At 37.5% G+C, this 288,358-nt stretch overlaps 2 protein-coding genes and 4 long non-coding RNA genes across 34 annotated transcripts; 2 read left to right on the top strand and 4 right to left on the bottom strand.

The window, feature by feature from the left end:
* LOC124902428 (uncharacterized) lies at positions 78,871 to 80,486 on the bottom strand. The gene is made up of 2 exons (XR_007062148.1): positions 80,002 to 80,486; positions 78,871 to 79,317 (listed from the first exon to the last, which is right to left on the bottom strand). It is a non-coding gene; the product is annotated as an uncharacterized LOC124902428 (long non-coding RNA).
* Positions 79,204 to 196,256, top strand: FAM13C (family with sequence similarity 13 member C). 24 transcript variants are annotated; one of them, XM_006717702.4, is made up of 16 exons: positions 79,204 to 79,276; positions 79,948 to 79,986; positions 81,275 to 81,359; positions 86,442 to 86,498; positions 89,911 to 90,115; positions 118,279 to 118,397; positions 139,521 to 139,584; positions 158,938 to 159,022; positions 172,276 to 172,486; positions 173,694 to 173,832; positions 178,219 to 178,300; positions 179,740 to 179,951; positions 187,942 to 188,037; positions 189,387 to 189,586; positions 190,709 to 190,810; positions 194,648 to 196,256. In XM_006717702.4, the coding sequence occupies exons 5-16, from the start codon at positions 90,041 to 90,043 to the stop codon at positions 194,769 to 194,771; spliced, it is 1,509 nt and encodes a 502-aa protein (XP_006717765.1). In that variant the 5' UTR covers positions 79,204 to 79,276; positions 79,948 to 79,986; positions 81,275 to 81,359; positions 86,442 to 86,498; positions 89,911 to 90,040; the 3' UTR covers positions 194,772 to 196,256.
* Positions 109,783 to 120,117, bottom strand: LOC102724778 (uncharacterized). Its single transcript, XR_428753.5, has 2 exons — positions 119,992 to 120,117; positions 109,783 to 109,992 (listed from the first exon to the last, which is right to left on the bottom strand). It is a non-coding gene; the product is annotated as an uncharacterized LOC102724778 (long non-coding RNA).
* On the bottom strand, positions 124,812 to 130,482 carry LOC124902429 (uncharacterized). The gene is made up of 3 exons (XR_007062149.1): positions 130,416 to 130,482; positions 129,613 to 129,802; positions 124,812 to 127,644 (listed from the first exon to the last, which is right to left on the bottom strand). It is a non-coding gene; the product is annotated as an uncharacterized LOC124902429 (long non-coding RNA).
* On the bottom strand, positions 194,615 to 268,788 carry PHYHIPL (phytanoyl-CoA 2-hydroxylase interacting protein like). Of its 6 annotated transcripts, none has more exons than XM_017016783.3 (6): positions 266,310 to 268,788; positions 235,541 to 235,631; positions 207,885 to 208,081; positions 205,728 to 205,902; positions 203,680 to 203,797; positions 194,615 to 197,328 (listed from the first exon to the last, which is right to left on the bottom strand). In XM_017016783.3, the coding sequence occupies exons 3-6, from the start codon at positions 208,047 to 208,049 to the stop codon at positions 196,794 to 196,796; spliced, it is 993 nt and encodes a 330-aa protein (XP_016872272.1). In that variant the 5' UTR covers positions 208,050 to 208,081; positions 235,541 to 235,631; positions 266,310 to 268,788; the 3' UTR covers positions 194,615 to 196,793. The 6 variants fall into 6 exon arrangements, with proteins under 6 accessions (XP_016872272.1, XP_011538577.1, XP_016872271.1 ...); XM_011540275.4 differs by lacking the exon at positions 266,310 to 268,788 and adding an exon at positions 265,426 to 265,742; XM_017016782.2 differs by lacking the exon at positions 266,310 to 268,788 and adding an exon at positions 241,682 to 241,843.
* Positions 265,921 to 268,422, top strand: CCEPR (cervical carcinoma expressed PCNA regulatory lncRNA). The gene has a single exon (NR_131782.1). It is a non-coding gene; the product is annotated as a cervical carcinoma expressed PCNA regulatory lncRNA (long non-coding RNA).
* Positions 268,789 to 288,358: the final 19,570 nt, after the last annotated feature.

Genomic DNA, 288,358 nt, shown 5'->3' with positions numbered 1-288,358 from the left:
GTAGTTTTATAGCTTCTAGTCTTACATTTAAGTCTTTAATCCACTTTGAGTTGATTTTTTGTATGGTGAGAGATAGAGGTTTAGTTTTGTTCTTCTGCAAATGGATATCCAGTTTTCCCAGCAACATACATTGAAGAGGTTGTCTTTTTCCCCGAGGTATATTCTTGGCAAGTTGGTTGAAAATCAGTTTGGCTGTAAATATGTATATTTATTTTTGTATTATCTATTCTGTTCCATAGGTCTATGTGTCTGTTTTTGTGCCAATACCATGCCATTCTGATTACTACAGTTTTGTAGTGTATATTAAAGTCAAGCAGAGTGATGCCTTTAGCTTTGTTCCTTTTCCTCAGGATTACTTTTGCTATTCAAGATCTTTTATGGCTGAATATAAATTTTAGGATTATTTTTCTCTATTTCTGTGAAGAATAGCATTGATATTTTTAAAGGACTTTCATTGAATCTGTTGATAGATTTTGATAGTATGGTCATTATAATAATATTTATTTTTTCAATCCATGAGCATGAAGTGTCTTTTTATTTGGGTTCTCTTCAATTTCTTTCATCAGCTTTATGTAGTTTTTATTGTAGAGGTCTTTCCCCTCCTTGGTTAAATTTATTTCTAGGGAATTTTTTTGTAGCTCTTATAAATGAAATTGCTTGATTTATTTCTTTTTCAGCTAGTTTGTTACTGGCCTACTTCAAGAGATACAGCCTACTTCAAGAGATACTAGTAGTATATAAATGCTACTAATTTTTATATGTTTAGTTTGTATCCTCCAACTGTACTTACTGAATTTGTTGATTAGCTCTAAATTTTTGGTGGAGTCTTTAGTGTGTGTGTGTATATATATATATATATGTTATATGCCTTTTATTTCATATATATATGCATTATAGATATATATAATATGTGCATTTTATTTCTTTCTTTTGCCTGATTGCTCTGGCTAGGACTTCCAGTACTATTTTGAATAAAGGTGGTGAAAATGAGCATCTTTGGCTTGTTCCAGATCTCAGAGAAAAAGCTTTCAGCTTTTCTCCATTCAATAAGATGTTAGCTGTGGGTTTGTCATATACAGCCTTTATTATGTTGAGGTATGTTTCTTTTATGCCTAATTTGTTGAGAGATATTTTTTAATCTTGAAATAATGTTAAATTTTATCAATTTTTTTTTGTGGATCTGTTGAGATGACCACATGGTTTTTGTCTTTCATTCTGTGATGTGATGCATCACATTTATTGACTTGTGTATGTTGCACCATCCTTGCATTTTTGAAATTAATTCCACTTGATTATGGTGTAGTATATTTTTGATGTGTTGTCATATTTTGTTTGCTAGCATTTTGTTGGGGATTTCTGCATCTATGTTTATCAGAAATATTGGCCTGTAGTTTTGGTTGTTGTTGTTGTTTCCTTTCTGGTTTTGGTATCAGAGCAATGTTGGCATCATGGAAAGAGTTAGAAAGAGTTTTCTTCTCTTCATTTTTTCAGAATGGCTTGAGTAGAATTTGTGTCAATTCTTCTTTATAGATTTTGTAGAATTCAGCAGTAAAACCATCCAGCTTTTCTTTCGGGGACTTTTTCTTACTCATTCAACCTCATTACTCATTATTGGTCTGTTCAGGTTTTGCATTTTTTCCTGGCTCAATCTTGGCAGGTTGTGTGTTTCCAGGAATTTATTAATTTCCTCTAGTTTTTCCAATTCATTAGTGTATAATTATTCACGATAGTCTCTAATGATTTTGTATTCCAATGTTATCAGTTGCAATGTCTCCCTTCTTATTTCTGATTTTATTTTATTTTTGCATCTTTACCCTTCTTTTCTTAGTTAGTATAGCTTTGGTTTATCAATTTTGTCTCTTTTTAAAAAGTCAACTTTTCATTTTGTGGACCCTTAGCATTTTTTAAAAAGTTTCTATTTTGTTTTGTTTAGTTCTACTCAGACTTTTATTAGTTTTTCCTTCTACTAATTTTGGGCTTGGTTTGTTCTTGCCTTTTAAGTTTCTTGTGTTACATTGTTAGGCTTTTTATTTAAAATATTTCTACTTTTTGATGTAGGTATTTATTGCTATATACTTTCCTCTTAGAACTGCTTTTGCTTTATAAGTTTTGGCATATTGTGTTTCTATTTTCATTCATCTCAAGGTATTTTTGAATTTCCAGTTTAATTTCTTCCTTGACCCATTGATTTTTCAGGACCATGTTGTTTAATTTCCATATATTTTTACATTTTTTGAAATTTCTCCTGGTATTGATTTCTAGTTTCATACCATTTTGGTTGGACAAAATACTGGATATAATTTTAATCTTCTTAAATTCACCAAAGTTTTTTTTGGTGCCCTAACATGTAATCTATCCTGTAGCATCTTCATGTGCCCTTGAGAAGAATATATATTCTGTTGCTGTTGGATGGAATGTTCTATACCTGTCTTTAAGTTCCATTTGGTCTAAAGTGTTGTTCAATTCTGGTGTTTCCTTATTAATGTTCTCTCTGTAGTATCTGTCCATGGTTGGAAGTTGGGTATTGAAGTCCCCTAGTGCTATTGTATTGCAATCTCTCTCTCTCTTTTTGGGTTCTTAAATATTTGTTTTATATATTTAGGTGCTCCAATGTTGGGTGCATATATACTTACAATTGTTATATTCTGTTGATGAATTGACACCTTTATTATTATATAATGTCTTTCTTTTTTTCTTTTTTACAATTTTTGACTTAAAGTCTATTGTGTCTGATATAAATACAGCTACCTCTGCTACATTGTTTCTATTTGTGTGGAATATTTTTCTCCATCTTTCACTTTTAGTCTGTGTGTGTGTCCTTCAAAGTGAGGTGAGTGACTTGTAGGCCAGTACATATAGTTGGGTCTTGTTTTTGTTTTATTTATTCAGTCAGTCTATGTCTTTTTATTGGAGATTTTAATCAATTTATGTTTAAAGTAATTATTGATAAAGAAGTACTTACTACTACCATTTCACTAGTTTTGTTCTTGTTTTGTACATATTTTGTTTCTTCCTCTGTTGCCGTTACTTTGTGGTTTTATGGTTTACTATACCAGTACACTTTAAATCCATTCTATTTTTGTTTTGTAATTCTACTAAAGAATTTTCCTTTGTGGTTACCAAGATCCTCACATAAAACATATTATGCTTATACCAGCCTATTTCAAGAGATACTAGTTTCTCTGCCTGATTGGGGTTGTTGGGAGGCTTTTTCATTTCTTTTCTTTTCTTTTTTTGGTGAGGAGAGCTGCTGCTTGACTTCCTGGGTCAAACCAGTCTAGTCCCTGTGCTTCTCTGAGATGCACCTAGGTGGATGTCTCCCTGCCTGGTAGGATCATCGGGAGTGTTTTTTGGTTCCAGAAATGGAGATCCTGAAGAATCTGTATATATGCCTCAAGGAAGAGAATTCTTTTAAGAATTCAGCAAGATCACAGAAAGTTAACTGTCTGCTGTAGCCACAGGAAACTAATACTATGTATTTATTTTACAAATAAGATATTGGCTTCCCTTTTCTTCTTCTTTTAGTTTAGGTGTTTCCACAGGAGCAGGTACTAAAACAGATACGAGTACAAATAGTTTATTTGGGAGGTGATCCCAAGAAGCATAGACAGGGGAATGTTAGTGAGACAGGGAAGAGAAGGAATCCGGTAACACATAAGAAATTGAGTAAGTTACAGCTATAGGAAGTGGAGCTCAATCCTCAGCTCTGGGACACAGTAAAGAATGTACTTTGGGGTTACTCCAACTGAGGGAACTGGGTCTTCATCAATTCTTGTCAGCCGTCTGTTGAGGGCTGCTCCAAGGAGCATTATTTGCTCAGCAGTTTTGGCCTGCTGTGAATGTAGAAGGAATGGGCTCTATAAGCCAAAGAAAGCTCTCAGGTGAAGTGTCATGGCACTTGCAGATGGAAACTATGGGTACCCTATACTGAGTGTTAGGGGTTATAAACAGGGTAATGGCATCAGTTGCTGGACTTCTCCTCCTTCCTCCTGCTTGAGTCCCAGAATTGTCAAAAGCAGTCTTGCAGGAGTGGAGGGAGGAGTAGAAACACCATGCTGGAAAATAGAGAAGAAACTCACTCTCTCCTTTCCATTGAAGGCTTCGTGTCTGCAACAGCCCCAAGCTGTGGGAGGGGAAGAGCTCTACATTTGAATGGAGTTTTGAGTTTTTACTTTTACTACAACCGGCATTTTAATGGCTGAAGTGAGTAGTATTAGGCCAAAGAGTGATTTGTTCTCTGATACTCACCAGGAAAGTCATGGGAACTACCCTAGATTTCACTGAATGAATAGGAAGAGAAAGGTTGAACAGACAGTGGATAGCAGGCAATTTTTTGGTTTTCTCATTGCTTGAGTCCTACTTATGTACTACTCAGCTGAAGAATTAAAAGTTCAGTTAACCAGTTCTTTTATCTATAGAATAACAAATATTCCTACTAACCAAAAAGCATTTACTGAAAAATTTATCTGACTAGCTTTGCACTAAGAATATGATAGATTTTACAATATCAATCCTAGTCCCCTAAGTGGTACTTACTGCAGTTTACTTGGGAATATAGATTGTTCAGAGAATTTTTCATGTCTGAGAAATTATATCATCAAAGAATTGATTTTTCCGACCACTACTCACCTATTGTATCTTTTGTAATTATTAGTAATCTTCAAAAGAGCCTTTACACCCTGCTAATTCACCTAAGCGTTTATTATTATACTCATTGACTATTGTTGACTTCTTAATACTTCTAAAGGGGAAAGAGGTTTTAGGTAAAAATAAATTACAAATCCGTATGTAAAGTTATGCCAACTAACTTATTATTATTTTTATTTAACTAATTTGAGTTTATGGGTTACTAGATGATTATGTAACTCGGAATCTGAAAAGAAACATGTTTGTTAGCACTAGAAGTATTATGAGATCACCACAAGCAAAGGTTATGGAGCATCTTAAGTAATTTCATAAAATTAATATCAACACAATTTTAATTAAAAACAAATATGAAGTCATTAAAGTTAATATAATAAAGAAGGCAAAATGAGACAATATACTATTCTTTCAATTTATTAGACCAATTGGTATGAAAATGTTCAGTGAAAAAGCAATTTTGATCACACAAGGTGAAGGAAAGGTGTGTTGTGTAATGTATCTCTTTTCCTTGGCCTGCTTCAGAGTGGTCTGGCATTTTTCTTTGATGGTCTTGAGACATGCTTGGTAATCCATGGTTGGTGAAGAGAGAGGATGAGGGGTGAGGATAAAAATCCCCCATTGAACTGGGCACAGTGATTGTGGACTTGTCAACCATGTTAGAAAGATAAAATGCCATGAGTGGAGGAGGAGGAGTCTTCTGTGGCATAGTGAAAGAGCAGGGGTTTGGCACTAGACGACCTGGGTTTGAGTCCACCGTTATCCCTTGCTCTTTATCTGATCTTAGGCAATTCACTTAACATCTCTGAGTCTCCATTTCCACACCTGCACAATAGAGATAATAATAAAACCAAAGCAATGCCCTAGATTGTTTCATAAACTCAGCATGCCTGTCTGATTGAGTGATAATAAGAGAGTAAATGGATATTTGACCTGAAGAGAAGTAAGTCCTGAAGTAATCATGAACTAAAAGAGCATGATTACACACAATAGTCCCACTTTGATAGATTCTGATTCTGTTGGTTGGGGAGGAGATACAGGGAATTCAAATTCATGGTAATTTTTGGTATGCAGCCATTTTGAAAACCAAAGAATTAAGGGGATGGGGCTACCAAGAAAGGTTCTTCAAACAAATGTCACAATTCGGCTATGAAAACAGGATGGAAATTTAGTCATGAGATCAGGGAGGCAGAGGGTGTACTTTTATTGACATGTGGAGTTGCACTCAAAACATTTAGTAACTATGACCATAGGACCTAACTGATAAATCTGACTGGGAGATCCACGTAGGAAAAGACATGCTCCCTCAAACTAGGCAGTGCTCCTGAAAAGCCCTCAATATTTCTGGAATGTAAATATACTAAGCAACCAAGGTACAGTCTCCCCACCTGCTCCTACCCGAAATGAAAATGGCTCCAGAACATTTAATAAATAGCAAAGTGTTAAATCATTGCAGGATAGCAGGATCAACCTATTGTGGGGCATAACGGACTGGACTTCTGCATTTGTCAACCAGTCATTGTTATAATATAACATATTTTTACTATACTGAACATCTCCAACTTTTCTATAAGGCAAATAGCATTGTTATCCCCATTTTCTATGTGAGAAAACTACAGTTCAATGAGCAAAATGCCTTGCTTGATGTCACAAAGCCAACAGGGAGCAGAGTACAAGCCAAGATAAAAGTCTAGCACATGGACACAAATCCTGTGCTCTTCCCATTATAAGAGCATTTGCTCAGCAAAGGAATTTGGGCATGTCCAAAAGCAAAGTTGAGAAGCCACAGATGAGAGCAAGAGCAAGAAAGACCACCAGGGAGGTAAAGAATGCCAAAGAGAAGGAATTCACATGATGGACAAAGAAAGCATAGGGGAGGAGGCTGGCTACAGCATCTGAGACATCAAGATTAACAGAAGATAAGGGGTATGCAAAACTTGTCTATCATTCAATAAAGTCAGCAGGAGGCTGAAAAGCCCTGGGGTTGTGATTCCATGCCTGAGCAGATATTGAGGTTGATATTGAGGAGGATCACCCTCACCAGAGAAAAATCTCTTTAATATTGTTATTACAGTTAAATTCACTGCATTGCGGGAAATTTTAAATCACTTCATTGAAGGGGAATTGTTTAGAAAACAACTGGATTAACAGTTTTTTTTTCATTTTTAAATAAGATGCTTAGTGTTACGGAGACATAGTCTGGCTTTCACAGATATGTTACTGTCTTGTCTATCCAGCTCTTCAAAAAGTAGTACTTAAATACCATTACCTTAACCACAAAATCAGGTAAGCCATATTCATTAGCTATATCATTTTGTCATGGACACAATCAAAGTGCAAAGTACAATTTGGTCCTGCATCACATTCACAGAGGAAATACATCCAGAGACATTCATCAATTTATTCAGAGCCAGAAGATAAACCTGTGTCTTTAGATTCTCATTATTAACTAGCCTTTTATTCTTCCAAGCTGATAAAATAAATCCTCCAGAGTATTAGATAGGTTATGTTAGAGTTTTGAATTGTTCTGAGAAAATATTTTTAATATAAAAAATGCAACTAAAGATAACCTTATTATAAATGTGTTCTGTGTTGGGGATAGTGATTCATAATCTCATTTGTTCGTGACTCATAGCTCTTGGAAAAGAACCAGATTCCAAGGAAATGTTGGCTTTTGTTCAAAACCGGTCAATTATTTTATCCATTTTCATCTTTTTCCTTTTCAAAATAATAATGATAACAACAGAAATACTATATCCAGGTAGAAGGCTTAAGAATACATCAATATGTAAGTCTTCATTACCTACATTGTGTGATAACAGAACTTCTTTGCTGTGTTCATACATATGAGGAAATTTGTAATAGTTATTTCTGTAAGAATAGTTATGAGTGAGAGGCTTTAAAAAATAAGAACTAGAGGCATACTGTAACAGTGATTAGAGGTGTACTGTAACAGTGATTATTCATAAGCTTTTCTATAGCTATGAATCAGTTTTAACTCAGGTGTCGTTCAGAACTTACAGTATATTTTGAAGATTAGATTGTCATAACATAAATTGGAGTGGGCATCTTAAAGTATCAGAATTCAAACCGAGAATGCACTAGATGATGGGATGAGTAATAAAGTGTGCAAGGGAAAATTCTCTTGAGATGATAATCCTCCCCCAATAGCTTCAAGGGAGAGAAAAACATCTTGCTATAAAAAATATCTATTCTTTTGGTTTCCCAAACAGGAGATTATTTCAAGGGTATCTGGTACTTGACACAAAATATAAATATAGATTCTTTCCTTATCTTTTTCATATTTCTTTTTTCTTTGTACACTTTCTATTGTAACCTATGATGAAAATGAAAATAGAGAACTTGTGTAAGTCAGGTCACTTGCAAGTATTAGAAAAATCAACAAAAACTCAGCTCAGACTAGATTAAAATGTAAGAAGATTTATTGGCTTATATAACTGGATGGTCAAGGAAAACCAGGCATTGTTTGGTTCAGAAATGCAAAGAATGCTAGTATCTTTGAATGCGTGTGGATGCCTGTCACTCAAGTCTAGCTTTCCCATATTAGTCTCCTTCTGAGGTAGGCTCTTTCATGAAAATGAGAAAGTTTATTGCACCCAACTTCCAACCTACCAGCAATCTGAGGGAAAATAGGAAAAACTCTATTGGATCTTTCCCAAGATCTTTTTCAATAAATCCAAAGAAGCACTAGAGCTCCCATTGGAATGACTTGGGTTGACACCTTTCCCTGATGATTCACTGAAGCTAAGGGAATAGATTATGTTAATGGTCTGGAGGGCCATATGACTACTATGATTGATGAGGAGTGACACAATGAGGTGAGGTCAACTCTATGTAATCCACATGGACAGAGAGAAGAGGAGGAGGGCATGTTTTCTGCTAATGGAAGAAGAGATAAGCAGGCAAGGACAATTGATCCTTATTGCGCACACATATTTTGAATCCCCAAATGCTCCTCAGTACCCAGTGCAAACTCTTCTTTCTTATGACATTGCTCCTGAATGGCAAAATGAATCCTGGAGGCCCTCTTTCTCCTCCTCTCAGCAGCCTCTGCTCAGCCTCCATCTTAATTAAGTCTTGAGCTCACATTCCCTCTTATTTTGCCAACCCCTTGCTGGTTTCATCACAGCTGACAATTGACAAAGAAATCATTTTCTTTAACCTGCCTGGGGGTGCACCACTATTAAGTTTGAGAGGAAATAACACGCAAAGAGTAAAGAGAAAAAAACACATCATTTTCCCCCCAACATATTACAGTAATCTATGTTGATTACATTTCCTTTTCTCAAAGAGTCTAATTCCTCCATCAATCTGGAGCTACTAACACAAGAGGCTGCGAATGGCTAAAGAATTTGATATAGAACTGTAGCATGATTTACCTCTGTTTACAATTTTAATGTGCCAGACTTACCTTTGTCTAATAGATCCTGAAGGTTTTTCTCAGATTTAAAAGAATTATATTCTTTCAAGAAATGTCAAAGTTCAAATACACAAGAACTAAATTAATATTAATAGAAGCTCTGATTATGGTTATACTTTTACTCCTAAGGAATTTATGGGAAGTTGAAATTCTGGAGTCTGGAAATGGAAAACACTGATAAATATTGATAAATATTGGCATTTATTTAACATTTAGTTCGTGTTGTCTGTGCAAAGCATAATTGAGCTCACTGTTTAGCTAAATGTCTGCTTTATTATATCTCTGCTGTTTTAAATGTTTGGGAATTGGATTGAAATCACAGTGAAGGCTCTAAGGCATTTTGCTTATCTAGAAACTGAATATAAAACCACAGAGATGACAATTTTTTATTTCTTTTGGCGTTAGCTCCCAAGATTGTCGTGTTCTATGCATATAGATGACAAGTACCTTCTCCCAAGGTAAAGGATAAACTTGGCAAGTGGCCAGTGGGTTGAACCAACAATTCTTCCTGAGTTGAGCTGAGATGAGGCCCCAAACACTGGCATAACCTGAAATTTGATTTGAGTGATGACTTATAAAGAGACAGCATTAAACAACCAACTCACCAAGTGAGTCATCTTTGCTGAGCTGTGCACTTTCATTATCCTCAGAAATCTATTAAGAAATCATCTTATTGTTTGCCTAATGCAAATGGAAATGCCTAGCATATTGATTCTACTCCCAGTTTATACTCTGGATAAAGACCAGTCTACACCCGGGAAGTGTTCCAGGATCCTGATGGGGCAAAATTGTGAAATAGGCAGAAATTGTCTTCCAGCAGCTCTTCTCAAGCCCCCTTCTAGTGTACATTTACCCCTACCTCTCAAAAGCCAAGCATCTCCTCTCCTCCTCTCCTCTTCCTTCCTTCCTTCCTTCCTTCCTTCCTTCCTTCCTTCCTTCCTTCCTCCCTTTCTCTCTCTCTCTTTCCCCCTCTGTCTCTCTGTCTCTCTCATACACACACACACACACACACGGGTCCTATGGACATGGTGGCTCTCTCACTGGGTGACACTTTCTGCTCAAAAACTTTGCTCCACTTCCTTGCTCCCTTCCTCTGCACAAAACTAATCTATTATCTAAGTTTCTCTTCCTTGGGCCTTGGTAAATGTCTGAAGTTATTTTGACAAAGACGGATTTGAGTATTGGGCAGTGTAGTTAACAAGAGTATTTACACGACATCAGAGAAAGCTAATTTGTGGAACATTCAGAAACAGTCCATCAGGCTGATAAATATACACTTGGGGACCTCAATAACTACTGTTTAGAAAGTCATCATGGTGTGGTAGAATTACACAGCTTGTGTTCTCCATCTAGGTAATTTTAAATAAATCATTTAACTTTTTCATATTAGGTATTCTTACCTATTGAAAGCGAAGAACTAATACCTTGTTTTCTTACTAGAGTGGCCATCTGCTGGATTTGCCAGCTTGACAGTCATTTCTCCTTCTTCCTAATTTTCCTTTGCACAAACATCCCCCACAACATGCAGTCCAGGTATTATGCTTGGTGGTAACTGGAACCTCACTCAATCTAGAAAAGTAAGGGTTAGCCTTGAGACATTTAATGCAACAACTTGAAAAGAGGTGGGCTCTTTCCACTGGTAACTTAAAGTGGCCAGAGGCCATCTTTGCCACCACTTGGGGTAACTCCAGGACTGAGACATGCTGGATTAACATCACCAACACAAGGGTCTAGTCAGCGTCTTTCTCTTAGGATTTGCCTATCAGATAGGGAAAAGATCACTTTGGTTCTGATTGGGTCAAGAGCCTATCCTTGAATCTGATCATGCTTGCTACCAGATTTACTTTTAAGCTACACGAACCAATAAATCGTCTTTTGTTTAAGCTATATTTATATATATTTGAGTTGAGTTTCTGTCACTTACAGACAAGAGAGTTCCAACTAATACTGTTTAAAACAGCAGTAAAAATAATTCCACGAACGATGGCTCTTATTATAACAGAGGATTGGCAAATTTTTTCTATGAAGGGCCAATATTAAATATTTCAAGATTTATGAGCTATAGGGTCTGTCACAACTACCCACCTTGACCACTGTAGTAAGAAAGCAGTCATAGGCAATATATAAAGTGTAGCTGCTCTCAAATAAAACTTTATTTATGGACACTGAAATTTGGTTTTCATATAATTTTCTATGCCTTCAAATATTATTCTTCTGTTGAGTTTTTCAACTATTTAAAAATGTAAAAACCACTCTACAAAAATAAGAGTTTTATAATGGTTTGCTCACTCTTACTCTAAAGGGATAGTGGAATGCAAGAATCCTAGCAACTGCCTTTCTGGAGATTAACAGTTTACCTAATAAATAACACTTAGAGTTATGTGTACAATCATGAAATCAATCATTTTTCAGTAACTCTCTTTTTTTTCTTGGCTGTCCTTACAGACAATGTGTGCCCAGTTAATAGGACTTGTCACATAGTAAACTTGATTTGAATATTAAATGGCTCAACCATTAAGTTTTTAAATATATTTATTTAGTCATATTTTTTCCTAAGGAGACTTTAAATTATATAATCTACTCACATGGTGAAATGAAGAAATCCACAAGTTAGAGAACTGATCAATATGATAAATAAAAAATAAATGCTTCACCTATTAGAGAATACATTAAAGATAACTTATCCATAAGGAGAAATGACTGCAATGATTTATGACTAAGATCTGAATGGTAAAGACAGTGGCAAAAAGAGACAAGTCAAATATAGTAGAGGAAACTCCAGATACTTAAGTCTTAGATGTACCAATGTAAAGTGTTCATTATCATTAATATTAACACTCTCTTATTGCATGCTTGGCTAGTAAAGAGGTAGGCACTCTTTTTACTTATATCTAGGCACGTTATTTACTTATATCTGTCTATCATTGTCTACTTACATTTGTAGATATAAATATAAATATGAATAACAATAGATAGACAGATGATAGATACATAAATAGATATAGACAGATGTCCTAGCTATGTGCTAGGTACTTAGGTAAATAGCTCCTAGCATATAGCTAAGACATCTGTCTATCTAAATATAGATATCTATCTATCTATCTATCTGTGTGGAAATTTATATTGAAGGTAGATAGAAATAAGAAATTATATGGATGCCTTTATGAGTTAGTAATTAAGTAACTCTAATAGAAGGTTGCTCAGGGACTTAGTACAGGGAGAAATAAATATATTAAGACATCTAGAAAATATTCAGACATGGGAGGGTATGAATTTTATCATAAATTAAGTAACTCTACATTCCATTAACTCTCTTTTTAAATAGTTCAAATGGGGGGGACAGTAATTTTTTTTAATACTTATGAAGTGTTACCTCAAAATAATATTGCCCATGGATATCAAATCAGTCTGAATGAACATAACTGAAAAATATTCAGAATGCTTGAAATGACTTAGAAGTAATCTTTAAGAGCTAACCCTAGGGGCCCAGTCCTCCTTTCATAGAGGTGAGCTCCTTAGCTGAAATACATCTCTAAAAGACCTTCTGTGAAAAGTGAGAGGTGCAAAAGTTCCTGAATGACCAAATACCCTGCTGCCAAAACGAAAAGCAATTTCATTTAAAAGTATATTCCGTTTATCTTCTGCGCAGCACTTGAATTTTATTGAGATAGAGATATTCTGTACACCAAACCCAATTTAATTCCCATAAATAAAGCAGAGTGGGTGAACATGATCCTCTATTTTCTTTTGTTGCAGAGAAACGCTGATTCCTGATAACTGGTGGTGTTTCATTTGTTTTTGTTTGATTTTTCACGTTAGAGGAGCAGAGTTTTCAGACACTTAGGCCTACAAGACTTAACCCCTGTTGGGCAAGGGGATTTAGGGGAGGAAGCACATCAGTAATATCAGCACTCAACTATAATGTGTCCAAGTGAAAATGGCTCAAAGTAAAAGAGATCCTTAGATGCATAATAAAAAAGTCATGCCCTTTCTTAGCAAGCAGGATAAAAACAGACTGATAAAATAATTTCCAGTACCAACATCTTTTCCATCTGTTTTTCTATCATTTCTAGAACTAAGTGCCAAAAACGCTTTTTTTAAGAAAAAAGTTTTGCTCAAAGTTGCCTTCTCTCTCTTTTCTATTTATTTCTCTGCTTTTTAAAATTACATTTTATGTTCTAAAATCACTGATCTGAGCTTATTACTTTCTTATTGAAAAACTCTCAGAGGTTTCCAAAAGCTAAAGAGCACTTAAAAGTTCAAACTCCTAGCACAATATTCGAGACTCTCCATGTGAGACTTAAACTTGCATTCCCAATACACATTCCCAACAGCGTCATTCAGACATTATTAGGAAAGCCAATCAGAAACTTTTACAATTTCTGTTCCATGCTCTTTCTTTTCCTTATTCCAAACCTTTTGTCAAATTGTTTCCTCCCATAACATCTGTTTAATTTCTATTCATCCTTCAAACTTAGTCACTTTCTCTAAGATGCCTACCTAGCTAGATCCCCATATAAGGTTTTGATATCACTCTTCTCACAGCACTTTCCTATGGCACTCATAATCTAAGTTGGATTATATTTTTGTGTGTATTTCTTACACATCAGGGCAAATATGTTTGGGGATAAAGGTGTTTAGAAAGAATAACCCAACTATTTTCACCATTGCAGCCCTAGAATTTTGCCTTAAAATACAAAGTCAGGGCACAGTATGTTTGCTGTGTTAGAGAATTAAAATAATACTTGCCTCTTTTCTTTTTCTTCCTTTCCTTTTTACAAAAATATCCTCATTTCTTCTCTTGTCTTTTTGTCTTTTTTTCTCCACAATTCTACAAACTTTCTTCTTTTCCATTTTCCTCTTTTACTGTCTTCTTATTTCTTCTTCATTTTTTATTCCTTCACTTCTTTGTCTGCCCCTTATTTTCTTCTTCAATATCATAGGTTTTGCACAAATTTTTTCAACATCTATTCACCTATTCTTTTATATTGCTAGTGTAAAATTTTTAATATGTTCTGAAGCAAATTTCATCTGTGCATAATTATTCAATAATTTACTCATTCATTTCATTTAATTTTATTAAATATTTGTTGTTTATTCATGAGTACCAAGCACTCTTCTGAGCACTAGAGATCTGAATTGAGTAAGACTGACAGAATCACTTCTCATGGAAGTTAAGTTATTGTAGAGACAGAGAAAAATCCCACAAAGAATCAAAAAATACTGTAGAATGGTAGGTGGTGAATATAAAAAAGAGAAACTTAAAATGACAAATTCTTCATCTGAATAATGACAGGGTTATAACTATTAGATTTACCCTTCAGCCATAAACAAATATAACACTCAAAAAATACATAAGCAGCAACTCTTTTTAGACATCTAACAACAGACTCCACAACACTGCTATCCTGGAAAAGAAAGAACTACTGGAGGTAAGCAACACATTTACCCTGGCTTTTTGATTAGGAACGCAGTGAAATAGAACCCAAAGAGAAATTGATGGTGTCTAAGGTAGACATTATTAGCATTGTGGCTGGGATTTATGAAGCAGGTTAGTAGAGAGGAGGTAGCTGTTTAGAGATGAAGCTTCAGAAATCTTTTCTAAGGTCACCTTAAGCCACTGGCTTAATATTAGGCATTTATAGGGCAAGATTTGCTGAAACCCTGAAGAGAACTACTTGAGGGTTGTGAGCCAAATAGAGATATTAGAGGCTGCATTTCCATCTGAGCTTTGAAGAGAGCAGTGATTCTCCCAGCACGCAGCTGGAGATCTGAGAAAGGGCAGACTGCCTCCTCAAGTGGGTCCCTGACCCCTGACCCCCGAGCAGCCTAACTGGGAGGCACCCCCCAGTAGGGGCAGACTGACACCTCACACGGCCGGGTACTCCTCTGAGACAAAAATTCCAGAGGAACGATCAGACAGCAGCATTTGCGGTTCACAAAAATCCACTGTTCTGCAGCCACCGCTGCTGGTACCCAGGCAAACAAGGTCTGGAGTGGACCTCTAGCAAACTCCAACAGACCTGCAGCTGAGGGTCCTGTCTGTTAGAAGGAAAACTAACAAACAGAAAGGACATCCACCCCAAAAACCCATCTGTACATCACCATCATCAAAGACCAAAAGTAGATAAAACCGCAAAGATGGGGAAAAAACACAGCAGAAAAACTGGAAACTCTAAAAAGCAGAGCACCTCTCCTCCTCCAAAGGAACGCAGCTCCTCACCAGCAACGGAACACAGCTGGACAGAGAATGACTTTGACGAGTTGAGAGAAGAAGGCTTCAGACGATCAAACTACTCTGAGCTACAGGAGGAAATTCAAACCAAAGGCAAAGAAGTTGAAAACTTTGAAAATGATTTTGACGAATGTATAACTAGAATAACTAATACAGAGAAGTACGTAAAGGAGCTGATGGAGCTGAAAGCCAAGGCTCGAGAACTACGTGAAGAATGCAGAAGCCTCAGGAGCTGATGCGATCAACTGGAAGAAAGGGTATCAGTGATGGAAGATGAAGTGAATGAAATGAAGCGAGAAGGGAAGTTTAGAGAAAACAGAATAAAAAGAAACGAACAAAGCCTCCAAGAAATATGAGACTATGTGAAAAGACCAAATCTACGTCTGATTGGTGTACCTGAAAGTGATGGGGAGAATGGAACCAAGTTGGAAAACACTCTGCAGGATATTATCCAGGAGAACTTCCCCAATCTAGCAAGGCAGGCCAACGTTCAGATGCAGGAAATACAGAACGCCACAAAGATACTCCTCAAAAAGAGCAACTCAAGACACATAATTGTCAGATTCACAAAAGTTGAAATGAAGGAAAAAATGTTAAGGGAGGCCAGAGATGAAGGTCGGGTTACCCACAAAGGGAAGCCCATCAGACTAACAGCGGATCTCTCGGCAGAAACTCTACAAGCCAGAAGAGAGTGGGGGCCAATATTCAACATTCTTAAAGAAAGGAATTTTCAAACCAGAATTTCATATCCAGCCAAACTAAGCTTCATAAGTGAAGGAGAAATAAAATACTTTACAGACAAGCAAATGCTGAGAGATTTTGTCACCACCAGGCCTGCCCTAAAAGAGCTCCCGAAGGAAGCACTAAACATGGAAAGGAACAACCGGTGGCAGCCACTGCAAAATCATGCCAAATTGTAAAGACCATCGAGGCTAGGAAGAAACGGCATCAACTAACGAGCAAAATAGCCAGCTAACATCATAATGACAGGATCAAATTCACACATAACAATATTAACTTTAAATGTAAATGGACTAAATGCTCCAATTAAAAGACACAGACTGGCAAATTGGATAAAGAGTCAAGACCCATCAGTGTGCTGTATTCAGGAAACCCATCTCACGTGCAGAGACACACATAGGCTCAAAATAAAAGGATGGAGGAAAATCTACCAAGCAAATGGAAAACAAAAAAAGGCAGGGGTTGCAATCCCAGTCTCTGATAAAACAGACTTTAAACCAACAAACATCAAAAGAGACAAAGAAGGCCATTACATAATGGTAAAGGGATCAATTCAACAAGAAGAGCTAACTATCCTAAGTATATATGCACCCAATACAGGAGCACCCAGATTCATAAAGCAAGTCCTGAGTGACCTAGAAAGAGACTTAGACTGCCACACAATAATAATGGGAGACTTTAACACCCCACTGTCAACATTAGACAGATCAACGAGACAGAAAGTTAACAAGGATACCCAGGAATTGAACCCAGCTCTGCACCAAGCGGACCTAATAGATATCTACAGAACTCTCCAACCCAAATCAACAGAATATACATTTTTTTCAGCACCACACCACACCTATTCCAAAATTGACCACATAGTTGGAAGTAAAGCTCTCTTCAGCAAATGTAAAAGATCAGAAATTATAACAAACTGTCTCTCAGACCACAGTGCAATCAAACTAGAACTCAGGATTAAGAAACTCACTCAAAACCACTCAACTACGTGGAAAATGAACAACCTGCTCCTGAATGACTACTGGGTACATAATGAAATGAAGGCAGAAATAAAGATGTTCTTTGAAACCAACGAAAACAAAGACACAACACACCAGAATCTCTGGGACACATTCAAAGCAGTGTGTAGAGGGAAATTTATAGCACTAAATGCCCACAAGAGAAAGCAGGAAAGATTTAAAATTGACACCCTAACATCACAATTAAAAGACACAGAAAAGCAAGAGCAAACACATTCAAAAGCTAGCAGAAGGCAAGAAATAACTAAGATCAGAGCAGAACTGAAGGAAATAGAGACACAAAAAACCCTTCAAAAAATTAATGAATCCAGGAGCTGGTTTTATGAAAGGATCAACAAAATTGATAGACCACTAGCAAGACTAATAAAGAAGAAAAGAGAGAAGAATCAAATAGATGCAATAAAAAATGATAAAGGGGATATCACCACCAATCCCACAGAAATACAAACTACCATCAGAGAATACTACAAACACCTCTACACAAATAAACTAGAAAATCTAGAAGAAATGGATAAATTCCTGGACACATACACCCTCCCAAGACTAAACCAGGAAGAAGTTGACTCTCTGAATACACAGGATCTGAATCACAGGATCTGAATCACAGGATCTGAAATTGTGGCAATAATCAATAACTTACCAACCAAAAAGAGTCCAGGACCAGATGGATTCACAGCCGAATTCTACCAGAGGTACAAGGAGGAGCTGGTACCATTCCTTCTGAAACTATTCCAATCAATAGAAAAAGAGGGAATCCTCCCTAACTCATTTTATGAGGCCAGCATCATCCTGATACCAAAGCTAGGCAGAGACAAAACCAAAAAAGAGAATTTTAGACCAATATCCTTGATGAACACTGATGCAAAAATACTCAGTAAAATACTGGCAAACCAAATCCAGCAGCACATCAAAAGGCTTATCCACCATGATCAAGTGGGCTTCATCCCTGTGATGCAAGGCTGGTTCAATATACACAAATCAATAAATGTAATCCAGCATATAAACAGAACAAAAGACAAAAACCACATGATTATCTCAATAGACGCAGAAAAGGCCTTTGACAAAATTCAACAATGCTTCATGCTAAAAACTCTCAATAAATTAGGTATTGATGGAACGTATCTCAGAATAATAAGAGCTATGTATGACAAACCCACAGCCAATATCATACTGAATGGGCAAAAACTGGAAGCATTCCCTTTGAAAACTGGCACAAGACAGGGATGCCCTCTCTCACCACTCCTATTCAACATAGTGTTGGAAGTTCTGGCCAGGGCAATTAGGCAGGAGAAGGAAATAAAGGGTATTCAATTAGGAAAAGAGGAAGTCAAATTGTCCCTGTTTGCAGACGACATGATTGTATATCTAGAAAGCCCCAATGTCTCAGCCCAAAATCTCCTTAAGCTGATAAGCAACTTCAGCAAAGTCTCAGGATACAAAATCAATGTACAAAAATCACAAGCATTCTTATACACCAATAACAGACAAACAGAGAGCCAAATCATGAGTGAACTCCCATTCACAATTGCTTCAAAGAGAATAAAATACCTAGGAATCCAACTTACAAGGGATGTGAAGGACCTCTTCAAGGAGAACTACAAACCACTGCTCAATGAAATAAAAGAGGATACAAAGAAATGGAAGAACATTCCATGCTCATGGGTAGGAAGAATCAATATTGTGAAAATGGCCATACTGCCCAAGGTAATTTATAGATTCAATGCCATCCCCATCAAGCTACCAATGACTTTCTACACAGAATTGGAAAAAACTACTTTAAAGTTCATATGGAACCAAAAAAGAGCCCACACCACCAAGTCAATCCTAAGCCAAAAGAACAAAGCTGGAGGCATCATGCTACCTGATTTCAAACTATACTACAAGGCTACAGTAACCAAAACAGCATGGTACTGGTACCAAAACAGATATATAGATCAATGGAACAGAACAGAGCCCTCAGAAATAACACCGCATATCTACAACTATCTGATCTTTGACAAACCTGAGAGAAACAAGCAATGGGGAAAGGATTCCCTAGTTAATAAATGGTGCTGGGAAAACTGGCTTGCCATAGGTAGAAAGCTGAAACTGGATCCCTTCCTTACACCTTATAGAAAAATTAATTCAAGATGGATTAAAGACTTAAACGTTCGACCTAAAACCATAAAAACCCTAGAAGAAAACCTAGGCATTACCATTCAGGACATAGGCATGGGCAAGGACTTCATGTCTAAAACACCAAAAGCAATGGCAACAAAAGCCAAAATTGACAAATGGGATCTAATTAAACTAAAGAGCTTCTGCACAGTAAAAGAAACTACCATCAGAGTGAACAGGCAACCTACAAAATGGGAGAAAATTTTCGCAACCTACTCATCTGACAAAGGGCTAATATCCAGAATCTACAATGAACTCAAACAAATTTACAAGAAAAAAACAAACAACCGCATCAAAAAGTGGGCGAAGGATATGAACAGACACTTCTCAAAAGAAGACATTTATGCAGCCAAAAAAGACACGAAAAAATGCTCACCATCACTGGCCATCAGAGAAATGCAAATCAAAACCACAATGAGATACCATCTCACACCAGTTAGAATGGCAATCATTAAAAAGTCAGGAAACAACAGGTGCTGGAGAGGATGTGGAGAAACAGGAACACTTTTACAGTGTTGGTGGGACTGTAAACTAGTTCAACCCTTGTGGAAGTCAGTGTGGTGATTCCTCAGGGATCTAGAAATAGAAATACCATTTGACCCAGCCATCCCATTACTGGGTATATACCCAAAGGACTATAAATCATGCTGCTATAAAGACACATGCACAGGTATGTTTATTGTGGCACTATTCACAATAGCAAAGACTTGGAACCAACCCAAATGTCCAACAATGATAGACTGGATTAAGAAAATGTGGCACATATACACCATGGAATACTATGCAGCCATAAAAAATGATGAGTTCACGTCCTTTGTAGGGACATGGATGAAACTGGAAATCATCATTCTCAGTAAACTATCGCAAGAACAAAAACCAAACACCGCATATTCTCACTCATAGGTGGGAACTGAACAATGAGAACACATGGACACAGGAAGGGGAACATCACACTCTGGGGACTGTTGCAGGGTGGGGCCAGGGGGAGGGATAGCTTTAGGAGATATACCTAATGCTAAATGACGAGTTAATGGGTGCAGCACACCAGCATGGCACATGTATACATATGAAACTAACCTGCACATTGTGCACATGTACCCTAAAACTTAAAGTATAATAATAATAAAATAAAATAAAAAATAAAAATAAAAAAAGAGATATTAGAGGTTGAATAGTGCTGAGAGATAGTAGAGGTCCAATAAGTCAGAGTAGAGGGACCTTGCTGAATACATCGAACACTGGGTATTTAGTTGAGATGTCAAAAACCATTATCTAAGGAGTAAGCCTATTCTTGCCCTAGAGCAAATGTTGCTCTAGACATATTCTTAAAGGACTAAAACCAAGCTTCAATAGGATCAATTAGAGCCACTAGTAAGTTAACTGCCTGCCAGAAAAGACAAAACAAAACAAAACAAAACTCAACACTCTGTACAAAAAGGTAACATCATAGAGACCTTTTAAAAATTGTGCTAAAAACCCAGAACAAAATTTATCATCTGAATCGTGTTTAAGTGTGCAGTTCAATTGCATTAACTATATACATGTTTTACAAAATCTCTAGAACTTTTTCATCTTGCAAGTCTGAAACTCTATACACATTGGATAACATCTTCCCATTTCTCCCTCTCTCCAATCCCTGGAAAACACCATTTTACTTTCTGTTTCTATGAGATCGACCAGTTTAGACAATTTATTAAAGTGAAATCATACAGTATTTGTCTTTTGGTGACTGCCTCATTTCACTTAGTATAATGTCCTCAAGTTTCATTCATATAGCACATGTATAGTATGTAACAGGATTTTTAAGGCTGAATAATATTCTAATGTATGTATATACCACATTTTGTTTAATCATTAATCCATATATGAACATCTTGGTTGCTTCTGCCTCATGGCTATTGTGAATAATGCTACAGTGAACATCGGTGTGCAAATAGCTCTTACTGATCCTGCTGTCAACTCTTTTGGATATATACCTAGAAGTGCAATTGCTGGATCATATGGTAATTCAATTTATAATTTTTTGAGGGTCTTACATACTGTTTTCCATAATGGTTGTACCATTTTACATTCCCAGTAATGCTACATGAGACTTCCAATTTCTTTCATCATTGACTATGATGTTAGTTGCAGACTTTTCATATATGGCCTTTATTATGTGAGGTAGTTTTCTTCTATTTATAGTTTGTTGAGTGTTTTTATCATGAAAGAGTGTTGGATTTTTGTCAGATGATTTTTCTGCATCAGTTGAGATGATAATGTGGTTTTTGTCCTTCATTCTGATACTGTGATGTATAATATTGTTCAAATTTTATATGTTGAGTTATCCTTTTATTGGAAGTAAATGCCATTTGGTCATAGTGTATAATTCATTTATTGTCCTCTTGAATTTAATTTGTTAGAAATTTTGGCATCAATATTCATCAGAGACATTGCTCTGTAGTTTTCTTTTCTTTAGTGTCTTTTCCTGACTTCAGTATCTGAGTAACGTTTGACTCATAAAACGGGTTTAGAAGTGTTCTCTCTTCTCCTATTTTTTGGAAGAGTTTGAGAAAGATTGGAATTAATTCTTCTTTAAATGTTTGGTAGATCTTTCCAGTGAAGTTATCTGGTTGTGAGTATTTTTTTTGGTAGGTTTTTTGTTACTGATTCATAACTCCTTACTAGTCATAGGAGTTAACTATTCCTGTTCTGATGTTTTGATTTCGTCATGACTTAGTCTTGCTATATTGTATGTTAGCATATGATTGTTCATAGTAGTCTCTTACAATCATTTTTATTTCTGTGGTATCAGTCGTAATGTCTCTCCTTTTATTTCTGATTTTATTTATTTGAATCTTCTCTGTTTTTTCTTAGTTTAGCTGTTTGTCCAATTATTTTCAAAGAACTAACTCTTTTAGTCACACTCATTAACAATCCCCACCTCCCTACCAGGCTACAATACCCTTCCAAGCCTCTGGTAACCATTCTTCTACTCTATCTTCATTAGTTTAATTGTTTTGATGTCTAGATCCCACAAATAAATGAGAACATGCAATGTTTGTCTTTCTGTGCCTGGCTTGTTTCATTTAACATAATGACCCCCAGTTCCATCCATGTTATTGCAGATGACAAGATATTATTCTTTTCATGGCTGAATAGTTCTCCATTATGTATAAGTACATTTTCTTTATCCATCCATCTGTTGATGGACACTTAGGTTGCTTCCAAATTTTGGCTATTGTGAACAGTGCTGAAACAAACATAGGAGTGCAGATATCTCTTCAACATACTGATTTCCTTTCTTTTGGGTATATTCAATACCCCAAAAAAGGATCATATGTTAGAGCAATTTTTCATTTTTTTGAGGAATCTCTAAACTCTTCTCCATAGTGGTTGTACAAATTTACATTACCATCAACAGTGTGTAAGGATTGTCTTTTCTTCGCATCCTCACCAGCATTTGTTATTGCCTCTCTTTTGGACATAAGCCATTTTAACTGGGGTGAGATAATATCTCATTGTAGCTTTGATTTGCAATTCTCTGATGATCAATGATGTTGTGCACCTTTTCATTTGTATGTTCACCATTTGTACATCTTCTTTTGAGAAACATCTATTCAAATCTTTTGCCCATTTTTTCATTGAATTATTAGATGTTTCCTATAGAGTTATTTGCACTCCTTATGTATTCTGATTATTAATCCCTTGTCAGATGGGTAGTTAGCAAATATTTTCTCCCATTCTGTGAGTTGTCTCTTCACTTTGTCAATTGTATCCATGGCTGTGAAGAAGCCTCTTAACTTGATGTGATACCATTTGTACATGTTTGCTTTGGTTGCCTGTGCTTGTGGAGTATTACTCTCAGATATTTTTGCACAGACCAATGTTCCAAAGAATTTCTCCAATGTTTCCATGTAGTCATTTCATAGCTTGAGTTTATAGATTTAATTTTTAATCCATTTTGTTTCCTTTTTGTATATGATGAGAGATTGGGGTCTAGTTTCATTCTTCCGTATATGGATATCAAGTTTTTGCAGCACCATTTATTGAATAATGCCTTTTCCTCATTGTATGATCTTAGCTCCTTTATAAAAAATGAGTCGCTGTAGTTATGTGGGTTATGTTATGTTTCTGGGTTCTCTATTCTGTTCTGTTGGTCTACATGTCTATTTCTATGGCAGTACTCTGCAGTTTTGATTACTATAGCTCTGTAATATAATTTAAGTCAGGTAATGTGATTCCTCCAGTTTTGTTCTTTTTCCTTAGAATAGCTTTGGCTATTCTGGGTCTTTTGTGGTTTCATATAAATTTTAGGATTGTTTTTTCTATTTCTGAGAAGAATGTCATTGGTATTTTGATAGGTATTGCATTGGATCTGTAGATTGCTTTTGGTAGTATGGACAGTTTAACAATATTGATTCTTCTGATCCTGAACATAGAATATTTTTCATTTTTTGATGTCCCCTTCCATTTCTTTCATCGGTGCTTTATAGTTTTCATTATAGAGCTCTTTTGCTTCTTTGGTTAAATTAATTCCTAGGCATTTAATTTTTGGTGAAGTCTTTAGGTTTTTCCAAATATGAGATAATATTGTCTGCAAAAAGGATAATTTTGCTTTTTCCTTTCCAATTTGGATGGACTTTATTTCTTTCTCTTGTCTGATTGCTCTAGCTAGGACTTCCAGCATTATGTTAAATAATAGTGGTAAAAGTAAGCATCCTTGTTGTGTTTCAGATCTTAGATAAAAGGCTTTCAATTTTTTCCCATTCCATATGATATTAGTTGTGGGTCTGTCATACATGGCTTTTATTATGTTGATGTATTTTCCTTCTATACCCAGTTTTTTCAGTGTTTTTATCAAGAAGGGATGTTGAATTTTATCAAATGCTTTTTCAGCATCATTTGAAATGATCATATGGTTTTTTTCTCCATTCTATTGATATGATATATTACATTGATTAATTTGCATATGTTGAATCCTCCTTGCATTCCAGGGAGATATCCCACTTGGTCATGATGAATGATCTTTTTGATGTATTGTTGAATTCTATTTGCTAGCATTTTGTTGAGGATTTTTAAATCAATATTCATCAGAGATATTGGCTGTAGTTTGCTTTGTTGATGTGTCTTTGTCCAGTTTTGGTATCAGAGTAACACTGACCTGGTAGGATGAGTTTGGACATACTCCCTCCTCCACTATTTTCCAGAATAATTTGAGTACAACTGGTATTCCTTCTTCTTTAAATGTTTGTTAGGATTCAGCAGTGAAGTCATTGAGTCCTGGGTTCTTCTTATGGGGAGACATTTTATTACAACTTAAATCATGTTACTTGTTATTAATCTGTTCAGATTTTGGATTTCTTCCTGGTTCAATCATGCTAGGTTGTATGTGTCTAGGTATTTATCAATTTCTTCTAGATTTTCTAATTTATTGGTATATAGTTGCTCATATAAGCCACTAATGATCCTTTGAATTTCTGCAGCACCTCAGTTGTAATGTCTCTTTTTCATTTCTCATTGTATTTACTTGGAGCTTCTCTCGTTTTCTCTTAGGTAGTCTGGCTAAAGATTTGTTAATTTTGTTTAACTTTTCAAAAACCCAACTCTTTGTTTCACTGAAATTTTATATTGTTTTCTTCATTTCAATTTCATTTATTTCTGCTCTGGTATTTATTACTTCTTTTCTTCTACCAATTTTGGGTTTGGTTTGCTCTTGCTTTTCTAGTTCCTTGAAATGCATCATTAGGTTGTTTATTTGAAGTTTTTCTTGTTTTTTGATATAGACACTTAGAGCTATAAACGTCCCTCTTAGTACTGTTTTTGCTGAATCCCGTAGATTTTGGCATGTTGTATTTTCTTAATCATTTGTTTCAAGAAAATTTTCAATTTCCTTCCTAATTTCTTTATTGACCCACTGGTCATTCAGGAGCATCTTGTTTAATTTCCATGTGTTTTTATAGTTTCCAAAGTTTCTCTCATTATTGATTTCTAGTTTTATTCCATTGTGGTAAGAGAAGATGCTTGATATAATTTCAATTTTTTGAATGTTTTAAGACCTGTTTTGTGACCTAACATATAGTCTTTCCTTGAAAATGATCCATGTGCAGAGGAAAAGTATGTGTATTCTTCAGCTGTTGGATTAAATGTTCTGTAGATAACTATTAGGTCTATTTGGTGTATAGTGTAGTTGAAGTCTGATGTGTCTTTGTTGATTTTCTGTCTGGAAGATCTGTTCAGTGTTGAAAGCAGGGTGTTGAAGTCTCCAGTTATTATTATATTGGGGTTTATCTCTCACTTTAACTCTAATAATATTTGTATTATATTTCTAGGTGCTCCAGTGCTCAGTGCAAATATATTTAAAATTATTTTATCCTCTTACTGAATTGACCCCTTTACCATTATATAGTGACCTTCTTTGTCTCTTAGTTTTTGTCTTGAAATCCATTTTGTCTGACAAAAGTATAGCTGTTCCTGCTCTTTTTTGGTTTCCATTGGCATGGGATATATTCTTCCATCCCCTTATTTTTAGTCTATATCTGTCTTTATAGCTTACCTGTGTTTCTTGTAGGCAACAGATTACTGGGTCTTTTTTTTTTTTTATCCATTCAGCCATTCTATGTCTTTTGATTGAAGAGTTTAGTCCATTGACATTCAATGTTGTTGGTAAGTAAGGACTTACTCTTGCCATTTTGTTATTTGTTGTCTGGTTGTTTTGTGGTTTTCTCTTCTTTCTTTCCTTTCTGTCTTCCTTTTAGTGAAGGTAATTTTGTCTGGTGATACAACTTAGTTTCTTGCTTTGTGTGTGTGTGTCTGCATATCAGTTCTATGTTATTTGGTTTGAGGTTACCATGAGGCTTGCAAATACTATCTTATAACAATTATTTTAAGCTGATAATAACTTAACACTGTTTACATAAACAACAAACAAAAAGAAAACTAATAAAAACTTCACACCTTAACATTGTTTCCACACCCCTCCATTTTAAAACTTTTTGTTGTTTCTAGTTATATCTTATTGTACTACCTATGTATTGAAAAGTTGTAGTTATTTCTTTGGTTCATCATTTAGTGCTTCTGCAAATATGGGAGTAGTTTACATACCACAGTTACAGTGTTATAATATTCTGTGTTTTTCTGTGTACTTACTATTGCCACTGAGTTTTGTACCTTCAGATTATTTCTTATTGTTCATTAATATCCTTTTCATTCTAATTGAAGTACTCCCTTTAGCATTTTTTGTAGGACATATCTGGGGTTGATGAAATTCATCAGCTTTTGTTTGTTAGGGAAAGTCTTTATTCCTCCTTTATATTTGAAAGACATTTTTGTCAGATATACTATTCTAGTGTAAAAGTTTTTTTTCCTGCAGCCCTTTAAACATAGCATGCAAACTTCTCTTGGCCTGTAAGGGTTCCACTGAAGAGTCTGCTGCCAGATGTATGTGAATGGTGCTCCATTGTATGTGATTTGTTTCTTTCCTCTTGCTGCCTTCAGGATCCTTTGTTTATCCTTGATCTTTGGGGGTTTGATTATTAAACACCTTGAGGTAGTCTTCTGTGGGTTAAATCTGCTTGGTGTTCTATAACCTTCTTGTACTTGGATATTGACATTTTTGTCTAGATTTGGGATATTCTCTATTATTATCCCTTTGAATAAACTTTCTGCCCCCATCTCTTACTCTACCTTTTCTTTAAGGCCAAGAAGGCTTAGATTTGCCCCTTTGAAGCTATTTTCTAGATCCTGTAGGTGTGCTTCATTGTTTTTTATTCTTTTTCCTTTTGTCTCCTCTGTGTATTTTCAAATAGCCCGTCTTTATGCTCACTAGTGCTTTCTTCTGCTTAATCAATCTTGCTGTTAAAAGGCTCTGATGCATTCTTTAATATACCGGTTGCATTTTGCAACTCCAGAATTTCTGCTTGAATCTCTTTAATTATTTGAATCTCTGTGTTAAATTAATCTGATAGAATTTTGAATTTATTCTCTGTGTTATCTTCAATTTCTTTGAGTTTTCTCAAAATAGCTATTTTGAATTCTATATCTGAAAGGTCACATAGCTCTGTTTCTCCAGGCTTTGTCCCTGGTGCCCTATTTAGTTCATTTGGTAAGGTCATGTTTTTCCTGGATTGTCTTGATACTTGCAGATGTTCATCCGTATCTGGGCATTGAAGAGTTATGTATTTATTATAGTCTTCACATTCTGGGCTTGTTTGTACCTGTCTTTCTTGGGAAGGCTTTCCAGGTATTTGAAAGGACTTGGGCATTGTGCTGTAAGGTGTATCTGCTTTAGGGGGGCACACAAAGCCCACTAACACTAGTTCTTGCAGACTCATAGTGGTGTTACCTTCATGGCCTTAGACAAGATCCAGAATAATTATCTGGATTACCAGGCAGAGACTCTTGTTCTCTTTCCTTGAGCAAAAGACCTGAATAGACATTCCTCAAAAGGAAATATGTGAGTGGCTAACAGGTTTCTGAAAATAATGCTCAGCATCACTAACCATCAGGGAAATGCAAATAAAAACCACAATGAAATATCATTTCACCTCAATTAGAATGGCTACTATCAAAAAGACAAAAAGTAATGAATGCTGACATAGATGTGGAGCAAGGAAAACTCTTATACACTACTGGTGAGAATGAAAATTACTACAGTCATTATAAAAAACAGAATGGAAGTTCCTCAAAAAATTAAAAATAGAACTACTGGTGGAGGTTCCAAGATGGCCAAATAGGAAGAGCTCCAGTCTGCAGCTCCCAGCCTGAGTGACACAGAAGATGGGTGATTTCTGCATTTCCAACTGAGGTATCTGCATTTCCAACTGAGGTACTGGGTTCATCTCACTGGGGCTTGTCTGACAGTGGGCACAGCTCATGGAGCAGGGTGGGGCATTGCCTCACCCAGGAAGCACAAAGCGTCGGGGAATTCCCTTTCCTAGCAAAGGGAAGCCGTGACAGACAGTACCTGGAAAATCGGGACACTCCCACCCTAATACTGCACTTTTCCAACGGCCTTAGCAAATGGCACACAGGAGATTATATTCTGTGCCTGGCTTGGAGGGTCCCACACCCATGGAGCCTCGCTCACTGCTAGCACAGCAGTCTGAGATTGAACTGCAAGGCAGTAGCGAGGCTGAGGGAGGGGCATCTGCCATTGCTGAGGCTTGAGTAGGTAAACAAAGCCACCAGGAAGCTCGAACTGGGTAGAGCCCATGGCAGCTCAAGGAGGCCTACATGCCTCTGCAGACTCCACCTCTGGGGGCAGGGCATAGCAGAACAAAAGGCAGCAGAAACTTCTGCAGACTTAAACGTCCCTGTCTGACAGCTTTGAAGAGAGTAGTGGTTCTCCCAGCATGGAGTTTGAAATCTGAGAGTGGACAGACTGCCTCCTCAAGTGGGTCCCTGACCCCTGAGTAGCCTAACTGGGAGACACCTTCCAGTAGGGGCTGACTGACACCTCATACAGCTGGGTGCCCCTCTGAGATGAAGCTTCCAGAGGAAGGATCAGACAGCAACATTTGCTGTTCTGCAGCCTCTGCTGGTGATACCCAGGCAAACAGGGTCTGGAGTGGACCTCCAGCAAACTCCAACAGACCAGCAGCTGAGGGTCCTGATTGTTAGAAGGAAAACTAATAAACAGAAATGACATCCACATCAAAACCCCATCTGTACATCACCATCATCAAAGACCAGAGGTAGATAAAACCACAAAGATGGGGAGAAACCAGAGCAGAGAAGCTGAAAATTCTAAATATCAGAGTGCCTATTCCCCTCCGAAGGAATGCAGCTCCTCGCCAGCAATGGAAAAAGGCTGGATGGAGAATGACTTTGACGAGTTGAGAGAAGAAGGCTTCAGACAATCGGTAATAACAACTTCTCTGAGCTAAAGGAGGATGTTTGAACCCATCACAAAGAAGCAAAAATCCTTGAAAAAAGATTAGATGAATGGCTAACTAGAATAAAGAGTGTAGAGAAGTCCTTAAATGACCTGATGGAGCTGCAAACCATCCACGAGAACTACGTGATACGTGCACAAGCTACAGTAGCCGATTTGATCAAGTGGAAGAAAGGGTATCAGTGATTGAATATCAAATGAATGAAATGAAGCGAGAAGAGAAGTTTAGAGAAAAAAGAGTAAAAAGAAATGAACAAAGCCTCCAAGAAATATGGGACTATGTGAAAAGACCAAATCTACATCTTATTGGTGTACCTGAAAGTGACAGGGAGAATGGAACCAAGCCAGAAAACACTCTTCAGGATATTATCCAGAAAAACTTCCCCAACCTAGCATGGCAGGCCAACATTCAAATTCAGGAAATACAGAGAACACCACAAAGATACTCCTCGAAAAGAGCAACTCCAAGACACATAATAGTTAGATTCACCAAAGTTGAAATTAAGGAAAAAATGTTAAGGGCAGGCAGAGAGAAAGGTTGGGTTACCTGCAAAGGGAAGCCCATCAGACAAACAGCAGATCTCTTGGCAGAAACTCTACAAGCCAGAAGAGAGTGGAGGCCAATATTCAACATACTTAAAGACAAGAATTTTCAACCCAGAATTTCATATCCAGCCAAACTAAGCTTCATAAGTGAAGGAGAAGTGAAATCCTTTACAGACAAACAAATGCTGAGAGATTTTGTCAGCACCAGGCCTGCCTTACAAGAGCTCCTGAAGAAGCACTAAACATGGAAAGGAACAACCAGTACCAGCAACTGCAAAAACATGTCCAATTGTAAAGACCATCGACGCTATGCAGAAACTGCATCAACTACTGAGCAAAATAACCAGCTAACATCATAATGACAGGATCAAATTCACACATAACAATATTAACCTTAAATGTAAATGGACTAAATGCTCCAATTAAAAGACACAGACTGGCAAATGGGATAAAGAGTCAAGAACCATCAGTGTGCTGTATTCAGGAGACCCATCTCACATGCAGAGACACACATAGGCTCAAAATAAAGGGATGGAGGAAGATCTACCAAGCAAATGGAAAACAAAAAAAAGGAGGTGTTGCAATCCTAGTCTCTGATAAAACAGACTTTAAACCAACAAAGATCAAAAGAGACAAAGAAGGCCATTACATAATGGTAAAGGGATCAGTTCAACAAGAAGAGGTAACTATCCTAAATATATATGCACCCAATATAGGAGCACCCAGATTCATAAAGCAAGTCCTTAGAGACCTAAAAAGAGATTTAGACTCCCACACAATAATAATGGGAAACTTTAACACCCCACTGTCAACATTAGACAGATCAACGAGACAGGAAGTTAACAAGGATATCCAGGAATTGAACTCAGCTCTGGACCAAGCAGACCCAATAGACATCCACAGAACTCTCCACCCCAAATCAACAGAATATGCATTCTTCTCAGCACCACATCACACTTATTCCAAAATTGACCACATAGTTGGAAGTAAAGCCCTCTTCAGCAAATGTAAAAGAACAGAAATTATAATAAACTGTCTCTCAGACCACAGTGCAATCAAACTAGAACTCAGGATTAAGAAACTCACTCAATACCATTCAACTACATGGAAAATGAACAACCTGCTCCTGAATGACTACTGGGTACATAACGAAATGAAGGCAGAAATAAAGATGTTCTTTGAAACCAATGAGAACAAAGAAACAACATACCAGAATCTCTGGGACACATTTAAAGCAGTGTGTAGAGGGAAATTTATAGCACTAAATGCCCACAAGAGAAAGCAGGAAAGATTTAAAATTGACACCCTAACATCACAATTAAAAGTACTAGAGAAGCAAGAGCAAACACATTCAAAAGCTAGCAGAAGGCAAGAAATAACTAAGATCAGAGCAGAACTGAAGGAGATAGAGACACAAAAAAACCCTTCAAAAAATAAATGAATCCAAGAGCTGGGTTTTTGAAAAGATCAACAAAATTGATAGACCACTAGCAAGACTAATAAAGAAGAAAAGAGAGAAGAATCAAACAGATGCAATAAAAAATGAAAAAGAGGATAACACCACCGATCCCACAGAAATACAAACTACCATCAGAGAATACTATAAACACCTCTATGCAGATAAACTAGAAAATCTAGAAGAAATGGATAAATTCCTGGACACATACACCCTCCCAAGACTAAACTGGAAAGAAGTTGAATCCCTGAATAGATCAATAACAGGTTCTGAAATTGAGGCAATAATTAATAGCCTACGAACCAAAAAAAGTCCAGGACTAGACAAATTCACAGCCAAATTCTACCAGAGGTACAAAGAGGAGCTGGTACCATTTCTTCTGAAACAATCCCAATCAATAGAAAAAGAGGGAATCCTCCCTAATTCATTTTATGAGGCCAACATCATCCTGATACCAAAGACTGGCAGAGACACAACAAAAAAAGGAGAATTTTAGACCAATATCCCTGTTGAATATTGATGCAAAAATCCTCAATAAAATACTGGCAAACCAAATCCAGCAGCACATCAAAAAGCTTATCCACCACGATCAAGTTGGCTTCATCCCTGGGATGCAAGGCTGGTTCAATATACACAAATCAATAAACATAATCCATCATATAAACAGAACCAAAGACAAAAACCACATGATTATCTCAATAGATGCAGAAAAGGCCTTCGACAAAATTCAACAGCCCTTCATGCTAAAAACTCTCAATAAACTAGGTATTGATGGGACATATGTCAAAATAATAAGAGCTATTTATGACAAACCCACAGCCAATATCATACTGAATGGGCAAAAACTGGAAGCATTCCCTTTGAAAACTGGCACAAGACAGGAATGCCCTCTCTCACCACTCCTATTCAACATAGTGTTGGAAGTTCTGGCCAGGGCAATCAGGCAAGAGAAAGAAATAAAGTGTATTCGATTAGGAAAAGAGGAAGTCAAATTTTCCCTGTTTGCAGATGACATGATTGTACATTTAGAAAACCCCGTCGTCTCAGCCCAAAATCTCCTTAAGCTGAGAAGCAACTTCAGCAAAGTCTCAGGATACAAAATCAATGTGCAAAAATCACAAGCAGTCCTATACACCAATAACAGACAAACAGAGAGCCAAATTATGAGTGATCTCCCATTCACAATTGCTTCAAAGAGAATAAAATACCTAGGAATCCAGTTTACAAGGGATGTGAAGGAACTCTTCAAGGAAAACTACAAACCACTGCTCAACAAAATAAAAGAGGACACAAACAAATGGAAGAACATTCCATGCTCATGGATAGGAAGAATCAATATCGCAAAAATGGCCATATTGCCCAAGGTAATTTATAGATTCAGTGCCATCCCCATCAAGCTACCAGTGACTTTCTACACAGAATTGGGAAAAACTACTTTAAAATTCATATGGAACCAAAAAAGAGCCTGCATTGCCAAGACAACACTAAGCCAAAAGAACAAAGCTGGAGGCATCATGCTACCTGACTTCAAACTATACTACAAGGCTACAGTAACCAAAACAGCATGGTACTGGTACCAAAACAGAGATGTAGATCAATGGAACAGAACAGAGGCCTCAGAAATAACACCACACATTTACATCCATCTGATCTTTGACAAACCTGACAAAAACAAGAAATGGGGAAAGGATTCCCTATTTAATAAATGGTGCTGGGAAAACTGGCTAGCCATATGTAGAAAGGTGAAACTGAATCCCTTCCTTACACTTTATAGAAAAATTAATTCAAGATGGATTAAAGACTTAAATGTTATATGTAAAACCATAAAAACCCTAGAAGAAAACCTAGGCAGTACCATTCAGGACATAGACATGGGCAAGGACTTCATGATTAAAACACCAAAAGCAATGGCAACAAAAGCCAAAATTGACAAAATGGGATCTAATTAAACTAAGGGCCTCTGCAGAGCAAAAGAAAGTACCATCAGAGTGAACAGGCAACCTACAGAATGGGAGAAAATTTTTGCAATCTACCCATCTGACAAAGGGCTAATTACCAGAATCTACAAAGAACTTAAACAAATTTACAAGAAAAAATCAAACAACCCCGTCAAAAAGTGGGCAAAGGATATGAACAGACACTTCTCAAAAGAAGACATTTATGCAGCCAACAGACCCATGAAAAAATGCTCAGCATCACTGTCCATCTGAGAAATGCAAATCAAAACCACAATGAGATACCATCTCACACCAGTTAGAATGGCAATCATTAAAAAGTCAGGAAACAACAGGTGCTGGAGAGGATGTGGAGAAATAGGAACACTTTTACACTGTTGGTGGGACTGTAAACTAGTTCAACCATTGTGGATGACAGTGTAGCAATTCCTCAAGGATCTAGAGCTAGAAATACCATTTGACCCAGCCATCCGATTACTGGGTATATAACCAAAGGATTATAAATCATGCTGCCATAAAGACACATGCACATGTATGTTTATTGTGGCACTATTCACAATAGCAAAGACTTGGAACCAACCCAAATGTCCATCAATGATAGACTGGATTAAGAAAATGTGGCACATATACACCATGGAATACTATGCAGCCATAAAAAAGGATGAGTTCATGTCCTTTGTAGGGACATGGGTGAAGCTGGAAACCATCATTCTGATCAAACTATCCCAAGGACAGAAAACCAAACACCACATGTTCTCACTGATAGGTGAGTATTGAACAATGAGAACACTTGGACACAGGGTGGGGAACATCACATAAAGGTGCCTGTCATGGGGTGGGGGGAGGGAGGAGGGATAGCATTAGGAGATATACCTAATGTAAATAATGGGTCAACAGGTGCAGCACACCAGCATGGCACATGTATACATATGTAACAAACCTGCACGTTGTGCACATTTACCCTAGAACTTAAAGTATAATGATAAAATAAATAAAATAAAATTCACCTGTTTGTGAAAAAAAAAAAAAAAAAAAAAAGAACCACCATGTGATCTAGCAATCCCACTACTGGCTATATATCCGAAGGAAATAATATCACTATATCAAATACATACCTGCCCTCTCATGTTTATTGCAGTATTAATCACAATACCCAGGATATGAAATCAGCCTAAGTGTCCATCAATGGATGAATGGATAAAGAAAATGTTGTATATATATACATATACATATATGTATATATATACACAAAGAAAATGGTGTATATATATATACATATATATGTATATATATACACAAAGAAAATGTGTGTATATATGTATATACATATATACGTATGTATGTGTATATATACGTATATATATGTATACATATATATACACACATATATATGTATATATATACACACAACATATTCCACCATAAAAAAGGAAGAAATCTTGTCATTTATAGCAACATGGATGAACCTAGAGGACATTATGTTAAGTAAAATAAGCCAGGAATAGAAAGATAAATGCCACATGATCTCACTCATAAGTTGATCTCCTAGAAGTAGAGAGTAGAATAGTGGTTACCAGAGGCTGACGGGTAGTGGGGAGATAGGGAGATTAGAAGATTGGTCAATGCGTGCAAAGTTACAGTTATATAGGAAAAATTATCTCTGGTGTTCCATTGTACAGTAGGGTGACTATGGTTAACCATATTGTATTGCTTCTAGCAATTCAAAATTGCTAGAAGAGAGGATTTTGAATGTTCTCCCCACAAAGAAGTAATAAATATATGAGGCTGTGAATAAACAAAATACTTTGATTTGATTTTTATACAATGTACACATATATCAAACATCACACTGCACCACATAAATATGCACAATTATGTGTCAGTTAAAAACAAAAAGTTTAACAGAAGTCAGTAAAAAATGTGTAGTCAATGATTTCAATTATATAAAATTCTAGAAAATGCAAAACATACTACATTGACAAAAAGCAGATCTGTTATTTCTTGGGTATGAGGGAAGAGCAGGGAGTGTGGAGAGACAGACATGGATTTCATAGAGGCCCATGGAAACTCTTGGGTTTGGTGGATATTTTTATTGTCTTGATTGTAATAATGGATTTTGGATATGCACATACATAATAATGAATTATAGATTTTAAATATGTGCAGAGTATTGTAAGCCAGTTATACTTTAATAAGGCTGTTAAACATAAATAAAATTTTTTTTAAAAAGTGTTTTGCTTTCATCTCTAACAGATATTTTCACTCAGTTCAGAATGCTAGCTTTACAATTATTTTCATTCAGTTTTTTGGTAAGTTTTAATTTTGAATGGATGTACATTTTTTCACATATTTTTTTCTGAATTGATTGAAAACATCATACGATTTTTCCCTTTATTCTGTTAATATGATGTATTACAATAATTTATTTTTGTATGATAAATCAATCTCACATTCCTAGTGTAAATCCTTCTTGGTCATGATACATATTATGCTTTCTCTGTATTAACGGATTTGAATTGTTAATAGTTCATTTCTTTTCGTAGTCTTTTAAAGGTTACATTTATATTTGATATGGCTTAATATTCCTTTTATCATTATAAAATTGTTTATTTTTTTATTTTTTACTGTGAACTGTGTTTTATATGATTACTCGAATGACAATTTTGTTTACATAAATTTTTCGTTTGTACATTTTGTTACCCATTTACTTTTCTTTTTTTTTTTTTTTTTTTTTTGAGATGGGTTTCACTCTATCTCCCAGGCTGAAGTGCAGTGGTGCAATTTCGGCTCACTGCAACCTCCACCTCCCGGGTTCAAGCAATTCTCCTGCTTTAGCCTCCTGAGTAGCTGGGATTAAGGCACCTGCCACAATGCCCGACTAATTTTTCTTGTACTTTTAGTAGGAATGGGGTTTCACCATGTTGGCCAGGCTGGTCTCGAACTTCTGACATCAGGTGATCTGCCTGTCTCGGCTTTCCAAAGTGCTGGGATTACAGGTGTGAGCCACCATGCCTGGCCCACCCATTTACTTTTACCTTATCTGTGGCTTTATATTAAAAAAATGCATCTTGATGGCAGTGTAAAGTAAGGTCTTGCTTGTCTGTCTGGAATAACATTTAATTAATTATTGATAGTATTGTAAGAGACATAGGTCTACCATTTTTTTTCTGTTTTTCTCTTCAGTATTTGGTTTCTCTCTGTATTCTTTTCTGCCTTCTTTTGAATGATTTGAATATTTTAAATATTCCATTTTATCTATTGGCTTCTCAGCTATTATCATTTGTATTTTACTAGTGGTTTCCATTGGGATTATAGTACTTATATCCATATTACAGTTAATGTAGTAGTTAATAGAGGTAACATACTAGCAAGGAGTTAATATAGTAGTTAATAGTAGTAATTAACAGAGTTAATATAGTAGCTAATACCTGCTTAGAGTTGTTATCATACCACTTAAGTAAAATGTAGAAACTTAGGAAGTATATAGGTCCCACTAACTCCCCTCCTCCACTAACCTTTATGCTATTGTGTTACATATTACAACCTCTTGCACTGTAAGCTCTTTCACACATAGTTAAAATTTTTATTTTCAAAAGCTTCATGTATATTTAAAAACTTGAAAGAGAAAAAATAGTCTTTTATATTTAACTATATATTTATCATTTCCATTCTTCTCCATCATCCCAGTAGGTTCAAATTTCCCCTGATATTTTTCTCTTTAGCCAGAAGAACCCGCTTTGGCATTTCTTTAGAGCCTGTGACCTGAGTTGTTAGTATTCCCTCCTGTGAGAAAGCTTTTATTTTGCCTTCATCCCTGAAGAAAATTTTGCTGAATGTAGGATTCTCTGTTGGCAGTTTTTTTTTTCTCTCTACTTTTAAAACGTTGTTCCACTGTCTTCTGGCCTCCATAGTTTATGATGAGAAATCCATGATCATTGAAATAATTGTTTCTCACTATGTAATGTGTATTATTTTGTATATATTTTTGGATTTTTTCCTTTATCTTTGGTTTCCATTATCTTCCTGTAATGTATGTAGGCATAGTTTTTGTTTAGTTTATTGCGTTTGGGGTTCATAGACTTTGTTGGATTTGTAAATTATGTCTTTAAACAAATTTGCAAAGTTATTAGCTATTATTTTTTGAATTTTTTCTGCCCCAATTTATGTCTTTCTGGTTTTCTCTTTTTAGGGAAGGTTATTCTTCAGATTGTATAGCTTGTACTGATTTCTATTGATTCATCCTTACCACATTCACTGACTCATTCTTGTGTGGATCATTCTGTTACTGAGTTCATCTAGTGAATTTTTAAAATTTCAGATATTTTATTTGTTTAGTTCTAAAATTTTCATTAGTTATTTTAAAACACCTTTTATTTCTTGCTTAGTAATCCTATCTTTTCATTTATTTGAGCATATGTTCCTTTATTATATAGAGTATATTTATACTAGCTTCTGTAAAGTATTTATATGATCATTCTAGCAAGTGCTTCATCCCAAAGCCAGCTTCTGTTTATGGTATTTTCCCCGGAGAATTGGTTACATTTCTCGAGTTCTTTGAATTTTCATTAATTTGGATTTAAAACTGAGCATCATTAATATTATACTATATAGCCCTTGGGTCCTGTAATCCTTTGGAGAATAGCGATGTTTTCACTTATCAGGCAGTCATCATGCTTAAGTTCAGACCATAAGTTCTGTCTTGCCTTCTGTGAACAGTGGCTCAAATTTTAGCTCAGCTCTCAAAGACATTGATAAACTGGTTCAAGTCTGTTCAACACGTTCCAAAACTCAAGAAAGAACTTAAGATTTGTATAAGTCCATGAATAGTATTAGGAGATCCCCTTCTCTGATTCTTTCCCCATTTGAATTCTCCATCCACCTACCCTGAGGAGGTTCTTTTCCTAATTTATCTAACCACAAAGACTGGGTTTCTGACAGAATACATCACTTGTGCTACTTTGCCACTCAGGTATCTGGTCCCACCCTTAAGGTAAATGTCATGAAAGAGAGAGAGAATGAAAAAAGAAACTTCAATCCTGTGCTGTCACTTTTTCAAGTTGTGAATTGCCTCTCTGTAATTAATCTACTTTTGTTCAATTTTCAGAGATGTTTTGATAAATGCTTTTGTATTTAGTTCAGGTTTTGTGTAATTAGTGAGAAGTAGGATCAGGCTACCATGCTGGAACTAGCACTTCTATATTAATAATTTTTATTAAACTCAGAATTGATTTCATGTCCTTTTTTCATAACTCCAGTAATTTTTGATAGTTTTCTTTTATTCTGATATACCAAGATGTGTCAAGCTTATCTTATAATTTTCCCTCTCCTGATTTGGATTCAAGAAACCCTGGTTTCTTTAAAGAAGTATATTATTAGAAAAACACTATATATGTATTAGGGGTATTTGTACAGACTACATAAGCTATTGTTTTCAGGTATTTTCAGTGATTAGAGCTAGGAAACTGTTTCTGAGTGACTATAAACTGTGAGTTTATAGTTTCAACTTTAAGTTTGGATTACAAAATTTTAACTGAACTTCATTTTTATATCTTTTTGTCTTACACCAAAATATGGATTTGTAATTAGATTTATTTATTTATTTATTATTATTATTTGAGACAGAGTCTCATTCTGTTTCCCAAGCTGGAATGCAATGGCGCGATCTTGGCTTACTGCAGCCTCCACCTCCTGGGTTGAAGCGATTCTCCTGCCTCAGCCTCCTGAATAGCTGGGATGCAGGCATGTGCCACCACGCCAAGCTAACGTGCATACTTTCAGTAGAAATGGGGTTTCACCATGTTGGCTAGGCTAGTCTCGAACTCTGGACCTCAGGCGATCCACCTGCCTCAGCCTCCCAAATTGCTGAGATTACAGGTGTGAGCCACTACACCCAGCCTGTAATTAGATTTAATATTTACTTATTTAGTTTAGTTTACAATGTGCATAAATTATTATTAGTTAAAATATATTACTGAGTGATTTAACATTTCTTTGCAGTTTTAAAAAGACTTTTAATGTATTCAACTAAGAATGAAAAATCAAAATATGTTTGAAATCACTTGAAAACAAATGAATGAGTCCAAAAAGATTGCAGGAAATGATTAATATACAAAATCAACTGTATATCTATGTATTAATAGTGAACTATCTAAAAAAAAAACCAAAACAATTTTCTTTATCAATGACATCTAAATGAATAAAATGCTGGGGAATAAATTTAACAAAAGAAGTGCAAGATTTTTACACTGAAAACTACAAAATATCATTGAAAAATTAAAGAAGACATAAATAAATAGACATTCCATGTTCATGGATTGGAAGGTTTACAATTGTTAAGATGTCAACACTTCCATATTGATATGCAGATTCAGCGTAATCCATACCAAAATTCCTGCTGGCTTTTTTGCATAAATTGACATGTTGATCTTAAAATTCGTGTGGAAAGGCCAAGAACACAGAATAACCAAAAAATCTCGAAAAAAGGATAACAGCGTCGGAGGACTCATACTTCTTGATTTCAAAACTTAGTGCAAAGCCACATTAATTAAGATTCTCTCCTCATTTGAATTATTCATCCACTTACCCTGAGGGGCTTCTTTTCCTGATTTCTCTGACCACAAAGACTGAGTTTCTATAAGAATTCATCACTTGTGCCACTTTGCCACTCAAGTATCAGGCCCCACCCTTAAGGTAAATGTTATGAAAGAGAGAGAGAATGAAAAAAGGAACTTCAACCCTTTGTTGTCACTTCTTCAAGTTGTGAATTCCTTCTGTAATCAATCTATGTTTCTTAAATTTTCAGAGATTTTTGATAAATGCTTTTGTATTTGGTTTTGTATTTATGCGTTAGTATAAAAATAGACATATAGGTCAGTGAAATAAAATTGAGAGTTCAAAAAATAAATCTTCACCTTTAAGTTAACTGCTATTCAATAAGGGAAAAAAATTGCCTTTCCAACAATCATACTGGGGTATCTGTATATCCAGATGAAAAAAAATAGTTGGACTTGTACTTTCTCCACATTTTATAAAAAAAACCTCAAAATGGATTCAAGACCTAAATGTTAAAACAAAAACTGTAAAACTCTTGGAAGAAAACACAGTTGTAAATCTTTGTGAGTTTGTATTAAGTAGTAGTTTATTAGCTATGACACTAAAAGTACAAGCAATAAAAATAAATAATTAAAAATTCAAATTACACACTTACTTCTGTGCTTCAAAGGACATCATCCAGAATGTAAAAAGAGAAACCACAGAATGGGAAAAATATTTGCAAATCATGCACCTGATAAATGTATAGTATTCAGAAAATCCAAAAAACTTTTATAACTTAGCAATTAAAAGACAAATTAAAGTGGCAAAAGGATTTGAATATATATTTATCCAAATACAATTAAATGTTCAAAAAGCACATAAGAAGATATTTAATATCATGTTTCCAATATCAAATAGAAACATACGTTTTCACACAAAAATTGTATGTGAATTTCATAGCAACATTATTAATAATAGCAAAAAAGTAGGCATAATCTAAAAATCTATTAGTAGATGAGTGAAAAAATAAAATGTGATATATCCATATAGTGAAATATTATTGAACCATAAAAATGAATAAAGTGCTGATACATGCTACAACATGGATGAACCTTGGAAAATGTTAGGATAAGTGAAATAAGTCAGACAAAGGGCCACATTTAGTAAGGTTCCATTTATATGAAATGTCCAGAATAGGCAAATACCTAGAGACAGAATTAGCGATTTCCAGAGTAGGGCCAGAAAATGACAGAGATTGACTACTAATAGGTACAGGGTTTCTTTTTGGAACAATGAGAATGTTCCTGAATATTTAGTGTGAAACCATTGTGTGATGGTTTCACACAATAAAAATTTAGTTATAAATAAAAGCAACAAAAACAAACAAAAGAAAAAGTCAGTTATAGTCACAATTTATAGATGATACAAATAGAAAAGCACCCCATGCTCATAAATCAGAATTAATATTGTTAAAATAACCATACTGCCCAAAGCAATCTATAGATTCGAAGTAATACCAATTGAAATACCAATGTCATTTTTCACAGGTTTAGAAAAAACAATCCTAAAATTCATACAGAACCAAAGAAAGAGCCTGAATAGCCAAAGCAATGCTAGGCAAGAAGAACAAAGCTGGAGGCATCACATTACCTGACTTCAAATTATATTACAAGGCTATAGTAACCAAAACAGCATGGTGCTAGTATGAAAATAGGCACATAGATCAATGGAACAAAATAGAGAACCTAGAAATAAACCCATATATTTATAGCCAACTGATCTTTAACAAAGCCAACAAGAACACACAGTGGGGAAAAGAATACCTATTTAAACAAATGGTGCTGGGAAAATTGAATTGCCATATGCTGAAGAATAAAACTGGACCTCTTTCTCTCACTGCATACTAAAATAAACCCAAAATGATTCAAGACTTAAATGTAAGACCCAAAACTATAAAAATACTAGATGAAATCATAGGGAAAACTCTTCTGAACATTAATCTAGAAAAAGAACCTATGACTAAGACCTTAAAAGCACAAGCAAGAGACAAAAATAGACAAATAGGACTTGGTTAATCTAAAAAGCTTATGCATAGCAAAAGAAATAACAGAGTGAAGAGACACCTGCAGAATGAGAGAAAATGTTTGCAAACTATTCATCTAATATCTAGAATTTACAAGTAGCTCTAACATATCAACAACAACAAAAACCATATAATCCCATTAAAAAGTGGGCAAAGTGACTTCAAAGTACACTACAAGGCTACAGTTACTAAAACAGCATGCTACTGGTACAAAAATACACACACAGACCGATGGAACAAGTTAGAGAACCCAGAAATAAAGCTGCACACCTACAACTCTGATTTTTGACACAGTCAGCATTAACAAGCAATGGGGAAAGGACTTATTATTCAATAAATGGTGCAGGGATAACTGGCTAGCCATATGCAGAAGATTAAAACAGAGCCCCTACCTTTCACCATATACAAAAATCAACTAGAGATGTATCAAAGACTTAAATGTAAAATCTAAAACTATAAAAACCTTAGAAGAAAACCTAAGAAATAACATTCTGGACATTGACCCTAGCAAATACTTCATCACAAAAATGCCAAAAACAATTGCAACAATAAAAAATTGACAAATGGGACCTAACTGAACTATAGAGCTTCCATCCACCAAAAGAAATTATCAACAGAGTATACAGACAACCTACAGAATGGGAGAAAATATTTGCAAGTTATATCTCTGACAAAGATCTAATATCCAGAATCTACAAGGAACTTAAGCAAATCAACAAGCAAAAACTAAACAACCTCATTAAAAAATTGACAAAAGACATAAACAGACACTTCTCAAAAGAAGACACAAAATGGCCAACAAGCATATGAAAAAAATGCTCAATATCACCAATCATTAGGGGAAATGCAAATCAAAACCACAATGAGACACTATCTCACACCAATCAGAATGGCTATAATTGAAGTAATGGCAACAAAAGCCAAAATGACAAATGGGATCTAATTAAACTAAAGAGCTTCTGCACAGCAAAAGAAACTACCATCAGAGTGAACAGGCAACCTACAGAACGGGAGAAAATTTTCGCAATATACTCATCTGACAAAGGGCTGATATCCAGAATCTACAAAGAACTCAAACAAATTTACAAGAAAAAAACAAACAACCCCATCAACAAGTGGGCGAAGGATATGAACAGACACTTCTCAAAAGAAGAAATTTATGCAGCCAATATACACATGAAAAAAATGCTCAGCATCGCTGGCCATCAGAGAAATGGAAATCAAAACTACAATGAGATATCATCTCACACCAGTTAGAATAGCAATCATTAAAATGTCAGGAAACAACAGGTGCTGGAGAGGATGTGGAGAAATAGGAGTGCTTTTACACTGTTGCTGGGACTGTAAACTAGTTCAACCATTGTGGAAAACAGTGTGGCGATTCCTCAGGGATCTAGAACTAGAAATACCATTTGACCCAGCCATCCCATTACTGGGTATATACCCAAAGGATTATAAATCATACTGCTATAAAGACACATGCACACGTATGTTTATTGCGGCACTACTCACAATAGCAAAGACTTGGAACCAACCCAAATGTCCAACAATGATAGACTGGATTAAGAAAATGTGGCACATATACACCACGGAATACTATGCAACCATAAAAAAGGGTGAGTTCATGTCCTTTGCAGGGACATGGATGAAGCTGGAAACCATCATTCTCAGCAAACTATCGCAAGGACAAAAAACCAAACACCGCATGTTCTCACTCATAGGTGGGAATTGAACAATGAGAACACATGGACACGGGTGGGGAACATCACACACCGGGGCTTGTTGTGGGGTCGGGGGAAGGGGGAGGGATAGCATTAGGAGATATACCTAATGTAAATGATGAGTTAATGGGTGCAGCACACCAACATGGCACATGTATACATATGTAACAAACCTGCACGTTGTGCACACGTACCCTAGAACTTAAAGTATAATAAAAAATATATATAAATAAATAAATAAAAATAATAAATAATAAAAAAAGAAAATGTGACACATATACACTATGGAATACTATGCAGCCATAAAAAAGATGAGTTCATGTCCTTTGCAGGGACATGGATGAAGCTGGAAACCATCATTCTCAGCAAACTATCACAAGGACAGAAAACCAAACACCACATGTTCTCACTCATAAGCGGGAGTTGAACAATGAGAACACATGGACGTAGTAAGGGGTACATCACACACCAGGGCCTGTCAGGAGGTGGGGGCTAGGGGAGGGATAGCATTAGGAGAAATACCTAATGTAGGTGATGGGTTGATGGGTGCAGTAAACCACCATGGCACATGTATCCCTATGTAACAAAACTGCACATTCTGTACTTGTACCCCAGAACTTAAAGTATAATAATAAAAAAAAAAGAATTGTAAAAAAAAGAAGTAAAAATATAATGGATGCTGGCAAGATTGCAGAGAAGAAGGAATGCTTATGCATTGATGGTTGGAATGTAAACTAGTTCAGCTGCTGTGGAAAGCAGTCTGGAGATTTCTCAAAGAACTTAAAATAGAACTACCATTCGATCTGGCAATCCCTATTGTGTATATAACCAAAAGAATGTAAATCATCCTACCATAGGGACATATGCATGCGTATGTTCATTGCAGCACGACTCATAATAGCAAAGACATGGAGTCAACCTAGATGCCCATCAATAGTGGACTGGATAAATAAAATGTGGTACATATACACCACAGAATACTACACAGCCATAAAAAAGAACAAAATCATATCCTTTGTAGTAACATGGATGGCATTGGAGTCCATTATCCTAAGTGAGTTAATGCGGGAAAAGAAAACCAAACGCTGCATGTTTTCACCTACAAGTGGGAGCTAAACATTGAGTACACATGGACTCAAAGAATGAAACAACAGACATCAGTACCTACTTGAGGGTGGAGAGTGGGAGGAGGATGAAGATTGAAAAACTGCCCATTGGGATATTATGCTGATTATTTGGGTGAAAAAATTCTCTGTGCATCAAACCCCCATGACACACAACTTATTCATGTAACAAACATGCACCTGAAATAAAAGTTGGAAAGAAAAAAACTAAATAAAAAAATTAAAATTGGGCAGAAGACATGAACAGACATTTTTCAAAAGAAAGCATACAAATGGCCAAGAGATATATGAAATAATACTCAACATCACTAATTATCAGAGATGCAAATTAAAACCACAATGAGATATCATCTTACGTTAATCAGAATTACTATTATTTAAAAAGTCAAAAACGAACCGATGGTAAGGATGCAGAGAAAAGGGAACTCTTATACACACTGTTGGTGTAAATGTAAATTAGCACAGCTTCTGTGGAATACAGTGTGGAAATTTCTCAAAGTAGTAAAAATAGAATTATCATCTGATACAGCAATTCCACTACTTGGTGTCTATCCAAAGGAAAACAAATCAATATATCAAAAAGATACCTGCACTCTTATATTTATTACAGCACTATTCACAATAGCAAAGATATGGAATCATTCTAAGTGTCCTTGAACAGAAGACTGAATAAAGAAAACGTGACATATATACACAATGAAATACTATTCAGCCATAAAAAAAGAATAAAGGTATATCTTTCACAGCAACATGGATGGAACTGGAGGTCATTATAAATGAAACAAGCCAGACAGAGAAAGACAACTATCACATGCTCTCACTCATAAGTGAGCACTAAAAAATGTTTATGTATGTATGTAGAAAGTGGAATGATAGAAAATGGAGACTCAGAAGGGTGAGGGAGTGAGAGGGTGTGGAGGATAAGAAATTACTCAATGGGTACAATGTATGTTATTCAGGTAATAGAGTCCTTAAAAGCCAGGATGTGACCATTATGCAATCTATACATGTAACAAAATTGCACTTGTACCCCATAAGTTTATATAAATAAAAAATTATGGGACATTGAGTATAGTACTCAAAAGGATATTGCCTCAGTAGTAAGGAACAATTAGTTGTGAAATAAATACTTCTCTGATCCCTGCCTAACAAATTTTAAAAGCAAGACCCAAAATTTGCAATGGTTTCTAAGTAAATTAACTGCACCTCAGAACAGAGCGCATTTATTTTTATTGGAGTAAAAGAAATCAAGCACACAAAAAGGTAAAATTTACAATGTCTGGCATATAATAAAAACATGCATGAAAATAAGCAGAAAATAAGCAATAAAATATAATGCATAATGAAGGAAAAAAATCAATGGAAACTGACACAGATGTTAGAATTCATAGACAAGGACAGTAAAATATTTACTATAAGTATATTTCATATGTTCAAAAAAGTAGGTAGAAGCATGGAAGATTTTTAAACATTTGAAATTCTAGGGATAAAACTCCAATAATGGAGATGAAAAATACACTGATGGGGTTTAGGGCAGATTAAAAGGTTTACTGAGTCTAGGAAAGACACATGTTTGAAAAAAGAACACAGTTACTCTCATCTCCCCTGCCTCTCCAGCAATGTGATGTGGCTTTGGACACATTGGGATTGTGTCACAACTGAAGACCTCTGAACTTAGGGACCTTGAATGTTCTATAAAAGGTAGTAAACCTTCCTGATGTTTACCCAAAAAGAAGAAATTGTCTGTATTATTTTGGACAGATAACAAATCTGCCCTTTGCTATGAAGAGAGACACTGTCTCTGTTTCCCAAGGCTATTGGCTATACAAACATCCTTGAAAATATAGATGCCTTTCTGAACAAAGATGCCTTTTCTGATAAGATATCCAGAAATGTGAGAGTCATGTAGAACTGTTTTCCCGCAGATAGCTATATGCAAAAAAAAAGAAAAAAAAAGAAAAAACTTCAATCCATACCTTATACTATATGCAGATGCTAACTCAAAATGGATAATAGACCTAGACATTAAATCTAAAACTATAAAGAGTATAGAAGAAAACATTTAAGTAAAAATTTCTTAACTGTAAAACCAGAACCCCTATTAATAAAAGTTGATAAGTTGGACTTCATCAAAATTTAAACCTTCTGCTCTTTGCTGCTCTTTGCAAAACGCTGATAAGATAATGAAGTGGCAAGCCACAAACTAGGAGAAAATATTTATGTAACATATACTTGATAAAGGATTTCATTCAGAACTTTTAAAAATAGGCAAAAGATTTGAATTTACACTTCACCTTTGAAGATATAAAGACAACATGGGCAAAATAAGGCATGTCTAACATCATCAGGCATTAGGGAAATACAAATTAAATTCCTAATAAGGTACTACAATATTGTTACTAGAATGGCTGAAATTAGAAAGACTGACTATAACAACAAGTGTTGTTGAGGATGTAAGGAAACTGGAACTTTCATACATTGCTGGTAGGAATGAAAACTGTTATAATCACTTTGGAAAACAGTTTGACAATTTCTTAAAAAGTTAAATATAGATCTATCTTATAATGCATATGATGTAAGTATTTACCTAAGCATAATACTGAATTTTTTTAAACTATAGCTTTCCCCTACTCTAACATTAAATATCTCTTCAGAAGTGTGGCCTCTGCCTTTACTGTCTTCTCCTTTCAGAATTCTCTTGGAGAATTATTATATGTAATACTTGGTTAGCCATATCACATACAGTTCAGTGTCTGAGAGGCATCCTGTTTTAAGAAGCACTGCCCCCAAATGAATTTCAACATTTATACATCTCTCCTAAACAATTAAGTGGAAAAAAGCACAGACCTCACAGCCTAATTTCTTAAAATACCTTGTCTTTTCACTCCTATTCTTTATCATGTTGAATGTTCTGGGAATGTCTCACTTTCCTAGACTCAAATAACCCCTTTAACCACATCACTCTATCAATGCCATCTTGGTCTTCTCATCGTTTCACCCCTCCGCAGTTCTATATAATGTGTCCCATCACATCAATTACCTCTTCCTCCATTAAAACTGTCTTTATTACTTAAAATAATCCTCATTTGACTTTTGAGTCTTTTAGTTCTCAGAAGAGTAAGCAAGGGAAAGGTGGTAATTTGCCAGGAGTCAGGGAATGGGAAACACTGTGAGCTTATTGAACATAAATAATTTTTATATAATCTCAAGCAAAAGTTGAGGAAAGGGTAGAGGAAGATGCCTAAAGCTAGTGATTGCATATTGTTCAAAATAGACTTTAAGACAAAAATTGTTACTAGAGACAAAGAAGAACATTTTAAAATGGTAAATGGGCCAAACCGTCAAGATGACGTAACAATTATAAATATAAAAGTACCTAACAACAGAGCTCCCAAATATTTAAAGCAAAAACTGACAGAGTTGAAAAGAGCAATAGATAATTAAACAATAATAGTTGGAGATGTTGATACCTTTACTTTCAACAACAAATGAAACAACCAGGCAGAAGACCAATAAGGAAACAGAAGACTTGAAAACACTATAAACCAACTACACCTAACAATAGCAGGATATACATTATCCTCAATGCATATATAACTTTCTTCATGATAGATGATATGTTAGACTATAAAACAAATCTAAAATAAATTTTTAAGGATTGAAATCTTACAAATTATGTGTTATATTCATGATGGAAAGAAATTAGAAATGTATAACAGAGAGAAATTTAGAAAATTCAAAAATATGTGAAAAGTAAATAACACACTCCTAAATAACTAATGGGTCAAAAAATATCACAAGAGAAGTGAGAAAATACACCTAGATGAATGGAAATGAAAACACAGCACGTAAAACTTGTAGATACAATTAAAACTGTTCTTAGAGGGATATTTATAGCTATAAATGCCTATATTATGAAAAAAGAAAGATTTCAAATCAATAACCTAACCTTGTATCTTAAAAAAAAAAACTAGAAAAAGAAGAACAAGCAGGTAGAAAATAAAGATGCACATAAATGAGTAAAATAAAGAGGAGAAAAACAATAGAAAGAATACATGAAATCAAAATTTGGTTCTTTGAAAAGATCAACAAAATTGACAAACTTTTAGCTTGATTGAACAAGAAAAAAGGAGAATATGCAAATCACTGTAAAAAGAAATGAGAGAGAAAACATTACTTCTGACCTTACAGGAATAAATCTAGTGACTGGAGAAATAAAGTTTCCATAAATTCACTTCTGCCTTGGGCCAGCAGTGCTTAGGTAAAGACCTGATCTGAACTTTTGAGGCAGATGTAAGGATTGGGGCATTACAGATCAGTGAGTTTGTAGACAGTGACCCACAGTCCAAACTGAGCTGGCAGATGTTTTTCAGCTGACTCACCTACTGATTTTTCAATTTTTAAAATAAGTTAGTGATATTAACAATCAGGAGATATCACATCGTAAAAGATTTCTGGCTTCTTTACAAAAAAAATCTAAAGAATTGGCTGCCTACATTTCTACATAACAATATCAGGCATAGCTGAGAAGCACCATGCCGTTTAGAGGAGACATGTATTTCCAGTTGTTTACAACCCCATCAACCCTTGTTGTCTTATATCTGGTCATTTCTCTCATATACTCAACCTTCTGGCCCTTCTAAGAATTATATTTCAATTCCTATTTACAGACCCAGATCTATGACCCATTCATCCCAATATTCAGCATATGAGAAAGCTCATTTCTCTTAATATCAACTTCAAATGTTAGTTTTAGAGAATATCAAACCAAACTTTTTATCTTACAGATGCACAAGTAATGTAAGATGCAAGAACATAAAATGCTTTACCTAAGGTCACACAGTCAGCTAGTGGCAGAGATGGGATTAGATTCCAGTCATGTCTTCCAGTTCTTTTCCTCTGCATTCTGGTAAATTTACATGTATACCAAATCCTTTTGACAACTATTTAAGTATTATCTATACTAATTCTTTGAGCTATGAGTTCCATGTGTGTTAACCTTCATGTAACAATGCCTTCTTCTCAATTATCTTAAATTTGACTCTTTCTCATGGATGGTATAAAAAGATTTGGATTTAAAAATAAATCCATATTCATCCCTTCTCTACAGCTTCTGATTTTATAGGATTTAATCACTTCTCCCTCTGCCTTTGACTTTTGGAAAAAAGAATCCTAACTTTTCTATGGGGCTTGCCTTGTAAGTGTTGAGAGGCCAGTCAACTTCAGGATTTTCTGTTTTATTCTTTAGGGAGACTGAAGGGACTTAAGTTTATAAGATTGTTCTCCATATCCTTGGTGCCTCACCTGTAAAGACCACCCACTTGAAAGGAAGCCCCTTATGAAGGGCAAGACGCTCAGCCCAAGAGCTATTGACTATGCCATATCACCCTCCATTGGGGTCCACCCTCATGCTGTGACATTTCTGTTCAATGATTTCTCTAAAGTTTTCATATTTAGGCCTTTAAACATAATTTTCCTTAATACTCCTTTTTCATATACTATATTTTCTACTTTTACCTTTGTATGTCCTAATTCCTGCTCTTAATCCTTAATCTCTCACATTTATATGGATTTTTGTCTAAAATTTTGTTTCATGGGCTTTTCATCCTTTATCTCTTTTGCTTTCAGGATTTTATTTTTTAATCTCATTGACCACTGGCCTTTTATACTTTATTCTAAACATCATGTGTTTTCTTTTATTATTTTCAACTGTTAATCTCTTGTCTTCACTGGGATTTTTATTCTCCCATTTCAATTTGTACTTTACTCTTTCCTTCCCCCTTATTCTCAGTGTTTTAATGTTACTTTATTTCTAATCTCCTATTCTTCTTTAATTAGTAAAAATCAATCACATATTTTTCCTTAATTAATTTTATGTCATGACTGACAAGAAGTGTGATTATAGATGCGGTAGCCACAGGGGGGACCTGTGCTAGAAATAATAAGAGGAAGCTTTCCTCTCCTCTTGGTCAATCCTGTCTTCGCAGAGCCCCTCTTAGAAATATCATTGCCTATCTTTCTACTATGCTATTTCTTTCTTATGATTTCATAAGAGTATTTAACATTTATTGATTATGCATTTATTACAGTGGAGTTATTCAGGTCTCTGGGGACCTGAATTTGGGGCATAGCAGTGGTCTGATAGGCCCCACCCAGAATCAAAGGGAAGAAGAAAATTGATTAGCTATAAAACATTCTTTAAGTAAAAAATTTCTCACAAAAGGCACCTATGAACTGAGATGATGGTGGTGTATATAGTGGCTTAGGAAAATATTTCAGATTATTTCACTCACTCACTGGGTGACTACATTGTAGAAGCTTCCAGGCTCTCTCCTAATCACCATCCTCAGTATGATTTTTTACCCCATGGAAAAATAAACACATTTTAATATGTAGCCATGCTGGCCCACAGTCCGTTACCCATACCCAGACCATGAGCTTAGGGAGCTGAGAGAAGTGGGGTTAACCAAACCTTTAAAACTCTCTTGTGACCTATTGCTAGCAAAAGCCTGTTTAAAACTTAGCTCCTGATGCCTCGATGGAAAGCTTATCCCTTCCTTTTCTGTCAATGATTTGAGCTTAAAATAGGTCCTTCTTCATTGTGTCATGCAAATGTGGTACTCATCCAAGTGCCTGCTTCAAAATAAACCTTGGCCAGTTTAGAGGGGAAAATGAGAACATGAAAAGACTATCCAAACCTTTTGCTTAAGTCAAATTTAAATATTATTATAAATTCCTTATCACCTTATAAAAACCCTCAGGTTTAATAAATTGATGTAGGAATAACTGAGTTTGGATAAAATGCTTGGCCATAAGGGCAGCCTATGAGAAGCAGGTACCAGATGTATGAAGCTAAGATCTTGATGGCTTCTTGGCAGGAGGGGTTCAGACTGTTTAGTTTTAGAAATCAAACTCAACAGTCCAAACACTGAGTATCTAAAGATGCTAATCAGCTATTTAGTTGCACAGCTGACCAAACGAGCAAACAAACAGAAAATCTTACAGTCCAGATGAAACATCTTAGGAAGATTTCTTTCCAATGAGTTCACCTTTATCAAAGTAATGGCAGAATCCCATTTGGCTAGACCCAGAATGTGGTTATTTCAGTGTTTTTCAAACTATGTCCAGAAACATAATCTATAAAGTCCATATATTTTCTGTGAGAATTTTGAGTACTTTGTACTGATTTCAATTAAAATTTTTTAAAAATAAAATTAAACAAACCTCCAATATAAGCACTGTCTGGATTATCTGAATGGCATCCTGAAAACCGAGCATTTCCAAGACAGCTCAGCTCGTATATTGGCAATTGTGTTAATGTCCTTGTGGCGGGATATTAAATTGGAAATTTATACTGAAATATCAAGAAATAGTAGAGTCAGATAAAAACAGGATGGGGAACCAACCTCCAGGATGTAGGTTTTCAAAGAAAATATTTGAGAATTGGTTATGACTTTTGGATTCTTCAACCATATGGGGGATAGTAAAGAATAGAAACACTGGAGATTCAGTGGGAATATTTTGAGGATTTATTTGGAGTAAGCTGTGCTATGTAATATTCACATGCACACATGTGCACATGAGCATGCACACACAGAGATACACACACAAACACACAAGATAGAAGTGCTTCTTCCATCACTATGAACATTTTGAGGGATTAAGTCCAGGAAGGCTGTAATAGCCTACACAGCTTAGTATTAAAATGTGGATGCAGAGTGAGCTTGTGTATAACTCACACCCAAGAGAACCCTGCATTTTTTTTCTTTATAAAGAACATATATATTACTCAAGCTTTAAAGTAAAAATGTTTCATTGCTTGAAAGGACATCCTTTATTCTTTAAAAAGTAATATCTATTACCTTATTATTACACATTTATTTTACCTTATTCATGTAAAATATGTGCTTCTTTCCTGATTGCAACTCTGGGTTTTGGGGGCTGGGAGCCAAATTAAAGAGCAAATAAATGCTGTTTTACTCATCATCACCTGGAGGAGAATGCTTTCAGGACTAACTGAAGCAAGCTCAGTGCTTTTATCCACTTTTCCTCAGCCTTTGATTCTAGGCACAGATATCAGTTGTGGGCTCAGTTGATGAGCTTAAAATAAACTCTTTGTTTCTGATACATGTACAGACTTAAAATGATTGCAAGTGTGAGAGTTGATCATTATGTTATTTTGATTAATCACATAGCAATTTTCATCTCAGGAGTGTGTTCTGTCCATTTTCCTTTTAATTCAAAGCTCCCTGATTTGAAGCTATTTTGGTTGAGATAGAGATGCACCTCCTTTCAATAGCATGTAGAAGAATAAACATTTTTTATATGGAGATGTCATGATTTTATTATCATGAATCAGCAGTGCCCTCGATGGATAACCAAACCAGGCCTGTAATTACTGCCAAAAAAGAAGAGATTCAGATCAAATATTTCAATATCAAGGCTGGGCACAGTGGCTCATACTATAATGCCAGTGCTTTGGGAGGCTGAGGTGGGAGGATTGCTTGAGGCCAGGAGTTTGAGACCAGCCTGGGCAATAGAGTGGGACCCAGTCTCCACAAAAAAATTAAAAATTAGCTGGGTGTGGTGGCCCATGCCTGTAGGCCTCGCTACTTGGGAGCTGGGGCAGGAAGATCTCTTATACCCAGGAGTTTGAGGTTACAGTGAGCTATGATTGTGCCACTGCCCTCCAGCCTTGGAGACAGAGCAAGACCCTGCCACACACATGCAAACAACATTTTAATATCGAAGATACTATTCCGGAAGAATGAGATTTGCCCTAACATTTAATTGTGTTGTAACCAATACTTGTATACGGCAAGTTTTAACTTAACCAATTACGTCGTATCATATTTTGCAATGGATCGATTTTGGAGGGTAGATCAGAGTGCACAGTTTAAATATTATCTGGCTTTCCTGACAGTTATAATTTTAATGGCACTGGTGGACATCTGATGCTTTACAGGTTTTCCAGTATAAAACTATTTTCGCTATTAATTGGTGGTATGGAGCAGAGGCTCAACTTACTTTTTCATGTGTGTACTAAATAAGAACCCAAACAACCTGTTGAGGGGCCACCTGCTGGTGCAAAGGTCTTCTTTCAGCTCAGAGGCAAGAGTGATGCATTCTTGTCAGTCTCCATGTCTTTCATAAGAGAATATTAGCCCCACTGCATCTCTGTCAGTTGTTAACATCTACATTTCCACATCTAACAAGAAATTTTGAGTGACTATAGTCCAGGGCTTGACAGCAAGTACTTAGGCCATTTATTGCTTCGTCATTCAAGCCCTGCTTCCCTTTTCTGGTAGCAGCAGTTGTCTTCCTTAGAAAATCACTGACCCACCCTGTTATGTACTGACTGTTGATGTCCCCAGCCACCAAATTCATATGTTGAAGCCTTAATCTCCAATGTAGCTGTATTCAGCGATGAGGGCTGTAAGGAAGTAATTAAGGTTAGCTGAGGTCATAAAGGTCACTCCTGATCTAATAGGATTAGTGTCCTTCTAATAAGAGGTACAAGAGAGCTTGCTCACTCTCTCTTTCTCTCTCTCTCTCTCTCTCTCTCTCTCTCTCCACAAAGGCAACAAGGAAAGGCTACGTGAGGACACAGCAAGGAAGTGACCATCTGCAGGCCAGGAGGAGAACCCTCCCCAGACACTGAACTGGGGACTGCTAGCCTTCAAAACATGAGAAATTTCTGTTCAAACCACCCAGTCTGTGGTATTTTATGTCAGCCTGAGCTGACTAATACACATTCCTTACTCCAGCCAAGTTTTTCTTGTGGGCATTTCATTGTATAATGCCCTCTTCCCCTGACCACAGTGTGGCCCTGACTCAAACTGAGCCAATCAGAGTCCCTCTTGAAGATTTTTCAAATTGAGACAAAAAGGAAGAGGGCACAGGGGAAGTTGAAGACGTCATTTTAGAGTTGCCAGTGGTGAGGACTCGAGCAAGGCACAAGAAGCCAGTCTGGGAGAATGAAGCTAAAATTCCAAGAGAAGCAGAAATAACACAGAGAGAGAAGGAGAGATTCCTGGCTGTGGTCAGGGCCTTGGTTCTAGTTGTTTTTGTGGCCCAACTGCATGTCTCTCCTTCAGTAATTTGATAATAAGCCTATTAATTCCTTTTAGCCCAGGCTAGCTTAAATTGGGTCTCTGTCATTCACAACTTAAAGTGTTCCTTAAGGCAGGAAGCATGACTCCTGAGCTTAATGTAACTCAAGACTCAGAGACATTCGGTAAGAAGAAAATTGCCTAATGGATATGCAGCCCATTCACTCTCCTATACATCTGCTTTCCCAAAATTGTGCTTCATCATAGTATCAACATTCTACATTGGTGCTCAGTATTAGAAGCAAACCCATAACACTGTTATAATTTTTTAAGACTCCTGGAGATGTTGTACATGATACAGTGTCTTTTTTAAAGATGAATAAGATAAATATATTTCTAGTTGGAGGCTCTAAGTCTGTTTTTGAGGAGTAACTTTAGTGAAAGGTGAATGGGATTGGATTCAGACACTAGATTTCAAGTCAGGCCCTGCCACTTAGAAGCGGTGTGAGTGCTCAGAAAAACTAAGGGCATTTGTGAAGTAAAAGTAAATACTGTGTGTCCTACATATCTCACATTGTTGTTGTCAGCCAATGTAGGTACAAAGTGCTTGGTAAAGTAGGAACCATAAATAATTGTGATTCATCGGTTCCAATCCTCCTTTTACCATGAATTTCAAGATAAATTTTTCACTGTCTTTTTTTTTTCTTTCTGTACAGGAGCTCCAAATATTGCTGTTTGGAGAAATCTGCACCTTAATAAGAGCAGTTATTTGTGAGAAAAAAAAAAGACAAGAATATATATGAGATGGGTAAGCAATTCTATTGGCCTGGGGTGATGACGATTTTTATCTGCCATCTAGCCCCAAGCTCTGGGCTCTGACTCCTTTGTGCAGGTAAATACCAAGGTTAGGTTTTGAATGTTTATAGCAGAATAATTTAATTTGACTCACTCTAGGGTTGATTGATTATCAGCATGTTGTTCATTCCTATTTTAAGTCTATTTTGATTCAAACCTTGTATTTCTCTCTTCAGGACTGTATGTTTACATGTGGGGTTGGGGGTGACAGAGAAAAGGAGAAAGAAAGATTTTTATTTTTCCTTCTAATAAATACTCATTGAAAAAATCATAGAATGTAAAGGAAATAGTGATATAAATTAAAATTTACTCCATAACTCTCCTATACAGAAATCCTGTTAGCTGTGAGTTTCTTTTCTATATACATTTATATAGTTGAGGTTCTGCATATATATATAATTCTGCATCCTAGCTTTTCAAAATGATGTGAGAGCGAGATAATTTCCCAAAGTCATTAGAATTCATTGAAAATATAATTGATGGCTATAAAATAATTCATAATAGATGGAGTATACATAATATTGATTTCTATTTCATTATTACCTTATTTTTTAGGTGAATTACAAATTTTTGCTATTAGGTTGGAGCAACAGTAATTTCGGTTTTTGCCATTACTTTTAATGCTGTGATTAATATTTTTGTTCATAAAAATCAGTACTCTTTAAAAAGAACTTCCCATATATTTGCAGCACTTCTTTTACTATGTGTGGAGACTCCTCTACTTACAAATAGATTCGTCCTGAAGATAGTGTGTAAGTCCATTTGTTCTCAAGTCCGAAGGGACCAGTAAAGGTATTACCATCTGTTGGTGGTAGGCAAAGATAAGAGTTCTTTTTCTTTATCTAGATTTCTAAATAGAAAGTCCATAAGCAGGCGAGCTTGAGTGCTAAATTCTTAGACACTGAGTTTGCTTCTAAACTATTACATAGAGCTAACCATTTATCTAATTTTCTATCTTATTTTTTATTCAAATAACATACTATACTGAGTATATAGACATATTTATTGCAAAAACATAGCAAATATATAAAATTGTAAGAAGAAAGTTAAAACTAACATTATCTATTGCTGTACTATATTTAACCTTTTGGTATATTTTAATCTCAGTGTGTATTTGTGTGTATTTGTATTTTCCTCCACATAATTAAATTTATACTATTTATGCATTTTGTTTGTTTATGGAAGTCATCCTATAAAAATCAAGCCTGGTGGTATGCATTTAACATCTGAGTATATGAGTTACTATGGTCCAGCTCTTACACTGTGTCCTCTCACCTTACACAGTCCTATGATCTTAAGGCAATAATAATGAAGGAGTTGGTGCATGGAGTATGTGTTGTGGTCTGTGGAGACAGCAGATGTGAGGTCAGACTCCATACTACATCTACTAACTCTGTGACTTTGTGCAAAGTTTAACTTCTGTGAGCCTTAGTTTCTAGACCTAGAAAGTGAAATCAATAACAATACCTACTTTGCAGGGTTGGTGTGAGTATCAAATGGAATAATGTACATGAAAAGCAAAATATGACCTATTACCATTGTTGACTAAGAAGAAAAAGATTTTGTTAAGTGGAAAAAATGGTGGGTAGAGCATGGAAAACAAATATCAGTACAGTCTTAAACGACAGAAGCATCAAATCCAATATCTGTTTGATTTCAGGGAAGATATTTACATGTTGCGGTACTTTGCTCATCTTTTACACCTTGCCAAATCCATGCTGGCTTAGAATCTTGTGAAAAATTTATCTTTGTGAGTAATAGCACTAGATTTACATAGTTATACTTTCACTCATTCATTAATTTACTCATTAAGTAAAATATTAGTGAGTATCCTATTGTGTGTTAGGTACTGTGCAAAGCCCTAGGAATAGAATGTAAGTAAGACGTAGAAATTGATCTCAAGGAGCACACTGTCTGGTATGGGAAACAGATGTGTAAGCACAATCTCATGACCACAGTACAAACAACTTACAGAGGGAGCAAAGATAAGGAAGAAGTTAATTCTGACTGGTGGTCGTGGTGGATGTGGGAGTCATGGGAGATCACACACACACACACACACACACACACACACACATACACAGTGGCACTTGAATAACTTGTGTATGCAATGAATGAGGAACGTTTCTTCTCAACTAGGAGGAAAACATATGCAAAGGCCAGAGAAAGCATGCTTGGAGAAGAAAGAAGGAATAATGGGTAAAGCCAGAGCAGGGCAAAAAAAAAAAGATTTTGTAAGAAATGAGGAAATTTAGTCTGGGATTTGTCGTGGATGTGTATATGTCAGCCCAGCAACTTGGAAAATTCCCCTTCTCCCATTCTTAGTCCACATCATTTAAATAGAGCTGACTTTTTCTCCTGCCTTGAGTGCCAATAGATGTGTCTTTCATTAATTAAAAATTTTAAAAGTAGATTATTTAATAAAGATATCTTGTTGGATTGACAAAGTCTTGCAAAATGAAAACGTCATGGAGAAAATTAATTAAAGGAACTCCTGACTTTGACAAAGTTTGAGAAGCACTAATCTATACGATGATGAACATGCCTCCAACTCTAATATTCAATTCACTGTCATATAAATTAGGAAATATATGTAATCCTGGCAGCCAAAGTGAGATATTTAATTTGTGGAAGAGGAAGCATAAAGTCACACTGACTAGAAAATTAGAACGTTTGCTCTTGCATGAAGGAATCATAAAAAAATAGGCCAACCCATGTCAACTGCGTGGTCCTCAAAGATCACATGTTTATTTTTGGTGTTAACTATTTAAATAAATCAGGTTAGAATAATTCTTTTTCCCGTGATATCTCTGGGGTCAAAGTGTATTTCTCTACCTTTTGCCCAATTTTTGGTAGAGCAGGTTAATAATTAGTTAACAGTGTAATATGAAGTGAGAGAATATATTTCTAGCAAATACCCTGGATTCCCTTAGAGCAGAGTTGGATATTCCTATAAACCTTGGTTCTAATAATTTTGAAATAGGGAAATTGTCAAATTGTGTCAGCTTTCTAGTGTTTTAATGCCATCTTGGAAAAAAACAACAGTATTGAGTAATAATTTACTGCTACTTTCTTAGCCTTGTCATCCAATTTAAAATGTAAAGCTGGCTTCCCATCTCACAACAAGGACAGAACAATGGTGAGAACAATGGCCAAAACAGTACCAACAGCTCCAGTTGTTAATGGAAGGAAGGATTTTGAGGCACAGAGTTCAGGCTACATGGGAATTCCCAATGAGCTACAATTAAGAGGAAAGAAAATCTGGCCCAGAATGCTTACTTTTCCATTAATAATAAAAGTATTTATGTCATCATTGTTACTGCTCTTGCCATACTTGTTAATCTTAAGGTTTCTCAACCATCTGTTGGGAGTGAGAAAATAAACGGAGTGGTTCTTTTTAGGTGGGATTGAATATAGGACTTAGTTCAGAGAAACTATTCCTAATGCCATCAATTTGAAGTTAAGATAAAAGATTTTCTAGGCATCTCACCAGCAGTGACATGGTAATGGAAGCATTCTTTTTTTTATCCAAGAAAGGTATGAGACTAGAAATAAATGTATAGGTACAAAAAACATTTTGTTAGAGGTTCGGGTGGGAGAAAGAGGTTCTCTGGGTGTCTGAGTCACACTGTTTTGCTGATTTCTTTTAAACAGGAAAAAAAGGAGACATTTTAGCTTGACACAACTCAGTGAAATCAGCTTGATCCAGCTGTCTAAAGCAGCAGAAATGATTGCAGCTGGCTAATCTCTAATTATAGAATCTCTATTGCTGGTGATGTAAGTGGCTGAATCTGTGGTTTGACTTCTATGATCCCTGGCTTTATGAAAAGCTGGGATTTTTCGATAATGTTTGTTCCCTCTGCATAATAAACTAAACAAATTTAAATTAACTCTTGGGGCAAATATAATTAAGAAACTGCAGATGATATTTTTGTTCCTTTTGCTGACCAGAGTATGCCCTGTGACTTTGGATGAAGCTGTTAAGTGCTGTTTCCATGGGATTCAGTCCAGAGCCTTCAGCTCTGACGTCCTAAGGTATTTGGAGAGGCCAAGGTCAACATCGGCAATTATGAGTTTTAAAGAAAGTTTATTTCTTTAGTGGTTTGTATTTAGAGAAGATTTCAGACAGAATTATTGCATTTCAACTTTACTCTTAACTCTTCATCAATCATCTGCCTTTCTCATTCCCACTCTGTCCACTGACTGTTTTGCAAAGACTGGTTTAATGAGAAACAAGCATCAAGGTTCAATCTAGGTAAGTTATGAATATTAATATACTAGCCTGTGAGGTTTGCTATAACAAATATCATACACTGGGTGACTTAAACTCAGACATTTATTTCTCACAGTTCTGGAGGCTGGGAAGTCCAAGATAAAGATACTGGTTGATTCATTTCTGGTAAAAGCCCTTTTCCCAGCTTGCAAGTAACTGATTTCTTGCTGTGTCCTCAGATGGTGGAAAGAGAGAGCTAGCATTCTGGTCTCTTCTTATAGGACCACTACCTTTATCATGAGGACACACCCTCAAGACTTCATCTAAACCTAATTACTTACAAAGGATCTGCCTCCAAATGCCATCACATTGGTGATTAGGGATTTAACATATACATTTTGGAGGAACATAAACATTCATTCACTCCGTAACAGGAAAACTTTAGTTAGCTTGGGCTTATCAGACTATAATCCTCAACTTGTCACTTTGAGAGAGGAAGCAGAGCAGAGATTTGTTTGGTTAAAGGAATCTCAAGCACTCCCACAATGATCACCACTCAATGTCCCATAACATCTTTGTGTTTGGTATTACACTATCATAATTCATATTGGAAATGTTGCTCAAAACACTGAAAAATTTTTAGATACTAAAGAGTTAATATGCAGTGTGTTCTCCGTATAAATTCATAAACCTGGACTCATAAATTAAAAAGGTTTTCAATTTGTTTTGGAGTAAAAAATTTCAATTACAGGCAAGTCAGGAATTTTATATAATTAGTATGCTCTATTCCCTTAGTATCTTAGCAATAAAATACTAAATGATGTCAATAAAATACCAGATGATGTCATCTGGCTATCATAAAATATACAATTTCTCTTTTGATTTTTAAAATAGCCAATTGTTAGATAAATTTAGCCATTCCTTGCCTCCCAAACCAATCTGTTATTGAACAATCATCAATCCTAACTTAGGAAAAGTATCTTTTTCTTGATCCATTAGAAAGCAGAGACTAAGGCAAGGATTAAAGTGCTGAAACTTTATTTAGGAGGTATAAGCCTGGGGTAGCTAGGGTAAGGAAGAAGGAAGTAAGTCATAGAAAGATGTGAAGCTATGTGATATGATGTTTCCATGCTGGCTACTGTGTCCCAATGAACCATGAAAAGAAATGGCTTGTCGTTCAGCAGGCATGTTCACTTAGCATGAAGGATTTCTCCAGTAGGGCTTGGAGGACATGCACCTAAATGTAGCCCATGGAAATGGGAAAGGAGGGCAGAGGTGTCCATGGCTTGCTCCTGTTCCCTACTTTCTACTGCTCAAGCTTCACTCTGCAGGTATCGAACTCCCCCACACTTTGCATTGTACCATCAGACCCCTTGACAGCTTAGGAAGCCACTTAGGCATTTGCATCCTGAGGCACAGGGGTCATCTGGCATGAGGAACATAAGGGCCATGGAGGCCCAAGAATTTAACTCACACCTTCCATCTCAAAGACCTTAGTGATAGCAGCAGTAATTGTGTGGTCCGGAAGGCAGATGTTGCCCTGAAAGCAGGGGGAGTCAAGTCGATCCAAGTTAGCATACAAGGTTCAGTCTGACACAAGATACTTCTGCCTAATTTGAAACTTTGTAATATGAGAAATTTAGAAAATGTAAAAAGATAAAAGAGGCATGAAGTTGAGTATTGTGTAGGGAAATTAATCCATTCTGAAACATTTGGGGGAAGAGGATTAGATTAGTCAGGATTCTCCAGAAAAACAACACACATGCACACACACACATAATGAGATTAATGATAAGGTATTGCTGTACACAATTATGAAGGCTGTTATGTTCAACATCTGCAGAGTGGGCCATTGGTATGGGACACACACAGAGAACTGATATTCCAATTTGAAGGCCATCAGGCAAAAAGAGCTGATGTTTGCAGTTGTCTGAGGGCAGTCTGTGGGGAAAACCTTTCTTACTTGGGGGAGGATCTGAGTTTTTGTTGTATTCAGGCCTTCAACTGGATGAGGCCAACCACATTATATAATAGTAATCTGCTTACTCTACTGATTAAAATGTTAATCTAAATTAATGTTAAAATCTACCAATATAAACGTTAATCTCATCCAAAAACACCTTCGTAAAATCATCCAGAACAATTTGTGACCAAATATCTGGGCATCCAGTGGCCCAGTCAAGTTGACACATAAAGTTAAGCATCACAGGGGTTTATTCACCTTGCTAAAAAAATTAGTACGAAATAGTAGGAAGGTATTAAAGCTAATGAGGTCTGAATCTAAGCCCAGTCTCCACCAGTTACTAGCTTTTTGATCCTAGGTAAGTCAATTGATACGTTTGGACCTTAGGCTCCTCATCTATAAAATGTGGAGGATTTGCTGTCTAAGGACTTTACAGCTCTAAAATTCACTGAGTATTTAATTCATAGCATTCACCTACCAAAAATGTGTTGTAGAATGATGATAAGCCATATTCTACCTACAATTAAAGCTGAATAAAATAAATGATGTAAATTTATAGCAAGATAGATTTATGCCAGACAGATATGTGGTAGAATCTCCTGATTTACTGAAGGGGATGAGGGAGACTGTAAAATGGTTAACTGGAAAAGATGAGGGAGACAATGATACCTCTACTTTCTGATTCCATATACTTTTTGCTTAAAGCAGGACCAGTCATTCCGGGATTGTGATTCAAGACACTGTAATTCCTGATGTCATTCTACAGATTGTATATTTTATGTTTAAATGTTTGCTGTTTTAAATATTATTTGACATTTTAAATATCTGATCTATGAAAAGCTGCTTAGGGGAGAGAAATGAAGCTACTACAAACAGTGGAAATGAAGATTTCAGAGAAAGAATTGGGGAGATAGATTTGAAAAAGTCAATTGTTGGAACATCAAGCAAAATGCAATTTGCCTATCCTATTTAGTCTTTTGTGGCTAGACTGTAGGACCAGTGGTATTTAGTTTACTAATTCTCTTGCTAGGTTTTGTGTGATGATTTTCTTAGCACCTTTTTCTTCTTGCCCCAGTTGCTTTCTATTCCTTTGCCTTTGTGTGGGAGTAGCTGCGTTAATACACAGAATCTAGCTCTAAATGTACTCAGCTCTGCCAGGCATAAACACACAGAATAAATCTTCTCTGTCTGGGTGCAGTTGCTCACACTTGCAATCCCAACACTTTGGGAGGCCTAGGTGGGAGGATGGAAGCCAGACTGAGACCAGCAAGATACTACCTCTACAAAAAAAAAAAAAAATTAAATAGCTGGACATGGTGGCATGTAATCATAGTGCTAGCTACTCACGAGGTTGAAACAAGGGGATCACTTGCCCAGGCTTGAGCCTAGGAGGCTGCAGTGAGCTATGACAGTGCCACTCCACTGCATTCCAGCCTGGGTGATAGAGCAAGACCCTGTCTCAAAAAATAAAAATAAAATAAGTCTTCTCAGATATGTAACATAAGCTCTGAGAGTATGCAACAATTATATTACATGCTGTGTAGTACATACACATATAAATAAAAATAATTGTTAATATCCCAAGTTGGCTTTTGTTATTCCAATATGAGCATGTGGAGGTTGAGAAGTTTGGCAACTTTGTGTAAAAAATAGTAAACTTGAGAAATAGAATATATTTGGTCATTTGGGTACAAAAAGTTACTTTGATTTTTTTTTTCCAAATATGCCTCCTTAAGGCAATTTAATCTTAGATCAGTCAATTTGCCACCATCCTGTGGGGGAAACCTTTGATGCTCAAACCACGTTATCTAGGAACTCCTCTTCCTTTTCACACGCATGGTGCATGGAGACTTCTCTCTCCTTAGCTAGTTACTTTCTAATTGGGACTGAAATGACAATGTATGTGGCTGCCATATTTCACAATGAACAGAGAAAGCCAAATTGGGGAAGGAGAGAGAAGAGGAGAAGAGAGGAAGAAACAGAGTCAGAGAAGGGCAGAGGATGAGGGGAAGGAGGAAGGAGAAAGGGAAGAGCAGAACACAATAACAAATACTCAGTGAGAACAAATGAGAAATGGAAAAAGAGTACAAGGCAAGTGTTAGTTCATATTCTTGTTACCTTAATCCATAGTAGAGATGGCAAAGTGTTAGTTTATTGGCTAAATCTAGCCTACAGACACATTTAGTTCATTCTACATAGTTTTACATTTTTATTTCAAACTGAGAGATTTTATACAAAAATATCCATATTTCTAGATTTTTTTGTTTTTAAAGCATAAGCTTTGGCAAGACTTGCCCCACATTCCCGTGTGGCAACAATGGTCTGAGCCTGAGCAATAGGTGTCCCTATTTGATGCAACACAAACTCTGCCCTGTTCATCATAGTCACCACCACTCCCTAATATCTTCCTCCTCACTGGCTCCACTTGTTTATGACACCTGCCTGGCCTCTTTGGCTTTTTGAGTTAAAGACTATTACAGAAGCCTCTTCTATGGCCTAATCACCTTTAAATATTTATTAGTTCCAATTTACTTGTCATGTCATGGGTGCCAATGAGTAATTGCTGTTAATGAATGAAGATATTGCTGGAAACAGGCCTGCACCTAGCATCTGAGGGCCCTGGAGTGAAAGTACAGATATTTAAATGTTATAAAGCGAGTTAACAAACTGTTAAGTAAAAATCTGTTCTATCCTCCTACTGTGGCAAATATATCTTCATTATGACAAATCTAGACTACCTTTTAAATTATAGTTTTAATAGAATGAAATATGGCAAAATATCAAAGATGACTGAATTTACTTTTGCATTTATAAGGTTGTTCTTTGAATGGGCTAGTGGTGTTTGTACTAGTAGCAAAATATAAATTATTTTATATTTATCTCATAAGATTTTCATCTCTTGCTTTTACTTTAACCAAATAAATAATTGTATTGTTACAATCAAGATTTTTAAATGATTTGTAGTCTATTCCCAGCAATGCCAATTTTTTGAATCATTATAGTTTTTAGATAGCTTTTTATTAATTTCATTTTAGAGAAACCTCATTCTCCTAAAACAATAGCAACTGGGATTGTCAAAAAAATTCTTAAAGCAATATTTTGATTTGGAAGTAATAATGAATTTTATGTACCATATCAAAGTCATGAATTTACATATCATGTTCAAATATTGTAATAGGATTGTATATGGTAAAACATGATTGCAGAAAATATTACAAAATACTTTAACTTAATTATATATATCCCTAACACATAATCCTCAATTTTACTATCTCTTAAAGCAATTTTGGACCTATACAGGAATATAAAGGATTGTTATCAGGATTCATGCATGTTATGTCTTTTGATAAAAGATTGTGTGTATGTGTGTGTGTTTGAACCATGCAGGTTGATGTACAAAAAACTGGATACTTTTAAATGGTTCAATCTAATACACATTTTAGAGTTGTATGAATTGTTTCATATTGTAAAATATTCCTCAGCTGCAAATACATTACTAATTTTTGAATACTTCTAGAACTATGAATAGGAAAGAAGAGAGGCAAAATGGATATTCAGCCCTCCTGGGAAATACTTCGTTATGCAAGAGTTTAGTGCATTCATGCTCTCTGAGAGGAAGGATTGACAGGTTAACTAATTTATCTTTTCTCTTACCTAAGCTGTTCTGTCATTCAAATTCTCCTAGCTCTCTGGAGCAATGCCACACAAACCACGAGGGCATTTGGACACAGTCACCTTTCTTTTCAAGTATATAAGGCAACAATGAGGATAAATGTCTCTCTGAGACAGAGGCGGTGTTAGACACAACAGTTGTGAGTCACACTCAACCAGTGCTGAGACCAGGTCCTGAAAGACAGCCACCATGTGTTTGCTAATGGTCCTTTAAAGCCTGGGGCCCAGCACAGAACCCCTTTTGGGAGCCCATAAGTGACACTGGCAGTCAAAGTCATACTCCTGGAGCATGGTTCTTATCATTCTAGAATCCCACTCAGAAATATTCACCAATGCACAAAATACATCAGACATAGCATTGTGGACCCTAGATGATTGGACTCCAATACAACCTGCTGTTCTGCCCTTCTATTTTTGACACTTTGCAAAGTCTCCTCAAGGGCAGAGATTGCAGTTGGAACAATAATGCATTCTAGATGCCAGGCTCCATATGTGCATTTCTTCTTCCTGTCTTTAAAGGCCTGCGAGTTTGTGTATAGTAAATTTCGAAATTTAAAGACATTAAGAAATTAGATGCTAAGTAATTTCTTCAAGATTCTCATGCAGGTATCATTTCAAAAGTGGTGATTTTTCCACCAAGACAGGATTTTCTCAGAAACATTGACCTTTCCCTCTTTGCCCTGCATTTAGAGCATGCTTAATTAATGTTTGTGGCCTGAATACATTTATATTTTTACTAACCCCAAAGGAATGGATGTCAAAAGCCACGATATATATTCTTTAAGGCATTTTTTTTTCCTTCAGAAGAATGGCTTAATTTACTAAAGAGGAGCTGACTTTACTCAGCATGCTCCCCACAAAGCCCACATTGAACTTGAACTTGCTGACTCTCTGCTCCTGTTATCATGGCTTAGACTGGCTGTTTGCCTAATAAGGCAATGATTTCTGTTTAGAGCTCTTTGAGATTCTGAATAGTCCTCAGCATTTTTTTTTTTTTTATTCCAGAGCGTCCGACAGTGAATTTTTAGCATGAGAGTTATTTCCTTGGCTTTCCTGATAAAGCAAAGAACAGAACAACTGAAAATATAAGACAAAATAGAATGTATATGAGGTTTCTGGTTATTAGAGATTTTACCTAGTTACAGAGTGTGTTTATAACCTGGATACCATTGGCAACTTTTAAAAATAAACAATAAATTAAACTATTTTAGGGAATAACAAGAACAATAAATGTGAGTGGGGGGCTAGATGACACTGAGAACCCAAACCACATACACCCAAAAAACTTAATGCATACATTAACATAACTTTACTATTTAGCTGCTACACTAATATGACTTTACCATTCCACTGCCTTCATCAATCTGATTTTACTATTCCAGAGTACTCTTGCCCAGGAAGATATGTGTAAATAAGCATATTGTTTGTTTCAGGAACTTCCCATAAAACCCTTTTAACTGAACACTGAACTCTCCAACAAATAGCACCAAGCCAGTATTTATACCCCAAGACTTTTCGAATCACTTACCTCAAAATCCTCACCTTGAAAATCTTCATCTTGTTGTGTTCACAGGTCATAAATTATTTTATCTTTATCCTTACTTAATCCTAATCATGTTCCCCTTTCATTGAAAGATCCACCTTGAATCAGACTCCAAAACCACATATATATGCCAAGTTTGCCACCCTCACTTCAAGAGGGTATTAAAACTCTGGCAAGACAGTATCATCCTTTATCAGATCGTAATAAACTCAGCTTTGTCTTATCAGTTGGCTTTGATGATATTTTGGGGCAGCCAGCAGTTGGCAAAAGAATGGCTAAATGCTGATAATTGTTGAAGCTAGGTGTTAGGCATATGGGGATTTATCATATTATTCTCTAGATTTGTGTATGTTGGAAAAGTTTTTTTAAAAAACCTAAAAACTTTGATTTAAAACTTAGCTGGGCTGGAGGCCAAGGAAAGGAGCTGCTGAGTGAGTGATGAGAGCTCAGACAATGTGATAAACAGACTGGAAAATGTAGCCCTGGCATCAGCTTCCTAAGGCCCATGACATGGTCTCCTTCAATTTAAGGAATATGAACATGAAACTCCCAACCCAATTTTTGACAAAATACAGCACAACAAAGTCTCCCTGGCTGCTCATGAATGGTGCAAGGCAGACCCCAGTCTACACCACCATTCTTACGAGCACATGCTGTCAGTCAGTGGACAGTGTTCATTCCAAAGCCCGGACCATGTGAAGTGAATCCTTTTCCACAGTGTTACTTCTTATGATGGTAGGAAGAAGGTGGATAACAAATAGGTAAGACCAGGGGATTCTTACTACATGAAACAACATAGGAGCCAGGCAGTTTGGAGAATCCCAGGGTCTGATTGGAAATCCAGATATCCAGATACCTCCATTGCCTCTTTATTTTATTTTATTACATATTATTTTTATACAATGATTCCATTGAACCCCCATTGCTTTTTAACCTCCACACATAATTTGCCTATCACTTCTTTCCTCATAGTCTTTGATACCTCTCAGTTTAGTTTCTTCTTCTGAGCCTTTTCCCTAATCTCGGTAGGCTCCAAACTCTTCTGCCCCTCCACTTCTACTTACAGACCTTCAGTGATTATAATGGAAGAGAGATGCCATGTTAGTCCCTTCAGCTCCCTCCCATAAAAATAACTTGTGGATATGGAGTCACACGTAGTCAGGCACCCACAGAAACCAATTTATCCATAATGTTGCAGAAATTCAAGTCCCTCAGTGGAAAACTGAAGCAAATAGTACTGAAATAGTCCCATGTTATTTGCAAAAATAGAATACGATTTTTGATTGAATTATTGATGCTTCCTAGAAGTTCATAGGTAGAACTCACAGGCCAACATTCTGTATAATGAGCCAATGAATGTTTAGTAGTACTGTAAGGCCATCAATTGAATGGCCAGTTCTTTACCACTTTCATTGAGTCATTTATTATGTTGATGTAGTCATTATCTAGACAGAGTTTTAACTTCAAAGGTTTTTCCCCATATACATAAGCAGTTTTTCTTAGTCTCCTCTCTTTTCCTTTCTTTTCCTTTCCTTTCCTTTCCTTCCCTTCCTCCACCTCTTCCTTCCTTTTTTTCTTCCTTTTTTCCTTTTCAACATGGGCCATGTGACTTTGTTTTTATATCCCCTCACCCCTGCCACCAATAACAGAATTTTAAAGCTGGCCAAGTCATTAAAGATCCCGTTTAGCTGTCTCATATTTTAGGACACTGAGGTGCAGAGAAGTTTAGCCTCTCACCATGTAAGGTCAAGTGTGTTAATGGTACAGCTGAGGCAGCTTCTAGGCCCAGAACTCTCTGTCTTGAGTATTTCTCCTTATATTATGCTTCTTTCTAGGCTTTTACGATTTCAGCATTTTATTTATTAGATGAAAACTATCTCTAACAGGTTTTGCACATATTAAAATAATTTATATTTCTTTATAGGTTGATTCTGAATATTCTATTTTTGCCTAGGAGACTGACCATTTCTGACCAATTTTGTTGCAGTCATTTATGTCCTACTGCTTCTAGAACCTGATATTTACTATTTGATTGAAAGTCACAACATCACACATGGATTTTTAATGATTTCTTGAGGATTATTAAGACATTAGTTGGTTTCTGTACAAAGTCAAGCCCAGTGACGGCAGGCCCAGCAGTGACCTGAGTTGAATCCTGCACTGAGGACTGATGCCAAATATAGAAATGCAGCAGCCCCTACTGCTTCAGGGCCCAAGGGAATGATGCTTTCTCTATATGTGTGTAAACCACCTACAAGTGAAAAGCAGCTCACAAGGTCCATGAGAGACAGAGCCCACTCATCGTCTCAAGAAGGTGATAAGGGCAAATTTTATTTTACAGTAATATATGCTTAGTCATTAGAAATAGTTGTGGAGTTAGACATTATGCTTCTGGAAATATAAATACATCTTCTGTTTTCAGTATTAGGAAACAGTATTCCGGACCCAACCTTAGCAAAGTATGACTTTGAGTTATTTTTCCAGTATGATTGGTAGCTGGTATATTTCACTAAGTTTTGTTAACCCAAATTTGTGGACTCACTAGGGAAAGATCTGGGGGAAAGTGAGAAAGGCAGAAGACAGAAGGTAGGACAAGCCTATAAGATTTTTTTTTCTATTGCTACTGAGCAAAACAAACTTCAAGATTGCTTCATATTTAGATTTTATCCAGCTTTTATCTAGCTAACTCATACTGGCTCCTTTGGTAATATTCTCTAAGCTATGAGCTTTTAATCTTTTCTTTTTTTCTTCTCCAAGTCATACAAGACGGATGATGGCTGGGTGTGAAAGTTTTCCATCAGTACACCAGAGTTATGAGCAGTTCTCAGTGGAAGAGCTGCAACAACTCCACCCCTTAATATCCACTGAAGAATGCAGTTAGGAATGCATGTGAAGGAGAGTGATGCTCTTGTAGAGAAAAACATGGATCTGCTCTACTTTATTATTTAGCTATAGAATTATTCACCAATGCTAATATTTGACAAATGACTTGTAAGTTGTAATACACCTTTGAGCTAATCATGGCATGCCAGGGTACTGAAATAACACTGTTGAATACTGTTGCTTGAATTAGCCAAATTAAGTAGTCAGACTTAAATTCTTGGGGATACCAGAAATTTGCCTCTTTTCTTAATAACTATTTCTTTTATCCACTCATTCATCTGTACATACTTCCATACATGTACAGTCATGGGCCACATAATGATATTTTGGTCAATGTCAGACCATGTAAATAATGGTGGTTCCATAAGATTATAATGGAGCTGAAAAATTCCTATTGCCTGGTGACAGCATTTTGCAACACATTACTCATGTGTTTGTGGTGATGTTGGTGTAAACAAGCCTACTGTGTTGCTAGTCATATAAAAGTATAGCACATATGGTTATGTACAGTGCATAATACTTGATAATGATAGCAAATAACTATGTTATTGGTTTATGTATTTACTATACTTTGGATCATTATTTTAGAGCGTACTCCTTCTACTTATTAAAAAAAAGGTAACCATAAAAAAAGCTTCAGGCAATTCCTTCATGAGGCATTCCAGATGAAGAAATTGTTATCATAAGAGATGACAGCTCCATGCATGTTCTTGCACCTGAAAAATTTCCAGTAGTAGAAGATGTGGAGGTGGAAGACAGTGATATTGATGATCCAGACACAGCATAGGCCTAGGCTACTGCTTTGTCTGTGCCTTAGCTTTTAACAAAACTGTTTAAAAACAAAAAACTCCATAATTTTAAATAGAAAAAAGCTTATGGAATAACTATATAAAAAGGAAAATGTGTACAGTTGTATAATATATTTGTGTTTTAAGGTAAGTACTATTACAGTAGAGTCAAAAGGTTAAAAAATTTAAAGTTAAAAAGTTACAGTATGCTAAGGTTAGTTTTTTATGAAAGAAAGAAAACTATTTTTAATAAATTTAGTGTAGCCTAAGTGTGCAGTGTTTAGAAAGTCTACAGTAGTGTACAGGAATGTCCTAGGCATTCACATTCACTCACCATTCACTCATGACTAACTCAGAAACTTCTACCTCTGCAAGCTCCATTCATGGTTAGTGCCCTATACAGGTATGCCATTTTTAAAAGTCTTTATTCTGTATTTTGACTGTATTTTTTCTGTGTTTAGATACACAAACACTCATCACTGTGTTCCAGTTGCTTACAGTGTTTGGAACAGTTTCATGCAGCACAGGTTTGTAGCCTAGGAGAAACAGGTTACATCACATAGCCTAGTATGTAGTAGACTACATCATCTAGGTTTGTATGAAAACCCTCTATGATATTAATTCACACAATGACAAAATTGCCTAACAATGTATTTCTCAGACTATATGCCCATTGTTAAGCAATGCATGTTGGTATATATAGGTGACCACAATGTATAGATTAATTGTCCATTGAAATGAAAAGTGTAACTATGACTTTGCTATCATGACCCTTTGCTATCATGACCCTAAGGATAAGGAAACCAACGATAACAATTCCTAGATGCATCATTGTAGACTTCTGTAGCAGATTAAAAATAGTCACAAATTCTTTGACATTCTTCTCATCAGGAAGTTGGGTCTATTATTTTGCCATTGAATATGAGCTGACTTTTATCTGCTTTGGCCAGTGGAGTATGGCAGAAGTAATGTTACACCAGTTCTAGGTCAAGCCTTTAAGTAAAATGGCAGCTTCTGCCTTGGTCTCTTGTGCATCAGCTGCTATTTAAAAAGGTAGATTGCCTTAAAATCACTATGCTGTGAGAAGTTCAAGGCACATGGAGAGGCCCTGAAGGATAAGATTCCATGTGGAGAGACAGGCCCTGCAGGGAGCATTGAGTGATTGGCTCTTTCAGTGAAGAAACCCTTTTGGAAGGTGGTCCTCTGGTTGCACCTGTCCCAGATGTCACCACATGGATCAGAGATGAGGTGTCCAGCTGAACTCTCTGGGAATTCCTGACCCTCACAATCATGAACAAAATAAAATGGCTGTTAATGGTAATAAAATGGTAATTAATGACTTAAGGTCATTAATACAATATATAACAGGAATAATGTTCAGAGGTTGAGCATTTTAAAGAGATGTAGATTATCATATTGTAAGCAGACAAAGGCATTTATGTAAGGAGATTACCAGTGAAAACATAGGCACATTTACTTAGGCCAAAGCTCAAATAGAATGTGTAAAGAAAGAGGATGCTATCAAGATTTAAAAACAGAGTAATTAAATGCAATCATGGAATGAGAAAGAAAAATTTAGAAACTTCTCTTTGAAGGTACAGGAGAAATTTGGGGGATAAATTAAACTTTCTCCTTCTAAGATTAAGGAATATTTGGCTGAATGGGGCCCAGACACCTAGGATGTGTCCTGACTTACACCCACACAGGTGTGAGACTGTCTTTCAACTGCATGACTTGTTAAATTGCTATCTGTGTTAGACTAGAGCTTCAACTATTACCACTTTGCTGGGAGAAAGAGTATGATAAAGAGGATGGAAATGCCACTCCCACCTTGAGGCATTTTGTGCCTTCATGATGTCACATGTAACCCTGCAGCCTCAATTTTACTCTCATCCTAGCAGCACCTCAGATATTGGGTTTAAGCCCCTTTTTCATTGCTTCTTTTCCCACCTACCACCCCTAAAGTAAAATAATTTTAAACTTTCTAAATTTTAATATAGTGAATAATTATGTGATATTTTCTGATTGATATAAGCAAAAAAAATTATGAATTGAATAAAAGTGTATTTATTGGCTGGGCGCAGTGGCTCACGCCTGTATTTCCAGCGCTTTGGGAGGCCGAGGTGGGCAGATCACGAGGTCAGGAGATCGAAACCATCCTGGCTAACACAGTGAAACCCTGTATCTACTAAAAATACAAAAAATTAGCTGGGAGTGGTGGCGGGCACCTGTAGTCCCAGCTACTCGGGTGGCTGAGGCAGGAGAATGGCGTGAACCTGGGAGGTGGAGCTTGCAGTGAGCCGAGATCTGGCCACTGCACTCCAGCCCGGGCGACAGAGCGAGACTCCGTCTAAAAAAAAAAAAAAAAAAAAAAAAAGTGTATTTATTATATACCTGAACTTTTTGAAGGACTATTTTCATATAACATTGATTCTATGAAACTGTAAGGGCTAGCCGACATAATTTTGGCTAAAATGTGTATTCTAAAAGATCTGAAAAGTTGTATTTAATAGTATAAAATGTCAGATCAAACAATATAGAATTTCAAAGGAATATACATAAAGCTGGCACTTAGGCTCAACAAACCAATTGCTTGCCTTCTGGAAAGCACAGGTATGGCTCTGGGGTGTCGGCGGACTCTGATAATCTGGGTCTGCCTTATGACATAACTGCCCAAACCATTCACAATGATCTTGGGCCACATGGAAAAGTATAATGTTAAGAAGACGGAGACACAAATTCTGTTTTACTCTTCACTGAACAGACCACAACCTGGAGTAATATGTTCAGTGTAGGGCTGCCCTTTAAGAGGACATTATCACACTTTACCCGGGGCTACACATGATGCTGAAGGTCTTCTAAGTGATGTCATATGAGATTCTACTGAAGGAATTGGATCTCTTCGGCTGGGATATGAGGGACATTCAAGCCACAGGTGAAAGTAACAAGAGATAGGGGAAGGTTTATGTGGATTTTTTTTTTCAAGATTTGAAGGATCCAATAAAAGAGCTTCCAAAGTGTGAATTTTTGGCCTCTGAAGGTCTCAAGCAACAGTTGGAGATTGTCCTGGAAGTTTAGGTATTAAAAAAATAAGTAGGCCGGGTGTGGTGGCTCACGCCTGTAATCCTAACACTTTGGGAGGCTGAGGCGGGAGGATCACAAGTTCAGGAGATCGAGACTATCCTGGCCAACATGGTGAAACCCCATCTCTACTAAAAATACAAAAATTAGCTGAGCACGTTGGCATGTGCCTGTAATTCCAGATACTCGGTGGGCTGAGGCAGGAGAATCGCTTGAACCAGGGAGTTGGAGGTTGCAATGAGCCGAGATCTTGCCACTGGACTCCAGCCTGGCGACAGAGCAAGACTCTGTCTCAAAAATAAAAATAAAAAATAATAATTAAACTAGATAACTCCCAAGGTTCTAAAGAATCACATCAGTAGCAAGGATGTATTTGATTATCTGAAAATTAATTCAAACCAAGGTGTTGACAACCAACTGTGCTTTTCCCAAGAAAATTTTTTCTTTTAATAGGGTGTTCTAGGTTGGCAATTCCACCAACATGCCCACATTCTGCTTCCACTGCAAACATTGCTGAACAGTCAATCCCAGTACCCTTTCTGGCTGGACTGGGACCACACCTCAGAAATAGACAACATTCTGTGCAGCCAGTATCATCAATCAGGTTGGCACAACAGCAGGAGATCTATCTGTTATCCCTGCAAAGGAAAGGAAGGAATGTCTGATATAGGAGTGCATTACCTGAAGGTAAAGTGTCTTGGAAAAACCTCACTTACAATGAGTCCCTTAATCAGGAGCTAACATTTCCTAGATAATAGAAACAAAAAAAGGGGGTGAATGAAGTATTATCTTGAAAGTGAAACTAAATATTCACTCATTAATTTTATTCTGCAAATATTTATTGCATAGCTACCTTGGTAGACACTATTGTTGACCATGGGGATATACTAGTGAATGAGGCCCAAAAGTCTTTTTACTCAAAGAGCTTAACCAGGGGTGTCCAATCTTTTGGCTTCCCTGGGTCACATTGGAAGAAGAATTGTGTTGGGCCACAAATAAAATACACGAACACTAATGATAGCAAATGAGCTAAAAAAAATCACAAAAAATCTCAATGTTTTAAGAAAGTCTACCAATTTGTGTTGGGCTGGATTCAGAGCAGTCCCGGGCCCCAGGTTGCACAAGCGTGGCTTACATTTTAGTGGAGGGGGGAAAGTATACAACAAATAGACAAATAGCTATTAAATATATGGTAGGGACAGATCCTATGAAGAAGATAAAGCAGAATAGAATGATAGGAGAAACTAACTTAGGGAGTTAGTTTTCCCCAGGGGAGGACGTTTGTGCATATTACAGGTGGTGTTCCCAGGTGCAAACGTCCTAGGGCAGGATCAGGTGCACCTGTTATAATAACAGGAGAGAGGCCAGTGTTTTGGAGATAAGTTCAGTTGTCTCCAGGGCCAGAGCACATAGGGCCTGAGAGGCCATGGTAAATGGTAAAGAAATTATAGAAATATTACTATTTTATATTCTGGGTATAATTCAAATAGTGAACCAATTCTTAAAAATCATAGAGACTAAATTTTACCTATTGGAGGGGTTATACATATTTTTCTCAAAAACATTAATAGCTCAAAGTGATAATCTTCACATCACATTTGATACTCATTACATTATTATAAAAAGGGAAATTACAAAATTAATTAAGGGCTCCATAAATTTTTCCAAGGGCCACTCTTAATCCTTTGATAATTGATTAATTCCTTTTGGAATTGGCATCTCAGCATTCTTGTCAATTTTTATTCTTTGGTTGTTACTGCCAATACCTCACTTGTCACTGGTTTTTAATGTGATTCAAGCTGTTCTGCAATATCACTTCCACTGGCTTCAAGAAATCCTGACTCTTTTGTAAAAAATTGAAATTTCACTTATCAATCAATTTACATTGCATCTGCATTTTATTGTCAGATAAATCAGAGAGAGATTGCCAAAGATGGACTTGATGTACACTAGCATTAATTGGGGAGGGTTGTTTGGATGAAGACCAATATCACAAACAGTCTGTCGCTAGTACATGTTTTTGGTATCACAGCTTTGCTTCCCTGGGCACCTTTGAATCTTCAGGAGCTCAGTTACTGACCACTCAGATAATAAGGACTCTTGATATGCTGTCCTCATTGGAGCTGGTGAAGAAATAGATTAGGGGACAGGGATGGGAAGAAGTTTTTTTTTTTTTCTTTTTTTGTGGAAAAAAAATTATCTCTTCAGGCAAGAGTCCTCTCTTTCACAAGGAAGCCTGGTCATTCCCAAGGGTACTGACAGGAAGCTACAAGTCACTCTGTCCAGGCCAATAGAGCAGGCCTCTGTTGATTTCCTGGCATTGTAAAGATTCTGGCTTCTTGCCCCAGCATCTTGCAGAAAGTGATTTCTCAGAATTGTCTGTTCCTCCAGGGATGCGCAAGTATTTTAAATTGAAGAGTTGTAAACTGAGCACAAAGCCAATCTGGATGAAACCCATTTCATCCGGAGCAGCCCATCCGCATTTAGTAAAGTTTTAAATTTTATTGTTCTTAAAAAAAAAAAAAGCTGTGTAAACACTGCGCCATCATAGGAAGTAGAAAGAAAATATCATCTGTAAGCCTCCTCTTCAAGCACAGTGGCATTGTTCATCTTGTCTCAAGCTTTGTTTATATATTCTTATTTATTATAATAATACTAATGAAAATAAGGATAATTAGCAGCATTTATTTACTATTTTTTAAATTTGTCAGGCATGTCATTTAATTTAATCTTCATAAGAACCCATAAAATAGGTCATTATTATCTTTATTTTACAGATGAGAAAATTGAGGCAAAAGAGGTTGTTCATGTTTAAACTATTAGTAAGCGGTGGGTCTTGAGTCTTGGCAAATCTGGAAATTTCTTTCTTGACCTCTACACTGTTGCTTTATATTTTGCATATAGTCAAGTCAATACATTAGAATTAACAATTTTACAATTAAACTAAACTATTGGTATTAGATCTGATATTCAGATATTGGTTTTAGAGCACTGATAGAAAAATGAGCATTTAAAATTGAGCACTTTTAACATGTTAAGTGAATTAACCATATTCAAATCTAGCATCTTCATTTTTCCTTTATTTTACTTATATTGTATACAATAGAATTGTACATATAATATACATTATGTATTTTACATATATAAATATGCAATATATTTATATTAAAAATGTTATGATGTCAGGGACTGTGTCTGTCTTATTCATAACTATGGGATAGTGATAAGCATGTAGAATCATTTGTTCATTCATTCGTTTAATAAATATACCACTTAATTCCCTTTGCATTTTTTTCCTGATATATTCAGGAGTTATTTTCTCAAAATTCCTAGTTATACATGATGCTAATTGATGATATATTTAACAAAAAATTATTTTGGTCTTCAATGAATTTGAGGAACACTGTTAAAAACAGATGAAAAACTTCTCTTTGCTACCTAATGTGCATTGTGAATTTATAATATGCATCTTTTCCAAAACTTATTTTTGACCATGTAACTTTTAAAACATTTTCCTGGATTTTCTGGAGACTAGAATTTCACTGCCACTTGGGAAATACTGGCCTAGAACTTACTTCTTCATAAACTCAATATTAATTTTTCTGCTCCCCTTTTCAAACCCTCCTGGAATTGTTCTTTAGTAAAGCTGAGGGTCTCCAAAATAATCATATGTTGTACGATATTCATCAGTATTGTCCTATTCCAAGTTGAACAGTACAAAACATCATAAAAGCCAATTAAAAAGCCACTTACAAAGACAATTTCTAAACCTGATTTAAGATGAAAACAAATGTCATAAGAATTAATTGAGAAGTAAAAATTAAAATGGTTGATTTTGTTATATACTGCCAAATAATGTTTTTTCAGGGATGTTTTGGTTTTTATCCATAATCAACTGTATCAACCAGTTGTTTTCATTGTATGTGGGTACTGCCTAAAACCTAATTTTGGTCCTTCCTATTCACGAGTTGCTGAGAATTTTTATTTCTTTTCCTTGGACATTATTGAATACTTGCATTTATTGGGTACATTTGTTATTTCATTTTATTTTCAAAGGGCCCAATTCATTTCATAGAATGAAAAAAAAACAGTATTTGGCAGTATATAAGAAAATCAACCATTTAATTAAGGTTGTTCTTAATTAAATGTCCAAGTCCTATTTCAAATTAAAAGCATTGAACATTTCCATTACAAGTGGATCACTGGGAGTATTTATAGGAGAAAAGTGTGATCTTTCTCCACACTGGAACACTTGGAATAAACACCATAGTCAATGAGTACAAGGGGTTTCTGGAAATTAACAACCATATGGGAAATTAACAACCATGTAATCTATGAAACCATAAGTCAGTCAGAAGGCTGAATATAGACTTACCTTCATCAGTCTGAATAAACAAAGAACAGATCTCACTTTGAAATGGCTAAATAATGAATACAGTGAAGCAGCGATGTCTCTTACTCCTGAACCTAGCTCAAATGAAATAGTAGGTGGCTTCGGAACAAATATGTACTGTATAGTTATACATACAAAGGATTAATATTCCTGAACTTATTTTAGTCCATAGAATTCAGTCTAAGACCATATTAGGTTTTTATTTAGCTGATTTTAAAAATATTTGGAGAGAGGAAAGCAAAATTGCAAAGAACCTTAATGAAACCTGTTTTTCTTTGAAAACTCAATTTTTATTTTTCAAGGTATAAATTTAAAAAGTTAAAATACAACTCTCATACAAACATAGGCAGGCAGCAGAGATCTATTCACTTATTAATGGGGAAAACTGTAAGATGATGAAGCTGGTTCCAAAAGCATTTTGAGGATCTGTGGATTTACAGGTATTTAGAAAGAAAGTTTGGTTAGATGCAAAATGATTATTTGGTTAGATGCAAAATTGGTTATCTTCCTATATTGCAATAAAATCATAAACGCTGCGATTATCTTTTTCTCTGAACAGGCTGAATAAAATGTGCAAGTGACCACAGAACTTCACTGTGGCTGGAATCTAATCAATAGTGAAGAGCAAAGCCAAACACAACTGGAGAATTAACTGGCCCCTGGGTGGACTTGTTAACCGATGTCTCAGTTTGACATTGAAAGGTCATGCTCTTCCCCATTATTTCCAAGTTTTGGTAAAGTTTTTAATTGCCCAATTAGAAAAATTATGAGTTTTTTGTTGTTATGTTAACTCATTAACTTACATAGGTTTGGACTAAAAACCACTATCCTAGCTGCTTCTGGGAGTAGAAAGATTAAAAAGGGGGATGGGAATCTTATTTCAAAATTCAAATAAAATAATTCAAATTCAAATAAGAATCTTTAATAGATGCTACATCCCATATCCAGGTCAACATGGCAGGAGAAATGAACAATACAAAGAGGGCAGAACAAATATCCCCAAGGGAAAGAAGCCAGTGGGGGGACTGACAGTCTTTCCTTTCCCTAACAAGGCTGCCTTTATTCAAAGGGATAGCGTTTGCGGATTCCGTCTCTCCATCCTTTGTAAAGGTGCTAGCTAGGGAGCTGAGCTCAAGCGGGCTGCTCTAGGCATAGCAAGCCCCACCCCTTGCACGGTGTCCTAATCACCAGCTAACCCCTGGAATAAATTCTCCACTCGCCCTGCGTGGGTTCATTCACAGCTCTGTAGTCCGGGGCTGGGCGCTTCCTCTCTGGGACTGAAATAAGAGCGCTCTAGACAGATCAGGTGTGATGCAGCCAGCCCTGCTTTAGAGCCTATTCTTTTTCCTAGGCAACAAAAAACACACACACAAAATAAAACACCAAACAGCAGCAATATCCCCCTCCCCCTTCTTGTTCTCTCCTGACTTTTTCTGAACGATGGATGAATCTCTGCGAGCCTCCATCCCTGGGGGTGGGGTGGGAGTGTGGGGGGTTGGGGTGAGCTCTGTAAAATTGGTAGGAGACATGTGGAAGAAAGCAAGTCTCCCGGGTATTTCAGCACTTCGGCAGAAACACTGGGGCATTCTCATTGCCAGCCTCGGGGGGTGGCTGGCACAAAGAGCCCAAGATTAAACGCGGCGCCTGGGCTGGCGAGGTCGGGGTCGTGTGGTAACTCTCCAGGTGCTCCTCGCTGGATCCCGGGGTCCCAGCCCCGCCGCCGCGCCCCGCCCAGCTCTGTCCCCGCAGCCTCGCGGGCTGCCGGGCTTTGTGGTTCGCCCGTGCCGCTGGGCCCCTGCTGGGGGTGTCGTTACGAGCATGTGCAGACAGCAGCCCAAGGTAGAGCGAGCGTGCCGGGCGAGCCCGGAGACTTGCCTTGCAATGCCATGTTTGTGTATGTGCTCTAACTCCCGGAGAGCAATCAGGGAGACGGCTCCCCGGCCAGACTTGGCTGATGTTTTCTTGTTTCTGTTTCAGCCTTCAGGATAATTCCTTCAGCAGCACCACTGTAACAGAGTAAGTGATTCTTACCATTAAAATTAGACTTGCATGCCTTTCTCTGGAAGCAACTATCGTGAAGGTATCCTCCACCGTTCCCAGCCGCTGTTCGTTTTAGATGCATTGTCTCCCGGAATCTGGGGCTGTGAAGACCGTGAGACGTGCTGACTGGTGGGGCCCAGAAATCTTTACAGGTTGAAACCAGCATTTTAGCAGCTGCGGGAGAGAAATTAAAACCAGCTGATTGCTTGCAGGAGCTCAGTGCTCCAAGATATGTGTTCTTGGAGCTCAGATTTTTAAAAATCCATTTGATGTGTTAGGAAGCTTTGTTGTATTTTGCCAACATTGGTGTCAGTTTTCATGGAGTGCACACTATATACATTTACAGCAATAGAAGATAGATGTGAAATGAGCTGAATTCCAGCATGTGGTAAACAGGCTAAACTTATCTTGGCCCTCTCTTGTCTACAGATTTTTAAGGCATATCAGAGTAAACTTTTTGTGCATGCCCTTTGTCATGTTTGTCTTCTGACTACAGAGATGTGACTATGGGACGAATGAGTCACCTAGTCCTATGGTTAAAGCTGTTGATTAGGGCAACTAACACCCTTCAAACATGGAATGAAGGAGTGTGAATGAAGGAGCGTACCAGCAAGCACAGTATTTTTTTAAAGATATTTATATGCTATAGTTTTAATTTTTGACATCCCTTCCTTAATGTTTTCCTAATATTATACTATATTTGTTAAAAATTAACAGGTAGTGTATTTTGCTAATACTGTATGTAATTTATATATACATATATATATATGAATATGTACTTCATCTAGCATTCTTTCTCTAGGCTAATTCATGATGTTTACTTCTGGGACCTTTGTAGAAGCCACTCTAAACATCTTTTCAGGAAAAAGGCATGTGTAAAGTTGTATCCTCAACTACATTTAAAAAATGTTATGAGTTTGATGTAGAAGGCTTAACTAACTGGGGAGCTGTTTGCTAAAATTCCCTAAAAAGCAAATAAATGTTTTGCTTTTGGCTTCCAAGTCCTGCCACTATCACAATGACTTGGTGAGGGAGGGATAAGGTTTACAGTGCTTCCTAGGCCCTCTTGTTTTCCACATTCTTTTGTTTCTCTCTTTTGCTGTGCTGCTCCTTTAGTGTCCAGTTTTGAGCAGACTTAAGTGGAGTCACTTAAAAAAAAAAACAGGATTGACTTTAGAAGAAGCAATGTAAAATACTCATTTGGACCCACATTCTGTTTATAAGATTGCTTGGTAACCTGTGCTGCAATGTTGCTTTTCTAAAGGCCTGAGAGAAGGGGAGAGAGGTGTGCCAAAGTGTGCATCTGCAGGCCGAAGATGAGGCCTGGACTTCCTGCTCCAGGTGCACAGGTACTGCTCTCCTCCCTTTGCTGTGCTTAAAGTACTAAGTGCTTTCTGGCCCCGATTCTCAGGAGCCTGGTGTGGCCAAATCCTCGGTCAGTCACAGGCACGGCAGGTTCAAAATGGAGACACTTAGCTCCAGATTTCACGTGGACTTTTTTTTTTTTTTTTTTTTTTTTTTCTGTAGAGGTTTCGTGGTTAAATGCTGGGGAGAGCCTGGTGCCTTGTCTTTGGACACTCCCCAAGGAGTTCTGATTGCATAAGATCATGTTTTTACTTTCAGAGGAGTGACAGTGATTTATTTTAAAAGGCACTGAGAGATAATTGGTATGCCATTTGGCTAATATAAAAATCTAAGGAGCCTATTGAGAACATACCAAAAGCTTCATAGGTATAACACATCATTGACTAGGACTGTTTAAAACTAGTCATTGCCACAATAACATTTTCCCCTCACCTCAGTAATATGACCCATATCCCGTGCTTCTCTGGGCATGACCCCATAGCCCTCAGGACCAAGGTGCTATATCCTGAGACACAGACATAGCAGGTTCTCAGGAAATGTTTGGGTGTGGTCTTGGCCTACACGGAGGAGGGACTTTTCTCCCCTCTATGTTCTGGATACAAGAAGAGCTCCTCTGCCTCCTGTCCCCACCCCATTCCTACATCCTTCTACTCACACCCACTTATTTTCTTCGATGCCTGAAATTTCACCTAGAGATGATTTCTTTGGATGAAGGCCTCTGGTAGTGACCCTTATTAAATTGGAAATTAAAAAGTTTGTGCCCTTGGGAAGTGGATTCAAATTGTCATGAATACTTTAATATGAATTATTTTACCTAACCTATTTTCTAACCTGTTATGGTTATGGTTATGCTTGGCCAGCTGGGAGTCCTAGAAGAGTCAAGGGGAAAGGGAAATTGGGAGGGACTCAAGGACAGATTTTATTTTCTTCTTGGTTTTTCCCAGCCCTGGCACTATCTATGCAGCTCTAGACAAATTCAATTTCTTTTTCCACCCCAATGTTTTCATCACAATGGCCTTGGCCTTTTCTTCCCTATCTGTGGCACCTTTTCATCTAATATTTTTCCATGGTCAATCGTGACATTGCCCCAGCTAACTTGCTATTTTAAATGAAGCCTGCAATAATTCTGATTAGTTATCATTCAAACCAGTGGTTCTCAAAGCTAACTGATCATCAATATCAACTGGGGAAGGGGACTGGAGCTTGTGAAAATTGCAGTCTCCCAGGTTTTATCTCAAAGTGGGAACCCAGAATGGGTGATTGTATTGGTGTCAGGACAGTGCTGTTTTGGGGTTTGGAAACCTTTAGGTCAGTGTTAAATGTTTAGAAACATAGTAGTTCTATAGGTAGGCAGTCTGTTTTAAAAATCCACATTCCTGGGCTCTGCCCTCAGAGAGTTGATGTAGTGGGGCTGGAGACTTCTGTTTTGACCAGGTACTTCAGGTAGTGCTAATGCAAGGGGCCACATTTTGAGAAAGCCCACAGGAGGCTGTACCTCTGCAACTTTGCCTTCAGGGAACATGGTACTACAGGGCAAGTGTAAATATCTTTATAGCACAACTACATTTTATCTAACAGTCAGTCTGAGGCCTCTCTTCTGTTTTAGGCAGCAAAAAGAACTTCTTGTGGGTATTTCTTTCACCACCATTATTCTAAGAAATGGCATGCCCTGTCTCTTGTGATCCTCTGGCATATAGACTGAAGAGATTATTTGTTTCTTGCTTTTTGGGCTTAATGTGGTGGAGCAGAAACAATCCAGGCTTCACCGATTGAGGCCTTGGGATCTTGACTTACAACTTAGCCCAGGTGCAAAGATAATTCCTACCTTGGAGCATTCTCAGGCTGGATTGAGATTATGTGAAAGAGCAGGTGAGCTGTGAAGTACCACACAACTTTTTCTTGTTTGTGGCTGATTGAGGGAGCAAAAGTTCAAATAGGAAGCAAAGTAGCAACCCTGAGCATTTCACAAAGAAATAAGGGGTTTCAGGGAAAGGACAGAAATGATTTATTAATTGAATAGAAGTTGATGGTCTTTACCAAGGTAAATGAGAACTCAAATGAACTAAAAGAGGTTGTAAACATGTGCCATGTAAGCCAGGAGGTAGCTCTATTTCAGTTGCTCTATCTGTGAGCTTGGAATTGTGTTCTTTGAGTGGCAACTGGAGTTGCTTAGTAGACATGAATATTGGATCAACTAATCAGCTCCAGCTTCATACTTCAGAATCTTCTCCAACTTTGTATGTTTTGGTGCCAAGTTTCCATTTTTAACTGATTGTACTTTGAGGAGAAAGATTAATAAATCAAATGAGGGGGAAAAATAAGTTCTTGCCAAATCCCCAAACAATAGGTATTGTTGAGCTCCAGAATTGAAGCTCCAAAGCTCTGCTTAAGCCCTAGATCTTTGAAAGCAACAATTCTAGATTTTTGTTCTTCATTGATGTTGCTACTTTGCTATTGAAAAACATTTTTATCCACATTACAAAGCTCAGGTGATCTATTAGCTGAATGCTGCTAATGAAGGGGAACAAAGCGGTACTTGGGGATTTGTTTTCCATGAGATGGACAGAGTGGACTATTGGCAAGAAAGTAAAGAAGGTTGGTTTATTCTAGTCAAAGCAGCATTTTTTTTTATGAGACAGAGTCTCACTCTGTTGCCCAGGCTAGAGTGCAGTGGTGTGATCCCGGCTCACTACAGCCTCCACCTCCCAAGTTCAAGTGGTTCTCGTGCCTCAGCCTCCTGAGTAGCTGAAACTACAGGTGTGTGCCACCACACCCAGCTAATTTTTGTATTTTTAGTAGAGACGGGGTTTTACCATGTTGGCCAGGCTGGTCTTGAACTTCCAACTCAGGCCCACCTTGGCCTCCCAGAGTTCTGGGATTACAAATGTGAGACACTGCACCAGGGCAACCAATTTTTTTAATTGCCAGAGGTAACAAAATATTTCAGTAAGTAGAAAGGGTTAGAGTCTGTGGGTGGCCTTTGTTTAACTCACTACAAAACTATAAATTAAAGATTTTAAGGGAAGAGGACTGGATTCATTCTGTGGGTTAATTATACACCATTGCCAGTAAAGAATACTTTAAAATGTTAAATTATTTCATATAGTATAAACAGTATATTATGGTTATATTTATGTATGCAGGCATTTATTTGCTTTATTTTTGTCTGCTGATTACATTGTGAATTTCTTAGGGCAGGATTCAGATCTTTTTCAAATTTTGTGTCCTTTAGAAGCAGTGCTACATAAAATGTGAGTCTCCAAATTGTTTAAAACGTGTCTGAGACAAGAATAAAAAACAGAAATAGGGAGTAAGTATCTCATAACTTTAATAGGAATTTGACATTGCTGTGACATTTTTACCAAAGTGTTTGTCCACAGTGGTGTGAAAATAAAAAACAAACTGGTCTGTCCTAAGCCCTGAGAGTTTGCGAAGCACAGTTCCAATGTCTAATGCAGTGCCTGGATTCAGTAAATACTCAATAAATGCTGGTTAAATTATTTCAGAGACCAGACCTCTTAGGGAACAAAGTTAATATTTCAATTCAAGTATTTTTGACTGTCTCTGGGGTACTCTGGCACTGTGGCAATATATCTAGGAAAATAAATTACAGTTATTTCTACTCATGGAATTAATAACTAATCAAAAAGATCTCAGTGGTACAAAGGTTTACAAGTGATGTGTGGTGAGATATAGTTGTTTACCAAAACCTCAGAATGAAGAGTAAATGTTTATGAATTAAGGTTAAAGTAGGAACTTGGCATGTGTATTAGTCAGGGTTCTCTAAAGAGACAGAATTAATAGGATATATGTATGTTCGAAGGGGAGTTTAGTAGGAGAGTGGACTCACATGATCACAAGGTGAAGTCCCACAATAGTCCGTCTGCAAGCTGAGGATCAAGGAAGCTAGTTTGAGTCCCAAAACCTCAAAAGTAGGGAAGCCAACAGTGCAGCCTTCAGTCTGTGGCCAAAGGCACAAGAGCCCCTGGCAAATCACTGGTGTAAGTCCGAGAGTCCAAAAGCTGAAGAACTTAGAGTCTGATGTTCAAAGGCTGGAAGCATCCAGCACAAGAGGAAGATGAAGGCCAGATGGCTCAGCAAGTCTGTTCTTTCCAGCTTCTTCTGCCTGCTTTATTCTAGCCGCATTGGTAGCTGATTAGATGGTGCCTACTCAGATTGAGAGTGTGTCTGCCTCTCCCAGTCCACTGACTCAAATGTTAATCTCCTTTGGCAACACCCTCACAGACACACCCAGGAATGACACTTGGCATCTTTCAATCAAATTAATACTCAATATTAACCATCATAGCACATGACTGAGAACATGGCACATGGGCGACCTTGGCTGGGAAGGTACAGAGCTGGGGAAACCTGACTTGGGCAGTGAAGGATGAGTAGGAGTTGAAGATGGAAAAAGTATTCCAGGCTTGAATGGGGCTGAGTGGGAATGGTTGGGAACAGGAACAAAGGCTTCATCCTATATACTAGAGCGAAAGGATGGTCCTACTCCTGGTTCCCCTAGGCAGGATGGAGAACTGGAGATTTTTCAATATGGAAGAGACAAGAATTTTTCATAAAGTTAATCCGGAAGTTTTATGAAAAGGAACCCCTTCCTTTTCACAAGATCAAGAAAATCTGAGACCAATAGAGTAAACTAAATGGAGGCTGGTTTGGTTTGGGACTGCCTGAAGCAGAAAAAATGCAAAGAGGCATGTAATGGAATCTCTTTTGAGCCAACCAGTATTGGTCTTGAGGATACCAGTATTGGTGTCCAATGTCCCCTCAAGTGCTGTGAACACTTAGGTCCTTGTTAGTTTAGGTGACACAGGACAGTGGAGGCAAAAAGGAGAGTCACATCTGGCTCTGAGCTTTTAAGCTCACATGATATGACAACATTTGCATCATAAACTGGGAGACATAGGAATCAGAACTTATTTGGGAGAGAATGATAGGGAGTGTTTCATCTTTTAGTTTTCCATGGTAATCTTGAGACAATTCTAGATTATTGCTACTACTGCTATAGCAGACAATTGGATCTGATGTGATTTTTCTTCCCACTCTTCCAGGTGTGACGAAGATCCAGTCTCTCTACATGAAGACCAGACTGATTGCTCCAGTCTCAGGTAAAAGCCACCATTGCTTGGTTCATATTTGTGAGAGACAGAAGCCATCTAGGTCTGGTGGCTTTCCTTTGAATTCTAGTCTCTTCTTTGAATTCCAATTATTTGTTCTCATGTCTCATCTCTTCTACTAGATTTTTACCTCTTGACAAAATTTTTGTCTTTTCCGCTTTTGGATACCACCCTCTTAGCAATCAGGACAGTACCTTACCTGTGGGAACACTTGATAAATGCCTGTTGAACTGAGTATTGATTAGCCTATCTCAATATTCTCATCACACACCCTAAAGGAAGAGGCTGTAGATTATTCACCAAACATATTATTGAGTGTCTGTAGTATGGTCTTGGTCATCAAGGGCTTATAGTATCGTGGAAAAACCTTCACTGCTAATCATTTCTTCTACATTTACTTTGTTCCAAGCCCTTTCATCTACATTTTATTATTTAATCTAAACTGAAAGGAAGTTGATGTTTCCTTTCTCATCCTGTAGATGGAGAAACTGACACTTAGGAATGATAGCTCATCCAAGATAACGTAGCACTATGAGGCAGAATTTAGACCCAGGCCTCTCTGACTTTAAAGTCCACTTACTGGATAACAAATATTTGTTGAAGGCCAATTTTGTGGGCAAGGAGCCAGCCAGTTAAGATTTGGGATGAAGAAAGACAAACCAATGCTGCTCCTAAGAATTCAGTTTGCTAGAGGAGATAGGCTAGAATATAGATGTGGATGCTACAGTGCATTGAGTGCTACTATACTAGAGGTAAATAGTGGATTTACTTAGAAGAATCAAACAGCCCAGAGAGCTTTCTTGGATTGATTCCTGAAGAACATTATACAAGGCATATGGATTTTTATTTATTTTTTAAATTATTATTATTATTATTATTATTGGTGAGGTCCAAGGCTAAGAAAAAGAGAATGCCACCAAGCAGAGGGAGCAGCTTCCTGGAAAGCCAATAGAGGGTAGAGAGAATTGTTTGAGTTGCAGGAACAGCAAGTGGTTCAGGATGGTAGGAACCCTGGGAACCTGGTGGAGTGAGGAAGTAAGAGGTAAGATAAGATGTGAAGCTCTAGAGGTAAACAAAGAACAGATTTTCCTAGGGTTTGTGTTCCTTGCTAAGGAGTTCAGAATTATCTTGGAGGCATCAGAGAAACCAAAAAGAACTCTCTCTCTCTCCTTTTTTTTTCCTTTGCAAATAACCACATGGCTAAGGCCCTGCCTGAGAGTAACAATAGCTTTCATTTATTGGGTTGCAGCCTTGGGTCAGCTTTCTATGGTAGGCATTTCAGAGAGACTGTATTATCTCTGTTAAGCAGATATTACATCTATTTTATGAATGAGGATCATAGAGGTGAAGTGATGTTGCCCAGGCCACACAACTAATAAGTGGGAGGATCTTTTAGACTCTGGCTTTTTTCAGGACACCATGCTTTTTCTCAGTCATGATTTATTCCGATAAGTAGTGGCATAAATTACATAACCTGTGCTTTTCTGTTTCGGAGATCCTGAGGAACCAATAATATGTGAGAAAATATGTTTCTAAATATGACTTTTGTAACCAGGTTTTACGTTTGTGTAATGCAAGAAAGATGCTTTTGGCCCCCTCTCCCCTTTCCTGGCTTTCCAAGTCAAGGAAGTAAACAAAATTACACTTCTAAATTTTGATTGACTTGAAAACATGATATAAAAACAAAGTTCAGGTATTATTTTGGGAATGAGTCTATCAAAAGAGTCATTTTAGATTTGAAAAGCTATTTTTTAAAATTCTTGAGTGTTCTATAATCCTACTCGAATGAGGGCATTTAGGTAACTGTAAAGGCAGCTGTTCTTTCTTTTGTTTCTCATGCAGGATCATGGAGTGGATGGGTTTCTAGTGAGAAAAATGTACTTCAAATGAACTAGTATAGTTTCCAATTCATGGTTTGATATTAATTTCCAAATCTATGAGTGACTTAGAATTTTTTTAATTGTAAATGATCTCACAGCTAGAATATTGACCAGTGTCATTGGCATTGATTTGTTTTTCAGTTACTAACATTAAATAATTATTGTAATTGTTGGATTCTCCTTTACCAGATAGCACTACGTTTGTTCTGGATTCAAGTTTAACTATGTCACGTAGTTTTATTTTTATATCTTGTCCAACTGCACCCTGGTCATGTTCCAGACCACCTATCTTGATATTTGCTTTGCTCTTTTCCCAAAGACTACCTGGAACTCATCCTTCCTGATGCCAGCTCAGTGAATTTAATCTGCCTTTTATTTGTAAAAAGTTGTCTTGAATGGTGGGCATTCCTTCTTTGCTGGTCTTGCTTCTTGGCTTTAGGTGTCCTTGAGCAGCTAGGAATTGCTTTCCAGGTGACTTTGCAAATGCTGTTTTATGGGTGCTTTTGGTAAGGAAGCATGAGGGAAAAACAACACCTGAAGGAAGCGGCCACTTCTCATGCATTTCATGTTCTAGTGACAGTGATTGTGGTAGATTAAGGTTAATGATATTGATTATATAGAGAAGGCCCCTTCTGGTTATGTCTGTGGTGTTTGCTTGATACTTAGCAGAATGAAAAATAAAATGCATCTAGATTTAAGTGGGAAGAATGGCTTCAAATAAGAGTGTTATCATGTCAGTATTTTTGAGAAAATTGTAACTGGAGGGGGGTAGGGATATTGTACAGAATTTGATTGTTGAACGAAGAACACAAGTGCCATCCCAGCCCTGAATATATGAAGATAACACCGCCCTCTTCCATCTTCTTCAGAACCAGAACTTGGACATTTGGATGTTTGACTTTGCATTCAGGGCATTGTTCAGAGGGCCTGGTTGAGTAAAATTTGGCCCATGCCTATCAAAATAGATCCTGTTAAATTTCTAAGTACCTCTGAAAGTTGTAGGGGGATGATTATAAACTGACATTGCCAATGAAGAGGAAGCATGGTGCCTTGAACCAAGAACACAGGTGTGAGTCTGGAGACCCACATGAGGCCTCTGGGTCTGTGTGGATTAGTCCTTCCATTAGGCGTGTGATTTAATCTCTTAGAGTCTTCATCTATAAAGTAGAGATGATGATATCTCACCTGAATATGTCACATTACTGTTGTGAGAGGGAAATATGATATATGTGAAAGTTTCTTAAAGTGAAAATTAGAAAAATAATAATAATGATATGTGTATAGTTACACCTACACAAAGTATGTATTCATTAACAAAGATCAGAAGGGAAGGTGAAGTGATATAGAGTGAAATTCACATTTAAGTTTTTGTTCATGCAAAATTGTCTAAGTGTAGGCTAAAAATTTTGCGAGGTGTCTATCCTATAAATATAGCAGCAATGAATATCTCCAGCCCTCTTTCCTGCAGCAGTTTATTCATCTTTTTTTAAGGTACTTTCTAAATTGGGTCTTTCCTGTTTTAGAGATGAAAACAATAAAGAGAACTACCCCGACGCAGGGGCTCTGGTAGAAGAGCACGCGCCGCCCTCTTGGGAGCCGCAGCAGCAGAATGTAGAGGCGACCGTGCTGGTGGACAGCGTATTGCGACCCAGCATGGGCAACTTCAAGTCCAGGAAGCCCAAGTCCATCTTCAAAGCGGAGAGCGGGAGGAGCCACGGAGAAAGTCAGGTAGCAGCTCTCTCTTCTCAGGCTTTTGCCAAGACGGGTGATTCTTAGGCTAGGCCACACGGTTCTGGCAGACGATTTGAGCGCACTGTTTTGCGGGAGGGGATTGGCACGACTTGTCATTGCGTGCTCTGCCGACCTGAGACACGTGGAAGCTCTTGCAGGTTAAAAGTTGGGTGCTCTGAGCCGGCTAATAATTTGGTGCCCCTTAAAACGTGTTCTTAAATATTGGACTTTGATTTATTTTTTAATTTTTATTTATTTATTTTTATTTTTGGAGACAGAGTTTCGTTCTATCCCCCAGGCTGGAGCACAGTGGCGCCATCTCGGCTCCCTGCAACCTCCGCCTCCTGAGTTCAAACGATTCTCCTGCCTTAGCCTCCTGAGTAGCTGGGATTACAGGCGCCTGCCACCATGCCTGGCTAATTTTTTTGTATTTTTAGTAGAGACAGGGTTTCGCCATGTTGGCCAGGCTGGTCTCCAACACCTGACCTCAGGTGATCCACCCGCCTCGGCCTCCCAAAGTGCTGCGAACAGGCGTGAGCCACCACGCCTGGAGATTGGACTTTGATTTAAAGGAGCAGCTGCATTCTTTTGCGGGGAAGATGGAGGAGGATCTCTCTGTTGTCATTCATCCAGGATGTTTTCGTGCCTCAGACGTGGGGATTCTGCTCAGCAAAATCAGAAGTCTCAGTTTCATCCAGAGCTATTCTTTTAGGCTGAAGTTTAGCGGACTGGAATAAACATACTAGTATGTATGTGTGTGTAGTATCTGGTTTTCTGACGTCAATTAGTATTTAAATGAATAAAGGAAACATCTTTCCAATACATTTTGATAGTAAATGGATATTTTATTAATTAAAACTTTTTTTGTATAAGAATGTAGCAAAGACTATTAAAATCCCTGATACATATGATTCATGATGCTTTTTTTTTTTTTTGAGACAGGGTCTCACTCTGTCAACCAGGCTGGAGTGCAGTGGCACAATCTCAGGTCACTACAACCTCCACCGCCGGGTTCAAGTGATCCTCCCACCTCAGCCTCCCCTATTAGCTGGGACTACAGGTGTGAGCCACCGTGCCCAGCTAATTTTTGTATTTTCTTTGTAGAGACGGGGTTTCACCATGTTGACCAGGCAAGTGCTGACCTCAAGTGATCCACCTGCCTCAGCCTCCCAAAGTGCTCGGGTTGTGAAAGTGAGCCACCACGCCTGGCCTTTCTGATGCTTTTAAAAAAGATTGAATTATCTACTCTAACTCGTAATTACAAAGTGGTAATATTTCTATAGTTGAGATTTTACGTGTAATGCACCTAACATATTTTTGGGGACATGGAAGTTCCATAAGCGTTAACTTTGCTTTTTTGTTAACATTTAGATGTTAACTTTAAAAATAATGTGGGAGGCTTTAAGTGTAATAGGTTAATTTTGTAATAACTTTTAAGCCCAGTCCTGTTTAGCAAACATGCATCAGGAGATCTTCCTGTTATAACAACTTTGGCTGGGCAGGTTTTTTAACCATGCAATTTTGTTATTTGCTTTGTGATTTTTATCTTCCTTCTTCCTTGGCATTGCAACCTCTTATTTAGTCAGTTAATTTCATAGTGAGATGAAAATGCCCTCTGCATTAATGAAGGTGTGTTGTGATGATCTTAAACAGAGTGTAACTCTTGTTGCAGCGAAGTGAGTGTGAAATACCATTTGAGTTATGATAAGCTTGAGATTATTACTGAATGCACTCCAGCACCTAACTAATTAGGAGAGTCATGCTGGGGAGGGCACAGGTTCCCCAAAGGCTGCCCCCAGGTCTGACTGATCCCAGGGATGTGCTGACCTTGAATCTCCTACCAGGAGTCACGTATGACATAGTAAGTTTCAGGGTGACCAGCCATCTCTCCTCAGACTACCCTCTTTCTTTTCATCCTGTAGTCTGGCCTCACAGAAATTACACAGTTGTCACTTGTAATAAGGTGCTAATGGGGCATGTAATTCCCAGCCTGTTGCTCATACACAGGTAGATTTCAGGGGAGAAATGTGCTTGTATAGTCTTTGCTCATAATACAGCATTGGAATCCTGGACTGCAGGTAAAATTCCCACTGGAATTTAAGTGGCCTGTTCTATCTGATACAATGAGCTTCATTCTCAAATGCTTTCCATTCCAAGCAAGACATTTGTTGAATAATGGAATTTTCCAATTATATTGGGGATAAAAGAAGACAGATTATTATTGAATGTATACAAATTATCCTATTGCCGTAAGAATGTAAGGACACTTGGTATGAGTTTCTGAACTCTGGGGATCAGTGAGACTCGGATGCCATTTTTAAATGTTTTATTTCAGTTTATATTAGCAGCATCTACTAAATTGTTGTGAATTACAGATAGTTGAAGTATAGAGAGGACTTCTTATATATTCAAAAATAGAACAATAAAAATAATATACTAAATAAATAACCAACATAAAATTTTCCTTGGTAGTCCATTCAATCTTATTATTATTTTTATTATTTGAGACAAAATTTCCCTCTGTCACCCAGGCTGGAGTACAGTGGTGTGATCATGGCTCACTGCAACCTCCGCCTCCCAGGCTCAAGGGATCCTCCTGCCTCAACCTCCCAAGTAATGGAGACTACGGGCATGTGCCACCACGCCCTGCTAATTTTTTTTTTTGTATTTTTAGTAGAGATGGGGTTTCACCATGTTGGCCAGGCTGGTCTCAAATAATCTGCCCTCTTCAGCCTCCCAAAGTGCTGGGAATATAGGCATGAGCCACTACACCCAGCCTCAGTCAGTCTTGTGTAATTAATTCTTGTTCCTCTTGATCTTGGGCTAGTGGTATCATGAAGCTGTCTGCTTCTCCACTAAAGTTCTACAAATCCTGACTCAGCCCACTGGTGTCATCAGATGCCTGTATCCAAGAGTCTGTCATTTGAAGTGTCAATTGTTTAAAGTGTCTGGTCCTTTACTATGAGGCTCTTGAGATTTATCTTTGCCAAAGACACAAACTGTAGCCTAAAGCTGAATAAAACCTCAGGCAACCATTGAAGGAAAATGTAACCATCTATAGATGACAGAAATAGGAATCACTGTGGTTAGTTTACTACTGATAATTTTAAAATGTGAAAGGTCTGATGAGAGTTTATAATAAGCATAGCACGTAATGTGACATGCAAAAAAAGACAGTAAAATCGTTCCACCAAAATTAGAATGTCTTGAAGGATAATGAGTAAGCCGATTTTTAAAGAAGTCAAGGAATGTTATTTCTGATTTTATAAAAATGAATGAATATAGTTTTTACAGAGAAAAAAAACCTCAAGATATAATACTCTTAAAAGATTCAGCTGGGCATTGTGGCTCACGCCTGTAATCCCAGCACTTTGTAAGACCGAGGCGGGTGGATCACAAGGTCAGGAGTTCGAGACCAGCCTGGCCAACATAGTGAAGCCCCATCTCTATTAAAAATACAAAAATCAGCCAGGCATGGTAGTGCACGCCTATAGTCCCAGCTACTCGGGAGGCTGAGGCAGAATTCCTTGAACCCGGGAGGCAGAGGTTGCAGTGAATCAAGATCATGCCACTGCACTTCAGCCTGGGCAACAGAGCAAGACTCCATCTCAAAGGAAAAAAAAAGATTCATGAAGTCTGGAGTAGGTCATTAAACTCAATAGGCAAGTCTCATATACATCCCTGAGTAAAAGCCATTGGCCTAGATGTAGCTAGATTCAAATGAGAGAAATAACTGTGGATAAGTCAACATTCTAAATAATAACTACAGTTATCACTGCTCAGTGTCATTCTCTAATATCAGGCAAAGCTCCACCAGGACTTGGACAAATATGGGAGAATTTGATAGAACTATTTCATAAGAGTTTTGATCGCAGGGTAAATGTCACATTAATTAGGTTTACCATGCAGTATGGTTGAGAGAGTGGTTCTGTTTGTAAAGGTGGATTTATTTGGGGCAACTTGGGCTTATGTTGCAGCTACAAATCTTACCTGATGCTTGCTGCCATCATCAAAACACTGAGTTCTAATGAGTGTGCTATGGGATCATCATTCCCCAAAATCACTTATAAAGGCCCTATGGGCATAACCTTTATAAATTTAAAGACAACCCTCTTTGAAACTGAAAAGCACCATCATAGATATTGCGCTACTGCCATATTGGGGTTCTTTTTTTTCACAAAGTTTGGATGTAGGACCTCAGAGTGGCTCTTCAGTCTGATCCTAACCAGGTTAAAAACAAAGGTGTAAATAATCCTACTGTAAAGACACATGCACACGTATGTTTATTGCAGCACTATTCACAATAGCAAAGACTTGGAACCAACTGAAATGTTCCATCAATGATAGACTGGATAAAGAAAATGTGGCACATATACACCATGGAATACTATGCAGCCATATAAAAGGATGAGTTCATGTCCTTTGCAGGGACATGGATGAAGCTGGAAACCATCATTCTCAGCAAACTATCACACAACAGAAAACCAAACACTGCATGTTCTCACTCATAAGTGGGAGTTGAACAATGAGAACACATGGACATAGGGAGGGGAACATCACACACTGGGGCCTGTTGCGGGGTGGGGGGCTAGGGGAGGGATAACATTAGGAGAAATACCTAATGTAGGTGACAGGTTGATGGGTGCAGCAAGACACCAAGGCACGTGTATATCTATGTAACAAAATTGCACATTCTGCACGTGTACCCCAGAACTTAAAGTATAATAGTAAAAAATTAAAAAAAAAAATAGGTGTGGGGCAGATAAAAGGAGCCAGATGGTAACTGTCTAAAGTTTGGCCTAATGCTCCACTTTTCTTACCTTTATTCTGATCGCCAAAGTCAGAATCAGAAGTTCTACTTCTGGAGGATCAGATTCAAATTTTAGTTTGAGCAACTTTCCTTTAATGTTGGCAATGACCACTTATATAAGAATGAACCATGGGTGGGGTGGAGGAATCTGAGATTTTGTGTGTATTCGTGAATGAAAGATTCCAGTTTTGCACCAACTTTGAGTGAAAAAATGGAAAGGGGAGAGATTTAGTTATATTTACTGATAGAACAGAATACCAGGAACTGGAAGGCAATGCAAGAATGCCCCCAAATAAGTTAAGGTATTTAGAAGGAGAACGCTTATTTGAATTGGAATCAGTTTTCCTTTCTGCTTGTTTATCTCTTTTTTCCTTAGACAATAGGCTTTGCAAAAGAATGCCTTAAATAAGGACCATTTAATGACCTGTCTCCTGGAAAGATAGGTTTTAGGGATGCTATTGCCAGAGTTCATTGAGATAATGAATCCTGAAGTTAGGAGATGTTGAGTTGGTTGGTGCTAAGGATAAACTCCTGATCAAAGTGGAATCCAGTGACAGTTTGCCCTTATGTGATATCTAATTAGATAGAAAACACCCTTTCCAAAAAGGAGAACTGATTTAAGGCACAGATTATATGTTGTAATAGTTTGTGAAAAATTAACAATGATCCTGTATTGATCACCATGTAAATCATAAAATTAATCCCTGACAACCAAATTTGGGGAGGATGAGACTTAACTAATGGAACCAACTTCCTGTAATGGACCTCATAACTGTCCAGAAGGCACTCATTTTTAGCAATGGTAGAGGCAGTCTTGTCATCCCCACTCCGTGCCATCTGGCATCATGCTATGCACTGTCCTGCTGCCCTCCCCTCTGGTGGCTATTTTAGCAGAAGACAAAAAGTAGGAGGCTATATAGAGCTTTTCTGCAGTGAGCTGTACACTGTGATCATACTGCTAATCCACTTCCTTGGGGAGACCAGCTGTTTGGTCTGGTGTATATCAGCATCAGGTTTCTTCCACTTGGCCCTGTAGATGTGTTAAGAGGCTGAAGAGAAATCTAAGTCTGATTGTGAAATCTTCATTTTTATCTTTCTACAGACACAAAGCTCCCTAGATGCTTTCAGGCAAAATAACCTAACTATAAAATATTTACTATATTTCTGGTATTGTAGAGCATAGTTCTTATTCTTACTGTATTACACTCTGAATTAAAATAAGGACAATAGTTAATTCTGGGCCATTTCTACCCTCCCCTACAAAAGAACTAAGATTATGTTTTCAATTATGGACGTACTTTATATGCATTTTTTTCTTGATGTATTACTGATCCAGTGAGCAACTTCAAACAGTAAAAGCAAGAAAACCAGTACAGCTTATTGACTTTGAAAGCACTGGAAAGCTAAAATAAACCTTGAATAGAATTCCACTCCCTTTTCAGTGAGAGGAAGACTTAGGTTCTGATTATGGCTTTGAGGGCTCTATTCTTGCAGTGTGTCTAAAGCATGAATTCACTGAGATCCTAAAAATTGGTCTTAGTTAGACAATTGTTTTGACACCTTAGTTCATGTTGTATTATTTCTCATGCATGATTTAGTAGCTCCAGTTTACATGTTTTACTTCAGTTTTTGATTAGGTGTGGGTTTGCTGGAAGATTTGTTCCTGGTCAGGAAGAAAAGTGGTCCTCTGGGTTTATCTTCCAAGTTCTCCTTCACTCTTCCAAGATAAAATGGTGAAGATTCGGGGGACAGGGCTCTGAGAAATGCAGGGTCCTTGAAAGTGAGATTAGCTGAGTCAAATGTTTGGGTTTACTGGTTTCCTGTGGTCTATCAGATTCTGATCCTCCTCTTTGAATTAACAAGTCTATTGTTAAGGCTTAATGATTAAGCCGATGAAAAATGGTATTTTTAGGAGGGAACCTGGGATGTCTGTAAAATCACTTTATCACTTTGTTTTTGGAAATATACAAATATATTCAGCTTAAATACTGACATGAAGGAATCTTAAAATGAAGTGATGTACTTAGTTTGCCTGGGCAATACATCTCAGAAATGGAAAATCCTAGTACTCAGACAGAATTTGCATTCAAAACAATGTAATTTATTTGAGTCTTTTAAGTTAACCAATGGAGAATTTGATAATTTGGTATTGTAGCACTCAGGGCCGCATTGCATAACTGATATTCCATCTGTGATGGAAGTTACAGAAGAATCCTCCTTGAAATAATAAACACAAGCGTATCGATGGTGTTGGTTGAGTATAGCAATGGAGGATGGCAAGGACTGATCTCTGCTTACATGCTGCTTGGAATATTAAACAGAGGTGCAGGTGGCTGCCATACAGGATGACTGTTAAAATTGTCCATTTGCCACTTCCTATGCATCTTTTACATACTTAAATAAATTCTAATTTAAAGAATTTACGGTTTTTCCTATATAGTTCCAAAGAGAGTTTCTAACATTATATGGCCATATAAATTCAGGCCAGTCAAGATCTACCGACACATAGAGAGAAGAAGAGCGTCCATGGGGCACCTTTGTCCTATTGGTACCTGTTGTGCCTCCATTGGGTTCCGAGACCTGCTGCCTCTACTGTGGAGAAGTTTCCTTTAATAAACTCCAGAGATAAATAGTTGAGTATCAGTTTAGTGATGTGGTAAAATGCATGGTCTATAGCTGCAGTTGGATATGAGTTCAAATTCCTTCTGCTACTTTCTTTCTGTGTGACTTTAAGCATCACTTACTAGCTCTGTGTCATTTTTCCTATCTTTAAACTGGAGATGGCAATTGTATCTATCTTAAGAGGTTGTTGAGGATTAAAGTTAATGATATAAACGTAAACATTCAAATTTTAGGGGATTAGAAGTAGTTTACAGGCCGGGCGTGATGGCTCAAGCCTGTAATCCCAGCACTTTGGGAGGCTGAGACGGGCGGATCACGAGGTCAGGAGATCGAGACCATTCTGGCTAACATGGTGAAACCCCGTCTCTACTAAAAATAAAAAAAAAAAATCAGCCGTGCGTGGTGGCGGGCGCCTGTAGTCCCAGCTACTTGGGAGGCCGAGGCAGGAGAATGGCGTGAACCTGGGGGGCGGAACTTGCAGTGAGCCGAGATCGCGCTGCTGCACTCCAGCCTGGGCGACAGAGCGAGACTCTGTCTCAAAAAAAAAAAAGAAAAAAAGAAGTAGTTTATAGAGGCCGGGCGCGGCGGCTCATGCCTGTAATCCCAGCACTTTCGGAGGCCAAGGTGGGCGGATCGCGAGGTCAGGAAATCGAGACCATCCTGGCTAAAACGGTGAAACCCCATCTCTACTAAAAACACAAAAAAATTAGCTGGGCGTGGTGGCGGGTGCCTGTAGTCCCAGCTACTCGGGAAGCTGAGGCAGAAGAATGGCGGGAACCCGGGAGGCAGAGCTTGCAGTGAGCCGAGATCGTGCCACTGCACTCCAGCCTGGGCGACAGAGCGAGACTCCATCTCAAAAAAAAAAAGAAAAAAGAAAAAAAAAAAGAAATAGTTTATAGAGTATTTTATAGACTCATTTGGCTGGCAAAAACACGAAAACCTCCTTAATTGCATATTTCATGTGGTGGGCTAGGCTGAACTCTGCTGCAATAACAAATAACCCAAATACGTAGTGATTTAAACCAACAAAAGTGCATTTCTCACACATGGTACATAACCATCATTGGTCACCAGTAGGTGTCTGTTCACCTCAGTCAACTAAAGACTCAAGTAAATGAAACAGTTGTAGTCTTGAATGTTGCTAGTTTCCAAGTTAGAGAGCAAGATTTTTTGAGGGTCCTGCACCAACTATTACAAGCTCCAGGCCTGAAGTAACACACAGCATTTCCATTCTCTACTAATTGTCCAGAGCTGGTCAATGCTTTGCCGTAACCATAACCCCATAACTCAATGGACCAAGAAGTACAATTCTATAGTATGTCCTAAGGGGGAGAATGAAATACTGGACAATAGCACTAATGACTTCCACATCCTCTACTCAAAGTAGCACATAATCCAAAGCAAGATGAAGTTAATTGGTCTTTTTTCTTTTCTAGCCCTTCACACTACTGAAGTAATGTTATTAATGTGAAGGACTAAGAGAAGAAAAAGAATATTAATTAGGTTAATTAAGTATCACCAAAGGATATACGTGCTATTATATTATTGTTTTGAACAGGAACTGAAGTTTTGTAGAAGCATCCCTTCAGTGAAACACCTGCTTCATTATGATAGGGAACAAAGAAGTAGGTCTAGCATTGATTTCTTCTTTTCTTCCAAATGAAACTTCAAGCTCATTAATTTTGCTATTTTATTTAGGAATAATCGTGGTCTTGCTCTCGCTATAAGATTGGAGTGATTTTGGGTTATGCCAGCTGAACCTGTGGTGCCATGATTTAGAGACATTTTAAAATTTGATTCAAAAATACTTTCTGAAGAAAGGGGATTTAACAATCTGGATATTGTCAGATATGGGAGCTGGGTTTCTGCACACACATACATATGCAAATGCACATCCTTGTGTTCTTTGTGATATTTATCCAAGAGCAGGGTGTTCTTTAGGCAAAGAAAACAGCTTATCAAGGACTTAGCCTGTTTTGGAGCTTAGAAGTAAAGCTGTTTGGAAAGTCTGGATAGCAGAAACAAAATGAACTGACATTTTGGGTAACTAAGAAGTGCCCATCTTAACTTTATTAAACATGGTTAAATAACACTCAGGAACTGAGGCATAACATATTAACCTCAAGTCTGCAATTTCGGACCCCATAGTTTTCAAGAGATGTAGTTGCCAGATAAAATATGGGATGCCCAGTTAAATTTGAATTTCAGATAAACAACAAAGAATAGTTTTAGATTAAGTATGTCCCAAATATTGCATGGGGTATACTTACGTAAATTACTTACTAAACATAAATTCATTATCTATCTGAAATTCAAATTTAACTGGGCATCCTGTGTTTTTATCTGCTAACTCTGGGTGACCCTATCAAAAATGAATGGCATGAATGTTTAATCAAACGCACCTTCTCCTCCCAAGGTAGAAATAACCAGTTGTACTCATGTGGTCTGAGAGCTGCCAGGATTTTTTTTTTTTTAGTTCAAACTTTAAAGGGTAAAGTTTGAGTGGAAAGGAAGTTAGCAGACTAAGTCTAGGAGGTTTGTTTCTCTATTTATTTTATTTTTAGTGTTCAAACAGCATGAAACATCCTGGAAAAAGCTGCTCACTCTCTTGGGATAATAAAGCCTTGAAAATTTGATAGATGTTCTCAAAAAGTTTGAAAATCTGCCCTCAAAGTCTGCACACCACCTTCCCATAGGATACTGCTTGCCATGAGCAGAGGCTGTCATCAAGTCAATAGGAAGGCTGACTTTCATGAGCCAGCTTCTGTGTTAAAATGATCAAAAGTGACATCGCTCCTGGCACAAATATACAGAACAATGGTGCCATGTTTTGAGTATTAATCCTGTTGGAGATAAGCAGTCAGCCAGAACACTGTGGCTTTGAAAACTGCTGCTCTAGACTGAGGCTAGTGTCACAGGTGAGGATAAATTAACTATTTTAAGCATCATTTTATTATGTAGATACCTCTAGGCACAGGTAACTGATGTGCTTGAATTATGAAGGAACTTTGCCTTCCCACCCAACAAAGCTCATCGTGTTTTGTTATTAATCATTTTTATTTTTGCTGAACCCTCTATACCTCTACTGCTTATCAGTTGTGGCCACAATTAGGGGATTTCTTTCTTTCTTTTTCCTTTTTTCGAGAAGGAGGAGTTTTGCTCTTGTTGCCGAGGCTGAAGTGCAATGGTGCGATCTCAGCTCACCGCAACCTCCACCTTCCGGGTTCAAGCGATTCTCCTGCCTCAGCCTCCTGAGTAGCTGGGATTACAGGCATGCACCACCATGCCCAGCTAATTTTTTGTATTTTCAGTAGAGACGGGGTTTCTCCATGTTGGTCAGGCTGGTCTTGAGCTCCCGACCTCAGGTGACCCGCCCGCCTCGGCCTCTCAAAGTGCTGGGATTACAGGCGTGAGCCACTGCGCCTGGCCAGGGATTTCTTTCAGGAACAAAGATGTTCAGCACTGCCTCTTTTGTTCTTTAACATGCTGAGCTACAATATTATGATTGCTTGGCTTGGTAATGTTGCTGTGTGCCAGGGAAATTTCTAATAGGAAAGGTCATTCTGGTGTCAGATTTTTAGGCTTTTCAGCTGTAGGTAACATGAAATAACCAAAGGGAGACCGTGAAGGTTTAAAGGTAAGTCGATTTGCCAGCGTGGTAGGGGTAGCAATTGGCGTTTAGAGTGTTTAAATCCAGGAAACACTGACCCTACTAAAGGTGCGACCTACCAGATTTAAAAATCACCAGGAGAAAATCAGTGAATGTGGTGCTTGTGGATCCACAGGAGGGCATTACGCCTCCCACCTCTTCCCTCTGTCAGGTTTTTCCTCCCTGTTGCTTACTGTCTTCTCAGCTGTACTGAAACTGACATTTGATTTAGGAACCCAGAGAGCGTGGTCCTCTGAAGACCCAGATATTGCTCTCTCTGAAACTCAAAAGGATGAAACAAAAGCCTGAACTAGTTTAACGCTAAATATTACATTGGTGCAAAAGTAATTGTGGTTTTTGCCAAGTAATGGCAAAAACCGCAGTTACTTTTGCACCAATCTAATATAAAATAAGCAAATACTAATGGTTTAAGGCTATTTCCTTTTATATTTTATTTATTTTTTTTCACTGGTTACCTATAAAGACTTTGACAGCTGTGACCTTTTCTACTTTATGTGAAGCATCAAGATGGAAATAGAGAAAAAAAGTACCAAACCCTATTATATATCTCTGAGTACCCCACTCCCACTTCATGCTAAAAAGCAGAATAGGGACTCAGCAGTTGGTTCTTGATGTAATGGAGAGTCCGAAGGAACAAGGGTCTGGGTGTTAGAGTCATTCTTGGGCCAAGTGCCAGGCAGGAATCTGGTGAGCTACACTCTAGCCCATGCAGCCTTGCTGTCTCCAGGATTTGGGGGTGAGTGAGGAGCCCAGGCAAACAGTCCACCAAGAGGTACTCAACTCTGTGCTGAGATAGGGATGGGCTCAAGGTAGACATCAGAATGAGGGAGAAGCAGGGAACTGGCACTAGAGGAGACAGGATTATAATCTCTGGGCAATGGAGATAATATTCTAACTCAGAAAATAATAAAACTCTTAGCAGACTCTTTTTAAAAAAAATTTTTTTTTAATCAGAAAATTCAGTAACTGCAACAATTCTTGAGCATTATTTTCCTGTAATTGAAATGTTCATTATTTGGTTAAAATTTCAGAAATGACACACCTAGGGTTTATTACAGCATCTGATTGCAAGGCCATAACTGTGAACACATTTTGTTGTTGACTAAGATACTTTCGAAGTTGGTTTATTTTGGCTTTCTCTTACTTACTTGTGAACTAATTGCTAAATGTGATTTGTCTCAGAGCCTTTTAGTGTTGTGTTCTTTAGAAGGAAATGTTTCCATTGCAAACAAGACTAAAAAGCCTATCTTCAACACACACACACATAAAATAATCCTCTACCTCCTTATTTTGGAATGGATGATTTTAATCAGTCATCTTTTTTAATGCTATGCTGGGACCTCTGTTATATTTTGAAAACAACCTGCCCTATGCACACTGAGCTGGCCTTTCCTTTCACTTCTCAAACTATCAGTTTCACTAGCAATCCCTTTTGGGGCAAAACTATCAGTGAGTTTTGCTCAATTTTCCAAATTAGGTTTGGTAACGTGGTGTTTCATCAGTGATGCTGGGTTGACTGTGCCTAAGGGAGCCTTTGTTTTCCCTCTTGTAAGTTGAGGGGAGTAAAGACATGAGTGATAGTGGAATTCAAGAGCTGCCACCTAATTTATCATCCATGTACTGTTGGATGTGGAAAGGATGGGAGAATGGAAGCTAGACAGGAGGTTTGTAGGGGCTGGATTGTAAGGGCCTTGGATTCCATCCTAATGAGTTTTCTTATTCTGATACTTCACAAACATTTTTCTATTTCTACTTCTAACAGCTGAGGAGACTGAACTTTTACCATAAGAGGGAATTTCTTTGAAATCTCCCTATAGGGAATATTTTCCCTCTTGTATGTTGAAGGGAGAAGTAGGTTGAGTAGTGTCCCCCTTCAAATTCGTGTCCACTTGGAACCTCAGAATGTGACCTTTAATAGCAATAGGGTCTTTGCAGATATAATTAACATAAGAATTCAGATGAGATCATCTTGAATATTTAGGGTGAGTCCTAAAGCCAACGCCTGGTGTCCTTACAAGTAGAGGAGCAGACACAGAGAGACATGCAGGGAATAAGGCCATGTAAGGATGGGGGCGGAGGCTGGAGTGATGATGCCAGAAGCCAAGGAGTGCCAGCAGTCACCTGGAGCTGGAAAGGCAAGGAAGGATTTTCCCCCAGAGCCTTTGGAGAGAGCATGGCCCTGCTGAAACCTTGATTTTGGACTTCTGGCCTCCACAACTGTGAGAGAATAAAGTTCTGCTGTTTTTAAGCCAACAAATTATGGTAATCTGTCACTGTAACCCTAGGAAACTAATACAAGAAGGGGCTTCCTGAAGTTAGAGTGGGCTGGCTCCTTGCTGCTCCAGGGGAACTGGCAGGAACTGATGGGATTCTGTTCCAGGAGGATGTGAGGCACTAAGTAGACTGGCAAGGCAGAGACATATGGGCATAGGGCAATATGACTGGGATCCAGTGACTACACAATGGTATGGAGTGGGGACTTCTACCTTGGGGAAGCTGAGGCAGGTTGATGACTAGTCATTTAGATTTAGTAGTTGTATCGAAGATGGAGAATTAGCTACAACATGGCTGGTAACCAGGTAGAACATATGATCTTACGGCCTGACTTTCTCAAAATCATAAATGTAGTTGACGCTTTGTGCAGGATGTTAGTTTTATTATCAATTTTGGCACAGTTAGATGGCAAGATGCAGAGTTTATTGACCATCAGTCCAGGTTTTGAACTAATAGAATGATTCAGGACCCTCTTTCTTCATTCCTTTAACAACCGACATTGGAGGGTGACTCTGCTTGAGAGGCCATGGACTTCTGTAGTTGTGGATGCAAAAAGAGATGAGCCCTGGTGTTTGGGCTTGGGACAGGCATGTTATCTGTCCTGGGGAAACAGTGAGAGGAACAGGCAGTGGAGTCCTTAGCATGCACTGGCAAGAGCACTGCCTCTGTTGTCATTTTTTTCATTCCTGCATCCCAGTGAAGCATCTAAGGTTAACAATCTGAAAAATGAGGGATAATATGACCCACCTATTAGGTTATTTGAAAGATTAAATGAGATAATCCTTTTAAAATATCTACTGTAATACATAGTACATAGTAAAAGCTCAATAAATGTTAGAATGTTAGCTGTTAGTATGGTTATTGTATCCTAATACATTATGACAACAGTGAGAATGAAAATGAAAAGTTCAGGCTGGGCATGGTGTCTCACGCCTGTAATCCCAGCATTTTGGGAGGCTGAGGTGGGTGGATTACCTGAGGTCAGGAATTCGAGACCAGGCGGGCCAACATGGTGAAACTCTGTCTCCACTAAAAATACAAAAATTAGACAGGCATGGTGGCAGGTGCCTGTAATCCCAGCTACTCGGGAGGCCGAGGCAGGAGAATTGCTTGAACCCGGGAGGTGGAGGTTGCAATGAGCAGAGATCATACCATTGCACTCTAGCCTGGGTGACAAGAATGAAACTCTATCTCAAAAAAAAAAAAAAAAAAAAAAAAAAAAAGAAAAAGAAAAAAAAGAAAATGGAAAGTTCCTATCCTGTCTGGAAAAGACTGATTGTTCTGTGGCCACAGTGACAAGTGACCAGTAACCATCAGAATGTATTGTTTTGTACCTGTTTAACTGGGTCAATAACAACTTGCTCTGGCAATCATTTGTGCTTTTGTAAGCTAGCCAGTCAGTTGCTTCTGAAAGCTAGCCAACACCACACACAGTTGTAAAGCCAGACAATTGGCAACAGCTAAACTCTAGTGCACATGCCCAGGCAAGTCAGCCAGTCAGCAACATTCTCACTCCAGCTTTACTTCTGCAGCTAAAGGTCAACTAATGCCTAAACATTCCAGCTTCTGGAAGTCTGCCAGTGCCTGCACTCTAAGGGTCTCCAAGCCCTATAGAAGATCAGCTCTCTCTGCTTTGCTCAGGGAGAATGCCTCTGAAAATACAGTTCTTCCTTGCTAATTTAGCAAGCAGTGAATTCAGTTTTTTGTTCAGATATTGGGTAGAGACCTCTTTCTTCAATGATAGAATTACAAATAAAGTGCTAAAAGATCACAAAAAAGAGGGCTATATGGAAAAGTTCACACAAGAGATGATTTTTGGCTCAAGTAGTAAAATGGGAGTTATTTAAGTAGAGAAAATTCCAGGAGGAGGGAGGTTTTCTAAGCTGAGGGAACACACTGTGAGTGAAGACATGAGTGATAGTGGAACTCAAGAGCTGCCACCTAATTTGTCATCCGTGAACTGTAGGATGTGGAAAGGATGGGGTGATGGAAGATAGACAGGAAGTTTGTAGAGGCTGGATTGTAAGGGCCTTGGATTCCATCCTAATGAGTTTTCTTATTCTGGTGCTTTGCAAACGTTTTTCTATTTCTAAGTTCTAACAGCTGAGGAGACTGAACTTTTACCATAAGAGGGAGTTTCTTTGAAATCTCCCTATAGAAGATATTTGTCATTCTATTTTGGCTGCCAAGCATCTGAACTCTGTTCTTGCACTTGGAGAATTTCCCATTGGAGGGAGAAAAGCAGAATGCTTTGTTCACTATAAAAGCTGAAAAGGCCACTATTTGTTTTTCCAGCCTCCCTTTCAGCTAGGACATGGGCACAACTGGGGTGATACCAGTCAGAAGTACACACCCTAATCTTGGCTTGAGAGAAGAAGCCAAGAAGTCAGCTCTAGGAGTGGAAGTGAATGCAGCAAGAAATGAGATCTGAGCCGTGAGCAGTGGTCATAGTGGTGGTGCCCATTGTTGAGTGCATGGTGTGAACATTACACACTGCAGAATTGACCTCTTTTCATCCATCCTAAGATTCACATATTTCCAACACTTTAATATCACTGAAGTCAGGATGCTCCTTATAAACAATGCTGTATAGAAGCTGATAAGCAGCATTATGTTTTTCTTAAAAAATAAAAAACAATAATATTAGGGTCAGTGTCATTGAAGATTTAGAATGCAGAAGAGTCTGCATTAGGGTGGCAGAAGAGTCCATGTTGGATTATTTTTGAGCACAATTTTACTGTGCTCTTTGCCTAGTAGTCCCTTGTCTGGTTTTCCAACCATTTAAGTTATTCTGTAAGCTTCTTAATAAATTCATCCTTTGGTTAAGTTACTTAGAGTTTGTTTCTATTGTTTGAAGCTAAGAACCCTGACTGGTATATGCTTGTCATCTGAAGAAGTCATGAGCATGCTGTAGTTTATTAAAATATCTGCTTTGATTCAAAAAAGCTTTTCTCTCTAAATCATCACTTAAATTTGATGTCCCAGGATACTATGTCATGTTAATGATTTATGCTAATAACTCATTCAAAAATATTTATTGAGTCTCTGTATGTGAGATTACGGAGAATGAGTCCTATGAGAGAGTGGCCTTCATGGAGCTTTTATTGCATTGGGCTTACCTTCCCCTGCAGAGCATTCCTGCTATTCCTATCCCCTGTGGACTTGACCCCAGGTAAACAAACACAATGTAGGCCATAGAAAGCTGATAGACACTTGAACTTAGGGAAGTGATGTTACTGCATCTGTTGTTAGGGACTGGTCCTTTCTTCAGTTATTCTCAACATCATTCACCTGGTGAAATTTTGTCTGCCTCCAGGGATTTCCTGTATCTTGAAGCTGTATGGAAATTAGTTTGAGGAGTGGCGCTGGTAGGGGGTGGGGTAGCCTTTGGGTTAGAGACATGGGGTATCTATTGGCCAAGCTGCAAATGCCTTTGGGTTCAATGTTCTAGGTATTAAGCTTTTCCTTTATTCCAGATAATTGCTATGTATCAAATTAAAGACTTCCTCAAAGTGAATGGTGCTAAAATTAATATTTGGGTCTCGTAGGTCCTTAGGCTTTTCCCAAGTCCACATAAAAACTTGCCATGTGTTACCTTTACGTAGAATATTCAATTCAGTCTGAATGTATTGTCTGATCTTATTGCATAGAAGGAAGCATGCTTTCTAAAGGGAGATCACCTCTGGGGGAATATATTCTACTTGTGGCTGAAGAGTCTGATTAAAGACTTAGCAATAAACAGCCCTAATGACTGTTAGTTGGGAAATTAGACATAGAGGCTATTTGAGCAGCCTTTGATAAAATGAAAGTTGGCCACTGTAGAGTTTGTCCTGCTTTATGCTAACATTGTAGCTAGAGACCTTTTAAGAGGAGCTAATATTTTGCACCTTTGTGGAACCTCATTCCCCAAATCTAGCACCTTGGGTATTACTGAAGGTATACTGGAGTATTACTGTTTATCTAACATTAAAGTCTTTTTTAAATTATTATTATACTTTAAGTTTTAGGGTACATGTGCCCAACGTGCAGGTTAGTTACATATATATACATGTGCCATGTTGGTGTGCTGCACCTGTTAACTCGTCATTTAACATTAGGTATATCTCCTAATGCTATCCCTCCCCCCACCCCACAACAGGCCCCGGTGTGTGATGTTCCCCTTCCTGTGTCCATGTGTTCTCATTGTTCAATTCCCACCTATGAGTAAGAACATGCAGTGTTTGGTTTTTTTGTCCTTGCGATAGTTTGCTGAGAATGATGGTTTCCAGCTTCATCCATGTCCCTACAAAGGACATGAACTCATCCTTTTTTATGGCTGCACAGTATTCCATGGTGTATATGTGGCACGTTTTCTTAATCCAGTCTATCATTGTTGGACATTTGGCTTGGTTCCAAGTCTTTGCTATTATGAATAGTGCTGCAATAAACATACGTGTGCATGTGTCTTTATAGCAGCATGATTTATAATCCTTTGGGTATATACCCAGTAAGTTTTGACATATTTGAATTACCATTAACATGCAAGTGAGTCCTAGGCATTCACAAGATATCACTATTTTCAAAATGTCTATTCTCTTTAGATATCTTAGAATAATTTTCTTGTCAGGATTTGCTTTATTATAGTTGTTAATTTGTTTTTAGTTTGAGATAGCACCATACATAATATTCCATTTCCTCCTTATTTTTATCCCAGTTTTTAAAAGTTTCTTAAATTGGTTTGCATGAAGGTGAAATCCATGTCAGCATTTCTGGTTTCTGATACAATACTATTTTCCTTTCTCATTTCCCCTGCCATCTCTTGTCTCTCTCAAAAGAAAAAAAACAAAACAAAATACAGAACCATGCATTCATTGTAAGATGGGAGAGCTCTGATGCTTCCACAATGTCTTTAAAAGGGGAATGCTGGAATGACATGATTCTCCTTTGTTAACTGTTCCACATTTTGTCAGAACAGTTGGACTTGCTCTAAAATCCTCAATGACTAGTTCAGCAGAAGGAAAGGCAGAGACGTCCCTTGTTGATACAAGAATATAAGGAGAGCCTAGTGTTGAAAGCTGTGGCATTAGTGCAGCAGCTTTAGTAGCTGAAGTAATATTTGTGATGGTAAATTTGGATTTTTCTCATGACTGCTTTGGAAATAGAAAAATAATTTGATTCTTGCTAAACTAAATAAAACAAACAAGGGAGCTTGAGAAATGAAACACTGAGGGATATTTGAAAGCAAAGAATAACAGACATACTTTAATAATTTCAGAAAATAACATGGTAGAGATTCCGTATCAACAGGCTGTTTGCCTTCTCAGCCCCCAAAAAAGGAATAAAAGGTGGGCTTTTCCCAGGAAGGTAGTGCTGGCTTTTAAGTAAAAGGATTTTAAAACTTATTTTTATTTATTTAATTTTTTTGAGATGGAATCTTGCTCTGTCACCCAGGCTGGAGTGCAGTGGAGTGATTTTGGCTCACTGCAAACTCCCTCTCACAGGTTCAAGCAACTCTCCTGCCTCAGCCTCCTGAGTAGCTGGGACTACTGGCATGTGCCACCGTGCCCGGCTAATTTTTTGTATTTTTAGTAGAGACGGGGTTTCACCATGTTGGCCAGGCTGGTCTCAAACTCCTGAACTCAGGTGATCTGCATGCCTCGGCCTCTCAAAGTGCAAGTAAGAGGTATTTAAGGGATCTTAAACCTCAGCTCAGAGGGAGATGATTTAAAATATACATATTTTCTTAATTCATATTAAAATCACAGAAATTAAGCCTGGCATGGTAACGTATGCCTGTAGTCCCGGCTGTTTTGGAGGCTGAAGGAGGAGGATCACTTGTGCCCAGAAGTTGGAGAGTCCAGCCTAGGCAACATAGCAAGACCTTGTCTCTTACCAATAAATGAATAAATAAATAAATAAATAAATAAGTGACAACAATAACAAAATACTCCCCAGAAATTAGCATTTCCTATTTTTAATATCATAGTAACCCTTTGAAGCCAAAATAATTCACTTGCTTCTATACTAGACCTAACAGGCCATGTGGCTGAGAAGTGAGGACAGACTTGACAAAGGGGCTTTCTTGTCATACCTCTGCTCTGTGCATAGGAATAAGTTCTAGCAGAAAGGCTTAAGCTTGTGGTGCCATATTCATAGGTGCTGACTCACTGCTCCAGTTGTTCCATTTAACCATGATTTTTGATTGCTTGCTTTTGAAAATTGTATTCCCTTATTAAAGTTTAACACAAGTAGAACATAAGGAACAGAGGCACCTATTTTAAAGAACAAGACAGAAGTCATACTATTGAGTGTACTTTTACTAATATTTAATGTTTCTTTTATTGTCTTGCCCTGATTTTCCTTATGGAGTTAAAATTCTTTAGCATTTCATTGCATTATGAAACAAGTGGGTCAGGCAATGAGCTTCCTTCTTGAAGATTCCATGACAACCCACTCTGCATTTTCTTCCTATTTCTCTTTCTTGGTCTTCTCTGCAGTATCCTTTCCATCTGCCTGTCCCTTAAATGTTTTAAAATGAAATATTCTTATTTTAGATTATAAAAGCAACACATACTCATTAAACAATTCAAGCAATTAAGTAATGTATAAATTAACATATCCCACATAAAAAAACCATAACTGCACAGTAATAATACACACACACACACACATATATATACAAACATATTGATCTACCCCTCCACCTCTCTCTGTGGGTTCTTACTATATATACATTATTTTGCAGCTTGAGTTTTGATTTAACAATATACCATCAGTGCTGTAAATATTGGCATTCCTCAGGGTTTTCTCCCAAGTTTTCTCTTCCCTCTCTGCCTACTCTGAATTGTGTTACCTCACTTGTGGTTTTGGTCACCCTCCTGATCATTCTCAAATATGTATTGCCAGCCCTAGTCTGTCTCTAAGATTCCAGCTCCTCTATTTATCATTGCCTACTTAGATGCTGCATGGGTCCTTCATACCCAACTCTCCATGAACACTGTTTCTCTTCCTGTGTCCATCTCATGGAACAGCAATAGCTTTCACCACATTTTCCCACTTAGAGATTTGGCATCACCATCTGTCCTTCTTTTTCATTCAACCACATCCTGTCAATCACCAGGTCTATTTTTTCTATCTCTTTAATATCTTTTTAGCTAATTTGTTATTCTCCATACTGCCTACCACCTCTGTCATCCAAGTGACAGTCATCTCTTGCTTGGGATGCTCTACCTTTCTAACTATCCTTCCTTCTTTGATTCCTCCTCTTCACCTTCTAATCCATTTGCCACACAAGCCCAAGAAGATTTATTCCAGTGCAAATCTGAACATGCCTTACTTATAATATTCAGTGGCTTGCCATTGCCAATGGAATAAAGCCCAAACTCTTCAAGACTAGTAGGTCTTCATACTTAGAGGTTTCACATGATCTGGCTTCTGCCTGTCCCTCACCTACCTGGTTGTTCACCATCCCCACCTTTGACTCTCACTCTAAAAATAGTCACCCATCCGGAGTTCCTTGAACATTCCATGCTCTCACTTACACATGTTTGCCTTGATACATTCTGCCTCCGCCTCATGCTGTTTCCTCCAGTTGATGTTCATTTATCCTTTAGGCCACTTCAGTGATACTTCTCTCAAGAACTAGGCTTGGTGTCATTCCTATATGTTCTCAAAGCATCACACACTTTGTCCTTATCCTATTGTAGCATTGATCATACTATACTTCAATTGCCTGTTTATAGTTTGTGTCTTGCCACCTCTTCCATCCCCCACCACCATTGCCACTGCTAACTTGACTGTGAGCTCCCTGAGGGCAGGAACTAGGAAGAGCACAGAATGTAGCCCCTGATAGGGACCAAATATTTGAATGATGAATGTATGTCATCAGAAAACCAAGAATCCCATAAAGCTGCAGAGATGACCAGTTTGTGAATCCTAGGAGTTACAGTGGTCAAGTCTAGGACATCTCATTAGCTGTGAGGGATCAGGCTGGTTCTAAGGTCAGGGTAGGTGTATTTCGGGGCTCAGGCATGGTAGTTACAGATACTAGTGCTATGAGGGAGTGAAGCAATGTGATCATAATCAGAAACTATTTGCCTTTTGCTTTCCTTCATGCTTTTTGCTGTTTGGAGCCTTCTGTAGTCTTAGCAATGTGTTGCAATTGGAGAGTTGGAGACCTGTGCAAGGCCTAACTCCTCAGTGGGGCAGGAGAAATGCAAGGATTCCTAGAGAGGGGTAGCTAGATTTTGGTTAGCTGATTGTCAAAATACTCAAGGCAGCTATCTTACATCTCACAACTGGTAAATCCTGCCTCCCTGCCTCCAATCTCTAGCTCATTAGAGAGAAGACTAGGTTTTTATGAATCTCCCTCACTTCAGAGTCCCTGAGTCCTTTAACCCACATGCTAGAGAGGAGAAAAAACAAATACTAGTGAAAACTCGCATGCCTCATGACTCTCTTTTTTACTCTTGTGTATACTCCATTGATTTTACATTTGAATACCACCCACCCCAGCTGTTACATTTTAACTGTGACTGTATTCACATTGACTTGCATGGGATATTTCTCAGTTCTATAGTAAATGTGGGTGGTTAGAATATATAATGGAAAGAACTCTGGGTTTGGGTTTAGGAGACTGGAGTTAGGAACTGGGTGCTCTAGCTCAGTCATGTGATCTGGTGTGGTCCTATTTTATACAATTTTTAATTAAGTATTGAATATAAAGTATTAAATCACTTTTAAGGCAAACAACTCGAATTAATGCAATTCCTCCCAAATCGATCAAGAACTGTATATCAAAGCTGTTTGGGCCTATTGAATTATAAGCTGTATTGATTTTATTCAAATATTTCCACACTAGCTGGTGAATGGAAATACTCAATATCCGCTGTCATGAGAATAGTCTTAAAATACACAAATGTCAGTCAGACTCTGCAAGGTCTTCAGAAAGGCACCTCATGTATAAAAGGCAATCTTTCTGGCCTCAGTAAGTCATCTGCCTTTTCTTCACTTCATTTTTCTCACTGGGGAAAACTGGGGGACTAAAACCTACCTCCTAGTAAATGAGAAAATGTACATAGAAGGTGCCTAGTTTAGTACCTGCTACAGAGCAAGCGCTCAGTGAATGTTATTAGATTTGGAAAATATATATGATATGATAGACAGCATAATTGAATGTCTGTTTTCTACTAGAAAGTCTTACAACAAAGCAGTAAACTGGGTAATACATATTACAGCTTAAAAAAATAGAATCAGTCCAGGCGCAGTTGCTTACGACTGTAATCTCAGCATTTTGGGGGCCAAGGCAGGTGGATCACCTGAGGTCAGGAGTTCCAGACCAGACTGGCCAACCTGGTGAAAATTCATCTCTACTAAAAATACAAAAATTAGCTGGGCATGGTGGTGGGACCTGTAATCCCAGCTATTCAGGAGGCTGAGGCAGGAGAATCGCTTGAACCTGGGACGCAGAATTTGCAGTGAGTCGAGATCGTATCATTGCGCTCCAGCCTGAGTGACAGAGCAAGATTCTGTCTCAAAAAAAAAAAAAAAAAAAAAAAAAAAAAAAAAAACCAGAAAGAAAGAAAAAAAGAAAAAAAAATGGAATCAGAGGACATCCTACTTCATGGATATATGTGGATTTTGAGCCTATGCCTGCGTTTTCCCATGATTTATTTTATTTCTTTGTTGAAATAATGAGTAAGATGGCCAGAAATGTTTTAAAAATAGATCTGAAGAAACTGCTCTCTTGGTTCCCTATTTCTTAAAGGGCCAGAAAATTTTAAATAATAGACACACATTTTTGAAAGGAAATTTAAATCAACTCGTACAGGACGCTCTTTACCCTAGTTACGACATGAATGTAATAGTCCAATAGCTTCTTTTATCCGGGTATAAACATCTTTAAAGTTCCCCAATTATTCAGAAGGACATCAAGTCACTTTCACAGATATGTGAAGGTTAAGAAAAAAGGGACTCTTGGGTGATGTAGGATAGGGTAGATTTACAACACTTTCTCTTGTTCACCTTAAGAACTGAAAATATAAGATTTTCCAAATTATAGTGCTATCAGATATATTAATCATGTCTTAATTAGAGATTTTGGGAAATACTCTCATAAATGCAAGGCATTAACAATAGAGTGATTAAGCTACAGAACCATTTAATTTAAAATTTAATCCAGTAGTTGAAGAAAATAAAGTTTTATCAATTTGGGGAGAGTGGACACAGAGAAAACCTCAAGTATGAGAAGATGAACATTTGATGTTTTGATTGACCACATCCTGGAGGGAAGATATACAGGATGTGTACATCCTTGAGGCCCAAAGATACATTTCTGACTTTCAGACAGAGAAGATGGGCAAGATCTGGGATTAGAATGGTGGGATTAGAATGGAATATTGTTTTGTTTTGTTTTGTTTTGTTTTTCTTGATGGCCATGGATTTGTACAAATAAAGGAACTTGGAAGGGCCTGAAGCAATGGCCATGCCATTTGATCAAAACTAGATGATCTCAAGTGCTACAAGAGTCAGCTGAACTCACTAAAATTGCAATGAGAACAAAATATCATATTTCACCATTCTGGTTTAGGGGCAGCTAATTTTTCCTTAACTAAGTTTGAGTTTTGAGCCTCTTGAGTTAATAGCTTTCCTTTTGTTATCATGCACACTCTCCTAGCCTCTGTACCTGGATGAGATAAATAGCCTAAATTATGTTTGCTTCATGGACAGCTTTCTTATGAACTATCTCAGAATGTAGTAAATTTGATGGTCCCTGCATTTGGCAGAGAACCAACAAATCACCCCACTGAGGTGGACTTGGGACATACTAGGGGTGAGGTGGAGGGTAGATGAAGATGGCTGGGAACAGGAAAAGATGTGGGATGCCTTTTCTTCCAGGTGCCCATCTGGGCTACGCTTGGCCAGGTGGCAGAAAGACCAAGCATGGAGCAGAGGATTTTGGCTTCTTCCCTCAGTCCCCTTGGTCAGTTTGGATCTGACCATTTGACAGACACATTAACACAGAAGTAAAAAGTTAGAATCTGCTCTCTTACCCTTCAGTCTGTGTCAAACAGTAGATTTTAAAGTTCTTTGGGGGCAAGAATGTCTTATTCACTTCTCTATAACCCTCTCAACTATAAAAGTGCTTGGTATATAATAGTGGGGTTTTTTTAGGTAAAAATATATCTTATTTATTTCAGAATACATACCCTACTTTAATGTTCTACAATTTTTGAGCCGAATGTTACAGCCGATTCTAAACAGAGTGATGAAGCTTAAATGGGCAAAGGTAATCAAATGTGTTATTTATTTCCTTTCTTGATGTTGTCACCTTTTTTGGTGGGGGGGTGGGGACAAAATGTTAACTCTCAATCTTTCACAAATATGTTATTTACTCTAAGGACTTTCTTTGGCAGCCCTAGTTAACCTTCACCAGGTGGTGGAGTCCAACTGGAGCAGAGAAATGGGCTTACCAAGGAAGTAAGCCTTGGCTTCTCATGCATCTGGCTAAATCTCTTATAGAGGCAAATACATTTGATTGAGTACTACTATTCTTGTTTTGTACTCTTTCCTTTATAACTTTATGAATAAATGACAGCTGGCAGCACAAGACCTTTGAAAGCTACTGTTCTATTAATTCAATAAGATGATATCCCCATTTCTTCTGTCTTCTTTCTTTAAGAGAAAACATGAAATTATTTTTTAAAGCTGGTCAACTAAGGCTTGGGTTTTCCTCCCCTATTCCCTGTAAGGTACTTGGGTCGGGACGTCTTGTGTTGTTACATGCCAGGCTGTCCTGGGCATGCTCTGTCGTTCCTTAATGCCAATGCACACATCTGTTCAAAATTTCACCTTTCTCATTTTTGAACGTTTCTTAAAATTGATGGATGCATTTAATGTGGCATTATTTTTTTCCTAAAAGACTTATGTAATCAAACCAATGATGGTTTATAATTGATGATATCTTAGAATACAGGAAAGGTAATGTGTTTTAGTTATCTATTGTTGCATAACAAATAACCACAAAACTTAAAATTGCAATAATCATATATTATCTTTCATGGTTTCTGAGGGTCAGGAACTCACCTAGGGCAGACTAGAGAGGTCTGTGTCTGCTTCAGGCTGTCTGGGGTATCAGCTAGAAGACTTAAAGCCTAGAAATTAGAAGCATCTGAAGGCTCATTGATTCCCATGTGAGCTTTGCTGGGGCTATTTGCCCATAGGTGATCCTTCCATAAGGAGATAATGGAGTGGAAGGAACTAAACTAAAAATCTTTATTCCTTTTCTTATGAGTGAAATATTTTCCAAGATCATAAGGATCTCTGGAAGGAAGAATAAACTCGGTGTTTTCTAAGAAAGGCTGTACTTGGGTTTCTGATCTGAGGGGGGCTTATAGATCAGAACTTTCATGATCTAACTTTTGGCATTGGGAAGGGCAGCCTGTCATGACAATCACACATACCTATCACATCAGAGCCTGTTCCATTCATCAGTATTCAGGATGATTTGTACCAGACTCCTTACTTAGTCTTCCCCAATTCTCCATACCATCTTGAGGTTTGAAATTCTTGGTGGGGAAAAGAAACATAGGTGACAGTGCCACTCTTTTCCCCATTTGAATCAGGGACTTGATAGTCAGCTGTGTCCAAATACTCCTTATCTTCCCATTTTAGAGAAGAGTTCTTCTCTTGCAGTCCTTTGAGATCTCTGATCTAAGCATATTAAGGAGGCACTTTCTCTAAAGTTCTTGTTATTCATATCTAAGATACATCCTAGGGCCAAGGGAATCCAACAGTGTTTGGCCTCTCTAACCCTTCTCAACTTTTGAAGATTCAAAGAGTTAGATAAAATACTATTTTCAAAAAAAAAATCAAACAGTACTCTTTCCTAAAAGGATAAGGTTTTAATAAAATGGGCATTTTTGATTTAAACCTTTTAGAGTTCAGAGGGGCCATTTCTTAATGCCTACATATATTGAGGCTTCTAAATATAATATTTAAAATAATATTGCTATTAGTATAGAAATGTGAAATAAGCATTCCACCACAAAAATAAGTTTTCTTTTGCTGAACTCATTTGGGTTAATTCTGCAAGGATTAACTGAGCACTAGGTTCAGAATATTGAGCTTTAAGAAAATTTTTATAAAAGCAATATTGTTATCAGTAGTAGTTCATATCTGCTGTGTGCCTCCAATTGGCAGGCACTTGTGGAATTGATGGTATTATTCTCATTTTACAGAAAAGGAAACTGAGCCCAGATAACTTATGTAATTTGGCCAAGGTCATACACTGAGCAAGTAGCAAGCAGAATTCTGTCTCACGTGAAAACCATTGTGTGAGAGAGTTTGACCAGTATTTTGGTAGCTGTAGAATTTTTCTCAAGCAACTACGAAGTCTAGGGGACTAGTGCATACTAATGGAAACTTTTCATGTGGAGTGTCTTCTTATCTGAAGCTGGAGGCTTCAAAGAATTAAAGAGAGGATCTTGATAGGGCTAATTATTTTCTTTCCCACAGCTCTGCCCAGCTGTTCCCATTTTACCCCTTTTGTATGAAGGCATTCATATGATTTTGTTGTAGAGGCTTGTGATGATGACTTCTTGGCAAAAAGCCTCACCATGTTTTTCTAGTGTGCTGGAAACATGATTTCTAAGACACCTGACACATTGACACTTGTACTGACTTCAACCCACACCCTTAATAGAGGAGCTGGGTCTCTATTGTGACCATAATATATTGCAGCAGAAGACCCAAATTCACTGCATTGCTTGAATAATTTGCCTGTATGATGGTAGCCACCTGGAGCTACTGAATTTCTCGCAGATTTTTGTTTTAGTATCTCATTTATTAGGTTAAAGAAGGGCTATTTTATTCTAAAGAAAGTTTTTCAATTAGAGGTTTGACATGGCTCAAAGATGATAGTAGTGGAACTGTTGGATATATATAAATCTTTTATTTTTGCTATGTATGCATGTCTTTGTGTTGAATCCAGATTAGTTTTAGTTTTGGTGTGTTTATTGTGTTTATTCTGTAGAGTGTTTAGCACTCTGGAGTTTTTCTAAGTTAATGAGCAATTGCATCATGGATAACCCACATTGTGGTTTCTTTAGATGCAATGTGGCCAATGGCAATAGTGTGTGTGTATGAGGGGGTGGTGGCAGGATGAGGGGAGAGATATCAAGGACTCTTGAGATCTGGAATTCATAAAAATGATTTGTTCTTTAGTTTTTAGATGAACTTAAATTTTTCTTTTATTATAGAAATAATGTTTATTGTAGAAAACTTAGAAAATATATATGGGCTCCCAAAAATAAATAAACATGATGTCTCAGAATTAGTCACAGTTAAGATTTTGGTTCAACTTATTCCAATCTCATGTGTGTGGGGTGTGTGTGTGTGTGTGTGAGTATGTGTGAACATTCATACATATGTTTATTCTTGCATAAATAAGCCTATAGTATAAATATTCTTCTATGAATTATCTTTTCAGATGTATCTATTCATCCAATATTCTTCCATGACATCATTTTTAATGTCTGTAAAATTCTTGTTATATGGCTATACCATATCTTTTGGACATAAGATTTATTATTATGATTTTTGTCTTTATTCTGTAATCTTGCAGCAACTGACTGATAGAAGCTTTTAAAATTTTGGACCAGTGAATTGGCTCCCTTCCCACACTACAATCAGCAGAATGTGTTATGCATTGCTGCTTCCCTGCCCCGAGACCCACTTCCAGCATAATAATGCTATGGAACTGATTGCTGTTGACAGCTCATCTACTTTTGCTCTTTCTTCTTGCAGGAGACAGAGCATGTGGTATCCAGCCAGTCAGAGTGTCAGGTGAGAGCAGGAACACCAGCTCATGAGAGTCCACAAAACAATGCCTTCAAGTGCCAAGAAACAGTGCGACTTCAACCAAGGTGGGCCCTTTGTTATCAGAAGCTATTCTGTGCTTGTGGTTCCTTTCTCAGAAATGCTGTGTGCTTGCCACTCCCACACAAGAGGCAAGGCTTTCTGACTTTTGCTGGCATTCCTTATAGTCAGAAAAGCTGCTTAAAGGGGCCTAGAAGAGGAATCGCTGAGTGAGTTTAAGATAAATGTAAATGACCTACTTTCTCTGTCTTCCATTTGAAAATAATCTACCTTAAGGCTCAGGGGGAAGTGGAGACAGGTCCTGCCCTTGGAGAGGAATGCTGATTTCATCTATTCTTATTCTTTATTCTATGCTAGAGGGAATTAGATTTTCCTTTGTGATAGTGATAAATTTGTGATGACCATGTAGGCACCATAGCAACTGATTTTTACGTAGTCTCTCATTTAGCCTTCTCTACTTTCTCGTAAAGCTGTGTACTCATAGTCTGAAACATATTAAGGCACTTGCCTGATGTTGCACAAGTGAAAAGGACTGAGCCAGAATTTGAACCCACAAATGTCTGATTGCAGCATGGCAGGTGCAGATTCTGTGCTGACCCGAGTGTCTTCCAGTGACCTTAGCCCTGACATAGCCCCAGGATGGCCTCTCTAGCCTGCTAGACCTGCTGGAGACAGCCCTGGATCCAGGGCAAGGATGTGGGTGGAAAGCAGCCTGCAGAAAGGTTGGCATGACATTCTGATGGGAGCCTGGCATTGCAGCTGTCTATGGAAAGTCTCTTCTGGAAATAAACAGAAGAAAGAATTCAACCGCTAGTTGTGTCAGCTGTCTTTGTAGGATCTTGTGTACAGTGTAATCATAGCCCTCACTCAGTGGAAAGGGAGGGCTGTGCTTCTGAGCCTGACCTTTAGAATTGTTTTTCTAAGGCAGCACAGTCTAAATCAACAACTACAGAGAAGATTGGCTGTGCTATGCAGTTGTACTTTTAAATATCCAATGTACTAAATTTAGAATAATAGAACCTCAAAAGGTTGGAGGGGACCTCAAAGGTAAGGTGCTTCCCTATCCAGGCAGATTCATGGGCACCTTTTATAACCCTCTTCACAAGCTGACTTCTTTTATGTGTTTACTCTTACCTGACCTCAGGTAATACCTGTTGGATTCAGCCTTGTAATTTCTCCAGTAATCAGGACATTCTCCCTCCTCTTTGAGGTATTATTGTAAGAAAGCTATTTTTTGGCTACTGGAATCAATTTAGTCAGTGGCCCACCAGCCTGATGACTGTCTCTCTCAGAAAGAAGAAAGTCAACTATTATTCCCATGCATATTTCAAAATAATATAAAAGCAAAACAAAACAAATAAAAACCAAAAAAAAGTCATTCATGCTTGTGTATGGAATGTATGGTGGTCCTGTAGGGGTAGATATTTAACAGAGACCAACAGGGGAAAATGGCGTTAGCAATTAACCTTCTCAAAGATGCTTGATGTTCAGTAAACTTAAAACCATTGTGTATCCCATTTTGTATTTCTCTTCCTCTGCCTCTTAGCAAACCTTCATAGGATCCTAAATACCTTGTTGTCTTTTTCGCCTCCCCATCTCCCATCTTTCATGTCCCACTTTCACAGAATTGAGCTTTCTGACCTAGCAACATTCCAGACTGTTCTGTGCACCGCTGTCAGCAATCGCAGGATCTGGTGATAAGTCACATATCAGGAGTGCTGTGAGGGCAGTTATGTCTAGTACTCTTAGTTAAGTAACCTTTAAACTACAGTTATTTATCACAACCATGGTGACATCACCAAGGGACATTCTAATGGAACTTTAAAAAAATCCATCTCAAAATATTACAGGGATTGTGAAATTTGATGAACTAGTGAAATGAGATCCGAGGCTAAAAACAACTTTGAATCAGGTAGCTCACATTCCTGATAACCTTCCTCTTCTGTTTTAAGCAGGCGTCTGGCCAGGTTTGGACATATCATGCCAAATAGAATCTTGATAGAGACATGATACTGTAATGGGACACTCCAGACCTAGGTCTGGTTCAGAGTGAAAGAATAAGCCAGGCTAAGTCTCAGCAGTTGTAAAATACCACCTTCTTTGGGGCAGTGGGCTGGGGAGAATGCTATTAATATAATGAACACTGTAAGAAAAGGAAGAAAGATCTCTCTGTAGCAAGAGGCCACCTTACTCCTTGGGGTCACACATCATTTTGGTGAGACTCGAAGGAGTAGTCAGTCTTCAGAAAATGAATCCATGTTTGTAGAGGTGAGATTTTGGAGCGGATTGAGGTCATGAGATGGGCATTGATCTTTTCACGAATGCCAAATAATTTCATACCTACAGCTCTCAGAGTCCTCATGTTGTATATTGGGCTCTTTTGAGCACAAGGAGCCTTTATGTATTTATGAGGATGAGACTCAGGAAGGTCTATGAATGTGTTTGCCCAAGTTTCTGTGTATATATACTCTATTATTGCTACTGTAATAACTGACCACAAACTTGTGGCTTTAAACACAAATTTATTATCTCATAGTTCTGTAGGATAGAAGTCCTACATATGTCTCCCTGGGCCAAAAAAAAAAAAAAAAAAAAAAAAAAAGGTGTTGGCAGGGCTCCATTCCTTTCTAGAGGCTCTAGGGAAGAATCTATCCATTTCCATACCTTTTCCAGTTTCCAGAGGCTGCCCACATTCCATGGCTTATGGTCCCTTCCTCCATTTTCAAGCCACCAACATTGCATCTCTCTGATCATTCTTCCGTAGTCACATCTCCCTCTGATCATGGCTGGGAAACATTTTTTGATTTTAAGGATTCATGTGAATAGATTGGGCTCACTCAGATAATTTCCCTATCTCGAGGTCCTTAATTACATTTTCACAGTCCTTTTTGTCACATAAGGTAAGGTGGCAGAGGAGCGACAATGATGAAGACATGGACATCTTTGGGGAGCTATTATTCTGTCCACTACATGTATGTTTATTTTTTTCTAGTGAAAATCTCTAAAACATGTATCAGACTCTCATATGGCACATATAACCCCAGAAAATATTTAGAAACCCTGTCCTAATGTCTTTCTACCTCCAAGTTCGAAAACACATGACTCCAGAGAAGATTCAGAACTGTTAAATCAAGGTTGGCCTAAAGCTGCCTCATTACATATTTTAAGTTCAGCCTAAAGGTTTCTCTGTACATTGTGAACTATAACCTAAATGGAGTTGTATACAAACTGTAGCCTACTTTTGTGCCAATTACCAAGTTGTGGCCAAAGGTGGCCAGCTGTTCAAACCATGTTCAAATAAGGCAAACGCCGAGCTGTAACGAATCCGGCTGTTTCTGCACCTCACTTCTATTTTCTGTATGTCATTTTCCTTTTTCTGTCCATAACTCTTCTTCCACCATGTGGCTGTGCTGGAGTCTCTGAGCCTACTCTGTCTGGGAAGGCTGCCTGATTCACGAATTGTTCTTTGCTCAATTAAACCCTTTTAAATTTAATTCAGCTAAAGATTTTCTTTTAACAGAACCCTTGTCCTAATGTCTTTCTACTTCCAAGCTGGCTTGCTCTTCTGATTTCCCTTAACAGAGCCAACCTCAGATACAGTTAAAGCCACTTCCATCTTCTTTCACTGCACCCTTCCTCCCATTTGCCATGCCCCACCCTTCCCTATATTATATTCCTTGGCCTTACAGTGCCACACATTAGAGGCCTCAAATTTGGTGTCCTACAGGTGTATCTGGTGTGGAGACATATTTGGCTTGTACAAAGTTAAACTATTTTGAATCAACATTTTAAAATCAAGAGTTTTTACAGATTTTTGGCTTTCTTTGGAAGAGTCTAAAGGAGGGATAACCCAGGGCCTACATTCCTCCAAGGCAACAACTAGCTGGAGCTGAGGAGTAGATTTCAATTTTTTTCACAATTCCTACCCAGCTCTCCTCATTTATTTATGCTCTTTGCCAAGCTTCTATAGGCATTTGATTTATAATGCCTGCTTCAATCCTTTTCTTCCTGGCAACTGCTGCTCCTGGGGACTCTGTAGCTCCCTGGAGCTAAGTCCTCCTGGATGAAAATGTCTTATCATATGGTGATGGCTGATATTGTCTTAATGCCATCTTTTCCCCAGATGACATGTTTTCATTTTAATATGGACTTCCATTGCATGAGTGGAAGGGTTGGGTTATTATACTACTCTGCATACTCCTCAATACCTGGTATTTTCAAAACATGTAAAATTAAAGAACTGCAGTTAGTTAGAGCTGGAAGAAACTTTAGTAATCATTTAATACAACTATCTTTTTCTTCTTTGACACCCAGTGAGGCTGTGATTTGCTCAAGTTCTCTCTTCCCTTACTAATAGAACCAAGATTAGTACCATCAATCTGTATGGAGTTGCCACTTAATGAATATGCATTAGTTTGACTGATTTTTAAAGCTAAAGCCGCTGCCAATCCTGTAAACCCTCAGATATGACAAAGGGAAATTTATGAATGTAAGAGAATATTAATGCAGTTGGGGAATTCTTACTAAGCTAAGTAAATTTACTTTTGAGAATGATTAACTCACTTATATTTAAAATATTGTATTAAAATTTATGACGACATTAAACCTTTAATGTTGTTAAAGACCTTGTCTGTGTAAACAGGAGTTATTCTATAGCATTGTCTTACTGTTAATTAGGTTGGTGGTTACATTGTAAGTTCCAGTTCATTGGCCTCTTCATCCAGATTCCCATGTTGCAGGAGGTTGAAGATCCTTAGCAAGGATAATGGCCTTGGATGGCCTCCACTATTTTTTGACATTCCAGATGAAAGAGAAAGCTGTGGGCTTTGTTGCTTTATAGAAAGAGGAAGTTTTGTTGGCAGCAACTTTTCTATGGGGGATAAATCCTTTCATCTTTTGTTTTTGAGATAGACAATGTGTGTGTGTGTGTGTGTGTGTGTGTGTGTGTGTGTGTGTGTGTGTTTGAATAGCTAATTGTTTCTTACTTAAATGTTTTTCATAGACGTAAGCAGAGTCTTAATGAGTTCTGCTAAACAGAGACAGAATGAATAAGAGAATGAGCACTGAGATTTTTAGTATTAATAATACAAAAGACATATCTCCCTTCTTGGACTGTACCTGATCTCTGCATATTTCTAGGATCTTCTTCTCCTTCCTCATTAGTGTGCTCCTAGGGTTTTGTTTTGTTTCTTTTAAAAGGGGAGCAGGGATGAGGTAGAGATAAAAAACAGCTTGCCTTCACAGTGCTTTGAGACTCCCTGGTATACGGTTGGATAATGAGTGGGTATTGACCTAGTTCATGTTGAGTATCCCACATAGAAAGGGAGCTGGAAAGGAGGGCTCTCCTTCACTGCCCACACCCACTGCCTCCCTCCGTGGATGCAGAAACAACCTGGTGGAAGGAAAGAACATTCAAATGAAGAGATCCAGGGTCTTATCTCACATCTCTCAGGTGACCATGGTCATTTCACTCAAATTTCTGGGCCCCCTCCTCTAACATAAGGAATTTGGGTCAAATGATTTCTGGAGCTTCTTCTGGCTCTAACATTGAAAATGCTCAACACTCTAGATATTTAAAACATTAGACATGGGAAGGCTATAGCTAAAGAATACGAGCTCCTGAAGATACAGATAAAAATAATTCCCCCTCCCCTGCTGTAGAGCACAAAAATCCCACACCCAGTCCGTGAACTGCTGATTGAAAAAAGAGCTCACACTTGATTATTTTGGAAATGAAATTTTCCTTTTTTGTTGTTTTTTTAAAGGAGATTACCCTTGGTCATTTGATAAATTGTTAGCACTTTCACTGATAATTTGGCATAAGGATAAAAGGGAAACTTAGAAACATTCTCTCATTCAAAATGCTACTACTACCACTACTACTAATAATCAAATAAGTGAAACACTGGAAAATATAGAGAATCCCAAGGATGTAAAAATGACTTGTTATCTTACCTCCGAGATATAACCACTATTACCATGGTAAGGCACTTTCTTATATTGTTGCTATTGTTTTAACGTTATAAAGAGAAATTGTGTATGAAAGGGGCTTCTGGATGCATTGGGCTTTAAATCTGCTAGAACACATGGACACAGGAAGGGGAACATCACACTCTGGGGACTGTTGTGGGGTGGGGGAAGGGGGGAGGGATAGCATTAGGAGATATACCTAACGCTAAATGACGAGTTAATGGGTGCAGCACACCAGCATGGCACATGTATACATATGTAACTAACCTGCACATTGTGCACATGTACCCTAAAACTTAAAGTATAATAATAATAAAAGAAAAAAAAAGAAGCACTATTTACATCAAGCAGATCATAGAATAGAAAGCTAGACAAGAATGCATTATGATTATACAATAATCATGTATAGCAGTGTGCTTTTCTACATAAGACCAGTAAGATGAGTAATAAGCAGTAGGTTAATTATCACAAGGTTGGTGAGTTCATTTATGGCTAAATTGAACAAATTTAATTTTCCATAGCAAATATTCTAACATACAATTTCTATAAGAAACATGTTTTGCAAGCTTTGGTATCATTATAGCCCTTTGTTAGAAATGATATTTCTAGGAGACCAAACAGGAAACTTTGTCCTTAACATCTGAACATCTTGGAAAGTTTCTTGGCTTAACATAAAATAGGTTTAAGAGAAATTTCAATAATGATTATAGGAGACAGAGAATGTATAAATTTAAACCTAATTTAGAACTTTGACCAGCTGGTTAAGTGTTCAGTGTGCCTGAGGCGACTAGAATGGGGCTAATCTTTAACTTACTCTTCAGCTTCCCAATGAAGTCGTGGCTACTCCCATATTTCTGTTATAGTTATTTGTCAATGAGGTATTCCTTTTCAAGATTTACATTAAATACTACACACACACACACACACACACACACACATTATGTATAGTGACATACACATACACACAGAGCTCCTACTCAACCCTCCATATGTATTTTTTCTTATATTATTAATGCTAGGTTAAAACATTTTTGGGATTAGATAGATAGATGTATACATACATACACATATTTATAAATTTGTCTCTAAGAATATATTATACATAATTACATTGCTTTATGTTACATTATATTATACATTGCTGTATATTACATTGTGTTATACATAATTATATTACATTGCTATGTAACTTGTTTGTCCTGCTTAATATTCTCTTTTCCATATCATAAAATACACTATAACATACGTAATGGCTGTAAAATACAGTCATGTACCACATAATAACATTTCAGTTAACAACGGACATGTATGATGGTGGTCCTATAAGATTAAAATACCATATTTTTGCTGTACCTTTGTATGTTTAGATATGCAAATACCACTGTATTACAGTTGTCTACAGTATTCAGTACAGTAACATGCTGTAGAGGTTTGCAGCCTAGAAACATTAGACTATACCATATAGCCTAGGTGTGTAGTGGGCTATACCATCTAGGTTTCTGTAAGTACACTCTGTGGTGTTTGCACAACAACGAAATAGCCTAAGGATGCATTTCTCAAAATACATCCCCGTCACTAAGGGATACATGACTCTATTTCCTTTTGTGGATATACCATCATTTATGTAATGAAATCTAAAGTATTTGATATTGCAGTTACTTATAGGATTTATATTTGTATTTATTGCTGTAGTAAACATCTTAAAAACAATATCTTTATGTGCATCCATTATAGTTTTCTTGGTTTGTGCTTAAAAGTCAAAGTTGTCTAGGCATAGGATTTGGAGTAGCTAACTGTAATGAAACTTAAGATATAAATTTTTAGCCAGGCACACTGAGATTACAGTTCATGCCTGTAATCTCAGCACTTTGGGAGCCTGAGGCGGGCAGATCACTTGAGGCCAGGAGTTTGAGACCAGCCTGGCCAACATGGTGAAACCCCATCTGTACTAAAAATAAAATACAAAAATTAGCTGGGCACGGTGGCACACACCTGTAATCCCAGCTGCTTGGGAGGCTGAGACATGAGAATCTCTTGAACCTGGGAGGCAGAGGTTGCAGTGAGCTGAGATCATGCCACTGCACTGCAGCCTGGATGACTGAGTGAGACCTTGTTAAAAGAAAAAAAGAGATATACAATTTTCAGTTGTCCGATCATGGAAGAAGATAGGAATATAATACACAACTAGTAACTTTGAGAGAACTAGATAAAAGTCATGTGGCTGGATTTCTGTATGTGTTGGAATCATAGGATGGTGGCTCTGGGTGGAATGTTGGAGACAATCCAGTTTAATCTCTTCCCCTTCCTTGTGTATTTACTAGATATTTCTGTTTCATCCACTAGCCTTCATGGTGTTCTAGTTCACATTGTGCTAAGGGCAAAGTGCTTCTGGCTCTAGCATTCCCAGAGGACATTTGGAAGTCATGTGGGGGATGGAAAAATTCTTTGTTGTGTGGGATGCCTCATTCATGTCAGGGACTCTGACACCTTTGGCTCTAGCCCACAGAATGCCAGTAGACAACTCCAGCTTCTGTAATAATCACAAATAGCCCCCAGATTTTCTACATGGCCCCTAGGGGACATACCATCACCCTGTAAAAACACAAAAACAAAAAAAACCCCACTAAATTTCATGATAGATACCTTATCTAAAACCATGTTTTATGTGAGTCTTTATTAACATGGGGACATGATCTAAGTGGAAAAAAGCAGTTACATAACAGTATCACAAGATGTTCTTATTTTTGCTTAATATATAATTATTTACAGAAACATATACTAGCAAGACAGAAATCCATATTTTAGTGGTGGTAATTTTGGGGGGAGATGAATTACAGGTGATTAAAAAAATATTTTTTGTGCTTTTACTTTCCAAGTTTCCCTGCTAGCGATCCCCTATTAAGCTTGTAATTGGCAGAAAGTGATAAGTTTATATTATTTGCAAGACAAATAATAGTACCTACTGTTTCTCTGGCTTTATTTATTTAGTAACAATTGAATCTTACTTTGGGACAGACATGACTATTAGCAGAATATTAGGAGAGAACAGATTTATTTTTTATTTTTGTTAACTGGGAAAACTTAAAATGAATTTTCAGTGACACTTACAGCCTTTGTGGTTTAGGTCACTTGGGATCAGAAACCAAATACTACAGATGATTTTATAGGTTTAAATAATGTTTAAAGCCATAATTTGTATCATAGATGCCTCTTTTCTTCAGCATTTGCCTCAGTAGAAAGTCTCTTCTTATACTCTTGAGCAGCATGCCAAGCCTCTCAGGGGTCCAGTAGCACAGAATTCTTATCAAGAGCACTCTGATGATCCTGCAGATGCAGGGACAAGGGAAATATCAAGACCCATTTAAGTGGGGGTGGGGTCCAAGGGGAGAAAGATTGAGAAGGGGTAGATGCAGGAATAAGACAGCTGTTGAAGTCTTCTTAGTGCCTTAAGTTTAGCACCAACACAAGAAAACAGTTTTGGCCAAACCCAGCCTATTGAATAAATCTAAAAACACATTAATAGAGCCCCTGGGAAGGGCCTAGGAAATATCCAAGATACTGTAGTGTAAAGAGGAAAGGCCTTGGCAGTATGCAGACCTGGATGCTAGTTCCAGCTTTGTTGCTTCCTTGGACAGATTCCCTAACCTCTCTGGGCTTTGATTTCTTCAGATGTGTGATGGAAATGAAAATATCTACTTCCCAGAGCTACTGTCGCAAGGATTAAATGAACTGCATGTTCAGCTTCATTCAGGGTCTGGCCCACAGCAGGGGCTCGGAAGATTAATGTTGCTATTCCATAAGAGAGGAGATCCTTCCTCCATGAAGGTTTTTGCTTAGCTCCACAGTATTGATCTATGGCTTGCCAATACATCTATCTTGCTGCTAGTGTTCTCTCTTCTCTCCACCATTTATCTAAATTTTAATCTCATCTCAGAGCCCAGCTCTCTCCCAGCTTTTCATGCACCTTCTCCTTTCTCAATAGCCCATGTTGATCTCTGTAGTTAGAACATGTTCAATGTAACTAGACACATGGTACTAGTATTAAAAGAGTTTGGTTTATCTCTTCAAATAGGATATATGCCTATTTTCTGTAATTCTTTTGACTGTGCAGTTTTCAGCACAGTGCTGAACTCATAGGTTCAGTAGTTTAGTAAAGTTTCTGCTTATTGATTCTTAGATAAGCAATCCCATGGAATTCTGGTTTGCCCTCTATAATCTCACGCCTCTCTTGGCCATATTTCATTATGGTCCTTTATGTACCTGGTCCTTTACAAGCTCTAGTTTGCTTTTGTGTACACTGGCTAAATTCTTGTGCTTCCATATCCATCCTGCACAGAGCCCAGGTTACCTTCATAGATCTGTTTTTCTGCACATCTTTAAGCTAGACCTTAGCTTCCCTCTAGTTGAACCAAAAACTATGCATACCTTGGACAAGTTGGTTTCCCAACTCAATCTCAACTGAATTGCCAGTTGAGATTCCAGTGATTTGGACTCGCTTGCTCAACTTGGACATGTGATTCAGACAATTTCAAAAAGGTTTTTAAAGGGGTTGTACATGACAAAGTGGCCCTAGTTGGCCATGAATAGTCATGGTTGGAAAAGTGGGGATCAAGAAAGTGGTCATTTTCAATGTGTAATTACTGCCAGTCTTGCTGATCTTGCTCGTGTGCAACAAAGGAGACCCAGGCTATTGCATGACAAGTGGTTGTTTCTTGGTAATGTAGTTGGTATTCTCTGCAAACAATGGAAACTAACTGTGTTTGATTCAGGCAAGGAAAGGAATCTAAATGAAGGCTATTGCTTAGCTTAAAAAATTGAACTAAGGGCAAATATGCTTTGGGAAGGATAAGAACCAGGCCTAGTCCATGGATTTCTGGAATCACAATGACAGGGACATGTTTCTCTGAGGTGTTATCACTGGATGATCCCACGCTAATACAACAGCTTTTCATTCCCCCTCAAGTTTTGACTTCAGGGAGAAAGGAACTAACTGGCCTAGTTCAGGCCACATGTTTACCCTTTCATGTAGAATTGTGGAAAGCTAGTTTCCCAAGGGAAAGGGAGGTTGATGTCAGAAGAAGTGGATTGGAGATGAAAAATGCTGAACAGATGAAATCAGTATAGTGTTGGGTGACATGGGGGCATGGGAAGAACCTGGAGCTGATGGAGCAAGAGGACTAAGAACCAATTTTAAGGGTCAGAAAGGCTTGGTGTGGCTTGCCAAACTTAACTGAGTCAAAGACATGGAAAGACCAGGGCTCCTCCAACTTGCCTCCCTGATCATTAACTCACCCTTGCTCCTCAGACCGACACTGATCCAGGTTCTGTTCATCTTGTGTCAAGTCGCATCAGCAAAGACAAGTAAAGCTGGAGTGTGCTGAACTGCAGAGAGAATGTACCAGATGATGTCAGAAAAGTTGGTGGTGGACACGCTGCATGGGGCCTGGTAGCCTGGGTGTTGATCCTTGGATTTTGTCTAAGTCTAGAAGAAAACCACTGGAGGTTATAAACAGGAGTGACAGACTCAGATTGACATTAAACGATCACTCTGGGTACTGTGTGTTGTACACTATACTGTAGTGTGTTGTACTCAGGGGTACATCTTGGAAGCTAATATATCATCCCTGTGGGAGGTGCTGGTGACAATGAAGATGGAGGGAAGATGACAGGTGAAGGATAGAGACTCATGACTCTTTCCTTTTGGGAGAGAAAGAAAATCTTGAATAGGGAACAGGCAGCATTTAGGCTTGATTAATATTAATGCCTACTCAAATCCCCTGTGCCTTGAAAAATATTCTTGTGTTCCAAGAGCTAACCTGATTGATACTTTAAAAGTTAAAGTGTTGCAAGTCTGAGTATCAGTTGTAATATCACAGAAGCCAGTGTGATACGTAGTTACAAATATTCATCAGCTATTCACCTGTCGTTTAAATTCCGCACCCCCACCCCCCAGCCCATCACTTGTGACACTCTGTGCCCTTCACTGCATCTGTCCCTGATCTAAATCTTCATTTGTGTGATGAGGTTTTTCTCTTTCCCCCAACTGTAAGCTCCAAAAGACAGAGATTGTGTCGACTTTGTCACCGCTTTCTTACTTGAGGTTCCTCTTGAAGGTGGATTCTGATAGATAGGAGGAGCTGGGTACAGGAAGGTGGTCCCAGGAAGCAGGATCTAGGGAAGGAGGAAGAGCCCACAACAGGTGTGTTACTTGGTAGGTTGCCACTCTGAGCAACTGGGGTCTCTCTGAGGAACTGTGTAGGCAGTATCTCAGACTTATCCCTCTGAAAGTTGAGGAAAGGGCTGCAGCATTTATTCACACACACACACCCCACCTTCTCTTCCGGCTGCGGGCTGCTCCCAGGGGAGTTAAATCTGCCACACATGCAGGCTGAGGGAATGAGCCCTGTCTGGCAAAAAACTTTGAGGCAGAAGAATGAAGAAACTTGGCAGAGGCTTGAGGTGGGCAGAAGTGTCCTTGGAGCTGAAGTATTGGTTACAACCACTCGTCTCCTGGGCTGAGCACTGCCTGGCACATGGAGCAGGTGTCTGATCATTGTTTACTAAGTGTATGGAATGTATTTACTAAGTGTATGGAATGAATGAGGTGATGAAAGCAAAGTGCCTTGTAGCCTGCTCAGCAAACCAGGTGCTGCTATAATTATTACTCCTAATAATGTCTTATTGGGGCCTCTGCTCTCACTCATTCACCTGCTGGATCCTGTGTCCTCAATATTCCATCCAAAATGTGTTCTTTATGGTTCACAGTGTCTTTTAAACCACACCCATGTCTACTTTACCTCCACTCTGCCAATTCTGAAGCTGGCCCTGTGCACCTGACTCACTGCTCACCCATTCTCTGGGCATTGCTGTGGTCTTGGCTGCTTCTGGTGTCTGTTCCAGCTCACCAAAGTGAGAAGTGGTACCTTTTCCAGGACAGCTGGGCTGCCCTGTATTTGAAGTTTTTCATGGTGTTTTGAGGGGCACAGCCTTTCTCTCTTTGGGAATGTGTTCCCTGGGGGACCAGGCCAGAAACACCATGTCACTCCTATACTCAAAGAAGTTCCTCCCTTGCACGTTTTAGCCACTGGTGTCCTCCCAGGCTGTTGCACTTGGACCTTTAGGATAGCGTTCCCCAATTAGGAATCCCCTAGAGTGCTTCTTAACTATATGTCATCATCCTACTTTTCTGGAAATTCTGATTAAGTAGGTTTGGGTTGTGGCCCAGGAATCTCTGTTTTAATAATACTGGCTGATTCTAATCTTCAGAGAAGTACAAGGTGGGAGGTGGTGGTTGGGGAAGTTGGCTTCTGGGAGGGTATACCATTGGGGATCAGTGTTCTGTTTCTAGCTGAAGCATCCTTGGGAGTTCATTGGCCTGGACAAGTGGATACATGGGTTGGGAAGTCAGTTTCTGAACATCCATGGACTTCGAGTTTTGTTTTCTTTCAGTAGTCTCTCGGGGAATAATTTTGAACACTGTGGCTTGGTTTTTTTTTAGTCTTTGAAGTTGGCTGCTTAATATTTGACCTCAGTCCTTTAGCAGACATTTGGTAAGAACCAATAAGAGAATGTCTTCAATGTGGCTTCGACTCTCTAGAGAAAGGAACTTTCTATTTACTGGTATTAAGGGCTGTTATTGTTTCTAATAATATTACTGGAATTTATTGGCATCTTGTCTGTGTCTGCATATAGAGCTATTGTTTGTATATAAAACATGTTTTGCTCAGAGGGTTGTCCTCTTGGGATATACCTTTTGTTTTCAAAAGAGTTTCAGGAAACACCAGTCATACAGCCAGCCAGCAGTCATCCGGGTATACATTAGTGTATCCCAAGTATTGCCTTCTCATAGAGAGGCTCAATTTTTTATGCAGTGGAATATCCTGAATTCTGAAGATGTGATGGGAGTCAGCACTGCTCAGTTCTAAGGCTCTGATTCTATGTGAAGTATTCTGAAAAGTGTGTTGGATGCTCTCTTTTTACTCTTTCTGCCCAGGTTTTCTAGGTCATGGGTTCAAAAGCTACTAATTAATCTTTCATAGATCTCTTCAGGGAAGAAATGCATTTGTTATGGGAATGAGAGTCATTCCATCCTCTAGGCTCTGCTAGCATGCTATAGGTGGAAGAGGGAGCATCAGTTATCATTACTTTACACACTCAGAAATATATAAGAATTGGCAGCTGCCCATAACCCTAGGATGAATACGTTATTTACAAACATATGAGTGCCTACTGTGTGTCATATGCCAGACTTGGCCCTAGAGATAAAATGCTAAGCAAGGCTGCTATGGTCCTTGCTCCACAGTGCTCACCATCGTGAGAAAGAAACAATCAAATAATTACACAAATACATGATTAAGAACTGAGACCTGCTGCATAGCAGAAAGTAGAAGATCAGAATACAGTGAGAACATATATAAGAAAGGGAGACCTGACTGGGAGCTATCTAGCATCTAAAGTATGAATGAGTTACTTAGGAGAGAAAGTGGAGAGGGAACAGCATTACAGGCACATGTGAAGGCCTGCGCTGGAAAGGAGCATGGTGCATCCACAAAACGGAAAGAATGCCAGTGTAGCTGGAGTTCAGAGAGGGAGAATGATGCAAGCTAAGGTTGAGGAGTGGGCACATACTAAATCCTTCAGGGTGTCATACAGTACTCTCGGAATTTTGAGTTTTATTTTAAGTATAGTGTGCAGAAGGGTAGTGAAAGATCTTGTGTGAACGGTGGCCTGAGGAGGGTAGAGGGGAAGTAGGGAGACCAGGGAGAAACTACTGTCATTCAGGTAGTTCAGATGAGAGGTGCTGGTGGCTTGGCCCCAGATGGCAGTGGTAGAGATAGAGGGGAGGGGACAGACACAAACATGATTTGGGATAAGAAATTGAGAGGCTTGTTAATAACTTGGTTATTGGGCTTAAGGGAAAGAAAAGCGTTAGATAGCTGTCCGTTGTCTTCCATGAGCCATTGGCAAGATGGGGAAGCTTTTCACTGAAATAGGAAACACTTTCCTCTGCTAATTTAATTATAGATAGTTCAAACATTGGTGTAAATATACAACTGTGAGCTAAAATGTGGCGTTTTCACAAATTATCACATCCTGCAGTTTGACACTGTCCTTAGGCCAAGAAAAATATCTTAATGCTTAGTTGGGTTTATTGTTTTGAACTCCAGTACACCTCCTGCGAGGAGGCCACTAGAAGATGACCCTACAGGCTGACTCAGCACGAGCTTTAGGGTTCCAGCAAAGTGGGAACATCAAACATTTTTAGAAAAGTTGTATTTCAGTGGGCTATCCACAAGTTTGTAGTCATAGGCTATCCACAAGTTTGCAGTTTGAATCCAGGGAAAAGCTCTTTTCATATCAGCACAAAATTAAGTTTTGCATTTCTCTGTTGAGAAGTATTTTTTACTTTGAATTATACAGTGGTGGCAGCAGTGGCAATGGTGGTGCTGGTGGTGGTGATGGTGATGCTGGTTGGTGGTGCTGGTGGTGGTGATGGTGGTTGGTGGTGCTGGTGGTGGTGGTGGGGGTGATGATGGGGGTGATGCTGGTGGGTGGTGGCAGTGGTGGTGGCAATGGTAGTGGCAGTGGTGGTAGTGATGGTGGCAATGGTGATGGTGATGGTGATGATGGTGATTGTGGAGGTGATGGCAGTGGTTGTGGTGGTTGTGGTGATGGTGGTGGTAATGGTGGTGGTGGTAGTGGTGGTGGTGGGTGATGATGTTGGTGAATGGTGGTGATAGTCATGGTGGTAGTAGTGGTGGTGATGGTTGGAGATATCACATGCTCATCACTACTGAGGGCCATAATTGGGCTCTGAGGAGTGCAGGCTGCATTTCTCATTGCCAGGACCTGGGCTAGAGGACAAGCTTACACTGGAGTTAGCACAGTACTATGACTGGCTGACTCATTTTGGTCCCCTTTAAAAGCATGCATTTGATATATATTTGCTTAGTTACTTTCCTATTATTGTTTTGGACACAGGCGGCAAGAGAATTGGAGGGAGTGTTCAGTGTGACCGAGTTTTTGTGTGTAGGCCAGCTTCCAGGAAAGATTGTAAATGGTTCAAGCAGTATCGTTAAGGATCTTAAAAAGAAGGGAGTTTGAGATGGCTAGCTACTGTTCCAGTTCTCCATCATTCATTGCTAAACTCCAGTGAAAAGCTTCATTTATTTTTCCTCTTCTACTATGACCTTTATCTTTTTCAGTCCAGTGGCCTTTTCTTTTCTCGCCTTCTGTTTCTCATGATCTCTAGGAGACTTTGACACTTTGTAGCAGTGTGAGCTTGGGCCATTCTCCTGCATGTCCTGTTCTTCTTGCCTTGCTTTCTTTTTCTCCATAATACTTAGCATCTGGTGCACCATAGATAATCACTGGTTTATTTCTTTTTGTTATCCTTCCGTGAGAATATAAGTTCCACAAGGGCAGACTTTATTTTATCCACTGCTTTGTTCCCAACACCTGCAACAGTACCTAGCACATCTTTGGTGTTTAAAAAATATTTGTTGACTGAATGGATGAAGTATTTAACTACCCTTTCTCCTATTAGGTGAAATAGATATAATAATGCTAGTCTCATATGATGACCTTGATGATTAAATAAAATAATGTAAGTAAACTGCCTGGAAGACCCACTCTGGGGTAGTAAGGGCTGGTGAATTGAAGTCATTCTTGGGTCTAGTGCTTTCTCTCATTTATCCATCTCTTGAAAACATACATACTGAGAAGCTTCTAGGTACGTTGCCTAGCACATAACGAAGCAAAAAGTGATGCAGAATCTGCCCACATGACCTTATCTGTGGCCACTGTACACCATCATAATTATCTCACCCCCCTTCTCTGCTGAACACACTTAGAGTGCCCCATTCCAGGGTGAACCCTGGCCAGACATTTTTACTTCTCTATTTCAGTCTCACCTCAAGCTTCAAATATCTAAATCTGAACTCATGAATTGCCTCTCTTCATGAAAGACATTACATGTTTTTCTGGCTTCATTAAAAAAAAAGAAACCTGCCATTTTCCTTGTCACACAGACTCAAGTTTGTAATAATTTTGATTACCGCATCTCTTTCACTCCATACTTTGAATCCACACCCAAGACTTCTTGATTGCTTTTATCCTTGAAAAATGTCTTTTATCTGTCTCTAACTCTCCAGTTTCTCACCACCATTATTCTTTTTTGTTTGTTTGTTTTAGAGATGGAGTTTTGCCTGTCACCCAGGCTAGAGTGCAGTGGCACGATCTCAGCTCACTGCAAACTCCGCCTCCCGGTTCAAGCAATTCTCCTGCCTCAGCCTCCTGAGTAGCTGGGATTACAGGTGCACACCGCCATACCTGGCTATCTTTTGTATTTTAGTAGAGATGGGGTTTCACTGTGTTGCCCAGGCTGGTCTCGAACTCCTGAGCTCAGGCAATCCACCTGCCTTGGCCTCCCTAAATGCTAGGATTGCAGGCATGAGACACAACGCCCGGCCTCTCACCTCCATTCTAACGTCAACCCTTTTGCCCTGATGCTTGATTTGCTGAAGTGGCTTCAAGACTCAGTGTTCATTAGCTTTATCATCATTTAAGTTTCACTAGATTCTAAGTCTCCTTAAGGCACTGCCTCTGATTGTCTATTATTGTTTCCACAACACTGGACCAGGCACACAGTAGACATTCAGATGGTTAGTAAATTAAAGTACCTTTGATGCTCTAGACTACAGTTCTCAAACTTGTTCTGGAGGTTTATCTAATGGTTAAGAGTAGTTTCCTTGGAAGATCATGTGAGTATATTCTACGTAGGCTCTTCTCTATATCTCACTAATATATACCATATATTTTTAACAAAGTATATTTCTGCTTCCTTCCATGAAAGTTTGCTACTTGGTTATTTGTTTTACCATCTGCTGTCACTCATCAACAGGGAGCTTGCACCAAAGCCCTAGAAAAACTTGTATTTGAAGAGTGTAAACCAGTAAATATTTTTTCTATTAGAGAATACCACTCTTCCATTTTGCTGGTGCTACTCTATAGAAACATAGTTTGAGAACTACTGAGGGTTACAAAGAAACTATGAGCCATTCAAAGTGTTAGATGTTACTGAGTAGGGTGGATTAACCCCTGTCTCCAAGACTGCTTTTGCCTGTTTTGTGGGAAAGAGCTATTTTGTATTTTCTGATGCACTGAAATCACTGTTTGTGGTTCAGGGGATTGATGGATATTAGATGTGTGAGCCAGCAGTCTTCCTCCTCACCCTCTTTTTCCCCTTGAGCTATCTAAGCCTGAGCTTGTGGTTGGGAGCCTTAGGCTCTCTCCCACCCAGGAGGGAAATGCTGGTTTGTTCAGGCATGGAGGACATTAGTCTGACCTTCACAATTTTCTTCTATTACCATCTCCTTAACTTTTCTCATTAGAAATTGTTTGCACAGTAAGCAAAGCTTGTAGAGTAAAAAAAAAATTGTATTCTTAAGAATATTTTAAAGAAGTTAGGCTCCTGGCATTTCTAAATGTGCATTATGACATTTAGATATTGACCTTGTTGCCCATTTAGAGGACATATATGCTTTCTTCAGGATGCAAATTGGAGCAGAATAGTAACTGTAAATAATTAGGTCCCCAAAGAAATCTTTTTATAAATGTTAACACTGACAAATCTCTTATTCATTAAGATAACTGGCCTTTTTATAAGGATAATAACTATAAGTTAATATGTTTATTATATAATAGCATTCAGACTGTCTCAGAAAAACTTGAATTCTATTTAACAGATGACATTGGACCATAGAATTTGACAAATTATGATTTGGACCTAAGGATCTTTCAACAGTGGAGTTTTGTGTATTTTGTTTTTGTTTGTAAGCTACAGAAAATGACTTTGAGTAGATATGCTTTAAATTCATTTTCTTCTGTTGTCAGTCATGTAGTGGCAAAACCCAGCTTCGCCATGTGTCTTAGTCCATTTAGTGTTGCTATTGCAGAATACCTGAGGCTTCATAATTTGTAAGGAAAAGAAATTTATTTGGCTCACAATAATGGTCACTGAAAAGGCTAAGATTGGGTGGCTGCACCTGGTGTGGCCCTCAGGCTGCTTCTCCCATGGCAAAAAGCAAAGGGGAGTTGGCTTGAACAGAGATCACATGGTGAGAGAGGAAGCAAGAGAGTGAAACCAAGGAAGCCAGACTCTTTTCAACAAGCTGTTCTCTAGGGAACAAATGCCCTCCCTTTCCCTTCCCCTCCCCCTCCCCCTCCCCCGCCCCCTCCCCTTCCCCTTTCCTTCCCTTCCCTTCCCTTCCCTTCCCTTCCCTTCCCTTCCCTTCCCTTCCCTCTTTTTATTTATTTTAAGTTCAGGGTACAAGTGCAGGCTTGTTTCACAGGTAAACTTGTGTCATGCGGGTTTGTTGTACAGATTATTTAATCACCCAGGTATTAAGCCTAGTACCCATTAGTTATTTTTTCCTGATCCTCTCCCTCCTCCCACCTGCCACCCTCTGAAAGGCCCCAGTGTGTGTTGTCCCCCTCTATGTGTCTCATAGATTGATGTGTTCTCATCATTTAGCTCCCACTTATAAGTGAAAATATGCGGTATTTGGTTTTCACTCAAAATTATAAAAACCCTGGAAGACAAACTAGGCAATATGATTTAGGACACAGGCCTAGACAAAGATTTCATGACAGTGATGCCAAAAGCAGTTGCAACAATAGCAAAAATTGACAGATGGGATCTAATTAAATGAAAGAGCATATGCATAGCAAAAGAACTTATTGACAGAGTAAACAGGCAATCTACAGAATGGGAAAAAATTTTTGCAAACTACCCATCCCTCAAAGGTCTGATATCCAGCATCTATAAGGAACTTAAACAAATCTACAAGAAAAAAACCAAGCAACCTCATAAAAGAAGTAGGCAAAGGACATGAACAGACACTTTTCTGTTTTTTTGAGACTGAGTCTCACTCCGTCGCTCAGGCTGGAGTGCAGTGACGCAATCTCAGCTTATTGCAACCTCCGCCTCCCAGGTTCAAGCAATTCTCGTGCCTCAGCCTCCCAAGTAGCTGGGACTACAGGTGCCTGCCACCACGCCCCACTAATTTTTGTACTTTTAGTAGAGACAGGGTTTCACCATATTGCCCAGGCTGGTCTCAAACTCCTGACCTAGTGACCTGCATGCCTCAGCCTCCCAAAGTGCTGGGATTACAGGCATGAGCCACCGCGCCTGGCCGAACAGACACTTTAAAAGAAGACATACATGGAGCCAACAAACAAATGAAAAAAAGCTCACATCACTGATCATTAGAGAAATGCAAATCAAAACCACAATGGGAACAAATTTATTTCTGAGTAAGAGCTCACTTCCTTATCCCTCCCCTGTCACAGATCCCATGACCCAAACCCCTCCCACTAGGCCCCACCTCCCAACACTGCCACACTGGGGATCAAATTTCAACATGAGTTTTGGTGGGAACAAACCACATCCAAACCATTGCACCATGGTACCCAGCATATATTATAACATTTATTGTGTAAGTTAAGAGATAGGATGAAATTTCCATAAGCTGTCTTCAGCAGACAAATGGTATCTTTCTGCAACTGTATCAGATCACATTCATTCAATCAAAACAATTATTGAATTTTTAATAGGTGAGGTTTTAGCAGTATAGAAAATAAACATAATCAATACCTCCTTGGAGCTTACACTTTACTGTGGACATGCAAATAAATGTATAATTTCAATAGGAGGAAGTGCTAAGAAGAAAATGTACAGGACTGTATGCTAGAGAGTGAGGGTGAGGGCATGTCTTGTCTAGTTAGGGAGGCCTCCTTGGGGAGGTGCCCTGTGAGCTGAGCCGATGCATACATGGTGATAAGAGTGAATTGTATGCAGATCCCAGGGGAGAGCAGTCTGGGCTCAGGCACAGCAAGTGTGAAGGTTTGAACAGGGAGCAAGCACTACCTGTTCAAGGAACAGAGAGAAGGCCAGGGTGGCTGGAGTGTGGTGAACAAGGGTGAGAGTGGTAGGAGAGGGGACCAGGGAGGCTGTCAGGGTTCAAGTGCTATAATGTGCTGCAGGCCATTGTAAGGAGTCTGTATTTTATTCTACAGGCAGTGGGACACAACCAAGGGTTTTTATCAGGGGTACAGCCAGATTTGTAGCCACCAGCTTCACATGTACATCACTGAAACGTTTCTTTTAAATGGAAATAATTTTTCTTTGTATTTTATAGAATAGACCAGAGGACTGCCATTTCGCCAAAGGATGCTTTTGAAACTCGGCAGGACTTAAATGAGGTACGTGCAATCATTACTGGTTATAAGAACATGAATTAGCCAATCATGAGATTTACTATTCTTTTTCACAGTACTAGGAATTCATTCTCATGAAAACTTAGTATTTTTGCTTTTAAGTGAACTTGTAATACTTATAGTTCTTTGTTCAATTGGTAATGTTTTTCCTTTTTCCGGAGCAAACATTTAAAATACTGTTTGTGAGGTGGCTTGCGATGTCTTGGCCCTAACCCAAGTCCAGCAGTCATTTTGTTACACTCTTTTCAGCTTTGCTTCAGGATTGTATAACCGTGGCGATGACAGTTAACATTTGCAAAATTTTCTCTTAATTTTATTTTGTCTACATCTCTGTTTTTCCTAACAGCTTCTGCAATTTCAAACATAATCATACTTACTGTTTATCCACTAAGAATGATATAGTTTAGTGTTTGCAATGTGATTTTCTTAGTAGACTTCAAGACGTGAAGCCGTATTTTCCAATCCAAATCATTTCCCACCAAACTGGACATCATGATGTTAATTAGCTTGTTCTGGATTTTCTTTGGAATATGTAATTGAATTCTCCTGTATGAAATTAATGTAATATAATTATGATATCTATTATAATGAATGCCATTGTTTAAGACATTGGTTTGGAATACTCTCTCTGGCTCTTCTTGTCCTCATTGTAAATTAAGTAGTAGTAGGTGGTATTTAGTACGTCTGATTAAGGTCATAGCAAAGAGAATGAAAAGACCTGATGATCAGATGCCAAAAAGAGAAATGATGGGGCTTTACCGCAAATTGTTTATTTGACGTTTTGAAGATGCATCCCTTCCTCCTCTTCCTCTCCCACCCCACAAAAAGGGTATTTCACTTAATTTAGGTGATTTTATTTTTCTTTTCTTTCTTTTTGGTAGAACTTGGTAGAAATAAATAGCTAAAGGTAAACCAGCTGCTTGGTTAAGCCAAGTTAAATAGCTAAAGTGGTAAAAAGTGTCCTAAAGATAAGAACACAGAATTGTTATTTTTGTGTGTGTGCATACAGACAGGCTCCAAATTCTACAATCTTCCTCATAGTAGTGAGTGAAAAAGAGTTTAAGAGAAAAGAGGCAAGAGCCTGAATCAGTGAACGCAGCTGTCTGCCCCACTGTGAACAAGCAAAATGCTAGTTGTAAAGGAGCAAAGCTTTGTTTTGACATAAGTGACTAGAAAAATGAGGTGATTGTAAGAGTCAACTCATGATAACTTTCAAGTATTTGGGAGAAACTGTTTTTTGAGCTGCAAATCCATGGGAATGCTGAGATCACTTGAACATTCCCAAATCTCAGTTGTGAAAAGCTATATTTGAAAACCTGCTTTTCTGTATTCCTTCACTACATTGTGTTTGCAAATGACATGAAGTGTGCCAGCTCACTGCGCTGATTGCCTGAGCATAAGAGCACTGGATGGAGAAGTCCATCTGAAACAGCAGGCATCGCCATATTTTAAACGTGTGCATTTCCATACAGAGGTGACGCTGCTGATCCAGACTGGTTGAATACAGTATGTGCTGACAGTGTTTTTTTTTCCATCAGGGGGTGAACTATATAGATTGACCCACATTCTTTCACACAGTTTCTGTTATGGCCAAAATTTGGGAGACCAGAAAAGACCTTGGGGAAACTTGAAGGACGTGCAATATGAATGGGACAGAGATCATCAAAGAGGGTGGATGTGTTCACACTCATGGATTGAAATGTCCTGTATCATTCCCAGCATTTCTCAACTTATTGAACACCAAACTCTTTTATGGAAGAACCACCTAATAACATTTCTTTAGGCGACAGAGTCTCTATGGAACACAAATGGGAAACATTGCTATATTTTTAATGGGGATAGAAAATACATACAGAAAAGTGCACAGGTCATAGGTATACAGCTGAATGAATTCTTACAAAGTGTGCAACCAGCACATAAATCAAGAAACAAAATATTACCAGCATCCCAGATGCCTCTTTGTAATTCCTTCCAGTCGCTACTCTCCTATGAAGATAACTAGTATTTTTTAGTGTTTTATTCATGGATTACATATGCTCTTTTGTGTCTGGCTTCGTTTGCTCCATATTATATTCATGAGGGTCATTCATGTTTGGTATATAGTCATAGTTTTCATTTGCCTTGCTGTAACTCATTGTATACTTGTTTCTGGTTGTTGACCAGAGCTGCTGTTATCTTTCATATATATCTTTATTACTATGAGCTGTTTTCTAGCCTCTTTGTACAGCTGACTTTTTACAGGAGTATGCCTCCCATCTCTAAATAAACATGTAAGGTAGAACTTTTTGTTATGTTAGCTCTCTTCATTGGTTTTTGTTCCTTTATTTTATTTATTCACCACCTCCCCACACATCCTTATAAAGAACCTACCAGTTCCATAACTGCACTCTCTTCCATACCAACTTGCGAGTCTAAAACCAAAAAAGAGTTTCTTGAGCCTCATGAGAATCATGGTCCAAAAGTGTTTTCCAGATGTTTCCATATGTTGTACGTAGTAATAATTACAAGATGCTACCTACGTACCTTATACATTCCCCAAATTTTACATCTGGTATTTCACTTCTACTATTTGTACTTCTTTGTCCACTTGCTCTGTGACTGACAGATGGGGCTCAGCTTGATTCCAGAGCTGGCACTTGACCCGAGGTCTTCTCTGCCTGGCACAGTGATACATGGTGTAGCGTATCCATGTATGTTGTCTCTGTGTGTGTTTCTCATACTTTCCTAGTGGGCCGAAGAGCTCACTAACTTCTTGTTTCCACTTGGCATGAGTATAGATTTGACACCTGCCAGTCTCATTTTTCTTCTGCCAGCCTAGAGCTCCCAGTTTTTGACTTTGAGTCTCTTGATAGGAATTGCATTTTTTATTCCACATTTTTTGTTGTCTCTGGGACTAGAGTATAGGAGTTTTTTCCAGAAAAAAACTGATTAAATCTCCCTACTGACATTCACCTGAGCTGTATGACTCTGTCTCGGTAAGACATCAGATTTTGGGGGTTAGGATCTTTTGAATCCTGACTGGAAAATATTCTAGACTTGAGATCTGTCAGTGTCTCATCCACCTTAATCCTTGGTCTTAGTCAGTCTGCCAGTCCATGTAATCATAAGCATTCAATAGATCAGAAAGGTACTTGAAAGATAAAATGAAGAACAATGATTGTTTTTACTCTCTGTATGCTTGTAGATCACATTCCTTGCTTCAGTCCCAATTAAGAAAAATAACATATTTATAAAGAAAACGAATAAATCTCTCCTTCCCTGAAAAAAAAAAAAAGCCATATTGGGTCCTCAAACTACTGTTTCCAACTCCCAGACTATATATGAAAGAGCACCACATCAACTTCTTTTAGTTTCCTTTGTAAACTAAAACTACTGAGAAAAAAATTGGTAGACTCAACAGTGAGGGTCAAAAGGGGATGATAATCTTTTCTTCCCACCTTGCTTCCGCATTTCTAACTCTGTAGGAAGTTTTGAATTGGGCTAACTCTAGGTGTCCTTTCAGAGATTTTTTTTAAGTTTAATTAGATTTTTAAATGACAAATAATAATTGTACATTTGTATATATTTATGGGATACAATGTGATGTTTTGATATATTATGGAATGAACAAATCAGGCAAATTTGCATATTCAACACTTTGAATATGTATCAGTTCTTTGTGATGAGAACATTTAAAATCCTCTATTTCAGCTAATATACAATATATTATTATTAATTATAGTCACTGTGTGGTGCAATAAACCACCAGAACTGATTTATCCTTTCTAACTGAAACTTTATACCCATTCACTAATGTCTCCCCTTTCCCTGTCCACCTCCTTCCTCCCCACCAGCCTCTGGTAACCCTATTTTACTCTCTACTAAAAGTTTGGCTTTTTTAGATTCCACTTATAAGTGAGATCTTACAGTATTGAGGCCTTTCAATTTTAACATTCATTGATTCTACCCTTCTTCCATTTTCCCAGTGCTTGCAGAGTGTAGCCATAGCTTCCCATCAGGGATGGAATAAGGAAAACCAAGTAACTCATGGTTAAGGCCTCCTCCTGGCCAACCCACCATCTGAAGCCTAGTTTGGGGAGTGAATAGTAAGTAGTGCAATAGCAGTGACATATATGCTTAGCATAGTTATTTATCAGTCTCACATGAGAGACAGGCCACATTATTGTACGTGAAGAATTGTGATCAACTGGGGATCTGGAGTGGTATGGCTGGAGCAGACTGAAGCTCTGGGTCACCATGGGCCTTCTTTTCTTCTTTATTATACTCACCCAACCCAACTCTTATGTCATCATCATACAGAAGGAAGTTATCACCTCAAAAACTGTTCACGGCCTCTGTGCTCAGGAAAAACACTTTATTTTCTTATCTGATAGATACTTTGAAGGTATTCTGCATTTACCTTTTGGATAAAACAATGTCAGTTGAGTGAATATGAGTTTGTTTACATTTTACTTCTTACCTGGAATTTCAAGGCCATATAGGTAAGGTCAGCCACAAGCCAATTGACCTTGAAGGAGAAGCTTTGGTGGCCTTACATGGATTCCTTATTTCCCTTGTCTTTGAGGCTTATTGGCCATGAAACTCTCTTGTGCTGGCATTGACCATCACTATCGTTTATCCTCTCCAGGCCTAAGATGCCAGCTTATAAATCTGAAAAAAATAAAACAATCTTCTCATGGGTTAATGGGTTTACCCAAGAGAGATGTGTTGAGCACAAAGAAGCAGATGCTAAATAATCCTGGAATGCAAAAATGGATAAATGTTGCATGAGTCTTTTGCACACCAGTAAACTCTATACCTCCAATGGCGGGGATTTCAAGGTAGCTAAGACTTAAGGCATCAATGGGAGAAATACTTCTAGGTGGATATACTGACTTTTTTTTTTGTCCCCAGAGTAAAACCATAGAGACAGGTGTCTGTCTCCCCCAGGTATGTTTCCCACATGGTAAGGAGTCTAAGTGGGATGACTCACTGTAGGAACATAGAAAAATCTAAAACCTTAATAAAATTAGGAGGACAGAATAAGTTCAGTTGCAGGGAGTGAATGAGATAGAGGGGATGGGGACTGTGTTTAGAAGGTTTGAGATCCTTGAAGTTTATTGCAACTTGCTGAGGCAGCCAGCCATAGTGAAGTGGAAGGAACCCTGGAACTGAGGGGGTTGAGGAATTATGAAGCCAGACAATAGCATGATTGTCAGCCTGGACCTTGAAGTAACTGAATGTCAGGGGCCACTGATGGAGAGGAAGAAACCAACCCAGATGGAAGTCGCTGAGTCCTATAATATTCAGGTCATGGAATAGGAAAGGATGGTGTTGTCTTTTGTAGGGGAGAAGAAATTGGTAGACTCAACAGTGAGGGTCAAAAGGGGATGATAATCTATTCATCCCACCTTGCTTCCCCATTTCTAACTGTGAGGTAGAGAGTAGGAAAGAGAAATGATTTTTGAAGGTGGAGAAATTTCAGTCACATTGTTACTTCATAAGGAATGTTAACACCGTCACACTGGCTAAGCCATTTCACCTGGTAACTAGCAGAACCTAAAACATCTGAAAAAGGCAAGCACAAGTTCTCTGATACTGCATTGTGCTCCCTTTATGAGTGCTTTGTCCATTTATGCCCAAGGTTGCAATGTTTTGAATTTTTGCAATCAGACCTTGGCAATGACTTTGAGCAGTAGGATATAAATAACTCCCACATGCTTCGCGTTCCAATAATGGAACACTAGGCATAAATGGGTTAGAGTGAGAGGATAATAGCATCTCTTTAATGGAAAGAATATTACTGTAACTCTATTCTGAAGACTCCATTTTGAGTGCTCTTTGTGTTTATAGAATAAGGTAGAAATATTTTTGCTGTTAATTGACCCTACAGGGCATTCTAAAGGTATGTTCTGCCTCTGTTGTTGCTTTGAAATTTAGTATTGACTTTATCAAAAATAGCCAGGAGATTTCCAGATTTGTGTGTGTCCTCATCACTCTCATTGGTTACTGGGGAACCAGAGGAAGAGAAGATGCTCACAATGAGCATGGATTCAGACTTGTGTTATATTCTGACTGTGGTTCTACCAAAAGAGGATAAATTCCTTAGGAATACCATTAGAATCTAGAGGAAGAGGCTATCTTATAAGAAACAAATGTAATAAATTACTAGCATGCAACAGATGTTCAATAATGACCTAATATCAATATTAAGAAGTTTAACCTTGGATCTATAATTGCAGTCTTATTCTACAAAGGAGATACCTATTTTTATTTAGCTTGGTATAAAAGAGATGATTTATTTACCTGAAATCAATATGAAAAATTAATTTTTCTTCCCATACTACTGTTAACTCTTATCTGTTCAATTATGCTGGTCATAATAACTAAACTTTAGCCTCAATGTCAAAGATATCGATGAAGAATCCTTTAATATGTTAATTTTGTTAAAAGTAGGACAATTTGCACACATGCAGTGTCCCTCTTTGAGTCGGTATGCATGTGTCTATGCCTCTGTGTATCTCCATGTGAAGGACTAGATTGTGTTTTTATTGCATCCACAGTTTATCATATAGGTATTTTGGCATCAAACCATGTCAAGCCTCAAGATGGTACTTATTGTTTTGTTCAGGATGTGTTTCTTCCTCAAAATTGTGTTAATTTTGTGAAAATGGTCTAGGAAGAGGCTTCCTAGGCCTTTAACATTCTTGAGCTGACTGAATGGTATTATTTCTGTAAGAATAGGCAGCTCTATTTTTCTATTCAAATGCAAACCCAGTCTATAGGGTTAGGCCTTAGTTTGGGATTGAGTGAGGGTGTTTTAAAAAGTATCTGTGATTCTTTCGGTGTGACTGAAAGTCAATTCAACTTGGTTTTAATAAGAACAGGATGTTATTGACATATAGCAGAAAACTTAGGATCAGGATAGGCTCTATGCATGGCTAGGTCCAGGGATTGAAAACTCATCACTGGAGATGCCATCTATTTCTATCTCTGGGTTCTTCTTTTTCTATATTGGCTTCATCTTTATTTAGGTCAGCCCCTTTTTAGGGACAAATTATTTAGTAATTCCAGTGTATATTAGTTTTCTATTAATGGGTAATAAATTACCAAGAGCTTAGTGGCTTTAAACATTTATTTATTAGCTTACAGTTATGTAGGTCAGAAATGTGGGTGGACTCAACTGGGTTTTCTGCTTAGGGTTTCATGAAATTGAAATCTAGGCACTGGCTGGGGTAGTTTCTTATCTGGAGGTTCTGGAGAAAAGCCCCCGTCCCAGCTTCTTCAGGTCATTGCCTGAATTTAGTTCCTTGTAGTTGTGCAACTGTGTGTCCTGCTTCCTTGCTGGGTGTCACCTGAGGGCAGCTCTCAGCTTCTAGAGGCTGTCACACTCCCCCTCCTCACCCTTTATCTTGGAGCCAGCAACAGCGTGGCAAATCCTTCTTGTGCTTTGAATTTCTATAATGTTGTCTTTTGCTACCAACTGGAAGAAACTCTGTGCATTTTAAAGGCCTCCCCGATTGGTCCAGGCTCAGCCAAGTAATCTGTATCTTTGGTCAGCTAAGTTAAAGCTTTAATTACATTTGCAAATCTCTTCATAGAAGTACCTAGATTAGTGTTTGATTATGTTATCAGGATATTAGGATTCTGCCTACCACACAGTGAAATAAGAGTCTCTCCTTCCCAGTTCTAAAAAGTCCCATACTTCAGTCTGATTTATCTGGCTTGGGGCATGTGCCCATTTCTGAACCAGTTCCTGTGATGTTGGTGTTTGGAATAAGCTGATTTGTTAGACTTGGGCCATATTTCCCACTTAGGATCTAGGAGTGCTATTCTCAGAAGATAAGTAATTAGATGCTGCATAATGTTGGTCTCTGGAAGCATGATCTCCAAGGTAATTTTCCTCTCTGCTGGACCCCTGCAGGATGCCACTTAGCATTTTTCTGGTATGGCTTTCTGAGTTGAGGTAGAGTCACCTTGCTCCCCTACCAAGGTTTGTTCCTCAGCTGGAGCAGTATCCTATGATTCATTTAATTTTAGACAACTTTTGTTATCAGTGTCAATGAGGACATCCCGTAGCCAACATGTTCACGGTGTGAATACTAGTTCTCATTCCCAGCTGAATGAACTGCATGGCAAAAAAGTTCTGAATGGCTTCCAGGCCTGCTTTATTCTGCCCCATTGTTCAGATGCAGGTATCTAGCCTGCTTTCTTATTTCCAGGGAAACCAGGTCTGTGAGCCTCACCCTCAGGGGAATCCTTAGTGTGGTGTTGGCAGAAAAAGTGGAAGCCATGCCAGCAGCTGCCTCTATTTTTCCTTGTCTGGGAACTGCCTTGGAGAAGCATCAGAGGTGTTGGGCTGAGCAGAGGCATTGAGGCAGGACTTGCCTAGTTGACCCACCTGTGCTGCCTTTTGCCTGGCAGCCTACCCATCTCCCCAGCTCCTCTGTCCCTTTGTCCCATTGGCTCCTCCTGTTTTCTCTGGCATGACATCTTGATCCTTTTTCTTGTTGCTCATTCTTTCATGTATATCTCTTCATACTACTAATTTCCTACTCTCTCATGTAAGGCTGGAAGGAACTGTGTCCAGTTCAGTGGCTCCCGGGGCCAGCCTGTGCTGTAGTTTTTATTGCTTTTTGGCAAAAGTATAAACGTAAGAGCAATGAATATAGTGAGTTTTTTTATAAAGTCCATGAACAACCTTTCACTTAGAAATTGTTCTTAAAATTTTCATTTTGTGAGGAAATGATGGGGAGGGGATTTGTTTGTTTTCTTTCTTACATGCTCTCACTTGGTGAAATACAAAGTTGACAGCTTTCATAAATATATTCTGTTCCCCCTACCCCTGCTAACTTTTAGAAAATATTACTGCTGAACTGAAGACCAAATTTTTCCTGAGAGCTGTGACCTTTGAAATGTTTTCTTCTAAGGGTAATTCTTTCTTTCAACAGGATTTATTGAGAAGCAAATGTGTATCCAGCTTTGGGTCTGGTACAGGGGTGAGGTGAAACAGCTGCAGTACAAGAGTGGACTTTGCTGTCCTCACTTCCCAGAGGTTTACAGGGACACATATCAAGTCGGGACATCTGGCCTTCCTAGCCTTGGCACCTATTGTCTTTTTTAGGACATTTTTGGCCTTCTGAAGGTTATAAAACTCAAGTTTATAGAGAGACAAGAGCTGAATTTTCTTATTTTCTTACAAAATATTAGTATTTGACAACCTAAGTGTCTATCAACAGACAAATGGATAAAGAAAATATGGTACTTATATACAATGGAATATTATCCAGTCATAAAAAAGAGTGAAATATTGTCATTTACAGCAACATGGGTGATCCTGGAGAAAATTATATTAAATGAAATAAGCCAGTCACAGAAAGATAAACACTGCATGTTCTTGCTCATGTGTGAATGCTAAGAAAGTTGTTCTTGGCCGGGCGCAGTGGCTCACGCCTGTAATCCCAGCACTTTGGGAGGCCGAGGCGGGTGGATCACGAGGTCAGGAGATCGAGACCATCCAGGCTAACACGGTGAAACCCCGTCTCTACTAAAAATACAAAAAAAAATTAGCTGGGCATGGTGGTGGGCGCCTGTAGTCCCAGCTACTCAGGAGGCTGAGGCAGGAGAATGGCGTGAACCCAGGAGGTGGAGTTTGCATTGAGCTGAGATTGCACCACTGCACTCCATCCTGGGCAACAGAATGAGACTCCGTCTCAAAAAAAAAAAAAAAAAAAAAAGAAAAAGAAAAAATGTTGATCTCAGAAGTAGAGAGTAGAATAGTGGTTACTAGATGCTGGGAAGGGTAAGGGGGAGAGAGAGACAGGGAGGGATTGGTTAAAGGATATAAAATCATTGCTAGATAAGAGGAATAAGTTCTAGTATTCTACAGCACTGTAGTGTGACTCTCGTCAATAATGATTTACTACGGATTTTCAAATAGCTAGGAGAGAAGATTTTGAATGTTCCCAACACAAGCAAATGGTAAATATTTGAGGTAGTGAATAATCTCATTATTGTGATTTGATCACTATGTATGTATCAAAACTCACCGTGTACCCTGTAAATATGTATAATTATTATGTGTCAATTCAAAATTTAAAAATATATAACTTAAAAATTAGTATTTGAGGAAATGGCCATGCTTTCCAATGTGACCTGCCATCTTTAAAGGCATAGATATATGTTATTTCATATGGCATGTGATTTTATAATTTTCAGTGAATACTTACTGATTTCTAATAAATATTCATTGAATTTTAGAAAACGAAGGAGTTAAGGTAGTGTTATCAGAAAAAGTAGATGGCCTATGAGCCAGCATCATTTGGTGGTTTGCCCTGTGACACAGAATGAGCCAGATTAAGGGCCCAGTGGGCCATCTCCTGTGCTACCATCTTACTAAGTTTAGTTTTGAAGGTGAATATTTTTCAGGTCTAAAATAAATGGAAACAAAGCCACAAAGAAACAACCATATGGGCTACAACCCAGACTAGCTTTGGAGTTCAGCCCTTGGGATTTAATTAATGTTCTGGGAAAAATGACTGGTTAGGGGCTTATCCAACTTAAGACCTGTGCTTTTGGATAATTTAAGTACTAGTAACTCCATTGAGAAACTATTGAAGTTCATTCCATGAGTTGTAAGTGAGACACATTGTATTTTCAGAAAAATCAGTCTTATTATCTAGAAAAGCTCAGAGTTCTACTTTAAATTGGGAGTTTATAGGTCAGGCGCAGTGGCTCACACGTGTAATCCCAGCACTTTGGGAGGCCAAGGTGGGCGGACCACGAGGTCAGGAGATAGAGACCATCCTGGCTAATATGGTGAAACCCTGCCTCTACTAAAAATATAAAAAATTCGCCAGGCGTGATGGTGGGCGCCTGTAGTCCCAGCTACTCAGGAGGCTGAGGCAGGAGAATGGCGTGAACCCAGGAGGTGGAGCTTGCAGTGAGCCGAGATCACACCACTGCACTCCAGCCTGGGCGACAGAGCAAGACTCCATCTCAAAAAAAAAAAAAAAAAAAAAGGGAGTTTATAAAATGGTATTATTCTCTCCCAAACATCTTGTTCTTATTGTTCATTTAATAAAGTGAACATAACAAGGATATCATAATGAGGTGAAATCAAGTATAGGATTCCCCTTTCCAGGTTGAAGTCATTTAGCTTAAAGGAAATGTGGGTTTTATTATTGTATATTGTGGCTAGGTTGTCCTTGTTTAAAAAGAATTGCTGATAGGATCCAAATAAGACCTGGATTTTCTTGTCAACAGAAGGCTCCTTAAAGTGAATAGCTTGCTCTCCTACATTGAATTTCTCCTTTGGGAGGTGGCGGAGAGTGAGGGCTGAGCTCCTGAACAGAGGGAAGCTGGGGCGGGCTGAGCTGAGGTGTGCTGTGCTGCAAACCATGCTCAGACACAAGTGACGCTGTCCTCAGAGGGATTCGCCAAAAGTCCAATGTCTTTACTTTAGGGGAGGGATAAATTTGGCTTTTTCTTGTAATGGTCGACATTGGGAGAAGTCCCACTGTGTTGGCAAGAACATCCAGAAGTTCAGGAAGCAATACCTTCTTGCTTCTGAGCACTTCACACTTTATACCTCCTGGTAGGGGTGGGGGCAGCTTTCAAGGGAACCAACCGAAGGATAAAAAGGCAATGAGGGAGTCAGAGGGCTGGGGCTCAGAGAAAAGCTTCTGGCCCTGGGGCAAGTAGAGCTAAGTGGGCAACTGAGATATTTATAGTGTGTCAAGGCCCCAGGGAATAGGGCCCTTGGACTTCTTGTGTTGAAAGACCCTGCCTCAGACCTACTGAACCAGAATCTCTGGAATGGGCACGTCCTGGGAGTGCACGTCTTTTATAAACTCCCCTGTGATTTTTAAGCACTTTAAGGTTTCTAAACCAGGGCAGCAGGAGGGGTCAATATTGGATACTCAGAGACCCCTGCCCCCCCTGCAAATACTGGCTAAAGGACCCAGAAAGACAAAACTCAGATACAATGGCAGCCTTTTTATTGGTTGGCTCTTTTCTACACATTGCGCTAGGATGCAGCAGTAAACAATGGAGGTACGGTGCTAGCTCTCATGGAGCTGATAAACAATACACAAAATTACATAATGTGGCGAGCCTTGTGAAGGAAATAAACAAGATGCTAAAAGAGACACTAGGGGGCCCCCTGCTGAGATAAGATAATCAGAACTGGCTCAATAATTTGATGGGATCTTGGCCGAGAAACAACTAGAGCTGAGTAGGGTCTGAGGAGGAGGGGGCAGAGAGCAGGTGAATCAGCAGATGGAAAGGAAGGGTGTTGTATGTATGTGGGTGGGCATATATTCAAGAAACATTGAAATTCAGGGAAGAAGAGTGGTAAGTAGAAATGGAGACATTTGGAGACCCAGTCATGTCCCCAGTTTTGAGCAGATTTCCAACTTGATTTGCTTCATATCATCATAGGGAATCATATGCAATTCTTGGACAGATAAAAGGATGGGAGAGGAGGACTAAAGCCTTTCATACGAACTAAATGTAAGCTGTGCCTGCTCTGGGACTGGTGAATTGCAGACAAAGGCACCTTAAAATAGTATTTAACCATCCAGCCTGTGTGGGTGTTCTCTATTTCAACCCAACTAAAGTGGGACCTGAGTAATTGTAGAGGAGAGAAAATGAGTAGAGTATTTTCTAAAACAAGTAGCATATTCTCCATTATGTAAATGGGAAAAATTAGCTTTTTAAAGAAAACCACACCTACGTTTCACAGACTTCTCTCTGGCTTCTTTCTTAACCAGATGGGATAGTTGGAGCAGCAGGGGTGGTCATTGTTCTTTACAGGGTCTGTTAGCCCTTACTCAATTTTCCTGCAGATTCTAGACATTCGTTTGAGGAGACTTTGGATATAAACCAGGAAAAGCACTAGCAGTCTGGCCCTGAGTGACGGGCTTGGGGAGGCAGGGAGAGTGGAAGTCCTATCAGAGAGGGCTGGGTTGAGGTGGCACTAGGACTGTAGGGGTTTACTAGGACCTGGAATGAAGGGTCCCTCATCTTTCTGTAGAGGGAAAAGCATGTTCCTGCATTGAAGGTCACTAAGTCGGGCATGATGGAAGTGAAATGGGTGGTTAGTCACTCACTCCCTGGGCTTGCTGTTTCTTTCCTCCATAGCCCTATGACAATAATAACTGTCATGATTTTTTGATTTGTTTACTTGCTTATTAGTGATCTCCCACTAGACTGGAAGCCCCACGAGGAAGGGGCTGCTAATAGCCTCATACTGCAGAGCCTAGTGCAGCTCTTGCATGGAAAGCTGCCTGGCTTTCCATGTGGAGCTGGATGTGTGGCATCATGCCTGCAAGGTGGACACGAACTCTGCACATTCACTGCAAGCTGTCCTGAAGCCTTCTTGGGGTGGCTCTGCAGGGCACAGACCTGGTAGGACAGATCACCCATCCACTGGAAGGACATGTATGTGGCAGTGGTGTAGATCAGGGGTCTCCAACCCCAGAGCCATGGACCAGTACCGGCCTGTAGCCTGTTAGGACCTGGGCTGCACGGCCCGAGAAGATGAGCAGTGGGCAGCGAGCTTTACTGCCTGAGCTCCGCCTCCTGTCAGATCAGTGGTGGCATTAGATTCTCAGGAGCATGCACCCTATTGTGAACTGCGCATGCGAGGAATCTATGTTGCGTGCTCCTTTTGAGGATCTAATGCCTCATGATCTGAGGTGGAACAGTTTCATCCCAAAACAATCCCCGTGCCCCAGTCCATGGAAAAATTGTCTTCTGCAAAGCCGGTCCCTGGTGCCAAAAAGGTTGGGACTGCTAGTGTAGATTACTCATAGACAAATCTCCCCGTCCCCTTGTCATGGGTTCCTTGATCCTCAGAACAAGTATCTCTTCATGGACCCCATCCCACACAGTGTGTCCAAGTCCCCACTCTCTGTTCAGGAGGACTTACAAGTGGCCCATGGTGCCAAAAGGCAGACTGTCCTCAGGTAATGGGTCAGTGAGGGGTGGGAAGGAATATTACTGAGGACAGCTGGTCTGCAGAGTTTCTTCCTCTTTGCCTTCTTGTCCTCCATTTATAACAGTTTGTTTTCCCTTCTACTTGGGGATCTTCTTGTTTCTCCAGACCTTCATCTTTTGTCTCCTATTCCATTTGCCACTTAATTTCTTCCCTATTACTCTAAGTTTAGTCCTATCTAATAGCTGAAGAAGGAATAAACCAGCCACACAACTAGATCTCCTTTGACACTCAGAGTCTTGCTTAGTGTGAGTACAGTGAGGGAGAAAGTGGCAGAGGAAGATGGATGAGAACAACCGATGGATGCTTCTTCTTCTTCTTCTTTTTCCCCCTGTTGCCCAGTCTGGAGTGCAATGGCATGATCTTGGCTCACTGCACCCTCCACCTCCTGGGTTCAAGCAATTCTCATGCCTCTGCCACCCAAGTAGCTGGGATTACAGGAGTGTGCCACCATGCCTGGCTAAAGTTTTATATTTTTAGTAGAGAAGGGGTTTCACCATGTTGGCTAGGCTGGTCTTGAACTCCTGACCTCAAATGATCCACCCACCTCGGCCTCCCAAAGTGCTGGGATTATAGGCATAAGCCACTGCGCCCAGCCACCAATGGATAGTTCTAGCCATAACTGGGTCATGGCATTATACCTCTGTTCCTATGGGAGACCAGGGATCTCTGAATGTGAACTCCTGTGCAGTGAAATTCTTTGAAACCTATTTGTGTTGTCTGGACATTTGGTTCCGTTCCAAACACAGTGTCTAAGCACCCACTCCATGCCAGATTCTGTGCATCCATCTCCAGTCCATGTGCCTGTTTGCTTTTCTCTCCTTTAAAGTTGTAAGGGGACTTAGAAGTCATGTAGCCTAAGGGCCTTGCTAGGCAGGTGCAGAAATAAGACCCTGGGGGGTAAAGTGATGAGTCAAGGCCTCAGTGTCAGTGTAGTGTACAGCCTTGCCACATGGCCAGAGCTCTATCCGGCAGCCTTTGGGGTTTGGAGATAGTCATACTAAACACAGAATCCAGTCCTTGTGTGTTTGCAACATGCTGGTGCTCTGCAAAGTGCTTTCCAGCTTTCCATGATTTCCCTTGTTTAATTCTGAGAGCATCCCTTAGAGCAAGTACCATTGTTGTTGTTAACACTGCCCCTTTATACAGAGGACATTAAGGCCCAGAATAACTAGGATGCTTGGCCAAAGTCAGACACATGGTATGTAGCAAAGCTGACATTCCCTCTCGTTCTGTGGGAACCTGAAAGCTATGCCCTCTTCTGCTTTGCAGAATATACAAGAGCACTTACAAATTTGAGACAGGCAGCTGGTTCTACAATTAAAAAAAAAAGAATGAAAGGTAAAGTTAAAGAAAGAATGCTAGCCTTTCTTTTTACTTTACCTTTCATTCATTTTTAAAAATTCTTAAAATATATCTAACCTAAAATTTACCATTTAACTTTTTTTTTTTTTTTTTTTTTTTTTTTTTTGAGACAGAGTCTCACTCTGTCACCCAGGCTAGAGTGCAGTGGCATGATCTCCACTCACTGCAACCTCCACCTCCTGGGTACAAGCAATTGTCCTGTCTCAGACTCCCGAGTAGCTGGGACTACTGGCGCCCCCAACCATGCCCGGCTAATTTTTGTATTTTCAGTAGAGACAGGATTTCACCATATTGGTCAGGCTGGTCTCGAAGTCCTGACCTCAAGTGATCCTCCCACCTCTGCCTCCCAAAGTGCTGGGATTACAGGCGTGAGCCACCACACCTGGCCTTTTTTTTTTTTTTTTTTTTTGAGATGGAGTCTCGCTCTATTGCCCAGGCTGGAGTGCAATGGTGCGATCTTGGCTCACTGCATCCTCCACCTCCTGGGTTCAAGCGATTCTCCTGTCTCAGCCTCCTAAGTAGCTGGGATTACAGGTGCGTGCCACCACACCCGGTTAATTTTGGTATTTTTTCGTAGAAATAGGGTTTCACCATGTCAGTCAGGCTGGTCTCAAACTCCTGACCTCAGGTGATCCACCGCCTTGACCTCCCAAAGTGCTGGGATTACAGGTATGAGCCACTGCACCCTGCCACCATTTAAACATTTTTAAGTGTGTAGTTCAGTGACATTAAGTACAGTCACACTGTTGGGCAACCATCACTACCATCCATCTCCAGAACTTTTTTCATCTTCCCAATATAAAACTCTGTACCCATTAAACAATAGCTCCCATCTCCTCCCTATGTCCCACCCCCCAGCACCAGCTCTTGATAACCACCATTCTACTTTCTGTATGATGAATATATATATATATATATATATATATTTGAGATGGAGTCTTGCTCTGTTGCCCAGGCTGAAGTGCAGTGGTACAATCTCAGCTCACTGCAACCCCAAACTCCCGGGTTCAAGCAATTATCGTGCCTCAGTGTCCTGAGCAGCTGAAATTACAGGTGTGTGCCACCATGCCCAGCTAATTTTTATATTTTTAGTATAGACGAGGTTTCCCCATGTTAGCCAGCCTGGTCTCAACCTCCTGGCCTCAAGTGATCCGCCTGTCTCAGCCTCCCAAAGTGCTGGGATTTACAGGCTTAGGCCACCGCTTCCAGCTTCGATGAATTTTACTACTCTAAATATCTTATGCAAGTGGGAGTATACAGTAGTTATCCTTTTGTGATTGGTTTATTTCACTTAGCATAATGTCCTCAAAGTTTATACATGTTGTGGCATGTTGCTGTGTCAGAATTCCTTCCTTTTGAATGCTGAACAATGTTCCATTGTATGTGCATAACCACGTTTGGTTTATCCATTCATCCGCTCATGGACACTTGGGCTGTGTCCACCTTGTGTTAGTCTGTTAGTTCTTCCATAACAAATATCAGACTTGGAAACTTAAACAACAGAAATGTATTTTTTCACAGTCCTGAAGACTGGAAGTCTCAGATCAAGGTGCCAGCAGGGTCAATTTCTCCTGAGCCTCTCTCCTTGTCTTGCAGACAGCTGCCTTCTCACATGGCCTTCTTTCTGTCTGTCTCCCTGGTATTGCTTCCTCATCTAACCCTAACTGCCTCTTTAAAGGGGCTGTCTCCAAATACAGTATCATTGGGGCTTAGGGCTTCAATGTATAAATTTTGTAGAGACACTATTTTATCCAAAACATAACTCTTGGTTATTGTGAGTAATGCAGCCATGAGTGTGAGTGTATGAATATCTGTTCAAGTCCCTGCTTCCAATTGTTTTGGCTAGATATGCAGCAATGAAATTGCTGGATTATATGGTAATTCTATTTTTAATATTTTGGGAGCCCATCATTCTGTTTTGCATAGTGGCAGCACCATTTTGCATTCCCATGGCATTATTTGTTAATCTTCAGGGTAGTTTTGCTCTTTTTGAGAGGTCACTGATTTCCAATGTCCTTCAGTAGGAAACTTGCCTAGAATCTTTGTTTGCCTCCCAGCTGCTTGTTTACTAAATAGTAAATCCTCCCAGAAACTTGGTGTGCCTGTTCCTTCAGCAGCTCCTGTCAACAACCTCAGTTCTTGCTTCCACACTCAGCTGCTGGGAAAACTTCCCAGAATGGAGGAGGAAGCCAAAAAAATGGCCCAGTCCCACACAGGTGCTTCACGTGAGCTATGGGCTCCCAGACAGCAGCCGCTGAGCTCTTAGGAGGTTTGCGCCGGGTCCCACCCCATCTCCAGGCATGGCAGAGGTGTGATCCTGAGCCTGCCTAGGCACCTGCTCCTTTCAGAATGGTGAAGAGACAACAGATTTTAGACATCCCTTGGTGGGCAGCTTGTAAAACACTACTGTAGGTTCATACTCACATCAACAGAATGGATCAAGTGGTGTGTGTGGGACTCGATCTTGCATGGAAGGGAGGAGTTGGGGTGTGAGAGATGTTGGATAGATGTCTATGTGAGGAGAGGTGTGAAGGTGTGTATGGAGCAGGTGTGTGTGTGTGGACAGTATGTGAAGGCATGGGAATTGGATGTGGGTGTGTGTGAGGTGGGTGTGCATGGGTATGTGTGGAGTAGGCTGGGAGGTTTCGGGGGCTGGATGTGAGGGTATGAGGTATGTGTGGGGTAAGGGTGTGTGTGTGTGGAAGGTGGGGTGTTTTTAGGTGTGGGGAGTAGGGATGAGAGTATGGGGGTTTGGTATGAGCGTCTGTGTGGAGTAGGAGGTGAGGGTAGGTATGAGAGTGCATGTAGGATGGAGGTGATCACTAGGGGCTGAGGGTGTACATACGTGTGTGTGTGTGGAGTAGGGGGTGAGGGTGTGTATGTGGCAGGGGTGGGGCTGTGGAGTGGGAGTGACACTGTGTGGGGGAAAGGATATGCAGAGGGTAGGGTGTGAGTAGGTGTGTGTGTGCCTGTGTGTGTTGGAGGGTCCTAGCAGGGAAAGGACCAGTGGCTCTGCTCCCGGTGCCCACCCCTGCTGGAGCTGGGAGGACAGAAGAGCAGCTGAGACCTGCAGAACCTTCTCGTGGAGAGGGAGAGAGCCTGGCCAGGGACTCAGGCTGACTCACTTTCACCTGGTCGGAGGAATTAATTTGCTGGCATCTGCATCATGGCAGGATGCATGCGTCAATCTGTATGACTTTGTTCTTATTAAGAATCATGGGAGAAATTTTAAATGAGAAATGAAGAGAGTGGGTGGGAGGTTATGCTGAGGGCTATGAAAGATAAATTGCTTCTTCCTCAGTGGCTAGGTTATGCTAAATGACCAAGGTCATCTCCCTCCACCCTTTTCTTTCACCCTGTTCTCATGTAAGAGAAGTAACTTTAGAAGACACACACACACACACACACACATACCCCAGCATACCAATGTGGACTAGGGAGCCTCAAAGCCCCTCCCAGATGCCAGGCAGCCTCTGCAGCAGTAACTCTTTGTGCACTGCAGTTTGCTGCAGTCTTTGCTTTGGAGGGATGATGGCTTTTATGAACGGTAGCCAGGGAGGGACCTAATGTCTTCTGCTTCCTGATGTCAGCACAATGAATGAAACACTCAAAGCGTAAAGCCTCAAGCACCCGGGAAGCAGATATCTTCTCAGATTGGTTCTCCAGATGCAGCGTCTCTTGCTGATGAAATCACCAGTCCCATGTGTCACAGATAATCCATATACGTTAGGATTTAAATGAGGCAGAAACTCAGCCTGCATGTGGAATGATGCGTATATGATTCTGGCACAACCAGTTCTTTCCCTGAAGCAGCTGTTGCCACCACCCTCTTCCTGCCAGGCAGTGGAGGAAGGTGCTTGCGGGAGCTGCGGACACACTGTTGTGTGTTAGGCATCTACTTAGCTGGCCTCATGTTCTGCTTTTGCTGGCAGAATTCCTTGCTGAAGCTGCAAGCCCTCGAATCTGATCTGTGCTCTGCATTTTTAACAAACCAGGAAGAAGCTGCTCAGGTGCATGGAGTCAAGGACCCGGCGCCAGCATCAACCCAGAGCGTGCTTGCCGATGGGACAGATTCTGCAGGTAAGATACAGGGCTGGGGGTTGTCCCAAATTGTACTCTCAAGGTAGTTCAGTCTCTTGCTGGTTCACACTCAGCCTGAGCCCCTGAGGGAAAACAGTGCCTGGGGCAACATGAAAGCCCAAGAGGTGCTTCTGAGTTGCCCAGGAGTTGCTGAGGGGGAGCAGGAAGGATTGGGATTTGCTATAACATAGACCTGTCTAGATGCGGCCAAGAGTCACACTTACACAAATGGGTGTCATTTGTGTAAGGTGAAAGTACCCATCACAACATCTAGTCTTCATTTTCCCATTTGGTCTCCTGGGACAAATGAGTGCTATGCTTATTTTATATTACTGGACCTAGATAACCTGTGCTGTCTTGAAATTCTTCTTTTTGATGTGTTGAGGATGGGGAAGTTTCCATACTGCTACTTCCTTTCCTGTTAACTGCTTGTAAGATGATCCATGCATGCAGGGAAAGTGGGGGTGAGTGGTCCACTGACAGCTCATTCTGATCCTGTATTGTCTTGTTTGGTTTCCATTTTTTTTTTTCATTAATTTCCTTGTCAAAAAGTCCCAAATTGAGTCTCAATTTTCTGTTAGTCTCTGGCTTTAATTCCGGGGATGGTAGATTGGCTAGCCAACAGCAGGCAAATTAATGTTCCCAGGAATATTTGGAGAGGAAAGAAACACTGATTTATATAAGTGAGAGCACAGCTTATGTTTTCTAACATAACAAAGAGGTCACAAGTTTGCAGACTGGTTTCCAGATAAATGGTAGAAATAGGCTTAGGGAGCATTCTTCATGAAAGGTCCTTAATCTCTAGGAGTTGAAGGCAAAGATTTACACAGGTAATCTGTTTCAGTACCATTAGCAATTGTACATTTTAGATACTCCTGTTGAAAGCAGACCCCATAAATATATACACCTACTATATGCCCAAATTAAAAGTAAAAATAAATGAACAATTTAAACAAATTTTAAAGAAAAAAGAAAGAAAACAGACCCACATAGTCTAAGCAGGTAAATCAGTACTCTCCAGTGCTGGAATGTGTACTAATAATGGTGGCATATAATAGCTACTAGTAGTAGCTACTATCATTATTTAAAACATTCTATGATCCTGGCACTGTTCTAAGCACTTTTTGTGTATTATATTAAATACTTAAACTGACCTGTGAAGTACTACCATTCTTCATAAGACACTGAAGCCTAGTATAGCATTGCTGGTGAGTGGTACATTGTTTCCCTATGGATGCAGGTGGCCAGTTGGCTGTCTTTGTTGCCCAGTGAGCTCTCCTGCTCTGTTGGCCATTATGTTTGGATGAGTGGCAAATAAAATTGAACAGGAGCCAACGTCAAGCCAATTAGCAATTTCAGTCAGATTATTTAGACAACATCCCTTTTCTTCCCTCAACACCAGATTCCACTCCCTGCAAACAGACAACATATTTAATACAAAACACATAAAGAAGTCTCAAGCCAAGTACAAGTTAACTGTTGAGTTATTTGATGATTTGGATTAACTATACAAGTTTCTGACAAAGTGTTCAGTAAAATATTTGTTGCATGTTGGATGTGGATATATTTTTTCTTCTTTTCATCATGACTTTTATGTGTCTTCCCAACAATTAAGAATAGTTTTGGATTTTCTAATTCGGCATGGGCAAGATTTTGTACAAGCTTATTATCACTTGTTATAAAATGAAAATAAATACAGGGTTTATGTAGGGATTGCTCACACGGAGGAACTAGCAATGCATTCCATGTTAAATATCAAATGGCAGAGATGTGCAGAAGTCTCTTTAGAGAGGAGGCTTGTGGGTTGCATGCTGGATTTTCCAAAATGTAGATGAATCTGAAATGTCTCAGATCTCCCAAGAGAGTCTAGAAAACTAGATTGTAGAGACATCTAGAAAACTGATGTTTCCAGGGACCTAAGGAGTCTCTTCATTTGGCAGGGATATTGCCAAAGTGACAGGCAGTTGTAAGGTGCCTTTGTGACTTAAATTATGGGATGGTTTGGTCTCACTGGGTTCTTAGATGCACTCTTACAGGAAGACCATGCATTTTTCTAATCAATGAGTCACTCAGGGAAGAAATTTATGCTCAGATCCATGGTTCTTAACTCAGGGATGGATTTCTAGAATGATCTTTGGACACCTTAAAACTTTAAGTTTTTTCATGTTAGTCCTGGTGAGAGGATGGTTGTGTAAGATGAACACAGATGGCCATAGTCCATAAAAGATTATAGTAACTTATAAACAGTTTTCTCTTTCTTAACATCTAGCATTATCTCTGAGCCTTACATGTATACAAATATTCAAATCATAATTGTTATAAAAATTCAATTAGTAATTTTTGATGTCAATAACATGGACAAAATCCGTGATTTTGAACACGGATTTGAACATGTGATATGAACAAGTGATTTTCATAAGAATACCTGGATATAATATGCTGTCACTTAACCATAAATAGCAAACATTCAAAGGATAAATTCATGTGACCTAGTGGGTTTCAAATTCACTATAGACTTGATTGGCTTTAACTTGGGTTTATGGGTTGCCAAGATCAGTTCCACCTAGTAAGAGACTTGACATGCTCCCCTGTCCTAGACAACCAGTTGTAAACTGCATATGCAGCAAGAACGCATTTCATGGTACCCCTGGGGACACTGTATTCTAGATACTGTTCCAGAACCTTCTTACAGATCATAATTACCAGGAAGCTTTTCCAATGTGGAGATTCTCTGGCATCCTCTCTAGACAGTCTAGGATGAAAGTCCTGGAATCTGTGTGTTTCATAAACCCTCCTGAATAATAGAACCACACTATTCAAGTGGACAGTGTCTTGAATTGGGAGATAATGTCAAGTTCTGTCTGACTCTGCTGTACCTCAATTTTGCCAACGGGAAGAGGCTCACAGATCACATGGGACTTGTAACTCAGGGTCTGTGGCCAGTTGGCTCCATCTGCTTACTTATTTCAGGAGGAGAAAGTCCAAGGGTTGGGAGTGAGTGGGATGGGGATATAGGCAGATTTGAGGAATAGAGGGCCCTTAGGGAAAAATTGATGGAGAGGAAATTGGCTGCAAGGCAGCTTGGGGCCATACAAAGGGTAACCAACTGGATTGGTTTGCACAGGATTGTCCTATTTTTAGCACTAAATATCCCACATGCTAGGAAATCTTCACTCCCAGATATTCCAGGACAGTTGGTCACCCTACTTGTAGGTTGCAAACCACAACCTGTGAGACAGAAGCTGTTATAGACTGAGTCTTTGTGTTTCCCCAACAACTTATTAAAATATATGTTGAAGTTTGGAGGTGGGACCTTGGGAAGGTGATTAAGCCATGGGATTAGTGCCCTTATAAGAGTACAGAAAGCTAGCTTGCCCTCTTCCCTCCATGTGAGGCTGTAAGAAGTCAGCCCTCTGCAAGCTGGAAGAGAGCCCTTATCAGAAGTTGACCAGGCTGGCACCTGATCTTGAACTTCTAGCCTCCAGAACTGTGAGAGATAAATTTCTGTTGTTAATAAGCCACTCAGTCTATGGTAATTTGTTATAGCAGCCAGAACTGACTAAGGCAGAAACCCACATAATAGGCTCAAAATACCTCTAACTCTATCAATATCTTCTTACAGCTGAAGCAAATATTTCCAGCATGGAATTAGTAAGCACCTATTCTGATGTGATTGAACGGAAAATGGAATGAGGATTGTCTTTTCCACTGCTTATGATTTTAGAGTGTGGAGAAGGACTGTTCATGTTCCACATGACTCAGCATAGTAGCCTTTGTTCTGTCTGACCAAGGATGATTGATGGTTTGGAGTTTTAGCAAAAACTGTCACCAGAATAACTGCACACCTATTACTAAAAATAATAATTCCATAGCAGTACTTTATTATATTTTTCTAAAATCTTGATCTTCAAATTGAACTTTCAATTTGGGTAAGACACTAATGTAGTATGTCTATTTAGAGTCTACAATTATTCTCATGCAGAATTCTGCATAATCTATAGGTCTCTTCCAAAGTTGAAGTTGACATAGGTCAGAGTCAACCAGAACCTGACCTTTTCGCTCATATTTCCAGACACTGTCCACTTGACCAGAAGTTTTCAATTAATTGGAAATGCTTATCAAATTTACAGCTGTCTGAGATCCCTACCTTAAAATTAAAAATTAAAATATAAAGATGAGGCCTAAGAATCCCTACATTTGAAAAACTCCCTTGATGATTCTGAAGTGCAAGAAGGTTCAGTAATACTTTATAGAACACGGTGCCACTCCAGGGGTGACATGAAATATGTTCCTGCTGCAGGTGCGATTTAGAAATAGATTTCTAGAATAGGAAAGCATTTCAGGTATCCTACTAGGAGCATCTGGTTATCCATAAAACTTGATATTTCAGCCTATGTGGGGGCAACCCCAGATAGTCTTTGAAAGTCAGTAAGAAGAGATCTTCATTCAACCTCAGAAGTGCACAGAATTTCCAAATATCTTTTAGAAACTTAATTCATTATGGTGTGTGTGTGTGTGTGTGTGTGTGTATGTGTATGTGACATCGAGACTTCTAAAGCCTTCTAGAGCCTTTATATATATTCAGGATGTACCATCTAATGCTTTAACTGAAAAATGGCTACTATTATGGAAAGTAGTACTTCATTTATTTGTCTTAAGTTGGTTCCTTTAAAATAGAGGTTTTCAATTGGGGTCTATTTTTTGCCGCCCTCGAGGACATTTGGCAGTATCTAGAGACACAACTGGTTACAATGAGGGGGTGGACATTCCTGGCATCTGGTGAGTAGAAGCCAGGAATTCTGTTAAACATCCTGAAATAAACAGGACCACCCTTCTCCCTCATCAAAGAATTATCTGGTTCAATAGTGCTGAATGGTCAATAGTGCTGAGGTTCAGAAACCTTTGCTGTAAAAGCTCTTAAGTGAATAACATCAACATTAGCTAACAATGACCTCTTTATTTGCATCAGGCATTAGTGAATGGATTGGGCATTAGTGGATGGATTTTCTTATTCTGCACAAGAACTCTATGATATAGTTTTCATTATCACCCCCAGATGAAAGATGAGGAAATAAACTTGGAGATGTAACTGGTGATATGGTTTGGCTTTGTCCCCACCCAGATCTCATCTTGAATTCCCATGTGTTGTGGGAGGGACCTGGTGGGAGGTAATTGAATCATGGGGGCAGGTCTTTCCCATGCTGCTCTCGTGATAGTGAATAAGTCACATGAGGTCTGATGGTTTTCAAAAGGGGAGTTTCCCTGCACAAGCTCTCTTCTCTTGTCTGCCACCATGTGAGACAAGCCTTTCCCTTCTGCCATGAATGTTAGGCTTCCACAGCCACGTGGAGCTGTGAGTCCAATAAACCTCTTTCTTTTACGAATTGCCCAGTCTTGGGTATGTCTTTATCAGCAACATGAAAACGAACTAATACACTGGCTGAAGGGCCCAAAGCTGCTGAGTAGAGGGTGGCTGGGTGGAAAGTGGGGAAGTGTTAGTGGGGCTTTCCCCACTCTGACTCCATAGCCTAAACTCTTCATCAGTATGCTATTTACCATCCAGCTTAAATGGTAAGTCCCCAAAGTTCTAATATTCTAGAATTTGGAATGAAATATATAGCTGGTCTATATACTCTCTATATAATTAACGTATTTTGTAAGTCATTTTAAAATCCATCCCTGACTTTGTCTTGTCAGACTGAAGAGATCTAGATTTGTGGTTGATTTATTTGCTACAGCCCCTCTGTTTCTGTAATTTTGCCTCCTCTGATCGAATCCATCTCTAGGTCCCTGTGCCTCTTTTGATGTATATTTACCTGAACTGCATAGCGTATTTCACATGGAGTCAAATACTACAATTTTATTTGTAAATATCAGCAGAGGTACTATAGTTTTACAGAATGTCACCACTGGAAGAAACTGGGCAAAGTATACAAGGGATCTCTATTATTTCTTACAGCAGCATGTGAATCTACAATGATCTCAATTTAAAAAAATGAATTAATATGTGAAAATGGGAACAAGGGCATTTTATAAAATAAATATGAAATAATTATGCCTGTGGGATTGTTTTCCAAACCCTTCCTAGAGATGCACATTATTTTCTTGGCTTTTTTGTCATATCAGTATATTCTATCAGAGCTCCCCAAATCCCACACCTGATTAAACTAATAGCTTAGTGCTTGTTATTTGTTAGGAGTAGCTGGCTTTGTTTTCTTTAATGGCATCATTACTGGCCTGCAGTGCAAGTCATCTGCCACTATTGAACCTCTGCTTCATGGTTTATGAGCTTGTTCTGTGGTTGCTTAGCATTTCACTCTGAAAAATGTTAACATCATCTGCAAATTCAGATTTATCATTCTGCACTTCCTTTTCCATGCCATTTCTGAAATGCAGAATAAGATTAATTCAGGACCCATTTGCAAGTATTGGTACTGACATGTCCATCATAAAGACAGACATTAATCTCTTCCCTTAGCTGCATATTGTTAAGTGAACTTTGCATCCATTGCAAAACATGGCCCAATCATCATTCAGTTTTGTTTTAAAACAATCTTTGGCGTGAAAATCTTGCATAGACTTCTTGAAAACCCAGATATATTTTCATATCAATGGTTGTTTAAAAATTTCTTCTTCCATGTCATTTCTGAAATGTAAAACAAGATTAATCCAGGATGCACTTACAAGGATTGGAACTGAATTATTTTCTTAAAATATTAATTCAACTCTGCCCTTTGCAAAAGGTTCTGCCTAGCTCAGAAAGATAGTTCCTTGCAGAACTTTACATGCTACTTGGGTGATTTGGGACAGGTTATTTACTCTCTCATCCTCCTCAGTTTCCTTTTGTTTAAAATGGGAAAAAGCATACTATCTAATTCCTAGGATTGTTGTTAGAATGGCATGCTATAACATATATATGAAGGTCTTAGCTCATCTCCTGTGGTAAATGCTCCATAAATGTCAGCTGTCATTATGTTAAAAGCTGGGAATTCTTTCTGTACTCAGAACTCATATCTCCTTTCCTCCAGTTGATAATGCTTACATTTGTCTTTGAATATGTATTCTATCATAATTTCTAACTACTTCCAGGGATTGGAAATGACATTTCATATTGTTCATTCCCTAGGTCCCCTCTAGAATCTTGCATATGATTGACATTACACTTATTCTCCTAAGCAAAAGGTATTTATAACAGCAATAATCTATAGAGCTGATGGCTGAATAAATACTACCTATTAAATTTGGAATTACATTTGTAACAATAAAATCTGTACTGTGCTAAACCTATGACATAACTTGGCCAGAAAAGTTATCTACTATTAATAATTTTTATGTGATTTTGTAACCATCTTCATAATCTATGAAGAAAGGAGCTTTGCATTAACCCCTTGTTTTCTAAGGAAAGATTTCAAAATGTATAGATGACTGTAATTCTCTGAGGCCACTTCTCCAACTGCTTTATAGGAAGGAAATATCAGTCCTACAGCCCAAACTGCCAGGTAGTTATTTAATTTTTTTAATTTACTTTTTACATTAGACCAAGTACTGTGTTGTTATACCTGATTGTATTTGTCTTAAACTGATTACAAATGAGAATTCTGAATTTGAAGAGACTTGCCTGGCCAAGGATATAACAACTGCCAATAAGTGGTATCACAGACAAAGCCCAAGCCTCTGACTCCAGAGCCCGGGCTTTTAACCAGTAGCCTATAGTCATTACAAAAAATATTAATAGACTTTATTTTTCAGAACAGTTTTAGGTTTACAAAAAAACTGAACATACAGAGAGTTGTCAATTACCACTTTTCCCCTGCACACAGGTTTCCTATATATTTTAGTCACTTTAAAAATACCTTTCTTTGGGTTCTTTTAGTATTAGCTTTTCATGCATAGAAAGAGTGCCTGGAAGTGACCAGATGGCATGCCCAGAAGCTTGGTGTCTGACACTGCTCTTGATGCCTCCCAGGCCCAGGGCTTGGTAGACAACCTGTCCTGTCTCTTCGAGTTCCTTGAGAATCATACGTTCCTCTGGCTCTATCTGGAGCTGCTGGTCCAACTTCCCTGAGTGAATTGGCTAATTCAGCCTAACTCATGCCACTTGAGATGAATCATTCTTGACTATACTTTCTAATTGACTTGGGATGAGACTAGTAAAGGTACCGCCCACATCGAAGGTTGGAATTTCCTTCAGTGGTCTTTCTGTTTGCTTTGTATATTCAATGTTCCCCAAATATTCTCCCCATAGTGCTTCTGCTCATAAATGAAAACTCCCATTTGAAAATAGCTTTTGTCATCTTAATAGCAGATTTTTATCAGCTGTACCACTAAGGTGATCAACTATTCAAGAATCGACTAGAAGACCTGGAGAGTCAAGTAGGCTGAAAAATGATAAGCATCCAGCACCCAGCTTTCTCTGTATCCCTAGAGGGCACTTCTGAATATTCCACACTATGATGGATAATTTCTCTTTCCCTAGCTCCACAGCTCAGGGAGAACCCTGGACCTGGGCAGGACATTGTTCAGCCTTGTTGTTATCTGAGCAGTTGGCTCCATTTTGGTGACATAGGGAGAGTAAAAGATGTTCTCAGAGATCAGAAGCTGTCCATTGGACATTTCCCTTGGTTATTGCTCAAATTCAATGAGATTGAGAGACATTAAATAATGCATCCCAGGTCACACCAGTGACAAAACTGGGACGAGAATCTGGGTCTTCCTGAGCCTGTGGCTCGTGTTTTTATCCATTATGGCAAACTGCCTCTTGGGTTTGCAGGGTGACTGTCATGAAGCCCAGCCCTGTTTTCAGGGTGACAAATTTCCCACCCCTCCAGCTCCCTAACACGTCTAGTGGCCATCTATAGAAACTGGCACATAAGACTGCTTGGAGTGCTGACCTCCTCACTGCTCAGTCAGTCTCCCCAATGCAGAGTCCCTTTTCATCTGCCCTCATTCCCACCTGACATGACGATACTGCATCTCCTTTCTCAGTGCTGTCTACCCAAGGAAGCTCATCTGTTTTCTCGCCTTGGTTATTGGGATGACTTCAGGTTTACCCATGTTCTCTCTCCCCTAACCATATAGCTAACCCTTTAGTGCCTCAGGAACTCAAATGTGACATACCTAAAACTGAACCCATCATGTATCCATGTTTTCTTGGTTGTTTTTCATCTTTGTTTTTCTGGCCCTCTGTGTGTGGGTGATGCTATTATCCTCCCTGCTGTCTGTCCTGAGAGAGGCTGGTTGAGAATGCTAAGGCCTGAACCTCATTAGAATCACAGACATGCTTTTGGCTTATTTATCATTTGAAACCAACAAAGGCTGAAGTTTGGCATTTTGGAATGTCCCTGAATGCTATTTATGAGCCCACCATGATGGGCAATCCCAAGAGTGCAATTTTACGAATCTACACATCTCAGCACCCCATCTCAAGTTTTTGCAGATAGAGATTTACTTAGGTTTGGAATAGCTTTAAATTCACATTAGAAAGATAGATTTTTAAATCTGACTAACTCATTTAACCACTATAATGTAGCATTTGCTTCTGCTTGGGGTTACAGCCTGAGCAGAAGTGGTCTCTTGGCCTTCACACACTGATAGTAACTTCTTCTCTATGTTCCCTTCTGCTCAGTGACTGTGCTGCCAGAAACACTCTGGCTTCCAAGTCAGAGATGTGGCATCCTCTATGTCAAGCACTGGTCAAACTCTCCCTGAATGGAGATAGCCTAGTTACGCAACATTTCCTAGTGAATTTAAAATGAAGAGCATATTACTACCAGCCTCATGTAGTTGTTATGAAGATTAAATACATGCAAAAAATCTCAGAATAAGATTGAGGACACAGTGAGTCACTTCATAAATATTAGATATGATGATTATTATGTTTTTATAAATAGGGACTCAGAGTAGTGACAACATGTTGAGGGATATATTGGTTCTTATTTTCCACATTAACCCTGTAGGGTTTCCAAATGAGGTTGGTGTTCAGTAAGAGAAGACAATATTCAACTTTCTTATATTAATAATAATATTTGTTAAAAATAATGGGTCTCATAGATGCTGTGTTCAGTAGTTTCTATGCTTTATCTTAAGATTTCACCAAATACCCTATACAAAGGATGCATGGGTGAATATTGTTACTTTTAAGAGGAATTTGTTTTAATGTGTATTAGTTTTAAAAAATGTAACTAGTACATCAAATTCATGAATTCTTGGTCATTGCTTAGGATGAAGCGTAAGCATAAGTAACAGCATTGTTACTACAGTAGTCTCCCCATATCCTGGGCTTCCCTTTCGGCAGTTTCAGGTGCCCACAGTGCAGTACAATAAATAGTTTCAGAGAGATCATATTTACACAACTTTTATTACAGTATCTTGTTATAATTGTCCTATTTTATTGTTAGTTGTTGTTGTTAATCTCTTACTGTGCCTAATTTATGAATTAAACTTTATCAAAGCTCTCTCTATATATAGGAAAAAACGTAGTATATATAGGGTTTGATGCGCTCTGTGGTTTCAGGTGTCCACTGGGAGTCTTGGAACTTATCCCCTGCCGATAAGTGGTGACTACTGTATTGACACAATGTTGTAGAGAGTGTCTCCTTTTATTTTTCTTATCACAGTCCTGTGAGGAAGACAGGCCAAACAATGAAAAAGAGAGGTGGGGAAACTGGCTGGAGCCCCACAGAAAGTATAGGCACACCAAACTCCCGGCTCCCAGACCCTTTCCTCTAAAACATACTGCATCGCAGGATGAGTCCTGGCAAGCTGCCCCTTCCTTGGGGATAGAAAGTAATGTGCCCCTAGGGAACAAAGGTTCCACCTTAGTTTAATATTGCCATCAGCTTCTCCCTACTGGGAAGCAGGGTCTGGAAGCAGTGGCCTGGACTCTTCCCAGGACAGCAGCAGCATTGGCTCTGAATCTACACTAGCCTCTTCTGAGCAAAGAGCTCAATAATTCTGTCTACACAAATACACACACATATGCATGTGTCAGCTGATTTAATTAAGCCCCTTCTCAACTCAAATGGGGAGTTTGGACAAAGAACTGAGGGGTTACAAAATTACCAGTTTTTGACTGGTGTTGCTTTTCAATTGGTTGCTTTGGGATCTTTCTGGCTCACAGCTTCCTTCAATAGTGAATTGGAGGCAAGGAGGTTAGGATGTTAATTGGGCCACATGGTAAATTATGCAAATGCCCAAGGGAAAACAGATGCCATATAAATGGAGGTTTACAATTACTGTTGCAATGCAGTTTTTTAAAAAGCCATTTGTAGTGATGTGTGATTCTACAAAGTTATATTTTAGGACTCTATGGGTTCCAGAAACTGAGATCTTTCCCTGGCACTGCTTCACAGTCATGTTACTAGGATCCCAAGTATTTCCATTTTGGCATTATAAAACAGCAACCAGTAAGAGACCTTGTTAGTTTTGACCCTGGGGCCACAAATGAGCTGAAGGGTTGAAGGTCTCAGACCTTTTCCATTTCAGTAAAAATATGGTGGTCCCAGGTGCCTGCTAAAGATTATTTTCTTCCCCATTATTTCCAGAAGATATTTCCAAGAAACTGGTAGCATGAATAAAACACATTTCTTCTTAGAGCCTAGTGGTTTAAGAAAAGGATTTGATGAGGAACCCATACACCTACTGGTGTATTTTGAAGGTGATATTATATGCTATGAGTTATTGGTTAGTAACTCTTATTCCTGTTACTCCTGAGGGCTCTTTCCAAACTGCAGAGTTTTCTGGGTAAATTATTCATGGCAAGGGTGTTGCCTGTGGTGATGTGTGTCAGTCACACCATTACACCTTGTCTTGGGCTGGAGGCACTGCCATTTGCCTCCCTCCAACTCTTTTGTCATCACATCCATTTCTGACTAGCCTCAGCCACCGACAGTGCTGTCAGTGAGCTGCAAAGGCAAAATAGGAGGCGTTATCCATTCTCCAGTCTACAATCCACCAGGGGAGAAGCCAGCTGAAAACACAGGAGGACCTAATCAGGCCTTTGATGTTACGCAAAGCAGATTGCATTTCAAGCTCTAGAGAACAAGGAGCCACTCTAAATCTGATTAAGATTCATCTGGTACCAAATTGTGATAAGTGTTTATTTTGGACAAGCAGAGCATCAGTGTTTTCTGATTCTGCTTATTCATCCAGAAAATCTTTTGTTTTCCCCTTTCGTTGGAGAAGAAGTAGTAAGAGAAAGCCTTGGCTGGTCCTGACTTGTCTGTTGAGCAAACTTGAGAAGGAGACTGGGCTGCTTCTTGAATAACTCTGTACAGAGCCTAGGGTGCAGAGCTCCTTCTTCTGGCCCCCTGACTCAGTTTCCTAATGATCTGATCCCCTGCTGCTGTGCCTCAGTCGCCTGCCCTTACTTCCATAGCAGATGGGTACTTACCTTCTGGAGGACCGTGAGGTGGGGAACTAACTTAAAAGGGGATTGGTTCTAGTGAGAATTCAGGGACAGAGATGGCTAGCCGGGGAGAGGGTTCAGAGAAGGTTTTGTGTATGTTTTTTGTTTTGCCTGAAATAAAATCGTACATAAAGTTTTGGAGAAAAAAATAGAATAATTCCTGATTCTACCATGCTTTGTAGTTGCTATGTAACCTCTTTGATCTTTTAGTGCATCTATTTGTACATATAAACGTATGTGTTTATGTAAAACAGAATGTTTTGTTTTGAAATTTGTGGTTTCCATTTAGCATATTCTGAACATCATTCCTTGTAGATAAGCAGAGTTCTCCATCATTTTTGATGATTGCTGAATAATTTTCTTTCTGGGGACTCCTCTCCCCTCTCTTCCTCTTGTTTTTCTTTTCTCTCTTTTCCTCCTACTCCCTTCTCTCCCTTCCTTCACTGGTTGTTATACCTTTTCTTCCTGATAATCTATAGTCTTTTGCTCCAGCTCCATTTTATTGTTTTCTTTTTATTGCTCTAACATTTTGTAATATACCCTCTGACTTATGCAAATAATGTGAAATGAAAAGAAGATTGTTTTGTAGTTTGGGGTTGTGTTGATTGTATAACTCATACCAAACTTATTTGTTTCCTTTGTTTTGTTAACAGCTTTGTAATATTTTCTGTCCAGGTTCTGTGAGAATAAACATGACAATATTTTGAAAGCTTTTCATATCCCCAGAAGGAAGAAATGACAAAGAGGCAAGCCATTATAATGAATGCTTATGATCTTTATTTAGGAACATGACAGTCTCAAGCCCTCTGTCACTTCTAAGTCTTGATGATTTGTCTCATTTGCCCAGACCCCTCACCAGTCCACAAAGATGGGCAGAATGAGGCCGACAGTGCACCAGAAGACCTCCACTCTGTGGGGACCAGCAGGCTGCTCTATCACATCACTGATGGTGATAACCCACTGCTGTCGCCACGATGCTCCATCTTCAGCCAAAGCCAGAGATTCAACTTAGACCCCGAGTCAGCCCCATCTCCACCCAGCACTCAGCAGTTTATGATGTGAGAAAACTGTTTTGTTATTGTCTTCATTTCATACAGTTTTTCAAATACCACATTTATAAGCTACAATGAAGTGTGACTGAAGTAGCACAAATGTGCCTGCCTAACGCAACTGCGAGACTGGAACAATAAATGACAAAAATTAGTGTACTTGCTAGTTGGGGATGCCATTGCAGGCCTTGATACCTCAAGAGGAAATGGTCATGAGAGACAGGATAGCCCAGCGGCTCACATGTTTGAACATTTTTGGTGAAATGACCAGAATCTTAAGTAAGTATATGTACATGCACATATCAGACATATCATTCTTGATGAACTCAATATTCTTTCCATGTCCAGTGGTAGCATCAATGGATGAGTTCTGGGAACACTTGGGAGCTGTCCATCTACATTTCTTGTTAGATTCTAGAAAAGTGGTAGCTTACAATAGCTACCCTCATCCAAATAATGTGTGTGTGTGTGTGTGTGTGTGTGTGTGTGTAATCGGATGCCTGCCCCCTACACATTCCACTTGGAATTTGCATTTGGGATTGAGGAACTATGTGTTGTTTATGTTTAAGTTCCACAAATAATTTTGATGTATAATTAAGATTAAGAATCCCTTGGCTAAAAATATTCCCAGGGAATCCCTGGTTTCTCCGTCAGAACTCCTGCCATTTTTTCTTGAATATATCTAACCCTGGGTCCATGAACTATCTATCGATGGACCTGAAAGAGTTAGTGAATTATTGGCATTGCATGTAAAGTGTGTGTTATGTGAGGGGGTGTATGCAATTTCTGGAAAAGAGGCCCATCCTTTCATCATATTAAAAAAAAGTCCTGTTATGTCAAGAAAAGTTAACCACTCATCTAAATCTTCCTTGAAAATGTTGGTAGGTATGGCTTGGGCAACCTACTGAGGACAGAACCTCAACAGTACTGTCTCTTTCGAGTCTTAAATTGGCCTCCTCTAAGCTTTACAAAACACATTTCCTGGACTAATATCTTGACATTTTACACTAAAGTCCAAGACAACATCCACCCATAACAGAGTTTTGTGATAGGGAGTCTCCATTAATGAGCAGATGCTACCATGGTGGCCTCATCAAATAATGAACTTCCCTCTGGACTTCTCTGACAATCCAGGAATTTTGGTTTGTAGATCAACAGAACTGTTTACTGGAAGCCCACTGTTTTTGATACTCCTTCCTCCTTGTAATCACTGCAGGCCGCGGAGTTCTTCACGCTGCAGCTGTGGAGATGGCAAGGAGCCACAGACCATCACCCAGCTCACCAAGCACATCCAGAGCCTCAAGCGGAAAATTCGGAAATTTGAAGAAAAATTTGAACAAGAAAAGAAATACCGGGTAAGAACCCTGGGGTTTGACATAGGAGCGGATTGGTCAGAGGTGTCTGGATTCTCCTCAGCCTCTGTCCTTCCTTTCTGGGTGCCCTTCTTTGCCAGGGGACAGCTCTGTTCCCATGGGCCAACCTGGACCTATCATAGAGTCTTCATCTTCTATCTGTCTTGTTCTCACCTGCTGTCAGTTGATCTCTGCTAGGATATTTTCTAGTAATGGATTACAACTATTATTTCCAAACTTATTTGATTATTGATCTCACCTTTTTTTTTCTGAGGAACAAAATTTGGAAAGCTTTGAATTATGGTCTTCTTCTTCTTCTTCTTCTTCTTTTTCTTTTTTCTTTTTTTTTCACTTTTTCTCAATTGCATTTTGATAAGAACTTATTAAAGATCCAAGGGAGGGGTCTCCAATTGTGGAACAGAATGAGGGAGAGATGGTTTCTTTGACATTAAAGTATTTCCTTGTTGGTGAATGAGGACCTCTCAAGTGACATCTGTTCAGGCCACTCATAAGAACCAACCCTAAGCCTTCCTTTCCCCATCAGAGAGACACTAGTTTTCATGCTAGTACTGCACTGCAGCAAACATGAGCCTCCTTTCTTCTTATGTAAGAAACAATAGGGTCATAGGTAAGTGTCTTGATGGTCAGTGTTGCTTTTATTTTCTCCAGTAGTGACCATGGCATACAGAAAAAGCATATCCACAGAGAACTGGACAAAGACATTGGGTCTTCGGCAGAGAGCTCAGAATAGCTTGTTATTAGAATAAAAGAGAACAGGGAATAATCTCTCATACATCTTGAAATATTTAAAGGTTCACTAAACACTTGGTACAGAGGCAATTGGAAAGTTCTTGTGAGTATGAGAGTAAGTACTGGGGAGGGAGGTGAGAATGGATAATATTCCACTCTTCCATTCTTCCTGTCCTGCTTCCCACAGTGGCCTGAAATTCACTGAAGGAGGAGTTTTAAGGAGCAGATTTTAGCTTTGCAAAAATGGGGGAAAAATCAGTTTGGCTTTCAAGGCAACTTTAGTCAGGATGTTGAAGATTGTCTTCCCCAAAGTCAGGCAGTCACAGCTATTTATTGTCTTTTACAGAGCAGAAGGGAGCTCAACACATTATTAGTCCAGGATTTTATTTTACAGATAATGAAACTGACACCTGATGGAAATGACTTGCCTAAGATAGTTGTGTTCTATCAGGTCGCAACTTGGGTCAGTGGATTACAGATGAGTAGGTTCTGCAATAGAATAGAAGTAAAATTTTTAAGTGTCTGCTTTTTAAAAGATCCAGATATCCTGGGAGAAGTTTATTTCACCTGTTTGCTGCTGGCGTGTTACTGGATCTATGATGTCCTCGTATTGGAAAATACAGAGTAACAACCAGGGGCTCCATTCCCAGCACCTGTTAACACTTCTTATCTGGCAGTTCTTGAGTCAGACTATTTTGGATTTGAATCCAGCACGGCTACTTAAGAACTCTGTGATTTTGGACTTGTTATCTTTCTGAGTCTCAGTTTGGTCATGTGTAAAATGGAGTATTAGGTAGCGACTTCTTAAGTTTGTAAGTAGTAAATAAGGAAGTACATACATAATGCTTATTACAGTGTTTGGTACAAAGGAAGTAAATGGTCCTAGATAACACAAACTTTTTAATCTATGAGTTATATATTTAAATAGGCTACTCCATGGCAGTCTCTGCCTTGTCAGAAAATAAAGGAAAATTGTACATGTTAATTCTCCACTGGAGTTTTCTACCCACAGCCACAGATCTTGGATGCTTATTTTGGAAGAGAATTCCTCCTGGAAACATCTTCTGCCTTTGTCTAGAGTTTTCTGAAGCTAGAGCTCACATGCACATGCACACACATGTACACACACACAAACATAGACTTAAATACACATATGGAAGGACAGATCAGGGAGCAGTAGGGGAAGGAAGCTCCTTGGTCACCGCTGCTTCAGTGTCTATAGAAGTCTTTGTTATTATCAGAACCTCACAGGTCTCAGGAAACGCTTTTCCTTCCTGTCAGCATGCCAGGCTGTGCTTAGAGGTTTGACATGTCAGTGGGCTTTAACTGGTTGCTGTGTGTAAGGCTCCCCTTCCTGACAGCCTGACTGTGGAATTCATACCACCCATTGCTAATTTTTGAATCTGGGCTCCTGCTGGGCCTCTGTGCTATTTTGATACCCATGTATCACGTATATCTTTCCATCTCTGTTTACTGTAACCATTTTATATACCTACCCCAAATTCTCTACATCTCTACATCTGATTTTGCATTTGATTATTGGACTCTTGGGCTAAGAAAAGGCTGCGTCAGCCACACGTCTACCTTCAGTGGAATCAGGGAATGTTAGAATTGGAAAGAATCAGTCTTTTGTCTTATCTGACAACTGAAGATGCTGAGGCCCAGAAAGGGGAAGTGAGTTTCCCAGAATCACACAGCAAAGAATAGTTCTAGCCAGAACAGCAACTGAGGTCTTTTTATAACCCTCCCAGTAATTTTTCTAATGTGTCTTTTTGAACCATCTTTGGCAGATCACAAATCTCATACAATGGCACTTAGGAGGTCAATTTTAATTGCATTGAACAAAATCTAAACCTATGTAATTTCCGTGTGTATGACGTTTGGGGTCTTTTGAATCAGAATATTTCACTTAAGAAGTTAAAAGTCTTGAAGATCTACAGCTTGTATATGAGAACTTTCCATGTGATTTGAGAGCTGCCATCCATGTGAGTTTGATTTAACCCTTTTAACAGCTTCTTCAAGGGTAGGGAAATAAATTCATTTCAGAAACTGATTTCAGGCTTTAAATTATTTTGTCAGAAATTTAGCCTTAAATTTCTTCTAAGTTCTATGCACCGTAGTAAAAACTTATTTCTTTTGCAGTCACTGGCTTAAGGCCTTAGGATTTTGTGTGTGTGTGTGTTTGTTTTTACCATATTTCAAAAGATGGAAATAACTGTGTGGAACAGATCCAGTGAAGCATTGTTCAACAAGGTGTGTTCTCAGATCGGAGTGGAGAATTCTCTAAGGATTTTGGGAAACCAAATGTAAAACATTGACTTTCCGTGTAACCAGACTGCTACCCAAACCAAAGTACTAGACGATACAGTGCATCATTCTAGCAAACCATAGATAGGACTAGGCTAAGCTGTTTTAGAGAGCTGGGGATTGATGGCCACGTGTCACTGTCCATGGTCCTGAAACCAGGATTCCCCCCCCCCCCCGCCAAAACCCCTTCCCTATCCCTCTGCCATCCCTCAGGGAAACCAGTCTGCTATTCAAGCTCTTCTAGGAAAGAAACATTGTCAATCTTCTTTTCTATTTTAATTTTAAAATGTATGGTTTTTAAATCACTTTAGAACTGACAGAATCATGCCTTGTGTTTTACAATGAGCATACCTAAACTCATGTACACGTGATGATCCTGTCACACAGTAGTTTTTTCCTTTGAGTTTTAAAAATCTGCCATCTTCCTGTGCCTCCCTCTCACCAACAACCTGCCATTGTTACATGGATTTAGTGGATCCTTAAAGAAAAAAAATGACAGAACCCCTAGATTTGGTCATTAACAATGCACATATTTCAGGCTATTATGTTTATGATCATGTCACCTTGAGCATATTTTATACTTCCTTGTACATCCTTAATTTAAAGTAACCATTAATTTTCTTCAGCCTGCATGTAAGTTCCTATGGTAGCCTTGACTTGTTTAAGATCAGTTTTTACTGATCTGTGGGGGTAGAGGGACAGTATGTTTGACTACCACTAGTGAAGATATTAGAAATCCGTGTATCCCCCTAACAAACTGACTTCTCGGGAATATTGTCAGGTTTTAGAGATTCCGGAGTCTCCTTTCTTTAGCTTAGAGGATATAACTGATAAGAGCTAAATCTTCCAGTTTTTCAGTATTCTCCCACGGGTTATGGTCATAAGCATGTGTGTGAGCCACAAGCAAGGTAGTAACCACTGGTTTGTATCAGTGCAGTCATCTGCAGTGCTACAGAAAATGGCCTGGCAATGGGGTATATATGGGCTGTGGGTGACCTGCAAGGTGATTGACAGTTTGACTGCAGGGGCACTGGCATGGCCAGGACTATGTGAAAAATGTTAGGTGACCAGGCACATTTAGAAATAGTGCCCATAGCAAGGATTAAAGAGTAGAGGAGGTCAAGAATATTTACTGTTTCCTAGAGGTAACTTCATCAGAAGCAACTCCATCAGAAATTTCACACCCGAATTTCTCTCCCAGCTTTATATATTCCTAAACTATCTTTGTGTAGCTCATCTGTTTAAAAATTTTGTTTTTCCTTTTCTCTTTTTCTCCCCCACCCTCTCCCTCCTTCCCTCCCTTCCACCCCCATTTTTTCCTTCCCTTGGTAGCCTTCACATGGTGACAAGACTTCTAATCCTGAAGTCCTGAAATGGATGAATGATTTGGCTAAAGGTCGTAAACAGCTCAAAGGTAAATCCCAGCCAAAGATCTTTTTTCCTCACAAAGGAAGCAGTTAAACTAGTGATAATGTGCTCCAGAGCATTTTAGATTCATTTCCACCTGTGCCCTCTTGCACCTTGTTTTCTGCTTAGACTGTAACTCCCTTTTGAAATAAAGCACCCTGTATCTCTGTCATTGTTTGGCCCCATGTAATAAACCTCCTTACAAAGAAACTGAGGACCTCCAGACTCCCAAGTGGAATGATTCACTTCAATGCCAGGAACATTTCAACATGTGGAGCACTAACCTCCCTAGGTTATTGGATTGTTGGATGTTAGAAACAGAAGAGGCCTGAGAAATCATTTACTCCACACACTTCAGTGCATGGATGAGGACATTTATGCTCATAGAGAGGGGAGGGTTACATAGCTGGAAGGTGGTGGGCCAGGTGTAGAATGTGGTTCTCCTGCCGTGTGGGCTAGTGTCCTTCTTTTTCTGTCTTTCTCTGGAGATGGTGGTGAGAGTATTAACTCTAAAATCCATTTAAAATAGACTATTATAATTTACCAATAAAAAATTATTTTCTTCCTCTCTCCACACTCTAACTTTAATACTTAGAGACATGGGAGTTTTTCCAAATTTCTGCAAGGAAAGTGACTAAAAAGAACTGGAAGGGAATACTAATTCAGTGGTATTAAACTGTAATGATGTGGCAGGTTTATAAAATATGCAATGTTTAAACATCAAGACAAAGTCTAACTAGGAAACAAACATCAAACAAAGAAAATGAGCTATGTAATTGAGAAATCAATATAAATGCCTCATTCAAACAACCAGTACCCTTGCATACTCTAAAATGTAATTCCTTGATAAGTCTCAGGGGGCTTTTTTATTTTTAATTATCTAGGTTTATATAAAGCCACCTTGTAATAATTCCTGGATCTTAAAAGCTATCATAAGACAAAATAGCAAAATCTGTCATGTTGAGGCTGACACTCCCATCTACCCTTTCCCATCCTCTCCTGTATTTCCTTGGGTGTCTACATGCATAATGTCTTCCAGAATTATTTGCGTTTCCACAGGAGCTCTTGATGAACCCACAACTCCATAATCTAAGTAAATAAATCTTTGTGTGTGGAATTTCGGGTGCTACAGTACATGGCAGGTGGGGCCAGGCACCACTGGTTTTCCTGCAAACTCTTCCTCCTCTGAAATCTAAACCACTGAGCTACTCCCACACATACCCTCCACCTCCATGAGATCCTAGCCTCTAGAGCCCTGTTTTCACACCCGATTGGGAGCTTATGCTAATGGCTCTGGTTATAAGGGTTGCCGTTGCCCTGTGGAAAGCCATCATTAGTGTTCATTTCTACAGATTTGGCATCAGGGGAAGGAATTCCTGAAAGTCTCTCCATTCTTAGAACTAGTGGGTTCTCTTTGCTTATGATAACTCATAGCATTTCTCTTAGAACTAAAGCTAAAGCTGTCAGAAGAACAAGGGAGTGCTCCCAAAGGTCCACCTAGAAACCTGTTGTGTGAGCAACCCACAGTCCCCAGAGAAAATGGGAAACCGGAAGCTGCGGGCCCGGAGCCAAGCTCCTCTGGAGAAGAGACTCCAGATGCTGCCTTGACATGCCTGAAGGAGAGAAGAGAGCAACTTCCTCCCCAGGAGGATTCTAAGGTACATCACCATGTCTTGTTATATAGAGGGCCCCTGTAGTCCACACAGTGCTAATGAGATCATCCAATTTGTCAGAGCACTTTGCCATTACATCAATATTTTTATTAGCCTGGCTCCAAAATTTCAGATGAGTTCCTGACAGGTTACTGGCCACGAGCAGTAGTGCCACATGATGCCAGGCTATGCCACCATTCTGGAGGTTATAGTGTTGTGTGTTGATAGGAAGTAAATGGCAAAGACACCAGGGTATATCATATCCCTTTCTCCCCAACTCTCTCCACCTGCAAATTAGCAAATGAACCCAAGACTAGGAAATAGGCATAGTGCCTAAAAGGAAAGGACTCCAATTACAGCCCCTTTCCTTATGTCTTATTAAAAATAATAAAGCAGGGATGATCTATAAACAGTAAGGAAATTTGTTTGGTGTTTATATAATAAGAATAGAGAGGTAGAGTTTTTTGGGAGAGTTAAGTTGAAATACAAGTCTTCAGCTTTGGATATCTTAGTTTTGAAGTCTCTGTGAGGCATCTAGATAGAGTTGTCAGGCATTTGAATATATGAGCCTGGAGCTCAAAGAAAAGATTTATTATATTTTACAAAGAAGAAAAGACTGATTAGTATTTACCTGGTTAATCTCTCCTTGTCATGCATATCTATGCTTCCATTTCAATTATGCCAAGGAAGCTTTCTTGTAGTCCCCTGTCTCAACCCTAAGACTGGCGTGATTGACTTTCAGTGCTCGAATAACAGATGCAACTACCCTATCACAGCTCTAACTATCTTGTAGGCCACTTTCTGTTTCTTGTACTACATCTTGAACTTCTTACATGGAAGCACTATTTATAGGTCATGACCTCCCCTTTTCTGCACATAGTAGGTATTGAATAAATGTTTGCTGAGTGAATGGAAAAATGAGCAGATGAATGAACAAACTAGCATATTTAATTTTCAAATGAAGTCTTCTTGAGGAGAATGCCTCCTTTCCCTGTTCTATTGTACATTACCTGGTATTAATCATAAAGTGACAACATATTCCAAATCTCAAAAGGCTCAACATATGCCCCTGGATTAGTCATTTACATAAGGACTTGTGATCTACAAGTAGAAATGGGCCTGTGACCACATCTTTCTTTATGAAATACCTTTAGCCTTAAAACAACAACAAATACATGTTGTGAGGAGTGAAGAGAAGGTTTCATCCACTCAGCCATCCTATCCCTAAGCCTACCAAGATTCTATACTTCTGTGACAGTCAGTGGGTAACTTCTGCATATATATACAGAAACTCTTAGGTATCTCTGTGGTTTTCCATCCTTCAATGCTTCTGAAGTTCTTTCCAGTATTTTAAAGTCACTTTGGCCACATCTATTAAAGCATCTTGGTCAACGTCTAAATCTCTGTTCTACTCAATTAACAAGGGTAGTAAGAAGAGCTGGGATTGATATAGTAGAGTTAGAACAGGATTCAGCACTTGAACCAGCCACTTTCTAACCATGGGCACTTGGCAAGTGAACTGATTCTCTGAGATTCAACTTCCTCATCTGTAAAATACAGGTAATACCTACTTATATAATTATCATGACAATAAGAGAGAAGCCTACTGACTGGTGGATAATAGTTCATTTGCAAAAAGATTTAAATGCCAACTATGTGTTGTGAAGTAGAATAGATGCTAGATATAAAAAATTAAAAGATATCGAAGCCATTGGGGGGTGGTCAATGCCCTCATGTAGTTCATGTTGTCCTGGGAGTGGGGATACAACAAGAAATAAACAACTCAATAAAAAGAAATCATTAAAAATGTTGATAAGTACTATGCAGGATATTTGACAGGTGATATGATAGAAAATATGGGTATAGTTTCTACTTTAGATAAAGGGATTAGGAAGGCCAAGAGGTGACATTTAAAGAAGAATCAGCAGGCCAAAGAGAGCAGCAGAAAACATTCTCAACAGATGGAATTGCAGGTATGAAGGCCGTGATGAAAGGAAGAGCTTGTTGTGCACTTTGAATTCTCAGGTTTGAGGGTTGGAGAACAGGATGGCATGAGATCAAGTCAGAAAGACAGATTAGAACCCATCACACAGAACCTTTAAAGCTGTGGGAAGTATTGGGAAGTTGTTGAACAGTTGAGAGCAGAAAAGTGACATGACGTGATTACATTTAACAGATCCGTCTGATTGCTAAGTGGAGGATACATCACAGGGGAAAAGAATGAAAAGGGGAGATGGAATGGGTGGCTTGGATTAGCACGGTGGCCTTGGAGAGGGAAAGAAGTGGATATATTCAAAGTATATTTTGAAGGTAGAATCAAAAGGACATGTTGAAGCATTAGATGGGAGGAAATGAAGGCAAAAAAAAAAATCCGGGATGGTGATGGGTCCATTTACTGATACAGAGAAAACTAGAGGAGCACACTGGGGTTGTAGATAAAAACATAAACGGTCAGTTTGGGATATATTACATTTAGTATCTTTCAGGAATAGGGTGACCAATCGTCCCAGTTTGCCCAAGACTTTTTTGCTTTTAGCACTGAAAATCCCATGTCCTGGGAAATGCCTCAGTCCTGGGCAAACTGGGATGGTTGGTCATCCTACTGAGGCATGTAAGTCAAATAGACACATGCAAATGAGAGTCGGAAGATCAGAGAAAAATCTCCTCATGCGTGGAAGTCACCCTGTATAAATGCCAATCATTTCTATTATTTTTAATGAAGTATCTATTATTTTGTTTAATAAGTGTCAGAAGCCCCCTCAAATATACCTATAATGTAGCTCTTCAGTAGGCTAAAGTTAGGCCCTTTAAACAGAGAGCATCTGTAATAGAAAATGTAAATACATAAAGCTGAGTATTGGTCTTGAGAAAGCTTAATATAGTAAACCATGTAGTAGCTAGTCAGCCACTACACTCAGTGTGAGTCCAGAGGCTACAACGTAACCAAAGAGAAAACTTTGTATTCCCATAGCAGCTAGTGTTATTTCTAACTCCTCAATGAGCTCAATAGCATTTCAGATCATCTCATTAGGTCCCGTTTCTTTAAACTCGAAGAGACATATGGCTTTCATCTGGGGTCCTTGCCTTACTGCTGAAAATGCATTAAATATTAAAATTTCAAGATAAAGAATGACGTCTTTTCTAGAGAGACTTTATTATGACTCTTTCTGTAATTTCCGCATTTGGTATTTAGTCACAGCCCATACTAAGGCTGATAAATCCTATAGCATTGCCTTGTTGCTTCAGATACTGTCAATGAGTAATTTTCTTCCTGTTTTATCTATGGATGATTTTTGGAGATAATCACTTCTGGGTTACAGGGCATGGCTGTACACTGGAAATTAATTAATCATCCCCTGAGCTGAACTGTAGTGCCTATTTATGTCTTTTATGTCCTTTTCTTTTGGAAATACTGAATTGGTGCTGGCACATATATCAATATTGACCTTTCTAAGGACTGTAAGTGGGGTCAGGTGCACAGCTCAAATTACCAAGGGGATGAGTAATGGCAGTTACTTCTTCTGGCCTCTCATCAACTGTAGCATCTTTGAGGATGAAATCAGATTTTTAGAAAGTATACATTTTATCTGGAAAAAATCAATAAAAAATTAATAACTTATAAGCAGGTTGTTGTTGGTTGGAAAGACAGTAGACTTAGAGATAAAGGGCATGAAAAGGAAGATCCCATCAAACTTTCTGCTTTCCTATTTATCCTTCTTTTTTTTAAAGAAATTATTGAATAGATAATACTTTCTCACATAGTTCAAAAAGAAAATATATAACAGAAAATGGTAAAAAGACTCCTTCCCAAACCAACTGCCATCTCCAGCTCTGAGGTCTCCCACCCCAAGCAGGTAACTATTGTTATTAATGTCTTATGTGTCTTTTTTGGAGTTTCTATGTAGAGCATATACAAGAAATTATCAATATACATTCCTTTTTATTTTAAATTTTTTAGAGACAGGGTGTCACTTTATCATTCAGGCTAGAGTGCAGTGGCACAATCATAGCTCACTGCAGCCATGAACTCCTGGGCTCAAGCAATCTCCCCACCTCGGCCTCTCAAGTAGCTGGGACTACAGGTGTGCACCACCATGCCTGGTTGAGTATTTTAATTTTTTGTAGAGGTGAGCTCTCACTTTTGCCCAGGCTGGTCTAGAATTCTTGGCCTTAAGGCATGCTCCCACCTCAGCCTCCCAAAGTGCTGGGATTACAGGAGTGAGCCACCATACCTGGCCCCAGTATATATTCTTAACTTGCCTCTGTTAGAGAAAAGGGAGCAGTCTATACAATTATGCATCCTTTTTACTTTGTATATTCTGGATATCTTTTTATATCAAGACATAGAGAGCTTATCATTCTCTTTTATTTTTAAAAAATTATTATTCAATAGCACTGTGGCATTCTTTTTTATTAATGGATAGCATTGACATTAACATCAAGTCAACTAGTTTGAAAGCTCAAATAACATTTGATGTGTGTGTTATTAATCCAGAAACATTTACTTATAAAATGTAATAAAAGTGATCCTCATTCTGCATATTAGGAAACTGAGGTTCAAATATTACATATTTGTAATGTTAAAAACAGTTTATAAGTTTTGAAGCTGGTTATCTGAACTCATGTCTTCTGGTTTCAAGACAAATATTAATCTTCAATTCCCGGCTTGAACATCTAAATTGACCAAAACATTCTCTTTAGCAATTGCTTTCTATGATAATATCCAGTACTGACTTTCCATCTTGTTTGATTGTTTAATTTAAATGGTCAGACTTGCCTGCATATAGTGTCTCCCTCAATAAGGGGATGGGGATACTTAGACAGGAAAATCTTGGCAGGACTTCAGTCCCTAAAGCTAAGAAGCATGTTTTCCATTGCTCACTGTCCAGAGAAGAGAATGTCAGTTTTACTTCTCTCCTTAAGAGACATCTCATTTATGGGGATAATTGGAATGATTTCATTTATAAATTTCTGTGGCTTACTGTGGAAGAATACATGGCACCACTCCCATGCGGGAAAGGAAAACAAGGTGGTAGAAGTGCTGAAGCTATGGCAGCTTTTTCCTAAACAACTTTCTGACCAGGACCCAGAAAGAAACTAATTTGGGCTGACCCCTCAGTAGCAGTTATGTCTCTTGGAAAGCCAGTTTATTTCCAGACCTTGATGATTCAAATCACCTACTTGATAGGGGGCCAGGAATTTTCATGTGGCAAAGTTGCCAAGCTATAAACAAATCATATCAAATTGTGTCCTATATATGGTCCTCTCTTGCTCAACCTCCTCTTAGTTATACCCCTGATACTATAAAAATGGAGAAACTGGAAGAATAATCATCTTTTAAAGTTTATCTCCTTTTATTTATCTTTATGACAATCCATTCATAGCTCTCTTTGGCTGTTTTAGGTTATTCAACGTGTAACCGAAAACATAAAGGAAACCTTGTTTCCTTCATTCATAAAACAAAAATGAAAAAATAGGTATATCTTGCATACTACAGCCAGCAGCAACTATAGAATTAGGGAGGAAGGAGGATGTACTTCAGAAAGAGAGAGCCATTGAATTCAGAAGAGAAAATTATCTGATTCTTAGCAGACAGTAGCTGAAGAATAACAGGAAAGTCTAATGTATTTCTGCCCCCTTAGATTTGGGGTATCCTGCAGAGCTTACCTTGATTCAGTTTTCTTTATGAAGATCACTTTGCAGGCCTATAGCTTTTCTGTGAGTAGAAAACAGCTCCTGGCACATAATCCCACTACTAACCTTCCTCAGGCAATCTGCTTTCCTGTCCTCTATCTGAGGATGAGCACTTGTAGACTTAGAGGTTTCACAGTGTTTTGTACTTACTATGCATGAGGGTATGGAACCCTCACGTTTCCTCAGGGATTGCTTTAATAATAATCTTAAGAGGAAGACAACGGAATCAAAGTGAAAAAGGAGTGCATACATTGTACTTGTTCCCGAATTTTTGTCTGGCATCTGTGGAAGATAGTTTTCTATAATGGCATTCATCATTCTAATGTGTGTTTTGGTCACTTTTTCCTTTTAGAATTAAATTTAGCTTTTCTAGAATCTGGGGAATACATTCAAATCACAAAAATCAAATTGCAATGGAGAGATACCAATAATAGTTAAATGCATCATTATCTGAAATACTTTCTATGAATTGTAAGTCCCAGTAAGATACTACATTTAAAAAACACTATTTCAATGTTTTCTGAACTTAGACTGAGATTTTTTTCTGCTGTCATCTATTAAAATCCCATGGAATAGATTTTGATAGGAACTTGTTGGGTTTTTTTTCATGGAAAGATGTAATAAGAAAGTGTTTAAAGAATGATTGGGTTAGAAAATGAAAAGATCTTGAGGTTATTTAAACAATACTTAACAGGCTTCTACAGAGGGAGGTGAGACTTAGGTCACAGCGTATGGAACTTAAAAGAAGATTGCTAAAAATTAGAGTCCTTTTTGCATATAAACCTGTGTTGATAGCTTAGTAGTAGGGATGGGGATGTATTGGGTACTGTGAGAATTTAAAGAAGTATGTGATATGATCTCTCTCCTCAAGAATCCTTTATTTGGGCAGACAATACTGAAACAAAGAAAACAGTTAAGGCCCAGATAATGAGATAAGTTGAGAGGAAAGGTAGATCAATATGGGCCAGAATGGTTTGCAATTGGGATGGGAGTTGGGAGCATGAGGATAACTGGGAAGTGTAACACATGTTTGAGACATTTTCTTTTCTTTCAAGGGAGACAGATCTGGATGGCAGATGTATCTGGCATGCTTGGGTGTGTGTACTTTGATAAAAGATGCCTGGGTGATTATTCCATGAGTTATTTCTACTATTCCCTTCCCACTACTTGCCAAGTGTATATCACTGGACTAGAGTAAAAGGGAGGTTATGTGTACTAGACATGCAGAAAATTAATGCAGAATACAAAGCAGGAAAAAACCAATGCAAGCAGAGGAGTTCGGTCACTTTGGATAAATAGGCAGATACATAGACAGACAAATAGATGGATAGATAGGAAGCTATTTAAACTTTTATGCACAGTGTGATCCATTGAAAATAGTGCTTAGGGATGGGTCTTACAGCAGAGGGGTATAGAATATATTAGTGGATCAAGAGGTTACACATTTTTTTCAGGGAAGGATATTGGTAACTCCAACCTCCTTCTTGTATAGGTAGGAAATTGAGGATTCAGAGAAGTTAAATGTTTTGTCCAAAATAATTTAGTTGATATCACAGCCTGTCAGTAACCTAGTATATAATACAAGCATGTAGTGATGAAGACCTGTATAAGGTTGGTATTTGTGACTACATATAATCAGGAAAGTCTAGATAAAATACATGTTTCAGAAGAAAAATCAATGTCTGGATTGGTTTTTTAAGAATGAAGAAGTAATTAAGGAAGAGGTTCCTTAACACTTACGCATTTCAGACTCCTCCAAAAATCACATTGCTAAACTTGGACGTATCCTTTAAGAAACTTCCAAGAAAAAAACTGGCATGTGCTACATACAGTATCTTATAAATGACTTTCTGGCCAGGCACGGTGGCTCACACCTGTAACTGGGGGCCGAGGCAGGCTGATCACTTGAGGTCAGGAGTTTGAAACCAACCTGGCCAACATGGTGAAACCCTGTATCTACTAAAAATACAAAATAATTAGCCAGGCATGGTGGTGCGTGCCTGTAGTCCCAGCTACTCAGGAGGCTGAGGCAAGAGAATCGCTTGAACCCAGGAGGTGGAGGTTGCAGTGAGCCAAGATCATGCCATTGCACTCCGCCTGGGTGACAGAGTGAGACTCTGTCTCTAAATAAATAAATAAATAAATAAATAAATAAATAAATAAATAAATGACTTTCCTTTTCATGATAACTGCTGCATTATAGTATTATAATCCTTTACTTTGAGGCTTTTTGTCTGCTAAAAATGTTGACGTTTTCATTCTTGTCTGAGAGAGGAATAATAATTAATTTCATGTTTTTCAGGTAACTAAGCAAGACAAGAACCTCATAAAGCCGCTTTATGACCGATACAGAATTATCAAGCAAATCTTGTCAACACCTTCCCTTATTCCAACAATTGTAAGTCAGGATACTTGCATGCTGTTACTTTGTACTGATGTGTAGTTAACAGGATGTCACATAGTAGTACAAGAGTTATAAAAGACCCTTCATGGCAGTATATACTGCAAACAAGGCTAGTTGTCATTTCAAAAAGTGAAAATTTGGTCTTCTCTAACCCCATTACTATATTTAACAGTGGCTGATATTAGAACTATTGTAAAATAGGAACATATAGCACTTGTATGTCTAGAGCCAATTTTAACATTTGCTTTCATTATCTTGGGTGAAAAGAAATGATAGATTTCAGTTTGGCATTTTCTAATTTGTAACACAGCTAGACAAAACAGAGCCTTTCTGTTCTGTGTGTTGGTTAATTTTTTCCTTTAATCAGAAAATTAACAATATATTCTTGATATAATGCAACATTTGTTTTTGGTACCATTTGACCATACTGTACAAGATATGAGAAGATTTATTTCAATAGAAAATATAAGTACTGAAATTGAATTAGGCTACTTTTAATAAAGAATGATTTATGGGAATACAGAACTAGAAAAGCATCACAAATCCTACTCCATCAATATCAAAACAGTTACTTGTTCAAGATATCAATATAAAAAGGAATAAATATTAACAAATATAAATTTAAGTATGCTTGGGTACATTTATACTTCCACTTTTTTTGAGACAAATTATACTTCCACATTTTTAAAGACATTAAGTGAATAATAATTCATAGTCTTTGGAATTTTCCCTTTATGGAAGCATAATTTAAAATGTAGTAAGGTTCTTATATTTCTTGCAAGAGAATCTTCTAGTTGTGATAAGAATTATCAGAACAGTTGAGGAGTAACCCCACTTTGCTTTGGCCTTCAAATAGCTCTCCCCTGAACTTGTCAATTTACTGAGTATCCTCTGTATCTGAATGTTGGTCCCCACTGGGACCTGACTTGGGGTATTTCTGGAGGATAAAAGTTGTCCGTAGTCCACCTTATCTTAACTCATATCACAAGTATTAAGCTGGAGCCCAGAAGGTCTGAGTGAAAGGGAGGAACCACTTGGTAGTATAGTCCAGACTGGACCATATCCTAATGGTCTGTGCCTTCATTGGCCCAGAAGACACAGATGAACTTGGTGAGTGTTTTAGCCCAGCATGACTGCTGCCTTTTTGCTCATTAACTTCTGTAGGTTTTTAATGAAACTGCGGAAGAGCTCCTCTTGGTTTCTTCCATCCCAGTTCTCAGTAGGCACATGGGTCACCTACTGGTTTTCATGGCATTGATTTATAGTTCCCCTTCCTGTTTTTGTTTCCTCAAGAGGCACTGAGCATTACATGACTTTCTTTCTTTAACTCTGCCTGTGATAAGCAGGAGGAAGAGGACTCTGATGAAGACCGTCCACAGGGAAGCCAACAACCTTCTTTGGCAGATCCAGCATCTCACCTTCCTGTTGGTGACCACCTCACCTACTCTAATGAGACTGAGCCTGTTAGGGCCCTTTTACCAGATGAAAAGAAAGAAGTAAAACCACCAGCTCTCTCCATGTCTAATTTACATGAGGCTACCATGTGAGTATGAATCCTAAGTGTGGAGTCTCCTCTTAACTCCTTCTGGTCTGATACCAGTATATGAAGTAGAGCTGGCCTTTGAAAATGCTGGACTCAAAGGGGTGGGTCAACAGTTCTCAGGGCCTTTATCCTAGTCTCTTACATTTAGATGAGATAGTTTTTCCACTAGAAATCCACTTGGTAGTAAGCAAATGACTTGCCCTTTGTCTCTTAAATAGCCCTTCAGATATAAGCCATTTGGATTTTCATTAATATTATCATTATCATTATTATTATCATTATTCAGTAGCTGGCATTCCTCATGATAATTTGGCCTTCTTTGGTTTGTATCTTACAGCCCAGATTATGAGATTTAATTTAATTTAATTTAAGTTGACAGAAGTGTCTGTCAGAGAAAGCAAGTAGAAAATCATTTTTTTGGTGGTGGTTCTAAAGCAGTTATTCCTAACTTTTCAAGGGGTGTTGGGACTTCTTTGAAACCAATAGAATCATTTTAAGAAAATGCCCATGTATAATTTCAAGTTCACAGAATCTCTGAAACCATACATGAGTTTGGGTATGCTTGTGTATATACCAGATTCCTGCTCTAGAGTATATGACTTTTCTCTCATCTTGGTAGAATGAAGTGAGTAGAATTTGCAATGTAACTATCGCTTTCTTCTGGGTCTTATTTTCATTCACAAGGGTTTTGCTATTCTCCCAATATTCCCACACTTATTTCTCTAGATTAAGAATAGAATTTTCTTTAAAAGCTGCTCCTCTGTATCTCTTATGTTCAGTCTATGACCAAATGCTGATGAGTATTCCTTCAAAATATCCCTTCCCTCATCCACCTATATTGCTGTTACCCTTTCCAGTTCCTTCAGTGGATTCAATCAATCTCCTTGCCTCTTGTCTGTCCTTTCCCCTATCCTGTGATATTTTTTCCATCAGGTAATTTTCCCTGCTTATGTGCTTGCCTATGGTCAGGCTCTATGTGTGTCATATTTACTCAAAAGATACTCTTATGATGGGAACACTTTTCAATCATAGATGCTTTTTTGGCTGAACAGATAAATCTGCTCATGATGATCTCTCAATTATGCCAGTGCCCAGTAATGACAAGTATTTTACCTTATATAGGCCTGTACTTCTTGACCATCTCCGAGAAACTAGGGCTGACAAGAAGAGACTGCGGAAAGCCTTAAGAGAATTTGAAGAACAGTTTTTTAAACAAACAGGAAGGTATGTGTCGGCAGAGAGATTTTTAAAGCTAATACTTCCTAGAGAATTGCTGTTAAAAATGAGCTGCAATTTTTTGCAGGAACGGTGACTTTTTACAAAATGTATATAATTTCCACACTGGCTTAGACTCAGGATTTGTCCAATGCAACATTCTAATAGTGCCAGTATTAGGGATGTTTCATGGGACATGGTAGCTGTCAGGTATGACATCAATCTGTAAAAAATAAAGGATAAACTCCAAAAATCTCTAACTTTGCACAATAAATCTCATCATAAATAAATGAATTTATTTAAACCTTTAAAAAAATCTGTTGATTTTTTTAGCCCACATAACTGCTTTGTTGTTGGTTTCTTAGTTCCACAAGTTACTCCCTAATTTATTAAATAATAATTCCTTATTTGCTTTAAATGTCTTCCTTAAAAGTCAGGATCTGTCCCTAATTATTTTATTTCAAGAGTCGATCAAAAATTCATAGTCATTCTTTCTACTTCTTAAATAAATGGTTAGCTGTATCATCTGTCCTCTATTTTTCTGTGTCAACCCAAGTCTCATTATACACTCTATTAGTTTCCTCCAATTTTTGGTGTATCATCAACAAAATTACATATATAATCAAGAGATAAGGTTATTGATCTAATTTGGAAGAGAGATAAATTGCTTAGCTATCTTGAACCTCAGTTCCCATTTTATGAGCTGAAATGGTTGGACTCCTGGGATACTTTGGGAAGCTACAGCTGTCATGTGGGATATCAATCTTTACAAAAATAAATAAATGAAGAGTGTAACTTTCCCAAAGCCACAAGTTATTAAGTAGATGAAATGAGATTAAACTCATTATTCAACTCATAAACTCATCATTAAACTCATCAGTGCTACATGGGCTCCTCTGTATTCCTCTCCATTTAGGTATTGTATTTGACTTTTCAGTTCAGCAGGTTGAGGGTTGTCCTGATGGAAAGGGACTATTTTCCAAAAGCACCTTGAAACTCTCATGCGTGGTCTACTTACCTCTTAGTCCCTGGCAGGTTTTCCATTTTAGCCTACCAGGGATATTCTTTAGGACTGGACCTATTGAGTGAAAAGCTTTTTGCATTCAGCCAATACAGATGTAACAACTTATTTTCTACTTACAATCTTCCTTTCCAGTTGATTGCTACAAGTCCAACTTACCTTTTTGGTGATGTTAAGTAATCTAGTGAGAAATGTTATGTGGCTCATAAATTTAGAATATAAAGCATTTGTTATTTTTTTCCTTTTCCATACTTTTTTCTTTTATAAAATGTTCATGTAACTTTCCTTGTAAAATATTCCTTGGAGTAGTAACTTTGTCTGTCTGGACTGTCTGCTCCTATTATACTTTGGGTAAATATGTGACTTGCACTATAAAGTTCCTGATCTCTGCCTCTTTTGGATTAAAGGTATTCTATGGGAATTTTTCATTCAGGGAAATATTTGTGGAGATGTTATCACATATTCTAAATCTAAACAGTCATTACATATGAGAAATGACACTTTAAGATGTGCGTACACTCTTTTCATAAATTTGAGTTCCCTGAATAAATTTATATTTTTTAGCAATTTGAACTCAGGAATCTATCGTAAGGGGTTTGAGAACTTCCCAGTGTGCTACTAGTCCTGCCTACTGGATCTGCAGTGTCACTTGGTGTGCTTTTTGTCATACATACAGGGAAGTTAGTTATGTTCTATGTATAGTGTTCCACTGCACCTATGAGTCTTAAACCCACTTCAGATAAGTCTGTATTTGTCTATGAAGTTTTATGCCCCCTTGTGATGATATATTTCAACTAAATGCACAAGTGATGATCTTTTACAACTAAAATCAAACAGTTGAATGGCTAGGAAATATGGACCTTAATTTTGTTTATCTAAGACATTTTATTGGGAAGGCCTAAGCATCCATAAGTTAAAATAACCATGCAAATGGATTACTAAAATGTTTAAGGCACTATAAATGTTCTTGGTAATATTTGCCATACAAGAGGCATGAGAATCATGCAGATATTACATTATTATTAATAATTATTAGCCTGGAAGTGTGCTAAGCACTTTAGTATGTTTTATATAATGGAGAAACTCCTTCAGGAAAGACTTGGCAAAACTTTTCATTCTTGTCAAAGCACTCTTTTTTTTTTTTTTTTTTTTTTCTTTTGAGACGGAGTCTCACTCTGTCACCTGGGCTGGAGTGCAGTGACGCGATCTCGGCTCACTGCAAGCTCCGCCTCCTGGGTTCACGCCATTCTCCTGCCTCAGCCTCCCAAGTAGCTGGGACTACAGGCGTACGCCACCACGCGTGGCTAAGTTTTTATATTTTTAGTAGAGACAGGGTTTCACCATGTTAGCCAGGATGGTCTCAATCTCCTGACCTTGTGATCCGCCCGCCTCGGCCTCTCAAAGTGCTGGGATTACAGGCGTGAGCCACTGTGCCCGGCCTCAAAGCACTCTTATTAGCCAAAATGGAATATGCAAAACTACGGAAAATTACATAATTGATTATTAATGTTTCTCTGTAATAATTAGACAATTTCTTTACTTAGATCTATTTATACAAATTAAGGTGGTATTCAGACATCCAGCCATGATAAGTTTGACTCATAACACAGAATGGAGGCAAAGATATATGTTATATAATTTAGACAACAGTTAAGAAGAATGCTGTCTATGGATTTGTATACTGTTCTGAGTTCTGTACTAGAAATTGCAGGGCAATAAATAGTGTTGAAATACAAGTAGATACTATATTCTTAATTTGTATAGATTAGCTTGTTTTTTATTTGGTAAGAGATAGAAATATCTCTTTATCACTACTGGGAAAAATAGAAGGGAGCTAAAGATAAAACATTAAATATATGCTATTTACCTGGTTTCAGCCATACTAACATTAGAGAATACTTGTGGTTATATTCAGTTGTAATTGTGGTGACTATATCTGTGTCCTCTACCCCTTGAATTTCAAAGTCGTGGGTGGAAATGTTTTCAAAACGATTGGCTATCTTATTAACCAAGAAAACAAGAGCCTTCTGAGACCCTGTCGCAATTTTTCCCTTTAGAAAACGTTTCCTGACAACATATTTTTGTGGGAAGGCAAATGGTTTTAACTCCTGATATTACCAAGTTATTCTTCCAAGTAAACAGCAAGAGTATGCTGCATATGTATAAAAATCTATGCATTGTTACATGTCTAGCCTTAGTAGAATTAGTGTACAGAAGAGAACCACCACAATTTAGACTCTTGTCAATTACTTCAATCAAGGAACAGCTCAGTGGTTCTACTATATATTAGCAGAGATAGGTATTATAATTACAAGAAAATCTGGAAACGTTTCAAGTTTGTAAGACAGACCCTAAATGCTTTTCTTGTTACCATAGGTTTATGTTATTTTTATAATGAAATTCCTGTAGTATTTTCAGGTTAATATTTTTAACAACTGTATTAGGGCTGATCATTTTGTACAGCTGTAGGGGTGTGGCAAATAATGGAAGAATGACTGGACAAAGAATGCCTTGAAAGTTCTGTTTCTTGTTTGTTTGCTTCTCCTTAGATCTTTTCACTGACCCCTTTGTTGTAAGTCTAAGCACTAGACCACATATTTGCAAAACACTTATGACATTCAAGTTTTCAAAGGTTACTATTATTTAGAAACTTAGTAACACATGGAAGAAGGAGTGAATGAAGGTGAAAGGGAAGGAAAAGAAGACATGATGCAAAAACCAAGTGGAGGCCGTTACAGTATACTTTCTCATGTATGAATTATAAAAGAATGTTTAAATAATGACTTGATTCATTGTGAACTAACAAATGTATTTTTGTTTTGCAGAAGTCCACAAAAGGAAGATAGGATACCAATGGCAGATGAGTATTATGAATATAAGCACATAAAAGCCAAACTGAGACTATTAGAGGTCCTCATCAGCAAGCAAGATGTGGCCAAAACTATTTGAGGTTCAGGAAATGTTATGATCACTTTCACCCATGATATAAAGTAAAGTTTATTTTCCTCTGCCATCCTTGCTAAGTAGTTTTGACACAATGAAAATGGAAGCACTTTAGTGGTAGTATTAGCTGTTTTTAAGAAGGAATAGCAAGTTTAATTATATACAAGGAGAAGGGATTTAAACGGGGGGAAGAATACAACAGGTAGCCATATAATTGGGAAAAAATTCAGTGTCCTCCATGCCAAGCAGAAAACTCATAGTCAATACAAGTATTTTTAAAAATGTCTAATATTTTATCAAATCTAAATAACATAGCTAGGACACTTGTTAGGGAAAGTTTATTTAGTATCCAAAGACTGTTTATGTTGATGTATGGAAAAGAGCATGATTTTAAAAAATCAATCATAGGAGGAAAAGAAATTCGCTTTTCAAGTAGGAAGGAATACAGCTAGCAAGAAAGCAATTTATTTGAAACTTCTAATGGATTTTTGAGTGATAAAACATTTACTACCTTGTCCTTTAAGTCTGCTAGGCTCTCAGTACCCTAAAATAAACTAGATTGTGTTGCTATTTTTTTCTTTCTCTATAAAAATAACACATTATTTTATCCGTTATTTGAAATTTTACATTTCTGGTTACCAAAGTTCATTCTGATAGCATGTACTTTGTGAATTATTATCTTTGTCTATAACTGACAGATGTTTATATTAAAATAAAATATTGTATTAAAAATTTAAAATAGGTATTTTGGATAGATATGTGTCTGTAGTATATAATCTAATGTGTCCATAGTATTATTGCTAATCTTTTGGTTTACTATAAGATGATATAACTATTTTTTCATTGGGAATATACATTTTTCTTAATGTTCCAACATCTATACTTTGTAAAGTCAAAACATTTCCCATGAGCTGTAGTTATTCATCCTTCTGTACAAAATGAAAAGTTTGGAAATTGTTTGCCCTGATACCTTGAAAAAGAAGCCAGAATATTTATTTGCTTCATCAACTTCAGTGTATATCATTTTGTGTTATTTTATACGAAAACATGTTTATTATTTTCATTTTTGTAAAAGGAAGTAAAAGGTCAACATTTTCTCTCATGTACCAACCTTGTTTGTATTTCTATTTTCTGTAATGTTTAAGTATGATGTTGAAGAAATTCACATTCTCTTATAGTTTGGATGGGAAGACTATTGACTATTTCAGAAACAGACTTATTTCAGAGGCTTATTGTTTTCTCTGTATTTACCTAATATTTTATAACTTTTATGAATCAGAATAATGTCCTTCATAAATTTGTTTAATTGAAGTCATCTACTTCTAACAGGACAGATACACAACTATTTGAGGTTTACAAATTACATCTTTGATAAGGGAAATGGTTTCGTGACATGTACACAGTTGCTATTAAAATGTAACTCTATATATTCTATATGATTGTAAATATTTTATACAACAATACAAATAAAATATTTTTCTATTATATTTATTATGTTGAAACACAGTAGTTGTTTCCTGTTAGCTAATATAAATAACATAAATAACACTGTCAAACAAGAAGTTGGAAGTGCTGACAATTCTAGGCTTCAAGATTTAACTCATGCTGCAATTACACCCTTTCATGCGGTTTGGAGTTATCCCAATATTTGTTCAGTAGATTAAAATGAATGCATATTTAAACACCATTTATAAGCCATTATTGTGTACTTTGCTAAAGCAGTCTATATAACTGTTTTGTTATGTTTGGCATAAAGGAAACATAAAAACATTGCAGCATCTAGGCAATAAAGTGTCAAAAGGAGAACTTAACTTAGGGTATTTCATCATTGAAAGTAGTGGGAGGGGTAGGGAATAGGAAAACACTAAAATGGTTCTGAATGAAATTTGGAAAGTGGTAGTTGTTTGTTTTGGTGACAGTGGCATGTGCATGCTTCAGTGGAAAACATCTGGTGATAAAAATGGACAACAGAGGACCAATGCTCCTAAGGGAGGAAAAGGGGCTGAGTAAGAATAAGAAAAGTGGGCATTAACGTCCAACACTGATATTACAGGTTTTGCAGCTGGGATCTTTCTTTGCATTTGCAGTAGACAAACTCATGAGCTGATGACCAGTGATTTCTGCCACGGTGCCCACAGAAAGATCCACAGGGTCAGTGTAAATGACTTCTAAAATGACATCCTGGGCATGGTGGTAAACCAGCACCCCATCTTCTTCTGTACAGGTCAAAAATTTATTATCCTTAGAATTTAGTTGAGGAAGGCGCTGCTTACAAAATTCATCTCCTGGTGATCCCACAGGAGCAATAACAAGAATCACATAATGATAAGCAGTGTACATACAGTAGAAGTCCCCAAAGTATAAGTTAGTATTGGGGTTAAAAAGTTTTTCTGCGGCAATCTCAAACCTGTATCTTCCATAAGGTGAATCCTGGGGTGGCTTTCCAGTATTGAATTCAGTGCTGCAGCTGAAGAAGATGCCTTCTAATTTTCCACTGATAGGAGAGCCATGGCTACCACTGTTATCCTTGACAGATGGCTGCATAGCATTCCCATGATGTTCTCTGCAAGAGAAAACAAGTGGTCACTGCTTAATACAATAGTGGTAAACCCACTGATTTATATATTTGAATGGCCTAAAAGTCAAACATCTACTGTTAAAGGCCTGAATACCTCTCTTACTATCAGAATAAGGGGACAACATCTTTTGACATATTACCTATAGATGGCTGTATTCTAGCTTTGACCTTAAGGTAAGGATGAGCTGCTACAAGCCTTGGAGACTTTGTATTAAATTAACATAATAATGTAAATTTCCTGGCCAGAAAAATCAAACTGGAATTAGAAACCTTACAGGTAAAATCACACATACATTAAGTGCCAACTGGGTTTCAGAAGTGGCTTTCTGAAGAGAAAACTGAACTAAAGGTATTGGTTAAATATATTGAATGTTTCTTTAAAGCATGATAGATTTAGTCATAAAATGAGTGCTGTCCATTTATACTGGCACAAAAGCGTTGTGTTTTGTTTTGGCTTTTTTTTTTTTTTTTTTTTTTTTGAGACAGAGTCTCACTCTGTTGCCAGGCTGGAGAGCAGTGGCACGATCTTGGCTCACTGCAACCTCTGCCTCCCAGGTTCAAGCAATTCTCCTGCCTCAGCCTTCAGAGTGGCTGGGACTACAGGCATATGCCACCATGCCCAGCTAATTTTTGTACTTTTACTACAGACGGGGTTTCACCACGTTGGCCAGGATGGTTTGATCTCTTGACCTTGTGATCCGCCCACCTCGGCCTCCCAAAGTGCTGGGATTACAGGCATGAGCCACCACGCTCAGCCCTTGTTTTGGCTTTTTAACCCAAGGACAGTAATCAGGTTATTTCTCTGGCATTTTGCTTAAAACAGTGCTAGTTATTCCCACTTTACCTCACCCCCAAATCCATTCATTCTCCACCACAGTCCTCCACTGTGACCTGGGACTCTAGCATTCAGTTCCTTATCCCTTGGCCACTTCCATTTCAGTTCTACCAATGTGAGGCACCAGCATATATAGAGTAGGAGGAGGTAAAGCTTTGGGTATGTCTTCCTGTATTTCCTCCACGCTTTAGGGCATTGTGGTTCTGGCAGGGCTGCATTCTTCATAACTATGTATCTCTGACTACTGCTGCTGCTGGATGAATTCCTATTCCCTTTCATTCCCATGAAGAGTAAAACTTTTCAAGTCTTGCTAGTGCTAGTTCTTGGTTCCTTTAGCATCCCCTATTTGTTACCGTAACCCTGACTACACCTCTATGAAGGGGTAGTTTTGTTAAATTCTCTCCAGAATTCCCCAAGTGTGCTGCCTTCTTTTTTTTGTTGTTTGTTTTTTTTTGCTGGGTCCCTGACCAGCATGACTTGGGAAGCAAAGTTCAAGCTACTACTCAAGTAAGGGAAAGTTCCCCCAGTCAACATGCTTCTTAAAGAGTTTATGGGTCAGTGAAATGCCTGGATCTGCCTCTGAATTTAGCAGCAATGGGTCTCGAATTCTACCACCTGAAAACCACCTAGGGAGCTTATTAAAAATGCAAATTCAAGGAAAGACCAAAAAATTGTCACAGTTAAGAGAATGAGGAAACACAATAAATAAATGTGTGATATCCTGGATGTGACCCTATACTTTTACTTGTACTGTGCTTTTTTCTTTCTGATGTTCCAGGTTTCCTTCTTTTATTATTTCCTTCCTTCCTGTTTCAGAAACTTCCTTTAGGATAGATATGCTGTTGACAAATCCCCTTAGTTTTCCTTCATCTGAGCATATCTTAATTCCCTTTTATTATTGAAGGATATTTTCACCGGATATAGGATTCTCAGTTGACAGTGCTCGTTCAGCATTTGAAAATATTGTGTCACTTTCTTTTGCTAGGTAATTTCTGATGATGATGTCATTCAAATTGTTTTATTTTTCCTTATACATAAGGTGTCTTGTATCTCACCACTTTCAATGTTTTTTTTTTTTCCTTTGGCCTGCAGTTTTCAGTTTGTAATATATCTTGGCATGGATTTCTTTGGGTTTATCCCATTTAGGGTTTTCTCAGCTTGAATCTGTATGTTTATGTTGTTTGGCAAATTTGGGAACATTTCGGCTATTAATTCTATGAATACTTTTTCAGCCCCACCCTCTTTGTCTTTTCCTTCTTGACTTTAACAACATGAATATTAGATCTGCTATAGTCTCACATGTCCATAAGACTGATATATATTTTTCGGTGAGTTTTATCTCTGTTGTTCAATTTGCGTAATTTCTATTCTATCTTCAAGTTTACTGATTTTTTTCTCTTTGTCCTCTTGAATCTGCTGTGGAATCCATGGAGTCTATCCAGCTTTTGACTTTACTTACTGTGTTTTTATGTTCCAAAATTTTCATTTAATTCTTTGTATCTTCTATTTCTTTGCTGCTTCCGTTTTTATGTGTTTCAAGTGTGTTAGTATGTGCTTCTTGAACCATTTTTATGGTGGCTGCTTAAATATCTTTGTCAGATAATTCCAAGATCTGCATTATTTTGGTTTTTGTATCTTTGATTATCTTTTCTCATTCAGGTTAAGATTTTCCTGGTTCTTGGTGTGATACCTGAGTTCCATTTGTATCCTGGACATTTTAAGTTTTATGTTATTATATTCTGGATCATATTTAAATCTAGCATTTTTAGCAGGCCTCCTCCTGACTATCTACCAGTGGGTGAAGAGTATGGGGTAGTCACTTCATTGATGTCAGATGGGGCTAAAAGTCCAGGTTTCCTACTCAGTCTCCGGTGACACAGGGTAGGAGGGTCAGTTACTACTTGGAGGAGGTAGGAGTTTAGGCTCCCACTAAGCCTGTGCTAACATACTCTAGATCAGAGAGAGAAGGGGTGTCTCATTAGTACTTGACATGTGGCTTCACACACTATGAGGGCAAGCCTCATTTTCTTTGGGCAGTGGTGGAAAATCCAGGCTCCCTATTCAGGCTTCTCTGATACCACCCTAGCAGAGGATGGAAGGAGAAGGGTGTCCCCTTACAGATGTGAGAGGATAGAGGTCTAGGTTCCTCACTTAGCCTTGGCTGGTACATGAGGGACTACGGTTTGTTTGTTTTTTTCCTATACTGTTTGCCTGGGGTATGGTGGTTATTGTCTAAAAGGTTTCTGTATTCAAAGTCATCTCAGTCTCTTTCCCAATCCTGTGGGTAAAGGGAACATACTTTCTGGTGTTCTTTATTTCTTTTTTGTCTGTGCTCATTGGCACAGACAAAAGAGATATCTTTGTATCCCATTAACATATTGAAGTGCTCAATAATGACTGTTTCTTGAGTGAAGAGTAAACAATAGATAGATGTGGGCGAAATAAGGAAAAGAGAATCTACCCATCTTGTCCCTGTTCAAAATTTCTCGCCCTTGTTACATTCTCATTAACAAAATCCAAATATCTATGATATGTGTCCTACATGGATCTATAAGTGCAATTACATGAAATAATAACAGCAACATATATATAAACAGAAAATATGTACTAGAACCTACACTTTGAGGATATACAATTTGACACCAGAGGTAGAGGAATTCCTACACATGTCTACCAATCTCAGTGAATTCCTGAAACCCTTCAGATATAAAAGGAGTTTTAAGGACAATTAGACTACCTAGTGAATATGAACAAGAGGTAAGAAAGAAAGTGGTGTTTTCATTTGGAGTATGGGAAAGTAATGTTCATTTAGGAATTCATTTCTAGAGGAAGAGGTCAAAATGAGTTGATTTCTTATGGACTGAGTAAGTATTTATCCAGTTTTTCATAATTCAAAATGGATTATAAACTTTGGAAAGTGTATCCAGTAATTAAAAGTTTCCTTTCTATTCAAGCATTCTGAATAACAAGATGATATTTAAAATGGATTTTAATCAAGGAAATGTGTCTTAATTAGAGTTAATGACAAAAAGAAAATCAACATCCATGGAATTTATGTCTACTACTTTTTAATAAGGCTTCTTAAAAAAGCAATGTTGAAAAATTATACCACTCTGTGGAAAGTATATTTATTTATACGTACTGCACCAAGACATATTTTACATGGATTTTATAACTATCATTATGGAAAACTTAACAAAGGTAAATTTTCTTGTTAGTAAACACAGCTTTCATACTGGTAGCTGGGAGTAAAATCATGCAATATACACAATAATTATCCATTTTCTAGGCACTCTGTCTTTATTTATTTATTCTTGGAAGCATTTTTGAAAACAGATGAAGCAAACTTTAGATTACTAAAGGACCTAAAAACAAAGGCCAGTTCCCATCTAAGGGACAGAGAAAAATCACAGAGAGATACTGCCCTCCAGTGGCCACCTAAAATAGATATTGGCAATGTTCCAGGAATATAAACCTAAAATCAAAGATGTAATTATTTATTCTTTTGATGTATTTCTTACCAAAGACAACAGAAATATGGAGGGGTTTTTTTTGTTTTCAAATTTTATGCGTAACAAATACAGACAGTCCCTGACTTATGATGGTTTGGCTTACAATTGTTTGACTTTATGATGGTGTGAAAATGATGCACATTCAGTAGAAACTGTACTTTGAATGTTGATCTTTTCAACACTTTTTTTTTTTATAAAATAGACTTTCTGTTAGATAATTTTGCCCAACTGTAGGCTAACGTAAGTTATCTGAAAATGTTTAAGGAGGCTAGGCTAAGCTATGATGTTTTGTAAGTTAGGTGTATTAAATGAATTTTCAACTTGATATTTTCAACTTACAATGGGTTTAACAGGACATAACCCCATTGCAAGTCAAGGAGCATCTGTATAAAGAAACACCTTCCTTGCTAAGTCTATATGGTCATTGCCAATCCACAACTGACAAGCACAATAATTTATGTTATATCTATCAGTCTGTACTCTCTAAATTAGGTGAATGGTATCTACCAGGAAATATATGGACTCTAGGGTATATACCAATTGAGAAAATGAAGGACTAAACTCTGTATTTATAAGATATTCAAACAAATGGCAGGAATATTTTTTCACCATCAAAATATATAAAAATACATTCTATTGCTAAGTACTTAATTTGAAGAACACAGATGCCTACGTGTGTTCTTCTCTCTCTGATTCCTGTTGCATTTTCCACAGCTTGAAGCTGATTTAAATCTGGAACCATGGTCTTCAAACAAACAAATACAAAGAACACAACAAAGTTTCCTAAATATTTTTCATACATAGTCCTGTCAACTTAAGATGCTTTAGAGTCTGAAGTGAAGCTTTTAAAATGATAAATTATAGGGAATGCTGTGTAAGAAGTTTTACAACCTATATAGCATTTGCCATTTTAAAAGCCTTAGTGAGACTAAGGCTTTTAAAACACAAAACAGACATCTGGCTATTTATTCTCTTCAAATTTTCTTCTACAAATATGAAAGTGCTGTAAATATAAAAACTACCTGCAGGATAGAGTTCTTTTAACTTCTCAGGAACTGCTTCCAGGGATAAACATAGGCTATCTTAGAAATTCTAGTAAAATCACTAGAATTTAAAAGTAAACAAAGGAGATTATCCTCATGATAATTAATTCAAGATAACAGCTGATATGTTTTGGCTGTGTCCCCACCCAAATCTCATCTTGAATTGTAACTCCCACAATTCCCACATGTCATGGGAGGAACCCAGTGGGAGTTGATTGAATTATGGGGAGGGGGAAATCTTTCCTGTGCTGTTCTCATGATAGTGAATGAGTCTCATGAGATCTGATGGTTTTAAAAGGGGAGTTTCCGTGCACAAGCTCTCTTTTTGCCTGTTGCTATCCATGTAAGATGTGACTTGCTTCTCCTTGCCTTCCACCATGATTGTGAGGCCTCTCCAGCCATGTGGAACTGTAAGTCCAACAAACTTCTTTCTTTTTTAAATTGCCCAATCTCGGGTACATTTTATCAGCAGCCTGAAAAACACACTAATACAACAGCTAAAAGACTTCTACTTAGGTAGAAGTCTGCAAATCCCACCTGATTCACCATAATATTTCATTAAACAGTCACTCTTTTATACTCTCATTTTCAATGTCTTAAAAAGACCCATGAAAAGAGGAAAAAATTAGTAGTCAGTATGATGCAGACAGCAGGACGAGTGTGTACCTGAAATGCTCATCGATCTAAATACCACAGGTTTAAGATCCTCTAGTCAAATGGGCAGGAACTGGTATCACAAATGATTATGGAAAGGAATCTAAGTGAAATAGAAAAAAATCCCATGATCTTTTTCTACTTAATTTTTCTGGAAAATAAAATTCCATATCGTTATTTTGAAAAGAAATCTAGAATTGCTATTCGACAAAACTAGAGTCAAGGGAAACCTGAGCCTAGAATTTGAAACTATATTTAGTAAAACAAATCACTATATATTTTTGAATCTTACCGAACATAGTCAAAATATTCTTTGTGCTGATTACGATAAAAAACAGAAAACTTAAGCATGCGTCCTGCAATCACTTCAGCCTTCTCCAACAATTGTGTTAGATGAACTTTTGAATAGTCTGGAAAAAACCCAAAAAGTCTGTTATTAAAAATATTGCACCAAAAGTACCAACCATATACTTAATAAATTGAAGATTATTAAAATTCACCTCTAGGGAATTCAACTTAATAAATAGGAAATTCCATTTAAAAAAGAAAATATTCATTGTCTGTGTGGCACATTTTTCTTCCTACAAAAATATTTTTGTTATGGTTTATGGTTGTTTCTTAGAATACCTTTGCTTGCATTTTTCCATTTTTTGAAATTAGAGATACTGAAACAAAAATTAAGTTAAATAAATTTTCATAACCCAAGTAATATCCATTAGCACCATACTAGCTTTTCTTCAACCAGTTGATAAACTGAATAAAAGAAGCTTATAATCTGCAATCAATAGAAAAGTTGGACAGCAAAAATAATAATGAGTACATAAGACTTGGGTACACAAGATGCTTGAAACTCTAAAGCACCTGTCAAAGTAAATCTGATTTTTTTTAACCCACTTTTTGTTTTGAAAGTTGTTTAAGAATTGCTGTTTAACTCCTACACCAGAAACTAGGGAAACATTTTGGCCTATAAAGATTAGTAAGAATTTCTAAACAGAAGAAACCTAGTTAAATTGCTCATGGCAACATAGTTTGTTTACTCACTGCTTCATTGGCTCAATAAACAGGTACTGAGATTAGAACATATGATGTAAAAGGTACTATGCAAAATTAGATGATCAAGTTAAAAGATAAAAAATATATTATTATTCCTTGCAAAGAACTGACAATCTAAGAGAAGAGATAAATATATGTACAATAATGATTTATTATGGTAAGTATTAGCATTTTAAGATTGGGATAAGCACAGGGTTTTAAACCCTGTCATAGGCTAGAAAAGAAGTAGATTAGCCTGTGGCATTCTATTTTATTTTATTTCCAATACATTGTACAGTGCCTAGCTCACAGTATGGGCTTAATTAGTTTTGAATGAATTCGATGTTCAGATTAAAAGTCAACTTACACAAAATAGCTTTATCAAAACTTAGAGTCAAGGTTATTGACAAAGCTTATGTGAAAAGTCTAAATTATTCTGATAAACAAGAGCTTTGAACAGCTTAAGTTTCTTGTAGATTCAGCCTCTGTCTATAGTTTTTTATAGGAAACAGTCATCTTGATGAACAGGAGGAAACAAAGTTTCTTTCTAAAAGACAAAAGGAAAGGATGACAGGAGTACTCAGGTAGAGATATGGTATCCCATTAACACTGAAGTGCTCAATAAATGACTGTTTCTTGAATGAACAAGTAAACAATAAATATATGAGTGAGATGAATGGTAATGTTTCCAATCTAATGGAATATTAAGGTTCAGTTCCACATCAAACCTCCCAAAACAATGGCTTTGAGGTACTTTCGAGTGAAGCAAAGACACACATATGTATACAGGACACTAGTTTAGATGCAGATTTTCTTAAGGTCTTCTAGTACTCCAGTGAAAAATCTAGTAACATTTCTGCTAGGGACAGTCACTGAGATCTGCCTCCATTCACCTGAAATAGAGAAGGATTTTCCTAGTTTCTGTCTTTCAGTACTGGTGAAAATGAAAAAGGAAAAAAAAAAAAAAGGAGAAAAAAGCTCTGTCTCTCAAAATGAAGCTAAAAAATTATGCTGAGTATATTTTCAAACTGCATACCTTTTTATTTGCATAGCTTTCATCTTGAAGAAATCAAACTATGGATATAGAAAAAAATGATTTGAAGCCATTACTCAGATTTTTCTACTGAGAACTTCAGCTTCCTCCAATCAATACAACATTGTTTATTCTGTTACACAATGCTACTGACAACGCAAAAAATGACCAATGTCACATATATCACTTTATAATTACAAAAAAGAAATATTTTTCTATAATTAGCTTTCCCAGAACAACTAAAGCTTTTCTATATTTGTACCTAGTTCTCTTACCTGCGGTGCAGAATTCTATAATTTCACTCCATTCAGACACAACATAATCACCATCAACTTGTTTTGAGGCAGTCTGCACTGCTACTGTATATTCAGTTCTTGGGCTTAAAAACCAGTGTCCACGGACAGTCATAGGCAAGGGAACAGCTTTTGCCACCAATTTTGTGGGAACATCCTAGGAATGAAAGAAGGAAGAGAGAGAGAAAAATGAGGGGAGACAGAGAGGGACGAAGGAAGTGAAGAAAGAAGAAAAGGGAGAAGGGAGGAAGGAGGGAAGGGAGAAGGAGGGAAGGAAGAAGGGAAGGAGGGAGGGAAGGAAGGAGGGAAAAGGAGGAAGTTAATTTAGTAGTATAACTTTAATCAACTGTAAACAATGGAGAATAACTTATTAAGTTCCTGACTGACAATAGAATTTTTCTGCTTAAAGATACTTAACAATTATTATATTTAAATCTCTTATTTGCTATATGCAAAAACTAAGGCCCAACTTTATCAAGAGACAAGTTCGAGGTCATACAGCTTGTTAATAACATAAATGTACTTGGATTCCAGTTTTCTTGATTTCTAATATGGTGTTCTTTTCTGTATACTATATGCTCCTCAAAATGCAACATTCTCATACTAAATGACAAAACTTTAAAAAACAGAGACATAAAAGATAAAGTTCAATAGTATTAAAAATATTATATTTGGTTAACTTATACTACCCAATAATTTCACTAAAGCTGCCCATTACTTGATATTTTACAGGTTAAAGGAGAAAACACTAAAAATATGAATTTTTGCTTCACTTTCATTCAAATATAGAGTCTATGTGTCACAGAAAAGTTTACGTATTTCTAAAAAATGCTTAGTAAAGTGATTAATTAAATCTGCTAGTTGAATATTCACTACATTTCAAGGATATGGTATTCCAAGTGGAGAGTGAAGAAAAAGGGTCAAATCTCAAACAATTCATCATTTAATGTTTGAAATTTAAGATTTCAAAGCTATATCAACAAGGCAAATGTCAGCAAAGAGAATATCCATCACTGAAAGCATAATCAGAACTGGAACTCAGAAAAAATAATGACTGCTCAATCTTGCTCCCTCTTTCACACTTATCTGTAGTATGTATGATCCTCACTTATCTTTAGTATGTATAATCGCACATCTAATAAAAGCAATATTTCTAGGTAAGGTAAGAAAGTTCCAAAGTATCTACCAAGTTAAAACTTAATATCAATATTAAAAAATAGACCAGATTTTCATCATCAGTGAAAACACTGCAACATAAGAAAGAATGCTTAAAGCAGATAACTGTTAATTTCTCTATAGATACTTCTGGAAAGAGAGATATATCAGAAAAGATATATGATATGTGAATAAATATCAGAGAAGTGTTATATATCTAAAAACATTTAAAAGTTAATAATTTTCATTCTCAAAACTAAAAAGCAAAAGACAAAAAAATTTCATTATCAAAACAAAAAACAAAAGGCAAAAGACAGCAGACTACTTAAAGCAATTTTTAGCCCTAAAGTGTTTTTAAAATACCTTGAAGTTTATAAACTGCATCAGATTCCTTGTTTGGCAGTTATAGAAAAAAAAGTGTGCTTCAGTGGAAAACTATGCATTGCACATAGCACCCTCTTCTGGCCATCTGTCTGTGTTATGGAAGCCATTTTACAATTCTGTAATTTGTAGAAACTAGTAACAATTCAGTTCTTCTTGTCTAAATACATACAAATAAATTATGTTCAGTGGAGGACAACCCTCCTCTTCACCCCTCCCATCAGGACTTCCATACCAGTTTACACCTGTATCTACAAATGAGTCTTTTCTTTGGATTTCCCTTTGAACTGGTTATAACACCTCATCGGTTTCCTCGTTAATAAGTTAAATAAAATCTTTAAGGTAAACTAATTTTTACATCTAGATGATAGTCATGATTTTACCTTTTTTTGAAAATTATCTTCTAACAAAAAGCATGGCATTTCATTTTCTTACAAAACTTATTAGAATGATAGGGTTTTAGAGTTACATATAATCTTTATTTTTTCCCAAGTCAAATACATCACATAAGCCATTAATAGAATATTATTCGTTCTTTTAAAATGTCCTCATACTTAGAAAGTTTTAAGATGCAAATTAGCATGAGTATTTGTTAGATTTTACCTTGTGTTTAAATTTATTGGAGTTCTTGTTCTCTTTCTTGTTGAGGTCAATAAAATAGTGTGTAATGCGATCCTTTGATTTTGAATCCATTTCCCATGAAATCTTGAATGAGTCACACGTTATATTGCTTATTTTGATGTTATGTGGTACAGGAAGTTCTTCCATCTCTGCTATGCCACTGTCTTGTGATTTGTTCCCTGCAAGAAAACAATGCACAGGAAGTTAATTTCCAATTAATGGATTTTCCAATTTATTTCCAATTAATGGATTTATTACCAATAAAAAGTAGAGATGACTTACTCCTTATCATCTTTACTTTTTCCATTTATGTTTCCAATTTGTTTTCACAGAGTGAACACAAAAACACTGACACTCTATCTTTCTAATCTATGACATGTTAGTTTTATATGGTTAGGTTCCCTCTAAAAAACCTCAAGAGCCTATTTTTCTACATGACCAATCAATTTTGCTCTAAAGTAGTATCAGGTGTTTTAAGCCAGATAATTTCATAGACATGTTGATAATGAAAGGGCCCATCCAAATGAAGGAAACATTTCTTTAAAAGTCCATGACCTAGCAGTGACAGTCTATAAAAATTCCCCCTCCTCTTTCATTTTGGAAGCATTATATAGAGAAACAGCATGTAATGGTTTTACTACATATACAAATAATACTGAAGACCGTTCACTTACAAGTTACTATGTTAAGGATAACTCTAGAAATGTTTTATCTGTGGAACCTTGATGAATTTAATTTTGAGAGCTGAAATAACAAATAAGGCTAAAAGAAAAAAGATGACTGCCATAGTGACTGATATTAAAATCTTGAAGAATTTATATGACAACTAGTTACTTTAAAGATTACACTTCCACTTAGGGAAAATGCTAACAATTTGGCTAACAGTATAGAGCAGGATTTGATGGATCATAGGACAAAAAGAAAATACAAACATGTCAAGTTTGTTTTACATATAGGAAAGACATATTAGAATCAAATTTTACCCCATTTTTTTCTACATTCCCTTTCCCCAGGCCAACATAATGTTCAATGCCTCAAGAGAGAAAAAAAAAATGTTATTCAAATAAGAAAAAATGTTAGGCCATAAATCAATTACTTAACTCGTTCCTTAACATAATAAAATGTTATTCAACAAAAAAACAACAGTGAATGTTCACCTTGTGGTAATACCTTCCATTTCCAGATTAGATTGTTTTCTCCTCCCCTACATTTCCATGACAGTCATTGATACAAACTTTTTGACAGTTCCCAACTTCATTAAATCTTTGACCCATGTTGTCTCATCTGAAGCTGCGTTGTAGCCAGAGGAACTCAAAGGCAATCAAAAACTAATTTTAAAATAAGTTATTTGATTTTATTTCTTGAACAATACTTTTAAAAATCCTTTTTTCTTCTCCTATGTACTTTCTTCACAGTCCCATTTCTCCACATTTCCTCTCCACAAAACTCCTGGAAAAACTACTTCACCTTTACTTTCCTCCCCATCAGGTCGCATAGAATCCCCAAATTACTTCTAGCTTAAAGCTTTTCAAAAGTTAAGAACAGGGAAGAAATCAAGTGAAATCCTTATAATGGCCTTGGGAAAAGGAAAGGCAAAAAACACTCAAACAATAGCAATTAGTAATTTTGTACTATTTTGAAAAGCTCACATTTCAACCCATTAATCTGTCCCACTTGTCTTTAAACATCAGTAATAGTAACGAAAAACTTTCTGAACTCTGATAGTAGAATTTTTGTAGAAATCATCTGCATTATAACTATGTCCACATAATTTCACAACTGAGTGAAAAAAAATAGTTACAATTGTTATTTAGGATCATGTAGATAAAAATAAAGCTATTTTGCATTTGATTCAATTTAATGGAAACACAACTTCAATATAGTAACACTATCTAAGATACTATTAATATTTTTTGCATTTAAACTTCCACTATCGTTATCTTCTTCAACCTTAAAGTCACAAATGATTATTTCACAGAACATAATACTTTGTTTTTTGGATTTTTTCATTCTGATTGTTAAAATTCGAGAGAAAAAATGTTACTGTTATTATAAGCGAAAACCTTTGCTCAAATTATATTTTTCCCATTGGGAACAATATAAAGCTCAAGCCTAGAAAGAATTTGTTATATTAAAAATCTTCATTTTCAAGCTACTCATCACAAAACCACTAGATTAACTAGTTCTTAACAAAACCACTAGATTAACTTTTATGCAACTTTCTTACTTAGGTAGTCGTAATTTTCTGATTTTGATCATTATACTTTGGTTGTGTAAGAGAATATTTTTCTAATGAAATATACAATTTAGTGTTTAGGAATAAAGTGCCATCCTGTTCAATTCCCACCTATGAGTGAGAACATGCGGTGTTTTTGCCCCCCATTGGTAATAAATGTTTCAACCTATCCTCTTTCTCTCACAGTACTTTAGGCATATCTTAGATTGTAACACATAGGGTTTTCATAATTTTTAAAAAAGAAATTCTGTAATTTCAGTTTTGTTTCCTCTTACACTCAAGACTTTATTAATAGAACTTTTCCCCCCAAGGTGGAGGTACATTTTAATTTTTTTATTTTGCTATCAATTTCCAGCTTTACTTACTGCATACGATCGAAGTGTTGTCTGTAATTGTTCTACTTTATGAAATTTAGTGATGCTTTGTGAATTAATATTTGATTTATTTTTGTGAATGTTCCATATGTGGTACATTCTCTACTATCAGGGATTAAAGGTATAGGTATAAATGTAGATAGAGATAGATTTGTAAGATCTATCAATTAAATTCTTTAGTATGTTTTCCTCATTTTTGTCCATTTTAGCTGTCTCGGACTGAAAGTACTGTGTTAAATCTTTTATCACCATGATACTTCAATATCATGTGTCCTTCCATCTCCTATAGCTTCTGCTTTTAAATGTGAGTGCTTTATAACTTGGTTCATAAATATTAAGTGCTGTACTTTCACTGTGAATTATGGCTTTTATCATCTAAAAGTGTCTTTCTTTGTGTTTTTGGCTGGAATTCTTGTCTGGTTATCAGGATGGCAACTCCTGCTTTCTTACTTCTATTTGCTTTGCATAGCTTCTCTCCTTGACTTTTTTTAGCCTTCTGAATCACCACGTTTTAGGTATCTCTCTTTTATAGAGCAAACAGTTGGATTTTTTTCCTTGAGGGGCAAATTTAAAAATGATTTTTCTACTTATAATAGGTGAATTAGGCCTGTCTACATTTACTAATATTACTGATGTTTTTCTCAAATGTATCATATTTATGTTTCAATTACTGTGTGCATTATGTTGTGCTTGTGTGTCTTCCTCTACCTGGGTTTTCTTTGGTTTACTTTTCCTCTCATTTCTTTAAGTATTTAGGAAAAAAAATTGTTTTTTTCTTCTAATGTTTACCATGTATTTATATTTTTTAAAAATGTGCTTTATCTCCTGCTTTCTTATTTAACCCTTTACTGCCTGTGACCTCAAGTCTGATAAGAAACATTTATAATCTATTCTCTCTGAAGCCTGTTACTTGGTGGTTTCATCTGCATGATAAAACTTTGGTCTCCACAACCCCTTAGTAATCCAGATATTTCTTTCTACAGATAACTCTTTCAACAAATTGCCAATAAGAAAAATTTTAAATCTACCTATGATCTGGAAGCCCCCCCGCCATGGTTTTAACTGCCCTTCTAGATAAAACCAATGTAAATATTACATGTATTGCTTGAAGAATTATGTCTCCATAAAATGTATAAAAGCAAGCTGTACCCTGACCACCTTGGGCACATGTCGTCAGGACCTCCTGAGGTCACCAGGGCATCATTAACTTTGGCAAAATAAACTTTTTAAATTGATTAACACCTGTCTCAGATACTTTTGGGTTCACAGGTACAAAGCTTAAGATACAATTTCATTAAAATGTATCCCCTCACTCTCAGTTCAAATGTGACTTTTAAACATTTCAAGAAAGCAATTTTTGGCCAGCTCAGTGCCTCGTGCCTGTAATCCCAGCACTTTGGGAAACTGAGGCGGGCTGATTGCTTGAGCCCAAGAGTTAGAGACCAGCCTAGGCAACATGGCGAAACACTGTTTCTACAAGAAGTGCAAAAAATTAGCCAGATGTGGTGGCACATGCCTGTAGTCCCAGCTACCTGGGAGGCTGAGGTGGGAGAATCACCTGAGTCTAGGAGGTCAAGGATACAGTGAGCTGTGATTGTGCCACTGCACTCCAGCCTGGGGGACAGAGTAAGACCTTGTCTCAAAAAAAAAAAAAAAAAAAGAAAGCAATTTTAAAATATTTCATGTATTTAGGAAGATGCATAAGCACATATCATAAGCTCTGTATCAAGAGAAACTTGAAAGGATTTAGACTCACTAAAACATTTTAAGTGTACAAAAGGATAATAAGCCCATTTTACACCTACCTTCAAAGTCACATACCTCAATCTATGCATAAAAAAACCAGTGTTGTTGTGGTGAATTTATGAATTTCTATGTATCAGTAAATTATTGTCAATATTGTTAAAGCAAACTAAATATGGCCTGAGAAAGACTCCATAATTCTATATTTGAGTCCTTGTGGATGAACTGAAACCTAACTTAATAGGTAAACAAGACTGAAAACCTAACTAAGAGTATGCGCCTGTAACAATGGCTGAGTCTTGGCCAGTCCCAGCAGCCATACTTCAACCACTCACACACTGCTGAGTGTTCAAACTGTTCAAGTAACGCAAATGCTGAGCAGTAACCAATCCAGTTGTTTCTGTACCTCACTTCTGATTTCTGTATGTCACTTCCTTTTATTTATTTATTTTTTTTGTCTATGAATTTGTTCTGACCACATGGCATCCCTGGAGACTCTCTGAATCTGCTGTGATTCTGGAGGCTGCCCGATTCACGAATCATCCATTGCTCATTTAAACTTTAAATTTAATTTGGCTGAGGTTTTTCTTTTAAAAATATATTCTATAAATTATCTATTCCGTAGTAGAGATTACTCACACTTCCATATTTTTTCTTTTCTTCCCCTTCTCTCTCAAGAATTAAAAAGTCGATTTTAAACAAACACTACTAATTACAATTATTATTCTAATTTAGGGCCATATTACACAATAGAAATCATTCACCATAATAATTCTCTTCTCGTTATAGATGTATACATGTGTATTTACCTGATGAATATACAATATACACATATAACCACATAATATTTCTCTTTTAATAGCTTCATACTGAGACAAACTAACTATCAAAGTTCTTATTTTAACTAAATTCCTTAGAATCTGAGATTTGTAAAGTATTTACCTCTATGAAAGATAAATCAGTAAAAAAAGTTACTTGGCTTTCAAGATTACTGCATGAAGTGGATACCCCAATTTGATTAATCCAAAAAAGCAGTTTTATCTGAAATAAGAATTAAAATAGTCTCTTAATAAACCAGATGTGCTCTGGCAAATACTGTAATAGAACATATCTAACTTATTGAAGTCTTCCTTGTTTTGATCATATTCTGGGCACCATTGCTCCTTAGTCCCACCAGTTTTGCCTTGAAAACAATGAATAATTTTTCTTCTACATAATATCTTTCCTTGAGTGCTACAATAAAAGCCAAACTAAAATCTTAGTTACAGTAGCTAAGAGGGCCTAAATGACTCCATCGAAATAAAGAGTGTTTGCAAAGGTAATGATGGTAGTTAGTTTAAATAATAAGCCTTAAGCCATTTTTCTAAGAAACAAATTGTAGGTTTTAGGTTCACCTCCCTTAAAAGTAGCAGTCAAGAGCAACTTTCTCATGTTTTATTTCCTTCCTAAAGTTTTAGTGATTAAAAAGCCTCTAACAAAGAATAGATACAACTATTTTATAATTGTAATTACGTGTATGTGTGTTTAAACAAATGTATGTTTTAATAACTTCCATTACAAAGTCAGAGATGCAGTATGCTGAGGGAAAACTGCTTTCCTCTTCATTAAAAACAACTTTGAAATATTGTAATACTTTAAAATTCAGTGAAAGGAAAACTAATTAAGATAGTAATAAAACTCAAAATAGTAACCACAACAAAACACCAAAACTATTCTCTGCTTTACAATAAACTCTCAAAATAAAAATACTCTTAGTGGTAACATTGAACATTGTTGGAACTTTTAGGAAAAAACAAATATCACTTTATTAATAACATTTACATATTGTTTTGTAACCTATTTTTTATTTAATAATTTATCATGCACATTTTCACATGGCTACATATAATTGCAATCTTTTTGTATTCTATTCTATTAATCAGTCATCCATTTAGATTGTTTCCAGTGTTTTCCTGCAATAAGACTTTAATCAACACTATTCTAAGTACATTTGGGGGCATATCTATTTTTTTATCTTTGAAGAAATCCCAAGAAGTGCAAATGTTGAATCATATTGGTTTTTACCAATCTGTATTCCCAATTACAGTTTTAGGGTGCGCATTTTTTGCACCCTTACCAATTCTATATACTGTTATTTAAAACATATATATATATCTCAATAGGCAAAAATTAAAATCTTATTTTATCTTAGAAGAGCAAAAAGTGAATCTTGACCTAAACCTCCCATTTTACACAAAAGTTAGCTCAAAACAGATCAAAACCTGTAAAACATGAAGCAATAAATGTTTTAGGGAAATAAAAGGAGAAAATCATTGGGAACTAGGATTAAGCAAAGAGTTCTGACTTAAAAGCATGATTCACAAAAGGAAAACTATTCAGATACTCCCCTTATTTTGTTTTTGCCTTCTTGAGGTTTTCTTCTACCATTGTGTTTCAGCTAATTTCTCCTTATGTGTCTCAAATGTTTGCTTTACATATCTTGATGCCATAGTGTGAGGTATATGTACTTGAGAGTTATGTCTTCATTAGGGATTACAGCTTTTTAAATTAAAAATGACCAGTTTATCTTACTTAATAAGTATAATATATTGCTATGGTTTGTCCCCATCAAAACTCATGTTGAGGCTTGGTCCCCAAGGTGGCAGCATTGGGAAGTGAGGCCTTAGTGGGAAGTGTTTGAATCATGGGGACTCTGCTCTCATCAATAGATTAATGCCATCTCATGGGAGTGAGTTCTCACCCTAGCAGAAAGCGGACTAGTTTCAGAGAAAGAGTGTCGTTATAAAGTTAGCCCAGCCTCTAGTGCATGTTTCTTTGGATGTTTGCTTGCCTTGCTTCTCTACCACACTGTGACACAGCACACGACCCTCACCAGAAGCTAGCTAGGTAGAGGCCCTCCACCTTGGACTTCTCAGCTTCCTGAACTACAAGAAGTAAATTTCTTTTTTTAATGAATTACCCAGTCTTGGGTATTCAGTTATACCAACAGAAAATAGACTGAGACCTATATTAATTACATCTTGAAATACTTTTGCATCCTGCTTTATTTTAATTTGTATGCATGTGGAATAATTGTTAGTTCTCCATCTTATTTCACTTTTTGCTTTAAATCTTTTTAAAGTAACTTTTTAGGTGCATCTTTTATATTGGCTAAATTTGAGTATTTTTGCCTTTTATTAGGAGTATTTAACTTACATTGCTTCTTCTTTTCTATGAGATATTATTTTTTACATTCCTTGTTTTTCCTTAGTTTCTGTCTTTCACTATATGGACGGTATTTTCTTTGAAATCTCTTTTCTACCGTAATTTGGAAGTTATAAATCCCATCTTTTACTAGAAGTTATTTTTCTCCAATATCAAGAGTGAAAAAATACTTATCAAACCTTCCATATGTAAAATGAAGAAACTGAAATACTTTTACTTTTAATTTCTCATGGCATACTTTAAGATTTTAGAGCAATTTTTAAATTTTTATTAAAAAATGAACTGCATTCCCTAGCCCAGGTACCTCTTCCCTATAGGACACCTCTGCCAACACTTTCTTAAAGCGGGGTAGGGTGGATTGGCTGAGGCATTTTTCTCCACTCTAACTCCTCCTTAGCAATGATTCCACCACCACCACCACCACCACAACCATTTTCATTACATCCACCTGACTCCTGCCTGGTGCAGTTCTGTGGGAAGAAATTAAACACTGGGGCCTTCTTTTTGTCTCTTGCTTGTATTGTTCCGATACATGAATAAAGGCTTGATTATTCAGTTTGGTTCTTTGGGAACCACCAGTATCTGTATATTGGATCTGTTTCTGTCCTCCATGTATATCATCATTTATTTTCATCTGTATCTTTTCCTTTACATTCTGAAAGAAAAATTCTAAGTGTTTCTCCCATCTCTCTGATTTTCTTCCAGTGTGGCTTCCACTCTTTGCTACTAATGGAATTTTAAAATTAGTATAACATTATTAATTTTCTAATGTTCTCTCCTGTTCTCAATTACGTCTCTTTATATATTAGTTTATTATCTTAACTAATCTTTCATCTTTGTTTCATTAAACCCAATCTTGAATTTTATTGAGAACACAAATCAGAATCTATAAAATTTAGTTTTACTGTTAAAAAAACACAGAATTGTCATTTTTCTGACTCTTATTGGTAAATTTTCCTCCACCTATTTCTCTGTAGAATTGTTTCATAGATAGGTCTCATTTTGTTTTTTCTTAGGTAGGTCTCATTTTGTTTTTTCATCATATGGAAGACCTAGAAACTTCTTGTTTTTAGGTCTAGCATAGGATTGATGGATCCTACTTAAATCTCCTCTTTTCCTACAAGAGGATGCTATTAAAATTTTCCTCTTAGATTTTAATCTGAAGGGGTAGTTACATAAGTTTCATTTTTCTAGTTAAGAGACTTTAAAGTCTGTGAAGAGAAAAAAGAACTAGAGATATGGAGAATCACAGCAAAGAAACTTCATATTAGTTTATTCTCTTGGTTTGGTTAATCTACTAATCAGGGGCTGGCTTTCTACTACCAGTATTCTGCCTGGTCTGACTTTTTCTTCCAGTTACAATTTGTAACTAAGTTTGAATTCTTCCCTTGAATTGCTGATTCCCATGGAGAAGTGTCTTACCACTTTAGAGGTAAGCCTCATTACCATCAGGAGATAAAGCTTCACTTTCTGTGGCCCCTAGCATATCTGCTTTCAATAATTATTAATCCATGGCAACAAGGAAAATTCCAAGTGAAGTTGCTAGCTGTCCATCCTTCACTCTATCCAATCACAGGGTGACAGCACAGATCTTCCAAGAGCTTCTTTACTATTTTTCCTGCAATACTGTGTGATTTTCTGAGGAGGAGGAGGAATACAAACTTTTACAATGGGATTCCATGGATAAATTATATGACACATATTACTCAGGGAGTATAATGTTGATGGAATCCTTACATAAGTTTTATTGTTAAGAAGAGTTTTCCTCTATTTTCATTTCTTACTCATTTTGGCCCAGGTCTTATGGAGGGGATAGTTTGATGCTCATGCCCAAAAGTACCATCTTACTTGGAAATTCTTTAATATATATTAAGAACAGTAAGTTTTTTATCAGACTTTTAAACTTTTCATCCTTTTTGGTTTTTTAACTTGACATTTCTGGCAGCATTCACCAGATTATTCTTATGCAGTTTATTATAATATTAGTAGATAAGAGTAAATAGCAGAGTTACTATTTTTATGTTATAGATTTATATACTCCTCTTTCTGAGTATGGCTTTAGAGGTCTAGTCAATATTTCTCAATCTTTTCATTCAACAGACTACCAAAATTTCAACAAAAATAAGAGAATTGTTTTGATTTTGTGAAGAGCAAAAAGAAAACCATATTCTAATTACAACGTAATTTGAAAAATTATATTTTAACATCAAATGTAGAAATATTTAATTTCAGAATAATACAATGTGTTAAAGTGAATAAATTCAACTTTATGAAGAACTCACTAAATTTTCTGGATTTGTCTAATTTAACAGAAGGCCAATGAAAACTTCTCTATGACTTGGCACTAGTTCCAAGAACTGATATTTTAAACCCTTTTGATATATAGTTCAATTGCTCTTCTGTTTTGTTTTGTTTTTTGTTTTGTTTTTTGTTTTGTTTTGTTTTGTTTTGTTTTGTTTTGTTTTGTTTCCTTGAGACAGGGTCTCACTCTTGCCCAGGCTGGAGTGCAGAGGCACAATCATGACTCACTGCAGCCTCAACCTCCAGGCTCAAGTGATTCTCCTACCTCAGCCTCCCTTGTGGCTAGGTAAGACTCTTCTCCATGGGCATCAAAATCAGCAAAGGTGTAGGTTAACATACATTTTTCTTAGAAGCTCATTCAATTTAACTTTAGACTTTAGGAATTAATGAATTAATTAAACAAGTCTAAGACCCAGTACCATGTGAAATTATACATTGAGTATTTATTATCCATATAACATAACATTCACCCGTATAACACAATATTCAAACTAGAAGCCCAACAAGAAACTAAACTGGGAGAGAGCATGATATATAGTAACGGAAAAGTCCATGGACTTGGAAGAAAAATATAGATTTGCATGTTTCTTTAATTACCTACTTTTTATTCACATCATTTAGTCTCTCTGAGCCTTAGCTTATTTATCTATAAAAAAGGGCAATTGGGCTGGGTGCAGTGGATCATGCCTGTAATCCCAACACTTTGGGAGGCTGATATGGGAGGATCACCTGAACCTAGGAGTTCAAGACCAGCCTGGGCAACACAGTGAGACCCTGTCTCTACAAAAAATCCAAAAATTAGCTGGGTGTGGTGGCATGCACCCCTAGTCTCAGCTACTTGGGAGGCTGAGGTGGGAGGATCACCTGACCCGGGGGAGGTCAAGGCTGCAGTGAGCCATGATCATGCCACTGAACTCTAGCCTTGGTGACAGAGACCCTGTCTCAAAAAAAAAATAGTTAAACTGACTTATGTTTTTAATATCATTGAACTCAGTTATTTTTATTATTTTTATTTTATCATCGTTATTCATATTTATTTACATTATTCAGTGGTTTCCCATCCATATGTGTTTTACAGATTTAAGACCACTACAATTATGGATATCCAACTTTCAGAACTAAAGTATGCTAGGAACTGAGGATAAGTATCTTAGGTATTGAAATAAACAGACAACAAGGTGTGGGACTGAGGTATAATGGAAAGTAAAAATTATGCTACCCTGCACAAGAAAGGTAGAAATAGGCTGGCATATTAAGATAGCACTCAAAAGAGGGCAAAACATAGATGTTATTCAGGAAAAGACAAGAATGAATTGCAAGACTGATCCAAGAAGGATCGAACAAAGTTAAAGAGCAAAGTAATAGAACCCCATGGGCAGATCTCTGAATTAAGCCAAAGGCCCGTACAAATTTTTAAGTTTAATTTACAGTAAGGTAAACTGCATTTGTTTGGAAACCTCTGAACATTTATCACAAATTACATACCTCCATTATGCTAATATCCCAATGAATTTCCTATGTTGATAGCTATATCCCACATACATAAGTACACAATGATTAGTTACAGAGTGGCTAAGAGCACCTACTAGTCAGACAGACATGGGTTGGAATTCTAGCTATGCTACATGGAGTTGTTTGACCTTGAGTAAATGTTAACAATCCTGTAAGCCTGTTTCCTCATAGGGTAAATGAGTATGAAATGAGGTTATGCAGCCACATAAAACATCTAATACATCTGGCATGTAGTAGACAATAAATGTTATATGATTTAACAATGCACTAATATAAAATGCAATTATTAATTCACTCTATCCTTGGTCTAATTAATGCATAACTTTTCTAACTCACTCCAGAACATCAGTGCCTCTAGTAATCTTTAATGAATTTTTTTCTTTTGAAACCCCCCCCACTTTTCTGACATTCATTAGTGTCCAGATATATTCAAGTATTTTTGAGTAAATCCATACATACTGAAAAAGGTAATAATGTCCTAATTTTTATGTGATGATATTTTAGTATAAATAATCTCTAAATTACCTCATGCTTCTCTCTCAAATATGCTCTCCTCCTTTTTGTTTTGTTGTTTCTTTTAACTAAATCACTTTGCAGATCACATCTAATTTCCTGCCTTTAGGGTCTCCTTTAACCTTATAGCTTGCCACCCTGCTTGGTGTATTATTTCTTTCCACAGGTCTCTCATTTTTATTTTTAAAGAATATTTCGCTTTTATTACCTCTTTTCTATGCATCTAATCCTTAAGCCCCGCTTTCTGAATTATTTCTCTTACAGTTATACTTACAGCACCTCCTAGTTACCTGCATTTTTTACAGTTTTTTAATCTCATTAATAAAGATGGTTAAAAAAGCAAAGTTCCCCAATAACCATAGTATCCAAATGGCATTTCACCCCGATTTTGGATCTTAAAATCTCTAATTATTCTGTGATTATAATTCCTGGGCTTGTTTGAAATCCATATACAGTACTTCTTTATTAAGGGCATTCCAATTCATTTTTCAAGAAAGTTTTATGAGGTACTATTTTATTCTTCACCAATGATGAAACTACATTTATTGAACCAGCTACAAGGGTACTGAAACCTCCTGATACTAACACTTTCTCACAGCTTCTCATTACTCCAAGGGTTAGGAGTTAGAAATAGAGGACATGGAAATTTAACTGTCATAATATTAGCAAAATAGTTCTATATGGAATAATCTGACACCTAAATATTAACGAAAAGTTTTCCTCTCTGGCAAACTATGTGGTCAATAGCAAGGAATATTACCATCCTGGAACTTCAGACTCTGAAGCCCAAGACACTAATATCTGAAAGAATCTAAATGCAGTTAATTCACAATCCTCAGGGATTTTAGAGATTTGAGCTTTTATGAGAAGCCAGGAAAACTTGTTTATCTCTGTGGTGCTAATCCTTCACAATACAGCTCTAGATTTCCACAGTTCATAGAAGAAACACAAAATTCTGATTCCACTGACATGAGAAGCAGCACAAAATTAAGGCTTCACACTCCTATTTAAAAACTTATCTCTCTTAGCCATATCCAGTGTTAAATTCAAAGTTAAACTGTCTAATCAATTTTAAATGGATGTGATCATTGATGCTAAAGGTGAACCGAAGCACTAGTAAACAAGTAGCAAATGAAAAAGTGAAACTCACTGAGTACCTATTATGCAGTTAAATCATTCAAAATATATGTACATGGGCTAAAAAACAGTAAATAAAATGTTATTTTTAGTCATTGCTCTTAATAAAAGCCAAAACAGCAATGGCAATGATAAAATACAGCCACCTTGTTAAACATGTTTTAAAGATGAGGTAAATTTGTTTTTCACTTGCCTCACTAGTCAAAGAATATTAAAACTATCCAGCAAATCAAGTTGAAAAGGCCTTTAGCAGATGGTGACACAAAAAACATACTTTTTCTAAAGTTAAACAGAAATATGGAACAAATCAAACAATTATATGATTAAAAAAAGAAAGACTAGATGGTAATTTTAGACATTAGAGTCTAGTCCAGGCAAGTTTAGTCTAGTCTAGTCTGGGCAAATCAAGGCATAAAAGGTTTCTTAGTTAACCAAAATAGATAGCATTTATTTAAATACAGCATTGGATCAAAGCTGTTTAGTAATAGGAACATTTATTAAGCACTTATTTATGCCAGCTAGACAGTAATTTGAGTGTTTTACAATAATTTTTAATTTTTTAGTTATCATATTTATCAATTACTAATTACTACCATCCCCATTTTAACAGATAAGAAAATGAGGTACAAAGAGGTTATATGACTTGCCCAATGTCAAATAACTGATGTAAAAGAGAAGATTTTATTCTAAGAGGCCTGGCATTCAAGTACAGGTTCCTAACCACTGTACTACACCTGCCTTACCATAGTTGCTCTAGAACTATTTGTATTGTTTGGGGGCAAATCACTTAACTAATCTTCATTGTTCTGTATTTGTAAAATAATAGAACTGCTCTGCATTAGATTTTCCCTAAAGTCACTTCCAATTCCAAATGTAGGAAAACTTAAGGCTAGCACCTTTTTTCTCAAGTGCAATTTTCTTAAGCTTCTTGAATTTATTATTATTAGTTAGCAGTATTTTCCATTACCTCATGATTAAATTAAATATATATTTACATTCAAGAATTATTTTCTGGTAATATTTCCCTGCAAGAAGACAAAATGAGACACCAAGGTTTAGTGGAGTAGGAATAGAGAAGCTTGGTTTCTGGTCCAATATGTCTCACCGACATGTAACACAGGCTTACCTGTGTCACTCAGCTTCTCTTTAACTCAACTGCCAACTTTTTAAATTGAGGGAACTTGTCAATACCTCCCATTCTTTTTCATGGTGTTTTGTTTTTCTTGATTTGAAAAAACTTAAAGGATAAAAAACAGAATGGATCAACTTTAATTTATTTAATAGTTGACTATGCCTATCTTTTTATCATTTTATAGTATTAAATCCTCAACAAAGACACCCAGGAGTAAATAAAAATAAAACAGGAAAAGGGGCATACCTATTCACTTTGTTATTAGCAATTCAGCACAATAAATGGTGTGAAAGGAGACAGAAGCTACATTGAACTTAGGGTCTGAACTGGTTTTGCTGCTCCTTTACTATTATAGAACAAATACAAGTTGTTTGCATAATTCTATTTGTCTGCTTTTTCATGTACCTGTCCCTTTGTTATTTTTACATGACTTCAGTAGGGACCTGTATTTTGTGTTTAATACCATGTAGTTAACTAGAAACTCTGAGGAAACTATACATTTGAAGTGAAATTACTACATGATTCTAAACCTGCCTTAGGGAAAATTATATCTGTCCTTACTGATGTCAACTCAAAGTTGTTCCCTTTTTCTCTCTCTAATAATGATCCTTGTTCACCTAATGTACTGAGTAATCTTGAAAATTTTTCCATCTACAAGCAAATTCATGTAATTGACATATATAAAGGTACTTGCATAAAATAAAATAACATCAATTATCAAGTCTAAAACTTCTTTCTGCAAAAAGTGATCACTATTCATATCAAAATAAAAATAAATTCTTACTTTATCAACAAATATATCCAATTAGCATAATGTTGTGACTTACAAAAGCTATTATTGATACAACAATTTTGGGTATGAAATAAAGCAGCTTCATGAACTCTGCAAATAGAGACTAGTCAGTGAACCTCATTTTAATTTATTTATTCCTACCTGAGTAACTACAGACACTTTTATTATAGGAAACTTATTGATGGGTACTTCATTTTTATATACCATATCACAGAATATAAATATCAAACTACGTAAAGAATATCTTCCATGTGCAGAAACACTACAGCAATTTATTCCTAACTCTACTTCTTTGGCTTCCTACTTAATCACTTAAATAGCACTTTCTTATTTTTATGAATATATGCAGGACAATCCAAATATGATTATGAGGCATCAAAAAGTCTCTCAAAATACCTAGAATATTATTTTTCTGTGTGTGGCCAACATCAGCTAATTTCAAAGCAAACATATAATATGCTGAGGACAGATTCCACATCTCTCCAAAAAGAATAAATTGTGTACGCTTAAACCCAGGAGGCAGAGGTTGCAGTGAGCCGAGATTGTGCCACTGCTCTCCAGCCTGGGTAACAGAGTGGGACTCAGTCTCGAAAAAAATAAATAAAATAAAATAAAAATAAAAAAGAATAAATTGTGCACATAAAATCCATACTGCTACATTGTAATATGAGGTGGGTTATCATGAGATTAATGAAGCTTAATATTCAGGGCCCAACACATAATTTTTTATTTATAATTATGTATTCTTTTTTCTAAAGAGAGTCCCTCAAACTATATCAGACCAAGATCACTCAATATTTATAATTATGTATTCTTTTTTCTAAAGAGAGTCCCTCAAACTATATCAGACCAAGATCACTCAAAAATGTTTTTTAAATGAATATATGAATCCAGCCCTATTTTAACCTATTCTTTGAAGGTAATCTCAAGCCCAACCTCCCAAATGCCTTTCCTGATGACTATGGGGTCTACAGATAGCTCTTCTCTCAGAACTCTTATGGCACTCTATCAGTACATGTAAAGGCCACAGATTCTTCTATTCTACCCTATCATTCTACATTGTACAGACTTTAGAATCTGACAGGGTTTTGGGATCAAATATCTCTCCCACTTTTGGAGCTCTATGATCTAAAGAGATTACTTAAATTAGTAAAATTTATTTGTTCTCAAGTAATTCACCTTATAAATGAGGAGAATGATATCTTTTACAACAGGACGAGTGAATTGATCAGGAAGATAATGAAGCTTAAGCTTCGAGGACCCATCACTTGCACTTGTTCCTAGTACTTCATTTTGTATCCATAAGTTTGTATTGTTTTTCCCAAATATAGCATCCAAAGTTGTATAAACTTCAGGTACTATACAACCTGGATCCAGCCCTGTCTATAAGAAGAAAATATAATTATCCAGGCCCAAAATGTTCAAAACCAAAAACAGCTAGTTAGAACCCCCAAATCCTTAGCTCAGGGACTTGGATGACTCCGAGCAATGCCACTGGCAACTTTGGGTCTGATGTCAAGTATACGTATATTATTAACGTTAGAAATTTTTCTTTGGACGGTCAACTGGAAAGTAGCAATGAATGAATAGAGTATAAAAGTCTGATCTTAGTCCAAGGTGTATGCTGGCAGCATACCTGAATCCCTGGATATGAAAGACAAAGTGTTTTTTTCTGGTAAGCATCCTTAAAAAGAACTGTTTCTCAAAAAAGAAGGTAAGATTGAGAGAAGGCTATTACATCTACTTAGTAGGAAGTAATCTGCATTCAGTTTTCCTTATATTTGGTTATGAATCATCATAAATACATTAAAGTTATCCAAATTTGAGTTTTAGAATTGAGCAATAATTTATAAAATATAATTTATTATGGAATATATTTTATATATTTTCTTCACACTTGCCCTTTCATTGTGAAACACAATAAATTTATGCAAAAATATAAAAATGCAATATACAGTGGTAATATATGAATATTAGAGATATCAGAATACAGAGAAGCAGCTAAAACATTTCAAGTACAAATCTTTATTTGAAATACAATACTATAATTGTATATTATAGAGAAAAATGAGCAAGAGGTATATTTTTTCTGCACTAGAAATTCAAAAATTTGCATCTTAAAAATATATACATAATAGTTATTGACAAATTAGTCATTTTATTTTATTCCCATTTTTATCAAATATGCTTTTAAACACTAGAGGATCTATTGCATAGTAATGTTTTCTCTAAAATTGAGGCTCTATTTGTATTCATATCACTGCTTAAAAAATTGATCAGCACATTGAAGTCTATCTTCTTAAATATAAAGATCAGACCATTTTTCTCCACTTCAAATTCCCTTTACACTTGAAGACTAAAAAGTGTCTCTACTGCAAAATAAATACAGGACATAACATGTTTTTGTAAAAGGTAGTCTAGTATACTATCACTTAACACCTCAAGGTTATCAAAAGGCAAATCAGTGATCTCCATATGTGAAAATATAAGTTTGGGGGATTAGTATCTCACTCCAAGAATAGTAAAGTAAAGTATTACAAACTATTTTCTCAGATAGTTAGAAGTATGACTGACTTGTTCAACAGACATGCATTATTGTTGAATGTCTAAGTGCCAGAAGATTCAAAGATGAATCAATGAGACTATAGTTTGCGCTTTCAAGCTTACAATTTAGCAACATATATAAGCATGCATACATATGTAAATTTATAAAGCCCTTACTTCTATATCCCTTCAGAAAATCCATTTCTTTGCTTCCCTTCATAACCAAGCTTCTCCAAAGACCTGCCAAAGGCTATCTCCATTTCTTCACTTACTACACACTCTTAAACCCAGTCAAATCTAGTTTCTACCTCTACCACTCCATCACCAATAAAGTGCATAGTGGCAAATCCAATGGATACTTTCCAGCTCTCCTCTGCCTTTACCCCCGATGAGGTTTAGAACATGCTACCTAAAGTATGGCACCTTGACACTGGAAGAAATAGCAGAAGTAAGAAGGTCACATTGATCTTCTCCCACCTTACTCCGCTGAAGCAGTCCATGAAAAAATGCTCTAATTTTCCTCTGAAGTAGGTCATAAGACTCTTATTCCAGAGGATCCTCCCGATATCCAAAAGAAAGGAATGTTCTTATCTTTGAAGCCAAGAGTTACAAAGAAACTGAACAGGATCTAGATCAATAACCTCTTTCCTGACCAGTGCTGTCTTTCTAAACAAGCACTGAACTTTGTACAATAATGTTTCTCACAAGTGCTGAAATTCAGTGTGAGTGCCACTAGCCACATGAATCTACTGAGCACTTGAAAATAGGTAGCGTGACTAAGAACTAAATTTTAAACTTTATGTAATTTTAATTAAATAGCCATATGATCCTTGTGGCTAATGTACTGTAAATTCCTCTCTCTTCCCTATAAGTAATCTATGATCTTTTTTGCTGACAACTTCCAATTTTATATTTCATAATTTGAAATGTGTTCAACACCCCTACTTGGATGTCTCACAGATATTTCAAATTTAAAATATCTAAAATAGAACTCTTGATTTTCCTTTCCAATCTTTTCCTCTAACCTAGTATTTCTGTACTTCAGTAAATGGCATCAACGTAATGCCCAGATGCTGCAACCATAAATTTTGGACTTCACCAACTAATACAGATTAACTGATCTTTTAAAAATCCTTCAAAAATCTGTTTTTTTTTTTTCTATGAAGGCTGGTTGTCTGTCTTATAATGCTTTACCTCTAGTTTTTAAAAAGCTACTCCTTCCACCCTTTAGCCTCAGCTTAACTATTACTACTTAGAGAAGCCTTCTAGAATATTCACATATTTTAGTAAATTTGTCCCATTACTACTGACATTCTCCATAAATTCCTTATTTATTTCATTTACAGCAGTTCCATAATTTCTAGGTGTTTTTATCTATTTATTTATATCGTTATCTGTTTTTCCCACCAGAGTGTAAGATACATATGAATACAGGGGTCATGGCCGTCTTGTCGCAATTATTTCCATTGTGTCAAAAATAGCAAATATTTACTGAATAAATGAATGCTTAAGTAAAGGAACCAGTCTACTCCCTGACTTCAGAAATAGGACATTACTTCTATGTTTCTAAAAATACCACTTGAAGATCTGGTAAAATAAATTTTAGTTATTATTCATTTGATTCATAAAGTCTCATAATGAATTATCCAAATGTTTCAGTTGACTCTGAACTACCAAACTGCATGTTTTTCTTTTACTACTCAGGTGATAACCCATTAGAAGGCAATGATCTTTTCTGTAGATTCAATGTAGAAGTTAATAACTATCATTTAAAAAATACATATGACAGTACAATGTTTTGCCATCACATTATATGGGTAAATCCTGTCAACTCCATCCCCAAGTAATATGCTCTTTCAGGCACAGACTATAACAATGAGCAAGAATTTAACTTTCCACATAATTTTTAATGATTTTGTTTTATCATTCTGAAGACAATGCATAATATTTAAAAAGGCAAAGGAGTGTAATGTGAAAAGTATACTACTTACTTCAACACCCAGCCCTCAATTCTCCTCTCTACAAACATTCATCATCACTGTCAGTTTATCTGTATCCATCTAGAATGTTCTATGTATATATCCTTGTTATCTGCCCTGTCTAGACCTGGAATCAACCATTTCTTCAAAAATTCCTGGTTGTTTTTGGCAGAAAATAGCATTTCAATACCATCATCTGGGCAATAAGGATGCTAATTCCTATTGGGTTGATCTTTGTCTCTAAGCTTTTTCATTTGATAGAAGTAGGCATTTCATTGTTTTATTTTTAAGTAGAAAACTCATCATGAGTTCCACCAATACTTCTAATTCAAATTCAGTACTATAGGATTTTAATTTAACACCATCTTGTATTTATATTTCCTTTCTCCCATGACTGGTTCTCAAACGGAGCAGGAATGACAGAATTAGGATACTACTTATTTGCTTGTTTTATAAAATCCCACAATACACACATAACAGACTCAAAATAACACCATCAACATAACCGCCAATAATTATTACTGGAAACAGTTTTTAAAGTTTCTTTTTTCAGATCTTTTTCTGTAGGGTACATGTCACTAGGGATGTACAGTATAATTGCTGTGTTTTCAAATCACTTGGAATACTTCTTTTTTGTGTGATGATGTCACCAAACAGATACATTGTTTCATTTTACTTTAAATTTTAGGGATCTTTTTTTTGTGCTTTAATTATTTTACTGCAATCAAATTTATCAATCTTTCTTGTTATGGCTTTAGAGTTTTGTGTCATAACTAAGCATCTTCTGCATTCTAAGCATATATATTTTTAGATGTATATTCATGTTTTCCTTGTGCTTGTATGGTTTCACTAAATGTCTGAAACTATCTGTATGGAATTTATAGTATGGAATAGAAATTCATTTATCAATTTCAATTAAATTTTTTTTCTCTAGATGGCTATCCAGTAATCCCAACATCATTTATTGAATAATCCATCTTTCCCCCCATGGATCAGAAATATCACCCCACCATTTTAATTATTAAGATTCCAGAGGCATAGAAGGAGTTTCTAGTGGCAGAAGGGTCAATGAGAAAGGCTGAGTATCCACTGACAATGCCACTAGTGGTCGTACCCATAGTAACTAGTCCTGTGCAGAATTATAGCTATGCTTCATCCTTTGTTTTCTTCCCAATCTAGCTCCTCAAACTTTAACACTGATTGAGTCACTTAAAATCTTTCTGATATGTTGTAGTGGGTGTTTTTTGTTTTTTGTTTAAAATCAAGCTAGTCTTGGCTATTTTCAGCCAAGAACTCTAACTTACACAACATTATTTTTCTTCTACAATTCAATAGTGGGCATTCCCAAAATCTCAGCCCTTGGCTCTTTGCTGTACATTCTGTGGCTGGAGCTCATGTTCCTGATTATAATCACCAAAGTTTTGACTACTATCCCTAGTAACTGACTCCCATTACAAATCACTAGACATGAGTTGAGATCACCTTATTATTTTTACATTTTTCATTTCAGAGAGTAAATATACCCGTAGCTGGTTATCCTAACATATAAAGCTATCTTTTAAATATTATTTTTTTATAAATATTCTCAAGCTTTCAAAGACAATGGAGTGTTAAAGGCAATGCAGCAGAATGATTTGGTTAGGAAAAGGTAGGAAAAATGGTAGGAAATAAGGCTAGAGTATAAGATGGGGCAAAAATCAAAGAAATTTTTGTTTATATTAGAGTAAATACTTAACACAGACAAAAGGTAACCATTGAATGACATAATTGGATTTCTACATTAGAGGATCACTCTGGCAGCACTGAAGAAAGTGCATTGGAGAAAATGAGATTAGATTTTTTTTTTTAAGAAAGCCCTTTTATCCAAATATATTTACCAGCTCCTTATACATTCTAAATAGTCTTCTACAAATTATTAAGCAAAAGCCATATTTTGGAACCATATACAGAGTATGTCTGCCAATTAATTTATAAAATTTATAGTTATGAGCTGACAGACAATATGAATGTGACTTAACCAACTGTCACCTCGAAAATGAATTGGCAAATAAATATGGTTTCTAGTGAAGTCAAATAGAATCATTACATGAATTATACTTTATCATTAATTTATTATCTATGTTGTACAAATTGATAAGCCGATAAAATCCTGGGGTGACTGGGGTGACTATCATTAGTTATAAGAGGTCCCATAGCTTTCTGGGGATACACTTCAATTACAGTTTGGTTTTACCTGTATGGAAATGATAAATGAAAAACTTTAGACAAATTACATTTAACAGAGTTTAATTGAGCAATGATTCACAAATTGGGCAGACTCCCACCACTCTCTTCCCCAAACCAGAATAGGTTCAGAGCAGCGCTGGTGCTGCTGAGTGGTTGAAGAGGATTTATGGACAGAAAAAGGAAAGTGACATGCAGAAAATAAAAATGAGTTACAGAAACAGCTGGATTGGTTAACGGTTGACCATTTGCCTTATTTGAACACAGTTTGAATGGCTGTCCACCTAGGAGTGGTTGAAGTATGCCTGCTGGGATTGCCTGAGACTGGGCTACTTGTTACACAAGTGGGTTACAGTCTGTTTATACATGCAATGAGATTACAGTTCATTATGAATGGAGAAACCTTTAGGCCAAACTTAAAAATATGTAAGAAAGCAGCTTTAGGCTAAACTTAATTTAACAGAAACAAAATAAATAAGCTCTTCATCTGTTTTCTGTTGCTTATAACAGAATACCTGACACTGGGTAACTTATACAGAAAGAGAGGCTATTTCTTACAGATACGGAGGCTAAGAAGTACAAGGTTGAGGACAGCATCTCATGAGGACCTTGTTGCTGGTAGGGACTTTCTGCAGAGTCCTGCACCAGTGCAGGGCATCACATGGTGAGGGGGCTGAGCTTGCTAGTTCAAGTCTTCTCTTCTTCTTCTTATAAAGCTAACAGTCCCACTCCCAAAATAACCCATTAATCCATTAATCCATAAATGGATTAATCCATTCATGAGCGCAAAGCCCGCATGACCTAATCACCTCTTAAAAGTCCCTCCTCTCAATACTGCAACATTGGGGATTAAGTTCCAACATCAGTTTTAGAGGGGATAAACATTCAAACCATTGCATTCCTTCTCTGAGAAAGGAAATGTAAAAATCAGAAATATGAGTTTCACTTTAAGAAATGAATTCCTTTCATTAGCTTTTACTAAAGCCAAATTATAAACAAAATCACTTGACCTAAAAAGTACTTCAGTTTATTCAGATGCTGTGCTGTAAGGCAGCTAAATTTATGCTTAATGAACTTAAAAAAGGAACTATTTGTAATACCTTTTTTTTTTTTTTTTTTTTTTTTTTAGAGAGTCCGCCTATAATCCCAGGACTTTGGGACGCTGAGGCGGGTGGACCACCTCAGGTCAGGAATTCTAGACCAGCCTGACCAACATGGATAAACCCCATCTCTACTAAAAGCACAAAATTAGCTGGCTGTGGTGGCATGCACCTGTAATCTTAGCTACTCGGGAGGCTGAGGCAGGAGCATCACTTGAAACTGGGAGGCAGAGGATGCAGTGAGCCGAGATCATGCCATTGTACTCCAGCCTGGGCAACAAGAGTGAAACTCCATCTCAAACAAAACAAAACAAAAACAAAGACCCTTGTTCTGTCACTCAGGCTGAAGTGCAATGGCCTGATCACAGCTCACTATTGCCTCAAAGTCCTGGGCTCAAGTGATCCTCCTGCCTCATCTCCTGAGTGGCTAGGACTACAGGTACACAGCAACATGCTCAGCTAATTCAAAATAATTTTTTTTTTAGACATGGGGGTCTCACTATGTTCCCCAGGCTGGTCTCAAATTCTTGGCCTCAAGTGATGCTCCCACCTCGGCCTCCCAAAGCACAGGGATTACAGGCAGGCATGAGCCACCATATCAGGCCTTATTTGTGATATTTACTTTTTTTTAATTATACTTTAAGTTCTGAGATACATGTGCAGAATGTGCAGGTTTGTTACATAGGTATACACTGGCCACACCCATCAACCCATCATTACATTAGGAATTTCTCCTAATGCTATCCCTCTCCTAGCACCCCCATCCCCAAACAGGCCCTGGTGTGTGATGTTCCCCTCCCTGTGTCTATGTGTTCTCACTGTTCAACTCCCACTTACAAGTGAGAACATGTGGTGTTTGGTTTTCTGTTCCTGTGTTAGTTTGCTGAGAATGATGGTTTCCAGTTTCACTCAAGTCCCTGCAAAGGACGTGAACTGTTCCTTTTTTATGGCCACATAGTATTCCATGGTGTATGTGCCACATTTTCTTTATCCAGTCTATCATTGATGAGCATTTGGGTCGGTTCCAACTCTTTGCTATTGTGAACAGTGCTACAATAAGCATATGTGTGCACATGTATTTATAGTAGAATGATTTATAATCCTTTGAGTATACACCCAATAATGGGATTGCTGGGTTAAATGGTATTTCTGGTTCTAGATCCTTGAGGAATCACCACACTGTCTTCCACAATGGTTGAACTAATTTACACTCCCACCAACAGTGTAAAAGCGTTCCTATTTCTGCACATCCTCTCCAGCATCTGATGTTTCCTGACTTTTTAATGATCGCCATTCTAACTGGCTTGAGATGGTATCTCATTGTGGTTTTGATTTGCATTTCTCTAATGACCAGTGATGATGAGCTTTTTTTCATCTGTTTGTTGGCTGCATAAATGTCTTTTTTTGAAAAGTGTCTGTTTACATCCTTTGCCCACTTTTTGATGGAGTTGTTTTTTTCTTGTAAATTTGTTTGAGTTCTTTGTAGATTCTGGATATTAGCCCTTTGTCAGATGGATAGAGCGCAAAATTTTTCTCTCATTCTGTAGGTTGCCTGTTCACTCTGATGATAGTTTCTTTTGCTGTGCAGAAGCTCTTTAGTTTAATTAGATCCCATTTGTCAATTTTGGCTTTTGTTGCCATTGCTTTTGGTGTTTTAGACATGAAGTCCTTGCCCATGCCTGTGTCCTGAATGGTATTGCCTAGGTTTCTTTCTAGAGTTTTCATGGTTTTAGGTCTTACATTTAAGTCTTTAATCCATCTTGAGTTAATTTTTGTATATTTTTGTATAAGGTGTAAGGAAGGGGTCCAGTTTCAGTTTTCTGTATATGGCTAGCCAGTTTTACCAACACCATTTATTAAATAGGGAATCCTTTCCCCATTGCTTGTTTTTGTCAGGTTTGTCAAAGATTAGATGGTTGCAGATGTGTGGTGTTATTTCTGAGGCATCTGTTCTGTTCCACTGGTCTACATATCTGTTTTGGTACCAGTACCATGCTGTTTTGGTTACTGTAGCCTTGTAGTATAGTTTGAAGTCAGGTAGTGTGATGCCTCCAATTTGCCAGTCTGTGTCTTTTAATTGGAGCATTTAGCCCATTTACATTTAAGGTTAATATTGTTATGTGTGAATTTGATCCTGTCTTTGTGATGTTAGCTGGTTATTTTGCCTGTTAGTTGATGCAGTTTCTTCATAGCATCGATGGTCTTTACAATTTGGCATGTTTTTGCAGTGGCTGGTACCGGTTGCTCCCTTCCATGTTTAGTGCTTCCTTCAGAAGCTTTTGTAAGGCAGGCCTAGTGGTGACAAAATCTCTCAGCATTTGCTTCTCTGTAAAGAATTTTATTTCTCCTTCACTTATGAAGCTTAATTTGGCTGGATATGAAATTCTGGATTGAAAATTCTTTTCTTTAAGAATGTTGAATATTGGCCTCCACTCTCTTCTGGTTTGTAGAGTTTCTGCTGAGAGATCAGCTGTTAGTCTGATGGGCTTCCCTTTGTGGGTAACCCAACCTTTCTCTCTGGCTGCCCTTAACATTTTTTCCTTCATTTCAACTTTGGTGAATCTGACAATTATGTGTCTTGGAGTTGCTCTTCTCGAGGAGTATCTCTGTGGCGTTCTCTGTATTTCCTGAATTTGAATATTGGCCTGCCTTGCTAGATTGGGGAAGTTCTCCATGGATAATATCCTGAAGAGTGTTTTCCAACTTGGTTCCATTCTCCCTGTCACTTTCAGGTACACCAATCAAATGTAGGTTTGGTCTTTTCACATAGTCCCATATTTCTTGGAGGGTTTGTTTGTTCCTTTTCGTTCTTTTTTCTCTAATCTTGTCTTCATGCTTTATTTCATTAAGTTGATCTTCAATCTCTGATATCTTTTCTTCTGCTTGATCAATTCGGCTATTGATACTTGTGTATGCTTCACAAAGTTCTTGTGCTGTGTTTTTCAGATCCATCAGGTCATTTCTGTTCTTCTCTAAACTGGTTATTCTAGTTAGCAATTCCTCTAACCTTTTTTCAAGGTTCTTAGCTTCCTTGCATTGGATTAGAACACGCTCCTTTAGCTCAAAGGAGTTTGTTATTACCCACCTTCTGAAGCCTACTTCTGTCAATTTGTCAAACTCATGCTCTGTCCAGTTTTGTTCCCTTGCTGGCAAGGAGTTGTGATCCTTTGGAGGAGAAGAGGTGTTCTGGTTTTTGGAACTTTCAGCCTTTTTGCGCTGGTTTTTCCTCATCTTCATGGATTTATCTACCTTTGGTCCTTGATATTGGTGACCTTCAGATGAGGTTTCTGTGTGGACGTCCTTTTTGTTGAAGTTGACGCTATTCCTTTCTGTTTGTTAGTTTTCCTTCTAACGTTCAGTCTCCGCAGCTGCAGGTCTGCTCGAGTTTGCTGGAGGTCCACTCCAGATCCTGTTTGCCTGGGTATTACCAGCAGAGGCTGCAGAACAGCAAAGATTGCTGCCTGTTCCTTCCTCTAGAAGCTTCCTCCCAGAAGGGCATCCGCCAGATGCCAGCCGGAGCTCTCCTATATGAAATGTCTGTTGACCCCTGCTGGGAGGTGTCTCCCAGTCAGGAGGCATGGGGGTCAGGGACCCACTTGAGGAGGCAGTCTGTCCCTTAGCAGAGCTCGAGTGCTGTGCTGGGAGATCCACTTCTCTCTTCAGAGTTGGCAGGCAGGAACATTTAAGTCTATCAAAGCTGCGCCGACAGCCGTCCCTTCCCCCAGGTGCTCTGCCCCAGGCAGATGGGAGTTTTACCTATAAGCCCCTGACTGGGGCTGCTGCCCTTTTTTTTTTTTTTTTGAGACAGAGTCTTGCTCTCTCACCCAGGCTGGAGTGCAGTGGTGCATCTCGGCTCACTGCAAGCTCCGCCTCCCAGATGTCACACCATTCTCCTGCCTCAGCCTCCCAAGTAGCTGGGACTACAGGCGCCCACCACCACGCCCAGCTAATTTTTTGTATTTTTAGTAGAGACAGGGTTTCACTGTGTTAGCCAGGATGGTCTCGATCTGCTGACCTCATGATCCGCTGGCCTTGGCCTCCCAAAGTGCTGGGATTACAGGTGTGAGCCACCGTGCCTGGCCGCTGCTGCCTTTCTTTCAGAGATTCCCTGCCTAGAGAGGAGGAATCTAGAGAGGTAGTCTGGCTACAGCGACTTTGCTGAGCTGCGGTGGGCTCTGCCCAGTTTGAACTTCCTGGTGGCTTTGTTTACACTGTGAGGGCCCTGGTGGCAGAGACACCTGAGGGAATCTCCTGGTTTGCGGGTTGCGAAGACTGTGGGAAAAGTGTAGTATGGGGGCCGGAGTGCACTGGTCCTCATGGCACAGTCCCTCATGGCTTCCTTTGGCTAGGGGAGGGAGTTGCCTGACCCCTTGCGCTTCCCAGGTGAGGCAACGCCCCACCCTGCTTTGGCTGGCCCTCTGTTGGCTGCACCCACTGTCTAACCAGTCCCAATGAGATGAGCTGGGTATCTCAGTTGGAAATGCAGAAATCACCCACCTTCTGTGTTGATCTCACTGGGAGCTGCAGACTGGAGCTGTTCCTATGCTGCCATCTTGCCAGCCACCTCTGTGATATTCTTAAGTAATGTATACAGCTAAGGTACCTTACTTAAAATGTACCTTACATTAGCTATGTACCTTACTTAAGATTCTGCTTTAACTGAAAGATCTCTGTTGTGTTAGCCTATCATTCATTGAGAAAAGGGCCCTCTTACTGTATTGTTTTGCTAAAGAAGCCCATCTTTTCCTATTTGTAATGTTAAGTATTATGTTAATGAAGCATGTCACACTTTCCATAATTTGGGGAAGTCAAAAACATGACTAGTGCAGGAGATGAAGTGCACTTACAGTTAATCACTTAAAATGTAATAACTTGCCATGAACCAATGGTGCTTTTATCCTTTTCTTGTCTGTTTGGATGTAAGTTCTTCAAAAACAACTAAAAAATAAAAAAGAAATGCATAACAGCTTTTAGTTATGTACTTTTACAATTTTCTGTCTCCCTTATGTACCAATATACAAATTTGAATTAAATAAATGTGCTTCTAAATGTTTCTGCGTCTAAACACAACATGAGTTGTATTCACTGAGTTTGCTTGGTTTGTTGGACTTCCAGAACTAGGCAATTTCCAGAATTTCCAGAATTTCTAGAATTTCCAGAATTTCTAGCTGGCTACTGTAAAAACAGACTCAGTTAGACTACGTTGGGTTACACCATTAAGAGTCAGTTTGCAGAGATCCAGAGATTAGAAAGACCTTTGAAGCAGCGATGCCAATCACGAGAACTCCAAATAATAGGAAGGGAGAGATAATCAAGACAGATAGAGACCTCACAGCCTACAAATGGCAGAAGTCCCATTCAGTAGACAAAGTATGACACGCAGTATAAGTAGTCTAACAAAAGGCAATGGGAAGGAGATCAGGCTATTAGGTTATTGTTTGTATCAAGGAGGCTTACCAGCAAGTTGTACAGTTCTACCCATGAGAAACCATGAAAGGCAAAATCCTGGTATTCAAAATAGAACCTTAGGCTGGAGGGACTAGGATTTGGGCAAGAAAATAAGGGATAGATTCATTTATAGATGAAAACACCAGGATTCAATTGCTAGAGATAGATATAAGAAGGCGCTTGATCAAAGAAGTTAAAATAAGAGTTTAATTACTAGAATTAATGTACTAGGACAAAGTAATGCCAAGAATTACTCAGTGCTAAGGCCATGAAATCCTGACCTTAAGTTCCTTACAGTATCTGTTCTCAGATGCAGAATTATTCCCAGTGACCGAAGACAGGCTAAACTTACAAGTAGTATTAAGGAATTTATATTACGAAAGCCAGAAAAATTATCAGGCTAAGACTTATGGCTTAATACTAATTCAAACCCTATTGTTGTTGCTGCCACCCCAGAAGTCAAGCTTTTTCTGCCTTTTTCTGCCTGAAAAATATTAGCTGAAGTAGCCATGAGGGACTGTGCCATGAGGACCAGTGTACTCCGGCCCACATACTACTGAAAAGCTTTTTCTGCTTTTTCTGCCTGAAAAATATTAGCTGAAGTAGGATGATGAACATAGGTTACACATAAAACTCTGTAATACTCTAGCATATTGGTAACTAGCATGTTATATCATTCTTTTACCAGGGCACATGAAATAAATACAAGAGAAAAATACTCACAAATATGCTTTACATGATGAGTTCACAAAATAGGTGACTACATTAAGAACTTTAAAGAATAAAAACAATTATTAATAATGTGAACAATTAGGAAATCTCATGGTTGGTGAAAGAAAAACATGGTTGTAATTTTCTTTTAAAGAGAAAATGCTGTGGAAAACAGATGAATCAACTACTTCCCTTTTGGTCCCATGGCCAACCCACACATAATCAATCTCACGTTCATGATCTAGAATGTCACATGAGAAAAAGCTGTTACATCAGGATAACATGAATACAGTGTCCACAAGGAACTGGGATAATTTTATCTTATTTTAGTGAAACTTTTAAGTATATTCCCTTGATGTTCTTTTAAAAACTTTATGAGGCCAGGAGCAGTGGCTCATGCCTGTAATCCCAGCACTTTGGGAGGCCAAGGCAGGCAGATCACCTGAGGTCAGGAGTTCGAGGCCAACCTGGCCAACATGGCAAAACCCTGTTTCTACTAAAAATACAAAATTAGGTGATAGGTGCCTGTAATCCCAGCCACTTGGGAGGCTGGGGCAGGAGAATCGCTTGAATCCAGGAGGTGGAGGTTGCAGTGAGCCAAGATCACACCACTGCACTCCAGCCAGAGCAATAAGAGCGAAAATTGTCTCAAAAAAAAAAAAAAAAAAACTTTATGAGACTCCTTTCTACTGATCCTGTCTAAATGAGCACCTGGTCCTAATAAATATTTGTTGAGTGAATGATAAACACATGAATAAACTGACATATGGAAGCATAAAAATATAAAGATATGACTAAAAGCATAGTGGAGATGGCACTCCCTACCAATGTTGGCAATAAGTAATATGTTAAGAAAAAAAAATCTCAGATTACAGCCAATGTTAAAAGGTCACACTTAAAATAAAAAGGACATACACACAAAAGGGAACAAAATCAACATAAACTGAGAATCTGGTCCTTGAGTTATCCTAGTTGACATGGGAATGAAACCAAACTAAATTTGCACTAATCCAGGACTCTGAAATTCTCCTCCTCTTTCTTTTTAAAATAATTCTAGTTCGACTGACAGGAGAAATTTAAAGCTCCCACAAAAAAGGGTTCTGTTAAAAGTCATCATACACAGACTCATTACATGATAAAATATAACTTTATTTAACTTGTAATCACTTAGACTGTTTAGAATGGTTATGAACTGTCACCTCAATACCATCTACCCTAATAGTAACACAGAATTTAAATGGCAGCAGTCATCAATTTTCATAATATTTTAGTGTTAACTTAAGGTCTAGTCTCCTAGCAGGATAGAAGATTTTAAATTTAATATTTCTACATGCTGAAAACATACTTTATACTTTGTTTGTTTTACTTATAATAGTTCTTTATATAAAGTTTTCAGAAACTTGGTTTATTGGCCTAAACCCTACATACATTCTATAAATCCTTTATATTCTAAATCTACATAAAGACTTCCCATGGAATTTGATCTTGATGTAAATTCCCGTAACAACATGTAATCCTTTAGGCTTCTTTTACTCCCTTTCTAGTAAACGGAAAATAACCCTTATACATGCATCTAAATGAGCAATTTACCATTATCTATGGCCTTTTTTAAAAAAATTACATGTTAAGTTCTAGGGTACATGTGCACAACGTGCTGGTTTCCTACATATGTATGCATGTGCCATGTTGGTGTGCTGCACCCATTAACTCACCATTTACATGAGGTATTTCTCCCAATGCTATCCCTCCTCCCTCCCCCCACCCCACGACAGGCCCTGGTGTGTGATGTTCCCCACCCTGTGTCCAAGTGTTCTCATTGTTCAATTCCCACTTATGAGTGAGAACATGTGGTGTTTGGCTTTCTGTCCTTGCGATAGTTTGCTCAGAATGATGGTTTCCAGCTTCATCCATGTCCCTACAAAGGACATGAACTCATCATTTTTTATGGCTGCATAGTATTCCATGGTGTATATGTGCCACATTTTCTTAATCCAGTCTATCATTGATGGACATTTGGGTTGGTTCCAAGTCTTTGCTATTGTGAATACTGCCACAATAAACATACGTGTGCGTGTGTCTTTAAAGTAGCATGATTTATAATCCTTTGGGTATATACCCAGTAATGGGATGGCTGGGTCAAATGGTATTTCTAGTTCTAGATCCTTGAGGAATCGCCACACTGTCTCCCACAATGGTTGAACTAGTTTACAGTCCCAGCAACAGTGTAAAAGTGTTCCTATTTCTCCACATCCTCTCCAGCACCTGTTGTTTCCTGGCTTTTTAATGATCACCATTCTAACTGGTGTGAGATGGTATCTCATTGTGGTTTTGATTTGCATTTCTCTGATGGCCAGTGATGATGAGCATTTTTTCATGTGTCTGTTGGCTGCATAAATGCCTTCTTTTGAGAAGTGTCTGTTCATATCCATTGCCCACCTTCTGATGGGGTTGTTTGATTTTTTTCTTGTAAATTTGTTTAGTTCTTTGTAGATTCTGGGTATTAGCCCTTGTCAGATGGGTAGATTGCAATCTATGGCCTTTTTAGTAATCACTATATTCTGCAGAAGTTATGGGTGCTGCAGTTTACGACCTTCTAAATTATTATGTCTACATAGTAGGTTTTAAACCCTAAGTAAAAAATATATTAATAAAACAGTTTGAAAAATCATGTCTAAGGTACTTATTGATTTTATTTTGTAGAATGATATTAGTTAAGAGCATGAGCTTCAGAAATGGACAAACTGGTTCAAATCCTGACTCTGCTGTTTAATAGCTATATGAAATTAGACAGGTAATTTAACCTCAATAATCCCACATATTCACAACTGGAAAACAGAAAGTTTGAATTAAATAGTTTTGAAGGCACTTCCTAGGCCTAACATTCTGTTTCCTTAATTCTGGTTATAAAATGTAATACTATTTAAGCACTCAAAGCTGTATAAGCACACCAAAATGGTATAAAAGTGGTATCATTCAGAATAAGGAAGCACAGACACACATATCTAAATTACCCAAGTCATTCAGCAAAAGTTATTTGAGGTTTAATTATCTGAACAATAATTGTTGAAATTCTCCTCCCAACCATTCATGTGAAGACAATGTTACTCTAATGCTTCAAATTTTTCCTTGGCTAATCATGTAAAAAAGTTGACATGGAATAACTTTTTATATTTTTAAATTTTATTAAAACATTTTTATTTTAGATTCTGGGGTACATGTGTTTGTTACATGGATAATATATGCATAACGGTGGGGGATGGGCTTCTAGTGTACCCTATTACTGAAATATTAGACATTGTACCCGGTGGGTAATTTTTCAACCCCCACTCCTTTGGGATAATATTTTAAACTAGTCCTTCAAGACCTGGCATATTTTCATCTCTAACATAATCTCATCTAACTCTCAATCTTACCCTAACCCCAGTCACTACTAAGCCTTCGTTGGAGTGATTCCTTATACCTGGTCTATTACTGCCTATGTAATCTTTCACTCACTGTTTACTACTATCTCCCAATAGCTCATATATTTTCTCAACTTTTCCTTCCTAACTTCTATTTATCCTTCAAATTCTTTTGCTTTACTCTTATGACCCCTAACTCTACCACAAGTCAGTTAGGAGAACTTCCTATATATTTCTCTGATAGATTATTTAAAAATAAATGATAAACCTCTAATCTTCAAGTAAGGTTTCAAATATATTTATAACTTTAAAAATATCAAGGCCCAGATTCACCTGTAATATTTTAATTCATAATTATGATAAATCATTAGTAAGCATTTTATTTTAATTCCAAATTTCATTATTCAATGGCTGAAACTAGAATTAGGAAGGATTCATTACACTCTGATTACTCAAAATCATCATACCACATTAGGATTGGCCCAAGAACTGACAGCCTCTAACAAAATGAGAAAGCAAATATTGAAGAGATCTTGAACTCAGCTCTGCACCAAGCGGACCTAACAGACATCTACAGAACTCTCCACCCCAAATCAACAGAATATACATTCTTCTCAGCACCACATCACACCTATTCCAAAATTGACCACATAGTTGGAAGTAAAGCTCTCTTCAGCAAATGTAAAATAACAGAAATTATAACAAATTGTCTCTCAGACCACAGTGCAATCAAACTAGAACTCAGGATTAAGAAACTCACTCAAAACCACTCAACTACATGGAAAACGAACAACCTGTTCCTGAATGACTACCGGGTACATAACAAAATGAAGGCAGAAATAAAGATGTTCTTTGAAACCAATGAGAACAAAGACACAACATACCAGAATCTCTGGGACACATTCAAAGCATTGTGTAGAGGGAAATTTATAGCACTAAATGCCCACAAGAGAAAGCAGGAAAGATCTAAAATTGACATCCTAACATCACAATTAAAAGAACTAGAGAAGCAAGAGCAAACACATTCAAAAGCTAGCAGAAGCCAAGAAATAACTGAGATCAGAGCAGAACTGAAGGAGATAGAGACACAAAAAACCCTTCGAAATATCAATGAATCCAGGAGCTGGTTTTTTGAAAAGATCAACAAAATGGATAGACCGCTAGCAAGACTAATAAAGAAGAAAAGAGAGAAGAATCAAATAGACACAATAAAAAATGATAAAGGGGATATCACTGCCGATCCCACAGAAATACAAACTACCATCAGAGAATACTATGAACATCTCTATGCAAATAAACTCGAAAATCTAGGAGAAATGGATAAATTCTTCGACACATACACCCTCCGAAGACTAAACCAGGAAGAAGTTGAATGGCTAAATAGACCAATAACAGGCTCTGAAATTGAGGCAGTAAATAATAGCTTACCAACCAAAAAAAGTCCAGGACCAGATGGATTCACAGCCGAATTCTACCAGAGGTACAAGGAGGAGCTGGTACCATTCCTTCTGAAACTATTCCGATCAGTAGAAAAAGGGGGAATCCTCCCTAACTCATTTTATGAGGCCAGCACCATCCTGATACCAAAGCCTGGCAGAGACAAAATCAAAAAAGAGAATTTCAGACCAATATCCCTGATGAACGTCGATGCAAAAATCCAAAATAAAATCCTGGCAAACCAAATCCAGCAGCACATCAAAAAGCTTATCCACCACAATGAAGTTGGCTTCATCCCTGGGATGCAAGGCTGGTTTAACATACGCAAATCAATAAAAGTAATCCAGCATATAAACAGGACCAAAGATAAAAACCACATGATTATCTCAATAGATGCAGAAAAGGCCTTTGACAAAATTCAACAGCGCTTCATGCTAAAAACTCTCAATATATTAGATATTGATGGGATGTATCTCAAAATGATAAGAGTTGTTTATGACAAACTCACAGCCAATATCATACTGAATGGACAAAAACTGGAAGCATTCCCTTTGAAAACTGGCACAAGACAGGGATGCCCTCTCTCACCACTCCTATTCAACATAATGTTGGAAGTTCTGGCCAGGGCAATCAGGCAAGAGAAAGAAATAAAGGGTATTCAATTAGGAAAAGAGGAAGTCAAATTGACCCTGTTTGCAGATGACATGATTGTACATCTAGAAAACCCCATCGTCTCAGCCCAAAATCTTCTTATGCTGATAAGCAACTTCAGCAAAGCCTCAGGATACAAAATCAAGGTGCAAAAATCACAAGCATTCTTATACACCAATAACAGACAAACAGAGAGCCAAATCATGAGTGAAATTCCATTCACAATTGCTTCAAAGAGAAGAAAATACCTAGGAATCCAACTTACAAGGGATGTGAAGGACCTCTTCAAGGAGAACTACAAACCACTGCTCAAAGAAATAAAAGAGGATACAAACAAACGGAAGAACATTCCATGCTCATGGATAGGAAGAATCAATATCGTGAAAATGGCCATACTGCCCAAGGTAATTTATAGATTCAATGCCATTTCCATCAAGCTACCAACGACTTTCTTCACAGAATTGGAAAAAACTACTTTAAAGTTCATATGGAACCAAAAAAGAGCCCTCATTGCCAAGACAATCCTAAGCCAAAGAACAAAGCTGGAGGCATCACGCTACCTGACTTCAAACTATACTACAAGGCTACGGTAACAAAAACAGCAAGGTACTGGCACCAAAACAGAGATAGAGACCAATGGAACAGAACAGAGGCCTCAGAAATAATACCACACATCTACAACCATCTGATCTTTGACAAACCTGACAAAAACAAGAAATGGGGAAAGGATTCCCTATTTAATAAATGGTGCTGGGAAAACTGGCTAGCCATATGTAGAAAGCTGAAACTGGATCCCTTCCTTATATCTTATATAAAAATTAGTTCAAGATGGATTAAAGACTTAAATGTTAGACCTAAAACCATAAAAACCCTAGAAGAAAACCTAGGCAATACCATTCAGGACATAGGCATGGGCAAGGACTTCATGTCTAAAACACCAAAAGCAATGGCAATAAAAGCCAAAATTGACAAATGGGATCTAATTAAACTAAAGAGCTTCTGCACAGCAAAAGAAACTACCATCAGAGTGAACAGGCAACGTACAGAATGGGAGAAAATTTTCGCAATCTACTCATCTGACAAAGGGCTAATATCTAGAATCTACAAAGAACTCAAACAAATTTACAAGAAAAAAATCAAACAAACCCATCAAAAAGTGGGCAAAGGATATGAACAGACACTTCTCAAAAGAAGGCATTTATGCAGCCAACAGACACATGAAAAAACTCTCATCATCACTGGTCATCAGAGAAATGCAAATCAAAACCACAATGAGATACCATCTCACACCAGTTAGAATGGCGATCATTAAAAAGTCAGGAAACAATAGGTGCTGGAGAGGATGTGGAGAAATAGGAACACTTTTACACTGTTAGTGGGACTGTAAACTAGTTCAACCATTGTGGGAGACAGTGTGGCGATTCCTCAAGGATCTAGAACTAGAAATACCATTTGACCCAGCCATCCCATTACTGGGTATATACCCAAAGGATTATAAATCATGCTACTATAAAGACACATGCACATGTATGTTCAGTGCGGCACTATTCACAATAGCAAAGACTTGGAACCAACCCAAATGTCCATCAATGATAGAGTGGATTAAAAAAAATGTGGCACATATACACCATGGAATACTATGCAGCCATAAAAAATGATGAGTTCATGTCCTTTGTAGGGACATGGATGAAGCTGGAAACCATCATTCTCAGAAAACTATCGCAAGGACAAAAAAACCAAACACCGCATGTTCTCACTCATAGGTGGGAATTGAACAATGAGAACACTTGGACACAGGAAGGGGAACATCACTCACTGGGCCTGTCATGGGGTGGGGGTAGGGGGGAGGGATAGCATTAGGAGATATACGTAATGTAAATGATGAGTTAACGGGTGCAGCACACCAACATGGCACATGTATACATATGTAAGAAACCAGCACGTTGTGCACGTGTACCCTAGAACTTAAAGTATAATAATAATAAAAAAAGATTACTGCTTTAGAAATACTTAAAAAAAATAAAGAGATCTAAGTTCATCTTCCTGTGCCCATTCTATCTCTGTGCTCCATACCACAAGAGGACATAAATGCAAATCAAGCCTCAAGCACAACCCTGAGTAGCTGGCAATAAAAACACACAAATGAAACTTCATTATTTGACCTAGGTTAAAATAAAAAGTAATGAATATAAATAATATGTAAGAGGAGCACAAAATAGTTTGGAGATAAGGTAGATGTCAATGAAAACAGGTAGCAACATTTTAAGACCAAATGTAAAGGAAAGTAGGCCCTGGAATTGTTGGTAATTGTAACCAACATACACAATCCTAAATAAGTAAAAGTAAAGTGTTGACTCAAAGACAATAAATATGGTAGCACAGCCAGAATAGAAGAAGATGGTTATAAATGTTAAAGAAGAGTAAAAGCAGGGAATGCTGGCCCTGGCACAAAGGTACAGACATGCATTATACATGGAAAAGCAGTTCACTTTGAACTTAGTGAAATTTTGGAAAGAAAACTCACAAAATGTAGGAAAAAAAAAGTAGAGCTTACTAGTCAGCCAGGTGAAGTTTTGCACAACAGGGTAACAGATGCCAAAACCAAATGACCCTAAAAAGAGGTTCATGAAAGTCCATATATATGTTGCATTTGAATTAAGGTTTAAGGTTTCTTAACAGGGAAGACAGGTACTGAAAACTTATTCTCAAAAGATTATTTTCAGAGAAAGAATAAGATGGGACTGGAGGAACAGAAGATTGGTGATGGCCAGATCATAAAGGAAATTTTGTTACTCAGTTATAAAGTTATAAGATGTAAAATAAGATCAGACCACTGAGGAGATAGAATTCAAGGGATTTTTATCTTAATATTTTATGTGAAGAATGCCCCTGAAGGTCAATGCCTGAGAAACTGGGGAGGATAATGAGAACATCTTTTGGAAAACAGGACTATCATAGGTAGCAGTGAATAGCAACATGCTTCTAAATTTGTGGTGTTGTTTTAGCTCCTTGATGAGCACCTAGATTGAGATTTCATATACATAACTAAAAATTATCTTGAACTGTTTACCTCCAGAGCCCAGGGAATTCATCTAAATTGCTATATACAACATCACGTTAAAATACGCATTTAAGAAATCTTTTTGACAATAAAGAGTATATAATTGTGTAATGAAATCCATCTTTGAATACATTGGGTGGATTTATTTATTACAGATATACCTTGCTGTGTAAAGCAAGACGTACAAAAATAGAATATAATACAAATCTATTCTTAAAACTTTTTTCATCTCATACCCCTGCATAAAAAATGTTGACAGTGTACTTGGCCGGGCGCGGTGGCTCACACGTGTAATACCACACTTTGGGAGGCCAAGTCGGACGGATCACAAGGTCAGGAGATCAAGACCATCCTGCCTAACACGGTGAAACCCCATCTCTACTAAAAATACAAAAAATTAGCCTGGCGTGGTGGTGGGTGCCTGTAGTCCCAGCTACTCAGGAGGCTGAGGTGTGAGGAGAATGGCGTGAACCCGGGAGGTGGAGCTTGCAGTGAGCCGAGATTCACACCACTGCACTCCAGCCTGGGCAACAGAGCAAGACTCTATCTCAAAAAAAAAAAAAAAAATGTTGACAGTGTACTCATAAGTGCAGTCATTTCTTTATAAATTATACATATATATATATACTAATATATTATGTACATTATAGACTGGGCAAAATAGCAATTTAAAATTATAAAATACAAAATAATTTTAAATATTTTATTTTTATCTACTTCAGAATAAAAACATTTTACTAAAAATATATGAATATGTGTTATTTTGATAAACTTGGTTTAACATTTTGTGACACAGCAATTCAATGACCAATTCTAAATTCAGTTTATTTAGATACTTTGTTTTAAGGGCTATCACAGTTGGAAAAGGTATCACACAAGAATGGGTACATCAGGCTGGGAAAGTACATCACTATCTGTATGTACAAAACACTAAGCATATACCAATTATACACATGTACCTCATGCACATAGAGTATATGTGACAGTTTGATATATCAAGTATTAAGCTCTATAGCTAACATTAATAAAACTTTTTCTTATTCTAGATAATATAAAAATAAACATTAACAAAAGTTCTATTACTTTATTCCATGGTCCAATTGATTATCTATTATGCCTTCTGGAGTTCATAAACATCACTTGAAGACCATTACAATATAACCATGGCATTTACAAAGGATACTTTTCAAAGTCTTTACATATGTAAAAACAATTAAAGCATATAATTTACCAAGTAGTAGAATACAACAGAAAAATGTTAGTAAGCAATGGGTTTCGAGACATGGTACCCTAAAATACTTTCAGCTGAAAGAATTTGAGAAAACAACAGAAGCAGGAAGGTCACTCCTTCTCCTACCCTTCTCCCCTGAGGCAGGTCATAAGACCTTCACTGGAGAGATGGCCTCCCTATACCTGGAGGAAAAGAATATCCTTATCTCTGAAGACATAGGACACAGAGGTGAATCTGAAGAAACAAGTCTTGTGAAGTTCCCACCAGCTTATTACCATGAAATCATACGCGTTTGTCTTCCAATTATACTTCTCCATGACTGTCCACTCTTCATCAAACCTAACATTAAAAAATACATAGGTTTTACCCATTTCTTTGGGTTTTCATTTCCTTATGAAGGCTCCCACGTCATGCACAGCTTATATTACATAAATTTGTATGCTTTTCTCTTGTTAGTCTTTTGTTATGTGGCCTCAGCCATGAACCTAAGATGAGAAGGAAAGACATTTTCATCCCCTACACAATGCATTCACAGACTCTTAATGATAATGTGAGAATAAAAGTCATTTTAAAAGCAATTAAATTCTAGCACCAAAATAAATTAAACAATACCTTAAATTACATAATTAATATAATAACATTAGTCAGTGCAAATATTTTGTAAAACACTTTTAACAAATCCTTTCCCCCTTTCTGTTTTCTTATATTCCACACTTTTCTTTCTCAGGGGTCATTTTTTACTTAAAAATAATGTTTTTGACATTTCACAAGAATTCTGTATGCTCAAATAAAATATAAAGAAACATTGACAGAAATGCTGGGCAACAAGCTTTCTACACTCACAGGTAAATGCCAGAAATTCAGCTGTCTAGCATGCTATTAAAATTGTCAATAAATTATCCGATTTAGCTACCTTTGACATGGCCTATAAATAGGTGAAGTTAAAAATGCTGGATCTTTGAATTTCCAATGTCTAGCATATACTTCCTCTCATAAAAATTTCAGAGATAACTTAAGAAACCGTTGTTTTAAGACAAATTAGTTGGTATCACATTTCACTGCCATTTTGCCTTTTTGTCAAATCCTTCTGAAAGAAACAACGAAGAACACTGCAGAACTGACAGAGAACACTATTGCAGGGAAAATAACTATTCCCTGATTAATGTGTTTTCTAAGTTTAGATATTTCAGATTTCCTTAAAATATGGCACATCAGCATTTCACAGTGCAATGAAAATAAATACACACACATTATCTGCACTAAATAGCACTATGCATGCATTCAGGGAAATATATTTAAAATTCTCATTAAAATATTATCATATTAGAGTGAAACTAGGTGGTGTTTCTATGTCAGAAAATTAAAATAGAAAAGTATTAACACTATAGGAAAAGAAATTGGAAAACATTCTTGAAACTATTATGAGGGTAGCAAAGGAAAACATTCAATGGTGGATCCATATGAAGCTCTTAGAAAAATAAATATCTTAGAAATACAAAAAAATTAGCTGGGTGTGGTGGTGCACACCTGTAATCCCAGCTACTCAGGAGGCTGAGGCAGGAGAATTGCTTGAACTTGGGAAGCAAAGATTGCAGTGAGCCAAGATCACACCACTGCACTCCAGCCTGGGCAACAGGGCAAGACTGCCTCAAAAAAAAAAAAAAAAAAAAACATATAGGTAAAGAAATACTTCTACAATACATAGTGCAAAACAAAAGTTCTAGAAGAAGTAGCTAAATTGTATTTGGAATTTGGAACGTTTATCATTATTTTAAGCTTAATTTCAATTCTGTAAATTTGATCATTAGAATGTAAATATGTAAAGCTTTTAGCAAAACAAGTAGTATAAACAGCAAATTCCAGAACCACTGCTTTTTTAGTCATTAGGGCTTCCTTTTTTAATCACCAAAAATAACAGCCAAAAAAGTTGTATCAAGCTAACAAGCACCACATAAATTAACATTGGATATACTGAATTACACCAGAAGAAAATATATAGAAATAGGCTCAAATATTCAGCCTTAGCACAGCTTGAAAATGTTATACAAAAACTAAAAAACCATATTTATTAAAATGGAAGGTTTATCTAAGCTTAAACAAAAAGAGTCTGCAAGAAAAATAAGTTTAAAAAAAGAGACTATGTCTTATTGTAGCCTAGCACTCAACAAATACCCTAGTAAACATGAAAATTAGTAGGTTCAAGGTCAAAAAGAAAATCTTGGACATATGTGTTCAATTTGAAAGCCTTAGACACAGATTTGCTGAAGATTTTAATTTTTCTTTAGGCTTCACTGTCACTGTTTTTCTGCTAATTTGAGTTCCACCAGTTCATTTATTTTATGCACTGTATTTATTTTATGCAACACAGATTATGTTGCTTAAGGGGAAAAAATTAATCCAGTGTATTTCTACAGTAAGCACAGATAATCATACACTTAGTTCTCTTGTCAGTCAAAATAAGGGGGAGAAATCTATCAAGCACAGAGCTTAGGTTAATTGTATTTCTTCCATGTTAACTGCCCCAAATAACCACAACCTACCAAATATAATTATATCTAAAGTAATTAATTTCCAAATGATCCTTTCAGACACCACACATGTACACAAAAGGCATAAGCATTCTAATGTACTCACTCTAATGAGCAGTTGAAAAACCTCATATGGGTCTCAAAGACTGACTGGAAGATGAAGGAAGAACACTTGATGAAGAAGAAATATAACAAGAGAAAATAACTCAGAGAGTACTACCAAATTTTCATCTTTATTCTCAAACTCTCTCCCTATGAGACACAGATGAAAATTTCTAACAGCCTTCTGAAAATTTCCATCTAGATATTCCACAGATATTGAAATCTAACTGGTCCAGAAAGAACTGTAATCGCTTGTCTTCAAGCCTACTCTTTAATATTCCCCCCAGTTAAAAATTCCTATTTTATTTGCTGGTATCAAAATGTACCCCATCTCCAAATCTAGCAAATTTAGTCATCCTCAACAACTCCTTTTTCATATGCCACACTTCCAGTTTGATCACAAAGTTAACAGATTTTTGTCTCAGAAATGTTGTTTAATTCCACCCCTAATTTTTATCTATCTTGTCTTAAAAATCCTACTTATTATCTATAATTGCCATTTAGGTAGTTACACTCTCTTGAGTTCAATATCCCAGTTCATTCATCCAATGGATGTCAGAACACTGTATCTAAACAACAAATATCCAATATCTCTTCCCCACCTAAGAAATTCTTTGGTCATGCTACCAAAAGCATTGCTTCTGTAAGTCTGGACCCTGGATCACCAACACCAACATCCCCTAGAAATTTGTTAGAAATGCAAATTCTTGGGCTCCATCCAGATCTAAGGAATCAGAAACTCAGGGGATGGGTCCCAGCAATCTATTTTAGTAAGCCGTCTAGGTGATAAATTTTGAGAACCACTGACCAATGACTTAAATATTTTTTAATAAAGAGGTGACTGAGAAGTGTATCAAACATTATCATTTAACTTCCTTTTTAATTATTTTAAAACTATTTTTAAACTGTAATACAAATAGCAAATATTAAATTGTCCTCTGTTATTTTGGGTAAACATCAAAAGAAGACTTTGCCTGCTACCTCAGTGCACAAAATGGCACCATGTGCTAATAAAAGGTGTAACTCTGTTTCATGTGTGTTTGTTTAAATTCAAGCCAGCAAGTATACGCTCAAGTAAAGTTTTACAAAGACATTATGTATTTGAATGCAGAGTTCAATTAGTTGTAGGTAAGGCTCTGGTTCAACTGTTTGGCCCTTCCTCTCTTAAACAGATTAAGAGTTTACTATGAAATTTGCATATTTCTTCTCTAATTGTATTCTGATAAAGTTATTCTTGTTTGGGATAAAGTTATACTTTTTCCAGTATAGGAAATGAAATAATTATCTCTAAAACTAGAAATGAAACTGGCTGAAAACAGGAAATAACAGACAAATTTAAAATGGATATGTTGTTACTTATTTGACTCAAGATATATTAAGTCTTACTATTAATTAGTACCTGTTGAGTTTTCAGCATATATTGACCACAGTGGCAACTATGTTCAAAATGAAATAAATATGCTGGAAGCTCTCAGGAATAGTCACTCAAGGCTAAAATATAATGATAGTCATCTATCATTAAGACTTACATTGTAGTGATAAAAACTGACAACTTTTCATTGGGTTTTTTATAACAAAGTTTGGCAAAATAGTGATATGGTTGCTGACAATTCCATAAATTTTCAGTAAAACATACAGTGACTGAAGTTACTGCAAATCTAATGACTAAAATGTAATCAGAATAAAGTTATCACCTATGAACAAAAGCATACACAATTAGAGAAAACCTTATCAAATGTTGCATTATTGATACTGCAACAAATGTTAAATGAGTGAGCTGCTGTCAAAAAACTGAAACAAAATATTGGTACATACCTGAAAATGTAATACAAAAAATATTCATCGCATATACCTAGTTAATTCAAATGCTGAGATTATGTAAGATCTTTCCAATTTAACTCAATGAGAATATATATGGGTCAGATCTCTACATTTGCTTTTGCACAAGTTTTTTAACTAGGTAAATTCAGAAATCGTAAAACAATACACAATGGAGAAGAAAATGTTAATGTCTAAACCAATTTTTAACACACCACTAACTAAACTGTCAGAAATATTGAGACAACTATATTGAGGAAAATAGATAACATAAAAAATCACAGGAATGGTAGCTCCTGTAAAAGTTGTTGCCAGATTTCATCAAGTAGTAATTATACACTAATAAGGATTAGATATTTAGATATTTAAAAAATAGTTTTGGATAATCACATTTAAACTATCCTTTACACTGAAGTCGGGGATTTTTTTCTGAGCTAATTGTAAGGTTAAGAACAGAAAATTTCAAAGCTCATTTTTCATACCAAACTTAGCTGGGTGTCCTGAATCAAGGTATAAATATTCTTCGAAAAACAAGAAACACTTTCTAAATGTAATTTTTAAAAACTCTGATAAGTATCTTTCAAATATAAGTAACTAGGGAAAACCAATTTGATTATCCAGCTCTTTAATAAGCTGAAGAAATTCAATTTGACAATATAGTCACAATATTACCAAGCTTATAATGCAAATAAATTTTCAGAAATGAAATTGATTCTTACAGTTAAGATTCATCATGCAAGGAAAATAAATCAACTGTTCTGAAATTTTAACAGAATCAGCAGAAAAGTATGAGTTTTAAAAATGTTATCAATAAATATCTCAGAATGATACAAGATACAGAATTTTATCATCAAACAATGAAAAATGAAATGACTGATGAATCGATTCTGTCACTTACCCTCAAATGAAACATTTATTCTTTCATTATTCTACTTTGACAAAAATCTGAATATTTCTCTTTTTGGTCTTGATCAGTTTATTTGAAGAATATCCTGAAAAGGCCAGATGACTTAAAAACATTACAATTTGCCACCACTTATTTGTATGAACCAGAATTTTCAAAATATAATGCAATAAAAATAAGATACAGAAATATAGTGGATGCTGAAGCTGATATAAAATAGCAACTTTCAAGCATAGCTGCTAATTTAAATTCCCACTATACCACTGATTGACTATTTGAAAAATGCTGTACGTATAAAATTATAGTACAATTACACAATAAAATGCTACTTTTACTTATTACACAATGTTATATAATAAAACAAACGTTCTCCACAAATTAGAAAGTTTGAAATCTAAGATAATAAATCCAAAATCCTAATCATGGCATAACCTAGCTAGCTGCAACTAGCTTTCAGCTTAATTTTCCACCAGGCACACTTCTTTCCTCCAGCAATACCAAATGCTATGCATTCCCAGAATACATGATTTTAAGCCTTTGTTTATTCTCTTATCTCAGCCAGAAATACCCCTCTCCTACTTTTTCTTCTGGCAAATTTTTATTTTACTTTTAACCCTCAATAAAATGTTGCTCCTTAGACTCAAGATAGAAATAACCACTTTCTCTTCTATACTCCATTATAGTATTTATCAAATATTATTATAATTATCTACTTAAATATATTGATTCTCAAAATAAATTGTCTTCCTAAATCCTTTGAACCCAGAATCCAAGTTATATCCATTTTTGTGTCCTTTTTTCCTGTTCTTAATTCAGAACCTAAAGTTGGAATGCATGTAAAAATAAATAATAAAAATAGTAAGTAGAAGAACAAAAGAAAACAAAGTAGACTCTTAACTGGCTAAGGGAAGTTCCTATAAATTAATCATTGAACAAGAATAGAATGGCATGGTCCTCTAGCTGGTGCTACTTAAAAATGTGGTCTACCCACAAGCAATAGTCTACAAACTATCAATCTGTGATGAAATTAAATATAAAAATTAGGATTAAGCATTTAGAAACTTTTAAAGCAATTTAACAGTGAATTTTACTTCTGTTGGATTCATTTGTATCATTTTAATTTCATTTTTCTAGAAATTCTTTTTCAATGTTCTTAATAAGTTTCAGACTGTAACAGATTGGAAATTAAAAAAGAAAAATAAGAGGGTCATTTACAGACAGCTTGAGATAGACTATGGAAGACAGAAAGATGAATATGATCTTGACTCTTTTTTAAGGAGAGTTTGGTTTCAAAGGAATAATATGATATTTACATAAATTTTTGTAATATGCATCAATATAATTATACATATTTCTCAAAGTTCACACTACATTTGACACTTTTTAAAACATATCTATTGATAGAATTATAAGTGTACCTGGAAACGCATGTGCATATATAGCATTTCTTTCTAAACTTATTTATATGAAGGCTAGATTTCAAGTTAAAACTAGGGCCTGTCAGTGTGCTGTATTCAGGAAACCCATCTCACGTGCAGAGACACACATAGGCTCAAAATAAAGGGATGGAGGAAGATCTACCAAGCAAATGGAAAACAAAAAAAGGCAGGGGTTGCAATCTTAGTCTCGGATAAAATAGACTTTAAACCAACAAAGATCAAAAGAGACAAAGAAGGCCATTACATAATGGTAAAGGGATCAATTCAACAAGAAGAACTAACTATCCTAAATTTATATGCACCCAATACAGGAGCATCCAGATTCATAAAGCAAGTCCTTAGTGACCTACAAAGAGACTTAGACTCCCACACAATAATAATGGGAGACTTTAACACCCCACTGTCAACATTAGACAGATCAATGAGACAGAAAGTTAACAAGGATATCCAGAAATTGAACTCAGCTCTGCACCAAGCGGACCTAATAGACATCTACAGAACTCTCCACCCCAAATCAACAGAATATACATTCTTTTCAGCACCACACCGCACCTATTCCAAAATTAACCACATAGTTGGAAGTAAAGCCCTCCCCAGCAAATGTAAAAGAACAGAAATTATAACAAATTATCTCTCAGACCACAGTGCAATCAAACTAGAACTCAGGATTAAGAAACTCACTCAAAACCGCTCAACTACATGAAAAACGAACAACCTGTTCCTGAATGACTACCGGGTACATAACAAAATGAAGGCAGAAATAAAGATGTTCTTTGAAACCAATGAGAACAAAGACACAACATACCAGAATCTCTGGGACACATTCAAAGCATTGTGTAGAGGGAAATTTATAGCACTAAATGCCCACAAGAGAAAGCAGGAAAGATCTAAAATTGACACCTTAACATCACAATTAAAAGAACTAGAGAAGCAAGAGCAAACACATTCAAAAGCTAGCAGAAGCCAAGAAATAACTAAGATCAGAGCAGAACTGAAGGAGATAGAGACACAAAAAACCCTTCAAAATATCAATGAATCCAGGAGGTGGTTTTTTGAAAAGATCAACAAAATGGATAGACCGCTAGCAAGACTAATAAAGAAGAAAAGAGAGAAGAATCAAATAGACACAATAAAAAATGATAAAGGGGATATCACTGCCGATCCCACAGAAATACAAACTACCATCAGTGAATACTATGAACCTCTCTACTCAAATAAACTTGAAAATCTAGAAGAAACGGATAAATTCCTCGACACATACACCCTCCCAAGACTAAACCAGGAAGAAGTTGAATCTCTGAATAGACCAATAACAGGCTCTGAAATTGAGGCAATAATTAATAGCTTACCAACCAAAAAAGGTCCAGGACCAGATGGATTCGCAGCCAAATTCTACCAGAGGTACAAGCAGGAGCTGGTACCATTTCCTCTGAAACTATTTCCATCAACAGAAAAAGAGGGAATCCTCCCTAACTCATTTTATGAGGCCAGCATCATCCTGATACCAAAGCCTGGCAGAGACACAACAAAAAAAGAGAATTTTAGACCAATATCCTTGATGAACATTGATGCAAAAAATACTCAATAAAATACTGGCAAACCGAATCCAGCAACACATCAAAAAGCTCATCCACCATAATCAAGTCGGCTTCATCCCTGGGATGCAAGGCTGGTTCAACATACGCAAATCAATAAACGTAATCCAGCCTATAAACAGAACCAAAGATAAAAACCACATGATTATCTCAATAGATGCAGAAAAGGCCTTTGACAAAATTCAACAACACTTCATGCTAAAAACTCTCAATAAATTAGGTATTGAAGGGACGTATCTCAAAATAATAAGAGCTATCTATGACAAACCCACAGCCAATATCATACTGAATGGACAAAAACTGGAAGCATTCCCTTTGAAAACTGGTACAAGACAGGGATGCCCTCTCTCACCACTCCTATTCAACATAGTGTTGGAAGTTCTGGCCAGGGCAATCAGGCAGGAGAAGGAAATAAACTGCATTCAATTAGGAAAAGAGGAAGTCAAATTGTCCCTGTTTGCAGATGACATGATTGTATATCTAGAAAACCCCATTGTCTCAGCCCAAAATCTCCTTAAGCTGATGAGCAACTTCAGCAAAGTCTCAGGATAAAAAATCAATGTACAAAAATCACAAGCATTCTTATACACCAATAACAGACAAACAGAGAGCCAAATCATGAGTGAACTCCCATTCACAACTGCTACTAAGAGAATAAAATACCTAGGAATCCAACTTACAAGGGATGTGAAGGACCTCTTCAAGAACTACAAACCACTGCTCAGGGAAATAAGAGAGGACACAAACAAATGGAAAAACATTCCATGCTTATGGATAGGAAGAATCAATATCGTGAAAATGGCCATACTGCCCAAGGTAATTTATAGATTCAATGCCATCCCCATCAAGCTACCAATGACTTTCTTCACAGAATTGGAAAAAACTACTTTAAAGTTCATATGGAACCAAAAAAGAGCCCACATTGCCGAGACAATCCTAAGCAAAAAGAACAAAGCTGGAGGCATCATGCTACCTGACTTCAAACTATACTACAAGGCTACGGTAACCAAAACAGCATGGTACTGGTACCAAAACAGAGATAGAGACCAATGGAACAGAACAGAGGCCTCAGAAATAATGCCACATATCTACAACTATCTGATCTTTGACAAACCTGACAAAAATAAGCCATGGGGAAAGGATTCCCTATTTAATAAATGGTGCTGGGAAAACTGGCTAGCCATATGGAGAAAGCTGAAACTGGATCCCTTCCTTACACCTTATACAAAAATTAATTCAAGATGGATTAAAGACTTAAATGTTAGACCTAAAACCATAAAAACCCTAGAAGAAAACCCAGGCAATACCATTCAGGACATAGGCATGGACAAGGACTTCATGTCTAAAACACCAAAAGCAATGGCAACAAAAGCCAAAATTGACAAATAGTATCTAATTAAACTAAAGAGCTTCTGCACAGCAAAAGAAACTACCAACAGAGTGAACAGGCAACATACAGAATGGGAGAAAATTTTCGCAATCTACTCATCTGACAAAGGGCTAATATCCAGAATCTACAATGAACTCAAACAAATTTACAAGAAAAAAACAAACAACCCCATCAAAAAGTGGGCAAAGGATATGAACAGACACTTCTCAAAAGAAGACATTTACGCAGCCAACAGACACATGAAAAAATGCTCATCATTACTGGCCATCAGAGAAATGCAAATCAAAACCACAATGAGATACCATCTCACACCAGTTAGAATGGCGATCATTAAAAGGTCAGGAAACAACAGGTGCTGGAGAGGATGTGGAGAAATATGAACACTTTTACACTGTTGCTGGGACTGTAAACTAGTTCAACCATTGTGGAAGTCAGTGTGGCGATTCCTCAGGGATCTAGAATTAGAAATACCATTTGACCCAGCCATCCCATTACTGGGTATATACCCAAAGGATTATAAATCATGCTGCTATAAAGACACATGCACACGTATGTTTATTGCGCCACTATTCACAATAGCAAAGACTTGGAACCAACCCAAATGTCCAACAATGATAGACTGGATTAAGAAAATGTGGCACATATACACCATGGAATACTATGCAGCCATAAAAAATGATGAGTTCGGCCGGGCGCGGTGGCTCATGCCTGTAATCCCAGCACTTTGGGAGGCCGAGGCGGGCGGATCACGAGGTCAGGAGATCGAGACCATCCCGGCTAAAACGGTGAAACCCCGTCTCTACTAAAAATACAAAAAATTAGCCGGGCGTAGTGGCGGGCGCCTGTAGTCCCAGCTACTTGGGAGGCTGAGGCAGGAGAATGGCGTGAACCTGGGAGGCGGAGCTTGCAGTGAGCCGAGATCCCGCCACTGCACTCCAGTCTGGGTGGCAGAGCGAGACTCCGTCTCAAAAAAAAAAAAAAAAAAAAAAAATGATGAGTTCATGTCCTTTGTAGGCACATGGATGAAGCTTGAAACCATCATTCTCAGCAAACTATCGCAAGGACAAAAAACTAAACACTGCACATTCTCACTCATAGGTGGCAATTAAACCATGAGAACACATGGACACAGAAAGGGGAACATCACACACCTGGGTCTGTTGTGGGGTTGGGGGAGGGGGGGAGGGATAGCATTAAGAAATATACCTAATGCTAAATGACGAGTTAATGGGTGCAGCACACCAACATGGCACATGTATACATATGTAACAAACCTGCACGTTGTGCACATGTACCCTAAAACTTAAAGTATAATAATAATACAATAAAAAAAATTAAAAAAAAAAAACTAGGGCCTGTTTCCGTCACTGCCTATCAGATGCAATGGTATAGGGGACCACCCATCTCTGACTGACTCCATACAGAACTAACTTACTGCCTGATAACATTATTCAAGTCTCTACATCTCTCTGCCTGACTCGCCTAATCGCAAAACCCTGGAAATATATAAAAGTAAGATGAGTACACAGTTTTTTCCCAAAAACTCTCTTTGCAATATTTTTACTCCTATCAAGAGAGATTAACTCATGTCTCAATCTTCTGCACTAGGTGTTGGCAAACTTTTCCTATAAAGGTCTAGACAATAAGTATTTTAAGGTTTGTGGGCTATGTGGTCTGTTGCAGCTACTCAGCCCTGTTGTTGTAGCAAGAAAGTAGCCATAGACAGTATGTAAACAAATGAGTATGGCTGTATTCCAATAAAATTATACTTACCAAAACAGGTAGCAGGCTTATGGATTTTGCCCAGGGAACATAACATGCACGCCCCTGTTCTGCATCACAGATATAACTCTAAAATGCAGCCATTAAGGACCTATTGGACCTATTGCACAGTAGATGATCAAAAGTTACATAATTCTTGTTGGCATTTATCAACAGCTTTTAAAATGTTAAAGACTGAGAGATTCACCAATATTCAAATTCATGGAAGATGAGACACTATTTCTCAAAAAAATCAGAGTATACTGAAAAATCTTTTATGCCTTGTTTTTATTGGCATATGTCTAAGGAAACTATAAGCTTTTCATACTATTATTAGAGAGCAACATTCCCACAGGCTATAGAAAACAAAAATACAGATCTATTTACACTAGTTGCCACAACCACTACAACAAATGGTGTATATGCACAATCCCCACGGAGCAGCCCCTTTTAAATGAGCCACTACATGGCTCAAATAGTCATAACATAACAAACAAAACTAACGACAATTCCAAGTATGACGTTCTTGGTTCAACTCACATCTGTTGAGCATCTTCAAAATACAGAGCTCTTAGTTACATTTGTAACAAACCTGGTTGTAGATTTATTTCATCTTTGTTGTTTAAAGTTGGATGTGACCACCCCTTTCCCTCAAAGGGTGAGATACAAAGCACATTAAAAGTCACTGTAAAACTGAAGTTACATCCTAACCTTTCCCTTTTCACTTAATTTCCAGTCTCCCTAGTGGAATATATGTTTCTATGAGCAATTCTCCCCATTCTAGAACTCTTTTCCCCAGAACACAAGAATTGCTGACTTTTTAAGTTTCTAAGGGTTCTCTTAATGTTAGATTTGAAACATCTTCATATAACTCAAAAATTCTTTTTGCTTTATACTAATCTCTCAAAAATGTCTCCTTAGATTCAACAATCTCTTTACGGAGATAGCTCAAAAATCACTATTTCACAATCCTCTCTAAACTATTAAGTGGTTAGTTTTATATTGTACTGATTCTCACAGTATTATCATCAGACCTTGTATAGCCTTTGAGGAGTGAGAATGAAGAAAAAAAAAAGCCTCAAAAGAATATCAGTGGGTAATCTCATGGGGAAACACACTGAAACAATAATGACAAAGCAGTATATATAATATCATCCTGGTAAAACAATATCTATGAGAGAGATATGCCTCTAGAAAAGTGCTTAGGACATATTTGGATATTCACCAGCTCCTAAAATCTGAGATGTAAAAAATTAATGTCATCAGGATGTTTAAAAATTATTTTATTTCTCTTTTTCTCCTTTCCTGTCAATGATTCTTCAGATTTCCCAGACTTAAAATCCTGAAGTTACTCCTGATCACTTTCCATGTTGCCTGAAATTTCAATCATCATGAATTCCTCATGATTCTTTTTTGGTTTCTTATATACCATTTCCAGTCCCTACCCTTAACATATACAGAATATGCTGAAGCTTTCTACCTATTTTTTTCTGCTCAGACTGTCCTATTCTTCTATACATTTAAGTTGTCTCCAAACACTGATTTTACTCTCAAATGTATGTATATAAAATATAGTCTGCTCAAAGGACGGTTTAACTACTGTCCCAGCACTTTGGAAGGCCGAGGCGGGCAGATCACGAGGTCGGGAGTTCAAGACCAGCCTGGCCAACATGGTGAAACCCCATCTCTACTAAAAACACAAAAATTAGCTGGGTGTGGTGGCGGGTGCCTGTAATCCTAGCTACTTGGGAGGCTGAGGCAGGAGAGTCACGTGAAACCAGAAGGCGGAGGTTGCAGTGAGCCAAGACTGCGCCACTGCATTCCAGCCTGGGTGAAAGAGCGAAACTCCGTCTCAATAATAATAATGCTAATAATGAAATATTTTAAAGTTTAAAAAGGAGGTATAGGTTTTATAGTAAAAATAGAATTTAATTAATAAAGGATAAAAAGATTCACATACAGCAATATAACAGAAATGGAAAATAAATCCAAGAAGGAGGCACATTCTACAAGGCAAAACTTATATTATGCATTTACTAAAGAAAAGCAGAGAAGGAAAACCAGAAAGTAGAAGGATTTATGCTTGCTGCAATGAGTGACATAGCTGCTGTTATTATCGAGGCCCAGGATGAAATATAAAAGTAATCAGGAAAGTATACTCACATAAGTTAGAGGAAAAAGCAACATTGGGCCTAATTTAGGAAGAAATATCAGTAGAGATAAAACCAAGTAATTTGAATGTTGTCTAAATAGCATTCTATAGAGAGTGAATTTCTGACCGGGCCTACCTAGGCAACAAAGTAAGTTGCCAGCGTTAAACATACAACACATCAGTCATTCTACCACTGGAGGGAGTCTGGTCACATATCCTTTGATGTAACTTGCTCTAGTAACTTCCTGGTCTTCCCTGGGAATGAATTAGAACCCTACCAAGAATATGAATTGGTTTAATACAATCTGATGGTTTCCAAATTTTTTGTTTCTTTTAGTTTTTATTTTATTTTTGTTTTGTTTCATACTCACTAATATCTCTATAGTCATATTTGGGCCAAAGAAATTAATCTACATGCTACGTGTCCTAGTACATGTCTATCCTTGGAAAAAGTTAATAAAGAAAAACATTGTAAATTAAGAACAGAGAAGGGCTCTAAGGCAAATACCTAAACAAAGCAACCATCAAGGTTACAAGCCACATGAAAAATAGCAAATGACAGATTTGAACTAGAAACTGAAAACAATTTTTAGGGCTAAGGTGATAAAGATATTACTGATAGGATGGTAAAAGAGAAGTAAAAGATAAGAGTACTATAATTGTGATTTCAAAATTTACTATTCTTTAAAATTCAGAATTTACAGATTATAGTAATTACTCATGAAGTTGAAGTGATTTCCTATAACATGTAACTGAAATTAAGAAAAACGACAAGGACCTAGACACTGGCAAAAAAGAAATTTTAAAAAGCAGTGGTTCAATTCAAGAAGTTACGTGGACAATATTCCATTCAGAATAATAATTATTACTGTCTATTTTGTATTAATATCAACACTGGTAAATTCTATGAAAGTAATGCTTTACTTATTTAAACAATCCTACAGGATTGGTATTATACCCACTTTACATAAGAAAGCTTGAGGCTAAAACAAGTTAAGTAATTTAAGGTTACACGGCTTTCAAGAGCCAATATTCTAACAGGGGTGGTCTGATCTAAAATGGTATTATCACTATGCTACACTGCATGTCACTGAGACTGAGTAATGACTACCTTACATTCTTGTAATAAAGACTATTAAAGTTAACAGTTATGGGTACTCCTCTTAGATGTCTGCTTCAGAAAATGCCATTACGGATTATCTAACATCACTGTGCTATTAAGCATTTGTTACTTTTTATTTCCAAAGTTAAAATTTGTTTAATCCACATGCCAATAACATAAGTGAGGTCTTAATTGACTTATAATTTAAATAAATTTGATAAACTCAACATTCAAAGAAATTTATCTTTTTAAATATGTAAAAGAGATAAAATCTTTTTTTCCTCCATTTTTTCCACGTAAGTATTGTTAGAGACAAAGACAAGGAAATCTGTTAGCTTCTGTGTAATTTCTTTCCAATGTGTTTCCTTGCTGACTACATCATAAACCCTATGGTTTATACCGTATCTGGACAGTCATAAAGTGCCGGACTCATGAAAATAATATTTGTTAAAGCCACGAAGCCTTGAGGGTAGATTTAAATGTTTTAAAACAAATTAATTATGTATTTTCTTCCTTACTATAACAAAGCTGGAGGCAGCTTAGATACATGTAAGGCAACATGTAGATAAATCTTTCCTGTTCAACGAGGAAGAAAAAGTATATATATATATATATATATATATATATATATATATATATATATATACTTTTTCTATATATATATATTATATATGTGTGTGTATGTGTGTGTGTGTGTGTGTGTATATATATGATTAAAAGACGAAAAGCACAAGTAATATAAAATTCTGTGTGTGGGGTGGGAGCTGTTTTGTCTTGTCACAGGTCAGTGAAGGTCTGAAGTATCTATCAAACTGTAAATGGGCTCCCATATTATTGTTTCCAAACAAGAAATTTTCTCTTTCATTTTATTTGAAAAGTCATAATAAAAGTACATCATGTATGCAATTTGAGTATACTTCAGCACAGCAGAGATGGAGAAACAAAAATACTCTTCTACTTGCAATAGGAATAGAAACCTCTGGATTTACAGTATATTTTCAGAGTAATACCTGGGCAAGGACCAGGTCCTGGCAAACAAAGTACACATGCCTAGGGAAGACAATCCATGAGGTAGTGTGTGTGTGTGTGTGTGTGTGTGTGTGTGTGTGTGTGTGTGTAACTGTCTTGCTTAATTGAAAAGCCAATTATATGACCATGTGGACTCTAACCCATATTCTTCAGAAACTATTAAATATTTTTAGAAACTATGAAAAAAATTGAATTATTGTTTATAATGTAATCATCAATTCATAGGAAAATAGGCAAGTGACAGACAAAAACAAAAACAAAAAAATCCAATGAAACATAAGAGAGATATACAGTTATGTTCACCAGCAGGCATAACTCTTGGTTGATACAGTATGAAAACATTATAAAATTAAAAATATCTCTGATTGGAGAACATAACTATACTTTCCCCTATTCTATTTTATTCCACTTCCAGGGAATTAATGTTTCTCTCATTTTTTTTCATCACCAAATTAACAGTAGATTAAAAGAAAGTGAGAAAAGAGCAAACAAAATAAATGTATTCTATCATAAATTATGAAATATAGCTCTTATTAGGTACTTAAACACAAAATAGATCTTCTGTCCCATATTCTGCCACATCCTTTTCTATGTTACATAGTTACAGAAGTAAAATAACGAGACTTGAGTGGAAAGAAAGTGAAAGGAGGGAAGCAAAGGGAGTAAAAAGCAACTAGCTGAAAATCTCTCAATACAAAATGATGCTAAGTAAGGTCTGTTTGACAAATTTAATGCAACATTTCATATGCTGTTCTATTAAAAACAAACGACATTATTCCCCCTAAATTATCCCTTTGAAGCCAACCAAGTTAATATTTTTGGAATTGACATGTAAGATAGGATAACAAAATAAGTTAAGCATTTAACAACATCTCTAAACAAAGTATTTCCAAATTTTATACATCTTCTAGTAGAAGAGTTAGCTCTTTGTATTTGTTGGTGTATACTATTTTATAAAATAAAACCCTATTTAATTAGTCTATGTAAATTACTTGGAAGTCTGCAAATAGTAATTTTCATAGATGTTACTTAGTGCCAGCACCCTCCCCAAAATTAAATGTTACATAATTTGTTCATTTTGTGGGATTCCTAATTTGAAAAGAAACAACTAAAAAATAATACCAGAATAAAATAGCTACTCCTCTAGGGGATCACAGTAAATACAGCATTATTTTTTGCACTCTCTTAACTCTGTGAACTTCATTAAAAAGTTTAAATTTTCCCTAATATCTTTGAAACACGTGGTAAATGCGGTTTTAAGTATTGAGATTACTGGGTTCTGAAGAGCAACAATGAATGCCTAATTCCATTGAGTACAAGAATGAGCTTTTGCTTTATCATTGCAATAAATAAAAATGAAGTCTACTTTTATTAGTCTTGTGTTTCTCTCAACCCTAAGAAAATAAAAATATTTACAACTTGCAATGGTTACATTACAAAAAGTCATTTCATAAAAGTCTAAACTAAAATCCAAATGACTTCCTATGCGTTATTAAAAATAATCTTTACAGTCTATAATCATGCAAGCTTACATATGGAATACCAAAATGATAAATGTTTTTAGATACCATAAATATGTGCACTTACTACCATGGTGACTAAAACAGTCTAAGAATAAAGGAAATACAAGCTGTCTTTGCAAACGTATTTATTTATTCATATACTACACCTGTATCAGAAATTAAAGTGGTTTTGGTTTCAAAAAGTTTGAATTCTGGTTTCAAAATTATTAAATATAAATTTATATTAATAAATATAAAATTTAGTAATAAACAAATTCGGTGCTTGCTTGATATAAACGTGCTGAATAGCAATGCGTAACCAAGTGATTACCATTTAAATGACTTTGGAAACAAGACCTCTGCTCCCTATTTGGATTAGGCTGATAAATTTTATGACCTTACTGTGAGCGTATTAGTATCTGTACATAACTTTGGTTAAAGACATGTTTTACAATCATTACCTCTATATACAGTTAAACATTAATTTCATTTACAGTCAAAAGTATTTGGGGCCCTCTTAACAACATGTGAACTGTGTTTCCTTTGTCAGATGTAGAATTTTACAATTATTCGGCCAACCAATTACTAATCAAATGATTTCTTTACAAATGAAGTTTTGTACCACATTACTAAAGTAGCAGACTCTAACTAGTCCAGCTAACCCAGAAGCACTGTAACTAACCACACCGCACACAGCACTAGCTTATGTCTTCAACGCTCAGACCTGTATTCAATCAATTTCCTTCCACAGGAGCCTGCCAACTTCAACAACAGAATAAACGATATAATATCAACACGCAATGGTACGTACTCGCCACAAAGTCTGAATCACAGCACATATATTAGGCCAATATTTTCGACAGTCTGACTCAGAGCCCAGGAACCATGAAGATTGTGTCTGTCCTTGGTGCTGAAATGCACTGTTTTTCTGCGCCCTCACTGAAAAACTGTCATCCTAATCCCAATCCAAGAGGCTAAAAAGACTTGTTAATTTGGGGAGTCTGAGGATGGGAGGTTTAAAAAAGAAAATGATAAGTTTCTGGAAGAGAATGCCAACTAGTGTGTGTGTGTTGGGGGAAGGGGGTTGCTAGAAACATCCCGAGGGCATTTCCCCTTCAGTGCCCAGAGACCCAGGAAATCCGGACTGCGGCAAAGATCGGAAACGCCTCGTCGGGGCAGGAGCCGCGAGCGGGAACGTCGCCCTCGTCCGGGCCAGGCGGGCGAAGGCGGCGAAGGGCGCCACGGTTGTGGACGGCTACTTTCCGCGCCAAGGCGCGAGCCCCGGGGTCCTTTTGTTTCTGGGGTGAGGGGAGGGCGGTGGGCGGAGGGTAACCCACATCTGCATTTATTTGCACAGAGGGGACAACAAAAGACCCTGCCGCCCTGGCGAGCGGCGTCGGCGGAGCCAGAGTGGCCCCGGCGCCTCGGCGCGAACTCTGTCCCTTTCCTCGCGGTCCCGGCCGCTCTTACCGTCCCGGTCGCACAGCTGAATGGCCTCCAGGCTGAGGTTTTTGATCACCTCCTCACAGGGGCTGGTGGGGCTGTTGAGGGCATGATCCAGGCGCGGCACCTCCATTTTTCCAACCCACTCTGAAGCCCGCCTGCTTCGTATCCAGGCTCTCTCTGCCGGCCGGGTGGGCAAGAAGAGCGGGAAAGGGAGGGGGAGTGGCAGAGGGAGGGAAGGAGGCCTGGGACGCGGTGATGCGGCGCCGAGGCTGAGGCGCGGGGCTGGAGAGCCGCCGCGAAGGCGACGGCTGTGGCAGGAGCTCCGCGGAGTGTGCGGCTCTGAGAGACCGAGCAGGACCCGGCGCGAGGATGGGAGGCGCGCGCTCCCGGCGGGGAGGGGACGCTGCTCTCGGGGAACGTGATGTATAGGGCTTCGACGCGCGCACGCGCGCGGGAGAACGCGCCCACCTGCTGGCGCGCGGTGGTCCCTCCCCCGCCCTTCTGCGCGCACGCGCCCCCACCTGCCCTCCAGCCACTGCCAAGGCAACCTCGCGCGTGAGGCGTCGGGCGACCGAGCGCGCGGGAAGGGCGAGCGCTATACGCCGCGCGGCTGCCTCGCCCTCTCTCCTGGTGATAGCCATTTGGCGTCTTCTGTCTGCTCTCGGTGCCTGGCGAAGCCCGAGTTGGCCCTGAGGCGTCTGCACGGGGAGGCGAGGGCGAGCATGTTTGTTGTTTACCAAGAATTGGAAAAATAAGGGCCCGGACTCTTCGGACTCTCTGTACGGTATTGGGGTGTGGGAGCCACCTCCTCCCCTGAAGGTCCCAGGATACTCGCTGCCCGCACCCTGCGGGCTCGGCCGGACATTCCTCGGAAACAGCTGCGTCTGTGTGAGAAATGAGCGGATTACCTGAGGCGTGGAGGGGTTTAGAGACAGCATTTTGCCAGTCCACGACACTGAAGCGGGGCAAACGTGGGAACTCCTTACTGCCAGAAAGGTGAGGGAATGAGGAGATGCAGCAAGCCTGCTGAAAAGGCGGCAGACATGCTGCGGGGCCAGCAGCCACGGGACCAGCAGCCACGCAGTCTGCCTTCGCAGCGTAGCTTCATTCATTCATGCGCGTAGCAAATAAGTATTCAATGCTCACCCTATGCCATTGTTCTGGGCGTCAATGAAGGGAGTATAAACAGCACCTGCTCCCATGGATTTGGAAGGAATCTTTGCTACAATAGCTAATGAAGATTGACTTGTGCTTCCTCAAGCTACTCTATAACTTGTATGCCCATTGATTTTAATTGCATTTAAGATTCTGCAGTGCACTTAGTGGATGTGCAAACGTTTTAAACATAAAATAGAGGTCACAGCCTATTGACCTCTGTTCCCGTTTGCTTCTTTGGAAAAGTTTTTAGTTTTGTTGCTATCTTGGGATCAAAAATAGTGTCCCCTCTTTTCTTAATGTGCTTATAAATTAATATAAGTTCCCTTTTATTGATTTTCCATTTCAAACATAAATGTTAACCAACAAGTAACAGTTTACACATAGATGTCTGTATGCTGCTCTTTCTAGTCACATCCATTTAGCTATAACATGATGAAGTCTAATTAATTGAAGCTTCAATAAATGGAAGGACCAGCTTAAAGTAAAATAAGCCTGTGAAAAATCTTGGCACAATTGAAATTTCATAAATATCTGTGAAAGATAATTAGGCATCTTAAAGTGAAAAGTCTTCATTATGAACTTATTAATGAAGATGGATGTTTTTGAAGTTTGAAAGAATTCTTGTCTTAAGGTAGGGGTGTCCCCAAGGAGAGGGTAAATTATTACCTGTCAAAGGATATGACAAGAAAGTACTTACTGGTGAATTTTCTGTGTTCGAAAGCCTGGCTCTGTAGAACTAGAAATTGGTATTGTAAGCCCAACAGTGGGTTCATTTTTTAGAGTAGTCTCAAATTTATAAATCTCAAAAAAAAGGAACTGTGTAAACTAGAATAACAATTTACTGATTTTCAAGTAAGAAATACGACATGCATTTAATTCAAACTCATGCAAATATTTATGAAGCACCTATGTCCAGGACACTGTGCTATGTGTTGAAAATTTGGAGTTCAAATTTATCAAGAAAGATATATATTGAAAAAGTAAAAGTAGGATGGGTGTTAAGAAAGAGGAAGTATGGGAGCTTGTAGAAGCACGCACGAGGTTTATAACCTAGGTTAGATGGTCAGGAAGATCTCCAAAATGATTTTATCTTAAGGGAATGAGAAATTATTAAAAAGGCTTTAAATAGGAAATTAGCATGATCAGATTTGTCGGCTAGAATATTTGTGTAATCGGAAAGGGTAATGTTTCAAGAAGTGTATTAATGTCACTTTCTGGGTATACAACTTAATCAATCCAAGGCACCTTTCTGCTGAGGATTTGGATTCTTGTATAAAAAATACAAAAGAAATATTTACTTTTTAACTTTCGATATTAAATATAGGATTTTTTAAATCGAGTTTTTAGGCTTCAAATCGAGGCATTGTCAAGACATAAAATGTAAATTTGTTTATGGTTCAACATATCAAGGCTAGGCCTGGTGGACCAAATGATAGGGTTTCTCCCATAGTAAAGACAAGGTATCTTAGTCCAGTATGAAGGATTTAGTCAGAGATTGATATAAGGAAGGTGGTGGCTATGAAGTAGGTAAAGTAGAAGAAAATCCTATTCTCTTTGGCTTGGAGAATTACGGGAAAGGGGTAGAAGAGCTCAAGAAAGACACCAGAAACATTTTTACTGTTCCCACCCTGAAGATGTAGGGTGAGGGGTTGTGGCTTTAGAAATATCCAGATTGGTGTGGGAAAACTCAAGGACAGAGAAATTACTTTCCCAATTCTCAGATATCTGGGAAGATATCAGGCTGAGCAGGAACCACATTCCAGTAACCTTGAACAGGGCGGAGACAGGGTAGGCATTGACTTTCCAGAGTGCTGTAAGTTTCTATGTACTGTTGAGACTCAGAAAACAATACTCCCCTCCTCCCCAAAAAAAAAAAAAAAAAAAAAAAAAAAAAAAAAAAAAAACCTCAGAAGTAAAAGTTTTTCCTCTCATCTTCTGACCTTCAGCCTCTCAGTCTCATTTTCCCCTGAGGCTAGCTATAAGAAACTAGAATCCCTGTTCCCCAACGTGGGTTATAGAAACCACAATTCCTTTTCCCCAAAGCCAGCCATAAAATCTGAAAATATTACTCTAATTTTTCTTCTGCTTTTCTGTGTAAAAACTGGCCATAAAGAAATTATCTTACCTACCTTGTTTAACTGAAGGTCATAAGATCCTCATTCCAGAGAGGGCCCTGCCACATAGCCAAAAGGAAGAAGTGCATGCTCAGACAGGTCAAGAAGAATCTAGACAGACAGGCCTTTCTGGGTTTCCCTACTCAATCTATTAGTATTAGGTCATATCCCTTTTGTCCAGTCATATTTCTTCATGACTGTTCATACCTTGTTGAACCTAAGGATTAAAATGGTCAATTTTCCCTGTGTCTTTGGTCTTCATTCTGAAGGCTTATGTTGGAAATGTGGTGTTCAAATTTCATGTAAAGCTATGATCAAATAAATTTGTATGCCTTTTCTCCTCTTCATCTGCCTCTTGTCAGTAATTTTCACCTAACCTTCAGAGGGCTAAGCGGAAGTGTTCTCTTGGCTCCAACAGTACTCAGAACGTGGTTGAGTTGAGAGCTATCCAATCTTCCCTGAAGTTTTTTGTTAAAAGAGCAAGGTGACACTTTAGCAAAGGCTATGGAGTGGACCTTCTAGACCAGGGATGTCTAAAGTACCAAAGAGTTGAGACCCGTCCGTCAGAGATGGCCGCAAGGCCCTGAAGCACAGACCATGAGTTTCTCTAGCTACCAACTTCAAGTGAAAGACCAGAAGCAACTAGACATATGAGGAATGTCACCTCAGAGACCAGAGGAGGCAGAAGAACCTGTTCAAACCAAATGACCCTTTGTCCCAATGCCTCAGGTAATGGTATCTAGGGATATCTGATATTTCCAGATACTATCTAAAATAGGATGTAGGGGAAAGGTGGAAATCTTAGAGACTGAGGGTCTTAACGTAATAAACTTGAACTTTAAGGAACTGCTTAAAATACTGAATGAACCCAGGTTTCTGGGTTAGAATAAAAACACATTATTTCCCCTCCCGTTTGTCAGTGACTGAGATTTCATGAAGATGATCGAATCAGTTTAGACAAAATGAAAATTCTACCTTTTTGTACCTAAATTGCAGTGTAGTTGCAATCCCCATACACTCAACATCACTTAATCATTAGCTTGAGATGTCTGCTATTACAATCAAAATCCTACCAATCATCCGAGCCCCAACTCGTATGCTACATTCTTTTGAAATGATTCCCTCTGTCAAAAACCTTTATGTTGTATTTCTGTGGGGCTTTATAGTTCTGTTACAGACATCATGTTATGATTTATAAGTTATTAATGTACATGAAGAATCAGAATCAAATTTTAGGGACTTAAATATATCTAATTCAATACCTTATCCAATGTCAAAGCCCTTGACAAGAAGTTATTTATCTCCTAATAAATATTAAATTAAAATCCTCATGAAGTTATCCAAAGTCTTTCGCATTCTGAGCCCAAACATATCTCCTATAAGAGCACTACAAAGGCCTTAATTTTCCGATTTGTTCGTGATACAGAATAATAATCCTTCCTATTATACATATATATTCAAATATCTGCCTAAATACTCACGGTTTTTGCAAATGTTTGTGATATCCCATTGTTTTGAGTCCCTCTGTCACTCTACACACTCTCTTCTAGATAACTCCAATTTTTCTGAGTCCATAGGTAAACACACCAGGTGTGGAAATATAATAAGAATATAAAAGAAAGCACAGTAGAGTAACACCATCTTTGTTGTGTGTGCCAGACATCTTGTAATGCAGCCCAGGAGCCCATTAGTTTTTTTGACAATAATATCGCTCTGCTCACATATTCTGAGCTTGCAAAGACATAAAAATCCTGTATCACTTCTGTGAACATTTCTTATTTCTCCTGTGATACTGTAGATTTTAAGCACATATTATAGTATTTGCAAAGAGAAGATACTTAGGACAATTTGCTGAATTATTTTAGTGAACTCCGATACTTCGAATGTATTTAGTTATATTGCTCCAGCTAGCCTAGGATTTTATCAAAGTAGGCTACACAGTCCTTTTGGTAGGCTAGTCCATAGGTCTATCTTATTCATAATAAAATGACCCACAACCCCTGGCACAACTAAGGATTTTATGACTCGCAGAGGGTGCCAAGAACCAAAACCAAACAGAAACAAACTCCACAAAATGCATAATAAATGAGTGCATCTTATTTCCTCTCATAACACTATGGAAACTTTTCCTAAGCCCTATTGTAAATGGAAGGGCAAAGGAAAACTCATAATCAATAGAAACACAGTTGAAAGCAATCCAAATATTCTAAATTGTTTGTCCTGACTCAAGAAGTATTGGGACTTGTGAAGATCAAGTAACATAATGCATATAAAAGTATTATTACGAACTATAAAGCACCCCCAAAAGTTAGGATATTATTACTGTAGGACACCAAAACGACATTAAGAAAGCATATTTGGTTAATTTTACAGTACAAATTTATGGAAATAGTTTCATAACTTCTTAAAAACTGAGAACTTTCATATTTAGACTATCTTTATGGTTTAATGTATTGAGGATTTTAAAACACAAGGATGATTTAACATACAAATAAATAAATATGATATACCATATTAACAGACTATAGGACAAAAACCATATGATCATATCAGTAAATGCAGAAAAGGAAGTCAACAATGTTTAACATCTTTTCAAGATAAAAACCGTTAACAAATTAGGCATTGAAGGAATGCATCTCAACACAGTAAAGACTATGTATGGCAAGCCCATAGCTAATATCATGCTTAATCGTGAAAAATTGAAAGCTTTTGGTGGTTCATGCCTGTAATCCCAGCACTTTGGGAGGCTGAGGTGGGTGGATCACAAGGCCAGGAGATCGAGACCATCCTGGCTAACACGGTGAAACCCCGTCTCTACTAAAAATACAAAAAATTAGCTGGACGTGGTGGTGGACGCCTGTAGTCCCAGCTACTCAGGAGGCTGAGGCAGGAGAATGGCTCCTGAACCCAGAAGGCGAAGCTTGCAGTGAGCTGAGATCACGCCACTGCACTCTAGCCTGGGCAACAGAACGAGACTCCGTCGCAAAAAAAAAAAAAAATATTGAAAGCTTTTCTTCTAAGATCAAGAATAAAATAAGAATGCCCATTCCCACCACTTCTATTCAACATATTACTGGAAATCCTAGCCAGAACAATTAGGCAAGAAAATGAAAAAAGGCATGCAAATAGGAAAGGAAGAAAAATTATCTCTGTTTGCAGATGACATGATCTTATATATGGAAAATCATAAAGACTCCACCAAAAAACTCTTAGAACTTAAAAATTCAGTAAAGGTGCAGGATACAAAGTTGGCATACAAAAATCAGTGGTGTTTTTATACAACAGCAACAAAACAGCAAACTTTTTGAAAATCAAGAAAACAATTCCATTTACAATAGCATCAAAAAGAATAAAATACCTAAAGTAAGTTAAACCGATGATATGAAAGATCTGTACAATGAAAACTGTAAAATATTGATGAAACAAATTGTAAAATACACAAGTAAATGGAAAGATATCCCACCTTGATAGATTGGAAAGATTAATAGTGTTAAAATATCCACACTGTCCAAAGCAACCTACAGACTCAATGCAATCTCTATCAAAATTCCAAAGGCGTTTCACAGAAATAGAAAAAACAATCCTAAAATGTACATGAAACCACACACACACACACACACAAACTGAAGAGCTAAAGTAGTCTTGAGCAACAGCGAAGCCAGAGGCATCACAGTTCCTGATTTCAAACTATATTACAAAGTTAGAGTAATTAAAGCAGCATGTTACTGGCATTAAATGGACACATAGACCAGTGGAACAGAATAGAGACCCAAAATAAATCCATGTATTTAGTCAACTGATTTTTGACAAAGGTGCCAAGAACACACAATAAGGAAAGGACAGTCTCCTCAATAAATGGTTTTGGGGTAACTGGATATCCACATGTGGAAAAATGAAATTAGACCTTTATTTCACACCATAGAAAAATCAACTAAAAATGAGTTAAATACTTAAATACCTGAAACTATAAAACTAATAGGAGGAAACGGGAAAAGCTTCATGACATTGGTAATTGCGGGGGGGGGTGGGGCATAAACCCAAAGACACAAACAGCAAAAGCAAAAATAGACAAATGAAATTACATTAAACTAAAAGGCTTCTGCAGAGCCAAGAAAACAATAAACAGAATGAAGAGACAACCTATGGAATGGGGAAAAATTGTTTGCAGACCATACGTCCTAAAAGGGGCTACTAACCAAAATATATAACAAACGCAAACAACTCAATTGGAAACAGTCCCGATTTATGAAAACAGCCCGATTTAAATAGACATTTGTCAAAAGAAGACGTACCAATGTTCAACAGGTATATGAAAAATGCTCAAAATCACTAAATGTCAGAAAAATCTAAATTAAAACCATAATATATTACCTCACACCTGTTAAAAGAGCTATTAATTGACAAGACAAAAGATAACGAGTGTTGGAGAGGCTGTGGAGCAAAGAAAACCCTGCACATTGTTGGTGAGAATGTGAATTAGTACAGCCATTGTAGAAAACAGTATGAGGGTTCCTCCAAAAATTAAAAATATAATACATGATCCAACAATCCCTCTGTTGGGTATATACCCAAAGGTATATCCTAAATACATGTAATTTTTATCAGTCAAAATATTTTTTAAAATTTAAAATGATCCCACCCTCTCTTTCCTGGGGGGAAAAATGAAGGCAGAATGAAGTTGCTCATTTGCTCTTATCTTTAGCTCAGTAGGTTCCGGTAACTTGTCACTTCTCCTTCCCTCATCTGTGCTCTTCATTCAGTGCCTGTGTACTGCAGGATAGACATAGCTTCCTATTTTTCTCCCCTCTAGCTTCTTCAGTCTTTCTCTTTCTCCGGACTCTCTTTTCTTTCTCTTTTTACATTGCCAAATCTCCTTGATTTTAAAAACTATCTTACTTGAACCAGTTATTGTCCAATTTTAATATTCTAATGTATGGAAGGGGCCCATTATAAAATGTGAAGTGCTATAAACGTGGTATTCATTGCTTCCATTTACTTTTTATCCTCATACAATGTATCAGCAATCTTCAGCACCCTGCTTACTCTTCAAATGTCATTTGGATTTGGTAAGATTTTCATATCACCAAATGTAAAGGCCTTTTATCATCTGCATCCTCTTTGATATTTCAGCAGTTTATTTCTGCTGAACTTCTGTAGTGCTAAACTCTACTGGATCTCTTCTGATATGTGTGCTTCCTGTTTATCAACTCTAGCTTCTATGCTACCCCCTTGAGTGTAGGTGTACTTTAAAGTTCAACCTTTGACATTATGTTCTTTTCTGTTTAAAACTGTTTCCTCTGAGAATTCATGAATTCTCATGAATTTTAATTTCCTCTTAATGTTTAAATTCTCACCTTTATTGTCAGATTCCTGTCTCAACTCCCTATCTCTAAACAAAAGCCATTGCCCTATTTCTGACTGTCTAATGAAAATTTTTATTTGCATTCCTATAATCATTTCTAATTAATCAATTACTTCCCCAAACTAATTTCTTTTTCTAATTTCACGCATTATAGTTACTGGGAGCAGTATCTTCTTAGCTTATATTACCCAACTTTCTGATTTTCTCTTTTTCTCTTTAAATCAAACAATCATCAAAATCATTACAATTTTTCACTGTTTCTTGGATATGTGCCTTTTTCTGAATTAGTAACACTACTGCCATATTCTCACGATTTTAACATTATTGAAATTACCATGTATATAGTCTTCCTACCTCTCTTTATGCTGCTTCTAAGACCAACCCACTAAAACACTTTGTTAATCAGAACTTGCTCAATAAGGTACAATGGCTATTTGTGTACCGTAGTTAATACTGAGCTACCGAAGCTTTTAAGGCAGGTATGTGACAATTACAAAGCAGTAATATGAAGATTAATCTGCCTATGTCTCATAGAGTGAGTAGAATTGAAAGAAGGCTAGAGTTTAGAAGAGATTATTATCATTCCAGCAAGAAACTGTAAGATTATAAACCAGGATAGTTTAACTGGGTATGGAAAGAAAATGGACTTGAGAGAGTGATGTTATGCTACTGTGTTTCTGAGATTGTAAAAAAAAAAATCACAAACATTAGTGGTCCTTTCTTTTTTTTGATATTTTAAAAGATTAAATTGTCATAATACTGACATGTATATACTATAAATATTAATAGTATAGTACAGTATCATATGGCACATGAAGAAAAATATATTGTGTAGACTTTCCCAGTGTTTAAAACACAATTGTTAGTTTCCAGTTTTACACAGATTATCCTTAAGAAAGAAAGCAACAACTTTAGTTGTTGCTGTTTTATGTTTGTGAATAAACAAAGCTAAATTAAAATGGCTCTCAGAGTAACCTGTCTTGGAATATCCTCTGCTGACAGTAGTCAAAATTTGAAAGGAGTTAGTGTTGAAGGGGCTGGGGTAAGAAATCTTGGGAAGGATAGAGAAGAAAGAACCTCTCTACAGACAACCACTCTGGGAGTTTTTCTCTTCTTCTCCTCTCTGGTCCTGCCCCTCCTATTCACTATCTATTAGAGTGAAGCATTCTCAAACTGTGTTCAAGTACACAGCCCTCCCTAAGTACCTTGTCAGGTAATCTTGGAAATAAACTATACAGTGAGCAGAGCTATAAGGATATAGACACAATTAGTTTGCCCCATATTCCAGGTTGTTCTTGCCTTCACAGATATATCTTTCTAGTTTTGAGTTTTCCACCAGGCTAAAATTAATCCTCTTAGCTCTTTACATTACTGAAAAACAGGACCTCTAGTCTATTTCTCTGGCATGCAGTTCAAAACTGCTCTTTTGAAACCCTAATTTAGTTAGTATCTCCTTAAATATAACCACAGAAATTTCCTGATGGGTTTTTCTCAAGGATTTTTATCTCAGCAGAATTAAAGCTGTGACTTTTATAATGATGAACACATTTTAGTTTCCCAGAGTTCTTTCTAAGCTAAAACAAATGTCTATAGGATTTTGAAAAGCCTTTTCATTTTTCTGTACATTCCCCAACCCACTCTTAATTTGTACTGTAACAGTGGTGATGTTATGTATCTCACATCTGCCATACACTCATTAGTTTGATAAGAAAGGCTAATTTAACAGCCACATCTTGCCTGGAGACTTTCCTCTGTATTATTTGTGTAAACAAAACTACCACACTGCATTCAATTGGAGTTAAACTTTCCAGATTCCATTCAAAGTAGGCCTGCTTCAAGATTCATGATGAGAGAAACTTCAGAGTGAGTAGAAGCTTATTAAAGAGATTAGTCTGCCAATAACATCTACTGAATGATGATTCAATACTATGTATGCATGGATGTATATGTGTATATATGTGTGAAGTTGATGTACCTTATTGAGTAGCCATTAGGTTTCTTGTTACGATACAATGAGAAACACTGTCCTTGCCATCATCTTACTCTTCTCCAAATGACTGCTGTTTTCTTAGACTGCATATAAATGGAGTTGTTTCTGGTTAACTATTCTTAGCAAGGGAGACCACATTATATAGCTCACTAGCTAATCATGGGAGGGATTTCAATTAAAATGTAGCAATAGTGAGGGCCATGGAGACAGAAGACTACAGTTGGCCCTCTGTAACTGTGGGTTCTACATTGGTGGATTCAAGCAACCATAGATGAAAATATTTTTTTCAAATAGATGGTTTCACCTGTACTGAATATGTACAAACAGACTTTTTTCTATCATGGTAGGTATTATAAGTAATCTAGAGATGATTTAAAATACATGGGAGTCTGTGCAATAGGTTTTACACAAGTACTACCCCATGTTATATCAGAGACTTGATCATTTGTGGATTTTGATATCCTCAGGGGGTCCTGAAACCAATTTCCTATGGATACCAAGAGACAATGGGATGACCTTCTGCTATTCTTAATAAAGGTTCCCATTATTAGGACACACAAATGAGACTTTATTGTTCCAATTTGTGTTATAGTCACATATAATTTTCGTAAAGCTGTCAAATGCTCTCAAGAGTGGAAGATTTCTTTTACCACTGCCATTCATATGTATGAAACTTCTCCACAATAGCTAAGTCAAGTTGTATGTATGTCAATATGTATAGCAACTAGAAAAGTATTTCCTCTTGAGGTAGCCTATTCTATCTACAGTGAACTCTAGTAGTCTCATTATATGGAACCAAAAACTTCTTCCCACTGTCAATGTTTCCTTGTCTCAAAAACACAGAGAACAGTTAATTCTTTGTCACGTGACAGCCATGTACATATATATATATATGTATATGTATATATCTCTATATATAGATATATATGTATTTGCCTCTTAAAATATAATGTCCAGAACTAAAAACATTATAACTGGGGTGGTCTGATCACAATAGAGCTGTTCTATCGCCATCTGAACTGTTTGATTGCAAGTAAGTACTTATAAATAAATTACCAGTTTATTCACATGCAAAAATGATCTTTGATTACATTTGAGTGTATAGCTATTCATATTCATAAATTTCTTCATAATAACTTTTATTTATTATTCCTTACAACAGCCTTCTTGAAGTTTTGTACTTCTAAGCTGAAAAAAATGCCTACAGGTCTCATTTTTACAGATCATGAATGATATTAAAGCTAATTATGCATAACACTGCAAATGAAATAACTGCTGCATTGTAGTTACATTTTATATAGTCTCTTGGTTACTCTATGATTACTTACACATTTAAATCAGGAATTGTCATGAAGCTTGATAATAAGATTTTCTATTTATGATACGTGTCATATATCCACACAGTATCTATGGATTCACACATTTTGTGAGACAGATCATGGGGTAATCTTTCATGGTGTAGAAGATGTTGACAGTCCATGAAATGCAACAAATAAGCCTTAGTTCAGATGTTCACAGAGCAAAACTTAGAACTTTGCATGGATTTAGTTGATGCTTGCAGTAGTGATAAAGGAGATTATTTCTTTGGTCCCACATTTGATAGTTCTCTTATTACAGAACATTTCTATATTGCATTTAATTTTTCCTTCACAAAAATGTTGTGCAGCTAAAAATAGTGATTTGATTAAGATATAAAACTGAAGAATAAAGGGGCCTTAATTATACATAGACAAACAAGCTAAGTCTACCGAGACACTACATGGACACTAAGCCTACAGAAAAGGTCCTAATACTCCAAGGAACCAGACTAATTCAAAATTAAATTCTAAGCCATTGCCTGGCAAAATTGAGCTTTAGAGATAGACCATGCACATTTAGTTCATTCTTGCTACATATTACATTCCATTGCCCTGGTTTTTGTTTCATATTATTTTACTGTCTTACATTCATGGATAAATCACTCTTTCTAGTTCTTTTTCTTTTTTATTTCTTGTCCCATAATAGCCAAATGCCCTTGTGGGTGGATGGAGGCAGGAAAAGAGAACAATACAAAATAAATATGATACTCAATAGAACCATTATAGGCCCTCATTAGTCACCTTATATATTCTGTCTCTTAAGGGTGTCTTTATATATAGAACCCCAAACACATGTTTATTTTAGAAAATATATCAGTATGTATTCAGTCAAACCAGTTTGTCTGATGTCACATATACAAATCAAGCATTTAATTTGTTTTACACTTCTAAAATATTTTTACGTGTCTTGTTGAAGTCACACTAGTTTCCTAATATACCACTCATTATGACTTTGCCCCATGTCATCATAAGAGGCTGTGAATCTACCATAGTAGATAGTATAACTGACACTGATCTTACCTTCTTATAGATGAGCAGCAAAATCCATATAAGCCAAAATCTATCATTGATTGTTTTTGCTGCCACCTCTTAGATAGATTTATATGTTTCTATTTCAAGGCTCTTTTCTTTCTTACTGCTAAAGCCTCAGTGCCTTTGTCAAAATAATGGCTCCCACCACATACCTACAGCAAACTGATCTTCAATAAAACTGACGAAAGTAAACAATGGAGAAAAGACATCGTATTCCATAAATGGTACTGGGAAAACTGGCTAGCCATAGGCAGAAAAATGAAACTGAACCCCTATCTTTCACCATATACAAAAATTAACTCAACATGGATTAAAGACCTAAGTGTAAGACCTGGAACTATAAAAATGCCAGAAGAAAACTTGGGAAAACTCTTTTGGACATCAGCCTAGGAAAAGTATTTATGACAAAGACCCCAAAAACAAATGCAGAAAAATTAAAAACAGACAAATAGGACTTAATTGAACTAAAAAGTTTCTCCACAGTAAAGGAAACAACGGAATAAACAGACAACCTACAGGATGGGAGAAAATGTTTACAAATTATGCCCCCAACAAAATATTAATATCCAAAATCTACAAGGAATTCAAACAACTCAACAAGAAAAAAATAACTCCATTGAAAACTAGGCCAAGTACATGAACAGACATTTCTCAAAAGAAGAAATACAAGCAGCCAACACATGAAAAAATGCTCAACATCACTAATTATCAGAAAAATGCAAATTAAAACCACACTGAACTATCATCTCAAATTAGTCAAAATGGTATTTATTAAAAAGTAAAAAAAAAAGACAACAACAACAGATGTTGACATGGATAAAGAGAATGCTCATGTATTGTTTGTGGGAATTTAAATTAGCTCAATCTCTATGAGAAACAGTATGGAGATATCTCAAAGAACTACAAAGAGAACCACCAATCAACCCAGCAATCCCACTACTAGATAACCATGCAAAGGAAAAGAAATCATGTAAAAAGTATACCTGCACTCACATATTCATTGCAGCACTATTTACATTAGCAAAGTCATGGAGCCAACTTAAAGGTTAACCAATAGTTGTTTGGATAAAGAAAATGTGGTATATACACACCATAGAATACTAAATAGTCATAAAAAAGAATGAAATAATGTCCTCTGCAGCAACATGGATGGAGCCGGAGGCCATTATCCTAAATGAACTAACACAGAGGCAAAAAATAAAATATCACATGGTCTCACTTATAAGTGGGAGCTAAACAATGGACAAAAAGATGGAGAAAACAGACTCTGGGGACTCCAAAGGGCGTGGAATGAGGGTTGAAAAATTACCTACTGGGTACAATGTCCAATATTTGGGTGATGGGTGCACTGGAAGCCCAACCCCCACTGTTATACATGTAATACCCACGTAACAAACAAGCTCATGTACCTCCAAATCTAAAATAAATTTTAAAAGATAATGGCTCCCAAATGATTTGAAAGGGTAAACTTGTGGAATTGTTTTTATGTCTGAATTATAAGGTAATTTAGAGTTTTCAGTTTCACCCTAGGCCCCTTGACAAAATATATCTGCCCTCCTTGTACTCCACAGGCTACAAAGAAGACAGCTAAAGCTAAATCAACTGAAAAATTTTTCTTTACTTGGATAGTTGTGGCCCACAGATAGTCTGCAGTTTGCTATGCAGCATTATTGACTTAAAGACTAGAATTAACAAATTTAAACTCTATTGGTTTGATTAATGCACTCTAACAAAGATTAATGCTTTTTACGTGTAAGGCATTAAGTACTAGGGCACAGAAAAAATATAAGACTTTCTTCTGAGAATGAATTTACCCATGGAAGGATAACAGTCTACTGCCATTGAGGGGCTATTAGCCTCTGCTTTTTATGATATGGTACACACTCCAAACCTTTTTTGGTCAGAAAGAAAGACGTTGACAGTTTTCTTGCCTACTAGTATCTAGACAAAATATATATATAATATGACATTCTTCCTTTATTCTACGTCACTCTTCTATTTTCCATATTGTTTGTTTGTTTTTTAATGGTACCAATTGAGCTAAACTTGGCATTCTATGTAGTAAACATGTGCTTTACAGTATTGATTTAGAGGAGAAGAGTAAATGGGAAGGGGGGGGAAATAAATAGAAAAACATAAGCATTTTTATCAAGATATTCGTAAATATTGATGCTTCACCTTTTTTGCACAAAAAGCTTAGAATAAGGAAAATGTAACAAATGCTGTAGGAGAGGAAGAAAGCCATGTGCTGTGCAAGCACTAAGAAAGGCGAGATTAATTTCAGCTAAAGGAAATGTATGTGAATAAAACACTTGTTCTGAGCGCTGCAAGTCTAATAAACTAAAGTGCCATCAGGTTACCTTTCTAGGCTCTACATTGTACTGAACGTGCTGCTGAGTAAACCATTTTAATCTGTAGATGGATCCTCAACAGCATTCATCTTACCCCTAAAAATACTTTTTTTTCCTTTTTATGTAGATATATCAGACAAAGATTGGGTTTTTTCAGTGGGCAAGGAGAATGAGTATTCTATATGCAATGGCCATTTAGCAATAATGAATATGATACCAGATAACTTTAATTTCATTTAATTTAATGAAAGTACATATGTGTACTATAAATACCTCCATAGTATTTTAAAGACTGAAATTCAGAGTCTTTCTTATTTTATGTAAATATAAGAATCATTCAGGTTGGTCTAGCAGTATTGTTTGAAAATCTAGGCTTCTGGATGTTGATTCAGCTCTTTTGATTTTGAATGGTTATCTATCATACCACCAATTTCAATTTTTAACTAATTAAAATTAGTTATTTAATAAAACTTCCTTACAGTATATTCTGTGACTATCATATCAAAAGTGTATGAGACTTAGTTTCCTATAATTACAATAATTATATTTTTAATAATTAAAACCAAGCAATGTTCATGGTATAACCTCAATAATTGTCTTCTCTGCCCATGTCTTCAAATAAAGCCTGGAGAAACAAACTGGACCTGTTTTACAGAAGCTGCCCAACATTGACACAACACAGGTCCCAAACAGATTTGCAAGTAGCATCATTACTCCATACCTATTTTGCTCTGCATACAAGCACTGTATAACGAAATGACTTTATATAACTTTTCAATTGCCAGTTTTTACCTTAGTGGGTTTTCATTATTGAGCTATGCATGTATTTGTATGTGCAGCTTAAATTTCCAATTGTTCAGTATAATTAAGCTCCATGTGTACAAAATATAAAACAATCTTTGTATCTTGGTACATTATAAAATTGTAAAGTCCTCTTCCATTTTTTTTTTTTTTTTTTTTTTTTTAGAAATGAGTTCTCGCTATATTGTGCAAGCTGGAGTGCAGTTTGCAGGCATGATCATAATGCACTACAACCTTGAACTCCTGGGCTCAAGTGATCCTTCTGCCTTAGCCTCCTGAGTAGCTGGGACTACAGGTGTGCTCTACTATACCCAGCTAAAATTGTAAAATCATCTTTTATAGTAATTAATATATTATCATCAGAACCATTCACTCTTCTCTTTTTCCATTATGACTTCTGGACTTTTGCTAGATATATAACATTGAGACATAATTCATACTTTTTCTTTGATTTTAGTGTGAAGTTATAATTATTAAAAGATAAAAATACAAATAAATATTTCTAACACTTCTAACACATTAATGACTTTTTCTAGTTAAAAAATACCTGAACAAAGGTAATTATTAAGTACACTTAGGTCTATTCTATCATATGCTGATTATAACATAATATGTATTATAATCACAACATATATATTTTAATCATAACATACATGTTATGACAGATGTAGGTGACACAAATATGTATTTTCCTTAGATCCTTTTAACCTATGATTCTGTATAGATTAAAATACATGGCTTTCAAAATTGAATGAAATGACTTTTTTTTAACCTTGAGCCTGGACAGTGCTTGGAGGTAGACCAAAATAGGTATGGACTAATGATGCTACTTGCAAATCTGTTTGGAAAATCATGTGTTACGTCAGTGTCAGACAGAATCTATAAAACTGGTCCAGACCCTCCTCAGACTTTGTCTACACACTCCTTAACTGTACCAATAAGACACACAAATTGTTGAGAAAGTAGTATCTTAAAAAAATGACAATTACTATGATTAAACTTTCTGAATAAACTGATTAATTTTTTAAAACTGACTTGAATGGAAATGGCTTGGGTATCATGAAATGACAGGCAACATTTATTGAGAATGAACAGGCATTTGTTCTAGATACTTTACATGTGTTAACTCTCTTAACAATCCTATGAAGTAGACGCTATTTTAATCCACATTTTACAGATGAGGAAAATGAGCATACAGAGTTTCAATACTTGCTCAAAGTGACAGAGCTTGGATTTGAATGGAAACAGTGTGGCTTTGGGGATAGTCTTTCCCTTTACATTTTACAAAATAACCGAAATAATTTCTACATATGCGAAGGAGAAAGAATGTGTATGTATATATTCAAATTCAGTGTCTTCATTTAATAAGAAAGAAATATAATTTCACAGCTTACTACTATAGTTAAAATTTTCACAAAAAAGAATCACTTTATACTTTCCTTACCCACTGAGGAAAGATAAACACCAGTACATAGTCATTTTCAACTCTTTCCAGTGCTACATAGTTTCTAGAATCATGACCTATTGGTAATTTTGTTTTATGGTGACAGTGATGTGAGACTAGAGACTTGGGGAATTGGCTGAAAGGTTATAAAGAGTCACATATTTTGCATCTCCAGCTTCATCAGACTCCGGGTTATGTGAAATACATTTACTTCGATTTGAAATATAATAAATTTATATCTTCTTTTTCACAAAGCAAAGATACACTTATGCTCAAATCTTTTGAGTGATAGAAGGAACTCCCCATATGAGCTATTATTATAGGTCAGTCTAACTTAACAGCTTCAACTGTCTACTGAAAAAAATTCAAGTACACTGTACCCTACTGTTGCCCTTGGGATTATCTACAGCAGATTTACTGAAAACACGGAATGAATGAGAATTAAAACACCCTTAAAAATAGCAAACTGGAATCTTTAGACTCATAAGTAATTTCCTTGATGATGTTTACTCAGTTACTGTTCTTACTGAACCTGCTCATGAAATGATCTATGTTTAGAACAATTAATTTTGGTCTATTTGAATATATAGAAGGTAACTAAGGAAAAGAAAGCAAAACAGCAACCTGATCATTATGCCTATATTATTTTCTTTGATGAAAAGTGGAAATGTAATTTGATCACACAGTCACTTGGAATTTTCTATACATAGGAGAAGCATTAGACTGAAAGTTTTGAAATGCATATGGTGTTGTACCAGTAAATTGACTCTAAAAAACCCCTGATTTGTAGTGTTTGCCAGTTTTTATTGTTTAAATATTCCCACGATGAGCTGATTTTAAGCTACCAATGGTTTAACGACTGGCTCAAAAAAATCTCTGAGAATTTAGTAACCAGTTCTGATATACTGCTGAATTTATAATTCTGTGACTTTGTTACTTTGTCCCAATGATGATGGATGCAATACATTGATTGCATTAGTGACACCAATTCTTTACACCTCATATATCCACATTCTGTGGCATTTAAGTTTGTAGTATACTCCCACTGATTTCCTGGACCCGGCTAAGTGATTTGCTTTGACCAGTGGGATGTTAGCAGACATAACACAAGTGGAAGGTTGAAAGAGACCTTCCATATTTTTACTCTTTCTTTTGACTTTTGCCGTTACTATGAAAACACACCTGGGCAAGCAGAGCCAAGTTGCCCCTATCGTTGCAACTAATACCAGCTTAAATCAGTTGACAGCAAACAAATTCTAAGACACGTGAGTGAGCACAGTCAGGATCAGTAGTTCTATCTATCTGACCTACTGCTGAGTGCAGATGCATGACCAAGCCCAGGTAAAGTCATCCAAGCCCAGCCTATATAGAGTGTGCTACACATGTGAGGTAAATGCATTTTTAAAATTATATTCATTGAAGTTTTGTGGTTGTTTGTTATGTAAGATTATTTTGTCAATAGATAACTGATACAATGATGGTATTATTTGGGAAAATTTAATTAGGGTGAAGAGAATTTATACAATAGGCAATGAGGTTTGTGAAAAGTTAAGAAACTTTAGAGTCAGTCAAGCCTGGGTTTGAACACAAGATCTACCACTTATGGGTGATGACCTTGAGAAATTTATTTAACTTCTCTCTTCCTAACTTTTGTAATTTTTAAATTGTAGATAACTCGCTTGCAGAGTTATTATACAAATTAAGTATGTATGTATATAAAATAAATATATACAAATTGGTATGTATGGGTATATACATAATTTCTACAATATATACAAATTATTATGTATATATATAATGTGTGTATATATTTAATATATATTTATATATAATCAGATTATATGTATATATACACACTCTCTCTCTGTCTCTCTCTCTCTCTATATATATATATATATATATAATCAGATTAAGAACACAGATCTGGAATCAGACTGCTTGGGGTTGATTCCCAGCTATACCATTTTAATATTTCAAAGAACTTAGAATTGTATATTTTCTACTTATAGCATATATTTAAGAGCTACCTATACTAGAATTTGATAAATAAATTAAAGCTGCTGGCACACAGTAAGTATTCATTAAATAGTAAGTATCATGTGATATAGCTATTTCTTTACTTAGAAAAAAATGAACTTGATATTCTGGTAAAATTAGCTAAACCACTTAATTATTTTTTAATGCTAACAGATTCTTTGGGAGCGAAGCAGAGTGACCAGACAATGTTAAGGCTATGTTTTGTAAGGAGTATCTTTAACCTCCAGAAAACAAGCCCATCAAATCATTCCTCTAATAACTTCCAGGAAGAACCTGAATTTCAGCTTGAAACTCATAGGTATAAATTTGAGGAATCTGTTTTAATTGTTAGCAGGGATATTACGTTTTTGCTTTCCTATTCAAAATATTTATGCCAGCTAGCTTTATTGCTAGGGGATAAACTGAAGGAATTGAGAAATGTCTGTCAACACTCTGGTTAATGTGTCAGGATAAAGGCTTCTTGGATAATACCCCCAAAATCAGACACAAGTCAGAAAAAAGGAGATAAAAGGCAATCAAAACCAGCACTAAGAGGTTAACATGAAGTAGGACCTGTCCTAGAGTAGAAAGAGGAGGAAAAATTCTATATTAAATTGTGAATCTGTCCATTCTGAAGATGACTCAATATTTCTTCAGAGACTAAGACAAGGAGACGATGGTATCCTTGGTGTTTGCCATGAAGTTACCACTTTATGTAGGAAGAGAAAAATAGGGTACTATGTGGCTCCTTAATGAGAAGTGGAGTGTGGTCTTAGACACGTATAGCCTGAAATCGAATTGCCATTTGGAATGTGTGCTTCCTTCCTGGAGTGAGCACCTAAGATACATCAGCAAGGTTGCCCAGGTACATTAAAAGTACCAACTCCTCCATGGAGACAGATTTACATAGGAGGAATGAGAGAGCCAGAAGAGACCTCAAACATAGTTTTAATGACTCGGAGTTTTGGGAGAGAAACTGGAAGACTAAGGGGGAACACAGATGGATTTAGATTTCAACTTGAAGGTTGTGACTTTGGCACAAAAACAGGATACAAAAGTGAAAACTGCCTACGCAGATAGTATTAGAAAACAGGTGTTTATTTCTTCATGGTGGTTTATTATGCTAGCATGATTGATTCTTGGTAAAGCATGAAATAGTAAGCAATGAAAGACCAAGAAGAATATGCATTTTTTAAAAAGATCTAATTTAATTAGATCAAATTTACGGACGAAATGAATGAAGAAAAAACTACAAACTCAGACACTTTAGAAGATATCAAGGAAAAACTATCATATTGCATCTCTAGTAATTCTTGAGAGAAAATAGGAGAGATGAAAATCAAAACCAAAGCTAGGTTAGCATGTAACATGTTGTCTCACATAATAGGTACTCGGTAAGTGTAGACTGGATAAATGTACACACAGGGGTAAAGAGAACCTTTAAAATACTGCTCTTTTAAAAAGCCTATAAAAAACTAAACAAAATATTAAACCAAAGAAGGAAAAAACAGTCTTATAAATACCAAGATTTGGAGAGCTGAGCTTTTGACTGAAAAATGGAAATAGTTGGGAGAGCAATCTCCTCTGGGTCATGAGGGTTCCTGCATTTTCTTGCTTGATGATACACCAAGAATGTAAGACTCTGACCTCATTTTACCTAGGCCATATCTCAGTATTATGGTTGCAGTGAGCAACCCTGAAGGATGAGGTGATATCTTTTCCCAAAGAGCAGAAGATTTACTTCTCCCTACTATAAAAGTAGGAAATTGGCTGGGCGCGGTGGCTCACACCTGTAATCCCAGCACTTTGGGAGACCAAGGTGGGCAGATCACGAGGTCAGGAGTTCAAGACCAGCCTGGCCAACATGGTGAAACCCCGTCTCTACTAAAAATACAAAAATTAGCATGGCATGGTGGCGCGCGCCTGTGATCCCAGCTACTCGGCAGTCTGAGGCAGAGGAATCGCTTGACCCCAGGAGACGGAGGTTGCAGTGAGCCAAGATCACACCACTGCACTCCAGTCGGGGTGACAGAGCAAGACTCCATCTCAAAAAACAAACAAACAAACAAACAAAAAACAAAAAAAGGAAATTCCTCAAGCTCAGTGTTCCTTTTTTCAATGCAGCCCACTGCTTAAAGGCATCCATTTAGGCCCATTTGAATTACCCCTGTGGGTCTTAGAAGAGGATGGGGAACCAAAGTAAACCAACAGGAGGCTCTGGCTACAGCTTTGCCATAAGTAGCAAAGTCCTTTGTTTCTGATCCAGGAATCTTGAACCTTCTGCCAGCATCCATGAAATAGTAACAGATTATTAGCTTGTAAGTAGGGTGATATCTCAGACCTTTTATACTTTTTTACAATAATAGTAGGCAATACCTTGTTCATAAGAAACAGTTCTAATAGTAAAATGGAATAATTAAAGTGAAAAAGGAATTATTGAACATAATACCTGAGTAACTATGGTCAACATAGTCCTGAAAGCTATTGTCAAATTAAATAGAGTGAGAGTCTTTCAAATTTTATTGGTGCCCTTTTGCTGTATGAGATTCTATTGAAACTCTGTCTTTGGTGATTTATATTTTTCAGTGCAGTCTTGCTAAATTATAACCAACTTTGCCTATTCTGTTTGGGTAAAAGTGAGTTTTAACATCTAGTTCCTGATTTTATAGTCTTTTAGTCAAACCTAAAAAAGATCACAATGCCCTTAACTACTCATTTGTAATAAAATTTAAATCACATGAGTTAAATAAATTATGATATTTATAAACTATGGAATGATGGGATAATGTTCACAATATAACAAATGAAAAAGGCAGCCTACAAAATTGTATGTAATATTAACTTCCAAATTTAAAAAAATCAGTTTATCTATTGATATAACACAGCCGATTGATACAGTTATAACATAGATGATACATGCCATACTATTAATGCCTTCTTTGTATTTTTCAAATTTTTGCAATAAACATATGTCACTTTTATAATCATGAAAGTTCTTAAAACTATTAAATTATTTTAACCCATATTTGCAACTCACATGTAGTTACTATGCAGTATACTTGGCATGTATAATAAACAGAAGTTTCTAGATTTATATTTATATACTTATTTTATCATCACATTTATTATTTTATATATCTTGTTTGTCCTTTGTGCTGCATATTTTGTAAATAACTGCAAATTCCCTTTGGAAGAATTAGAATGTAAATAATAATTGGAAGTTTTACTTTTTGGAAAATCTATGGATTTTTACCATGAAAGCCCAGAAAAAAAAATACTGGTTGGAGGAAAGATAATATGACTCAGAAACTGTTCATTCTTCAAGTAGATT

This window comes from Homo sapiens, chromosome 10, assembly GCF_000001405.40.
Source record: "Homo sapiens chromosome 10, GRCh38.p14 Primary Assembly".
Classification (NCBI taxonomy): Eukaryota; Metazoa; Chordata; class Mammalia; order Primates; family Hominidae; genus Homo; species Homo sapiens.
The sequence above is the reverse complement of the archived record's forward strand: the minus strand, read 5'-3'. Positions and strand labels throughout refer to the sequence as shown.

Bases quoted from the DNA above. Each gene is read 5' to 3' on its own strand.
- FAM13C (NM_198215.4), top strand. From the start codon at position 79,925: ATGTTTTCTTGTTTCTGTTTCAGCCTTCAGGATAATTCCTTCAGCAGC. The intron at 90,116-118,278 runs GTAGCAGCTCTC...TTCTTCTTGCAG, and splicing joins GGAGCCACGGAGAAAGTCAG to GAGACAGAGCATGTGGTATC. The intron at 118,398-139,520 runs GTGGGCCCTTTG...TGTATTTTATAG, and splicing joins ACAGTGCGACTTCAACCAAG to AATAGACCAGAGGACTGCCA.
- PHYHIPL (NM_032439.4), bottom strand. From the start codon at position 265,531: ATGGAGGTGCCGCGCCTGGATCATGCCCTCAACAGCCCCACCAGCCCC. The intron at 205,903-207,884 runs GTAAAATCTAAC...TTTCATTCCTAG, and splicing joins CCAATAAATTTAAACACAAG to GATGTTCCCACAAAATTGGT. The intron at 197,329-203,679 runs GTAAGATTCAAA...TTTCTCTTGCAG, and splicing joins GAATATTTTGACTATGTTCG to AGAACATCATGGGAATGCTA.